This window comes from Geotrypetes seraphini, chromosome 5, assembly GCF_902459505.1.
Source record: "Geotrypetes seraphini chromosome 5, aGeoSer1.1, whole genome shotgun sequence".
In the NCBI taxonomy this organism is placed as follows: Eukaryota; Metazoa; Chordata; class Amphibia; order Gymnophiona; family Dermophiidae; genus Geotrypetes; species Geotrypetes seraphini.
In genome coordinates, this window is record NC_047088.1 from 202,694,343 (window position 1) to 202,982,700 (window position 288,358).

Below are 288,358 nucleotides of genomic sequence, written 5' to 3' on the forward strand. Positions count from 1 at the left end.
CTGAACTTGGGCATAGGCCGAGGCCGGATAACTCTGATAGACCAGAAGAGATATGATCCCGCGACTCAGTCTCCTTATTTGCACTAGGTTCGGCTCTCACTCTGAAGAAACAGCCACATCCAAGGTTTCACTTAACAAACTTGAACTCTTTTGTTTAACTTGCTGTTGAATTAACCACAGAACTATGTGTAATTCTTCAGATGTATAGGCAGTCAACAAATTCGAATCAGGTTATTACAGATCTGTCACACTTCTTCCTCTTAAGTCTCTTAATCTTAGTCAGATATCCTTTCAATCTCTGTTCTTCCCTCAGGAACCAAAAAGGGGTCTCCCTCAGATTACAGGGACTTGGCGGGAGAGTTAGGATAACCAAGCCCTTAGACTCTCAATCTGGGTAGTCAAATCAAAGTCAATCTCTGTCCCCTCTCAGGCACCGATTAGGAGTCTCCCTCTGCTCTAGGGCTCTGGTGGGAGAAATGGAATCAATCAAAAGCCTTGAGTGTACTCTGCACTTCCCTTTCATTACCATCCCCCACTCCCACTGGGGAAAAGGGACCTCCTACTCCTTCTGGATTCACTTGCCACTTCTCTAAGCTTAGTGACCACCTGGAAAATCCCACACTGCTGCCCTGCCAGCAGAAGCATTTTCCAGGAGGGTCACATTAAGAATATCATCAAGAAGGTGTTTCCAAATATATTCTATTCTTCAAATGAAAAATGTCTTGTTCTTCAAGCATATGCCTCTTCCTCCCATCTAAGTCCCCCTTTCTATCCTGAGCTTGGGTAGAGAAGCAGAGATCAGTGGAGAAAAAACCTGCATGGCAATGACCACCAAGCTTTGCCTTGAAGAACAATGTTCAAAGTTATTTTCCCTACTGAAGATTTTGGTATCCACAAAAAGGCTTTTTACAATAGCACTTTCACTTACCAATGGAAAGAATTGGATTAAGAACATATGTTCTATATGCAGTGATTTTATTATCTCCTCTATATGGGATCCTTTTATTAAGGTGCGGTAACCGATTTAGCACGTGCTAAATGCTAAGATGCCTATAGGAATATCATGGATGTCTTAGCATTTAGCGTGCACTAATCTTTAGCGTGCGCTAAATTGGTTAGCGCATCTTAATAAAAGGACCCCTACGGTTTTTTTTTCTAAGAAGGAAGTATTCATCTTTTTCTTTTGGCCTGGTGCCCTATATAGAATTTATAAATCCTCAAAATTTTATATGGGCAAGACCACTAGGAGTCTTTGAATTTGAATTGGGGAGCATAGGAGTTGTTTAAAACAGACATGGATCAAAGAATTTCTAATACTTCATTGTCTTTTGTTTTTTTGTCAAAATCATTTGTTTAAAGCTTTGAATTGTTTTGCCATTGATCAAGTTTCTGTATCTGTTAGGGGTGAAGACTAAAAACTTAGATTAAACAGACTTGAATAAAGGTGGATTTCTCAGCTGATTTGGAGGAGCATTTTCGATAGGATAGGATATAAATAAAACCCATAAACCATAAAAATAGGGCTAGCCCAAAACATCAAAACTGTGTCCTCGGACATTTTGTAAAATGTTTGATTATAGCTGTAAAATGTCCAAGTGCTAAGCCAATCAGTTTTGAGTTTAATGAAACTATATGTCCATTTTTAAGCAATTCTGTCTTTTCTTTGCTGTTCGTTTATTCATATTTGATTTCACATGTTTTTAACCTTTTTATTAATGTAATAGATGTTTGATTTGCTTTTAACATACATATCCATGTATACATTTGTAGACTCCTGAGGCAGGCCGGTTGGGCCGAAACATGTACATGTCGGGTCGTTGAGTCTTTGGATATATATACAAGATATTGAACCAATAAAGATATTTGTATTCATCAGATGAGTTGAAGAACACTTTTTTTAGTGCTCACCATTCTGATTGGGACAATTCCACTTTGTCTTTTTGCAAGTGCTAAGCCCACCCTAATCCTACTGAAAACACGCCCCCTTAAAATTTAGATGCACTGGAGACAAAACATCAGAAAGACGTCTAAAAAGTTGGCTTCAAACATGTCCACTTGGACGTTTCGACTAGTAAGATGTCCAAGTGCCGGTTTGTGCGATACTTTAGATGCCTATCTTTTTATGAAAATGAGCCCCATATGGACTTAATTCTTATTTGAATGAGAATCTTTTTGATATATGGGAACAAAATTTAGAAGATTATACTTAGGGAATGGTTATTCCATTGTTTAGCATGGGTACAATTTGTCTCTCAGATTGGGGAAATCGTACATTTTTTTTTCGTGATGTCAGTTTGACTGTCACATGAAAATTCCTACAAGTTTCAAGTTTATTTAATTTCTTTGATTAATTCACATAATCCAAATCCAATGCAATTTACATAAGTTCAAAAATTAAGTAAAATAATAAAAACCGACAAACATAACATTCACTACTAATACACTAATACATGTAAGGAGGGAGGCGGTTGACAGCAATTGACATAAATACAATTCTAAAAAAAATAAAAGTAAAAATAAAACCAGGGGAAGGTCCAAAAACACAGAAGGTAGGGGAACAGGTACCCGCTTAATTCTATTAGATCGTCTTTCTAGAACTATTATAGGTTAGAACAAATCTATTGGAAAGCGTCCTTGAATAGCCAGCTCTTTAGGAGACTTTTAAACTTGCTCAGTGATTTTTCTTCTCTTATATTAATTGGAAGTGAATTCCAGATTTGAGGGGCTGTGGGAGAAAAGATCATATCTCTCCTAGAATATGTAACTTTTAAGGAAGGCATTACTAGTTGAGCTTTTTCTTCAGATCTTAAGAATTTTATGGGGGAGTATGGTATTAGATATCTTTCTAAAAATGTGGGCGCTTTATTTATAAGCTATTTTATGTGTGAGTAAAGCTATTTTATAGATGATTCTGTGGTTTACTGGTAACCAGGGTTTTTCATTTAGAAGCGGTGTAGCATGATCAAATTTTTTCTTTTTCGTAATGTGCCTGCAGTCTTTTCTCCACGGCAACAACTGATTCTATAAAGTGATGCCTAGAGGTAGGTTTTCATTATTTATTTATTTAATTTGTTTTCTATACCATTGTCCCAAATGAGCTTAGAGCAGGTTACAGGTTAAAGATACATAATATACAGTAACGGGTTACGATTTGCACTGGATTTGCCGTAATTTCAGTACAAGTTTACAATACACGTGTTTTTATCCTAATTTCACACGTACCAAGGATCTAATACTAATATACATAATATACAGTTTACAGGTTAGATTTGCCATACAGTGCAAAATTTTTCAATACAAGTGTTCCTTACATGACACATACCGTGATCGGGTACCAATATACATTTCTTTGTAATCCATCAGTCAAGGGCAGGGGAGTTAGGTGAAGAGGTATGTTATTCATTCTTTCCTACAGTTGAGGAGTCCTTCAAGGGGTCTGATCTGCGGGTAAGGGGGCAGTCAATTTCAGTGGCTCGGTATGAAGTGGGAGTAGGAACATCGTTTGGCAGTTTGCAATTGAAGGACATGACCAGGGGGCATTTTGAGCCATATTTCATTCTGGGAGTGGAAGGGCCTGTTTGGCATGTATGGAGGAAGCTTAGCTGTAACATAGCCCAATGCCATGCCGTGCAAGGATTTGAACGCTAGTATCAGACCCTTGAAGACACAACTTTTGGCTACGGGCAGCCATTGAGCTGACGCTAGAGCCTGGGAGACAGGGTTGCGGGCATGGAGGTTTTTTTAGAAGCCTGATTGCCGCATTTTGTACAAGGTAGTGAAGTCGTACGTTCTTTGCCCTGGGACCATTGAATAGCGCATTGCAGTAGTCCATGTGGGAAAGTACTAAGGCATAGAGTAGATGGGTGAAGTCAGAGTCTGAAAAGTAATTTCTTATTTTTCAGAGTTGTTACAGGTAAAAAAATGAGGAAGATATCACTTGAGTTGGATATGGTTGGAAAGCGACAGGTTGCAGTCAAGGAGTATTTCTAGGCTGTATGCTTGGTTTTTCACAGTTATGGTAGTCGAGTCCCAGCGCAGCAAGGGATGGGCGCAGATGCAGCATTCTTTAAGGATCCAAAGGAGTTCCATCTTGGAGGTATTTAGTTGTAATTTATTGATGGACATCCATATGCACACTACATGTTATTCTATAAGGTAGCACCTACTGTAAGTATGATAGGTTCTAACTGAAAGAGGGGGACATATGGGTGGAGTATGATTGGGCCTCAGGTGTGTATCCCAGGTACCTATGTAGTTTATAAAATACTACATCAATTGGCACTTCTAGACATGCCAACTTATGCCTGCCTTTGACATTGCCACACCAATGCGAACCTTAGGCTAGAGTTCTATAACGGAATGTTGGCCTAAATGCTGTTATAGAATTGGTGCTAAGCGCCCGGCATTGAAACAGGTGCCAAGGCAGGAAGAGGAGGAAAAGTGAACAAGATTCTGCTCTAAACCAGGCTGCTTTCTGGACACAGAAGTTAGATTAGCAAAAGCTATAGCATATTCCTCACACACACTATATTGTACCACACACTCTGGGCATAAGCTACATTAACAAACTCAATTTATCTCTTAAAGTGAATGGAAATAAATCATCCTGTGCTGATATTTATACCTATTATTCCTTGACTAGAGTGCCAGAGTTATCTGCTTTTTGCCACATTACTTATCCTAACCATTAGTTCTCTTTGAAAATTTTGTAGCATCACTAACTGAAGAGATTTTTATCTCTGTGATGTAATATGTTTTCTCACTCGATAACATAGCTTGAAGAATTTATAGTCCAGTATAACTTTCAAATGGTTGATCTAATGGCAGGCTACATTAGGCTGTCTGCTGCTGATTGTTGTTATATCAACACAGGCACTCATAACCAGTGGCAGCAGATGGGAGAGGTTAAAAGTATCATGTCCCACACTACCAACTTTGCTAAGCCACCTTCCCTTTATAATTTAGACCCTTCTGTTGGAGATTCGAAAGTATATTCCAGACAGATGACATGATAACAAAATCATTTCATGGTTCAGTGTATTCTCAGTGTGATTTATCTCTACCTGGAGGCACTGGAGGTCCCCATTCAGGGGATTTATGAGCTAGGTGCGAGAATTCATTTTGATGAGGGAAAATTTGTACGTTATTGAGAATTAAAGTATTAATATTTCCTTTAAGATTGCTATTTTATTAGAACACCACATGAAAATAACCTCAGCATTTGAATGCGAAAATATTTATTTTGAAAAACCAATGTTTTCACTGTAATAGTATCACATTCCTTTAACCACAAGTTAGTTAAGAAAGCACATGGGTAGAATCTGAAATAGAAGGATAGAATATTCTTTAGCGCAATTGCTTAGATTTTTGCATGATTTAGTATATACAAACTTATTATGCCATCGTTTTTATTATATATTTTTTCATTCTAATAAAATATTTTTTCAGGTTTTTATATGTACATCTGTTCTATTTCCTTTGTTGTTTTTCTTTCCTCATTTCAAACAAGGCATAACCTCCTACAGCTATGCCGATGACATTACCATTCTCATACCCTTCGATCAACCTGAACTCTCCATGACGAACACAATATACCAAACACTAAAATCAATAGCAACTGGATGAAAGATCACAAACTGAAATTGAACCCAGATAAAACGAAATTCATCCTCCTAGAAAACAACAAAATACCAACCATAACCAACATTGAAATCAATGCAATCAACTACCCCATACAAACCACCCTAAAACTGCTAGGAATAACTATCGACAGATGCTGCACCATGCAACCGCAAATCAATAAAACAATACAAAAGTAATTCTTAGTCATGAGAAACTTAAGACAAGTTCGGAAATTCTTTGAGAAAACTCAATTCCAGCTCATAGTTCAGTCCTTAATACTAGGCCTACTTGACTAATGTAATATCCTCTACCTCCCATGCCCTACAACCATAACAAAACAACTACAAACTATCCAAAACACAGCACTATGACTCATCTACTCATTAAAAAAACATGATCACATTACAGAAGCATATCTCCAATCGCACTGGCTTCCAATCCCAGCAAGAATACAATTTAAATTCTACTGCCTACTATTTAAGACTTTATACGGAGACAGTCCAAACTACCTGAATAACCGCCTCATCCACAACACCGCAACCAGACATAGGAAAACTCACACCCCATTCTCATACCTCCCAATTAAGGAGGTCAAATGGAAAAAACTATATGATGGCCTCCTGGCCACTCAAGCAGCCAAACTAGACAACCAAATCGCCAATCTACTGACGGCATCCCTCGACTACAAGACTTTTAGAAAAGAAATAAAGACCATACTCTTCAAGAAAACTCTGAAAAAATAAATAATACCGCAAGTCTCAAACTCCCTCTCTCACTAAAGCCAACTACCCCAAACAAATAACCTTACCCATTTCTTACTCTTTTTGAAAATGACCAATTTTTTTTTTTTTTGTAAGATCTTGCTGTAATACATCTTGGATAATTCTTTTGTAATCCGCCTTGAACTGCAAGGTAATGGCGGAATAGAAATCCCTAATGTAATGTAATGTAATTTCAGTTCCAGCCCATTATTTGGTATTTTTATTTTTCATTTCTTTCTTTCTTCCATCTTTTTTCCTTTGTTTGTCTCTAATTCATCTATTTCCTTCCCTTCTATATTTTCTCACCACCTTCATGTTCTATCCTAACTTTCTGTCCACTCTCCCCTTCCCCAATTCTCTAGGCATCTTCCATCTTCTTCTCCTATCTTCAAAGGATTTCATACCTCTCTTCAAAATTCTCATTACTTTCTTCATCTCCTTCTTTTTTGTGTGTGTGTGCATCCTTTCCCTTCCTCTTATCCCTTGCTCTCTCACTTCCCTGATTTTACCACACCAAATCTCAATAGCCTTTCCTCCAAATATTCATCTTCTTCCTTTCCTTCAGGTTAAAAAACAGAAGCACAAAAAAATAAATGGCAGATACCGACCATAATTTCTATCCAGTTGATTGGTCCACAAATACTAAGCTCTTCAAACCTTTCCTTTTCCTCAGAGATCCTCTGTTATGTTGCTTTTTCTTCCTTTGATTTTGTATTTATTTGTTTAGATATTGACCCTATCTCTAACACTCCACTGAAAGGTTATTCCATGCATCTTCCACCCATTAATAAATAAATATTTCCTTAGGTGACTCCCAAGTGTCCCAACTTTCATTTTCTTCCTATAACCCTTGCTTCAGAGCTACCTTCTCAATAAAATAGACCTGCCTAAGGTGCATTTATAATTTTATTTATTTAAAATTATTTATAACCCACCTATCCACAAATCTAGGCGGGGAACAAAATAACATACAAAATATACTAAATAGTTGTGAATTATTACATTTGTGTCTACTATTTTTCACCTATCCTGCCTTTCTTCCATATATTTAGATCTTCAACTCTATCCCATATGTTTTAAGACAAATGCCAACAACTATTTTAGTTGCCACCCTCTGGACCAAGGGCTCCTTTTACAAAGCCGCGCTAGGGCCTTAATGTGCAGAATAGCCACGCATGCTAGCTGCTACCGCCTCCTTTTGAGCAGGCGGTAGATTTTCGGCTAGCGCAGCTTTGTAAAAGGAGCCCCAACTCTTTCAAACAAACCACAAAGACCTCTCGTTATTCATACATTTAGGGCATAATATTCAAAAGGGTTTATCAGGGCAGGAGAGGCTCCTGCTCAGTTTAACCTCACTGAGCTAGCCCTCTGCCACTATATGGAAACATGACCTTGTAATGATGGTGCCAGATGAGATAGCGGCAATTGGACATTGTTCCTGACCAGACTCCCTGGACTACCAATAATCTATATAGTTAGTTAGTTAACTTCCTGAAACACTAATCTGTTTTTTCTGTTTACATGTTCTGATTCAATTTTCTGACAAATATTCTTTAGATATCATTCTTTGTCTTGCCAAACTTGACATTGAAATACTCGGTTCATTTGCGATACTTTTTCTCTAGCACCAGAAATTATTGCTTGTCTTCTTTGTTCTGCTACTTTTCTGGTTTCTTCTGAGATCCAAGGCGATTTCTTGGCTTTCTTTCTCTTCTGGAGTGCTTTTTTAGCTTCATCACTAATTACGGTTTTGATGTCATTCCATAACTCTTCGGGCTCTCTGTCTCCTGTATCAAGACAAGCAAATCTGTTGTCTAGCTTTATCCAATAGTTTGATGGAATATTTTCAATGTCACATTTTGGGAGGTCTCTAATGATTAGTGTTCTTTGGCTCATTACTCAATTAAATTTTGCATGAAGATTGAGCACATGCACAATTTTGAGTGCCATATATAGAATCTGGGGGGAATGATCTATAAGATCCAATTGCCTTGTATGATAACTTTTAGGGGCAGATGGAGTGATTGATAAGATAGAGATTGTTGATAAGTAGAAAATGATCAGACCAAGAAAGTGGTAAACTGAAAAAATTGTTCAATGAAAAAGAAGAAGAATTAGATAAAATGAAATTAAGATTAGAAGTCATGTATCACAACAGGATGGAGTTGTGATACATGACTTCTAGTCTTAATTTCATTTTATCTAATCAAATCCAATCCATTCTCCACAGTTAGCTGACTATTAAAAAATGCACAAGGCCTGCCTATTAAAAACTTAGTTTTAAACATAGTCCTGAAAGCAGAAAAAGTGATGTTAATCTTCATGTTTATAGGAGAAAGTTCAAAAGATATGTAGATTGTTAACTAAAGGCATGTGCCGAGTATATTCCATTTGTATTTTAAAAGGTGATGGAACAAAAAGATGACATTGGTTCTGTGATCTTAATGTTTAAGTTGGTACATAAGAGATCAAAAAGTCAGCATGATAAAAATGTCCCTCTGTCAATCTAAACACTAAACACCATTGATAAAGTGAACCTTCTGCTCCATTAAAAGCCAATGATATTTGGCCAGGAAAGGAGTTACATGGATATAATTGTAAATGTTTAAGCAGTTGAAAACTTAGACCTACAAAAAAGGTGTCTCTATAGTCCAACCTGCTATGTACTCAAGAGTACAATAGCAGAAAAAATCTTTCTGGTCTAAATACGAGTACAGCATACCAAAGACTTTACACATAGACATCACTATGAGGTGGCAAGAGGTAGCAAGTGTCACCCCAAAAAATTGTCTTGACACCCCTTTGCCACCCCAACCCAAACAGCACTACTTCCTTACCAAGTTTAGCAATGCCTCCCTACCTTCCTCCTCCCTCCATCTCTCGGATCCAGTTTCTCTCCTCTGAGCTGTGAGTTTACTAACTTGTACCTGTTGCTGGTAGAGATTATATCAGACCTTCCTCTGGCCTGCCCTGGATCCTTCCTTCAGACACAGCCTCCTTTTACCACATGGGTGGTGTGCGGCAGAGGGAAAGAATCACAGTGGCAAGAGGAAAGCTTGAAGTAATCACTGCCAGCAACAGCTTCAAATTAATAAACTCAGGGCTAATGGGAAAGAAACCAGACTGGAGGGGTAAGAAGGAAACCGGTAGGGAGGTTGGACCCACAGGAGGGAATGGAGGGGATGGAATAGTAGGAAAGTAGAAAGAGAGAGATGCTGCACATGAAGAGAGAGGGAGAGACAAGCTAGACACAAAGGGAAGGGAAAGGGAGAGACATACTGCATGCCAGGGGAAGAAGAAACATGCTTCACATAAAAGGAAGGGAAAGGGGAAAGGAGAGACATGCTGCACAGGAAAGGGAATGGGAAAGGAGAGAAAGAGACTTATGTTGGAAGGGAAAGGTAGAAATAGAGAGACATGCTGCACAAGAAGGGAGAAGGAGAGACATACTGCACAGGAACAAAAGGGAGAGAGAGAGAGGGAGAAACATGCTGCACATGAAAGGAAGAGGAAGGTAGGTGGGAATAACTAGTGAGATAATTAAATTTGCTGATGACACAAAGGCGTTCAAAGTTGTAAAATTGCAAGAGGACCTCAAGACTGGGAGATTGGGTATCAAAATGGCAGATGACGTTTAATGTGTGCAAGTGCAAAGTGATGCATGTGGGAAAGAGGAACCCAAACTATAGCTATGTGATGCTGGGTTCTATCTTGGGAGTCACTGCCCAGGAAAAGGATCTAGGTGACACTGTTGAGGATACGTTAAAACCTTCATTTCAATGTGTGGTGGTGGCTAAGAAAGCAAATAGAATGTTAGGAATTGTCAGGAAAGGAAGGGAAAACAAAGATGAAAATGTTATAAAGCCTTTGTATTGCTCTATGGTATGGCCATACCTCAAATACTTTGTGCAATTATGGTCGCCGTATCTCATAAAAGATATAGTGGAATTAGAAAAGGTACAGAGAAGGGTGACAAAAATGATAAAAGGGATGGGATGACTTCCCTATGAGGAAAGGCTAAAATGGCTAGGGCTCTTCAGCTTGGAAAAGAGATGACTCAGGAGTGATATGATAGAGGTCTATAAAATACTGAGTGGAGTGGAAAGGGTAGATGTAAATCACTTCTTTACTCTTTCCAAAAATACTAGGACTAGGAGGCATGCAATGAAACCACTGAATAGAAAATTTAAAACAAACCAAAGAAAATATTTCTTCACATAATGTGTAATTAAACTCTGGAATTTGTTGCAGGAAAATGTGGTGAAATCAGTCAGCTTAGCGGGGTGTGATTTGGCTGAGCAGTCATCATCTGTCACTTCATCACTCCCAGGCACTTCTGGTCTTCTTTTCTCACCCATACAACTCACACACTTCTAAAACCCGCTCAGGCTCTTCCAAACACTTCCTGGTTGCCACCAGGTCCTCCCTGAACCTCCCTGAACTTCTAGGTTTTTGGGCAGCTTCTGGTACCATTACCTGTCTCTCTGCTAGTCACCACTGGGCCTGCTGGTCACTCGCCAGTCACTGTTAGTCTCAGGGTTTCTTGTGCTTCACCAGGTTCTCTCCAACCTTTAATACTTCCGGGTCTTTGGGCAGCTTCCAGTGCCATTACCAGTCTCTCTGCTGGTTGCCACTGGTTCTGCCAGTCCTTCTGTTAGTCACTCACCATTCCCCATCAGCCTAGGACCCTGAACTCTTCTAGCTGCTTGTGGGGCCACCACCAGTCCTCTGATCCCCAGTCCTGGAAATTCTTCACCGGTCCCTCCACTGGTTATTAAACTTGAGTACTCTCCGGTCATTCCAAGCACTACAGGGCCCTCTGGCTACTCATTCTTCCAGACCCATTCCGCCACTATATGACCTGAGGACTCTCCTCAGTCCCTCAGCCATCTTCTCCAGGACACATGCCTTGAGAACACTCTGCTCCCAGTTGCTCAGTTGTCTTCTCCCAGACACACTTCCTGAGGACTCTCCCAGTTGCTGTCATCTTCTCCCAGATACATGTCCTGAGGACTCTGTCTAGTCACTACATGCTCCCCGAAGACTCTCTCAGTCGCTCAGCTTCTTCTAGAAGCTTACCAAGGATTAGGTCAAAATCAGCATTCTTCCCCTTGAAGTGTTGCCTGATCTCTTGAAGGAGCTCCTGTTTTCTCCAACTCTGCTCAGGATCTGTTCTTTTCAACACCCTTTTCCATTCAGGGTGAGTGGATAGCTCTCAAGTGTCTTTGTAGCTGCTGTATGCAAATGACTTCTCTTTTCACTGCTCAGATTCCCTCTGCTGGGGTTTAAAAAAGGTTTGGATAAATTCCTAAAAGGGAAGTTCATAGATAGGATTACCATATTACTCCAGAAAAAGTAGGACGGATTGAGAGAACTGGCAAAGAGGAAAAGCACAAAAAGAAAATATTGCTACCAGACAATTTCCTGATGCAGCAGGCGTGAAAGGAACTCTGTGAAACGCAGGCCGCATCGGATGATGACAAGGCAACAGCAGGTTAATTATAAAGCAGCAGTGGCATATTTGGAGCAAGCTGAAAGCTGGAAAAAGAAAGGGCACTGCATGAAAACACAGAGGAAGATTTAAGATAAGTGCAATTGACTCTATGTTTTAAGAATATAAATGTTAGAAAGTCTAAAGAGTTACAAAGTTGCTAGTTTTGAAAATCAACGTTAATTTGTGAGGCCAAGTATATCGATACTGAAGGTACAAGTTGTTGCTACTTTGTTGTACTGTTGATAAATTGCTGCAAAAGACAAAAAAGACTGACAGCCTCTTTTACAAAGCCACGCTATCGGCTGTGCTGTGCTAACGGCCCCGAAGCCCATAGAGATTTAAAGGGCTTCGGGGCTGTTGCCGCGCGGCTTTGTAAAAGAGGCCGTGAGTTACAAAATGATAGAGTTGTAAAAGATAAAAAGAGATAGAAAAGAATTAAAATAATACAACAGACTAATGAGGTTTTTTGCCTCTGACGTGAACAGGAGCAAGTGAGTCATTCACAATCAAAACCCGAATTGGGTATAAAGCGCCATATTCTGAGGCTTCTTTATTCCCCACAAGCAATATATAATTATAAATTCAATGCTAGGTACTTTTCCGATATTAAAAAAAAGTGTGGAAGTGTCTTAAAATAAGGTAAATTTTTAAAAATTAAAAAAATAAAGACAGAAGATAGAATTTAAAGGCCATTGAACTTCGTGATTTAATAGCAGTGGGGGATATTGATTTATATTGTGTTGTGGATACTTTTGGACCACATGACCAGACTTCATTTGGTTTGTGAAAACCTTAGGGCTCCTTTTACAAAGGTGTGCTAGCGTTTTTAGCGCACGTGCTAGCCGAAAACTTACCACCTGCTTAAAAGAAAGCAGCTAGCGCGCGCGAAAACCACTAGCGCACCTTTGTAAAAGGAGCCCATTGTACATGGCCATAAATGAAATAAACAGAAAATTGGGGGGTTTCCAGCCATGGTTAAAACTGTTTATTGTTTATCAGAACTTTTTATACTACCAATGTATATCTGGGTGGTATACAAATCAATATTTAAAACAAATAGATTAAAAAACTCCATAAAATAAATAGGCAAATGAGCACCATTCATACTAGGTCAATCGTAACATGGGGCTCCTTCACTAAGGTGCCCTAGCGGTTATAGCGCGCGCAGGGTATTACTGTGTGCTACACTGCGCACTACATGGCTAGAACTAACACCAGCTCAATGCTGGCGTTAGCGTCTAGTGTGCAGGGCAATGTAACGCGTGCTATTCCCCGCGTTAATGCCCTAATGCAGCTTAGTATAAGGTCTTAGTAAAATGGTCTTTAAATAAGTCTTTAAATAAGTTATTTAAATGGTCTTTAAATAAGTCTTCTACTAGAAAGTCTAGCCATTCAGTCAACCAAAATGTCCTAAATTGAGATTACCAAGGTGAAATAATTGGTCTTCAAGGATAAATCCTTCTTTCGGTACATTAGTGACAGAAAAATAAACACAGATGGGATAGTACATCTCAGAAAACTGGACGGGAATTATGTAGAATCAGACTCTGATAAAGCTGAACTTACAGAATGAATACTTCTGCTTAGTCTTCACTTGCGAGGCACCGGGATCCGGTCCACAGCTACAGACAAGGAATAGCTCGGAAGACCCATTTCAAAATTTCGAGTTCACGCCCAGCGCGTCTACTGTGAATTATCAAGACTCAAAGTAAACAAAGCCATGGGACCAGACATCCTACATCCCAGAGTGCTTAGAGAGTTATGTAATGTCCTGGCGGAACCATTATCCGTGCTCTTCAATCTCTCCCTGAGTACAGGAAAAGTCCCCTTGGACTGGAAAACAGCTAACGTTATTCTGCTCCACAAAAAGGACTGCAGGACAGAGGCTGCGAATTACAGACCAGTGAGTCTCACATCAATAGTGAGTAAACTCATGGAAACACTAATCAAACAGAAATTAGATACGATCCTGGACAAAGAGAACCTACGGGATCCCCACCAACACAGATTTACCAAGGGAAGGTCCTGCCAATCAAATCTAATTGGCTTTTTTGACTGGGTGACAAGAAAGCTGGATGCAGGGGAGTCCCTGGACATCATATACTTGGACTTCAGTAAAGCTTTTGATAGCGTCTCACACCGCAGGTTATTGAACAAGCTGAAGTCGATGGGATTAGGGGAAACATTAACTGCATGGGTTAATGATTGGCTAAGCGGTAGACTTCAGAGGGTAGTGGTAAACGATACACCTTCCAAAACGTCGGAGGTGACCAGTGGAGTGCCGCAGGGCTCGGTCTTGGGCCCGATCCTCTTCAACATATTTGTGAGTGACCTGACTCAAGGGCTTAAAGGTAAAATATCATTATTTGCCGATGACGCCAAACTATGCAACTTAGTAAGTAAAAACACTTTGCCTGACAGTATGATGCAGTACCTACTTCTTTTGGAACACTGGTCCTCGACTTGGCAGCTAAGCTTCAATGCTAAAAAATGTAAAGTCATGCACCTTGGCAGCAGAAATCCATGCAGAACTTACACACTAAATGGTGAGACCTTAGCCAGGACCAAAGCAGAACGTGATTTGGGAGGAGTGATCATTAGCGATGACATGAAAACTGCCAATCAGGTGAAGAAGGCTTCATCCAAGGCAAGACAAATGATGGGTTGTATCCGTAGGGGTTTTGTCAGCAGGAAGCCCGAAGTCATAATGCTGTTGTACAGATTCATGGTGAGACCTCATCTGGAATATTGTGTACAATTATGGAGACCACATTACCAAAAAAATGTGCTGAGAATTGAGTCGGTTCAACGGATGGCCACCAGAATGGTCACGGGCTCAAGGATCTTTCGTATGAAGAAAGGCTGAATAAATTGCAGCTGTACTCACTCGAGGAATGAAGAGAGAGAGGAGACATGATCAAGATGTATAAATATATCACGGGCCGTATCGAGGTGGAAGATGATATCTTCTTCCTTAAAGGACCCTCGGCCACAAGAGGGCATCCGCTGAAAATCAAGGGAGAGAAATTTCATGGAGACTCCAGAAAGTATTTTTTCACCGAAAGGATGGTCGATCGTTGGAATGAACTTTCACTACAAGTGATTGAGGCTAGCAGCGTGCTAGATTTCAAAGTAAATGGGATGTACATGTGGGATCTCTAGGAGGGTAAAGTCAGGGGGGTAGGACACTAGAGTGGGCAGGGTGGGTAGGTCATTAGAGTGGACAGGGGGGGTGGGTCATTAGAGTGGGCAGACTTGATGGGCTATGGCCCTTTTCTGCCGTCTTTTTCTATGTTAATTTTTATTTCAGCTTTGTAAAAGGACCCCTTATAGCTTAAAACAATTTTTTTCCAATGATTCGTACTTCAAATTATTATAATCGAAATGCTTACAAGCGGTTAATATATTCCAATAATTAATTAATACATAAATAAATAACAGAGCACATTAACTGTTATTTCAAAAGGCCATTTCTGAGACAACAGGGACGGCACAGAAGTGGTTTTCTCTCACACAAAAGAATAAAGATGGTTGTTGTTGTGAAAAAAAAAAGTCACTAGTCCTTTGAAAAAAGAATTGCACATTTGCAAGGATTGTTCGGGAAAAACTGGATACCTATCTGGGGCATTTTCAGCCTCAGTAATGAGAAAGGATTTTCTTTTTTTTAAAAATGGCCTTTACCACATCTTGGAACCCTTGAACAGAATGGCTCAAAAACAATAAATCTTTATGATGGAAGAACATTTTGGAATCAAGTCACAGTTAAGTTCCCAGAAACAAAATTCAGAATGGAATGGACGGTTGCCTCAGTCTCATTTCTTCAGCAATGGAGGTGCTTTCAAATTGTCCAATGATAATTGACCAACCTGAACACTGTGCACCTAGCTAGAGAGGCATATAATAGATCTTATAATTGGGGGGAAAAGGACTGAATGAAATGTTCAGTGTCTCCATTAGAACTTATTTGCAGCTGATACAGTGGAAAATTTGGAAAGCAGATCATAGGTGAAAGTTGGCAAAGTTGGAAGCCTATAGCTCAGAGCACAGTAACTATAACAAAGAGAAGTTAGGGTACACTGATGGTATGAATGTGGAAAATGTGATTCCAAATGATAAAAATTTACTAATTTACAGCAGTGTAAAAAAAAAAAAAAAAAAAAGTAGGGCTGCATTTTGCTTAAAAATTTTAAGTGCATGATTAATAGCATGATCAAAGGCAGGGGCAGAGCCAGCAGTCCATTGGAGAGCACAGGGGTAGACAGAGTGCCCAGAGGTGGACTGGGGGAGGTCCACGCATTTCCTCTCCCTCCCCTCTTTAGGTGTCATATCTTTGCTGGCGGGCATGCTGAAGCCCCACCAGTTGAAGTTTCAAGTTTATTAAAATATTTTTTAAACCACTTAATCAGGTTTCTAAGCGGTGTACAATATAAAATTTACATAAAAACATATTAAAACTGGGGATACTAGATAAAATCTAACGTGTCTTAGTAAGACACTGATAAGACATATAGACCAACTTCAGACAATAGTAGGAAAAGGGGGAAGAACTACAATTGTAAAAGAAAAGTGAAACAAAGAAGGGAAAACACAATAGGTTAGGGTAAAAAGTAATCATTTTAATTTTAATTTAATTTTGTCCTTAAGAGGACAGTTGTTGTCCAAAGGCATCCTGGAACAAGAATGTTTTTAATTTTGCTTTAAATTGTTTTATTTCGGATTCACTGCGCAAATGGTTAGGCAGCAAATTCCAGAGAATAGGGGCAGTGACAGCAAAATTATTGGAGCGCGATCCAAGATGGCGTCCGGTACCTGTGACTGGTGACACGCTGTGGGAATCACCGATTGCTTTCTTTCTCGATTTCAGTCTTTTTTTTCCACTGCGATGCCGAAGAGACGGGGTAAGAGCTCTGCTGCAGCCTCGTGGTGCTCTGAACACCCCCCTCTTGCTTCCATTGAGCAATTTTTGCAGCGTCTTCAGAGGGAGCCTGCAGTTTCAGGGAGTCGCCCGTTGGACCCTGCGGCATGGAGTGACGCCGGCCCGGAAGTCCTAGGGCTAGATACAACTCTGAGCCCCGATCAGAGGATTCCACCTCCCCCACCGCTGAGCGCTAGCTCGCCACGTGAAGGGAGCGAGCCAGAAGAAGCAGCATTCCCCGACCGAGCCAGCAAGGAGAAGTCTCGTTGGACTTTTTAAGCCCGGAGACAGTTCCAGCGGACAGGAGATCAGTGGGAGGAGAAAACCCAGATCGGCAGACAGAAGGCAGTCAAGGTGAGCCGTTTTCAACTTTACATGAGCTTTCCTTTAAACATGAAAAACCGGCTGAAGTGACTCTTGATTCAATATGGGACTTGGTTTCCAAACTAGGAGACTCACTAACTAAACAGATTAAAGAAAGTGAAAAGAATATAAGAATTTAAAAACAAACAATAGAGGAAAATAAACAGGAAATTTCCAATATGAAAGAAAAAGCAGGAGAAATTGAAAAAGAAGTAACAATGATTAAGCAAGTTCAATCTACAATAATAAAAGATAATCAAATTATTAGAAGAAAATTTGAAACAATGGAAAATAATTATCAGGCCAATAATCTGCGCTTGCTGAATTTCCTAAAGGTTCCATCTATAAACCCAAGGGAGATGATAAAAAGGTACTTTAAAGAGATATTAAATATCCCCGAGGAATCAATACCTCCTCTCACTCGGGTGTACTATTTGCCTACTAAAGTAATGGATCATCAGCAAGTGGAGGATCAGAAACAGGTTGAACAAGAACCTCAATTAGATTTAACAGCAATTCTGGAAGTATCTGATAAAGATTTGGCTAAACCAGCAACTCTTCTATTATCTGTGGCGTTATTACCAGATAAAGATTGGATATTAAAAATGTTTTTCAAAAATAAAAATAAGGAGTTCCTGGGTTTGAAAATTCAAGTATTCCCAGATGTTAGTAAAGAAACTCAGAATCGTAGACGTCAATTTCTTTGGTTGAAATCAGGAATTGCGCAGTTGGGTGGTATTTTCTTTTTGCGCTTTCCATGTAAATGTATAGTAAGGTATCGTGACAATAAATATGTGTTTTTTTGAACCGGCCCAACTTACAGCTTTCTTGACGCTGAAACATTTGGAAAAGGAAGGAACAACAACAACAATGGACTTGACTAATAGAATATAAAACTCCTTAACCCAGACATCAGATACCTTTTTCTTTGTATAGGATTTATTATTTGAATTTCCTTAAAGTTCACTCATAAGCTCTTGGATCCAATATGAGGACTTGAGATTGTTTGAATAGAGATTTATTGTGGAAAATTATTTCCCTTTTTTCTTTTAAATATATGTATAATCAGACAATCTTTCTGTACAAAATGTTTGATTTTGTTAAAATTTAAAACTGATAAATAAAGAAATTTTTAAAAAAAATTATTGGAGCGCAACGTATTGATTAATTTTAAAGAAGATATGACGAGAAGATTTTGAGACATTGAATGGAGAGATTTTAAAGTATTATAAGGAGTCTGTTAATGAACTCTGGTTGATTGTTTAATTTTGTTGTAAATGTTAAAAGTAAGATTTTATAACTAATTCTATGTTCGACCGGTAACCAATGTGCATTGATTAGAAGAGGAGAAACATGATCGTATTTCTTTGAACCACAAATGATCCTAATGGCTGTATTTTGTACAATCTGAAGCCGTCTAATTTCCTTTTTTGTAATGCCTTTATACAGGGCATTACAGTAGTCTATGCAAGAAATTACTAGAGAGTGAATCAGTGTGTTCAAAGAGGCTGGTTCTAGTAACTTTGCAAGGGAACGTATCATCCTGAGTCGATAGAAGCATTTCTGAACGACCGTGCTAATGTGAAAATGATAAGAAAATTTACTGTCAAAAGTAACTCCTAACAATTTTAGAGTAGGGACAATTTTGATGGGGAGTGATTCAAGCTTCAGGAGGGCCTAAAGCGTTGTTCCTTCTTTAAAAGGAAAAATCATACATTTCGATTTGTTGATGTTAAGAGACATTTTATTTAAGTCTAACCATGATTTAATTTTTCCTAGTTTATGATTAATGGATGCCACCTCCTCTATATTGTTGAGATCGATGGGATGGATTAATTGCACATCGTCGGCGTAAGCAAACGTGGTAAAGCCAAGGCTGCCCCTTCCTCCTCGTCCTACCTCAGGACCATGGAAGGCACTGAGGTACCTCCAGCCACTGATGCCAGCATGCCCCAAGCATACTTACTTCATTCACAAACAGAGCATGTTCAGAGAGTGCTAGCAGGGGCTCTCTGAGGACAGCAGGCATATATTCTCAGAACCTGCCCCGCCTCCTCTAATTTTCCTCTTAGCATTTTTTACTGAACTGTTAGTCCTGCATGCTGACATTAGGCAGGAAAGCACCTTCATGTGCACGGTGTGGGCACTGCCTAAAGATGTAAAGTGACAGTGCACTTGGCAATATTCATACTGGGTTCCATGAAATACATCGCCCACATGTGAGACTATATGTCTACTGTTGTAAGAACATAAAAATAGCCTTGCTGGGTCAGACCATTCTCACGGTGGCCAATCCAGGTCACTAGTACCTGGAAAAACCCCAAAGAGTAGCAATATTCCATGGTAACGATCCAGGGCAAGCAGCGGCTTCCCCCGTGTCTTTCTAAATAACAAACTATGGACTTTTCTTCCAAGAAATTGTCCAAACTTTTCTTAAAACCAGCTACGCTATCTTACCACAACCTCTTGCAATGTGTTCCAGAGCTTAACTATTCTCTGAGTGAAAAAATATTTCCTCCTATTGGTTTTAAAAGTATTTTCATCTACCACTTGGATGCCCAGTCTTCCAGTTTCCTAAGATCTGCCTGCGATTTTTCACAATCTGCATGCATTTTGACAACTTTGAATAGTTTAGTGTCATTTGCAAATTTAATCACCTCACTCATAGTTCCAGTTTCCAGATCATTTATAAATAAGTTAAATAGCACCAGTCCCGGTACAGATCTTTGTGGCACTCCACTGTTTACTCTCCTCCACTGAGAAAAGTGACCATTTAACCCTACCTTCTGTTTTCTATCCAATAACCAATTTGTAATTCACAACTGAACTTTGCCATCTATCTCATGACTCTAATTTTCTCAGAAGCAACTCATGAGAAACTTTGTCAGAAGCTTTCTGAAAATCTAGATATACTACATCAACCGGCTCATCTTTAGCCACATGTTTATTCACACCTTCAAAGGCAGTATCAGGAGGAAGGGGGTGAATGTGGCAGTGGATTTCTTTGGCTTGAGGGCTTTGGGTACTCCACCAGCCATTGAACAGTATTGCAGCTGTAGAGTGGGCCTGAGCCCAAAGAAAGGCCCAAGCACTCCCATGGCTACACCACTGATTAAAGGCAAAGTATCTCCCTCTCTCTTGCCCCCAGGTTCAAATCTCCCTCCCTCCCATTCATTGTCCAGTATCTATTCTTCCCTTCTCTAAACCCCCAGGTCCATTTTCTCTCTTTCTCTCTCTCCCCCAGTCCCCCCCCCCATCCCAGTCCAACATCTCTCTTTTTTCCTTCCCTCTAACCTCAAGGCCATTATCTCTCTCTGTCTTCCCTCCTTCCCTCTAACATCTCTCCCTCTCATTTCTTCTCCCTTCTTCCTTCTCTCCCTCAGTTTGGTGTCTCTCCCTCTTTTCCCCACTCCCCTCCAGAACAGTCTAGCATCTCTCCTTCTCCTCCTGGCCCTGCTCGCTGTTCTCTCTCAATTCTCTCTTCCACACCCCCTATTATGCACCTGTTCAAAAGCAAATAAGTCTTCTGGCCTGCAGTATTAGAGGCATCCATACTTATAGACTGTCTTCAGCCTACATTGGGCCTTTTCTTATGACCCGTCACACCCTTCCAAAAACAGGAAGTTATGTCTGAAGAAGTGGGACAGGTCAGTAGGAAAGGCTTGCTACAGGTCACAGGTAGCTTGTGAGTATGTCTTCTACTGGCAGGCAGAACCAAAGATTTGTCTGCTTTTAAACAGGCACACCAGAGAATGGGGGAAGAAATCAAAGAAAGTCATGGGCAGGATTGGAGGGGAGAGAGAGATGTTTGACCGTGTACAGTGAGGTAGAAGAGAGGGAGAAGGTATGCAGCACTTAGTTAATTATTAATCACAATTAATATTTATAATCTAATTCTGATATTAATTGAGATTAACATGCAGTCCCAGTATAAAGTACACATGCAATTGTTTGTATGGAGGGTTCAATGCTTGGACCCGTGCTCTTCAACATATTTGTAAACGGCCTGGAAATTGGTACGACGAGCGACGTGATTAAATTTGCAGATGATACAAAGTTATTCAGAGTAGTGAAGACACAAAAGGATTGCGAAGACCTGCAATGGGACATAAACATGCTCGAGAAATGGGCCGCGACATGGTAGATGAGGTTTAATGTGGATAAGTGTAAGGTGATGCATGTCGGTAACAAAAATCTTATACACAAAAGGAAAGAGACTTGGGAGTACTGGTGGACAAGTCAATGAAACCGTCCGTGCAATGTGCGGTGGCAGCAAAAAGGGCAAGAAGAATGCTAGGAATGATTAAGAAGGGGATCACAAATAGATCAGAGAAGGTTATCATGCTGCTGTACCGGGCCATGGTACGCCCCCACCTGGAATACTGTGTCCAGCACTGGTCGCCGTACATGAAGGAGGACATAGTACTACTCAAAAGGGTCCAGAGAAGAGCAACTAAAATGGTGAAGGGGTCGGAGGAGTTGCCGTACAGTGAGAGACTTAAAAAGAGGAGACTGAGAGGGGACATGATCGAAACATTCAAGATAATGAAGGGAATAGACTTAGTAGATAAAGACAGGTTGTTTACCCTCTCCAAGGTAGAGAGAACGAGAGGGCATTCTCTAAAGTTAAAAGGGGATAGATTCCATACAAATGTAAGGAAGTTCTTCTTCACCCAGAAAGTGGTAGAAATCTGGAACGCTCTTCTGGAGGCTGTTATAGAGAAAAACACCCTCCAGGGATTCAAGACAAAGTTAGGCAAGTTCCTGCTGAACCAGAACGTAGGCAGGTAAGGCTAGACTCAGTTAGGGCACTGGTCTTTGACCTAAGGGCCGCCGTGGGAGCGGACTGCTGGACAGGATGGACCACTGGTCTGACCCAGCAGTGGCAATTCTTATGTTCTTATGTTCTTAAGTGCCAAAACTAAAAAAAAAAAAAAAAAGATGAGAGAGAATATAGTATATGGCATTAACATATTAACATATTAACATAACAGGTATCTCAGAGGTCTGATAGAAAAAGGATAATCAGTGAGACATTATGAGGTCAAAATTCTAAAAGTATATGCTCCTAACTAAAATGCTTTATAAAACGGGCTTAGTGTTTTTTAATGTGAGACTGTCCCATATACTAAGCCCATATTTAGGAGCTCATTTTCAAAACAGAAAAACTTCCAAAAAGCGGCACCAAGTGGCAGATGGATGATTTTCACCCAAACATCCAAATTGCTATTTTTGAAATCCATTTTTAAGATTCTTTTCTATATAGGTTATCTGCAATATACCTACATCTCAAGGGGATGTGTTGGAGGTTTGCTTTGGGTGGGATTATGGAAAGCTTATGATTTGGATTTTTTTCTACAATAGGAAGAAATATTTTTTTCACTCAGAGAATAGTTAAGCTCTGGAATGCACTGCCAGAGGATGTGGTAAGAGTGGTTAACGTAGTTGGTTTTAAAAAAGATATGAAGGAAAGTCCATAGTCTGCTATTGAGACAGACATGGGGATAGTCACTGCTTACCCTGTATCGGTAGCATGGAATGTTGCTACTGTTTAGGTTTTTTATTTATTTAAAAAATGTATATCCTGCCACATCCACGGTTTTTTTTCCAGGTACTTGTGACCTGGATTGGCCACTGGGCTAGATGGACAATTGGTCTGATCCAATAAGGTTATTCTTATGTAATGGAACACTGTAAAAACATCCAGGGCAAAACCAAATAGGATGTTTGAGGCTAGATCTGCTTCAATAATCAATAAGTGGACTTTTGTGCATCTTCCGCAAAAAAATCCAATCTCAGATTTTGACATCATATCAAAAATGCCCTTCCATATCTTTTTTGAAAGGCAGTGACCAGAATTGCACAGCATTTGAGGTGTAGTCATCCATGGAGCGATACAAAGACAGAATGCTGATGTCCATTCTTCTCCTAATTCCTAACATTCTTTTTGCACTATACTGTAGTGCCAAGTGCTCCCTTGGTAGGTCTGTGTTATTCAGGTAAGGTGTTCTAATCATTCCCCACCCATGGTACACCTTCTCCCCAAAATATTTTTGAAAAATAAACACATATTTAGCACATGGGAAATGACAAATTATTGCAAACTGTTTTAATGTCTTTTAAAGTAAGCATTGTCCCACACACTATGCTCACAATAGGGCTTAATACCCTTTAGCTAGGTTCCTAAATTGACTTTGAAAATTTACTAGGCTGAATGGCTACGTTTATGATCAAAATTTTGCTAACACCTATATTTAGAAGCCTAAAAAGTGAGTGGCAATAGGAGCATATTTAGGGCTGGGAAACAAGTTAGATGCTTAGAAATGATTTCTGTACTAGGCCTATAAATTAGACTCATAAATCTTGGTAAAGGGATGGCATGCCTAAATTTAGGAGCATATAGAGCAATTCTATAAGCTAGCACCTAGAGGTATGCTCCAGTTACATATTTCAGGTGCCATTAATTGGCAGGCACCTCTGTGCATTAGGCACTATTCTATAAAGTAGTGCCCTAGTGGCTAACTGTGAGGGTCGTTGGAGTATAGGTGGAACATGGGCATGTTTCCCAGTGTATCTGGCAAGTAGCCACCTGGTCGATTCCCACCTGACAATTCCCACCCACCAATTACCGCCCCCCCCCCCCTCTCCTTTGCCGGCATTACCTATGTTTCATCGGTCATCGCTGTTCAGGATGTCTCCCCTAAGCATACTTCCCACCTGACAGTTCCCCTCACTGTAAAAACTGCTGTTCCATCGCTGTTCTGGATGTGTCAGTGTTCTGACGCATCCTGCTGGTGCTATAAATTATTCTTACTTCTTACTCAGCTGTACGAGCAGAATTCCAGTGGGTTTTCAAAGCAGGTAACTTACAGGAAATATTGAGAGACTTGTATATCCTACCTCTGTTTCTTCTTTCTTTCCTTGACTGGTTGATTAATCCAAGTGCCTTTATATATATTTAGAGCAGTGGTCTCAAACTCAAACCCTTTGCAACACCACAGTTTGGATTTGTAGGTACTTGGAGGGCCTCAGAAAAAAAATAGTTAATGTCTTATTAAAGAAACTAGTGTTTAAGCCCGTTACATTAACAGGTGCTGGAATATATGTCTGTCTGTCTTTCTTTCTGTGTCTCTCCCTGCCCCTGTCTCTTTCTTCCTTTCTTTCTGTCTCTCTCCCTCCTGCTGTCTATCTTTCTTTCTATCTCTCTCCCTTCCACTGTCTGTCTTTCTTTCTGTCTGTCTCTCTCCCTGGCCCCCTTTGTCTGTCTGTCTTTCTTTCTGTCTGTCTTTCTCTCTCTCTGGCCCCCTGTCTGTTTATCTTTCTTTCTTTCTGCCCGCTGTCTTTCTGTGTGTCTGTCTTTCGTTCTCGTGCGCTGCCTGCCTGTCTTTCTGTCTCTCTCCATGGCCCCCTTCTGTATCCCCCCCAAGCAAACCAAGATTGCTCCCTGGCCCCCTTTCCCTCTCTCCCACTCACTTCCCTGTGCAGCAGAAGCATTCCCCCCTTCCCTGTGCAGCAGCAGTATTCCCCCCAACTTCCCTGTGCAGCAGCAGCATTCCCCCTTCCCTGTGCAGCAGCAGCAGCAGCATTCCCCCTTCCCGGTGCAGCAGTAGCAGCATTCCCTCCCACTTCCCTTTGCAGCAGGGCAGCAGCATTTCTCTTCCTTAAAGCTGCCACTGCGGCTTCTCTCACAATCTGCACCTGCGTCGGAAGCCTTCTCTCTGACATGACATCAGAGAGGTTTCTGACGCAGGTGCAGCTCATGAGAGGAGCCGCCGATGTGACAACGGACTGAAGAATAACTTCAGTAAGGGAGTCGGCCAGACCGCAGGCTGCGGCCAGACCTGGGGGACCTGTGTTAGATAGAGTGAAGGTGGGAGGGGGGTGTTGCCACCTTGTTCGCCACCTCCATGGTTAAGGTGCCTCCGCATGTGCAATAGATGGAGCCAGCATACCACCGCTGGCTCCTTCTACTGCGCATGTCTGACACAGAAGCACACATCATGGAGTCAGGGATCACGGCGTTGTAAGTGCACATGCGCGCTTAGAGTTTTATTATAGAGGATGACAATTTTGCATGAGGTAAAACTCTTTATGGTTTATAAATCTTTCCTTTTGGCTAAGTCTTAATAATAATATTGTAATTTATAGCTAAAGAGACATATGATAAAGAAATGGTTTTATTTTACTTGTGTGATTATGATAAACATACTGAGGGCCTCAAAATAGAACCATGGGCCATGAGTTTGAGACCACTGATTTAGAGGAACAGTAAATGATTGTAGTGTAACACAAAGGGATATTCTATAACTACCAAGAGAGAACTTAACTTACGAAAATTGCTTGGAAATATTTTAAACCCCTTTTTCAGTGTACATGCCAAGGTTGCTTTATGGAGACTTTTGGGGGGGGAGGCACTTATCTTTGATTTATAACTTGTAGTGTGTATAGTATGCTAGAATTTGGCAAGTGTTAGGGTTAGGAGGAGACCCTGTGTATGGTCAGTCTCTGAGTGTCTGGATTATGGGGAGACTGACTATGTGCAGCCCCAGAATGTTAAGGTTAGGGGGGTACAGACCCCAAGTTTTAGGATCAAAGGGAGAACTCGAGTGTTAGGGTAAGGGTTTTTTTTAAGAATGGGTGTTTTTTTTTTTTATTAATGGGTATATGGCTGGTCATGGAGGGGAATTGTCCATTATAAGTAGGTGGAAACTGTCTGGTGGGAATTGACCTAGGTGATAATTTTCCCGGTGGCAACTGGTGGGTGGTAACTATGTAGTGAGACTTGTCCGGGTGGTTACTGACCTAGAACTATTTCCCAGTTATACATGTCGTTTATAGAATGTTTTTATTAAGCACCTCACTTGGCAGACCCAGGCCCGCCAACTTATGCCTGCCATTGACATGGCATAAGAGGGTACACCAATGCCAACCTTATGCTAATATTCTATAATGGAATCTGGCACCAAGATGTCATTATTAAATAGGCACCAAGTACATGGCATTGCAGCCCTCAGACTGAGGCACCAATTTATAAAATTTCCCCAATAGCTTTTGAGCTCCTAAATTTAGGTGAATTTTCAGAAGAAAACTTACAGCCTCTTTTACAAAGCTGCACGGCAACAGCCCCAAAGCCCTTTAAATCTCTACGGGCTTTGGGGCCACTAGCGCGGCTTTGTAAAAGAGGCCGTTAGCTTCTCATATATGACTGAAAATAGGGAACAAATGTAGGCACCGAGGGGTCCTTTTATTAAAGTGTATCATATTTTGAAGTTATGCACCTTTACTCAAGAAATGAATGTGTATTAGGAACAAATTTAACATGGCATCTATTAGGGGGCATATCTGACATCTTTTGCAGTTTGAGTGTTAATATGTCCATAAGCACATAGCACTCTGGTGCACTTAGTATCTCATATTTAGAAGGTTCTGAATGAAGGTTTGGCAGCCTCGGTCCTCAAGAGCCAGAACCCAGTCAGGCTTTCAGGATTTCCGCAATGAATGTGCATGAGATCTATTTGCATACAGTGGAGGCAGTACATGCAAATAGATCTCTTACATATTCATTGGGGAAATCCCTGAAAACCCAACTGGGTTGTGGCCCTTGAGGACAGAGGCTGTCCACCCCTGCTCTAAGTGGGCCCACACTAACTACAAAAGTAAAGGGGTAATTTTATAATATAGGTGCTAACATTTATGCACTGATTATGTGTATGACTATTTAGAATAATGGCATATAGAAGCATATGTGTACACATACATGTATATATGCTAAAATTTCACCTAAGTAGTGTTCTTTAAATACCCTCTTCATTTACATAGCAAGGGGGGCATAAATATGGCAATTAGGCACTAGGAAGTTGTGTTAGAAGGTGGGACAGCTGTGAAGGAGGGGCTCAGGTCGGTCTGGGCAGTTTGTTCTATCCACCGCTACCAGCAAGGGGGTGGGCTTTCACCACCGGACGAAGGGGAGAAATGCTGGATGGAAGGGGAACAAACTTGAAGGATGAGGAACACAGGAGGACAGACACACTAGATGGAAGGGGAGGGAGACAAGCACACTGGAGAGAAGGGGATATAGGGGAACAGACATACTGGATGGAAGTGGTCAGACATGCTGGACAGAAGGGGAAACAGGGGGAGAAACATGCTGAATGGAAGGGGAGGAGCATAACTATATTAACTGTATATTACGTATAATCTGTAACCCATTCTGAGCTAATTGAGGAGGACGGAATAGAAAACAAATTAAATAAATAACATACAAGTTCTATAGCTGATATAAGTACTCACACTTAACTTTTAAGCATGTATATAACCAGATAGGGTAGTACTCTAAAATGGAAAATAGATGCCCACCTTCCTTTATAAAATAGGATCCTTGCAGGCATTCTGTTATAGAATCACCCTCTTAAAGGTAAAGGGGATAGAATTTTTGCCCCCATTTTATATGGGCATTTTCTCAGTTCCTCTATAAAACAAGTATGAGTGTTTATTTTAAGATGTGTAATCAGTGTTTGTTTTGTGGACTCAAATCCCCTGAAAGCTTTGCTTCTTCCAGAGAGCCAAGCTGCAACCAGAGAGCTTTAGCCCATCCTTCTTTAGCTTCTGGGAGAGAACAGTATGCATTTTGTGAGACCACATGGCTGCATGAAAACTTGGGTCTAACTTTGTCCTCTCACCAGGTTTTCACCCTTTATTTCCACTAGCCTAATACAGCTTAGGTTCGGTATCTAAGTCTGGAGCACAGTGTTATTTCCCACAAGGTATGTGAACACACTCCCAGCTTTCCCTTGGATAGGATGTATTGGTAGAGTGGCAAGATTCTGTAACAAAGATAGACTGCCTTGAAATCATCAAATTGTGAGTGTTTATTCTTTAATTCAAGTTATTTAAGAAAGTTTTTTTTAAAAAAAGAATTAGAGTCTGGCTGATAGCACTAAAGTTACAGAAGTAAGGGTTAACTGAATGGGAGCCAGCCTAACTCAGTGAGTTCAGCAGTGTTTGGACATTTTGAGAAGTCCCTGTATTATAATGGGACTTGATATACTGGGTTTTGTGTGTGTGTGGTTGCACAATCAAAGTGGTTTACATATTTTAAGACAGGTACCTGTTTTGTACCTGGGGCAATGAAGTGTTAAGTGACTTGCCCAGGGTCACAAGGAGTTATAATGGGAGTTGAACTCACAACCTCAGGGTGCTGAGGCAGCTGCTCCAACCACTAGGCCATTCCTCTACTCCTGGTGAGTAATAAACTAAAAAACAAAAAATAACCAAATGGGAAAATGTATTAAAACCCTTTGTACTCTTGTCTTCTGTCTGATAATCTTCTCTGATTCTCTGGACTTGCTCATCTCTGGCTGATACCCACTCCTGTTAAGATAGCTGGGTCTCTCCTCACTCTTTCTCTGTAGCCTCACTTTTGGATGCACCAGCTACTAGAAACCCATAAGAGACTTCCTCACAAGCACAATCTCAACGTCTTCATTTTTTCTACTTCCTCTGGGTTCTGTGAACCTGCTGGGATCTTAGAGTGGATAATTCCCCAAAATCTCTTTATCTCTCTGGCTCATGATGCCACCAAGAATAATAACAATACTATAAATAGCTATTCAATAACTGGAATCCAATTTAATACATTCAGCACCCTTAAACTTCCAGTGTTGTCTGTCACAAATTTTCTACCATACCTTAATTCAATTAGGGATGGTAACGATCCTCAGAGGGTCAAACTACCCCAACGGTTCTCGTGAAACAAATCACTGAACTCGATCTTCATAGGATCAAATTTTCATTAATTATTTTTTAATACTTTTTTGTTTTTAATTTTTTAATTGTACTAATTATTCATAAATATATTTTTATAAAACAGTTCATTTTTATGAAGTACTTAACTTGACATATCCATAAATATATATATTCATAAATATTCAAGTTAAGTACTTCATAAAAATGAACTGTTTTATAAAAATATATTTATAAATAATTAGTACAATAAATAAACAAAAATAATACCAAGAATAATAAGGCACAAAACACAAGAAACAAAACTCCAGAAATATCTGAGCTTCTATTCTTCAGTCCATCAACCATCTTGAATCTCAAGACTCTCTCCTGATTGTCTGGCTTTTCAACAAGTACTGACCCTACGCAGGAAGGTTTTCGTGACAAAATCACACTTTTCCAAGTTCATCGGATTCGATTAAACCAGTGGCCTTCTGGTCCTAAGAGTTCACTCTCATGAGTCTGGCTAATCCCACTTTAAGAACATAAGAATTGCCATACTAGGTATACTGCTTCTAACAGTGTCCAATCCAGGACGCAAGTACCTGGCAGAATCCCAAATAGTAGCAAGATTCTATTCTATTGATCCTAGGACAAGCAGTGGCTTCCCTCATGTCTACCTCAATAGCAGACTATGGACTTTTCCTTCAGAAATGTGTTTGTTAAGTGAAAAAATATTTCCTACTATTCATTTTAAAAGTATTACCATATAACTTCATTACTATGAACTCTGGGTCTCAGCAGGACAGGAAAAATGAGAAACTATTTCAATCTTGGAGTGGTTTGGTACCTCAGGACCCCTATTCTCTATCAGGCCAGAAACTCTTCATGAGTTCTGTATCCTAAAACCACTAGTGCAGCTTTGTAAAAGGAGCCCTCTGTCTAATGTACCTGGGGCAATGAAGGATTAAGGGGTCCTTTTATTAAGCACGCTAGCTGTTTTAGCGCACATTAAATGCTAACATGTCCACAGAATATAATGGATGCATTAGCATCTAGCACGTGCTAAAACAGCTGGCACTCCTTAGTAAAAGGACCCCTAAGTGATTTACCCAAGGTCACAAGCAGCAGCATGGGATTTGAACCCACAACCTCAGGGTCCTGAGGCTCTAGCTCTAACCATTATGCCACACACTCTCCCAGTCAAATTAACCTATTGAGATAATAATTAAGTTTTCAATATTTTTCTAAAATCTAGGCAACATTCTTCATTATACAAAGATCCCAGAAGTCCATTCCAAATTTTAGTACCCATATAAGATAAAGCAGTCCAACAGGCAGTCTCGAGCTTTACAAATAGACAGAAACTTTAGCAGTGTTTCTCGGGAAAAGCAAAGTATTCCTAACAGAATAGAAGAGCAACATGTTCCTTTAGTGACATCCACAAAAAAATCTAAATGCTGGAAATGCATATCTGTCTCTCTCAGTTCAGCTACATGCATTCATTACGGGAAATACTATAGATCTGTGATATTGTGACTAAACTGATTCATCAAATTCAAAAAAAACACAAAACTGTGGGCAGGGAAACAAAGATTTTATTTGAAAGCAACAGGAAGTCACCCAGCTTTAAATGGTCAGCAAAATTCTCAATTATGGTGCAGTGGTTAAGCGACAGCCTCAGCACGCTGGGGTTGTGGGTTCAAACCCATGCTACTCCTTGTGACCTTGGGCAAGTCACTTAATCCCCCCATTGCCCCAGGTACATTAACTAAATTGTGAGCCCACCGGGACAGACAGGGAGAAATGCTTGAGTACCTGAATAAATTCATGTAAACTGTCCGGAGCTCTCCTGGGAGAACGGTAAAGAAAATTGAATAAATAAATAAAAAGTAAAGAGGGCTGGATACAGTACAATTCAAACAGACCCACTATAGGCAACAAGGAGATAGAGAAATCATGGAAAACTCAAAAGCAGTATGCCTCCTAATGCTGCCTGATATTTATAGAGTTCTGGCGTGACTGCTCTCCTTTTGAATGGTTTGAAGCATTCACCTGATACAATTTATGGAACACTTCAGCCTCTCACGCTGCCTTAAGCTCTATGACCTGTTTTAGGCGTGCACCCGACTTATTTGTGTGACGCCAGTGGTTTGTTCTTTTCAGGGCTGGGCAAGAGATGGCATTATGACGCAGAGCCTAAGAAAGCCTCATCTGCATATAAATAGACCTAATCAGAAATGCAAATTGCAATCAGGAGGAATTTTAAAAGCCTGCGATAATTGCACGATTGTGCAGATAACAAAAGGTCAAACACTTGTATTGTTACAGCTTTAAAGTGCTACCAGACTGTGTAATTATTTCTACTTCCCCACTGTGAATGAACAACATGGCAAAGATAGGCTTGTAGCAATTCATAATTATTATTAATCAACTCCCAAAGCAGCTTCTAAAATATTTTTCTGTTACTGTCACAAAGAGTAGCAGTATCCCAGTTGCTCAATTAATTAATACTCCACAAGAACAAAAGCTACATTAATAAAATTGCACAAATAATTTTATGAAAGAATATATTTTATATTTAAAAAATTATTTTATTAACATTTCCAAAATACAACAAAATCATGAGATCAAAGATCAGAGGCATGATACAAAACTCCTTACCATATAAAAAGTAAACCGAGAGAGAATCTAAAACTCCCCTGAAATTCAGATGTGCCAACAATGCCTGCGCTGATGGAGAACCAGACAATACTAACGGCTCCTTTTACTAAGCTGCAGTAGCATTTTTAGCGCGCGCTGCAGATTAGCGCTCGCTAACCCCCGTGCTACGCGGGAAAACTAACACCAGCTCAATGGAGGCATTAGCGTCTAGCACGCGCGCTAAAACTGCAAGCGCAGCTTAGTAAAAGGAGCCCTAGGGATAGACATGGGAAATGTCAAGCGACCTATCTCATGCCTTTGCATACTGCTAACAAATGACGAAAACAAGCTGAAAATAGTGCACACTCTTTACAAATAAATTCATAATACTGTGCACATGTGAACATAAAACATAACCTAAAAATGCATTTGTATATCACAAAACCTAACAGTTCTATGCAGTTAACAAAGAAAACTGAACAAACTTGGAGAAATACAAAATATCAAAGTTTCATAAATTTTTCTAATAAATAAGTCTTTAATAATTTCCTACAATGTATGTACAAACTATTGTGTGCACTATCAGGAAAGAGTACTCACTCTTTCCAATGGAATGTGCCCCCTGTACAAACAGTGGCAAATTGAAGGAAGTTGGCATCAAGGATGGGGGCACCTGGCATCGCCACGCAAAGTGCCCCAAATGCACTCTTCCCTGTTGCCCCAGCATCACCATGACCCCACCCCATCCCATACCTCTTCAAATCTTTACCAGCATTAAGCAAGCTGTCTTATACCTGCTAGCACTAGCTGTGCCTTCCTTCTGACATCGCTTCCTGGGCTCATGAACAGGAAGTGACATAAGAGGAAGAGATGAGGCCAGTGTGAGCAGTCTGTAGGACAGCCTGTTTGCTGTCAGTGAAGATTTGAAGAGGTAAGGAGTGGGGGTGCTTTTCAGATACCCTCCCATCACAGTGGGGGAAGAGGAGAGGTGCCAGCACCCCTGCCAGGTTAGCACCCCACTCCACTTTACTATGCCACTGTATACAAATACAATGCAAGTGCAAAAATCCAGATGCCAGAAATCTGGACCCTTTAAAATTGCAATCTGGATAATCTGAGAATCCGGACTCTTTAGGAAAGAGAGAGAGCTGGTGACGCTGGAGCCTTTACAGTCCAAGTTACAATGCGGAAAAAAATTAATATTGAAAACATTTTACTGTAAAATGCCTATTTTCTCTGACTCTCCTAATATGGTCTAATTTAACGAGACATGTGAGGGGCATTTTTGATAAGACATCTAAGTTTGAGTTTGGATATTTAGTGAAAGACATCCAAAAATCCAGAAGAGAAAATGTCCATTTTCAAAACCACAAAGCGTCTATCTTTTTCATTTTTTGACTATGACTTCTCTAGACATTTTGGCCCTTGGTGCATCTATCATTTTTGACAATTTTTGAAAATAAAACATCCAAATGAAAAATGCTCACAAACAAGCCATTGAGATGTAGAAGCAGCCAGCATTCTTTGCAAACTGGCCACTGACATCTGAGCAGAGCTGAGGGGAACTCTAAGTGGTACAACAGTGAATGACACATTAAAAAGTCCCAGGTACATAGTTCAACATAACTTGCTTAAATTGTATGGTGAACCCTCCAAAACCCATCCAAAACTTACTGTATCTACTTGTACACCACAACAATAGAAACATAGAAACATAGAAATAAACGGCAGATAAGGGCCCACGGCCCATCTAGTCTGCCCACCTTAATGTCCCTCCCCTACCTTTGCCCTGTGAAGAGATCCCATGTGCCGATCCCATTTGGCCTTAAAATCAGGCATAGAAACATAGAAATAGACGGCAGATAAGGGCCCACGGCCCATCTCTTATGCCGCCTAAAACATGCCCCCTTGGAATTTAAATGAAGAGGCATGACCATCCTAGAAAGATGTCTAAAATATGGGTTTTGAAAATAGTGATTTGGACATTTTAGCAAGAAATGCATCCAAATGCCACTTTATACCATTTTTGGACATTTTTTTCTTTTTTGAATATGAACCCCATAATATTTAAGTTTCTTATATTTTTTTTCCCCGTAGATATACCCAGTTTGATAAATGAAGCATTCTGTATTTGTTAGTGAATAAATCAATAACATTGGCTTGTTCATCTCTTCTTTATTCCTTAAATTTGAAATTTAAACATACTGCCTGAGAATTTGGAAAATTTGAAAATCCAGACTGACCCAATCCCCTAGCGGTCAGGATTTTATAACTTGAACTGCACAGTATTTGCAGAGAGCACATTCTTAGTGACATTGCTCCTGTATTGACAAAAATGGCCAAGAAAATATGAATAAAATGAAATTTTCTATAAAAGACATGGGAAACAAATAAAAATTTTCTGGCTGCCATTTCAAAAGAAAGAGATGATCATAAATAGATTAACCTGGCTATTTTCAGTCATCTTCTTGTCCACAACTGCCAATTAAAATATAATCTGAAGCTGTAAAAATCATGCTTATGACTTTATTAAAACAAATACTCATACTTGCAAAGACACACTAATTTAATCTAAAATGATTCATATATTGGGGTCCTTTTACTAAGGCACGCTAATTGATTTAGTGCACACTAAATATTAGTGCGTGCTAAATGCTAAGGTGCCATTATATTCTATGGGCAATTTAGCATGTGCTAAATAGGTTAGCTCGCCTTAGTAAAAGGATCCCCTAAGTGTTATTTTCTAATCTGCTCACACAGCATTTGCTCAGGTGAACCATGCATTCACCAGAGGGAAAGCGCTCATATTATTTGTCACTACTGCTCACTATTTCCCTCCAGTACTTGTTCAGACTAGAGTACAGAGGAATCAAGGGTCCAGCAGAGCCATCATGATTTTCAGGACCAACAAGGCAGGGATAATTCAGCATTACTTCTGCCCTTGACGGTCTCACTATGTCCTCAGATAAAGGATATGGGGTTCAAAGGTGACTAGTTAATGAGAGAAGGGGATATAGGAAACCTCAAGTTTAGAAAGTCGGGAGAGGTAGGGTTCAACATTGTGCTCCTGGGAATTATAGGGTGATATTGGCGAAGAGGGAGGATGACCAATAGATGCATCATTATTGAACCCTGTCATTTTTGACAGGCTTATCTACATGTAAATTATTTTTCTAAAAAGGCTTCTCTATCCTTCTATTTTTACATTTTGAGTCGTCTTCATTGCTCCTGATTCAGTTAACAGCAGTTTACCACCTCAGTTAGTTTTACTCTGTGAAAACCTTATTTTGCATTTATCATTCCAGTGAGTCAAGTGCACCATCTAGCGTTGTACCTGGGAATCTTAAAGAGAGCTTTCACAGGATGCATGTCAGCCAAAGGAGGGTCGCCGTCAGCCAGTTCGATTGCAGTGATCCCAAGGGACCACACGTCACACCGCACGTCATATGAGCAGTCATACTGCTGTTCACAAGCAATGACCTGTCAGACAAAGCAGAGGAAAAGAGTGAGACAATGTTAACCCCCTCTAGTACTGAAGTGATTTTGGAAGTCAGGATTTTGATAGCATTCTGCTCATTTCTCTGCTGGTTTTTACATGATTCTGGGCTTCGAATATTTATTTATTTTCAACGGGATTTATTTGTTATCTTTGTGACTTTATTTTAATATGGCACTATATTTTTCAGTAATACATACGCAGTTGATGATGCACTTGTGGAGAGGGAGAGATGATTGCAAATAGGGTTACCATATGGCTCCAGAAAAAGGAGGATGGATCGAGACATCTGGGATTTAGTTCTATTGCTTTCAATGGAAGTAAAACCCAGATGTCTCAATCCGCCCTTCTTTTTCTGGAGCCATATGGTAATCCTAATTACAAAGCAATATGGGCCTGATATTGAGCAGGTGGCAGGCAGCGCTTTTGCTGTCCACCACCATTGCTAAGCCAGGATATTAAGGGGTCCTTTTACTACGGCATGCTAGCCGAATTAGCGCACGCTAAATCATTTAGCACACCTTAGTAAAAGAGGGGGCAAATGTCAGGCCATTCCCAACGACTGGCATTGAATATCTGGTTTCATTTTTGGCCACAGCAACTTAACTGGTTATGCCAATATCCAGCACTAACCAGTTAAGCCTATGTTTAGTGCTAATTGGTCCAGCGCTTAGCAACTAAACCTAGGCCTATTATTTATGCGGCCTGTTTTATCCACTAAACATAGCTGGTTTGGCGCTGAATAACTGCACCTAGCCAGCTATGTCATGTGATTTAGCCAGTTGGGGGTATGCAACCTATTTGCTTACCCGAAGATTTTAGGCTGTAAACTCAGGTCTTATTTAGATAGGATGCTTGTTTTCCAAGCAAGCAAACAACAGTCCTGGTTGGGTAACTATATCAGCGGAGCCATGCTGTCCTATGGCGCTTTAAGAAAAGAAATCAAGACAATATTATTTGATAAATTCATCTCTTAATCTGTTCTTTTATCTTTATTTTTAAACATAACTAATCTTATCCTATCAATTTTAAACTTTTAATGTCTTTTTTATACAACAGGCTGTATTCATTTTTTACTATTTTGTATTACACTGATTGTCCAGTTTTTCTCTTTTGTGGAAACCGCCTAGAATTCTTTTGATTAAGGCGGTATTGAAAAATAAAGTTATGTTATGTTAAAGTTATGATTCTATAAAGTGCGCCTAAAAGAAGGCGAGTGCCGCCTAGTGCCACGCACAGCATGATTCCATACAAGTTAGGTGCATTTTATAGAATTGTGTTTAGCGCCGCTTGGCGTCCTAACTTTAGGTACACCTTATTTATGCCTGCGCCTATGTTAGATGCCTAATGGCGCTTATTTCACAAAGAGGTGCCTAACCGTCCCCCTAACCATGCCCCTTCTGCCTTATTTTTGGTCCGGGTTGTCATCGTAGTTCGGGGGGGGGGGGGGAGGCGGGTGCCATCACAGCATAGCATTTTTTTTTTTTTTTTATGGAGCAGATTTTGTGCGTGTTTTACATACACAAAACATCTGTGCCCATAGGGGGAAAAAGCAATTTAAAAGTCTCCTGATGAACAGAGCAATAAATATCATTAAATTCAAAAACCACTATTGTATCAGACAAACTTGGGAGCTATATATGGTTCCTGTATCTACTACCAATAATTCAGAGACAATAGAATAATACAAAAATATGATGGTTTTGGTTACTTTTAAAATCATACCATGGAACTCAGTATTTCAAGAAGTAAAGTAAGACAAGTAACATTGGAAGGGTGTTTTATGTCTTAAGATTTCTGTCCAATGTCATTTGTCTTTTTTTATTTCCTGAAATACCGAGGTCCATACTGTGAATCAGAATTCACAGTTAAAACTTCACATTTGTATACTATTAAAGTGCATAATCAAAATGCTCAATGGATTAGGAGTTAATGTTAGAAAAGTTGTGAGTCAGAAGCTATTAACCTGGAGCTGACTCAGCATCCCAAAATGCTGGTAACAGACTAGTGAATAAGATGAGTGACCAGAGAATGCTTGTAATGATTTGATGTGCTGTACTTTCTCCATTGCAAATATTTAATCATGCTTAGGAATGTGCATTTGTCTGAAATAACATTGGAAATATAAATAACATTTACCTTGTCATTTCTAAATAACCCCCCCCCCCCCCATGTTAATAGCTGTGTCTCATATTTCTGGTTACCTTAGAAACATAGAAACATAGAAATTGACGGCAGAAAAGGGCTATAGCCCATCAAGTCTGCCCATACCAATGACCCACTCCCTGATTCTTACTCTCCTAGAGATCCCACATGAATATCCCATTTTCTCTTGAACTCTAACACGCTGCTGGCCTCAATCACCCTCTGAGGCAGCTCGTTCCAATGATCGACCACCCTTTCAGTGAAGAAGTACTTCCTCGCATCACCCTGAAATTTCCCTCCCCTGATTTTCAGCGAGTGTCCTCTGGTTACCGAGGGCCCTGTAAGACTGAAGATATCATCTTTCACCTCTATACGCCCAGTAATATACTTAAAGGTCTCAATCATGTCCCCTCTCTCTCTTCGCTCCTCCAGTGAGTACATCCGCAGTTTTTTTAACCTTTCTTCATACGTGAGTTCCCTGAGCCCCAAAACCATCCTGGTAGCCATTCGCTGAACCGACTCAATTCTCAACACATCTTTTTGGTAGTGTGGTCTCCAGAATTGAACACAATACTCGAGATGAGGTCTCACCATGGATCTGTACAGCGGCATTATGACTTCAGGTTTTCTGCTGACAAAACCCCTACGGATACAGCCCATCATTTGTCTTACTGGTCCAGCAGGAAACAGCTCAGGGCAGTCTCTGGGCTTGTTTCCTGCTGCTACAACTGACTCGAATACTACAATAGAACAAGAAAAGAACTAGGGCCTAGATTCTCAATTAAAAAAAAAAAAAAAAAACATCGCAACATGTAACGATTTTTAAAAAGAGAGTCATTCTCTAAAAAATTAGGTTGACTCGCTAAATTTGCATGTGCCCATCGTTGTGATAGGGATGGGCACATGAGCAGAATAAATGCAAAAAAAACAAAACCCCAGCAGGAGAGATGCCCAAAAAAGGTTTGAATAAATTCTTAAAAGGGAAGTCCATAGGTCATTATTGAGATGGCTTGGGGAAATCCATTGCTTATTCTTAGGATAAGCAGCATAAAATCTGTTTTATTACTTGGGATCTAGCTAGGTACTTGGGACATGGATGCTAGGGTGCATAGGGAGAGGTATGGCCAGTAGGAAAAAGGAGGTATTGATGCCCCTGTATAAGACTTTGGTGAGACCTCATTTGGAATATTGTGTACAATTCTGGAGGCTGCACCTTCAAAAAGATATAAAAAAGATGGAGACGGTTCAGAGGAAGGCTACTAAAATGGTATGTGGTCTTTGTCATAAGGCGTATGGGGACAGATTTAAAGATCTCAATAAGTATTACTTTGGAGGAAAGGCGGGAGAGGAGAGATATAATAGAAATCTTTAAATATCTACGTGGTGTAAATGCACATGAGTCGAGTCTCTTTCATTTGAAAGGAAGTTCTGAAATGAGAGGAAATAGGATGAAGTTAAGAGATGATAAGCTCAGGAGTAATCTAAGGAAATACTTTTTTACAGAAAGGGTGGTAGATGCGTGGAACAATCTCCCGGAAGAAGTGGTGGAGACAAAGACTGTGTCTGAATTCAAGAAAGCTTGAGATAGGCACGTGGGATCTCTTAGAGAGGAAGATAATTATGGTTACTGCGGATGGGCAGACTGGATGGGCCATTTGGCCTTTTTCTGCCATCATGTCTCTCTGATTCTATGATACTGGGCTTGATGGACCTTCAGTCTGTCCCAGTATAACAATTCTTATGAAGATTTCTGCCCCAAACCTCTGGGCTTGTTTCCTGTTGTGCCCTTAAAAAATTATAAAAGCAAAATAAGCCTACAAGCAAAACAGGAAACTTAAAAAAAAAAAATGAATTGTTTTGACATCCCTGATATGGCTAATGAATACTTCCTACCAAGTTTTGAATCAATCAATCAATAAATAAATAATGTATCAAGAGGGAAGCAGCAGTTCTTAAAGCTAAATGTGTCATTTATTTTTATGTGGAGACATTTTGCATGCTGAAACCTCAGCACCCAAAAAAGATACAAAGTTAAATAGTAAAATCCTAACAATTACAGCATGAAATCATGTTTACAAAATGAGAATAAAAGGTATTCTCTGAGGGTCAATAATCAGACATGTCTACATGGATAAAGGCATGTCTACCTGTGTATAAGCATAGTCTGATTTTCTCCTGTATTGGTGAAGGAAGGGAAAAATAATCAGACAGAATTTTGTTAAGAACACTCTACATACTTCTTCCCAATCAAAAAAGGAAGGAATTAGGTCAGGGGCAAGAAGGATTCAATTTGAAATCTCTGCACGTATATTCCAGCCTGTGTCGTGTGCTTTCTTCAGTGCAGGCACGGAGTACAAGTATGTGTTGGCAGAATTTTCAAAGGCAAATTCCACAAGACTGCAAAACATCTGCAGGACTGCAAACTCTGCAGAAACTTTTAATTATTGTCCTCTAAGTTATCACATGATGCATTTTCAAATGCACTTTTCAATTTTATACGATATTATTTGTACATATACAAAACATTCTATGAGGGCAAATAAAAAATTAAAGGCAATAGTTAAATTACTCAATAACCGGAATAGAGCTAATGAAATGCAACATATGTACTCGTACATTGCCTTTTGGATAGTCCATCCACGCACAGTGCAGTGATCAGCCTTTATTTGTGTGGCATGAAAAAGATCCGAGTATTCTGGAGAGAATTGTCACTGGCAATGAGACATGGGTGCATCACTGCAATCCGGAAAGCAAAGGCAAAGCATGATGAAGTAAAGGAAGTGGTGCTCACCTGGCTTCGGGAACAGTCGAAAAACTTCTCTGCAGTAATGCAGAAGATAGTTGAATAATCCAAATCATAGTTACTAGATGCTAGGGGCCACCTTAGGGGTCAGCTCCCAAGAAAAATATCTGGGTTTCTTTGTAGACAATATGCTGAAACCTTCCACCCAATGTGCGGCAGCGGCCAAAAAAGCAAACAAAATGCTAAGAATTAAAAAAGGGATTTTAAATAAGACCAGGAATGTTATAATGCCTCTGTATTGCTCAATGGTGTGACCTCACCTTGATTACTGTGGTCTCCTTGTCTCAAAAAAGATATAGTGGCACTAGAAAAGGTTCAAAGAAGAGCAACCAAGATGAACAAGGGGATGGAACTTCGCTTGTATGAGGAAAAACTAAAGAGGTTAGGTCAGAGCTCTTCAGCTTGGAAAAGAGACAGCTGAGGGGAGGATATGATTGAAGTCTACAAAGTCCTGAGTGGTGTAGAATGGGTACAAGCGGATCGATTTTTTACTACATCAAGATTTACAAAGACATGGGGACACTCGATTAAGTTACAGAGTAATACTTTTAAACCAATAGGAGGAAATATTTTTTCACTCAGAGAATAGTTAAACTCTGGAATGCGTTGCCAGAGAATGTGGTAAGAACGGTTAATGTAGCTACTTAAAAAAATGGTTTGGATTAGTTCCTAGAGTAAAAGTCCATAGTCTGCTGTTGAGAAGCCACTGCTTGCCCTGGATCAGTAGAAATGGAATGCTGCTACTATTTGGTTCCATAGTGTTGGTGGAACAAAGTTGAGTTTAATTGTTTCTGGAAGGAAAGGTATGGGATTTCATCAATGAATCCTTGAAGTATGGAGTTCCATAGATTAGGACCCGTTTATGAAAAGGCTCTCATTCTAGTTGATTGTAGTTTTATATCTCTCAGGTTTGAGATTTCAAATCGGTCATGTTGAGATGATCTTAGAGCTCTATTAGATTGATATCTGGCCAGTTTTTTGTACAGATACTCTGGAAGATAAAGATGCTAGGCTTTGAAGACTAGACAAAGCAGCTTAAATTCAATTTGTTTGTTTATTGGCAGCTAGCGTAATTCGAATAGTACTGGCGTAATGCGTGCACCTTTTAGAAGCCTGGCCACAGTGTTTTGGATTAGCTGTAGGCAGGAGTGGTTGTCTATGGTTGACCCTAAAAATAATGTGTTACAGTAATCTAGCTGACTAGTAATGAAAGCATGAATTAGTTTTGTTAGATAACCTGCAGTCAGCACAGGTTTTAATTGTCAGTAGTTTTAGATGGTAGAAGCACATTTTTACTGCATGGCTTATCTGAAGTCTGAACATAAGAACTGCCATCTCTGGATCAGACCCTCGGTCCATCAAGTCCGGCGATCCGCACACACGGAAGCCCAGCCAGGTGTACACCTGGTGTAATTCTAGTCACCCATATCCCTCTATGCCTCTCATAAGGAGATGTGCATCTAGTTTGCTTTTGAATCCTAGAACAGTGGATTCTGCAACAACCTCCTCCGGGAGAGCATTCCAGGTTTCCACCACCCGCTACATGAAGCAGAACTTCCTGATATTTGTCAAGTTCAAGTTCAAGTTTATTTGTTCTTGATGAATCGCCTATTCAAATTGCTAGGCGATGTACAGCAATAAAAACATATACTAATAAAATATACAAATAAAATGTTAGTATTAACATATAAAATAACTTTTGTTATGAGTTAGAACTAAACAAACTGAGCACATACATTTAAAATAAGTTTATGGGTTGAGACTTACAAGAATTGTGAGGATAAAAGGGGAAAAAAGTTACAATTTTTGGATAGAAGAGAGGAAAAAACATAAAAGGGAAGAACAAAAAGGAGGATAAAGTTAGCTGCTTAAAAAGAGAGAAAAGAAAAAAAACAAAACAAAAAAAATTTGATATTTAATATACTAGGAGTCATAGGCGTCCTTAAAAAGAAATGTTTTTAACGTTTTTTTAAACAAAGTTAAATCTTTTAGTTCTCTAATATATTGTGGTAAGAGATTCCATGAATGGGGGGCCATGACTGAGAACATATCATGCCGTCTGATACCTATGACTTTCAATGAAGGAACGGAGAGAAGATTGTGAGAGGTTGAGCGAAGAGATCGTGTTGTGCTGTAGGGGATTAGCCATCTATTGATAAATTGGGGTTATAGATTTGTCCCCCCTCAGCTTCAGTCCATGTCCTCTTGTCCGTGTCACATTGGACATTGTAAATAATTTTTTTTCCTGCTCTATTTTGTCAATTCCTTTCAGTATTTTGAAAGTCTCGATCATATCCCCTCACAGTCTCCTTTTCTCAAGGGAGAACAATCCCAGTCTCTTAAGTCGTTCCTCGTATTCCAGGTTCTCCATATATTTTATTAGCTTTGTTGCTCATCTCTGCACCCTCTCCAGCAGTTTTGTGTCCTTTTTTAGGTTGGGAGACCAATGTTGGACACAGTATTCTAAGTGTGGTCTGACCATTGCTCTGTAAAGCGCCATTATAACTTTCTCCGATCTACTCATGATTCCCTTCTTTATCATGCCTAACATTTTATTCACTTTCTTTGCCGCTGCTGCGCATTGTGCCAATGGTTTCAGGGTCCTATCTATCAGTACACCCAAGTCCTTTTCTTGTTTGCTCTTACCCAGAGTTGCACCTGACATTCTATACTCGTGTTCCTTGTTCTTTCTGCCCAAATGCATCACTTTCCACTTTTCCACATTAAACTTCATCTGCCATTTCTCTGCCCATTTCTCTAATTGACACAAGTCACTCTGGAGTTCCTCGCTATCCTTCTGCGATCTGATTGCCCGGCATAGCTTTGTGTTGTCTGCAAACTTGATGATCTCACTGGATGTTCCTTCTTCTAGGTCATTAATGAAAATATTAAATAAGATGGGCCCAAGTACCGAGCCCTGGGGTACACCGCTAGTCACTTTCTCCCAGTCTGACAACTTCCCATTTATGCCTACTCTCTGCTTTCTTTTCTCTAGCCATTTGCCTATCCATCTTAGTATATCTCCCTCTATTCCATGGCTTTGTAGTTTCCTGAGAAGTCTCTCATGTGGAACCTTGTCGAACGCTTTCTGGAAGTCCAAGAATATTATGTCCACCAGTTCTCCACTATCAATTTGTTTGTTCATGGTCTCAAAAAATTGAAGTAAATTCATCAAACACGATTTCCCTTTCCTTAAGCCATGTTGGCTGGCTCTCATCAGGTCGTGTGTATCCAAGTGCCTGACTATGCTATCTTTAATCAGTGCTTCAACCATCTTTCCAGGGACAGACATAAGACTCACAGGTCTGTAGTTGCCCGGTTCTCCTCTTGATCCTTTTTTGAAAATTGGCGTGACATTCGCTATCTTCCAGTCATCTGGTATCTATCCAGTTCTAACTGACAGGGTAGCAAGTTTTTGCAATAGTTCTCCGATTTCAACTTTCAGTTCTTTTAAGACTCTCGGGTGAATTCCATCCGGTCCAGGGGATTTGTCACTTTTAAGTTTGTCGATCTGGTAGTATATCTGGTCCAAGTCCACTTCTACTGTGGTGAGGCTGTCCTCTATTACTCCTTTGAACACTTTGCTTCTGGTATTGTTGCGGTGTCCTCCTTCGTAAGCTTAACTCAAAATTGTAGCATATTCCCAGTGTCAGGATTTCAGACTTAAGTTGGATGGGTTTGCCAGCGAGTTCTGAAAGTATATGTAGAGCAGATTGGCTGCATGATAGCTACATAGCTGTGAATTTGTCTGCGTTTACAATTAGATTGTTGTCTGCTATCCAGATGTTAAGATCCATCAACTTTCTATTGAGGTCAGAAATTACTTCTTCTTGGTTGTTACCCACAAATATGAACAGCTGTATATCATCTGCAAAGATGTAGAATTTGATTTTCCAGGACTCTAATAACTTTGCTAAAGGGAACAGATACAAATTGAAAAGAGTTGGTGATAATAAGGACCCCTGTGGAACTCCCGATTTCTCATGTCTGTTTTCCAACCTTTCATTGTTCCAGTGAACTGAACAGAAACGATTAGTGAAGTATAGTTGGATGTCATCGACGAAGGAGTGGATCTAAATTTGGTGTTTCTGCTCTATATCTAGGACGGGTTTAAGGTAGATATTGAATAAGAGAGGGCACCCCATATTTGATTGGTTTCGGTTTGGATAGGGTTGAGCCCATTAGTACACTTTGGCTTCTGTTACATTATGCAACATCTTGGATGCCAATCTCAGTGAGTTGCATAATGAGGAGGTGATGGTCAATGGTGTCAAAGGCTGCATCCAATTATGTGACAGTTCTAAAACTGCTCTCATCCTTTTCATGCAGCACTAAAGACTGCTGTCTTTTACAGCTGGTCTTCAGAGTGCAGCATGAAGAATGTAGCAACAGAAGAAAGTGTATTCATCACTCTAAGGAGAGTTGATGACTGCCAGATGTCAATATGACCCATTTTATTTTGTCAAATTTCAACCAATTCCCAGATTACTGCAAGTATTTATGATTTGGAGAACTCAGATGTACGTTCTCTGCTGAATACTTGTTGTACAGTATGTTGACATTCATTTTAAAGTCTAGTTTTACTTTCAATCCACATTTTCATATGGCAGGAATTAAGGACTGTCTGTTTTAATGGAAAGCCAGAAATCAAAGCAGCATAAACATAATGAACAAACTCTGCGTACCTCAGGTGCCATCCAAAACGGTGTGCCAACAGATGTGTTCCGCCGGAGCCGGGCACTGGTCAGTTGTGCTGAAACACCTACAACAGAGACAAATATGGTAACAAAATTTAAGAAAATATGAGATAGTTGCAGAGAATTAGCTCAGAAGAAATGAGGGGAAAATCAGTGATCAACTGAGAGTTGGTGGCATTGCACTAGGTATAAAGGTCAGTAGACTAAATTTACATAATAAGAACATAAGAATAGCTATACTGGGTCAGATTAATGGTCCATCTAGCCCAGTATCCTGTTTCCAACAGTGGCCAATCCAGGCCACAAGTACCTAGGAGAACCCCAAATAAGAACAACATTCCATGCTACCAATCCCAGGGCAAGCAGTGGCTTCCCCCATATCTGTCTCAATAGTAAACTATGGATTTTTCCTCCAGGAACTTGTCCATACCTTTTTTAAACCCAGACATGCTAACCACTGTTACCACATCTTCTGGCAATGAGTTCCAGAGCTTAACTATTCTTTAAGTGAAAAAATATTTGTTCCTATTTGTTTTTAAAGTATTTTCATGTAATTTAATTGCTTGTTTCTGGTCTTTGTATTTTCTGAAAGAGTGAAAAATTGATTCACATTTATCCTTTCTATACCACTCAGGGTTTTGTAGACCTCAAATCATATCCCTTACTCAGTGGACTCTTTTCCAAGGTGAAGAACCCTAATCTCTTTAGCCTTTCCTCATATGAGAGGCATTCCATCCCCTTTTGGTCACTCTTCTTTAAACCTTTTCTATTCAAAATTCCACTATATCTTTTTTGAGATACGGTGACCAGAACTGAACACAATACTCAAGGTGAGGTCACACATTGGAGCAATCCAGAGGCATATTAATATTCTTGGTCTTATTTACCATCCCTTTCCTAATAATTCCTAGCATCCTGTTTGCTTTTTTGGCCACCCAGCACACTGGACAAAAGATTTCACAATGACACTTAGATCTTTTTCTTGGTTGCTGACTCCTAAGATAGAACCTTGCATCAGGTTAACTATGACCCTTATCTGGCATTCCTTTTCCTATGATCTCTTTTTTAAAATTTTTGTAGTCAAATAGCAACTTACAGATATACTTACTGAAACTGTGTGTACAAATATTTAAGGATACAAGTAATCACATTAGAAAGAAGAGGCCACCTTTTCTGAGAAAAGGACCACAATAATTCTGAAGGTTTGCTTCTTTAAACATTCATTACCCTTATAATGGTGTAATCACTACTTTATGGTCTTTCTTTTAACTAATTCTATTTCTGATGTCTTCTAGTTTAAAGGATAATGTAATCTTTTGCATAAATGCTGGAGAATTAACATCAAAGTACTACCTACAAGTGATCTGCAATATTTTCTAATTATTTTAATTTCTTCATAATTGCAAAAAGAAATCATCTAACCTTCCAGCAGTGTCTGGGGAAATATTCAAGTAAATGTTTCATTTGATAAAGTATTTCAGCAATAGAAGTTTTGTCAAAGTAAGGCAAACTTGAAGAAAATTATTTTGTAGGTTTAAAGAAATTTGTACATTAAATCATTATTTTACTTTAATAAAATATATTACTATTAGACTATGGGGCTGAATCTGTATAGGACACTGGTCTCGGCGACTACCTAAGAAACGGCTGAGAATCGCACACTAGCATCCTATACTGAATCACGTCTGTCTTAAAGAACAGAAGCCTTACCCCCCTCCCCCCCCTTTGATTCTTTAGCTGGAAGTCCATGTCACTGGCACCATTTAGAGAATCATGCCTGCCTGATTGTAAAATTAGGTGGCTCAGACGCCTATCTTTGCCGAGAGATCCCTTGCCATCAGCTGATCATTGCAAGGGAATTCCTGATCAACTGAGCTGGCAGGACTCTCCAAAACTGAAGCTTCAGGGATCAGCTGATCAGGGAAAAATACTCCTGCTGCGATCAGCTGAACTGGCTATAGCAAAGGCTACTAAACATCCACAATCGGTAGGATGGATACCCACTTCCTCCTGCCTAACTCCCCCAACACCTCCCCCCATCCAATCAGCCAGAGGGATGCCTACTCCCTCCTGCCTAACACCCCTAACACCACACTACCCCCCCCCCCACATCCATAATAGTGGCCTTTGGTATTTGGACCAGAAACTCATTAGATTGATTTGATTGGACTGCTTCTATAGTATTCAAATAGATCTCATGCATATTTATTGTGGAACACTTGAAAACCTGACTGGGTTGGGCCTCAAAGGACCATGGCTGCCCACCACTGGTGTAGGATAACCAGTTTCTAATAAAGCCTTGGGATATGATATTGTACTGTGTAAGACAGAGTAAGACAGTCAAACAATTCTGCAGTCTGTTTTTCTCTCTTGGCGGGAGGTGTGGATATTGCAATTTCTCCAACACTCATTGTAGTACTTGAATCATGACAAAGAGAGATTCCCCTCTGTTTTTCATAAGATGCATCATATATAGGCAACCTATGTAGTTGTGCCTTGGGAATTCTTTCTAATCAAGCCTGTGGCACCCAAATGATAGGAAATATTTCTGTATTTTTCTGCCACGTTATCTGGTCTTCAACTCCATTTCTTGGTTCTTGAGGATCTTTTCTCACTCCACATCGTTTATAGACTAATCGCTTGGGACTGACATCTCTATGATTAATGCCATTCTGGTGTTTTGGGTGTTTTTTTTTCCTTTTACCACTATATTCAACTTCCTTGCATCCAGCTTTTCATTGGCTGAGACGGGGATGTCCCATGTGATGATAACCTCTTCATTCTCCACAATTCTCTCAGGGTTATAATATAATGTTTACAAAGTTTCCAATGACTGAGGATGTGCCACCTTTCTGTGCCTTTCCATATAGAAATTTTCTGCCTTTAGCACTTCATATCCAGCTACAAGATGAGTAACCATTTCCAGCTTTTTTTTATACAGAGTCTACAGATGTCTGTTGTACTAGTATTTTTCCATGCTGTGCTGCAACTATCAATTGATCATCTTTAATCATTTATTTGTCCGAGACTCTGGGTTTGATCCATGTATGGTTCCTAGATTAACACTTCATATTTCCCTCTGTATTTATCCATTTACCATTTGTTTCTCCTTGTTTGATGATCTAATTCTCCTGCTTTTTTCTCCTGCTTTGCATATTCAGTTAGTTCCATTACTGTATTATGGGTAATTTTTTTCTCATTTCTTCCACTCACTGAAATTCCTGTCCAGGTTTAATGATGAAACTGGACTCTGGATGCTTGCTTTTCATACTTACTTTTTGTAGGTTTGGATCTATTGATGCTGTTACATAAGTTTTCAAGTTTCAAGTTTTATTAATTTTGATATACCAACCATCAAGTTAATATCTGGCCGGTTAACAATGTATTTAAAAGAAAGAGAAACTAAAAAAAAACTAAAAAAAAAAGAGGTATTGTGTATATACAAATAACATTACAAGACGAACTAGACAGTGAGGATAGAAGGGAAGGGAGGGTGAAGTTACATATTTGAGAAGAAAATGGAGATAGTGGGGTTAGGATAAAACATAATGGAGAGGGACGCTTTAAAGAAAGCGGTTATTGTTGATAAATAGAATAATAAAATAAAAAAATAAAAATAAAAAAAATAAAAAAAAATAATAAAAAAATAATAAAAAAAAGGGATGATGGCTCTAAGTGTTAGCGAAGGCATCGCGAAATAAAAAAGTTTTTAAATCTGTCTTAAATTTATCAAGTCTTGATTCGTCGCGGAGTTGCTGTGGCAGGGAATTCCAGAGGGTAGGGGCAGTTACTGCGAAATTTACTTTACGTGTAAATAAGCCTGCAATGGATCTAAATCCACAAAAAGCATTAGAGGCCCCACATGTTTAAATACAGTAATTTCAGTTCTGCTACCCATTAGCTGACATAAACTGTGATCACACCTCCAGCTCTCACTGATCCTCATTACAGGGTAATTTATTGCAGTAACATAACCTTAATTATATGTGATTAGAGATCCAAGTGGAAGCACAGACAAACACCTGCAAATGTACAATGAACTGGGGGTACAATAAAGCCCATTTGCACACTGCCACAGATAGCAGGCAGCAATATTTGCTAGTAGTTGCTCTCTGGAGCTGCTACTTATCTTGACATCTCTCACTCCCTCTGTTCTACAGCTGAAGGAACTTAGGGAAGTTCTGGTAGCTCCGCTGACTGACCTTTTCAATGAGTTTCTGGAGTCAGAAGTGGTACTGGAGGACTGGAGAAGGGCAGATGTGGTCCCTCTCAAAAGTGGAAGTAAGGAAGTAGGGAATAACAAGCTGGTAAGTCTGACTTCTGCGGTAAGCAAATTAATGGAAACGCTTTTAAAACAGAGAATAGTCAAGTTTCTGGAATCCTCTGGATTACAGTACCAGAGGCAACATGGATTCATTAGAGGTAGGTTTTGTCAGTCAAATCTGATCAATTTCTTTGACTGGATGACCAGAGAATTGGATAGAGGGAGTGCACTAGATGTGGTGTATTTAGATTTTAGCAAAGCCTTTGACAGTGTTCCACACAGATGTCTAATAAATAAACTGAGTGATGGGCCGGGTCAAGAACTGGTTGAGTGGTTGAGTGGTTGAGTGGAAGGCGACAGAGAAGAATGTTTCCTTGCTTGGCTGTTTAAGAGAAATTATAATCTGGGTGTACTTTGCAAGACCAGAACACCGCATCCATGACTTTATGGTTAGAATACTAAAATTAAATTTTCAAACAAACCAGGAATGTAGACCTTTGCAGTAAAATATTTGTATACCTGCCAGCTAGGATTTAACCAAGACTTGGATTTCTCTCACACTATAAACCATAATAAATATACTGCTTTATCACCCTCTGATCACCCATCCATCTCTCCCTGTTTTTCTCCCCATCCTTACCCCTACCTTTCCCTGTGAGACTGTCATTAGAATCCGCAATAATAAAACCCTTAGCGCGCGTGTGCACCTCAATCTTCATGATCCCTGCATCCATGATCCGTGCTTCCATGTCATACGTGCGCAGTAGAAGGAGCCAGTGGCTTTTTCTCTATCGCCCTCCCTCGGCAACGCTGGCTCCTACTAATGTGCATGCGGAGGCACCTTAAGCACGGATGCACTGAAGCGGCGACCACGGTGGCAACTCCCCCCCCCCCCTCAGTCCATCTAACAGGACCAAGGAGAGCACAAAAATAACGGAAGCAGGCATACCGATGCTCAGCATCCGGACTGTGGTTGGCGGTTGTTCAGGCTGGGGAGGAAGCAGAAGGAGTGATTTAAGGGTAGGTGGAAGAGGGGGGCTGGAGCTGAAGCATCTCAGCGCACGAGAACGAAAGACAGACACACAGAAAGGCAGTGGGCAGGGGGAGAGACAGACAGAATTAAAGGCAGACAGACAGAGAGGGGGCCAGGGAGAGAGACAGACAGAAAGAAACACAGACAGAGAGGAGGCCCAGGGAGTGAGACAGACAGAAACAAAGACAGACAGACAGGGGGCCAGGGAGAGAGACAGACAGAAACAAAGATAGACAGACAAAGGGGGCCAGGGAGAGAGACAGAAACAAACATAGACAGACAGGTGGACAGGGAGAGAGACAGACAGACAGAAAGAAAGATAGATGGTCAGGGAGAAAGACAGTCAGACAGGTGGCCAGAGAGAGAGACAGACAGAAAAAAAGACAGACAGTGGGCCTGGGAGAGAGACAGACAGATAGAGAGAAAGACAGACAGATAGTGGGCAGGGATAGAGACAGACAGAAAGACAGACAGACATGGGGCCAGTGAGAGAGACAGACAGAAATAAAGACAGACAGACAGCGAGCAGGGAGAGAGACAGACAGACAGGGAGGGAAAGAGAAAGAAAGGAAGAAAGAGATAGAGGCAGGGAGAGAGACAGAAAGAAAGACAGATAAGACATATATTCTAGCACCTGTTAATGTGGCAGGCTTAAACATTAGTCCTTATATATTTCACTTATAAAATTCTGATATTTTTCATCATTTATTCATTTTGCTCTCAAAAAAAAGAATGATAGTTTGGGGTTGGATGGGTGCCTGTCAGGGGTCACGTGATAATGGGGAGGAGCTTAGGATGGGTGCCTGTCGAGGTTCAGGTAATGAGGAGAGGGCTGTTGGATGATGTTAAGAAAGGGTGGGGAGGCTGCGATAGGAGGGAGCATGCCAGTGCTGGGACTGATTATAGAAAGTTGCTTCCAAATCAATGTGGGGAGAAGAATGTTTTTAACCCCCATGTCCAGCTTTCTAAAATTGCTTATCCTTCTGGGCGTGAAGGGGCTGAGACTTGCAGCCCTGTTCCTGTTTTGCAAAAGGTTTTATGTTTGCAGAGCCTCCTGTAAAAATATTCTGAGAATGCCATAAATCCTGACTTGGATGTTGAAATTCCCTTCTGCATGTCCTTTCTAAAATGCCCTTAATTGCAAATGAAGCTGAAGTTTCTCATTCAGGGGAGAATCTGAGTGATGGACAAAGATACAATATGTTGCAATTCGTTTCCATGGTTGTAAAAGGACTAAGAAAATCAGAATGGGCATCTTAATTTCCCAAGCTGCAAAGATGCTAAGGGGCAAATTCTATAAGAAGCGTCCAAAAGGTAGGTGCTGAAATAGGCACCATTCAGTGTGATTCAAGTAAAATTTGTGCTGTTTAGTGAATCACGCTGAGCGGCACCTATTTTGGAGGCGCCCAATAAATAGGCCAGCTCTAGGCACAACTAAAAGTTAGGCGCCCATGCGAGCGTTTAAGCACGCTTAAGAGCAGTGATTCTTTAACAAGGCACCTAACATGAAGTCACACCCACGCCTAACATGCATAGCACCTATTTTTTTGAAGGCCGCCTATATTTTTAGAGACGCCTTGTTTCAGAATCGCTCTTTCTTGACAGGAGCCTAACTTTCAATTATTGCTGATTACAAAGCTTAATTAAGCTTGTTATTCAATTTAGATAGGCAGTAAACACCAGCAATAAAAAAAGAAGAAGAAAAGCAATGGCCTGGATATGTACCTTGGCAAACCTCTTACTAACAGCTTCTGCATGGTGATGCAAATGGTAGTCTAAGACTATCAATATTAATAGCTGGATGGAATTACAATTCATTGACTGAATGAGGCTTGTAAAAGATGAGGAAAATAGTTATTACATCAGCATACCCTAATGGCTGTGAAACTGATTGATATGCCAGATACAAATACCTGAACTTGCCACCATAAGAATTTTACAACAATCCTTTTCCCTAATTTCAACAGTCTCATAATTCTACTCTTGATTTTCTACATTAAAAAGCCAAAGTCTTGACAATCCAAAAAATCGTACACAATCCTTAGCATCAGTAACCAACTATAGACCAGTAGCATCCATTCCACTCTTCGTAAAAATCATGGAAGGACTGGTACATACCCAATTGATGGATTACCTTGATCAGTTCTCTCTTTTACATGAAACCCAATCTGGTTTCAGACCTCTGTTCAGCACTAAGACAGTAATTGTGGCGATACTGGATAACTCACGCTCCTTATTTAGCAAGGGCCATAACGCCCTGATCATGCAATTTGACATGAGTTTGGCCTTTGACTTGGTAGATCATGAGAAATTGCTACAATGCTTAGAAGTAATTGGCATCAGAGGATAGGTATTCGACTGGTTCCCAGGTTTCCTTATGTCCCGCACCTATCAAGTACGTTTCAATTACAATCTCTCTAATACTTGGAAAAACTCATCTGGCGTTCCACAGGGGTCACCATTATCCCCACTGCTCTTCAATGTTTACATGTCATTACTAGGCATGCAGTTAGCCCAGCAGGGTATAAAATTATTTAGTTTTGCAGACGACTTTACAATCATTATCCCATTCGCTACGTCTCTCTCTGAAGCTACCCCTATGGCAACAGAAGTACTAAACTTGATGGAACAATGGATGACAGAATTTAGACTGAAGCTTAATTCAGAAAAAACTAAATTCTTTGTAGCCTCGCCTTACCCACTTGTCACTACAACACCACTATGCATCAATAAACTCAGCTACCCTATTCAACCTACAATGCAGGTTCTAGGAGTAATACTGGACCAAGGCCTAACCATGAAAGACCAAGTGAACTCTCTAGTCAGAAAGGGTTTTTTTACTCTCTGGAAGCTTAGATCCATTAGAGCATACTTTGATGCATCATCATTCAGAATTCTGGTACAATCCCTAATACTAAGCCATCTCGATTACTGTAATATCACCCATCTGGCAATCTCCCAGAAGAACATGCAGAGAATACAACTGGTGCAGAATGCGGCGGTCAGGTTGATCTTTGGGTTGAAAAAGTCCGATCAAATAACCCCTTCCTACCGACTCCTGCACTGGTTGTCGATGGAGGCACGTGCGAAGTTCAAGCTGAGATGTTTTTGCTTTAAGGTACTATCCGGTTTAGCCCCTAAATATATAACTGACCTCTTCACCTTCTCAACCAATAGACATAAGAGAAGCGCACACCTGAAGTTCGTCTCCCCACCGGTTAGAGGATGTAAATTTAAAAGACACCATCAACATCTTCTCTCTTATCAAGCAGCATTATGGGGCAAAGATCTGCAAAAACTAATTACTCACGCAAATAACTATGGTGAATTTAGGAAACACCTAAAAACATACTTGTTCTTGAAGTGCCTAGGTAGCTGATCTGCACAATCTCTCTCATCACAATCTCCCATCTCAATCTCTCCCATAACTGATATCTTAACCTGTCAGCCACTAATCTCCAACTATGTAAGTTCCACTCAATCTGTAGCATCTTTCTAATCATTGTAAACCGCATAGAACTTCATGGTCCTGCAGTATATAAACTGTTATTATTTTTATAATAATAATAATAACTTTATTCTATTATATCGCTATAACCAAAAGTTCTAGGTGGTTTACACTAAAAAGAGTTGGACAATCAGCGAAATACAATAATGCAGTAAAAAACACAAATATTTGTAAAATAGAATTTCAATAATAAAACTCACTAAGTAATAAATTTATACTTATACGTACATACACACAAACACGCATACATAGAGTGGAAATGTCCAAATAGCCCATTTACCCAGCTAAATATCTTAAGAAAATTGCCCTCAGTAAGTAAGTTTTATTGTAATTGTGTTGTACGTATACTGTATATCAATTTTATTATGTTATTTTGTACCTCACCTAGAACTATGGATGGGTAGGATTATAAATATTTTAAATAAAGTTGAATATTTAAATGTTTGACCTCTAATTATTAATATATTTACAGGACTGCTCTGGGAAGGGTGACAATGAGATGATCATGATTGTTTTAGGCTTAATGGCCTATCAGTGGTGTCATGTAGATGGTTTACAATAATTTTTTAAAAATATATAGCAGTAAGAGAGAAGAAATGTATAGATAAGTAAGAAAAAGAAATTTACAATTTATGAGAGAGAGTTCAGACATAGAAAAGGAGGAAATAAAAGAGTAATCCACCGTGTATCCCAGATCCAGGCTTCTCTCCATCACCCCATAGTGGAGAAGAAGAGGAACAATTATACTCCAAAATTTTTCTCATAGAAATATGTTTATGACCCACTTTAAATTTCTGAAAGGAGCTTTCAAGTCTTAGACAAGAGGGCAGAGTTTTGTATAGAATGAGCCAAAGACCCTGAACCACAGAAGAAGACTGGTCAGATTTGCTGAAATAAGGGGAGTACCACTGGGTTTTGTCGGGTAGATTTAAGAGACCTTGAAGACAAACATGGAATTAGAAGATATGATAGGAATAGTGGAAAGTTTGTCTTGTGTATCTTGTGGACTAGGGACAGAATTTTAAAGGGAATCCGAGATGATGAAACTGGATGCCAGTGTTCCTCTTTATGTAGTAGGGTTACAAATTCTCATATCTTCATGCCAGTAATGAGCTTGACAACTACGTTCTGAATTATTTGAAGTTGCTTCATATCTGTTACCTGAAAGCCTTGGAAAAGTGCATTGCAATAATCCAGACTCCACAAGTATGTGGAGTAGAATATGAAGTGATTTCTGGTCAAAGAGGGATTGGACTGATTGAACTATTTTCAGTTTAAAGAGACATTTCCTCACAACAATTGAAAAATGAGATCGAAAGGTCAATTTATTGTCCAGGAAGACTCCCAGAATTTTCAAAGAATCAGCAAGAGAGATTCTTGTACTGGCTATTTAGAGAGGATTATTGAGTTTAACAACATCTCAGGGTGGTGCATAGAGGTCTTGAAGTACTTTTGAGGGGGGGGGGTGCAAGATGAAAGATTCATCTAGTGCACCTAACACCGTCGGACTGGCCCTGTAAATTCTAGTCCACATTGTTCAGGGTTATAAGAAGGAAGTTTCATTGTAGTAATATTTTTTACTCTTCAAATATAAATATTAATTATGTTTTCTTCTATGTCATTTGAAACATTTCTTTGGTGGAAATTGAAAAGCCACACATGCAGCTTGAGCCTTCTGTGGAACACCCCCATAGGAGATGTATCAGGCTAGAATCGCTAGATGGACCTAAATTGTGGAATTTTCTGCCTTCCCCATTAAGATCTATGAGGAATTTTGAAATGCTCAAAAAATATTTAAATACAGTTTGGTGAGACTTCAGATATTGCCTGATGTTAGAAAGATGTTTTAATTTTTAGTTTGTGTTTTGTTGACCCAGCAGGAAGGAAGTTCTTCTTCACCCAGAGAGTGGTAGAAATCTGGAACGCTCTTCCAGAGGCTGTTATAGGGAAAAACACCCTCCAAGGATTCAAGACGAAGTTAGACAAGTTCCTGCTGTACCAGAACGTACACAGGTAAGGGCACTAGTCTTTGACCTAAGGGCCACTGCAGGAACGGACTGCTGGGCACGATGGACCACTGGTCTGACCTAGCAGCGGCAATTCTTATGTTCTTAAGTGTTTGTATTTATATCTTTTATGCATGTTATAGGAGACGGAAGATGGGATTTGACATACAGTACGGTAAATCTCTGCAAATTCACAGTTCACAAATCGCGGACTCAGTAATTTGCGGTATTTTCCGACCACCTCTTCCTGGTACTAAAGTCATGGTTACACCAATCAGGAGCTGCTTTGACATGCTATCTGGTGTATAAAAGCAGCTCCTGATTGGTGTAACCATGACTTTAGTACCAGGAAGAGGTGGTCAGAAAATGTGCCCGGCTTCGTAAGTACAATTTAAGCACCCACCGGCGCCCCAGCTGCCCTCTCCTGCCTTCGATCAGCTGAAAAACCGTATTCGTGGTGTTTTTAAATTTGCAGGTGTTTCTGGAACGGAACCCCCGCAAATTTCAGGGGAGTACTGTCCTGCCTTTCTGCGATTACAATCAAAGAGGTTGTGGGATCAAATCCCAGCACTGCTCCTTGTGATACTAGGCAAGTCACCCAACCCTCCAAAATAAGTACCTGTATATACATAAACCGCTTTGAAAAGATGGTATACAAGACCCAGTCCCTTTCCCTTAAAAAAAAAAAAAAAAAAGGAGAGTGTGGCATAGTGGTTAGAACTACAATCTCAGCATCCTGAAGTTGCTGCTTGTGACCCTGGGCAAGTCACTTAATTCTCCACTGCCCCAGGTACATTAGATAGACTGTGAGCCCACTAGGACAGATAGGGAAAATGCTGAGTATCTGATTTGTAACCCATTCTGAGCTCCTTTGGGAGGACAGGCTAAAAAATTGAATAAATAAATACATTTCATAACAAAATAAATACATTTCATAACAGTTTCTCTATCCTTTATGCCCTGACTTATTTTACACATATGTATACTTTCCAGGAATTGAATATACCCCTTTAGTTATGGCAGCATCCCCTTGTTGATCACAATTCCCCCTCTCCTGATCTCATAAATATCTCTTTAAAACCCCAAGCTCCCCAGGCTACATTTTAAATAGTTCTAAATGTCTAACACCAAACAATTGCAAAATCAATATGACGGCTCAGCAGAAGTACAACAGACCAGATCTTGGAAATCAGACACAAAAGAGCATGTTTTGCAGTAAAACACACGAGAGGGGGATATAGATTTGAACTGAAGCTTAGAAAGCTGTAAAAGGTTTAAAGCAAAAGGATGTGAAAGAAAGAAAAGATCTTTAGGACTCTCAAAACAAATGCTAGTCTTAGGCATTCAGAAATCATGTTTAGCTCATTGTGCGGGGAAGGAAGCACAGCTCTTGAAAGCTAGCTATGAATGTACTAAGGGGTCCTTTTCATCACACGCTAACCCCCATGGCCAGCTAAAAAACTAACACCTGCTCAACGCAGGCATTAGCGGCTAGCGCAGCAGGTGGTTTAACGCACTGTATTACGTGCGTTAAACTTCCTACCGCTGCTTGATAAAAGGACCCCTAAGTCCAGTGAAAAGCAATTACCTATAATATTTTTCTATTTTACTTTTATTATTCACTGTCTAAGTAAACTTATTCTATTATTACTTACTTACAATCCCTTGTAAATACATATAGAGAGGCATTTTTGATATGATGTCTAAATCCGAGTTTAGACGTATTGCGGAACACAAACAAAAATCTAGTGCCAAACATGCCCATTTTCAAAACTGCAAGACATCTATCTTGATTTTCAAAAAAAAGCTTTTTGTGCTCAGTGGCCCAGATTCTCAAAACGCTGCCAGAATCATCCAGCACCTGAAAAAACCGTGCTAGTCACCCGTCACTCAATCTATGGCGCCATTTTGAGAATCACGGTCTGCATCGAAGATATGCACCAGAATTGTAGACCAGGGTTTTACAGTTCTGGGCCCCACCTGGAATACTGTGTGCAATTCTGGAGGCCGCATTATCGCAAGGATGTGCTGAGACTGGAGTTGGTGCAAAGAATGGCCACCCGGATGGTCTCGGGACTCAAGGATCTACCATACGAAAAACGGCTTGACAAATTACAGCTATACTCGCTCGAGGAGCGCAGAGAGAGGGGGGACATGATCGAGACGTTCAAGTATCTTACGGGCCGCATCGAGGCGGAGGAAGATATCTTCTTTTTCAAGGGTCCCACGACAACAAGAGGGCATCCGTTGAAAATCAGGGGCGGGAAACTACAAGGTGACACCAGGAAATTCTTTTTCACTGAAAGAGTGGTTGATCGCTGGAATAGTCTTCCACTACAGGTGATTGAGGCCAGCAACGTGCCTGATTTTAAGGCCAAATGGGATCGGCACATGGGATCTATTCACAGGGCAAAGGTAGGCGAGGGACATTAAGGTGGGCAGACTAGATGGGCCGTGGGCCCTTGTCTGCCGTCTATTTCTATGTTTCTATGGTGCTTATCTTCGATGAAGACTCATGCTTAGCTGTGTCAAACGTCAACCTCACCCATAACCATAGCTCTTTTGACATTCAGCACCAGTAAGCATCTGCATAGATGCGATTCAGGCACCTTTTTGTAATTTTTTCCCCTAATTAGTTTTTAATGGCACAATTACCACACCGTTACTTGCCAACTAAAACACAAAGCGAGTCATTGGGATGTAAGAGGAGCCAGCATTTTCAGTAGACTAGTCACACAAACATCCCAGGAGAGCAGTGGGGCACCCTAGGGGACACTGCAGTGAATTTCACATAAAAAGTCCCAGGTACACAAAACCCCCTTATATTGTTTGCTGAGGCCTCCCAAACCCACTATATCCAATTGTACACCACAACAATAGCCCTTATGCCTGCAGGTAACATCCATATGTGGGTACAGTTGGATTAGGATGGGATTTGGAAGACTCACGTGTTCCACTACAAGGGTAGTGGTTAGAGTAGAGTATGGGCCTGAGTCTCCGTCTCTATGGTTCACTACACTGTCCAGTGAAGGAGACTCTGGTACCCAATCACTTTTATTACATATCAAGACTATAGTATAGTAAAATGTTAAAAATGGTTCTTAAAGCCGATCCTGCGGTACTAACCAAAGCTTGGCTGCAAACCTTGTGCGCAGCTTTCTCATAGGGAGCATAGTCTTGATATATAATAAAAGTGATTGGGTACCAGAGTCTTCTTCACTGTTTACTATTTTCCGAGCTTTTGCGAAGTTGGTATCTCCTGTTTTCCTGTCACCACACTGTCCAGGAGCCTGCTTGCTGCTTTTCTAGGACTGGCCTTAACATCTGAAACTGTCAGAAAGGCAGTTATGTATTGTTTCATTCATATCTTTGAGGGGTGGGAGGGGGTCAGTGACCACTGGGAAAGCATGCGGGGGGGGGGTCATTTGGTTAGTTTGGGCACCTTTAAGGCACCTATTCATTGTTAAAACTGGTCTAGCTCTAGACATCTAAATTGTACCCTGGATACCTTCTTAAATGTTCAATTATATGGCAGAAAATATCCAGGTCATAAACCTGCCTTAGTTCTGCCCACATCATGCCTCTGACACCCCCCCCCCCCTCCCCCTGGAGATTTAGATGAACTGTGGATGAACAGCATAGATATCCATCTATAAAATAGGCTTAGAAAATAGCAAATTGGAAGGGTTTGACGAGAAAAATGTCCATCTGCTCCTTTATGCCACTTTTTAAATCCAAGCCCGTGAGGCAGCGTCATATTTTTTTGGTTGCCCCATGGGCTTGAGAAACACCCAGCCACCCATCCCTCACAGCTTACTTGCATTCATCAAATAACTGTCAACTTTGCCTAAATGCCTTAGGTTACGGTTAATTAGAGCTCTGCATACAATGTCATGGTTGATTAGATGTCTACATATATGTTATGTGTTCTGTAACAGGTTGTAATGACTTTGCAGTGACTATGTTAGACTAAGTTATATGTCGCAGCTGGCGAAACATCCGAGCCTTGTGGGCTTAGTGAACGACTTAAGGGTGTAATACCAAAGCACTGATGTTCACCAGGGCAAAGGAAAACAGACCAAGCCCAGCTGGTTATGTGGCAGGCTCAATATCTGGTTGGAGCTGGAAACACTTGCAACGTGGGTACAGGACCTAGCTGGAATCACAGCGGGGACCCATACGGTAATAATGGCATGGACTCCTAGCTTAGACAATGAGGTAGGAGCTTGGGAGGTGAACTGTTAGGATTAGAAAACATAGTAACATAGTAGGTGATGGCGGATAAAGACCCAAATGGTCCATCCAGTCTGCCCAAATTGATTCAATTTAAATTTTTTCTTCTTAGCTATTTCTGGGCAAGAATCCAAAGCTCTACCTGGTACGTTGCTTGGGTTCCAACTGCCAAAATCTCCATCAAAACTCATTCCAGCCCATCTACACCCTCCCAGCCATTGAAGCCATCCGCAGCCCATCCTCCACCAAATGACCATATACAAATACAGACCGTGCAAGTCTGCCCAGTACTGGCCTTAGTTCAATATTTACTATTGTTTTCTAATTCTAGATCTTCTGTGTTCATCTCACACTTCTTTGAACTCCGTCACTGTTTTCCTCTCCACCACCTTTCTCGGGAGCGCATTCCAGGCATCCACCACTCTCTCCATAAAGTAGAATTTCCTAACATTGCTCTTGAATCTACCACCCCTCAACCTCAAATTATGTCCTCTGGTTTTACCATTTTCCTTTCTCTGGAAAAGATTTTGTTCTACGTTAATACCCTTCAAGTATTTGAACGTCTGAATCATATCTCCCCTGTCCCTCCTTTACTCTAGGGTATACATATTCAGGGCTTCCAAAGGCTCAGATGTCTCTGGCTGAGATTGCCATAATGGAATTGTTAATAAAGATGAGGCCATGTGTTAACTCCAAAAGAAAAAGAGACATCTCCATGTGTCTTCTTTGCATGGTAATGTAATGAGTCTGATATGCAGGGGTATGGGTACAGGTACAGGTTGGGCATTCCCGCCTGCCTATGTTACTACAGATAGGGATTATATAATAGAACACAACCCCCTGCAATAGTACCACACGTGTACCTCTAAGAGTTACCAATGCCATTCTGGAAGAAGCCAATAGCAAGGGCAGATATGACTGGGCATCAGCCCTGTCTGCACCACTAGAGCAAGGGCTTTGCTGAAGGTAGGCTCAGTGGGACCTAGGGGGAGGAATTATTCCTTAGGGGGGGTGGGGAAAGGAGCATATATGAGGAGGTCAATTGCCAGAGGGGCTCTTGTGGTTGGGGGAGTCTGGTTGAGATGGCACAAGAGTGAATTAATTGGAAGGGAGCCTAAGAGGGGGTTTATACCTGTGCCCTTACCACAGCCATGTCCCATTTTGAGTTGCATATGAGAGGATTTGGGTGCAGATCTTTATAGAATTGCACACAGCTCCAGGCGCAAATCCAAATTAGAGTTAATTAATGTCAATTATTGATTGTTAACAGCTCAATAACTAATTTAGTTCAGATCTCAGTACTGCATGCAATTTTGGGGCTCAAATTTAGTTGCCATTTCTAGAATCTGAGGGAGAATGCGCACATTAATGCAAGCAGCTAAATATTATTTTTACAATTGCAATTGAAAAGTATATATCCTGTCTAGAGTTATCCAAGATATTTTGTTAAATTTCACCTCAGATCTGAGTCACATTATAAATATGATTGCATGCAACTGAAAAAAAAAAAACCCATACATCACTAATCTATTAGTATGTTCCACTGTATATTCCCTGTGTTTATGCTTTCAATTCAGACCAGATTACATTACAGCAATAATCACAAATTAAATGAATCTGTTAGTGTTTGGACTCGCAGGACCATTTTACCTTCTGTTGGAAGGAAATAAATGTGCTTCAGGCTATTATAGTCATTTGAGCTAAAAGACTGTTCTCTTTTCATATGCAAAGGACAAAAAGTGAGAGACAAATACCCAGAGATGGGACAGATTTAGCAAAACGCATAAGACTTCCTAAATTAGTAGCCACTTTCTACTATTATTTTTTGAAAGTTTTTAAAAGATGTATATTTTTTTTGCCATGAATCTAAAATAGATGATCTGAAACAAACTCCTAGGGTACTCCATCTGTTAAAATCAAACTATCCCTCGTATCCTGCTGGAAAAAATCACTAAGCCTGTGGTGTCCCAGATATGCCTCTGCCTTCTGAGCAGACATTAAATTGATGCCTCTGGCTAGAATACGCACATGAAGACAATAAGTGGCAAACGCTCATTACCAAAGTCAACGAGCTTGACTCCTCCTTCTGTTGTCAGAAGGATGTTGTTCCCCTTGACGTCACGATGAATGATTCTGTTATTGTGCAAATGCTGAAGGCCCTGCAAGCCAAAAGGTGAAAGAAAGAAACCATTTACACCCTTATTCAAAAATAATCACCCTATCATTAGAGAGGCTAATGAAGACAAGCTGTGTTTGTGCTACGGAAACAGCTGTCAACTGTCTCACGTGTGTAGTACGCCCCCTACTGCCACAACAACCGGCATATTATGGTCAAAGTTAACACGATATGATACCAGGAGATGGGTTAGATGGGTAAATTGCACCCTCTACTGTCATTAGAAAAAAAAAAAAACAACTTGATGAGTTCTCCTACCAAGAGAGCCCCATAGAGGATGTAGGAGATTAGAGCTTCATCAAACCGCTGGCTGCACTTCAGCATGCTCTTGACCAGATCAGTGACAGATCCTCCATTACACAGCTGTACAAGAAAAAAAAAACAATGAACAGGAAACAGTCATCTTATACTCAGCACGGTTGTTTCTCTAATGGATTTCTACTGTAGCAAAGTGCAACAGAACAAGGATTCCAAAGCCTATATTGCATTTCTGCTACTAGATTTTATATATTTTTTTAGACTGCAAACTACTATTGAAAATAGAGCGATGTTGATATTGATAATAAATGACACTACAATAAATAAATACTAGATTTTGGTCCTTATTTTAGAAGCATTCTCAATGTATAAATAGTGGCTTTGAAACATGCAGATATACATGTGCATACAGTGATTTTGGAAAGCAGCTATGTATCCCCCTTTTTTTTTTTTTACAAAATTGTGAAAGCGGTTTGTAGTGCCAGCTGGCGCGCTGAATACTCTGCGCTGCTCCCAAACATGCCAGCCTGCACTATAAACTGCTTCTGTGGTTTTGTAAAAAGGGGGGTATATGTGGTGATCCATACCACAGGGAGTTTGCAAGGAGGCATGGTTAGTGAATGGATAAGGAGTTGTTTGGGTAGACCTAAAATATCAATGTATATTCTTCATTTTGAAAGAGAAATACCCTTAACCCACTGACCCTTCCCCCCCCCCCCCCCATTCTTCCCTTGTCCCTGGTAATGTACTGAGTGCAGGAATGATCCACAGTTGCTACTGTTCATAGCAGAGTCCTGATTTCAAAATGACACCGTGACCCCTAATGGTAGTCTCACAGTAGCAGTACTAGAGATCAGGCTGGGGGAGCAGCAACTTTAAAAAGTAAAACATGGGGACAAGGGAGTCATGTTTCTCCCCCACCCCCCAAAAAATTGTGCAGGGGGGCAGCTTTTTAAAATCACTGTTCTGAGAAACCATGAATATCTAATCCACTTCTGCCAGTAGCATGTCTTCCTTCCTCCACTCTCCTTCCCCGTGATTAATCCGTGATGTCCATACCCCTACCCAATACCAACAATATAAAGTCCCTCATCTACACATTACCAACATCTGTATCATCTGTCCAGAAATCCAAATCCTCCTTGACCACCATACCCCACCAGACACCTCCTCTTATTTGGCAACCTGACTCCTAGCAGTAGTGACAGGAGATCGCAGGCACTATTTTGAACCCAGGATTGTGCCTTGAGCAAGATCCACTGAAGATCATTGCTGCTCCTAGTAAACTTGAGATCTCAGAGGGGATCATGGGGTGAGGTGGTCTGCTGTGAGGATCTTGAATACAGGGGGGTCTGTCATGGAGGATATGGATGTCAGGGGGATCTGGATTTCACAGGGTCTATAAGGCAGTATGGCTATCAAGGAGTATTTGGGTGGGGAACTGATGCTGGCAATTATCAGGAAAGGATATGGATTTTGTGTAGTGATCAGGGTGGTAAAGAATGACACGGGATCAAATTTTCCCTATCCCTATGGGATCTCTCTATCCCCATCCTGTCCTCGCAAGCTCTGTCCCTGTCCCATTCCTGCAAGCTCTGACCTCATCTGCCCAAGCCTCGAACACTTTAAAAATCATAAGTGTTCGAGGCTTGTGTGGTTAAGGCAGAACTCATGGGGATGGGATGGGGATATTGAGATCCCATAGGGACAGGGACAAATTTGTCCCCATGTCATTCTCTAAAGTGGGGGCGAGGATTTGTGCTGCTGGTGGGAGGGGATCAGGGAGGTTTGACTATTGGAATCAGTAATTTTTAGAAAAGCTGCTGTCATATCCATTTGGGGTAATGTAGGAAATTCTTTTTCCCATGTGGAGCTTTTTAAAATCTCTGATCTTGCTGAACCTGATGAGACATCAACATGTATTTCTGCACATAAACATATTTTAAAAGAGGATCCACCAAGTGCACAGATAAAATACTCTTGAGAACTTTCCTCCATTGAATCTGAACATCTTAATCCCTGTCTCCACTACTTTTCTAAAATTGACTTGTTAATGATGTAAATTTTCAATGGGGCTCCTAACTAGCAATGAACATCTATACTAATTCAGCCCATACACTTAGCTGGTGATAACGATAATGCAAGATAGCATGTTGACTGCATATCTATTTCACAAGTACATTTTTAAAGTGAAATTTCCAAATTGTAGAGTAGAGCAGGCTTCCCCTGGGTCATATCAAATGTTTAAATCCTTTTGCGAGCAAGTGACAAGAGTATTGCAGAAGTACTTAGTGTTTCATGTTGACTTTTTGCTTTTTTGACCAAGTAGTAGGCCAGCCAGGTCTCCATACCAGGAAATGCAGATTATAAAGTGCTGTACAACAAGTACACCAGAGATGGTTCCTGTTTGAAAGAGCTTATAATCTAATTAAGATGGACATAGGACAAATGCTTATAAAGTTACATAGGTGGGGAAATATAACAGACTAGAGGTAAGGGAGTAAAGAGGGAATGGCGCCAATAATGGGTGATTTAAAAGTTGAGAAGGTAGGGCATAAATGCAGTTAGAAAAAATGGATTTTTAGCCTGGATTTGAACACCATGAGAGATGAGGCCCGACACACTGAGTCAGGCAGGATGTTCAATGCATAAGGTACAGCAAGGCAAGAAGGGCATCAACAAGAAAGACTCACCTGATGAACAGAGCTTTCAGGGCAGAGTATAGGGAGAGACAAGAGAGGAGAGATACTAAAGAGCTGCAAAATGAATACACTTGTAGATCAGTAAAAGGAGTTTGAACTGTATGTGGAGAGGGACAGGGAGCCAGTGAAGCGATTCGATAAGAGGGGTAACGTGAGCATAACACTGGTGCAGGAAAATTCTTAACAGATTGAAGTAAGGGGAGAGATGGCTTAGTGCAGGGGTAGGCGAGTCCGGTCCTCAAGAGCCACAAGCAGGTCAGGTTTTCAGAATATCCACAATGACTATGTATGAGAAGGATTTGCATGGACTGCCTACTTGAGATGCAAATCTATCTCATGCAACTCAAGTAGGCTTAGTGGAAGACCTGTAACATCAGAAACACTTTCCCCTTTTATAAGTACTAAGTCCAGTATAGCCCCCGTCCTGCATGGTTTCCATTACCAACTGCTGGAACAGTTCTCCTTGTAGCTATTAGCGAAGTATGTTAAATTTCTATTAATTTCTACAATAAAGTTCAAATATTGCTGGATTTTTTTTTTTTTGCCTAAAATGTCCTTTTATCAATGTATCATTGCTGAATGTGAAAATATGAGTTATAGTTTTAATACCAAGAAATTTGCTCCATTAAGCAAAAATGTTAAGAATAACGGAGCATTATGTAATCAGTGATTCTGAGCAACTCCAGGATGGTCTTTAAAATTTTTTTTATTATTTTCTGATCAAGCACAATAAAATTCATGGGAAAAACTTCAATTTGCAGTTTTTCCAACTTTAGGTATTTCCCTAATATACAGTACATGCGTACTTCTCAACCATGCCTCCAAAACAAACCCCTCCCCTTCAAAAGTCTCTCATGCTGCCCAAAGTACCTTAGACCTTGATGTTCTAAATTTACCGTTAAAATCCCATAGGTCGTTGTAATGCCGGTAAATTTTTCGATTTCAAAAAGACGAACGTTACTACAAAGACTTCACATACAAATGAGTTCCATGGAGGCCCACAGAAATTCCATCAGATTTTATTTAAATTATGTTTACTCACTTTTAAATCTTTAATATTTCAAACTCCCGCTTTTATTTTTAGAGTATTAATTCCTTATACTACTTCTAGAACACTGAGATCAACATTTATTGGCCATTCCCTCACTGAAAGTTGTTAATACGAGGCGTCATACTATTTTTTCAGTGACTGCTCCTCAGTCTTGGAATGATCTCCCACTATATATAAGACAGGAAAAGAATTTAGACAAATTCAAGACCAAACTTAAAAGTTTCCTTTTTAATGATGCTTTTAGTGAATAAATAATTCTTTTATCTCTCTTTATCTTATATTTCCTTTTTTTCATTTTTGTCTTCCCTCCTAATGTTTTTACCTTACTATATTAAATTTAATATTGATTGTAACCTTTAAATAATTTCCCTGTTGTTTTGATATTGTATTTACAAATTATTTAATTTAAATGATTTAATCTCTGTATAAGAATGTCCATATCTTTTTTTTTTTTAACTCAATATGATAAACTGTATGTCTGTGTATTATGTTACTCATATTTTAGATATTTTTACCAATTTGTACATCGCCTAGAATGTTGAATAGGCGATTAATCAAACTTAATAAACTTGGAAACTTAGATCAGTCATTGGAAAAAATGACTGACACGTGCAGAATAGTCCACAAAAAGAGGCATAAATGTGTGCATGCACCAGGAAATGCTATATTTTAGGCACGCATGAACATCAATCAAAGGTGTACCTGATTGTGGCACATGTCATAAGCGCCCGTTGATGCCATAGGCAGAGGGTCAGGGTGGAGAACTACCAGCACACCATGCAAATGCATTTTTCTACACTGATTTTACAGGACATATATGCTGTCCCCGTATTTTGGTTTTTGAACTTCCACCTCTCATGCAATTGGCAGCGCCAAACCTGCCAGCATATGCTTTTAATGGACACATATGAGACGTGCCTTTAAGGCACGAGCATGAAACATGCTTTTAACACACATATATATGGACCACAGTAACCCAAGTATGATAAATGTATCTTCAACTTCCATCTCTCATGCAATCTGTAGCCCAGACCATAACTGATGCATGCGCATGAGACGGACCTTTAACACACGTACCTGAGACATGCTTTTAACACACTACCAGCACCTCCAGACCTGTCGGTAATTTTGGAGTATTAAAGTTCAGTGCTTCATTTGGTGCATCACCAGGCAATGTCTGGGCATCACCCAGAGTGCTCATTTTAATATTAATGACCTTGTACTACATTTACATAGTATTACCGGAGGATGCTACGAAGCACAGAAAAGACAGCATACAGACATTATGGGATTCTTTTACTAAGGTGCGATAACCGATTTAGCGCGCTATATGCTAAGGCGCCCATTGTATTATATGGGCGCCTTAGCATTTAGTGTGCGCTAAATCAATTAATGCTCACAAAATCAGCCTTGGTAAAAGGACCCATATGTGCATTGGAAGCTAAAATACTTGCACGCTAAACCAGTTAGAACTGGTTTAGCTTCAACTGTTAAAAACATTGGTGCTTTAGCTAGGAAAGTATGCATATACAGTCTGATGAAAAAAAAAAAACCACATGGAGAGAGAGACAGGTAGGAGTTATTAACTTGGGCTACCATTAAAATGTGTTATTTTTAGTAGTAAAATAACACCATTGTAACAGCAGCCTAAGCTGATAACCACCTCCCTTAATCAGATATGGCTGATTCCGACAAAAGACCGCACTAAGGAGAACAAAACTAGAGCTGTGGCCAAATTATAAAGATGTGCAGTAGAGAATGACATGATGACAAAATTAATCACCGTTCCCGTCACCCCGCAGAAACAATCCCGTCTACACTAGCATTGTTCAATGCAAGGCTTGAGGGTCAGTGACTGTGCCCATTCATACTTCGATTCTTCCCTTTCTCCTTAAAAAATGACATGGAGATGTTTTTCCACAGTTATTCGTGGGGATGGGAACGATGATGAATTTTGTCACTGTGTTATATGCAGCTGTCAGTTGAAAACCAATATTTACTTTTCTGTATGCTTATCCTCTATAATAAAACCCTAAGCGCACATATGCACTTACAACACTGTGATCCCTGCCGCTGTGGTGTCTGACTCCGTGACCTTATTCTATTTGCAGCGCATGCAGCAGTTTGCAGCAAGTGGCGCATACGGCAGTTGGAAGCCGGCCTATACAAAAAAAACCTACCCACTGCCCACAGGAAACGAAAGACCGCCGCACGCAGTCACGCAATCAACACTAACGTCCATTTCGGGGGTAGGGAGGAGAAATCGAGCATCTTGGAGTAGGAGGACAGGGAAAGAGATAGGTTGGAGATAGGTGCCGCTGCAGGCACCCCGGCAACGGGAAGAGGAGGAGAGGGCCCGATGATAGGGAGAGACCGCTGGAATTAGTACTGCTGGACAGGGAGAAGGTAAAAGGAAGGGATAGTGGCTACTATTGGACAGGGGAAGCAAGGAAGGGGTGCTGTTGAACAGGGGGGAGGTAAAAGTTAGGAAGAAGCGCTACTGCTGGACAGGGAGAGCAGTGAAGAGGTGCTGCTGGACAGGGGGAAATAAAATCAATGGAGAAGGGGGGAGGTAAAAGTAAGGGAAAAGGCCTACTGCTAGACAGTGGGAGCAGAGAAGGAGTATGTGTTGCTGGACAGGGGGGGAGAAAAAAGTAAGGAAGAAAGGCTGCTAGCATCCGTTAATGTAACGGGCTAAAAAACTAGTCAGCTATAAAGCTCATTCCACCTTGCTAGTTGCAACCATTCAGCTATTGAGGCTGCCCTTTTCACTCTCTGCCCTTTTCACTCTCTCTACTACTATACAAGCCAAAAGAGATTTCCAGAATTCCACAGGGAAAAGTACATAAAATAATATTATCACAGATGTAGTTTGTGTTAGGAAAAGGGGGTAATGCCGTCCTGCAAATGTTGTAGGTGCTAATGCTGAGATGATCCCTCTCCCCCGCTGCCAAAATGACTTCTTTATACTTTTCTGCTTCCCCCCCCCCCCCCCCAAATAAGCAGGTGGAGTTCATCTATGAATAATATTTAATTGATAACATGAAAACATAATTTACAGGTGCCTTAGAAATTAACCTAAAAGTAAACATTTTCATAGTAAGACTTTATTTTGAAATTATATGGAAAGATATATTATGACTCCTGTGTTTTCAAATCATATACAGTATAGCATCTAAGAGAGTTTTGCATTTGTGAGAAGAATTCCAGGGGAAAAAAAAACAAGACTGATGTATTTGATAACTGGAAGGCAACAAATTAGAATTATTTCAGAGCTTCACTCCATCAACGCTCCCGCTGGCAGGCAAATGTAAACCAGACAGCAGTTCTATCTCAGGCTCCGTGTGGCAAGCTCTGTCAGCAGCTGAGATGAAACATTCTGATCTGGGAAAAGGCAGCTTCTTGCAAGCACTTTCCATTAATGGACTGCCATATATCAGGCAAAGGGATAAAAAGTAAAAATTAGAATCTTTGCAAATGTGTTTTCACTCCCATGATTAGTTCATCATCTCTGCCCTATTAACAGCTGGCGGTTTGTTTTGTATTGTTTTTTTCCAGTCTTCCTTGGAAAGGCACTTGCATGAAAACACAAGCAATGAATTCTACTTGTTAAATTTTTTTTCTTCTTTTGTTTCATAAATATCTATATAAAAAAAAAAAAAAACATGCAAGCTTGTCTCCTGTGTCCAAAAGCTCTACACTATGCTGTATTTTGCTGAGAATCTATCAGTAACATAGGAACTTGCTACATGCAAGAAGTGCAGCCACACAGCCTAGAGCACAAGTGAGGCAGGGGCTCAAAAATTCTATCCATTGCCTTCCCTGCCTAACTGTGATGCAGTGAGTGGAATAGGAGCTTTAGGGGGAGGGGGGGGGGTCACATAGGCACATTTCTGGCTCAACTGGTTAAATCACTTGTTTGGGACTATCAGCTAAATTTCAGTGGCACTAAATACTTATCATCAGTAAAATTAGCTGTTAGTGCCAAATTGAAAACTGGCTATTTTAGGGGCATTCTGGGGGCAAAGTCAGCAGTTGACAGATTAAGGGCTAGATTCACTAAGCCCACCGATCAACTTCCGACCACTTAGCGACCCCTTTGCAAATCGATTTCCCTCCGACCCGATTCACCAACCTCCATCCCGATCATCCTCCAATCCACGCATGCAAATGAGGGGGAACGGTATTCAAATGTAGGCAGGCAGTGATTCATTTAAAAGAAAAGAGGGACACCGACTGTGCTGACCAATCCAAAAATAAGTGACAGGTCCATTCTGACTGCCCTGCCTTCTGCCGCCCTGCTCTCAGCCCTCTTCTCTGCTCTCAGCCCTGATCTCCTGCCTGCCCCAATCTCCTGCTCTAGCCCCGAATCTCTCCTGCCACCCCAACTCGCCGCCCTGCTCTCACCCTGAATCTCTCCTGCCGCCCCGACTCTCCTGCCCTTCCCCGCAGTGCAAGCCCGTGGTTTTAACCCGCAGGCTTAAAGCAGGTTAAAACCACAGATTTGTGAAGAAAAAAAAAGCAAAAGAAAAGAAGTTTCCTGCTCTGTCGGGCACGGAGGGCCAGCGCATGCTCAGACCATCTACAGATGGTCTGTGCGTGCGTCGGAGTTGTTATAGAGCGATCCGGGCGCTTGGTTGGGGGCGTAATTCCGATTGCCCTCATTTGCATGAGGGCGATTCGTGAATCAGCCCCCCGGACACGGATCGGATCCCTCACGGATTATATCTGATCGGTGCCCTCATCACTTATCTGGTCACAGTAACTGCATAAATGAGATCACATAAATTACAGTCCTATTTTTGGCCAGCTTTTATCAAGCTGCGCTAGAGGTTTTTAAATGTGGGCCTGTGTGGTAAATGCTCCGACACTCATAGAATTCCTATGAGCATCAGAGCACTTACCTCACCATGCTAAAAACCTCGAGTGGGGAAGGGGTAAAACACGGACCTCGCGGATCTAAAACCGCACGTCCTTAAAAATCTGAGGTCCGTGCCACTTATAGATAGTTTCTGGCTCTGACAGACCTCGATGACAATTTAGCTCTGACGGATCCGTCTCAGCATAGGGAGGTAAAAGTATTAGGATCCGTCAGCGCTAAAATGTCATCGAGGTCTGTCAGAGCCAGAGCCTAGTGCTGGAGCGGCTCTAAAACAAATCCTTTAAACCGGTTTCCTGCAGCCCCAGTAAGTTAAAAAATCTGAGGTCTGCGGCTCTGACAGACCTCTATGACATTTTAGCGCTGACGGATCCTAATACTTTTCCCTTCCTATGCTGACATGGATCTGTCAGCGCTAAATTGTCATCGAGATCTGACAGAGCCAGAAACTATCTATAAGTGGCATGGACCTCAGATTTTTAAGGACGTGCGGTTTTAGATCCGTGAGATCCATCAGGTCTGTGAGATCCGCGTTTTACCCCTTCCCCCTCTAGTGCACTTTGTTAAAAGAGGGTGTTTTAGGGTTACCGTATGACTCCAGAAAAAGGACGGATTGAGACATCAGGATCCAGATATTTCAATCTGTCCTAATTTCTTCCATTGCTTTCCTTTTCCTGGAGCTATATGGTAACCCAAGCGGGTTTATGTGGTAACCCATGGCCTCTTACATTCTGAATAATAAGTTAAATGACCTTTGCATTAACTGGTTTTGCATAAACTGGATAATCACTGCCAAAGCCCAGACATAGTCCATCATTGAATAACTGCCCAATATTCAGTTCTATTTAACTGGTCAGGAACAGTGTGCCTATATATGATGCATGACTTATATAGAGTCACGCTTAGCGCCATTCCAGTCAGCACACATAATGTGCACTCTATTCTGATAGTGCACACATTGTTCCAAATGACAGCCCATCCCTAGAGCCTAGTCACTAAGCTGCCTTATGATAATGACATGTTATTTATTAGTTAATGGGAGCAGTGGCCTAGTGGTTAGAGCAGCTGCCTCAGCACCCTGAGCTTGTGAGTTCAATTCCCACTACAGCTTCTTGTGACTTGATATACCGCTTTTTTCTGTGTGGTTACAATCAAAATGGTTTATATATTTTAGACAGGAATATTGCTGGTGGTAGGAAGCAAAATGCTAACCGCCACCAGATGAATATTGACCCATTAGAGCTTTGGGTTTTGCTATAGATTCTGCAGTACAACAATTCTGTAGCCAAATGTTTTAAAATTTTGCGACAGATATGAAGCATGCTGTTATTGTCTATTCCTTATGTTTGACTTATTCTCACTGCCCTGAGTGAATAAATCCTAATAGATAAATAAATATATAGCCCTGAATGGAGTGGGAGGTTCCTCCTGTATACTCCGAATCACTTTTTTTTTATACAGTAGACTCTCAGTTAATCAGAACTCTCAAGCAACCAGCAAAAAAAAAAAAAAAAAACCCAGCAAAGAAATACTGTAATACTTTAAATAAAAATGAAAATAAAATTAATTTCTGGCAGAAATCTAAGTGTAAACTTGGCATGCCACACTTCAGTATGCCCACACTTTGCCTACCACATGTCCGGTAGTTTGTCTGGAACTATTTATGGTATGGCATAGTATAGGGTATAGTATTAGTTAGGTCTGTTTTTAATAGCAACCAGAAACTATTTATCTAGCATCTATCAACCCCCATGGGTGCCGGTTAACTGATAGTCTACTGTATTTCTTTTCATTTGCTGACAATCTCATGAATTACTTCCTTATGTTTGAGTGCCATGACCATGCCATGACCTCTGAATACTCTGCTACACCCCAAATACTTTTTCAGAGAGACAACAGCATAGGTATCTTCTGAGCAGTTAAAATTAATACCTTGGCTGGCAGGGATACCCAAGCCCTGCCAGGTGAAGATGTCCTCTACCTGAACCCTCCATGCCATCCAAGTGGCCAGAAAATCATGGAACTAGGAAGTTACATCAGAGGGAAGGTTTGAGTTTCTGCTCACTGCCAATAAAAAACAGAATGATTTTTAAAGGTACTGAGGGAGAGTGCAGTTAAAAGACCCCACCCCATCACCGGGGTGGGATGGGGGGAATGTTAGGCACTATCCTCCTTCCACCCCAGGTGTCATCTTTCCTTACTATACCAATGATGAGGCCTCTTGTATGTGAGGCCCTAAGCTATAGCTAAGGGTTCCAAAGAAAAGCTCCCACCACAAATAGCCCCAATGCATTACTATGAGAGAAGAAAATCCAGCCTCTGCTGCAGCACAAAAACTGAGGACCAGATTCTCAAAACCTAAGGTTGCCTTTAATGCAGTCGCTAAACTAGTTCCAGATACTTTAGCCTGCATGCATTTTAGCAGTGGATTAACAAAATGGCTTATCATGATCTTTAGCGAGCTTTCTAGCACTCTCTGACACTGCCATGCAAACGGGCTCTTGAATATTGAAACAGGCACTCTGGTGGATTCTTAAACATCGCCAAGCCATTCTCCAAGAGTGGTGTCGGCTTTTGGTGACATAAATAAGTGACTGGTCTGGAGGAACCGGTACAGCGCCAGCACTGTTAAAAGTGCAGCTGTGGCATGTATTTTGACTGTGGCTATTGAAAAAAAAATAAAAATTACATGATTCTCAAAAATTTATAGCCTTTTTTTTTTTTTGTAGGAGTGGTAAAATCACTCTTCTTGAGCGTGTATATTATAGCCCCCCTTGGCAGTGGGAGAGATGCCCACACTCTCCTGCTGCAAACCCCCCACCCCCCGACAACAGGAGAAATGCCCACTCTCTCCCACTATCTTGCACCCTTCCGTGCCTCTGACAACCCCCGCCCTCTCCCCCTTACCTTACTTAGATAGTTGGCCAGAGGGATGCCTATTCCCTCCAGCCAGCAGACCTGCCTCTTCAAAATGGCTGGCCTTTCCCTCCCCGGTGCATCCTGGAATGTACCAGGGAGGGACCTGAGACTCTGATTGGCCCAGGTTGTTTAAGGCTCCTCCTATGGATGGGGCCTTAGGCATCTGGGCCAATCAGAGCCTTAGGCTCCTCACTGATGCATCTGGGGAGGGGCCTAAGGCTCTGATTGGCCCAGAGCATAAGGCCCCTCCCATAGGAGGGGCCTTAAACAACCTGCAGTAGAGGTTTCTACCATGGCCAGGAGCACTAAATGCTTTGATGCTCATAGAATTCCTATGAGTGTCGGAGCAGTGTCAGAGCATTTAGCACCCTGGGCCATGGTAGAAACTTCTACCACAGCTTAGTAAAAGAGGGCCTTAATTAGCATCACAGGATATATATTTATGCAATGACTGATGCCACAATTTATCCATTTAAATTAGGTCTGTTAACAGATAACTCATCTATGTACCAGCTGAATTTTTTCTGCTGAACAGACATGCCACACCTCCCATTGACCACCCCAATTCTTCTTCACTATACTGATATAAATGGTATATGAATACTAAAAATAAATAAATAGCCCCCTTTTTACAAAACCGCAAAAGTGGTTTATAGTGCAGGCCGGTGCCCTGAATGCTGTGCGCAACTCCCGAAGCTCACAGGAACTCTATGAGTGTCGGGAGTAGCGCAGAGCATTCAGTGCACCGGCATGCGCTAAAAAACAATTTTATGGTTTTGTAAAAGGGGGGGGGGGGTATATTTTTATGTCTGTAAACTACAGTATAATGGTACATTCTATGCATAAAATTCTACTCATAACCATCAATGCTGGACTACATAATTCTTTTTTAATATTAGGCTCCATATACAGTATTTTGTTGAATATTAAAACTATTATTTTTTCTCAAACTATTCCTGCTGTTTTGCTGATTAAGCAGTAAACTTAATTATTTTGAAACAAATGCACAAAATTAATTAAGCATGCAAAAAGACAAGACACCAGTCACAATCACCACTGCTATTCCCACCCCCGAAACCTGATTCCAGGCACTGCAAATTAGGAACCAAGGCTATAATTTATAGCAGGAGTGATGAGCTTCAACACAAAGAATCTAGCTAGTAATTTAAAATTTCATTTAAAAGCATTAGAGTCTGCACCAAGTAAATATTTTCATCACCTTAGGACAAACTAATTAAAATAAGCAAGCAGGGTTCAACCCACCTATTTAAAGGTCATAACAGAGGCCCCGCAATCAACTATTTTGCGAAGGTCAGAAAATTTGTGAAAACATGATTTTGAGTTTCAGACGGTCAGAAGCATAAAACCATCTGGCTGTAAATTTACTAATGTTTAAAGCAATAGGAAAATAGCAATTTACCCATGTCAGCTTAGTGAAAACGGCCCTTCCTCAATGTGGCTAAATATGATTTAAAAATTAGGCACAGAAAATTTGGCGCTAAACACCAATTTCTATCTTGGCAATTACATGCAAAATGTATGTTATTGAACAGAGTGTATGTCGGCATGTGAACAACTGACTTTAGGTGCGAGCACTTGCCGTGTCAAAGACTGGTAATAAATGATCACCCCTAAATTTGGCAGCTGCACACGTAAGGCACTTATGCGCACAACTGCAAGACATGCCCCTGACCCGCCCATGTGCACGCCCCTTTCTACAGTATTTGCATACCATAACATATAGGCACTAAGGGGGAAATTCTATAAATGGTGCCTACAATAATAAATATCAGTTTCAAAATTAGAGTTAATGGAATCATTAATGAGTTTTAACAAGCTCATAATCACAAAAAAAATGTAAGGTTAATTGTCTGGTAGACGGCACGTAGGTGTGGTTAGGGACGGACCAGGAGTGGATTTTTTTTTTTTTAAGTTAGGCACTGCTAGGCTGGCCTACATTAGAAATGCCTACAATGTAGATACAATTCTGTTGGTGATGCACAACGCATCATTGGCGCGTCTAGGAGTCTACATTGTAGGTGTCTACAAATGTAGACATCATTAATAGAATCCGGCCCTAACTGTCCAGTATTGTTTATTGAGAGCTTCTATACCGCTACTAATGACTGGGGAGTCAATTCACAGCGGTCTACGTGAGCCTCTGCAAAGGTGATCCAATACATGAGCTTCTGTAAAGGTGTTATGATACATTAGCTTCTGTAGAAATGTTACCATAAGGAGTTGTGAGGTGTTACAATATATGGGCTTCATACAAAGTTGCATAGAACTTCTGTGAGGTGTTAAAATACAGTTATTAATACCAGCATGATTATGCCATAATCCATCATCCTATATATATGCACATGTTTATACCAAATCAATTGTCTTATGTAGCGTGTTTCTCCCCAAATAAGACAGTGTTTTATATTAATTTTGGGTCAAAAAATGCATTAGGGCTTATTTTAGGGAGATGTCTTATTTTTTTTTTTTCATGTACAACAATCATCTCTCCCTTCCTCTCCTCCACCCCAATTCTTCCTCTTTCCTTTCTCCACCTCCACCCCCCAGTTGCAGCATCTTTCTTCCCCTCTTACTCATCCCTTTGTGCAGCACCTTTCTATCCCTCCCTCCCATCCCCCTGTGTAGCAGAACCCCACTGATCCTCCCACCATGAGACCAACATATCTCCACTCCGAGGCCTCCAAAAACAGCAGCGGCAGCAGTGCTTTGAATGGGCTGCTTCATGGCCTTCCCCACTGGGGCCTTCCTTCTGCTACGTCGGAGCAGCACAGAGCTTTCAGTACGCTGGCCTGTGCTAAAAACTGCTTCCGCAGTTTTATAAAAGTAGGGGTGGGAGTTATTAGGTATTTATATACTGCCTATCAAGGTTATCTAAGCATATCTTCAGCATTTAGGCATGAGCCAGTTATGCTAGTATTCTACAAAGGAAAGTAGAGCATACTGTCCTTAATAGAACAAGTTTCTATATATAGGTGTACTTCAAGAGGTAATTCTATAAGGAGTCGCTTAGATTTAGATAGCATGAAAATACATAAATGCAAGTTTTTTACTCATTAACGCATGTATGTAGACTAGAGTTGCCAATTTTTTGAAATAGAAAAGTCCAACCCCTGCCATTTCATTGCCCCACCCCCATCATTCTGTCCCAGGATTCAGTGCCTGCAGGGCTGCACTGAAGGCTGGGGGAGGGGAAGGAGATAGTGCAATAGTTGCACTATTCATTCCCCATTGAGTCACACCTTCCTCTGCAGTCCCCACACTTGCATGTGCACACATAAACTTGTCCCTCTTCAACAAGTGGTGAGAGCAGGACAAGGACAGTTCCCCAGAAAACTTGCCAAACAAAAAATATTTGTTTTCAATACATATTTGATTTGATTTTAATACTTGATAAACCACTAAAGATTGAAGTGTTGCAGCGGTTTACAGTTCTAATCTCAGTAACAGCAACAAACTCTCTCAGTACCAGGCATATTGTGAAATAATACAAAACTACACAAAAATTCTCTCCAGACCTAGATCAAATCTACCATTTCATGATAAATTCCAAAACATATCTAACAACTACCGTACCTAGGAAAAGGCAGCACCATAGACGTGCAGTAGGCTTTAGGACCTCAGTATAGCTATTGAGAAAACTGAATGCAAGATTACTACAAATCTTTACATAGAAACTCCATAACAACAGAATATTTGGTCTTGGTCACTCACACAGAGCACAGATAGACCCTCAGCAAATACAAACTAACCCCCCTTTTATTCAGTCACGCTAGAGATTTCTAATGCAGCCCGGAATGCTAAATGCTCCGACGCTGCTCTGATGCTCAAAGAATTCCTATGAGCTTTTCCCACCAATAACAATTCTGTTTTAGAGAGATTCAACACGTTGATGCTGCATTCAAGAATTCACAATTCCCAGGTAGAATGCCAATTTTTCAATTAACACTTCCAATCAGACATAGGGGGAAAAAACCCTAAATGTCATCGGCATATAGGTCTCCTTTTATCAAGCAGGAAAGCATTAGGGGGGGGGATGGCTGGAGAGGAACACATCGGGGATGGGAGTTGTAAAGCATGAGAGTGGCTGTCCCAAATGTTGTTTATAGCCCATTTCAGTATTAAAAGAAATACATATTTTAGTACCTTGACAATTTTCATCTTCATTTTTGAGGTGCCATATGCACCTTTTTGAGTTAATTAGATATGGAATGATACAGCTGAATTAAATATTGTTAAACTATAGATGGAATTCCTATTAAGGCAGCAGTCATTGGGAGCTGAGAAAGGAGAGGCTTTTTTATGTGACGATATGGGTGTTTGATTTTTATTACATTTTAAATAGAGGTAGAATAGGGTTGAATATCCTTGTTCTATTAGCTGCTTTAAAAGAAAGAGAGAGAGAGAACTCCTTTTAGAAAATGGCTTTAAGGAATGCAAATGTTTCAGTCTGCTTTGTATACTTTAATTATGTGAATGCCATTATATATTGTTAATACGATTATATTATATGTATATGAAAAATGAATGGAAGAAATTGCATTTTAATTAGTACTATTATGGGGCGGGGTCTGGGATGGCACTTCAGCACTGCCAAACAAAAAGGTGTTACATAAGAACAGAAGCAATGCCTCCGCTGGGTCAGACCTGCGGTCCATCGTGTCCAGCAGTCCGCTCACGCGGCAGCCCAACAGGTCCAGGACCTGTGCAGTAAATCTCTATCTATACCCCTCTATCCCCTTTTCCAGCAGGAAATTGTCCAATCCTTTCTTGAACCCCAGTACCTTATTTTCCCCTATTACGTCCTCTGGAAGCGCATTCCAAGTGTCCACCACACATTGGGTAAAGAAAAACTTCCTAGCATTCGTTTTGAATCTGTCCCCTTTCAACTTTTCCGAATGCCCTCTTGTTCCTCCTGTCTCGTTGGCTTGCAATCACGGGGTCATCTTTGACTCGCTCTCCTTCTCTTCGCATATCCAACAGACTGCCAAAACTTGCTATTTCTTTCTTTATAATATTGCTAAAATCCGTCTTTTCCTTTCTGAGCGTGGTGCCAAGACCCTCATCCATGCTCTCGTCACCTCTTGGCTGGATTACTGCAATGTACTTCTCGCAGGTCTTCTTCTAAGCCATATCTCTCCCCTTCAATCTGTTCAAAACATTGCTGCACACCTCGTATTCCGCCAGGGTGGTTATACCCAATTACTCCTCTCCACAGGCTGCTTCACTGGCTTTCTGTCCATCTCTGCATACAATTCAAACACCTCTTACAGACATTTAAGTGTACTCGCTCTGCAGCTCCTCAGTATCTCTCCTCTCTTATTACTCCCTATATTCCATCCCAGGAACTCCATTTGTCAGACAAGTCCCTCCTGTTGGTACCCTTCTCCTCTACCCAACTCCTGTCTCCGTCCCTTCTACCTTGCTGCGCTGCATATCTGGAACAACCTGCCTATCTCATTACGTCAGGCTTCATCTCTGGCAGTATTCAAATCCAGACTGAAAGCCCATTTATTTGAAGCTGCGTTTAAATCCTAACCCTACCAACATGTCTGTCTGTCATCCCCTCAATAATCCCCTACCACCTCTTCAGCCCCCTCTAATTCCCTTCATGAGGATTAAGAGCTAGATGCAGTAAAAATAGTTAAGACCGTGCAGGTCACCATAGGCCAATTTTTTGGTTGATTTCTAAATAGGGTGGGGCCTTGGTGTCTGAGCCAATCAGGGCCTTAGGCCCCTCTCAGTGCATCCCAGGATGCACCAGGAAGGGGAAGGCCCACTATTTTGGAATGGTGGGCTTGTGGGTAGGAGGGACTGGGCATCCTTCCTGCTGTCATCTTCACCCATAGAGGTCCTGGCAGGGTGGTTTTTGGTAGTGTTATAGAAATAATAAATTGTTTTTGTTTCATTGCCCCTGAAATGACAGATATAAATCTCCAAAGGCAATGCTTTGTTTCTCCCTCCTCCCCTTCCCAAGACTAGAGCCCAAACATCTTTTTTTGCAGGGTGAAAATATTCTCTACAGAGCTCAGGAACATTACAAAATTGAGGCATGACTGAATGCTAGCTGTCAGCAGTATGGAAGTCATCTGAGCATGGAGGTGAAATCAAGATAATTACAGCAAATAAATAAAACATGTTTCTATTTAATCCAAGCAAGGTAAATTGAAAAAGTATTAATGCATGTAATATGCATATATAACATTGTAATTGCAATTTGCAAACAATAAAATTATCCTAATGGTTGTTATTTTAATACTTAGGGCCTGAGATTCAGCCGTGGCAGAAGACGACTTATAAGATGCTCACAGCCACAGGCTGAATTAGCCCTAAATATTCAATGTCAGGCCATGTCCAGCTTCTAGTATTGAATATCCAGGTTATCTATAGTTACCTAGATGTTAACTGGGCTGGTGATAAGAAGCAGTTCTACCAAACTCCACAGCATATTGCTCCCCACCAGACCTCAAATTATGGGTGGGTCACTGTGCAAACGGTGGGCCCATGTGATTTTCTCATCTTCCCCCACCCTGGGACCTAATCAAAGTACAGTATTAATAATACCTGAGAAGATGGGGTCCACCAGCTGCAAGAGACCTCCAGTGGCAAGAACTCCTCCCTTTCACACTCACTCCAGCCAGTGGTTCTGTCCATGCACTGCCACTGCCCCGCCCCTCCCGCACATGCTCAGTCTTCACACTTGCCTGAAACTGAGCGTGTGTGCTAGGGAGAGGTCAGCGATTGGATGTGCCAAGAGCTGAAGAAAGTGTGTGAGGGAGAAATTCCTGCTGTCAGCTGGAGCAAGTGGGAGAGGGAGGAGTTCTTGCCATTGGAGGACCTTTGTAGCTGGTGGGGCTTGAGGATCCCCACCAGCTATAAGGGCATGAGAATTTTGGTTGGCCCAAGCCTAAAGTGGGTGGGCCCAAAATCCCATCCCCCCACCCATGGTTATGCCCCTGTCCCCATCCTAACTGTTTAGCTTATAGCTGGTTAGAGCCAATATTCAGTGGCAATACCCAGTTAAGTACTGCTGAATATCAACAGCTGGCTAGCTCAGCAGGGTTTAACCAGCCTGGTTAAACCCTTTGATTACCCTTAAAGGAGAAATTATCAATGTGGACTACTGTTAAGTGGGGTTATTTAACCATAAGTTGAATTATTTGCATAAAATGGAACCCTGTTCTAAAATAGCCTGACTTGTGGTAAAATAACCCCACTTAACAGTAGCCCATGTTGATAACTTTCCCCCTTAGAGCAAGTGCATCTCGGCTTTCTCCTAGAGGCATACCTAGCCACATGAATTTTCAATTTTGCCAACAGTGTATGTGCATAAGATAAATTTGCATATCAAGTGTCTCCAAAATATACAAATTTAACTCATACATATTCATTGTGGCAATCCTGAAAACCTAATTGGCTAGGCATGTCTCCAGGAGAGAGTTAAGAAGCAATTATTTAGAGAAAGATTTGATTTGGAAAGAGGGTTGACAGAGCTCCCAATTGATCCTGTGGCAAGGCTTTGAAAATTCTGTGGCATTACATTTGCATGCCTTTTCATATTACATAATTAACTTTTCGTATGTCTTTCAGTTACTTATTTTGTTTTTATTTGAGATACAGTACACTGTAGACCCCCCCTATAACAAACACACTAGGTTTTTAAATATTTGACAACATAAGAGAATGCATATTATATCAAGTCTAAACGGTAATATGTAATAACAAAATAAACCAGGGCCCAAACCTTGACCACATTACAAGCAGTGCAAACCACAAAGACTCAGTAATATGACGGATCGTGTTACCACCATGAATTGTAGAAATTATTCATTCTTGATATATGGTACCTGAGGTGGCCACGTTTCATTTTCTGTACCAGATACAACTGTTCAGCAAATCCTAGTGTCATAAACAAGGTTATTTCTGTAGCAGAATAAAACAGTAATTAAGAATTCAAAACACTACAGCAAATCCCTGTGGCAAATCCCAGTAAATCCCAATGTCAAAAACAAGATTATTTCTGTAGCAGAATAACACAACAATTAAGAATTCAAAACATTACAGCATAAGTGAACCTGAGAGTGAAACGTGGCCACTTCAGGTATACCAGTAAAGAATAATTTCTACAATTTATTGTGGTAATATTGGATTCATTGTGAACATTATAAGCAGTTCCATACTATATTGAGCTATATTATATAGTGTATTTTTGGTGAGGGGAAACAATCTTAATGGTGGTTTGAGGAAGAGGGGTTTTAGCCTGAATATGTGGGAGGAGTGGGAAGAAGATTGGTTCAAATATGGGTGGAGGAGGGAGAAAAAGAAAAGATTAGATATAGAAGAGGGAAGAAGGTTTGGAGTGGGAGAGGAGGATCTGAAGGGAGAGGGTTAGGGATTCCAGGAAATGGGTAGGAAGAAGGATGGTGCATTCCATTTTTCACTCTTTTTCTCCACTTGGTTCATCTATCTCTCATATATTCATCCTGGTGCTGATCTCTCATACATACCAGTACTAATCTCCTCTTTCTTAGAAGTCCTGTTTCTTTTCTCTCTCTCTCACACACACACACACACACACACACTCCTTGTCCAGCAACATTTTATTTCTTAGAGAAATGTTCTGCCTCTTCTCTCTTCCACCCATCATTCTCAGTCTCTCATTTTACTCCCTCCTTTCCCCCGGTGTCCTCTTTTTTTATAGAGGCAATCTGGCAACCCCACACTATAATGTCATGTGGTTCAAACCATAGATCAGATCCTATGTGTCAGAGGAGGAGAAGGATGACAAGGGCACTGTCCCAGATACCACTCCTTCTTTCCTGTTTCTATTGGCCAATCAGAATTTACAGCCTAGCCAGTTGGCAATATTTGCGCAAGATCAACAATTTAAAAAAAAACAACAACTAACCATTTTCTGTCTGTGGTAAAAATGATCTTAGCTCAGCTATATAAAAAGTCCCCTATCTCTCAGTGCGTAAAATGGGACCTGTGCTAAACTAGTATGCATAGTGGTAAAATAATCCATCTTAATGGTTTATCTTCCTTCCTTGGGCACTATGGGCCTGATTCTATAAACAGCGCCTAGGTTAGGAGCTGCTAGGTGCCCTTAATCAAGGACGTGTAGTGATGCCTAATCATGTGGAATTCCATGCGCCTTCTAGCAACACCTAAGTCAAGGCACCACAAAGACGCCTAACAACGCCTAAGCCTGCTTAGGCACTGTTAGGTGTGATTCTGTAAATGGTGCCTAGCGGTTGATTGGCAACTGTGCCAAGCAGCACCTAGGAATTAGGCACTGTCAGGTGCCATTTATAGAATCGGGCCCTATCTGAATAACACGTCTGCTGTCCTAATTATCTGGATAGATATCTGGCCAAAGGCACTGAAAATTGCCACTAAACTGATAACTTTGATGCCCTTACTTTGCCCCTGAACCATCCCACTGCTATGTGAATAGTTAGGGTTACCAGACATCTGGAATTTCCTGGACATGTCCTCCTTTTGAGGACATGTCCGAGGGTCTGGATGGCTTTTCAAAACCCGGCACTTTGTCCGGGTTCTGAAAAGCTTACCAACAAAATCACATCAGGAAGGGGCATCTGTGCATGTGCGGAGGCTGTCCGGGGGCGGAGCTGGTGTGAACAGGGCGTGACAGAGGTTGAACTGGGTGGTCCTGGGGGCGTGGCCATGGGTCCAGATTTTTCCAAAGGAAAACCTGGTAACCCTATGAAAAGTGCCACAGCAGTCTGTAAAGATATTCAGCAGGATAGTTTGGACAGTGCCATTGAACATCTGTCTCACTGGCATTAATCCAGGTATCAAGGGCTGCTACCTGGATAAGAGGAGACTGTATCAATGTGGCTACTGTTAAGACATTATTTTACCAAACTCCAGTTATTAGTAACTAGGTCTCATTCCATAAAATAGGACCTGTGCTAAAATAACATGACTTAGTGGCAAAATAGCAGGTCTTAACAGTAGCCCATATTGATAACTACACCCCTCAATGCTCTTGAATAGCAACTCCTAAGTCTTTAGGGGTGAATTACTTTAAGAATACAAATTTTACAGCCCCACATTCACCCTCACTTCATCACTAAACAAGAGGTTTGAATTAAGTCTGACATAGCTAACACTACTAAACAAACAAATTGGGCATGACTCATTAAGTTAGGGCTACTTTTACAAAGTCATGGTAGCGGCTGCTGCTGTGGTAATCACTCCGACGCCCATAGGGATTTAATAGACATCAGAGCATTTGCTGCACAGCAGCCGCTATTGCGACTTATCTATTTTTTTACTATTCAAGGATTAAATTCCATTAAATTAAATTTTAAGTGAAAGTGCTCAGAGTGCAACACCTTTGCTCCCAACAGAATATATGGCTGCCCATATGCATCATTGAACTAATCTAATAATTATTTTATTCAAAAGATCTTTTTACTTATCTCATGTCATGGCTGTTGCTTCTGGTTCAGTTATTCAAAAATAGCAGGCAGTCCTCAATACTTCATATGTGAAATACCCAATACCCATCACTTAACTTAATCATAAAAAAATATGGCCAGTGGGTGGGTGGGGGGGGAGGGAAATGTATTTTGAAGATTAAAATTACTTAATTATAATATTGTAATCATATCATATGTCTTATTGTATTAATAATTGGGAGGAGGGTGGGAGAAAATGATTGTTTTATATATTACTTGTGTAGTTAATAGTGCGTTTTTATACAGTATTTTATGTTCAATTAATTGTATTGCACTGTCAAAGTTTGAAAATCAATAAAGATTTATTTTTTTTTAATGCAAAGTGTGCATTTCAATTCACAATCCAAAGGGGAAGATATTGTCTTCTTGAATGATCTCACTGAAAAGTCTGCTCGCTCCTCTACTTAGATCTAAGTTTGACCCATAGCTTCTTCAAGAGGGCTTATGTCCAAAATCTTGTTGGACCAGTGATCTGAATAAGTTCTTGCTTTTATTTGTCAATATCTTCCCAAAAATATCTAGTTCTAGCTTCCAATTGGCTTGACTAGATTCCAAGATTTGAGATCAGTAAAAGATCTTTTCGATAAAATAATTATTAGATTTGTACAGTGATGCATATGGGCAGTCATATACTCTGTTGGAAGAAAAGGTGTTGCACTCTGAGCACTTTCACTTAAAATTTAATTTTATTGAATTTAATCCTTGAACAGTAAAAAGCAGATATTGTGCCCTTTAATCATAGTATGAGTAATAGTTAGCCTTATGTCCACTGGACTTTGTCCCCTTTAATCCCTCTTTAAAAAGCCATTCCCACCTTAAATGTCATATCTGGTCCATACAGCATCCCCCTCTGGTTGAGAACCTGCAGAAAATTTTCTCCCAAACTAGCTTTCAGTATCACTCCTATACCACCTCTGTAGCAACAGAAGCTTCCCCTGCCTCCACAGAACTGCAGCACATCAGTTCCATGACACATCTGAGCCATGCTAACCTTATTTGAGATGAATCGATGTCTCTGTGGCCAAGCCAAGAAGCCAGTCCATGTGTCTATATTCAATGAATACTTATATTGCTGGGAAACCTTACCTCAAGAACTAGCCACAGTTGTCCTCCCATAAATTGATCTGCTTTGTAAAACATTCCATAAAATTTAACAACATTCGGATGATTGGGAAGCGATTGTAAGATGTTGTGCTCTGCTTCAATTTCCTCATCAACATCCTAAGTGAAAAGACAAGTTCAGTTCATATATGTGCATGCAATAACTATCAAATGCAAGGATTATGGTTGCCACCTCACTCAGGTTAACCCTATAAGCCTAATCCAGTTTTGGTTTTGTCCTGATGCATGATGGGAGTTGTAGTTCTGGTTCCCCCAAGAAAAGTAGACCTGTGTTTCCATGTATACAATGGTGCAAACTGAGGCACATTCTGCCATACAATGTCATATGTCAAGATGGTAGATAGACTATCTCAGACAGCTTGGAGTATTTTTTTTATTGTAGCATGAAAAACTTGGTGTGATTTATAACCACTGTTTCTGACTTGTTCAATTTTTTGATGCGCTTTATCTCTTGCAGCAAAGACATTCTTTGAATGACTGCTATTTTGAAAGTTACACAATTTGAGATCTACCATAGAGAATGACATGACATGGAGACCGTTTACTGCAGTAAACTGTGGTAAGCGCAGTAAATCCGCATGAATGGAGACATTTGCAACTGGTTTACTGCCCCGGGGGAATGGGGACAAGATATTTTACCGCCCCTTAGAAGCGGTGGTAAAAAAATTGCACCTGTGTCAGACTCGGCATCTCCTCCCCAGCTCCTCTTGTGCCTATTTTACCTTCAGGAGCCAGCCATGCCACGATGAAGAGAGAAAGAACCCAAAACAAAAGCCTGAGACCAATGTGATTTGAAGAATAAAATTACCAGACAACAAAAGATAGAAAAAAATTAATTTATTTTATATTTTGTGATTAGAAAATTTCAGATCTGAAATATGTATCCTGCTAGAGCTGGTATTAGACATAATTGGGAACCGCAAAGCCCAGGCTGAGTTTCTTTAGCTTCCAGCTGGCTTAGGGCTCTCTCTGACCAGAGAGTAGTTGCCCTAGTTGCTCTCCCCTAACACTAATCCTGCCATGTGTGACTGAAGTATTCTGTTAGCTTGATTGTTTTATGTAGCATTCTGTAGTAATTTGGTTTGTTCAGTTTTCACAGCAGTGGAGGGGATATTTGTGAAAGGGAGGGAAGACAGGGGTTTTATTGATCCTTGCTCTGTATTATTTGTGTTTATAAAATGACAATTGTACAGAATATTGTCTCTATTTATACTTTAATAAAATAAGTTCAGTATAAAATCATAACTATTCGAGGCTTGTGCAGATGGGATCTGACAGTTTGCAGGGCGGAGATGGAGACTGATCTTGTGGGGACAGGGCAGGGATGTGGATGGGGCAGGAATGTTGATAAATTTTTTCACCATGTCATTCTCTAATCTACAGTATTTACTTTAGATGGCCACACATTAGTTTCCTGTAACCAGCATTAAAGTAATGTGGGTTAACGTATCACTTCATAGATAGGGTCCACTGAAAAGAATGAGTCTCACAGTAAATAATTAACTTAAGCGGTAAATGCATTAACTTACGCTAACATTAACACAGGTTATTATGAGGTGAAGGCAACTTGTAGACAGAATAAATAAATTGGAATTGAAACATCTAGGCTGATACATGTCAAATTCCGGTAGTAATTTAGAAATGATTAAGCTGACATAGAGCATAAGAACATAAGAATTGCCATACTGGGACAGACCGAAGGTCCATCAAGCTCGGTAGCCTGTTTCCCACAGTGGCCAACCCAGGTCCCAAGTACCTAGCTAGATCCCAAGTAGTAAAACAGATTTTATGCTGCTTATGCATGTGCTGCCTTGTGTGTAGCAGGAGCATCCATTTTGTAAACATCAATGTCTACCATTTCAGAGGAGGCAAATTACCAACATACACATCTCTCTATCAAAACATACACATGTTTGTTGGTATTTCAGGTGTGTGTGTATATATATACATATATATATGTGTGTGTGTGTGTGTGTGTGTGTGTGTGTGTGTGTGTGTATATATATATATATATACACACGAGTATATACATACACACACACACACACACACATATGAGGAGTGTTCAATAATTTATCTACCTTAGTAGAAAATAAATGAGTTTTCAAAAAAATTTTGTTTTATTTTTTTAATATAGTCCCCCCTGATAGCTTCATACACTTCATAAAATTTTCCTGAAAAGACTTTAACCTCTTTGAAAAGAATAAATAGAAACATGATGGTAGATAAAGGCCAAATGACCTATCCACAATAACCATTATCTCTTCCTCTCTCTAAGAGACCTTACGTGCCTATCCCAGGCTTTATTGAATTCAGACACAGTCTCTTTCTCCACCATCTCTTCCGGGAGACTGTTCCACGCATCTACCACCCTTTCTGTAAAAAAATATTTCCTTAGATTACTCCTGAGCCTATCACCTCAACTTCTCATTCTCATTCTAGAGCTTCCTTTCAAATAAAAGAGACTCGCCTCTTGCGCATTTACATCACGTAGGTATTTAAACATGTCTATCATATCTCTCCTCTCCCGCATTTCCACCAAAGTATACAAATTGAGATCTTTAAGTCTGTTCCCATATGTCTTATGACGAAGATCATTCAACATTTTAGTAGCTTTCCTCTGGAATGACTCCAACCTTTTTAAATTTTTTGACAGTGCGGCCTCCAGAATTGTATACAATATTCTAAATGAGGTCTCACAAAAGTCTTATACAGAGGCATCAGTACCTCCCTTTTACTACTAGCCATACCTCTCCCTGCACCCTAGCATCCTTCGCCATCACCTTTTCAACCTGTTTGGTCGCCTTAAGATCAATCACACGCAAGTCCTGCTCTTCTGTTGTGCACATAAGTTCTTCATCCCCTAAACTGTACTGTTCCCTTGGGTTTTTGCAGCCCAAATGCATGATCTCGTATTTCTTAGCATTAAATTTTAGCTGCCAAATTTCAGACCATTCTTCAAGCTTTGCTAGGTCTTTATTCATGTTATTCACCCCATCCTGGGTATCTACTGTATTGCAGATTTTGGTATCATCCGCAAAGAGGCAAATCTTACCCGACAGTCCTTCAGCAATATCGTTTATAAAAATGTTAAAAAGATCAGGCCCAAGAACAGAACCTTGAGGCACATCACTGGTAACATCCCTTTCCTCAGAGCAATCTTCATTGACCACAACCCTCTGTCGCCTTCCACTCAACCAGTTCTTGACCCAGCCTGTCACTTTGGGACCCATCCCAAGGGCACTCAATTTATTTAATAGATGTCTGTATAGAACTCTGTCAAAGGCTTTGCTAAAATCTAAATACACTACATCTAGTGCACTCCCTCTATCTAATTCTCTGGTCACCCAGTCAAATAAATTGATCAGATTTGTCTGACAAGACCTATCTCTAGAGAATCCATGTTGCCTCCAGTCCTGTAATCTACAGAATTCTAGAAACTTCATTCTCTGTTTTAAAAGTGTTTTCATTAATTTGCTTACCACAGAAGTCAGACTTACCGGCATGTAATTCTCTACTTCTTCCTTATGTTTACTTTTGATGAGAGGGACCACCTCTGCCCTTCTCCAGTCCTCCAGTACCACTCCCGACTCTAGAGACTCATTGAAAAGGTCAGTCAGCGGAGCCACCAGAACTTCTCTAATTTCCTTCAGCAACCTCAGATGTACACCATCCTGCCCCATCGCTTTGTCTACCATTATTTTAGCTAGCTCCTCATGAACACTACCCTCTGAAAATCAATCATGGTCTACTACTCCTGCATCTCTATTCATGTTTGTCTTCTGTGGTCCCACTCCCGCCACTTCACATAGCTAAATCCCAAGTCATAAAACAGATTTTATGCTGCTTATCTTAGGAAAAAGCAGGGAATTTCCCCAAGCCATCTCAATAATGGACTTCTCTTTAGGAAATTATCCAAACCTTTTTTTTTTTCTGGGTTTTTTTTTGGGGGGGGGGTTAAATTCTTCATTCATTTTTACATAGTACAACAAGTGTAATATAGAAACACATTTGACCTTATACAACATCACTTGATTAACTTACATGTATCACATAAATATAATGAATAAAACCTCCCCCCAACCCTGATAATGCATATTTTATATAGAATTCATTGTATTAATAATATTCTTAATTACAACTCTTAATACTAAAAATTAGATCCCTCCCCTCCCTCCCTAATCCTTACATATGTCCAAACCTAACACTCCAACCATATTCATATATTTTATACATCAAACTATTTTCTAAAATATTACCCACCCATCCCCATCCCATCACTCCAATTATTTTATCTTTGGGAAAATGTTCATTACTTGTTACAAAAATCTGTTAATGGTCCCCACACCTCCTGAAATTTACCAAAATATCCTCTCTGTGTTGCTATTGTTCTTTCCATTTTATATATATGACAAACTGAATTCCACCAGAAGCTATAATTTAATCTTCTATGATTTTTCTAATTGAATGTAATCTGTTGGATGGCAACTCCAGTCAAAATAAATAAAAGCTTATTGTTATTTGAAGTAATCTGACTCTTTGCTCTTATTATTGTGCCAAATAAAATAGTATCATATGTCAAGGCCACAGGATTTTCCAACATCCTATTTATTTGAGGCCAAATTGATTACCAAAATAATAATATAAATGGACAATAGAATAAAAGATGATCTAATGTCCCAGGCTCAAGATGATAGTGCCAGCATCTATTAGACTTAAAGCTATCTATTTTTTGCAAACGAACAGGGGTCCAAAAAGCTCTATGAAGAAGAAAAAATCAAGTTTGTCTCATAGATGCAGACACTGTACATCTCATCCTCCAAGACCAAATTCGTGACCATTGAGACGCATTAATTTGATGCTTAATCTCAATGCTCCAAATGTCTCGAAGACCAGTTATTGGTTTTTTATTCACAAATCCGGATATTAATTTATACCACTGTGCAGCCTGGTGTCCCATGAAATCTACCTGAAAGCATAAGAATTCCAAACTAAATTGATTATTTAGATTTTTCCATTCAGGGAACCCCGTCTGAATGGCCTGCTTCAATTGCAACCATCTAAAACTTTGTGATTTGTTGAGGCCAAATTTATGTTGCAATTGTGAAAACTCAGGCATCTTACCATTAGATATTACATCTTCCAATATACGTATTCCTGCCAGCATCCAATGCTTCCAGATGATTTTAAAACCTCCAATTTTGATCTTGGAGTTAAGCCAAATCGTTTGATTTGTTGTTTTATTTATCGGAATAGGAGTTAGACTATTTACATAATGTAAAGTTTTCCATGTATCAACAAAAATTCTATGATCTTTATATAACCTTGGCATTTTGATACTAAGTACATGACCTAGTCGCAAAGGAAACATGAGTCTCCATTCTAACCAAAACCAGTCCAGGATATTTTTACTGGGCTCTGGGAGGACCCAATACATACCTTGGCGCAAAATATAGGCTTGATGATACCTATAAAAGTTAGGAAATTTACCCCACCCTCCTTAATTGGTTTTTGTAGAGACACTAAAGCAATTCTAGCAATTTTACCTAGCCAAATAAATTTTGTTAGAATACTATTCAACTTTTTATAAAAAGACCCCTTGAAAAAAACTGATATTATTCCCATTTGGTAACAAACCACAGGCAAGATCATCATTTTAACAGTTTGTACTCTCCCCCACCAAGATAAATGTAGAGGATTCCATTGCTCACACATTTCTGTTACCTTCTGCAATAAAGATTTTTCATTTACTTTCATTGTATCATTCAGCGTATTTTTAATCCAAATTCCTAAATATTTTAGCCCATCTTCCTTCCATACAAAAGAAAAGGAATCAAATAATCCTTTTGTACAGTGTACATTTAACGGAAGAACTTCAGATTTACTCCAATTTATCTTATATCCTGAGAATTTTCCAAATTTCTCAATCAAATCCAGTAAACATGGAATGGTCGTTTCCGGATTTCTCAAATAAAGTAGAATATCATCTGCATATGCAGATACTTTATATTCACGATCTGAACGAGGAATACCTTGTATCTCCCCTGCTTGTTGAATAGCTAATAACAAGGGTTCCAAAACAATATCAAAAAGTAGAGGAGATAAAGGACAACCTTGTCTAACCCCCTTCTGCAATCTAAAACGTTCTGAAAAAGTATTATTAATATACAACCTAGCAGCAGGAGAACTATACAATGTTTGAATCATTTGAATAAATCCTGAACTAATAACCAAACCATTCCATTGCTTGATATAAAAAGGTCCATTCCACTCGATCAAAGGCTTTCTCTGCATCCAAGGACACAGAAAAGGCCGGATCTTCCATGGCTTTTGTTAAATATAATATATGAAAAGCCAATCTGGTATTATTTGACGAATGTCTTTGAGCAATAAATCCTGTTTGGTGCATACCTATAATAAAAGGGAGAGCTTTCGTCAAGCGTAATGCAAGCATCTTAGCCAAGAGTTTATCATCTACATTAATTAAAGAAATTGTCCTATAATTTGATACCAAAGTGGAATCTTTATTTGGCTTAGGTAAAACTATAGTTAAAGATTCCGCCATAGTGCCTGTAATACAACCTTTCATTAGTTGAGTCTGATATAAATTTAATAGATAAGGCAGTAGGGTATTTTGAAAAGCTCTATAAAACTCTACTGTATAACCATCACCACCTGGAGCGGATCCAACTCTAAGGGACTTCAATGCTGTTCCTAATTCTTTTAATGATATTGGCTCTTCCAAACTTCTCCTTATATGTTCGGGAATTGTAGGTCCTTCTATTAATTTTAAAAACTCTAAACCATCTTTTTCTTTATCTATATAAGGCTCAGAAGAATACAGTGATTTATAAAATTTTAAGAATTGTTTTAAAATAGGCTCAATTTGAGAACATATAACCCCATTCTCATCTTTAATGCCAATTATTTTTATTTTCCTTTTTTTCACTTTAAGATAATTTGCCAATATTCTTCCCGCCTTATTTGAGTTTCCATAATACAAAGCTTTTTGAGCAAATAAATCTTTCCTTACCAATTTAGATGAAATCTCATTATATTTACCTTTAGCTTTTAAGAGGTCCTGTAATGTTGAATGTTCCCATTTGTCAATTCATTTGGATTCTAAAATTTTAATTTCTTTTTCCAAATTAGAAAATTGTCTTTTGATCTGTTTTTTAAGATAAGCCGAATAAGAAATAATTTGACCTCTCATGGTTGCTTTAAAAGCATCCCATAAGGTTTCCATAGAGATTTCTTCTGTATTATTAATTTTGAAATAATCATTCATTTTTAATTGAAAATCTTCACAAAATGTTGAATCTGCAAGCAATGTATTATCAAATCTCCATATTGGTCTATTAGTATCTTGCTCCATAAGTTTAAGATCAATCCATACTCCCCCATGATCCGATAAAATAATTGGATCAATGGCAGCTTGTGTTACCTGATGTATCAATTGATTGGAAACAAAAATATAATCTATTCTTGAGAAGGACTTATGAACATGTGAACAAAAATTAAATTCCCGACCATCAAAATGAAGTAGGCGCCATACATCCTTTAAATCACAAGATTGTACTAAGTTATCTAATCCCAATGACTTCATGATTTTACTAGGATTTTTGTCCATCAAAGGATCCATGACAGCATTGAAATCCCCAGCCACTACTAAATTAGAGGCAGCCAGTGGAAGAATCAATTGTTGTAGAGTCTTAAAAAATTCATTTTGGTTCGAATTAGGGGCGTATACATTAATTAGTGCCATGGTAGTATTTCCCATGCCCATTTCTACATGTACCCATCTCCCCAATGGATCTGAAGATTTTAGACTAAACAAAGCAGTACATTTTCTATTAACCAAAATAGCAACACCAGCCTTCTTACCAACAGCCGGGGAGAAAAAACAATGTTTGACCCAACCTTCTTCCAATTTTTTAGATTCTACATTTGACAAGCGAGTCTCTTGGATAAAACAAATATCCGCGTTCTGTTTTTTAAAAATAATAATGTTTTTTTCATTTTTATCGGATGGTTAAGACCATTAACATTCAAAGAAAATATCTTATAATTCATTATTTGAAATGAAAACGTTGTATTCCTGCAATTCCTCTTATAAGTAATATTTAATAAATCATTTTCCCAATAAGCAAAATCAAATATATAATACCACCTACCCCTATACCCACCCTTACCTTCCCACTTCCCCAACCCTCCCCACCCACCCCAATTTATTACGAAAAACTTGGAAATGTAAATTGTGATCAGGTACTGAAAAACTCCTTACAAGCTATTATAATATTCTTAATTAGCTACTAATTAAAATATACAAAGTGTAATTGAATCATACAAAATCATACAAAAATCCCATAAATTAATAAAAATTCCATCATAAGATATTCTTCATGTTCAAAATATAAATAATATAAATAAATAAAATTAATTATTTGAACTTAAATACATAATCAAATTCACCTAGAAAGCCTATTCCATCTCTAAAAGAGTACAATGTGGAAATTATATAAACCACTATAAATCTATATTAATTGTAACTTTAAACATTACAAAATTATTATAATTAACATATAATTTTCCCAAATATAACAATCCCAAATAAGAGTTTAAATTTCAAGGTTACCTTACACCTTAAATATAATATAATTTTAAAATACTTTTCAATTATTAATCACACTCTCCTCCAATCAAATACCTGAGACACTATGTATTTAATAATTCATACTTAATAAAACCCTCTATAATTTAATTATTATCATTCCATATTAAATTGTCTTCCCAGATACAAATATTTAATGAACATCACAATACCATATTAATATTCCCTCATTCATTACTTTCCCAGATAGATAATTAAACCCAATGAAGAAACCCAAATCAGCACACATAGCTATAGCCACAAGGAACCACCACATCACACACAGAAAAGCCTTTCATTCATTAAATCAATGAATCTTTATAATCTTTCAATATTATATTCATAAATATCAATATAATAAAGTCAAACTGCAATCCAGGAGCTTTCATTGAAGAAACAATTTCTGGACCAATCAGTTCCATAAGACACGCCTCCATCCACTCTAATTGTATGGCATTCCATCCATTCATATTGCCTTTCCGTATTTAGACATTGATTAGGCCAACGTATTACCATTTAACCAGTAACAGGCTCAAGAAAGTATCTATGACAATGCCAATCAGCACCTTCAGTTGAAAACAGAACACCCGGGCTGATCAGATCCATAAGACACGCCTCTACCCAATCTGACTAAGCGTTAGTCCATCCAATCAAATTGTCTTCCCGTAATTGTTCATTGGCTAAGCCAAACCTTTTTGATATCCCGCTAAACTAACTGATTTCATCACATTCTCTGGCAACAAATTCCAGAGTTTAATTACACATTGTGTGAAGAAATATTTTCTCTGGTTTGTTTTAAATCTACTACTTAGTAGCTTCATTGCATGTCCCCTAGTCCTAGTATTTTTGGGAAGAGTGAACAAGCGATTCACATCTATCCTTTCCACTCCACTCATTATTTTATAGACCTCTATCATATCACCCCTGAGTCGTCTCTTTCTTGAGATATGGTGACCAGAACTACACACAGTATTTAAGCCGTAACTGTGCATGAGTAACCTTGAAACAAAACAAAACTGCAGGGAAATGTAAAGGGTGCAGGAATTTTAATTTACAAAAATTTAACCAAATGCATAAAAGTGTATAAAATGATATCAATCACATGAAAAATACATAAAAATACATGAACTAACATCCAAAATTCTGGTCCTGACATTCATGTGGACCAGACCCGACATGGGTCGTGTTTTCAAGAAACACTCCTTCCTCAGGGGTCCCAAATGTTGGTACATCAAATATGAGCAAAATCAGATAGGATAGAACAAACAAAATCTAAAATGGACAGGTGTAAAAATATCCCGTGTAAGAAACTGCACTGCAAAGCACGAAGTGCAGGGTAAAATGTAACCTTGAGACATGTCACAACATGCACAGGCTTGTTTCAAGGCACTTGCTTCTTTCTTTCATACTCAGGTAGATAAATTATTGAACGACCCTTATATGTCTACTATTTTAAAAACCTATGGGGGACATAATCAAAAATTTTTAATATTCATAAACCTGCCTAAAGTCGGCACTTGGACATCCTAATAGCAGGGATGTCCAAGTGCCAATCAAACCAAACTTTCTGGACATTCAGTAGCACTTCTAAGCTGCTGTGCATCCAGAGCTCAAAGGGGCATGTTAGGAGGTATGTTATGGGCAGGAACCGGGTAGGCTGCCACCTAAACGTCCTGAAGCAGTAATCAAAGCTTTTCCAGGACATCCTAGCCAGAACTTACACTTAGACCAAAGTAAAACAGGTCTAAGTGCCACCAAAGGTGAACAAACTGACAAGATGACCACTGGAGGGTTTTAAGGCATGATCTCCCCCCTTACTCCCCCAGTGGTCACAACCCCCTTCCACAACCCAGAGCCCACCACCACCAGCACATTGAGGACTTGCCAGCAGATGATAGCGGCAGAGAAATCCCCATCAACTGAGCTGGTTTTGGGGATTCATGCCGGCTCAGCTGAAGGGGATTCCTCCTGCCAGGATCAGCTGGAGCTCTACACCCCTCCCCACAACCGCCCTAACATCCCCCCCCCACAACCCACAACATTCCTGCCCCCTCATCACCTGACACCCTAGAAATGAGGCAACAACCCCACATCACCGGACACCAGGCAACAGCACCCGCCGGTACATCACCCTTTCACCCCCATACCTTCCAATGCAAAATCTGTAAGAGGGAAGCCCACTCTCTCTTACCTACAGGGCTGTGTGCTACGAATGATGGGCCTTCCCCTCCCCAATGCAACTTGGATTCAGTGGGAGAGGCCTAAAGCCATGATTGGCTTAAAATGGCTCAGGCACTGATAGGAAAGTAAGGGTATGACAGCCCATCCTGCTTGTAAAGACCTCGACAACCATTAAAATAAAATCCCTCCCTCCCACCGATCCCCCCATCCCCCCTCCCACTGAGTGTCTCTTAGGCTACCCCCTCCCACTCCCATTGAGCTTCCCTGATGCCTACCCCCCCCCAAAGTTCCAATACTTTTTTTTCTAGATAGGCTGGAGGGATGTCCACTCCTGCCTGTCTCGGCTGCCACTGCCCAGCCCCCCCATGCTCTACCCCCTCCCCCCATGCTCCCCTCATATCTTCTAAGGAGGCTAGCAGCAAAGATGCCCACTCCCTCCTGCCTGCAGGTCTGCCTCTTAAAAATTACAGGCCTTTCTCCTCTCGGTGCATCCTGGGATTCACTGGGAGGGGCCTAAGGCTCTGATTGGCTTAGACACATAAGGCCTTTCCCATGAGGAGCCTGTGTCCATTTAAAAATAAAAAACTGCTCTTCCTGCCCTGAACAGCTGAGTGGCAGGGAAAACCTCGAATCCATTGGTGACTTCGGGGAGTGCTGCAGCTTAGTTGATTGGGGCAGAGAGAGAGCTGTTTGACAGGAGGGAGGAGCTGTGCCTAGCGATTACTCTTCTGAGCATCACCAAACACAGTTCCTCCACCCTTTTACTGGTGATTCTCCGCACAAATAGCTTGCATATAATTGTGCCCCTGTATAAGACTCTGGTGAGACCTCATTTAGAATATTGTGTACAATTCTGGAAATCACATCTTCAAAAAGATATAAACAGGATGGAGTCAGTCCAGAGGAAGAATACTAAAATGGCTGGTGGTCCTCATATGGCGACAGTGGTATAGTAGGGGGGGGGCGCAGAGGGGGACAGACTGCTCCAGGTGCTGTCTTGGTGGAGATGCCTACATCTCTTCTCCTCTCTGCACCTCCTCTCCCCCCCCTCCGCTCCTTCCCATTCTTCCCCCATTACACGCGTGTGCACGCCTTCAGTTCTCTCCACCGTACCTCTAGCTCCCCTCTGACATTACTTCTAGGTCCCATGATTAGAAAGTGACATCGGAGGGAGAGCCGATGCTGGTATGGGCAGCAAGTTAAAGATGCAGTTTGCACTGGGGAAACTAAACAGAAGGGAAGGGGAGTGCACATGGCAGAGGGGTGGAGAAGAGGGCAAGGGGGCACCTTCCACCCTCGTTATGCCACTGTATGGGGATAGACTAAAAGATCTCAATATATATACCTTTGAGGAAAGGTGGGAGAGGGGAGATATAATAGAGATATTTAAGAACATAAGAATAGCCTCACTGAGTCCAACCCAGTAGCCCGTTCTCATGGTGGCCAATCCAGGTCTCTAATACCTGGCCAAAACCCAAAGAGTAGCAACATTCCATGCTACCGATCCAGGGCAAGCAAAGGCTTCCCCCCATGTCTTTTTCAATAACATACTTTGGACTTTTCCTCCAGGAAATTGTCCAAACCAATTCCTGATGTGGCAAAGTCAACAAAACTCAGACAAAAGACCTTTTTTGGCATTGAAATCTAGAGTTGTGCTAGGTGCCACTTGCTTCTTGAAGTTTCCATATAAGTGTTTGTTAAATTTTCAGAATAAGGATTGTGGGTTTTTTGATCCAATTCATTTAGAGCAATTTCTTAAATCATATGAGAAGTGACTTCCTTTCTTTTCCGATTTCTATTATGAGGAGTTAATTACATATGTGACGTCTAGAAATTGAGGATTGATTATCTTTCTTTTTTTTCCTTTGAATTTTCTTGTTTACTATAGATGCAGTCTTCTCCCAATAATTAGGGCTTGATGGAATTGATGTAATAATGTAAAAATGTTTTGTTTTTTATTTTTCCTTTGATTTCCATATCCTGTATATTTACAGATACATTTATGAAAATTCTAATAAAAAAAAGAAATTGTCCAAATCTTTCTTAAAACCAACTACGCTATCTGCTCTTATCACAACCTCTGGCAATGCGTTCCAGAGCTTAACTATTCTCTGAGTGAAACAAAATTTCCTCCTATTGGTTTTAAAAGTATTTCTCTGTAACTTCATCGAGTGTCCCCTAGTCTTTGTAATTTTTCATGGAGTGAAAAATCGATCCACTTGTACCCATTCTACTCCAGTCAGGATTTTGTAGTCTTTAATCATATCTCCTCTTAGCTGTCTCTTTTCCAAGCCAAAGAGCCCTTACCATTTTAGTCTTTCCTCATATGAGAGGAGTTCCATCCCCTTTATCATCTTGGTCGCTCTTCTTTGAACCTTTTCCAGTGCCACTATATCTTTCTTGAGATAAGAAAACCAGAATTGAACACAATACCTATGTGGCATAAATGTGCATGAAGTGAGTCTTTCTGGGTTTTTTTTAATTCTTTATTCAATTTTTAAACTACAGAAGTGCACAATAATTAATACATTTACATATAATATTAAAATTAAAACACCTTAACTTACAAAAATGTATAAAAAGGAAAATTAATTCCCCCCTCCCTTCCACCTATTAATCAATAAATAAATACCTTCAAGAACAATCAATACATACCCCTGAAACCAATTCCAAAATGTACCCCCCTCCCACCCTGGATGTGTATGTTAAAGGGACAATTAAAGAAATCAATCCTTACAGTATTTAGTTAAAGGTTTCCAAACATCCATACATTTCTTGTAATTTCCCTGCTGAATGGCCATACACTGCTCCATTTTAAAAATATAGCAAAGAGATTCCTACCAAAAGCAAGTCTTTCATTTGAAAGGAAGCTCTAGAACAGGGGTGTCAAAGTCGATCCTCGAGGGCCGCAATCCAGTCGGGTTTTCAAGATTTCCCCAATGAATATGCATGAGATCTATGTGCATGCACTGCTTTCAATGCATATTCATTGGGGAAATTCTGAAAACCCGACTGGATTGCGGCCCTCGAGGACCGACTTCGACACCTGTGCTCTAGAATAAAAGGGCTCAGGATGGAATTAAGAGGTGATAAGCTCAGGAATAATCTAAGAAAATACTTTTTTACCGAAAGCGTGGTAGATGCTTGCACTTCTCTGGTAGTCTAATGGGTCAGGGTAGAACCAGTCCCCCTTTTCTCCTACCTCAGAACTGAACTGGGTTCAAAATGGCACCTATGACCCATAGTGATAGTCTCACTAGGGGTTACTCTGCTGTGTTATACGAGATTTTAGAATGGTCTGCGTTTTTTGCAGCCTGCATGAGTATCAGAGTCACTACGTGCTCTGGTAATGGACTGTGGGCACTCCCCAATTCTTCACATTCCAAAAATGGAAAATCAATTTCTATGCCTGAATGATAGACTGGCTGCTGCAGAAGGTCACTGAACGTTACCTGCTGCCTTGTGGCAATGCATTTCTGAAGATGAATTGAAAAGTAAAATTAAAACATGGAATTGGAATAAAAACAACATATAATATAAAAGTAATTAAGAGAAGGGAACAAGACTTTGTTCAGTCTTTTATTATATCAGTAATATAGTAGCAGATTAGTTTTAGGGAAATACAAGAGAGAATTTATTTTAATAAACACTCTCTCTCTACTCCGTCTGAAGGGCCTTGTGGTCCAGATCCAGAAAAATTATGACAGAGGAAGGAGATGTACCTGCCTGAACAGACTTTCTTTTCCGAGTGAACTGGCAAAATAGTTCAAGAAACAATCATCCTCGTATAATGATTATTTCTGCCATTTTACCATGCACACTGTGTTCCATGTACACGGGCTATTGAACACATAAGCACTAGATTTGCAATGTAATTCTGCCTGAGGACATCCAAGAATTGAAAAAGGAACATTCTCTAGATTTTGCGGTTCAGTTTGATGTCATTTGTGAAATTTCTCATTCTTTTTAATGCTCTTTTTTTTACCCCCATTTTGCCCTGTTATCTCCTAGTCCTGCCTTAGAAGGGCATTATCAAGGTATACTGCATAGAGATTTATATCAAAGTTACGCATCTGGAGTGTTAAAAAGTAAAGCTTTCAAGCTCCCGTGCACAGTGAACTGATTAAATTCAGTTCTAGAAGACATTTGACTTTTTTTTTTTTTTGAGACAGTAAATTGAAAATAATTTTAACTGTGGCTGCAAAGGAAGGACTCGCGTGCACTGAGAGGAATACAGAGCATGCATTCGTACAGAGAATGGCTGTCAGGGAAGTGCTTGCTGGTGACAGAGTAGCTGCATGGAATTAATGCTAGGGAGAAAGAAAACAGCTGAGAATAAATGAGGGGAAAGAAACCCTACAGTATATTGTAGTATTTTGCCTGCCAGCAGGCCTCAACCCTGTTTGAGATTAAAGAGCCACTTCCGTGATGAGAAGATGATTCAATTTTCATGGTCATTAAATCCTTGATCTCTCTGCTGAGACTGCCATATAAGATGCCAATTACTAGCAATTGTGATTGAGGCCTTTAGTGACATAGAAACCCCTCATGACAGGTTGTTTAATTCAGAACAAGAGTCTATTAAACTATGAGGCGATGGACCTACTCACTTTCATAGACTGAACAAAAAAGGTGCAAACGCCGAGATCTGAAGACTACTAATGAAACATAGCTTATCTTCCTTCATTTATCACACACAGCTGCCACTAACACCGCCTATTGAAACGACTGGCCTAGGAGCACTTTTAGAAGGTCAACTTGTAATTAAACAACACAATCAATGGGTAAGAAGATAAATTTAAATGGATATGCAGGACTCTGATATAATTACAAACCTACATGAATGGTGGTCAGTGTGTGTGAGAAAGAGAGACAGGCAGATAGAGACAGATGAAAGTGAGCTGTTCTAGTGATTAAGTTTCAATGGTGTGTGCTACCATCTATGAGATTCAGAGGTACTTCCCAATCCAGACTTCCATTCCTTGGGCTTAATTCAGGAATGGGGAGACCACAGAGCTCCCAGGAATGGAAAATCTCTGCTTCACAAATGTCAATGCATAGAATCACCCCGCAGGTCTGCTTAGATTCAGAGGAAGCAATGATATTTCACTTTTGACTGAGAGGTGACTTGGTTAGGCAAGGTAAGGATTATAAAAATGGAGATAATAGAATATTCTGAAAGAAGGCTCATTAAATGATAGGCCAAGCTGAGGTTAGTTCAGATATAGCAGAAAGCCATAAGTAAACGACCTAAGAAAAAAATAAAATAAAAATAAAAAAGGAAAGAGAGGTTATAATGTACCACTCTTTGTGGGCAAGTCACTTAATCTCCAGTGCTTCAGATGCAAACTTAGGGCCAGATGCACAAAGCTCCAATACCAAAGGTAGAAAATACTGTGATGTGAGCGATTATTCTTTAAATAGCAATACTCAACACTGTAGCATGCAAATGATATGCATGCTATTCGTGTGGAGAATCACCGGTAAAAGTGGGGGGAGGAACTGTGCCTAGCACTTGCTCAAAAGAGCAATCGCTAGGTACAGCTCCTCCCTCCTACCAGGCTAGCTGTTTTCCCTGTCCCAAACAGCTGAGCAACTCTGGGACTTCCCTTGCTATTCAACTGTTCGGCGCAGGGGGCAGTTTTTTTTTATAATGGGCACAGCTGTTGAGCACATTTGTGCCTATTTTTTAAAAAAACAGTCAGGCCAGAAATGACCGCCCCGCCCCAATATTTTTTTTTCTAAATCAGCAAGAGGGATACCCACTCACTCCTGCTGCTGGCCCTCCCCAAAACCCCTCCCCCATCCTGACAAAGAGCCACCTGGTGGTCCAGTGGGTCTATTCTCACCTGGCTGAGGCAGCCAGGACCCCCCAAACCCCCTACCCTTCCTGGTGTATCCTGGGATGCACTGGGAGGGGCCTAATGCCCTGATTAGTTCAAATGCATAAGGTCTCCCCCCAGGGGAGGAGCCTTAGGTTCCTGAGCCAATCAAGGTCTTAGGTCCCTCCCAGTGCATCCTAGAATGCACAAGGAAGGAGAAGGCCCATCATTTTGAAGAGGCAGGCCTGCCAGCAGGAGGGAGTGGGAGTCCCTCCTGCCAGTTTTCATTAGAAGATAGGGGGGCTTGGGGGTCCAGGCAGCAGTGGCAGAGGCAGGAGGGAATGGGCATTTTTTCTGCCGATCTTGCTAAAAAAGTACGGAGGCTTGGGGGCAGCATCAGGGGGCTCAGCGGGTGGAGGTAGGGGCAGTATCAAGGGGCTCAGCAAGGAGGGGGGGACAGGGCCATGGACAGAGAGGAACAGTGGGATGGAGAGATTTTTTTTAATGGTTGTTGGGGCCTTTATCAGCAAGTTGGGCTGTCATATTCTAACTTTCCTGTCAGTGCCTGAAAGTAAGACTATAATATCTCAGTCCGTCGGTAAAGTTTGCATAGGAAAAAATGCATATTCCTGCTGTGTATTACTCAGAGTTCTCATTAGAATACTAATTTAGGATTAAAACCTTGGATTGAAAATTTGTGCACTATTACTATGGCAAATTTAACCTGTAAACTGTATATTATCTATATTGGTATTAGACCTCTAGTATGTGACAGGATAAAATCTTGTACTGTAATTATGGCAAATCGTAATCTGTTAACTGAATATTATGTATGTTTAACCTGTAACCCATTCTGAGCTCCTTGGGGAGCTCAGGACAGAAAACAAATTAAACAAATAAATACACTTCTCCCTCCGTATTCGCGGTTTCCGTAAGCTCTCCCTTATGTCTTACCTGGTGGTCTAGCGGGTTTTCGGGGCAGAAGCGATCTTCCCACGCTCCTGCCACGTGCAGATTGCTCACAGGAAATGGCTCGAGAGACTACGGGAGCTCATGGCAGCCATTTCCTGTGAACGATCTGCACGGGGCAGGAGCGTAGGAAGATCGCTCCTACCTGAAAACCGGCTAGACCACCAGGTAAGGCTTAAGGGGGGCTTTCAGGGCTTAAAATAGCCAGGGGAAGCGGGGGTTAGGGGCAGAACTGGCCCGAATATTATTTGTGGTTTTTTAATATTCGCGGGCCAGCTCTGCCCCTAACCACCGTGAATACGAAGGGGGAAGTGTAATGAGCTCCTTGTAATGCATTAGCATAGGATTCTCTGAGGCTGCTACTGACGATCAGTAGCAGCCACAGTGAACCCTTTTATGCATCTGAAGGTAATTGTGTGTTGCATGTGACCTGTTTAAAATTCTTATAATCCCTTCTTTTTTGCTGTTAGGGCGGGAAGTGTTTCGGATTTCTATTACCTATAATCACTTTTTTGGAACTTCTGGTGTGATGGTATCTTATTCCATGTGGTGTTCACGGCTAGAACTAAAGCCTTCTTGAGCCCTGAGTCTCCGTGCTCTACTGAAACGAAGTTATTCAGAGTAGTAAAGACGCAGGAGGATTGCGAAGATCTGCAACGTGACATAATCAAGCTCGAGGAATGGGCATCGACATGGCAGATGAGGTTCAACGTGGATAAGTGTAAAGTGATGCATGTCGGTAACAAAAATCTCATGCACGAATACAGAATGTCCGGGGCGGTACTTGGAGAGACCCCTCAGGAAAGGGACTTGGGAGTCCTGATCAACAAGTCGATGAAGCCATCCACAAAATGTGCGGCGGCAGCAAAAAGGGCAAACAGATTGCTAGAAATGATAAAGAAGGGGATCACGATTCACGAACAGATCAGAGAAGGTTATCATGCCGCTGTACCAGGCCATGATACGCCCTCACCTGGAGTACTGCATCCAGCACTGGTCGCCATACATGAAGAAGGACACGGTACTACTCGAAAGGGTCCAGAGAAGAGCGATTAAGATGGTTAAGGGGCTGGTGGAGCTGCCGTACAACAAAAGATTAGAGAAACTGGGCCTCTTCTCCTTCGAACAGAGGAGATTGAGAGGGGACGTGATCGAAACATTCAAGGTACTGAAGGGGATAGACTTAGTAGATAAGGACAGGTTGTTCACCCTCTCCAAGGTAGGGAGAACGAGAGGGCACTCTCTAAAGTTGAAAGGGGATAGATTCCGTACAAACGTAAGAAAGTTCTTCTTCACCCAGAGAGTGGTAGAAAGCTGGAACGCTCTTCCAGAGGCTGTTATAGGGGAAAACACCCTCCAAGGATTCAAGACAAAGTTAGACAAGTTTCTGCTGAACAAGAACGTGCGCTGGTAGGGCTAGTCTCAATTAGGGTGCTGGTCTTAGACCAGAGGGCCGCTGCGTGAGTGGACTGCTGGGCATGATGGACCACTGGTCTGACTCAGCAGTGGCAATTCTTATGTTCTTATGAAAAGCATCAGGTTATTGGCAGAGACCAAATTTCTTTGAATAAAGGTATTGTTATATGCCTCATCAATTAAATCTGCTTTAAATAAGGTGTAGCCTTATTAAGGTTATGCCAGTTCATTCTTCCAGCTTATCAAGTGGTCTACTTCTGATGAACAGGGTAGTTAGCTCTTTTAGCTGAGGCTGGAAGGTCTTTCATCGAGGCCCTTCTACAAGAGCTGAAGAGGATCTGGTGTGGGCAAAGTTTCCAACATAAGAACATCAGAATTGCCACTGCTGGGTCAGACCAGTGGTCCATTGTGCCCAGCAGTCCACTCATGAGGCGGCCCTGTGGTCAAAGACCAGCGTCCTGAGACTAGCCCTACCTGCATACGTTCCAGTTCAGCAGGAACTTGTCTAACTTTGTCTTGAATCCCTGGAGGGTGTTTTCCCCTATGACTGTCTCCGGAAGAGCGTTCCAGTTTTCTACCACTCTCTGGGTGAAGAAGAAATTCCTTACGTTTGTACGGAATCTATCCCCTTTCAATTTTAGAGAGTGCCCTCTCATTCTCCCTACCTTGGAGAGGGTGAACAACCTGTCCTTATCTACTAAGTCTATTCCCTTCAGTACCTTGAATGTTTCAATCATGTCACCTCTCAATCTCCTCTGCTCAAGGGAGAAGAGGCCCAGTTTCTCTAATCTTTCGCTATATGGCAACTCCTCCAGCCCCTTAACCATCTTAGTCGCTCTTCTCTGGACCCTCTCGAGTAGTACCATGTCCTTCTTCATGTACGGCGACCAGTGCAGGACGCAGCCTCCAGGTAGGGGCGCACCATGGCCCGGTACAGCGGCATGATAACCTTCTCCAATCTGTTTGTGATCACCTTCTTTATTATTCCTAGCATTCTGTTCGCCCTTTTTGCCACCGCCACACATTACGTGGACGGCTTCATTGACTTATCAATCTGAACTCCCAAGTCTCCTTCCTGGGAGGTATCTCCAAGTACCGCCCCAGACATCCTGTATTCGTGCATGAGATTTTTGTTACTTACATGCATCACTTTACACTTATCCACGTTGAACCTCATTTGCCATGTCGATGCCCATTCCTCGAGCCTGATTATGTTACTTTGCAGATCTTCACAATCCCACTGCATCTTCACTACTTTGAATAACTTTGTATCATCCACAGCAAGGAGCCGGTGTGGTAAGGAGAGACAAAGTGGTGGACTATTTCAAGTTTTAAGTTTCAGGTTTCAATTTTTATTAAAAATTTGATAAAATCGCTTATCAGGATTTCTAAGCAAGGTATAATAAAAGTAAGGATTTCTAAGCAAGGTACAATAAAAAAATAATTGGGGAAACTAAAATTAGCATTAACTTTAAAATATAGACTGCAAAACTATACAGAGACTAACAGAAACGGAAGGTAGGACGGAAGGAAATACAATTGTTATAGTAAAGAAGAACACGTAGGGTAAAAATATGAGGCTCGGGGTAAGAAAGATACTTCATTGAAAGATTATGGGCGATGTCTGTTATTGCATGCTGTCACAGGCTGAAGGCTTCTTTAAACAAATGACTTTTAAGTTGGCCTTTAAAGCTATCACAATTTTTTTCTTCTCTCAGATAGGTTGGTAACGTGTTCCTGAGTTGAATGGCGCAACAGAGAAGATGTCCTGGAATTTTGTATTAATTATTTTTAAAAACCGAATGGTTAATAGTCAGAGATCCCTTGATCTGAGAGTATGGGAGGTTGCGTAGGAGGTTGCATAGGGAATGAGAAGTTTATTAATGAACTGGGGAGTTTTAGATAATAGTGTTTTAAAAGTTAATAAAGAAATGTTATAGGAAATCCTGTGTTTTATCTGGAGCCAGTGCACCTTTTCCAACAGGGGTGTGGCATGATCAAATTTATTAGAATTCTAAATAAGTTTGATGGCCGTGTTTTGAATTATTTGGAGGCGCCTAATTTTCTTTTGTGTAATTCATATTAGTAAGTTGTTGCAATAATCTATTTCTCCTTACCTTGCCGGTAGCTAAAAGCTGAAAGGTCTTTCATTGAGGCTGAAGAGGGTCCAGTGCAATGTGTGACTGGGGCTTCCCTCATCAATGCGGCACGGAACTAATGGGGTAAGGAGGACAATATGGTGGACTTCTTCCTTACCCTGTCAGTAGTTGAAGACCCTTGTATATGGGGGACTGCAGTGGGTGGTGGAGGGGATGAATAGATGTGGACATTTGATAGATGGTAGCCCTCTGAAAGGAGTGAAAATCTTGATCTTGCCTGGTCAACTGGGAACTGCTCAAGAACTGGGCTAAAAAGCATACCTTTTCTTCATGCATTTGTCCTTTCAAGAACTGACTATTGCAATTCAGTGTATTGTGAAATTTAATCTGCTATCTGCGTTTCTTCCCTCCATCTACCAGGGCAAGATTTTTTTTTTCATACATTTGAAAGTATGCTTATGGTTGACTTATTCCTGTTGTACACTGCCTTGAGTGAATTCCTTCAGAAAGGCAATAAATAAAGAATATTAGTCCACTGGGTACAACAAATACCTTGGGATCTTCTCTGACTTGACAAAGCCCATGTTTCAGTTACAGTGCATGCCTCAGGAGTCTACAGCATAAATATAGTACATCAAAGTGAATGAAGAGAACCCATAAAAAAATACAGCAAAATCCCATGAGGTAAAAATAAAAACAGAACAGGTAGAGTCTTCTCCAACACTTCAGAATTCTGCAGCACGATTTTTGTGTAAAGCTAAACTTCATGATCATGTAACTCTATTATATATACATTTATACTGGTTCAGTTTAGATGCCAATTTAAAATCCTATGTTTAACATCTAAAGCACTCCATGATAGTCAACCCCTGTATCTAGCATCTGTAACTATTCCATACACGCCATCTCATTCATTACAATCTCTCATTGTCAATAGACTAATTCTTTCACCTCCAAAGTTCGCCCACTATGAATCTACTTGATCAGCAGCATATTTTGTAATTTCACTTTTATGGAATAATCTTCCTCCTCCTATCAGAGCTGAACAATCATTTGCAAGGTTTAAAATACTTTTGAAGACCTATTTTTTAATGAATGATTTCAGTGATTCCTGGGAAAGTACCTTCTTTATAATCGGATCTGGGTTTCTTTGGTAGTTTTTTTATTGTTTATAACTTTTATCAATTTTATAGTATATTTTCATTTATGACTTGAATTAATGAGGTTTTCTGAGTTGGTCTGTATGTCTGTCAGTTCTAACTATTGTTTTAAAAACAATTTTTTTATTTTTTAAAAAACATTATGTTTAAATAAATGTTATCTTTTTATGCTGTAACTCGCTTAGTAAAAATTAAGTTAAGCGATTCATCAAATTAAAATAAAACTTGAAACTTGAAATGTGATTATGAGTATCAAGAAGGTGGACATGCAGAAGAATGTAGACTAGCACTTGGCTGGTACACTGGAGGAGTGAGGATGGCATTACAATATAAGGCTTAAGCAAGGTAATATCTTTAAATTGTTTGGGATGAGATGAAATTGCAGGAAAAAGAAAAATATGAAGCAATGCAGTGAATGAATAAATTTTAATCCATCTTCCTTACATGGCTCATGTTGCATGGTACATATATATGAGGTGTGATCAAAAAATATGGTGAATACTGCTGCCGAGCGCCATCCAATGTAAAGGTAGGGATCTTCAATATGGGAAGCGGTGCATTGGTGTCACACACTTACCCCCTCTTTTACAAAGCTATGCAGCAACAGCCCTGAAGCCCTTTAAATCTCTATGGACTTTGGGGCCGTTACCGCACGGCTTTGTAAAAGAGGGGGTTAGTAACAGTGTGTGATAAGTTTCAACTTCTTCAGTGTAGTCAGTCGGTTGTGAGCAACAGTTGAGAGAAGGTGTTTAACGTGTGTCATAAAATCATGGATCACAAACAACGCTTTAACATGAAATTTTGTTTCAAACTGCAAAAAAGAAAAAAAACAAGTGCTAATGAAACACACGGAAAGTTAAAATTAGTTTATGGTGATTCTACAGTGACCATGAAGATGGTTTACAAGTGGTTTGAGCAATTTCATAATGGTTGGGAATCGGCTGAAGATGAGGAGAGATCAGGACATCCTTCAACATCAAAAATCCAAGAGAATGTTGAAAGAGTGAGCAAAATGATTTGATCAAACAGGCGATTGATTATTAGGGAAATTCCTGAGGATCTGAACATCCTTATAAGGGATATTAGAGCATTTAAGAAATGATGTACAGAGAAAACAACCTGAAAAATGGGAAAGCGTTGCATCCTTCACCATGACAATGCTCTGTGTCACACATTGTTTCTGATAAGGCAATTTCTGTCAAGTAAAAACATGGTGTGTCCTCATTCACCATTTTCACTTCTGGCTCTTCCCCAAAGTCAAAAAGACATCAAGGCAGCCACAACAGTGCAATTAAAGACAGTTACGAAAGAGGATTTCCAGAACTGCTTCAGAAAGTGACAAGAACGATGGGATAAGTGTGTTGGAAGCAATGGGGGAGTATTGTGAAGGGGATTAATGGCAATATGTCTTTTACTCTTTATTTATTTATTTAAAAATTCACCATATTTTTTGATCACACCTTATACATATATAAAATCAAATTAAACCTTATGGGTACCTTTGAAAAAAATAATATAAATGCAGAAATAGGAGCGGCTGTTATGAAGAATGGACTAAAAATTACAACAGTGTGACAATCCCATGATAGGGCTTTTGCTTTATAAACAGGTTTTGCAGAACCAGTGAGTTGTTGACAGAAAAATGCTATGAGAATATGCTGAGGATCATTAGCTTAAGGAGAAGTGAGGTCCAGATGTCTTTGTGATAAACAAGAGGTCATGGAAGGGATAAAATAGATAAAAATGTTGTGAAGTTTGCTACTGCCACTTAGTGTTAACAAGTTGAAGCATACTATACAGTGGAGTGTGAAAACAGAATTAAGAAGAACTGAGAATAAGAGTTAAGTATGATAGAGAAATACTGATTAAAAGACGTATTTCTTGTTAATGAGCTAGGTATAGAAATCATATAAGAATTGCAAGAGTCTATCTAATCATATTCTTTATAGAGCTAGGTTAATAATTAGAACTAGAATATGGCTGAGAAAAATGAATGCTGAACGAAGAAATAGTACTGACACGATAGAATGCTTTATAGAATTGTGAAAAAAATGTTAGGAGAACATAATTGAGGTACGATGGAGTTAATGATAAAATACTGTAATTAAAAGTTTATGTCTATAGCAGAAAGAGGAAGTAATGCAGATGTGTCTTAATAGTTAACTTGCTAGAAATCATGTGATTTACATTGTTACTATGGTTACTTGATTATGCTAATTAACGAGTGTGATGTAAAGAAGGATATAAAATATAATGTAACTGTTGGATTCGGTGGGGTATAGAGACAGGTTGCGAAGGGCATCTAGACCCTCAAGATATAAAAACAGTTAAATTACCATCTTTTGTATCAGATTTATTAATCTGTTTTTATATCTTGGGGGTCTAGATGCCCTTCGCATCCTTTACATCTTTCATGGTGGGGGAAAGTCCAAACTATTAAGATGATGATTTTGCCTGTGGTTTGTTATCAGATGGGTATGTTGCCGGTTTATTTTCAAGGGTCCTTTTATAAAAAATTAAATAGCATTCTTTTAAAATGTATTTGGCTGGGTAAAACTCCTAGAGTGGCCTTGGTATCTTTACAAAGACCAATTTCAGAGGGAGGGGTAAATTTTCCCAATTTTTATAGGTATCATCAAGCCTATATTTTGCGCCAGGGTATGTATTGGGTCCTCCCAGAGCTCATGGAAAAACTCCCAGATGGGCTGTGGTTAGAATGGCAACTCATGTCTCCATTGCGCCTTTGCCATGTGCTCAGTATCAAAATGCCTAGTTACAGTAAAGATAGCAGAATATTAGCTGATACATGGAAAACATTGCGTTATGTAAGCAATTTAACAACTATTCCAATTTACAAATCTACAAATCAATCTATATGGGTGAACTCCAAGATTCAAATTGGTGGAGAAAGGCTCGTCTGGAAGCATTGGATGATAGCAGGAATACGTATATTAGATGATGTTATTTCTAATGGTAATATGCTTGAATTTTCACAGTTGCAACATAAATATGGACTTAATAAATCAGAAAGTTTTAGATGGTTGCAACTGAAGCATGCCATTCAGGCGGGGTTCCCTGATTGGAAAAACCTTAATAATCAATATAGTATGGAGTTCCTATGTTTTCAGGCAGACTTCTTGGGTCACCAGGCTGCCCAGTAGTATAAATTATTAAATGGACTTATTAAAAAGAAATTAAACACTGGTCTAAGAAACATTTGGAGCATTGAGATTAAGCATCAATTTACTGCATCTCAATGGCCACGAATTTGGTCTTGGAGGATGAGATGTACAGTGTCGGCATCTATGAGACAAACTTGGTTTTTTCTGTTACATAGAGCATTATGGACCCCTGTTCGGTTACAAAAATTGGATAGCTCTATGTCTAATAAATGTTTGCACTGTCATCTAGAAGCAGGGACTTTACATTTATTATTCTATTGCCCATTTATTATGAATTTCTGGAAATCAATTTGGGACCAAATTAATTGTTTATTAGATAACCCAGTGGCATTATCATATGATACTGTGCTATTTGGTATGGCAATGAGAGCAAAAAGTCAGATTTCTACAAACAATAATAAATTATTACTCATAATGACTGGTGTTGCCATTCAACAAATTACGTATAATTGGAAAGATTGGAGTAGATTAAATTATAATTTCTTGTGGAATTCTTTATGTCATGTTTATAAAATGGAGAGATTTATTGCAATACAGCGGGGATGTTTCAGGAACTTTCAAGATGTGTGGGAGCCATTAACAAAATATTGTACTGTTTAGATGAAATTGTTTCCCTTAAATTTACAAGTTCAATATTGAGGGGGGAGGGGGAGTTATTTTACTATTACATATTCTATAAGATATTTGATTATATGGTAGGAAAGGGTGGGAAGGGGGGGGGTGATAAGAGTTTTATGTTTTGTATCAATGATGATTATTAAGTGATGTATTTATTGTTAATTTGTTTGAACATATGTCACACTTATTGTAAGTTTGAAAATGAATAAATAAATAAATAAATCTGATACTGAATTGCTATTTATCACAGTCTTTGTGTCTTTACCCTATAGGCTGGAAGTCTTCTCCCTTTGAAGGGGACGCTCAGCCCGGATTAATCCCCTTCCGTCACACATTACTTTTACTATTGGAAACCAATTTGACCTATTGTATTATGGGATATCAAGAGTACAATAAATATAAACATGTACTTAGGGGCCCAGTTAGAAACCTTCTGTAGTCCATTAATTCTGTTTCATATCCTGAGTGGAGTAGAACGGGTACAAGTGGATCGAATGATAAAAAATGATAAAGACTAGGGCAGTGGCGTACCTAGGGGGGGGCGGGGGGGCGGGCCGCCCCGGGTGCCAGCCCTAAGGGGGTGTTCCCACCCTTGCCGTTCAGTCCCCCGCCACCCCCGAAGGACCGCTCGCCCCACTGACCTTCCTGCACCACCTGTGAAGCAGCCCGCAGCAGGATCGTGAAGTCAGCGTCAGCATCCCTGCGCTGCTTCCTGCGCCGCGATCCCGCCCCTCCTCTGACGTCAATTCTAACGTCGGAGAGGACGTTCTAGGTCAGCCAGGCAGCGATTGGCTGGCCCAGAACGTCCTCTCTGATGTCAGAATTGACGCGAGTGGCGAGAGTTGGCCGGCCCCACAGGGAAAAGCAGGGAGAACTTGGCGCCAGCCTGTTCCCAATGGCGGCGGTGGCACTCAAATGACTAAAGAGCCGCAGTTTGCCAGCCTAGGGAGAACACTGGAGGGTGGCCAGCTGTGCACCCCCTTGGGACGTAAACCTGGGGCGGAGCGGACCGCCCCCCCCCCCCACCCTGGTATGCCACTTTCTGTACCTCACTCCCTCCCTATGACCAAAAATTATCCTTTCTTCTATTCCCCGTGTACACAACCATCTCTTTCCCTCCCTTCCTCTCTCCCAAGTCCATGCCTTCTGTGTCCAAAACCACATTCCCTCCCCCACCTCAGCATCTCTTTCCCTCCCTTCCTCTCTCCCAAGTCCATGCCTTCTGTGTCCAAAAACCCATTCCCTCCCCCACCTCAGCATCTCTTTCCCTCCCTTTCTCTCTCCCAAGTCCATGCCTTCTGTGTCCAAAAACCCATTCTCTCCCCCACCTCAGCATCTCTTTCCCTCCCTTCCTCTCTCCCAAGTTCATGCCTTGTGTCCAAAACGCACTCCCCCCCCAAGTTTCAAGTTTCAAGTTTATTAGTTTTTCATATCCCGATCATAAAGTAAATATCTGACCGGTTAACAATAAAAATTTAAAATAGAAGAGTAGGAACGAGTTAATAGTGTATTAAAGAGTATAGGGGAAACATATTAAACATATACAGACAAACACGATCGTGAGGATAGATGGGGAGGAGGGGAAAAGTTACATGATATTAGAAGAAATGATATAGTGTTCCGCGTTTGCCTCCCAGCCCATCTTTGCAACTTTCTCAGCAAAACGAAGCTCAAGCCGCGAGGCTTGTCTTCTGTTTCCTGCCCGGAGCTGACAGGGGGCCCGGGCTCCCCCAGGGTCCTAGGCCACAGTCTAGGGGGAGGGGCGGTCTGCCCCACGTGGACAGGAGAGAGCTGGACGGGGGACCCGCGGAGTTCAATACATCTCGAGCCGCGAGGCTCGTCTTCTGTTCCTGCCTGCCCTGCCGCGCACAAATAGCCGACCGGAAGTATTCTCTGATGTCAGCGCTGATGTCGGAGGGCAGGCTTTGCTTAAGCCCTCCCTCCGACGTCAGCGCTGACATCAGGGAACACTTGCGATCGGCTATATGTGAGCGGCAGGGCAGGCAGGAACAGAAGACGAGCCTCGCGGCTCGAGATGTATTGAACTCCGCGGGTCCCCCATCCAGTTCTCTCTTGTCCACGTGGGGCGGACCGCCCCTCCCCCTAGACTGTGGCCTAGGACCCTGGGGGAGCCCGGGCCCCCTGTCAGCTCCGGGCCCCTGAATGCAGGACTGGTGGTACTGCCCTGATGGCAGCCCTGCTGCTAGGTACTTGTGACCTGAATTGGCCAGTGTTAGGCTTGATGGACCTTTGTAATTAAACTCTGGAATTCCTTGTACATAGTAAAAGGAGGGCCTAAAAGTAATTGGGAGAGGTACCAGGTTGAAGTTGTAGTCTAGGGTACCTAATATCCTCTCACTAGCCCTGGGTAGTATAAGTACACACATGAGCATAAGTGCCAGCCTGGTCTCTAAGCTACAAATACCAACTTAACCTATACAGTGTGTATTCGCGGGGGAGGGGGGCATTCACAGGGACTGAGCATGGGTGGGATATAGGCAGAGCTCCCACTTATGTATATAATTTACAAAACACAACAAAATCACAACTTCACCAAACTGTCCAAATCACTTTGATTTTGAACACAGTTTACTGAAGTGCTTATGGTTCTGATGTATTTTTAAACTTCACTCCTCCACATTGTTTGATGGTTATATTGTGAGAATATTGTGAGAATGTACCTGCCACAGTTAGGCTGGCATAAGTGTGAGTGCCTGAATTTTAGGTGCGTTAATTCCTGATAGTAGTTTATAATTGAAAGTTGCTATTGGCCTAATGACTAAGGATAAACTGACCAAGGTAACTGCAGATAAAATCACATATCTAGATCCACCAATCAATGACAAATGTGCATGGAAGTTACATATGAGAATCATCATACACACACATCCACATGGCTATACTTACACTGATGGCATCTAAAATTTTTACTGCTGCTTCGCTCCCATCTTTCTTGTTTTTAACCTTGTAAACTTTTCCATATGTGCCTTTCCCAATGGTTTCAACAATGTTCCAAGTAACCAAGGGATCGGTTAATGATTCAAGTCCAATCATGCTGGGATTATATGGGAAGAATCTATATACTGATTTCCTAAAAGAAAAAAAAGCAGCTTGAATACAAGTTGCCCTGTGGTACCATGGGTGGCAGCCAGGTATGGAGCCTTCATAAATACAGCCATTCAGAGAAGTTATAAGTACACAAATACTACCTGCTTTTACAACAGGTAAAGCTCATTTCCCCACAGGTTGGATAAACTAGGAACTCAGTCTCTTTATCTAATATAAAAAAAGCCTAAGCCACGCATGCGCACTCTTACCTGCATGCTCCCGTTTTCCGTGCCCTGTAGGTCCCTGCAAGTAGGAGTGCGCATGCGCACTTCCACGCATCTCTCTCTCCCAAGGCGGATGTCAGCTTCGGGCGATGCGGAGGCTGTCTGCCACCGTAGCTGTCGGCGGCTGCAGGCCGCGGCAGCTTGAGGCGGCTGTCGGCAGAGGGCAGACGCGAGGTAAGGGGTGCTGCTGGACAGGGGAAGAGACGGTGGGGAAAAGGAAGGGAGGCCTACTGCTGGACGGGGAGCAGGAAAGAGGTGCTAGGGGGGAAGAAAAAGGAAGGAAGGCCTACTGCTGGACGGGGAAGCAGGAAAGAGATGCTAGGGGGAAAGAAAAAGGAAAGGAGGCCTACTGCTGGATGGGGGAGCAGGAAAGAGGTGCTGATGGACAGGGGAAGAGACGGGGGGAGAAAAAGGAAGGGAGGCCTATTGCTGGACAGGGATACAGGAAAGAGGTGCTGCTGGACAGGGGAGATATTTAAAAAAGGGAGAAGGGCTGCTGCTGGATAAGGGGAGCAGTGAAGGGGTAGTGATGGACACAGGGAAGATAAAAGGAAGGGAGAATGGGTGGACAGACGAGGAAAAAGAAAGACAGAAAGAAAGACAGAAATACAGAAGGAGAGGAGAAGAAGGAGAGAGAGAGAGAAAGAAATAAAGACAGACACACACACATATATTCTAGCACCCGTTAATGTAACGGGCTATAAGACTAGTATTGAATAATAATCTTGCAGCCCTATCACAGATTTGATGTACTACTTTTATGTGGTACAATTGTTTGGTCTAAATAATTACATGAACAGGCTACATACCCCCTCAGTTTTTATCTCTATTTCCAGAGGAGGCCAAGGAAAAAATACTACCAGACACAAATGTGTAGTAATAGCATTCAAGGCCTTGGGAGTTTTGGGCATCCTACTAACTGGTAGGACAACATCCAAAAAGTATCACCCAATTACAAGTGACTGGCCATTTTATTTGGATTATGACATCATCAATTCATTATTAAACATATATAGTTGGTACATCTTCCAATTAGATTACAATTGTTTCACTAGGATCCAATTACAAAATGCATACTTCAGCAATATTCTATTGGTTCTATTCAAGTCCACATGGTTTCTGGTTCATCATACTCATTAGCAATTTTCCTTAGCAACAATTTTTCCTTGTTGCTTGAGAGTTCTTATTAATTGAGATCCGGTTAACAGAAAGTCTACTGTATCTGGATATTCAAGCCAGAGCCTGGACAGGGCTCAGCATTGAATATTCAGTCTGCGGCTGTAAAAGGCTTAGAAAACACTGACTGCTGTGGGTGGAATGTCTACCCCATTATCTCCAGGCAAGACTTACTGATGAAGGAAGAGTAGCTCTCCCAGAGGAGGTTGTGGCAGAGACTACTGTTCTGGGTTTCAAGCGCAAGTTGGATTCATACCTTCTTGCAAATCACATCGGGGGATACGGGAAATCCGGGTCTCCAATAAGAAACACCTAACTGGGCCTCCGCGTGTGCGGGTCGCCGGACTAGATGGACCTAGGTCTGATCCGGCGAAGGCGTTTCTTATGTTCTTATGTTCTTATACTAAAAGGAATCTGAGGTTCAGAGGAACCAGACAGCATGAAGAAATGTTTGGATGTAAAAAAATGAAATAACATAAAAGGATCTGAAGTAAAAAAAATATCCTGTTCTGACCACAGGGTATGAGTGGTAAAATAAGGCCTGAGATTCAGTAACAGCTCTACTGAAGAAGAGAAAAAGGAAGCCTGATTAAAAAAAAACAAAAAACCACAGACTAGTTTGGACCTTGGATTTCTGGAAGCTTTTATCTGTGGCATTTCTTCAGCTCTCAGCACTGCAATTATACCTTGTAAAAGCAATGTGAATGCCTGATTTTACCTTTCACTGTAACATAACACATTATAGGAGTAGTTCTGCAATTTAAGAAGCAGGATGGCTAGTAAATCAGATACTTTCTGTCTTTGTACTCCTGAGTCACTTAATTACCAGCTGTGAATGCCACAGAGATCCAATCTTAGTGAAGCCACCAAGAGCAAGATATACTGTCAATCCAGATTAAGACTTTACGTGGTAAACAGAACTACCCATTGAAGAATGAGAAATGAATTACATTTGAATACAGATATGCTACTAGGAATAAATCTGAAGAATTTGCACAAAGGATCTCTGGAATGTTTACCTGTCTTAGAAGGTTCTAACCAATGAATCCTGTAAATTTCAAAGGCATATAGTAGGGTTTCACCTTCTCCTTAAAGTATTGTTTAGTGGAAGCTTCTATTCCGCTACTAATGACTGTGAAGTCAATTGTGAGAGGCGTGCGTGAGTTTCAGTAAAGGTGTTACAATGCCTGAGCTTCAGTTAGGATATAGAACTACTATTCAGTCACTATACATATAGTCAACATTTGTTACTTTAGGCCTGTTTTCTTCAAGCAAGCCTACAGTAACTGTTTGTGTTATATGTGTAAAGGTTGAATACCACTGCTAAATTTATAGCCAGCAGTGGCCAGCATATTATATATACGTATATTCAGTGTTGCTGACTGTACTGTATGTGCAGAAGTACTGACTATCGGTGGTGTGGCCATAGGTGGGCCCCCCTACCACTTTGGACTCAGGCCCCTTCCAAAACTGCAGCAGTCATTCAATGACTGGCAGGGATGCTGAAGCCCTGCCACTGCCTAAGCTGCCCCTCCCCCTCATGCTGCTCCAGGAATGAGGAAATCTGTAGCATGCTTTCAGCCACCAACACTGGCACTATCTGAGCAAGCTCAGTTTGTGCATGTACTAAGCACATGTGGGAATGTCAGCATTACACAAACATCTACCACTCAAACAATGACTAGCGGCAAAGCAGGGGATCTCTGAGCTTTCTTTTACTATAGCAACTCAAACGAACAGTGCATGAAACAAGTATATTATTTACAGTTTAGGTGCATGAAGAAGCAAAGACACAACCAGTAATTGTCAGTATTATGGCCTTCCCAAACCAGTGCTCCTTGGTACCGCCAGTCAGACTTTTTCAAGAGTGTAGCTCCACCACTCCCACTCTGCTCCCCCCTGGGGTGTCTTTTCCCACAGGCCCTCCTCATTTCCAGTTCTCTGAGCTGGAAAACTCAACTCAGGTCTCCTCTTCTCTCCTACAGAGGCTTCTTTGGCCAAGAGCACTGGATTCAGTTCCTCACTCTGGGACCTCCCACTCAGTTTATACTCAGGGGCTGGGCAACCCAGGACACCTTTTCAACATGGCTCAATCCTCAATCCTTCACTCCACCCATTTTGTGCTTGACTCTCCCCACCTCCACCAGCTCCCAATTACCATAATGACTCCCAGGAGATCCTTCTACCTTTTGCTTTGCAGCAGAGACATTCTCCTGACCTGGGGAGTCACATACATATTATTTTAAATGCTATAGTCAGCATTTTAAAAATATGATGTGTTCTGCCTTTTAATACTAACATGTATATTTATTTTAAGAATAGTGTTTCTGCCATTTTCTTCAAAGCAATTAGGTCTCTTTCTAGTCTCAATCATAACGCATGACTTCGTGTGGCTGCTTTATCCAGCCAGGTCGAAGGGATGATATAGGCTCCCTGTTCTGTGTTTACTGTACAGGCATTAAGCTTCTGTAATATTAGCTGTGCACAGTTCATTTTCTACCATAAATTATTCATGTTTTCCTGCTGTCAGTCATTTGATCTACTTTAAAACATTGATGGACCCACCTAATTTACTAATGATAAACACCTAAACCTTAAAAAAAGCAGAATTGTGAACTGAGTAGAAATGGCCCTTTTATGAGTTTAAAATCAATATATCAGCATAAGCTATCCCCACAGCAAAAATAACTTTTATCAAAAATATCAAAAACTTTTTCTCATTTCTTAGAGACAGTTACAAGAAACGAGAATAAGTTTTTGATATTTTTGATAAAAGTTATTTTTGCTGTGGGGATAGCTTATGCTGATATATTGATTTTGATTATACTTCACATTAAGATAATTTGAGATTGTGCCAAATTTTGCTGTGACTACCAATACCTTTTATAAGTTTAACACATGTTTTAAGATGCATGTCTGTGAAGACCACCACGGTTCCTTCATCTTCACTCCTTGCTTGAAGATGTGTTTCTGACTGTCCCGAAAGCATAAGTGGTAAAACATTAGCTTAGTAAAGGTAAAGGGGGATGGGACTTGATATACAGTGCTCCCCCGGTCATTCGCGGTCCTAGTCATTCGCGAATGACTAGGCAGGAGAGGGCAGCCGGAGTGGCAGGAAAGAGCAGCCGGAGCGCCGGCGAGTGAAGGAAATAACTCGCGGTATGCTCTGACTGCCTCTTCCTGCACTAAAGTCAGGCCTCACCAATCAGGAGCTGCGTATCAAAGCCCAGAAATAGATTAGAAGAAGAAGAAAAACCACCGAATTTTTAGACTGAATCAGATTGGGCAGAGTAGATGGACAATTCAGGTCTTTATCTGCCGTCATCTACTATGTTACTACATATGTAGAATTGGAGAGAAATGCACATAATATATGACACATATGAGGGTTGCTGTAGAATTTACTGTAAGCAAGTAAAAGTGATATAAAAAAAAGCCTTATTATTGTATTTTCATTGAACAGAAATGTTTCCAGCACACATCCACTTTGCTCCGTAACTGAGCAGATACACATGCAGTACCTTAAGCTAAGCTTATTCTTAAATATTCAAAGTTATATCCAGTGAAAAACTGCAATTTGAGAATGATAAAAAAAAGAGACAAGAAAAAAGCAGCAGCACGTAGACTCCATATCTAAAAATAAGAAAATAAACAACCTGTTCAGGTAATAGCTATTGACTTTTCTGTTCACATTTTGTTTCCAAGCCTGATGAACTCTAAGTCATATCCATCTCAGTTAAAGCAAAGCCTACCTTTTAGTTAACCTGTTTTCATCCTCGGTTATCAGTTGTCAGAAAGAGATTCCATGCAATAGCTCCCAAGTCATTTCACTTGTCAAGCATTTTATTTTCAGCTCCGTCTGGTCCATAAAAGCATTCCTTGATGAAGATCTTTAATTCATTGGCATGAGTGAAAGTCCCATGAATTCTCTGCTTTGAATGTAACAGAGTATTGGCTAGTAAAATATTCATGTCTCTGTGTCAGCAAGCACTACCATTGTTTCTGGAAGACCTTGGTGAGTAAGTAGGAACACAGAAGCCCAGAAATCTTGCTGTATATACATTTTTAAATGTACATTTCTTAAAAAGTAATATTTAAGACTCCTTTTACATTACATTACATTAGTGATTTCTATTCCGCCAATACCTTGCGGTTCAAGGCGGGTTACATAAGAGTTGTCAGGAGGTTACAAGAATTGTAACATAACATAAGAGTTGTCGTAAGAGTTACATAAGAATTACATAAGAGTTGTCGAGACCTTAAGGTGATACATGTTGGGTAATAAGAAGCATATTAGATTTGTTATGGGTATAGAGTGGGTAGTTGGGGTTTGGGTAGGAACTGGTCATGTTAAACAGGTTTTATGTATTTTTTAAAGAGTAGGGTTTTAGTTTCTTTCTTGAAGGTTTTGTAGTCGGTGGTCGAGGACAGCAGGTTGGTGATTTGTCTGTCCAGTTTTACTATGGCGTGCTAGCCGCTTTAGTGCGTGCTAAATGCTAACACTTGCTAATGCATCCATTATATCCTATGGACGTGTTAGCTTGTGTTAGCATTTAGCGTGCGCTAAATCGGCTACCGCACCTTAGTAAAAGGACTACTTAATTTGCTAAATATATTTTTGAAATGCAAGCAAATGATTACTGTGTACTGGCGTGCCAGATTTTTTTTTAATTTTTATTTTTTACTCAATTTTTCTATACTGTTCTCCCAGGGAAGCTCAGAACGGTTTACATGAATTTATTCAGGTACTCAAGCAGTTTTCCCTCTCTGTCCCGGCGGGCTCACAATCTGTCTAATGTACCTGGGGCAATGGGGGGATTAAGTAACTTGCCCAGGGTCACAAGGAGCAGCGTGGGTTTGAACCCACAACCCCAGGGTGCTGAGGCTGTAGCTTTAACCACTGTGCCACACACTCCCCATTTTTTTCACATGGAAGATACTTTTACTATACAATAAAAGCTGGAGTCAATAAACTGCACTCAAAATTTGGCGTTGGCGTTGAATAAAATCAGCACTGAACAGTATTCTATAACAGGCATTCCAGGATCAGTGTCCTTTATAAGATAGTGTATGAGGGGCTGCTGAAAAATTCTCAGTTCATCCACGAAGAAAATTATGTGGAGCCATGAAACTTACAAGTTATTTCACATTTTTCTTGATACTTTTCATCTCATTTCATATCTGTAGGTGTCTACTCAGTGGCGTAGTGAGGGTGAGAGGTGCCCGGGGCAGTGGCGCTCTTCCCCATCCTCTTCTTCGCCCCCCCCCACCCCCATCCACTCCATCTCCTCTACCTTCCGTCATGCACACGCCCCTTCCCTTTGCCCTGTACTTCTGTAATGTTCCCGTGAGAGCAGCAACCTCAACCTGCTGCTTGCGCCAGTGTCGGCTCTTCCTCTGATGTCACCTCCTAGGTGGGGTCCAGGAAGTGACATCAGAGGAAGAACCGATGCTGTTGCAAGCAGCAGGTTGGGTTGTTGCTCACAACAAGAGTATTAAAGAGGTAAGAGGGAAGGAGTGCACAGTAATGGGTGGGATGGGGAAAGAGTGGAATGTGGAGAGGAGGACAAGTGCAGGAGCCCCCACCAAGACGGCTCTTGGGGCAAACAATTCCCATCCCCACCCCTCCCCCCTTACTACACAATTCTATCTACGGTACAGTTTAGGGGGATGAAGAATTTAAGTGCACGACAGAAGAGTGGGACTTGGGTGTGATTGTATGTGATGATCTTAAGGTGGCCAAACAGGTTAAAAAGGTGATGGCGAAAGCTATAAGGATGCTAGGGAGCTTAAGGGAGAGGTATGGACAATAGGAAAAAGGAGTTATTGATGTCCCTAAATAAGTCTCTGGTGAGACCTCATTTAGAATATTTGGTATAATTCTGAAGACTATACTTTCAAAAAGATATAAACAGGATGGAGTCGGTCCAGAGGTTGATGAGCTACATCAGGGATGCCCACACTTTTTTGGCTTGTGAGCTACTTTAAAAATGACCAAGTCAAAATGATCTACCAACAGTAAAATTTTTAAAAATACAAAGCACACTCTACGCAGAGAAAATGTTAATTATCATTTATATTCAGGGTTGTTTTTTTTCAGAGGTCAAGGCAGATGACTTTAAAATATGCAATGTCACCTCAGTAACAAATACAAAAATAGACAAATATATCCCCTCCCCTTTTACTAAACCACGATAGCGGTTTTTAGCGCAAGGACCTGTGCTGAATGCCCCTCATAGCTTCCGACACTAAAAACCACTATCGCGGTTTAGTAAAAGGGGGCCATAGTGCAAAATACAGACAACAGATATAAATTCTCAAAATGGACATGTTTTGATCACTAAATTGAAAATAAAATCATTTATCCTACCTTTTTGTCTGGTGATTTCATGAGTCTCTAGTTTCACTTCCTCCTTCTGTAAATCCAATATTTCTTTCTTTCTGCCTTTCTATCTGCCCCCTCCCCTTTTCTTTTTGTCTCTCTTTCTTTCTTTCTCCTCTGCCCCCTCTTTATTTCTATCTTTCTATCTCTCTCCCCTGCCCCCCCTAAGCCATCGCACCGATTTCTCTACTTCCCTGATTCTTTTTCTCTCCCTGCTCCCCCCTCCCCCCCCCCACCAAGCCACCATGCCAATTGCTTCCTGCCTCCCCAACCCAGGCCAGGCACATACAAGTGCTGGCCCCAGAAGCCTTCACCTCCAACGTCAATTCTGACGTTGGAGAGGAAGTTCCAGGCCAGCCAGGCAGTGATTGGCTGGCACAGAACTTCCTCTCCAATGACAAAATTGACATCGGAGGTGAAGGCTTCTGGGGCTGGCGCTTTTACGCGCCTGGCCTGGCTCAGGGAGGCAGGAAGAACAAGATCGCAAAGGCAACGCGATCGACTCGCGTTGCCTTTGCGATCTACTGGTCGATCACGATCGACTATTTGGGCACCCCTGTTCTACATTATAAGGCGTATGGGGACACACTTAAAGATCTCAATCTATATATTTTGGAGGAAAGGCAGAAGGAGATATGAGAGAGATGTTTAAATACATGAATCGAGTCTCTTTCATTTGAAAGGAAACTCTGCAATGAGGGCATAAGATGAAGTTAAGAGGTGATAGGCTCCAGAGTAATCTAAGGAAATACTTTTTTTTTTTTTTACATAAAGGGTGGTAGATGCATGGAACAGTCTGAATTCTAAAGGGCCTGGGTTAGATCTCTCAGAAAGAGAACGAAAAACTACCGCCTGCTCAAGAGGAGGCGGTAGCGGCTAGTGCGGCCAGCAGTTTAGCGTGTGCTATTACGCGCGTTAAACCACTACCGCGGCTTTGTAAAAGGAGCCCCTAGTTTTGTTCATAGGAAATATTGAAACCTGTGTCAAACAGTGCCACAGCTCTCTTTTACCTACCCTGCAGAGAACATAAGATCGTCAATGCATTAATAACCATGAGCTAGGATGGTGCTGAAAAGCTGTGCAAAGGGCATATTTGGTTCCTAACATGAGACATAATGATAATTGTAAGACTGAATGCTGGTAAAGTGTCAGAAAAATGGTCTGGAAACCTACAAGGATTTATTACCTAGTGAAGCGAAAGACCGACTGTCCCATTCAGTTTTCTCTGCTTGATTACTCTTTCCCATGAAGTAGAAAATCTATAGTGTCAAGCTTCAGGTGCCTCCTTCTCCTCTGCCACAAACTTCACATACACATATTATCATTTATTCCTCTTTGTTTCCACCTCACAAAGATTTCTCTGTAGATTTGATGAGGATGTTATATTTCCTGGGATGGGAAAACTCCCATAAAAGCTATTTTCATATCCAAAGATTCTATTACTGTATATAACTAAAATTGAAAAGGCAAAACCTAAGTTGCTATTATTTAGATATAAACTGAATGGAGTTGGTCCAGAGGAAGGCTAGTAAAATATTCATTGGTCTTCATCATAAAGCGTACAGGGACAGACTTAAAGAAATCAATATGTATACTTTGGAGGAAAGGCAGGATAGAGACATTTAAATACCTATATGGCATAAACGCACATTGAAAGGAAGCTCTAGAAAAGAGGATGAAGGTGAAAGAAGTCACCTCAGAAAATACCTTTTCATGGAAAGGGTTGTGAATGTGTGGAATGGTTTCCCAGTAGAGATGGTAGAAACGTAGGGCTACCAGATGTCCGGATTTACCCGGCACTTTGTCCGGGTTTTGAAAAGCAGATCATGTCACATCCGCGCACATGTGGATGCTCTCCCAACTGAGACGAGCAGACTGAGGGGGCAGAGATAGGGGCATGGTATGGGCATAATGGGGTGGGCCTGGGGGCAGGTCTATGGGTCCGGATTTTACATACGTAAAATCTGGTAACCCTATAGAAATGAAAAATGTATCTGAATTCAAGGAACCTTGGGATAAGTACATTTGATCTCCAAGGGAGAGAAAGGGATAGTAGATGGCATGGATAGGCAGACTAGATGAGACCACATGGTTTTTATCCGCCTTCATTTTTCTATTAGTATGACACAGATCAAGCTGAACAATAGAGTAATTGCAAAATATGATTTTCAATAGGTAGTATAGACCTCATTCTATAAAGGGCATGTGCCACTCCGCACGGTTGTCAATCAACTGCAGGCATTCTTTCTAGAATCACACCAAGTGGCACCTAAGCAGACTTAGGCATCTCTAGGCATCCTAAAGGTAGGCACTGGTATATTAGGCTGGGTTTTACCTGGTCTAATTCACTGGTGCCTACCTATTCTCCAGCCTTAACCATGCCTACTTTTCAGGTAGGCATCATTAGGCATCGCAGGACACCAGCTTAGGAGTTGCTAGATGCCATGCAGTATTCTGTGCGCGACCCTAATTATCAATTAAAATAATTTTTTTAATGGCTTGGTCAGTTACCATCACATAATACAAGGGCTGGTCACTATACAGGTCCATGGTGAGGCCTCATTTGGAATACTGTGTTCAATTCTGGAGACCACACTACCGGAAAGATGTGCTGAGAATCGAGTCGGTTCAGCGTATGGCCACTAGGATGGTCTTGGGGCTCAAGGATCTCACGTATGAAGAAAGACTGAATAAACTATGGCTGTACTCACTTGAGGAACGAAGAGAGAGGGGAGACATGATTGAAACGTTTAAGTATATCACGGTCCGTATCGAGTCGGAAGAAGATATCTTCTACCTCAAGGGACCCTCGACCACCAGGGGGCATCTGCTGAAAATCAGGGGAGGGAAGTTCCATAGCGACTACAGAAAATACTTCTTCACTGAAAGAGTAGTTGGTCATTGGAACAAACTCCCACTGCAGGTGATTGAGGCCAACAGCGTGTCAGATTTTAAGAGAAAATGGGATATTCACATGGGATCCCTAAGGAAGTAAAATCAGGGGGGCGGGTATTTGGAATGGGCAGACTTGGTGGGCTATAGCCCTTTTCTGCCATCTTTTTCTATGTTTCTATGTTTCTAATATTGAATGCAATTGACCCTCAGAAATGCCACCAGCCACTCAAATATGTTTCATAGTGGTTGGATTTATACATTATATCCTCACCGTGGTCACGTCGTGGGAAACACATTCTAATTGAGGGATCACAGCCCTGATGAAACCCATGTTGGGTGAAACATGTTGGTGACAGTATTCCTTAGAATGGACCAGTATAGCTAAGCTAAGTATTAGCTCTTATCTACAATAAGTTTTACTTTGGCACTATTGCATCTTATGAAAAATTAAGACATTCACAAATTTAAAAACAAAACAAAAATGGCCCGGTGAGGATATAATGTATAAATCCAACCACTATGAAACATATTTGAGTGGCTGGTGGCATTTCTGAGGGTCAATTGCATTCAATATTACGCTGGGAAAATTACCAGGGGGTCTTAGCAGTGACCAGCCCTTGTATTATATGTTGATTTCTACTTTCCCATCTTTAGAGAATTTTTCAACTATATAGATTGGTCAGTTACCATGGCATATAACCCATTAAAAACCAATTAATTTAGGCATGGATTTAAATTAGGCATTGCATAGGTGTCCTAAATGTAGGCACCCTTTATAAAATCAGGCCTTATATAAATAATAATAAATTATTGTCTGTATACTATGGTACAGATTCAAGTCAGTCAGGTCAATAGTGAATATTCCATACCAGAGATGCTGTCACTTCTAGGTAACATAACATAACATAAGGGGTTTTTTTGTATACCGCACAAATGCCTTTCAGTTCAAGGCGGTGAACAACAAAATTACATCAAGGAAAACTGTTAACATTAAGACAGATTAAATCATACACGGCACATAGATATTCCCTGTCTGTCCCAGACGGGATTACATACTCACTGCATACGCATAAGAGTTTTTCTTTAATTTGTCATCACAGAGAGAAAAAAAACTTTTGCCCATATAGAATCCAGTAGACAAAATATGCTGAGCTCCTGAATTTAAGCTCCTAACCCAACCTCCTAAATTTGTATCCTATTTTCAGCCAAACTTACCCCCCTTGTACAAAACCTTTTACCTCCCTTTTACAAAACCTATGAGCGTCGGAGCTGTTACCGTCGCAGCCGGCGCTAAAAGCTGAAAAATCTTCTTAATTTGGGAGCTGTAAAGCTATGCTCATTAAGTTAGAGCCTGCCATTCATCTGCCTAGATTTATGAGTACTGAAAATCAGTGCTAAACTCTTAACTTCTTTTTACCATTTTAAATCCACCCCTGTTACCACACACTTTTTGTGTACTTTAATTTAGGGGTTTAGTGAAAGTATGAATAAAAATTTGTGTTCTCAGCCCTAGTAAATTTTCAATGAGACTAATTTATTGTCACTAATTAGTTTATTATTCAACTAAATTGCTTGCAGAATTTGGGCGTGAATGCAATTTTGTTCTTTAATATGAAGTACAGCATTTGGTAAGATGTCTGGGTCTTAAAGGAAAGCAGTCTCTGTTAATTGTTGGTGTATATACTTTTGTTTTATTGTGTATGTATGCGTTTGTAATCCACTTTGGACAAATACGGGTAGAAATAATAAACCAAACTAAATTAAACTAAACCCTTTTTCATAAACTCCACTCATCAAAACAAGTCCCTCTTATCTGTCTCTTCACCTTTACCTTCTTTTTCACCTAGAGAGTGGTGGAAAACTGGAATGCTCTTCTGGAGGCTGTCGTAGAGGAAAACACCCTCCAGGGATTCAAGACAAAGTTATACAAGTTCCTGCTAGACCAGAATGTATGCAGGTAAGGCTAGACTCAGTAAGGGGTCAGGTCCTTGACCTAGGGGCCACCACGCGAGTGGACTGCCGGGTGCGATGGACCACTGGTCTGACCCAGCAGCGGCAATTCTTATGTTCCACCTTGCTGTACTCTATGGGGGTAATTCCATAACTGGGCACCTGGTAGGAACATATTCTATAGGGAAGGTAAGTGCCTGTTTCTTTTTTTAGAATACTAGCATAACAGCAAACAGGACCGTAGCAAGCTATGCAGGGTAATGCAACCGCACAGGGCAAACTGGAGGTCGGGGCTCCAAAACTGAGTCTTATCCATTGAGTTCCCTACTTGGCTGCAACACAGTAGACCGGATAAGAGCTCTAGGGGGTAATGTTGCACAGGGGGCATTAGCAGCTCGAGACAGTCCTACAGCAAAAAATATGCTTCTATATGCACTTAGGCTAGTCTTAGAATATTAGTCTATTGACGCATTAGAGGTTTAGCACGCGCTAATTGGTTAGCACACCTTATTAAAAGAGGGGGATTGTGTTTGTGTTTACTTATTCTGTACTTGGTGAGGGTCCATCTGTATTCTGCATGAGTGGAAAAGGCATTGAATGATCTGTACTAATCCAATTTATTTAGTTTTCCCAATAGGTATATTGGTGGTTTACTGCCCACTGCAGTGTGTAATGTAGAATGTTTAACTAGGTATGCCCTTGCTATGTGCTATAATGATACAGTAGAATTACTTGTAGGTCCTGAATGGCTTTTGTAGGGTGGGTTTTTTTAAAATATTGATTTACAATTTGCTTGGTAATGGATTTTGGATTTAGCTCATGCCTTTCTCAGTAGTAGGTCAAGGTGAGTTGCATTCAAGTGCAGTAGGCAGTTTCCTGTCCCTGGAGAGCTTACAGTCTAAGTTTGTGCCTTAGCCAATAGAAAGTTAAGTGACTAGTCCAAGTTTTATAGTAGGATTTAAACCCTGGCTTACCTGGTTCACATCCTGCAGCTCTAACCATTAAGTTCCGCTAATTCAGATAATATATATTCTAAATATGTTTGGTAGTGCAATAATAAATAAATGGCCAGCAGACCTGAAGCCTGGTGATGATTTGACAACCTACCAAAAATATTGATATGTAGATGGTTGCCAGTGACCGTAGGATTTCAGTTACAGTGCTGCTTAGCCAACAGGAAGATGCTGGATGTGACTGTACATATACATTATACTGTAAATACTATTCTGTGTAATATGTTGTAGTATTTTTCTGCATTGTTTTGATTTCTTTTGTCACATAATTGTCTGGAGTGTATTCAGTATGAATATTGCTGTCAGTAACTTTTCAATTCAGTCCGTCAATATGATAAAAATTCTCAGAGTCCTCATAGATAACAAACTAAACTATCATGATCAAATTAATTCTGTTGTTAAAAGTTGTTTCCATAGGCTGCGTATGATTAGATCCTTAGCAAACTTTCTGGATGCTCCCTCACTAAACATTTTAATTCACTCATTAATCATTTCAAAACTGGATTACTGTAATTCACTTTATAAAGGAATCACACAAAAAGAAATAAGAAGATGTGCATCTTACTGCATTCTGTACTGCTCTGGTTATGTATACTGTATGTTGTTGCACGATGACTGGTATGTATCCATGTACACCTGTATTGTTGTACTGTGGATGGCAGTTGCTGTCCGAGTGTTCCTTGTCTTAATAAACATGATATTTAAAAAAAAAAAAAAAAAAGAGACAGTCCTGGGGCCGGAGCTCAGAGAGCAATCTCAAAGTCCTGTAAAGCCGAAGCACAGAGTCCTGTAAAGTTGGAGCACAGAATATCAAAGTCCTGCAAAGCCGGAGCCCAGAGAGCAGTCTAAAAGTCCTGTAAAGTGACTTTGAGATTGCTCTCTGCTCTGGCTTTAGGACTGATTCTGATCCCCGAAGTTTGGTAATCGCATTTTGCTCATTAGCTGACCCCCCCGATGCAGGCGTTGTACACTGAAACACGGCTTTTGTTGGGTCAATAAAGATAAATCCCTGTTAAAAAAAAAAAAAAAAAAGAAGGCTACAACTAATACAAAATACTGCAATAACAATCATTAAAGGAAAAAGAAAATTTGACCATGTCACACCATTGCTAAAGAACGCACATTGGCTTCCTATCAACCATAGAATAACGTATAAACAGGTGCTCATTACATTCAAAGTTTTACAATTCAACGCACTGCTATTCCTAGACTGAGTTATTATTCCATATTCTCCTTTCCGCTCATTACGATCTGTGGATGAAAACTTACTTACAGTTCTATCCCTATGAATCATAAATACTAGACATGTCACACTCTTTGTCACCGCACCCCAAACATGGAACCTACTATCTGCTCAGGTAAGAGAAGAAAAGAATCTTGAAAAATTTAAATCAAAATTAAAAAGTTTTTTGTATAGAGACGCTTTTAATTAATTAGTCTTGTAAACTGAGTTACTATTCCTAATTGAAGTAGGCAAGCACTGATCTAATATAACATAACTCCTATTGTTTTATCCTTATTTGTTCTCTTTTCTATATCAAATTGTAGTTCTTCCCTGCCTTCCCTACGAAGTCTATGTCTGTCCATCCCTATATTTTATGTCTCTCCCATTTGAAAATGTTATTGTTCATCACTTTGTAATCTTTGAAAAAAGCAATTTTATCAAATATGAAATAAACTTGAAACTTGAATCAGCCACTATGGTTTATATCTTGCATCCTTTTCAAATGAACCGCTATTAATTCTTCCTATATTTGGACTTAGTCCTATCTGGCCAGTGCTGAATGTTGCAAAGATAAGTCTTCTTCAGAGAAGGGAGATTGGTAAAAACAGAGGACATAATTTAAGGTATGCAGCAAATTGATAAGGATCTAATTGTGGATATCCAAAAGTTTGGAAGGAAAGGGGAGGTGCTGCTGTTGGGAGATTTCAACCTGCCGGATGCGGACTAGAATGTTCCGTCTGCAGAATCGGAAAGAAGTAGGGAGATTGTGGATGCCTTTCAAGAAGCTCTGCTCAGACAAATGGTGACGGAACCCATGAGGGAAAAGTGATATTGGATCTGGTCCTCACAAATGGAGAGAGTATCTCTAATGTTCGAGTGGGTGCTCACCTGGGAAGTAGCAATCATCAAACGGTTTGGTTTGATATAACGGCTAAAGTGGAGATCTGCTGCACGATACTTAAAGTCCTAGATTTCAAACGTACGGACTTTAATGCAATGGGAGAGTACCTGAAGAAAGAGCTGTTAGGATGGGAGGACATAAGAGAAGTGGAAAGACAGTGGTCTAAGCTGAAAGGAGCGATAAAAAAGGCTATGGACCTTTATGTGAAGAAAATAAATAAAAACAAGAGAAAAAGGAAGCCGATATGGTTCTTCAAACTAGTGGCGGAGAAAATAAAGGCAAAAGAGTTGGTGTTCGTGAAATATAAAAAAAACCAAGAAGAGGAGTGCAGAAAGGACTACAGGGTGAAACTGAAAGAAGCCAAGAGAGAGATACGTCTGGCGAAAGTACAGGTGGAAGAACAAATGGCTAAAAATGTAATAAAGGGAGACAAAATTTTTTCAGATATATTAGTGAAAGGAGGAAGATGAAAAATGGAATTGCTAAACTAAAAGATGCTGGGAACCGATATGTGGAGAGTGATGAGGAAAAAGCAAATGTGCTAAACAAATACTTCTGTTCTGTGTTCACAGAAGAAAAGCCTGGAGAAGGACCGAGATTGTCTGGCAAAGTTACACGAGAAATTGATGCAATAAACCAACTTGTCTTCCTGGGCTAAGTAAGGAACGAACTTCATTTCACGATGTCTGAACCATGAAGATGATACTCCTGGCAACAATAAATTCCTGCTTTTCAGCCTTGATCCGAGTAACTCAGCGGCATCTTTGGGAAGATTCAAGTCTCTTACCAAATCATTCGTCTCCTCCCAAGAAAACAATTTTGGTCTTGTATCATCTTCAAAATAAGAACTTGATTCATCTGGTTCAGGTATGACTTCACCTTCATCGGAACTAGGTATCTCTTCCAAGGTAGCAGAGGAATTGGGTACTGGTATATCTTTGCCATGGGGGATGGGACGAATTGCTGAGTGAAGATTGGGGTATGAAATGGAATGTTTCCATTTGGAATTAAACCCTTTTACATCGCATGAACAAAAGTAACAGTTGTCACTATTGTTCTTTTGCTCTCGCCATACCATAGGAATCCCATAACAGAAATATTTTTTTCTTACCCTTGAACCAGTTTTGGAGGTCCTCAACACACTGTTTACACATTTTATGAGGCACCCAAACTTTATCTTGATCTCCAATTTTTAGTCCAAAGTAAGCGAAGTACACTTTTTTCACAAAATCTGTAACATTCTGCTGTTGCTTCAACACTGTATATTCACCACAGATGAAACAGAAACTGTCTGTCGAATTAATACACTTTCACGGAGCCATAACATAACAGTTGAAGAATGACGAGCTAACACAAACTGCGATAAAAAAAAGTGTGAACAGCCTAGAACCAAGAACCTGATGATGATTCGTGCACAAGTGTGGATTGCAGGAGAGAGCATCTCTTTGTCTTTATACGAGTCGTCACAGTGCTGGCCACGCCCCCCTGCACTGACTAGAGCTGCTGCTATCTGACCTGAGACTCCCTCCCACTGGATTCTTCTGGAAAGATTAACCCCTTCCAGTGGCGTACCTAGCATATGTGACACCCGGGGCCCATCATTTTTGGACACCCCCCCCCCCATCTGTACGAAAAACATGATTTTTAGTAACAAGCCACACGTCACACATGAGAACCTAGGAAAAGGCAACACATGCAGTGAGCAGTACAACATCAATACACCCATTGTAAAACTAAACAAGCCAGACCAGCACAGATCAATCCTACACCGTCAATCCTAACAGAAAATCATGTCTTTCGAACACAGAAAACACCTTCGCCTAGTATGGAATATGTCATCACAAACTAACCCCTCCCCCTTTTACAAAACTGTAGTGTGGAGTTTAGCCATGGTGGTAACAGCTCTGACGCTCATAGAATTCCGAGCATCAGAGCTGCTACCACCACGGCTGGCGCTAAAACACGATCCACAGTTTTGTAAAAGGGGGGGGATAAAATAGAAATACATAGACAAAGGTTAAACTGAACCAGTAAGAAGCTGGACTCTGCATACAGTGCACCACAGAAACAGTGACACATGTCTCCTAAAGCAATAATAGAAATTTTTTTTCTACCTTTGTCTTCTGTGGTTTCTGATTTCCTCATCTTGTAACTCTCTTCCTTCCATCCACTGTCTGCCGTCTCTCTTCCCCTATATGGCATCTTCTCTCCTTCTATGCCCCTTCCAGAAACTGTATGCCTCCCCCTTCCATCTCTCCTTTCATAGTAGATGACGGCAGATAAAGACCCGAATGGTCCATCCAGTCTACCCAACCTGATTCAATTTTTAAAAAATTTTTATTTTATTTTATTTTTTTTAATTTTTCTTCTTAGCTATTTCTGGGCAAGAATCCAAAGCTTTACCCGGTACTGTGCTTGGGTTCCAACTGCCAAAATCTCTGTTAAGACTTACACCAGCCCATCTACACCCTCCCGGCCATTGAAGCCCTCCCCTGCCCATCCTTCACCAAACGGCCATACACCGACACAGACCGTGCAAGTCTGCCCAGTAACTGGCCTAGTTCAATATTTAATATTATTTTCTGATTCTAAATCTTCTGTGTTCATCCCACGCTTCTTTGAACTCAGTCACAGTTTTACTCTCCACCACCTCTCTCAGGAGCGCATTCCAGGCATCCACCACCCTCTCCGTAAAGTAGAATTTCCTAACATTGCCCCTGAATCTACCACCCCTCAACCTCAAATTATGTCCTCTGGTTTTACCATTTTCCTTTCTCTGGAAAAGATTTTGTTCTACGTTAATACCCTTCAAGTATTTGAACGTCTGAAACATATCTCCCCTGTCTCTTCTTTCCTCTAGGGTATACATATTCAGGGCTTCCAGTCTCTCCTCATACGTCTCCTATCATTTTCGTCGCCCTCCTCTGGACCGCCTCAAGTCTTCTTACGTCTTTCGCCAGATACGGTGTCCAAAACTGAACACAATACTCCAAGTGGGGCCTCACCAATGACCTGTACAGGGGCATCAACACCTTCTTCCTTCTACTGACTACGCCTCTCTTTATACAGCCCAGCATCCTTCTGGCAGCAGCCATTGCCTTGTCACACTGTTTTTTCGCCTTTAGATCTTCGGACACTATCACCCCAAGGGCCCTCTCCCCGTCCGTGCATATCAGCTTCTCTCCTCCCAGCATATATGGTTCCTTCCTATTATTAATCCCCAAATGCATTACTCTGCATTTCTTTGCATTGAATTTTAGTTGCCAGGCATTAGACCATTCCTCTAACTTTTGCAGATCCTTTTTCATATTTTCCACTCCCTCTTCGGTGTCTACTCTGTTACAAATCTTGGTATCATCTGCAAAAAGGCACACTTTTCCTTTTAACCCTTCAGCAATGTCACTCACATACATATTGAACAGGATTGGCCCCAGCACCGAACCCTGAGGGACTCCACTAGTCACCTTTCCTTCCTTCGAGCGACTTCCATTAACCACCACCCTCTGGCGTCTGTCCGACAGCCAGTTTCTGACCCAGTTCACCACTTTGGGTCCTAACTTCAGCCCTTCAAGTTTGTTCAACAGCCTCCTATGAGGAACTGTATCAAAGGCTTTGCTGAAATCCAAGTAAATTACATCTAGCATATGTCCTCGATCCAGCTCTCTGGTCACCCAATCAAAAAATACAATCAGGTTCGTTTGGCACGATTTACCTTTTGTAAAGCCATGTTGCCTCGGATCCTGTAACCCTTTAGATTCAAGGAAGTACACTATCCTTTCTTTCAGCAACACTTCCATTATTTTTCCAACAACTGAAGTGAGGCTCACAGGCCTGTAGTTTCCTGCTTCATCCCTGTGACCACTTTTATGAATAGGGACCACATCCGCTCTCCTCCAATCCCCAGGAATCACTCCCGTCTCCAGAGATTTGTTGAACAAATCTTTAATAGGACTCGCCAGAACCTCTCTGAGCTCCCTTAGTATCCTGGGATGGATCCCGTCTGGTCCCATCGCTTTGTCCACCTTCAGTTTTTCAAGTTGCTCATAAACACCCTCCTCCGTGAACGGCGCAGAATCTACTCCATTTTCTCGTGTAACTTTGCCAGACAATCTCGGTCCTTCTCCAGGATTTTCTTCTGTGAACACAGAACAGAAGTATTTGTTTAGCACATTTGCTTTCTCCTCATCACTCTCCACATATTTGTTCCCAGCATCTTTTAGCCTAGCAATTCCATTTTTTATCTTCCTCCTTTCACTAATATATCAGAAAAAATTTTTATCTCCCATTTCCCATTGCATTTCCCATTGCATTAAAGTCTGTACGTTTGAAATCTAGGACTTTAAGTATCGTGCGGCCGCTCTCCACTTTAGCCGTTATATCAAACCAAACCGTTTGATGATCGCTACTACCCAGGTGAGCACCCACTCGAACATTAGAGATATTCTCTCCATTTGTGAGGACTAGATCCAATATCGCTTTTTCCCTTGTGGGTTCCGTCACCATTTGTCTGAGCAGAGCCTCTTGAAAGGCATCCACAATCTCCCTACTTCTTTCCGATTCCGCAGACGGAACATTCCAGTCCACATCCGGCAGGTTGAAATCTCCCAACAGCAGAACCTCCTCTTTCCTTCCAAACTTTTGGATATCCACAATCAGATCCTTATCAATTTGCTGCGATTGAGTCGGAGGTCTGTAGACTACACCCACATAGATAGAAGTTCCATCTTCTCTTTTCAGAGCAATCCATATCGCTTCTTCCTCTCCCCAGGTCCCTTGCATTTCGGTCGCTTGGATATTGATCTTTACATAGAGAGCTACTCCTCCACCTTTATGACCATCTCTGTCCTTCCTAAAAAGATTATATCCCGGTATGTTTGCATCCCATCCATGTGATTCACTGAACCATGTCTCTGTGATAGCAACAATATCTAGATCTGCCTCTAATATCAGGGCTTGCAGATCATGAACTTTGTTGCTTAGACTGCGAGCATTTGTGGTCATCACTTTCCAGCTATTTTTCAGCGATAATCTCCTTTTTCGTATGGATTTTTGTGTTGTTTCACTTTCTGTTGCAATACTAAGAAATGAGTTGCTGATATTGCTTATGTTGCAGCCTTTACTACTATCACATCTTTTCTTTTGCCGGGGGTGGTCTCTATAATTGTCCTTCGTACATACACCACCCCCACCTTCTAGTTTAAATGCCTAGAAAAATATTGTCTAAATTTCTCTGCAAGGTTTCTTATTCCTGCTGTAGTAATATGTAGCCCATCAGTGCAATATAGCTTCTTGTCCTTCCATGTATTTCCCCATCCTCCTATGTACCTGAAGCCTTCTTGATGACACCAGGCTCTGAGCCACCTTCATTGGTCTGGCATCTCTCTCCTCTCCTTCCCTCTCCCATACCTCTCCTCTGCAATCCATTTCCCTTTTTTCCCTCATTTTCCTTTTCAATTTATTTTCTGCATCTGTCTAGATTACGTTCTTACTACTCTCTCATCAATGTCCTTTTTTACTGCCTACCTAAAGCTTGCCACCTCTTTCCCTCACCCCTCCAGTGTTTCCCTAACTCAATCCTTTTCTCCCCATCATTTGCCCTCCTTTTATTTATCCCCTCCTTCCATCATGTACCCTCTTTCTCCAACCCTTTCATCTAGTACCTTCTCCTCTCTCTGTCCACTTCCATCCAGCGTCTGCTCCCCTCTTTCTCTCCTCCCATTTCCTTCCTGTATTTGCTCCCTTATCTCTCCCATCTGCACTTCTATCCAGCATAGGCTCCCCACTACCATCCAATGTCTGCCCTTTCTCTCACCATTCACCCCTCTTCAATCAGCATCTGCCCCTTTCTCTCCCTCCAATATCCTTCCCCCTTATGTCTCTCCCTTTCTCTGTACCTCAATTCTATCAGTACCACCCTTCCATATCACCCTGCCCCCTTTCTTTCCCTCCACCATTCTTCCATTCCAGCAATCCTGCTCCTTTCTCTCCCTTCATGCAGCAAGGTCCCACGATGATTGTAGCTGCCGGCTGCCAGTCCACCCCACTCGGACGTACTTGCTCTGGAGCGGACTCAGCAGCCGCATGCTGGAAGGTCCCGTGATGACTTGTCTGCTGACTCTGCTCCAGAAGAAGTAAGTTACGTCGGAGGGGGTGGACCCGGCAGACGCAGGAAGTTGTGGCAAAGTCCAGCAATGACTGCGTCTGCCAGGTCCACCCCCTTTGACGTAACTTACTTCTTTCAAAGCAGAGCCGACAGACAAGTCAGCGCGGGACCTTTCTGAACCTCAGCACGGCTGCTGACTCTACTGCAGAGAAAGTAAATCAGAGGTAACGTGACCATTTATGTTTTTCATCATAAGGGGACATCTATTAATTGACTGTGTATCCTTTCTTTCATTTCTTTCTTTCTGCACTCAGGCCCAACAATTGTCCCTTTCTATTCCCTCCCTCCTTCCTTCCCATGTCCTTAGTGCCCCCAGTGCCTGATTTGCTACATACAGCTCAAATCGTAATAGTGATTTTGAAGTCAGATTCCTACCATCATTAATCAGTGTTGAGGCCAAGATCTTAGTGCCCCCAGTGCCTCCGTCCTGTGTCCATAGTGCCCCCAGTGCCTCCGTCCTGTGTCCATAGTGCCCCCAGTGCCTCCTTCCCATGTCCATAGTGCCCCCAGTGCCTCCGTCCCGTGTCCATAGTGCCCCCAGTACCTCCTTCCTGTCCACAAGAAAGGCTCCAAGATGGAGACAGCAAACTACAGACCGGTGAGTCTCACATCAATAGTGTGCAAACTAATGGAAACTCTAATCAAACGCCAATTGGATACGATCCTGAACGAGGAGAATCTACGGGATCCCCGTCAACATGGATTTACTAAGAGGAGATCCTGCCAATCCAACCTGATCAGCTTCTTTGACTGGGTGACGAGGAAGCTGGATGTTGGGGAGCCCCTGGACATCGTATCCCTGGACTTCAGTAAAGCATTCGATAGCGTACCACACCGCAGGTTGCTGAGCAAGATGAGTTCTATAGGATTGGGCGACACATTGACGAAATGGGTTGGGAACTGGCTTGGAGGTAGGCTTCAAAGGGTGGTGGTGAACGGCACCCCCTCCCAAATGACGGAGGTAATCAGTGGAGTGCCGCAGGGCTCGGTCCTGGGCCCGATCCTATTCAACATCTTTATAAGAGACTTGGCAGAAGGGCTACGAGGTAAAATAACATTATTCGCCGATGACGCCAAACTAAGCAATGTAGTGGGCAAAAGCACAACAGACATAAATTCAATGTCAGACAACATGATGCACGACCTACTCCTACTGGAGCGCTGGTCTAGGTCCTGGCAACTTAGCTTTAATGCCAAAAAATTCAAAGTCATGCACCTGGGCAGCCAAAATCCATGCAAGACTTACACCCTTAATGGCGAGATCCTAACAGGAACTGAAGCAGAACGAGACTTAGGGGTGATCGTCAGTGAGAACATGAAGACTGCCAATCAAGTGGAGCAAGCTTCATCCAAGGCAAGGCAAATCATAGGTTGCATATGCAGGAGTTTCGTCAGCCGTAAGCCTGAAGTCATTATGCCATTGTATAGATCCATGGTGAGGCCTCACCTGGAAAACTGTGTGCAATTCTGGAGGCCACATTACCATAAGGATGTGCTGAGACTGGAGTCGGTCCAGAGAATGGCCACCCGGATGGTCTCGGGACTCAAGGATCTCCCGTACGAGGAACGGCTGGATAAGTTGCAGCTGTACTCACTCGAGGAACGCAGAGAGAGGGGTGACATGATCGAGACATTCAAGTATTTCACGGGCCGCATCGAGGTGGAAGAAGATATCTTCTTTTTCAAGGGTCCCGCGGCAACAAGGGGGCATCCGTGGAAAATCAGGGGCGGGAAACTGCTGGGGACACCAGGAAATTCTTTTTCACTGAAAGGGTGGTTGATCGCTGGAATAGTCTTCCACTTCAGGTTATTGAGGCCAGCAGCGTGCCTGATTTTAAGGCCAAATGGGATAGACACGTGGGATCTATTCACAGAGAAAGGTAGGGGAGGGTCATTGGGTGGGCAGACTAGATGGGCCGTGGCCCTTATCTGCCGTCTATTTCTATGTTTCTATAGTGCCCCTAGTGCCTCCTTCCTGTGTCCTTAGTGCCTCCAGTGCCCCTTCCCGTGTCCTTAGTTTCCCCAGTGCCTCCTTCTCATGTCCTTAGTGCCTCCGTCCTGTGTCCATAGTGCCCCCAGTGTCTCCGTCCTGTGTCCATAGTGCCCCCAGTGCCTCCTTCCCGTGTCCATAGTGCCCCCAGTGCCTCCGTCCCATGTCCATGGTGCCCCCAGTGCCTCCTTCCCATGTCCTTAGTGCCCCCAGTGCCTCCTTCTTATGCCCCCCCCCACTACTTTCTAGATTTTGGCCACCCCCAAAGCCAGCCTGCCTGTCTACCTAACTCCCTCCCTCCCTGCCGCTCTAAAGCCAGTCAGCTTGCCTGCCTACATCCTGCCCCCCTGCCGCGGAAAAAAAAAAAAAAGCGCCTCTCCCCTTCCTTTCCCCCGATCCGCACCTGCAATCTTACCTCCCCCAGCCGACAAGAAGTCTTTCCGATGTCAATTCTGACGTCGGAGAGGACGTTCAAGGCCAGCCAATCACTGCCTGGCTGGCCCAGAACATCCTCTCTGACGTCAGAATTGACGTCGGAAAGACTTCTTGTTGGCGGGGGGAGGTAGGATTGTAGTGGCACGACAGGAGGACCCAGACCTGGCCAGCTGTGCACCTCCCCAAGCTGTGCACCCGGGGCATACCTCCCCCCCCTTGGTACGCCACTGACCCCTTCTACCATTAAAAGCACAGACTCGGGGCTGAGGCTTACACATACAGCATGCTGCTGAGTATCCCAGTAGTCAGACATGTCACTCAGAGCAGCACTTGTATTGACCCCTTTACAGGGGGGGAGGGGCAGAGATTGTTTACCTGCAAATAACAACAAAGGGCCAGAAGAGAACTAGGAAAATGAGGAAATATAATTTTGTCCCTAAAACTTGCTTAACTTATGTATATATTGCTGACCATCAGATTTACAGTGCTATATTTTTTTTAAATGCACTTATGTGAATTAATTAATAGTAATTTGGACTTTAAATTTGGTTAAAACCCATAATATAAAAAAATTGATAAATTTGAAGCCAATTTTGCATTTTGTGGCAAATCATGAAGTCTAGGAGTTTTTTCAATATTTTATTTGTTTTCAGCACACCAAAATACATAGAAATTAGATGAAAATAATCAAACAGCTTTTTAGTCGCAGACTTGTGTAATCCATGCCAGGAAAGGAAAGAGCAAAAATGTTAATGGAGATAGCAGAACAGCACATTCTCTGCAGGATGCACAAGGATCAATCAGTACAAGGGGGTGCTGAAAAGTTCTCAGCCCAACAAAGAAGAGAATGATGTGGATACGGTTCAATCAATGATCTGAAACAATGTCAAAACATAGAATTTCATTTCTGCAAATTAGCACTTAATGAAATAAGAGCTCTCTCTTCAGCTAAAGTGGCAAAATAACTCAGAATTTAGGAAGTTGGTTGGTTGGACTGAGAACTTTTCATCACCCCCTCGTACTTTTTTTTTGTGTGTGTGTTCAATAAATTTTTATTAGAATTTTCAAATAATAACAAATGATGAATAACAACAAATGATAAACAAAATAGATTACAACAGCAGTTCTTAAAATAATATCTTTTACAATAACCTCCCCCCCTAACTAATCCTTTTACTAAGCTGCGGTAGCGTTTATAGCGTGCGCTGCAGATTAGCGCGCGTTAACCCCTGCGCTACGTGGAAAAACTAATGCCAGCTCAATGGAGGCATTAGTGTCTAGCGCGCATGTGCTAAAACTGCTAGCACAGCTTTGTAAAAGGAGCCCATAGTGTTGGCTGTAAAGCCAACCTATATTAACACAAGAAAACTAATAGCATGGATGTACATTACCATTTGATCATCATATCCTAGTTCACAAAACAAGATTAGCGTGATCACAAGATTATCAACCTGTAGAAACTGAAGTACTTAATAAATCATTAAATATGAACAGTTTTGTCATACTAGCATGGTTTGAATGACTGCCTGTCTTCCCTTCTCCCCCAATTCTGTTTTTAGGTATGAAAGAGAAGATATAATCCAAGCCAGAACAACCAAATTCCTTCACAGTCTTGATTCAAAGTGACTATCAAGAACAGAACCTTGAGGTACAACACTGGGAACATCTTTCCTCGGGACTCAAGGCAACATGGATTCACCAGAGATAGGTCTTGTCAGACAAATCTGATCAATTTCTTTGACTGAGTGACAAAGAATTGAGCAAAAACACTGAGCTAGATGTGGTGTATTTAGATTTTAACAAAGCCTATGACAGTGTTCCACACAGACGTCTAATAAATAAACTGAGTGCCTGTGGGATGGGCCCCAAAGTGACGGGCTGGGTCAAAAACTGCTTGAGTGGAAGATGACAGAGGGTAGTGGTCAATGGAGATCACTCTGAGGAAAGGGATGTTACCAATGGTGTGCCTCAATTTTTAACATTTTTATGAGTGATATTGCAGAAGGGCTATCAGGTAAGATTTGCCTCTTTGCAGATGATACCAAAATCTGCAATAGAGTAGACATCCCAGATGGTGTAAATAACATGAAGAAAGATCTAGGAAAGCTTGAAGAATGGTCTGAAATTTGGCAGCTAAAATTCAGTGCTAAGAAATGCAAGGTCATGCATTTGGGCTGCAAAAACCCAAAGGAACGCTACAGTTTAGGAGGTGAAGAACTTATGTGCACGACAGAAGAGCGGGATTTGGATGTGATTGTATGTGATGATCTTAAGTTGGCCAAACAGGTTGAAAAGGTGACGGCAAAAGCTAGATGGATGCTAGGGTGCATAGAATGAGGTATATGGTCAGTAGGAAAAAGGAGGTATTTATGCCCCTGTACAAGACTCATTTAGAATATTTGTACAATTCTGGAGAGCGCTCCTTCAAAAAGATTAAAAAATGATGGAGTCAGTCCAGAGGAAAGCTACTAAAATAGTGTGTGGTCTTCATCATAAGGCATATGGGGACAGACTTAAAGATCTCAATATGTATGTTTTGGGAAAAGGCGGGAAAGGGAAGATATGATAGAGACGTTTAAATATCTACATGGCGTAAATGTGCATGAGTCGAGTCTCTCTCATTTGAAAGGAAGCTCTAGAATGAGAGGGCATTGAATGAAGTTAAGAGGTGATAGGCTCAGGAGTAATCTAAGCAAATACTTTTTTATAGAAAGGGTGTTAGATGCGTGAAACAGTCTCCCAAAAGAGGTGGTGGAGACAGACTGTATCTGAATTCAAGAAGGTGTGGGATAGGCACATGGGATCTCTTAGAGAGACGAAGAGATAATGGTAACTGTGGATGGGCAGACTGGATGGGCCATTTGGCATTTATCTGCCATCATATTTCTAAGATTTTCAAAGGACATTAGATCAGTTGACAAAAATCAGAAGTGACCTTCAGGCCCTGCAACATGATCATAGAAAAGCTTTCATGGTGTCTTTTGAGTACTGCACATCCTAGTGAGTCATTTTGGGATAGGCTGTGAATTTTTGTAAATAAAAATGTCTCCATTCCACAGGCAGATGAATGGGTTAATTTGGTCTTCATCCTCCATGGACTACTCTGTTGCTTGTTTTTGTTTGCTCATGAACTTCCACTTTAGGCATCCTTTGCTTTCCTTTCAATTTGCAGCTCAGCACCATTTATTAAAAAGGCTTCCTGCTTGATAGCACACCTGCTACCTTTAAAAAATGGTACAGCCAGAAGATGATTGTTTAAAAAGATTCCTTTCTGTGAAAATAAAATAATTGGTCTGTGTGCCATGCAACAATCACAATATATTTCTTAGTTGTAGACATTTGACTTTCCCAGCAGGCATCCCTCATGATTAATTTGCAAGACATCAAGCATTTCTCTCTCACTTCCATCAAGGAAACCAATAATATTGCCAGTGTTCTCTCTGTGTGTATCTGACATCTTGCCATTTCCAGCAATATGAGAGTGCCATCAGAGGAGCTCGGCTGGCTGTCCCTTTGCTGGTTAAAGAATTAAAAATGATCAGATATCTGATACCTACCACAGATAACAAAGATTTTTCTCCTTATGCTGTGCAATTTGTACATTTCATCAGCTCTGATGGTCTTTATGATCAATATGTGGTCTTCTAAATCAGAAAATATCAAAAGCTAATCAGAGCATGGGAAAATCATTAGATCTCTATTCTGAGGACCCTTCTCCAACATTGTGCTATATGCCTGGAGCAAGTTTCCTGAGCTGGTGTGTTATGGTCCCCCCCCCCCTTTCTGAGGGGGAATATTCAATTTCTGCTACAAAAACTGGTTCCTATTTACTATATTGTATTAGCTGTTAGGGGTAGAGAATGGGAGTCAATTAAATCTTGCAGTTAACGTATGGGTCATTACATTGCATTGTCTATAAAAGCAGCAAATAATACAGAGCCGCTAACTCCACATCAAGAGGTATAACTAACTGCGCTGCACATTATCTGCCATGCAGTTAACACGCAGGAACAACTTTTTCTCTGCACAACAGCTCTCTTGAAAATGCTGGGTACCTGATTACTATTCAGAGTATTGTAAACTGCTTTGGGTGAATCGCTTCATGAAAAGGCGGTTAATACAATCCAAAGAATAAATATCCACAACTGTTAACACCATATGTTAATTTTGGCAACTGCCACATGGGAACTGCAAACCCATAGTGCATTTTAGTAGTGTGAATAAGGGAAAAGCAGTATCAAAAAAACAAAAGCATAGATGCAGCTACAGAGTGGCAAAGGGTGGCAAGTGTCCTCCCTGAAACAATTTTGGCCTCCCTTATGCCAACCCTGCCAATCAGCCTGTGTTAGTTTTAATTCCACAGTGATAATGCTCATCATAGCCAACATCACTGCCTCGGCCGCTTCCTGACCAGAAAAGAAGCAATGCACACACGGTGTCCAGTGATAGCTAACAAACAGCAGCACCTTTTGCCAGCACACGGGCCTAGTCCTTTTATAAAGCGCTAGCGTTTTTAGCGCACGCACTGGATTAGCACGCGCTATAGCGTGCGCTCCCTGAAAAACTACCGGCTGCTCAAGAAGAGGCAGTAGCGGCTAGGGCGTGCAGCATTTTAGCGCATTAAGGCCCTAACGCACCTTTGTAAAAGGAGCCCTTAAGATCTGGAAGAAAAGGAAAGCCAGAGCATTTTTTTTTTAGTTCAAAGATTTTTATTGATTTTAACATGTAAAAAGTACAATAAATGTTAACAAGACAAGATACATACAAACTGTACAAAAGCAAAGAGTCATAAGGAACACGAGTATAGAATGTCAGGTGCAACTCTGGGTAAGAGCGAACAAGAAAAAGACCTGGGTGTACTGATAGATAGGACCCTGAAACCATCGGCACAATGTGCGGCAGCGGCAAAGAAAGCAAATAGAATGTTAGGCATGATAAAGAAAGGAATCATGAGTAGATCGGAGAAAGTTATAATGCCGCTTTATAGGGCAATGGTCAGACCACACTTGGATTACTGTGTCCAACATTGGTCTCCCAACCCAAAGAAGGATATAAAACTGATGGAGAGGGTGCAGAGACGAGCAATGAATCTAATAAAAGATATGGAGAACTTGGAATACGAGGAACGACTTAAGAGACTGGGATTGTTCTCCCTTGAGAAAAGGAGACTGTGAGGGGATATGATCGAGACTTTCAAAATACTGAAAGGAATCGACAAAATAGAGCAGGAAAAAAAATTATTTACAATGTCCAATGTGACACGGACAAGAGGACATGGACTGAAGCTGAGGGGGGACAAATATCAGGAAGTTCTGCTTCATGTAGCAGGTGGTGGACACCTGGAATGCTCTACAAGAAGAGGTTATTGCAGAATCCACCGTTCTAGGATTTAAAAGCAAACTAGATGCACACCTCTTTACGAGAGGCTTATAGGGATATGGCTGACTAAAATTACGCCAGGTGTACACCTGGCTGGGCCTCCGCGTGTGCGGATCACTGGACTTAAAGGACCGAAGGTCTGATCCGGAAATGGCAGTTCTTATGTTCTTATGAAGATATTATCAATCAATATAATATAATATAATACAGCAAGCAGTCCTATGCCTATCTAGAAGGAGAAGAGTATCAGCACAACACGCAGCCAGAAGCTTATGTAATATCCAAAGCACTGAGAGACACTGGAGGCATACACCTATAGGAATGTGTGAAATGATCCATGAAGTAATGGATATGATCAAGTGGAGATATCTATGTCCTAATACATTAACTGAATGTCATCAGCCTGTATTGCAATAGGAGTGGGCTCCAATGCCAAGTTGAATAGTAGTGGCAAAAGTGGGCATCCCTGTTGCGTTCCTCGCAACGGACTAAAGGAAGCAGAAACACATCCATTGATGCAAATTTTGTAGTAGGGGCATAGTATAAAACTTTAATCATTTGAACAAATTCCATGGGGAAGCCAAATTTTGTGAGAGTGGCAAACAAAAAGGGCCATTCCACTTTGTTGAAAGTATTTTCAGCATCTAGTGCTAAAAAAAGCAAGTTTTTGGGACTGTGACTGGCACACAGATATAATATTAGATAGAGTGTGCGTGTTGTTGGAGGAGTGGCGTCCATACATAAAACCTGTTTGATCCTCAGAAATCAATGAAGGTAGAACTTTCTGCAAAAGAGATGCCAGTAATTTAGCGTAGATCTTAGCATCGATGTTTATTAGCGAGAGTGGTCTATAATTACTAACCTGTTTAGGATCTTTGCCCTGTTTTGGAATCACAATTATTGTCGCCTCTGTGAAAGTCTCATCTGCCTTCCCCTACGACCCCATAGGTGCAAAAAACATTTGCAAAAGCGGGGCCAATGTCGACTTAAAGGCTTGATAAAATTTGACAGTAATGCCATCTGGTCCTGGCGCTTTATATGTTGTCATGCTGGTGATAGTTTCAATAATTTCTGAAACTGACATAGGAGACGTCAATTTATGGTGATCCGAATCAGGCAATAAAGGCAGAGAGATTTGTTCAAAAAACATGTGAATGCAGAAAAAACATCCAAATTGTATGCTCACCCTAGTCCCACCCAAACACATTTCCTACACACCTCCTTGAGAACTACATACAGAAACATCTTAAAAATACATTTTGAAATAGCAATTTGGAAGTTTTTGCTATAAAAAAATATATCCATCTGTTGTTTTTTCTTAGACATGTGTTAACTTTTCCCTCACTCAGAGAACACTTATGAAACTACTCACATGTTAATTAAAGTGTCCACCGGGAGAGGTTATGAAGATGTGCACTATTAATAGGTACTGTTTAGCTACCTAGCAGACTTTAAAATAATCTAATTTAAACAGACATATATATTCCACCTGTACCCCATTCCTGAGGCTTACGAGGGGGTGCTGAAAAGTTCTCAGCCTAACCAACTTTCTAAATTCTGAGCCTTATTTTGCTACTGTAGCTGAAAAGAATGTTTTAGAATCGTAATGCTATGTTTTGACGCTTTTCATGTGTGGAACTCTGAGCCATCATGAAGTTCTTACTCCTACAGAAGAAAACTCCAAAGGAAATCCATGAATGTAAGATGCAAACATTGAGTGACAAATGTCCATCATACTCCACAGTGAAGAAGTGGTGTGCAAACTTTCAGAGTGGAGATTTCGAGACCAAAGATGCAAGCAGCAAGGTCTAGGAGGCCTCAAATGGTGTCAACTCCTGAAATTGTTGATCATGTCCATGACCTGATTTGGGCAGATTGGTGAATATCAGCTAAAACAATTGCTGAGATGTTACAGATATCTAGGGCACTGGTCCCCAACCCTGTCCTGGAGGACCACTAGCCAGTTGGGTTTTTGGGATAGCCCTAATGAATATGCATGAAGCAGATCTGCATTCCTATCATCTTCATTACATGCATATCTCTTTCATGCATATTCGCTAGGGCTATCCTGAAAACTTGACTGGCTGGTGGTCCTCTAGGACAGGGTTGGGAACCACTGATCTAGGGAATGTATTGGGTGTATAATCCACAAGCAGCTGGGTATGCAGAAGCTGTCAGCCAAGTGGGTGCCCGAATGTTTGAATGCGGATAAACTGTCGAGTACATACTTCCAAGTTGATTTTGAAGAATTTTCAGTGAGCTGGTGCCAGCTTTTTGAATGACTAATTACTGCTGACGAAACATGGTTTCACCACTAAGATTCTGAGACCAAAGCCAGTCCATGCAATGGCAGCACACAGGTTCTCCAAGGCCAAGGAAATTCAAGACCCAAAAGTCAGTAGGAAAGATCATGGCCATACTGTTTTGGGATCAGGAAGTTGTTGTAATGACTGACTATCTTCCAAAGGGCCAAACAGTTAATACAGAATACTACTGTAACTTGCTGTGCTGATTAAAGGAGGCATTGAAAACAAAAGGAGGGGGGAGTTACGGAAAGGAGTTCTCTTTTTGCAACACAATGCACCTACTCACAAGGCTGGCAAAACAATGGATGTTTTGATGTAGTTGCATAGACCATCCACCCTACTCACCTGATCTTACTCCATCTGACAAGTTTGCTGTCCTTCTACAATTCGACCTCTCCGCAGCTTTTGACGTTGTCCACCACGACATTCTAATTTTCCAACTCTCCAAGATAGGCATTAGCTCCATAGTTCTTGATTGGTTCTCCAAATTCTTGCGCTCCCGCTCTTACATGGTTAACATGAGCGGCACCTCATCCTCCCCCTGGACCCCGACTTGTGGTGTCCCACAAGGCTCACCCCTCTCCCCAATCCTCTTTAACATTTACATGTCCTCCCTGAAACTACTCCAACTATCCCCCCTTGAAACTCTTTACACTTACGCTGATGACATCCTCGTCCTCCTTGAGACCGACTCGAACCTCACTAACCTCTCCACGAACATATCCTCATGCATAAAGAACCTCCAATCCTGGGCATTCACAATGCATATGAAACTAAACGAGTCCAAAACAAAACTCCTTTGGCTCGGCCCAATATTAGACCATCTACCTTCCTCCATCCCATTGTCCTCCGGCCCCCCATTACAGCTCGAGTTCTCAAGCAAAGTTCTGGGTGTCACCTTAGACTCTTCTCTATCCTTCAACGAACATCTCCAATCCCTGGTGAAGAAATGCTTCTTCAGCCTTCACATGCTAAGGAAAGTCAGACCCTATTTTCACCAAAAACACTTCGCAGTCCTAGTACAATCCATCATCCTCTCCAGATTGGATTATTGCAATTCTATCTACCTCAGCCTAACCAAGAAAAGCCTCCACAGATTTCAGCGGATTCAGAATGCCGCAGCTAAGCTTGTTTTCGCGAAAAGCAAATTTGATCGTGTCTCACCACTCCTGTCTAAGCTCCATTGGCTCCCAGTAATCCCCAGGATCCACTTCAAATGTGCGTGTCTGGCCTACAAGATCCTACATGGCATCCTTCCTGCCGTTATCCCTCTATCCTGGAACTCCCCAACCCCTACTTCCTCCAGATCCTCCCAAATTTTTAAACTATCCTTCCCTTCCATAAAAGGTATTTCCCATGCAGGCAAATTTGGATCATCCCTCCCCTTTAGAATCACTGAGATCTGGAATAACCTCACCTCCCCACTCCGAACCTCAAGCTCCCTCCAACTCTTCCGCAAACACCTAAAAACCTGGCTATTCTCAAAACTGTAACACTTCCCCCCTCTTAGGCCTCTCACCTTCCCCTTTACACCTAACTCTTTAATCTCTCCACTGTAGTTCCTCTCTCATCCTTCTTCCTGTAAACCGTGCCGAGCTCCGCATTCGTGGAGATGGTGCGGTATATAAACCCAAGGTTTAGTTTAGTTTAGTTTAGTTTCTGTTTCCAAACTTTAAAAAGAGTTTGAAAGGGCAATTTATTTCCAAGTGATTCAGAGGTGATTGCAGCAGTGGAACAGTATTTCAGTGACCAGACATCAGAGTATTTTTGGAAGGGTTACAGAAACCTTGGATACGATGTGCCAAGTGTGTTAGACTTAGGGGTGAATATGTGGAATAACATAAATTTTATGGCGCCACATCATTCCATTCTTGGAACTTTTCAGCACACCCTCGTAAATTAGATTACAAGAACCATAAATCATCACAAGAGAGCATGTGAACAATACCATAGTTAAGACCAAAATCAATTAAAAATGAACATTTAAATCAAATCAATAAAAATGAACATCCTATATAATAAAACGCTAGCTGCGCATGCGCACTCCTGCCTGCGTGTTCCGTGATCCGTATGTCCGTGGCAGGCAGGAGAGCGAATACGCGGTTAGGGTCCACACTAGAGTGCTGTGGCCGACTCAGGATCGTGGGAGGATGCGCCGCGCAAAGTGCTGCACAGGTACTGGAGGGGGAGGGACATAACGCTTCTGCACATACCGGCACAAACCTTCCTCCAGCGTTGGCAGCCGCAGCACGCTAAACAGGCTGCTTCGTGGCTTTCTCCTGCAGTTGAGTCCCTATGCCGCGTCACTGATGATGTCATCAATGACGTGACAGAGGGACTCAACGGCAGAAGAAAGCCACAAAGCAGCCTGTTGAGCGTGCTGCGGCTGCCAACGCTGGAGGGAGGTTTGTTATTAAAGTCATCATGCTGGGAGGGTCACAGAGTCAGCGGGGGTTGGGCTGGGAAGGGAGAAAAGCGTCTGCCTTGGGTGCTTCAGGCAGCAGCAGCATTTACAATTCGCTGCTGTTGCCGGCTTCAGGCCTTAATCTCTGGCCGGTCCTGCTTACTTCCTGTTTTCATGAAGACAGGACCCGCCAAAGAGGAAGACCTGAAGCCAGCAACAGCAATGAATTGTGAATGCTGCTGCTGCCCGATGAAGTAGTTCAAGGAGGAAAGTAAGTAGAGGGGGAGAGAATGGCTTGGAGGGAAGAAGAGATGGCAGGGCATGGAGGGAAGGAGGAAGGTATGCCAGACCAAGGGAAAAGGAAGGAGGAGATGGAGAGAGGCCATATGGAACAAAGAAAGAGAGGGCGGACACTGGATGGAAAGAGAAGAGAGGGCAGTGAATGGAATGGGCAAGACAGAGGGTGAACAGTAGATGGAAGGGGTAGAGAGAGGGAGACAGACACTGAATGGAAGTGTGGAGGACAGGGGGAGCAGACGTTGGAAGGAAGTGGGGAGGAGAAAGAAAAAAGGGCACATGCAGGATTGAGGGAAGAGGATAGAGTTAGAAATAAAGATAGGCAGACAGGGGGCCAGGGAAAGACACAGACAGAAAGAAAGAATGACAGCATCCAAGGAGAGAGAGAGAGAAATAAAAAACAAAAAAACAGACAGACAGACATCTACTCTAGCACCCGTTAATGTAACGGGCTAAAACACTAGTTTTATAATAAAGAATGGTTTAAATTCTACAATAAACTCATATTCCCAAGAAGGTCACTGGAATCAACTATAGATTTGAGGAAACAGCCAAGTCTTCAGCTTCTTCCAGAACTGAAATGGCAAATGTTTGTCTTTAGCAATAATTTTTTTAATGATTGCATATTCATTATTTTCTAATGTGGTTAGAGGTGAAAAATCAAATCTTTCTTTCTTTCTGTGCAATTATTTTAATTAGCTGTGATGTGGGGCTAACTGAACCCTTACCAGTACTGTGCTCACTGGGATGGGAATCTCCTCATTACTAACTTTTTTTTTTTTTTTTGCTTAGTGTTCAAAGTGTTTCTGAACATTTGTGCCTCTGGGCATCTATGGTACAACACAACTCAAAATCATTACAATGGACGATTTTCTACTTTAGGAAAGTGTTTGGAAATGAGCCAAAAGACTTGAAATTGCCATTTACTGTAATTAGAAGGTGAATACTCAACAGTAATGTCTTCACTTGAAATGTCTACTTAAAAGCAGGTCTGCATCTTGGACATAAAATCGAGCTATCTCTGACTGAAATGAGTCAGTTCAAAACCAATCGGGGAGAAAAAAAATGCTAAATAATTATGAGATTGTATATTTATTCACATAAACAACTGGGATATTGCAGGTGAGTACCTGTGAACTTAAAAGTTGACATTAAGAAGTGGCACTTCCCATGTAGTACAGATCTATGCTCTGAGAGTGGATGTTAGTGGGCAACACTCTTAGAATAATGCAAATTGTTACTTATTCACGGGACCATTTTTCATCTCAAAATAATGTGTTTCAAGTCCATATCTGTATGCATATTCTCAAGGCTAGTTACTTTAGTTTTTCCTAGGCTTGTATTAGTGGCCTTCTATTTGTAGCCTTACAGTGCTCTATTCTAATGTGAATGAACACTTTGAGCCAGATTCTCTAAATGGCACCGTTGTTGGCGGCCTCCTTAAAAGCGGCGGTCATATGATGACGCCGTTTAGAGAATTGCGCTTCCAGCAAAGGTAGACATCAGAAATGTGGGCCATGATTTTCAAGACCTACATTTCCGGTGCCTACCTTTGATGTGAATTGCGCCTCTGGAGATGCATTAGGTGCCATAAAGCACCTCTGGAGGCACAATTCAGGTCAAAGGCAGGTGCCTCGAATTTCCTTTTAAGTCCACTTTTAAATGGCATTTTGGACTTAGGCACTGGTAGTGCACCTAACAGCATCTAGGTTAAGGTGCTGTTTAGAGAATATGGGCCTATGAGCAGAATTCTCTACAAGGTGCCATTGTCGGCGGTCACCTTAAAAGTGGCCAATGATCACATGTCAATCACTTGATGGTACCATGTAGAGAACTGCACCTCCGGCAAAGGTAAGAGATAGAAATGTAGGCCAGGGTTTCCAAGACCTACATTTCTGGCACCTACCTTTGATGTGAATTGTGCCTCCAGAGGTGCTATATGGCACCTAATGCCACTTCCAGCATTTCCCATGCCTACAGTGGTGTTAATGTTTTTTTAAGCGCCTCAAATTTCCTCAAGTCCGCTTTTAAATGATGTTTTGGACTTAACTCAGGTGCTGGTAGGACACCTATCGGCACCTAAGTTAAGGCACCATTTAGAGAATAAGGATCTTTAAAGGATTAGAAAATAATTAGACCATAAAGAGAAATGATGTTGTCAAAAGGCAAGTTTAAAAACCAATGAACTCTCAGGGGTTCTTTTTCATTCTTGTGAAACAGGTTATTATAAAATAATGGACAGAATTCCTATACTGTGATTGGCTGCTAATGGCTTTGATGGGCTCCATTAAAGATGAATACAATCAGAATATGAGAAAGAACACTTTTTTTTTTAATATCCCTGTGGTTAAGATATCCTCCAGCTAGTGATAAGACATTGATTCCCTAAAGATTACCTTTTCAATAGTAACATTAGGGGGTTCTTATACTAAATCAAATTAAGGTTTTGCACTTACACGTGTTAACAGCAACTATTAATGGTGCTATGGGGCTTGAACGAATCGGGTCCAGGGAATATGGTGTTGGGGGGTGATTGGGTTGGGGAAGATCAGGTAGCTAGGGGAGATCATATTGAGAGAGGGGATGGCAGCAAGGGGACTGGACTACTGGACTACTGGTAGAATGGTTTCACTTACCACTTCCTCTTGAGGCAGGCCATCAGAGATAGTACACAGATCACTGTAGACCACTTTTCTGGTCTGCTCTAGTCACAACATTTCCTGGGTTGGCTTGTTTAATAGGGCAGTAGTACAGCCTAGTGCAAGAGCCCCTAGTTGAAGTACAGTTTGTATTTGAGGTAATGGCAGGTAAAGCGATTTGCTCAAATCAAGTTTCAAATTTCAAGTTTAATAGGTTTTTTGATTAATCGCTTAAAATTACATTTGTTGAGTGACAATACAGTAAATAAAAAAATACTTTAAAAAGTACAGAATTACAATCAATTTAACATACTCATAACATTAGGTAAGGAGGAATGAAATACAAATCTTTAAAGTAAAGAGAAAACATTAAGGGAAAATACAGAAGGTTAACAAAATAACAAAATATAACAAGATATAATTTAATGGGGTTGTAGGATATTAAAATCAGTTTTCAAAGGCATCCTTGAAAATAAATGTTTTTAAGTTACTTTTAAATTTTCCGAATTCCTGTGCTTCCCTTAAAAATATAGGAAGGGCATTCCAAGTCTGTGGTGCGGTAACTGAAAAAATAAATTGTCGTCTTGTATTTATAATTTTCAACAAAGGAATAGTCAATAGGTTTTGTTCATTAGATCTTAAAATTCTCTTTACAGCATAAGGAATTAATAATTTAAATAAGAAAGCAGGAGTCTTATTATAGAGGGTTTTGAAGGTAATTATACAAAGTTTATACGTAATTCTATGAATAACTGGAAGCCAGTGTGCATTTTTAAGAAGACGTGTTACATGGTCAAACTTTCTAGATTTTGTTATAAGCTTAATTGAGGCATTTTGTATAATTTGAAGATGTTTTATTTCATGCAACGCAATTCCTTTGAAAAGAGAATTGCAATAGTCGATTTTAGAAATCACCAAAGAGTGAATGAGAATATTAAGTAATTTAGGACATAGAAATTTAGAAATAGATCGAATTTTATGTAATCTGTAAAAGGTAGTTTTCATAATATTACTAATGTGATCATGAAAATTTAGTTTATTATCAAAAATCACCCCTAAAATTTTAATATTATTAACTGATTGCAGGGGGACGTTTTGAATAGAAATTGGAGTAACAAGAGGAAAACTATCTTTCCATGGAAAAAGCATAACATTAGTTTTTTTAATGTTAAGAGCCAATCTGTTTGTATCCAGCCAGTGATAAATTTGGTCAAGTTTTTCATTAATCGCTAATATTTCAGTAGTATCATTATTGTTTAATGGATGCAGTAGCTGGATATCATCAGCATAGGCAAAAACTTGAAAGCCTACAGATTGGCATAAAGTCATTAGTGGTGCAAGAAAGATATTGAAAAGTAAAGGCGAAAGAATAGATCCTTGAGGGACCCCATGTGCAATTTGTGTAGGTTTAGAAGAAGATTCATTGAAAAGAACAGTAGAAGTGCGATTAATGAAATATGATGTAAACCAAGAGAGAACTTGATCTGTAACACCAATAGATTGGAGTCTGCCAAGAAGTTGATGATCAATCGTGTCAAATGCTGCTGAAAGGTCAATGGAAATTAATAGCACCGATTGATGATGATCTAAAAAAATATTGGATAGAAGTGGTCATGCCAATTAGTGAATATTCAGTGCTATGGTGTTGTCTAAAACCAGTTTGGTTAGGATGTAACACGTTAGTTTTTTCTACGAACTCTGAAATTTGATTGAAAACAACTCTATCCTCATCCTCCTAGATCTACGGCTTTTGACACTGTAGATCACCACCTACTCGTTGATGTGCTGTCCTTGCTTGGGTTTCAGGGCTCTATTATGTCATGATTTTCTTCTTATATTTCCCATCACACTTTTAGCGTAAACTCTGGAGGATCCTCCACCACCGCCAATCTGCTATAGGTCAGTGTACCTCCAGGGCTCTGTCCTAGGACCTCTTCTTTCCTCCATCTATACTACTTTCCTCAGTTCTCTAATTTCCCATAGCTTCAGTATCATCTCTATCCTGACGACTCATAGATCTACCTCTCTACACCTGAAATATCTACAGGAATCCAGGCCCGAGTCTCAGCCTGCCTGTCTGACATTACTAACTGGATGTCTCGCTGCCATCTAAAATTAAACATGGCCAAGACTGAGCTTCTTATCTTTCCTTCTAAATCCACCTCTCCTCTTCCTCCATTCTCTATTTCTGTGGATAATACTCTCATCCTCTCCATATTATCTCTTGCCTTCAAGGTTCAAATGAACCACTCACCTGCATTTATCGACAGACTTTTAATATCATATACCACAACCAGAACTCCTAGATCTACTCATCAAAATCTTTTTGTAGTTCCATCTATGCGACAAATAATGTATGGAATGGAATGAAAAAGGTCAAGAACGGACGAAAACTGGAATAAGCACAAACAACATCAACGTAGGTGCCATAAGGCGGTAAAGGGGGCCAAAAGAGACTACGAGGAAATATAGCCATAGAGGTGAAAAACTTCAAGCCGTTCTTTTGATATATTAAGGGGAAACTACCTGCGAAGGAAGCGGTGGGACCACTGGATGCCCATTGAATATGGGGAGTGCTAAAGGAGGACAAAGTAATCACCGACCAAGCTGAACACATTTTTTGCATCTGTATTTACCGAAGAGGATATACACAGCATACCGGAACCCATTAGGCTATATGCTGGAAACGATGACGGGAAACTGGCAGGGTTAACGGTCAGTCTAGAAGAGGTATGCAGGCAGATTGATAGGCTTAAGAGCGATAAATCCCCGGGATCGGATGGCATCTATCTAAGGGTCATCAAGGAACTGAAAGGGACTATAGCTGAACTGCTTCAACTAATAGCCAATCTGTCGATCAAATCAGGAAAGATTCCGGAAGACTGGAAGGTGGCTAATGTTTCGCCGATCTTCAAAAAAGGTTCGAGGGGAGATCCGGGGAACTACAGGCTGGTGAATCTGACCTCGGTACCAGGAAAGATGGTAGAGGCGCTGATAAAGGACCGCATGATTGATCACCTTGAAGGACACAATATGATGAGGACCAGCCAGATGGTTTCAGCAAAGGAAGATCTTGCTTGATGAACTTGCTGCACTTCTTCGAGGAAGTAAACAGGCGGATAGACAAGGTTGACCCAGTTGATATTGTATATCTGTATTTTCAGAAGGCATTCGACAAGGTTCCACATGAACGACTACTTTGGAAAAATGCGAGCCATGGAATCGAGGATGAAATACTTACGTGGATTAAAAACTGGCTGGAGCATAGGAAACAGAGAGTGGGGGTAAATGGACAATACTTGGACTGGAAGAGCGTCACCAGTGGGGTGCCGCAAGGCTCAGTGCTTGGACCCGTGCTCTTCAACATCTTTATAAACGATCTGGACATTGGTACGACGAGTTGTGGAGTTGTGGACGAGTTGTTTGTCATAGACTATAAAATCTTCCAAGCAGGGACTGTCTCTTGCCTGTTATCTGGTAGTGCTATAGAAATAATAAGCAGTAGTAGTAGTATGCATAAGAATTTGGTTCTCTGATTCAACATGGCTTATTGCACTGCTCTACTTCTCTACGTCTCTTCTTTTTAGCAGATATTCTCAAAGTTCATAATGTACAGTCCAGTATTAGACAAAATAATCTCATATAAGTGCCAGTGGGAGTGGGATATCAGACTACCCTCTGAGCAACATATCTCATTAGGGTTTAATTCCTCATTCTTCCCGAGGGCACAACTTTTAAAAAACCTCATGTTATCTTATTTCGTATCAAAAGTTCATTAGATAATTCACTAAGCTTAATTTCATAGGTTAATTTCATAAGTTAGTTTCATAAATTAATTTCAATATATAGATTAATCATTTAATCTGATAATTTAGCTTTTCAGCCGTCGATGTAAGTCCCTTTCACTTTCTTTATCAAGGCAATGGGAAAGCTGAAAAGAGAACACAATATACTATCATTAAAAACCCAATAACTCCACCACAAAACCAATTGCAGTAGAGTCCTCTCTTACCTTCATAACTTTCTACATCACTCATAAAGCCGTCGGCTCTCATAAGACAGCCGTGGTGTTCTAACACTGAACTGTTATACTTCCTCCCCATGATGTCACTTCCGGTTTACCCAGGTTGCCTACAGACTAGCTAAGAACCTTAAACAATTATTTAATTTTTACTTTTTATTATTTTTTGGTACTTCTACATTTACTTTCAATAGCAACCCACCCAGAGCTGAAAATTCATTCTTCCCTCAAGTTAAACTTATGAAATTAACCTATGAAATTAAGCTTAGTGAATTATCTAATGAACTTTTGATAAGAAATAACATAACATAACATAAAGTTGTGCCTCGAGAAGAATGAGGAATTAAATCCTAATGAGCAGTGTTGCTCAGAGGGCACTCTGATATCCTACTCCCACTGGCACTTATATGAGATTATTTTATCTAATACTGGACTGTACGTTATGAACTTATTGCACTGCTATCATCAGACAATAATTATTATAGGTAACAACATAGCTCTACCAAATGCACACAGCGTTGTACATTAAACACTCAAGAGATCAACCCTGCCTCATAGAGCTTACAATCTAATTAGACACACAGGACAAAAGGGTGAATCTATACAGTGGCGTAGCGAGGGTGAGATGCGCCCAGGGTGGTGGGGCCCTTCCCTTGCCCTCATCTCCGCCCCTCTTCCCTTCCCCTGTACCTCTAGTTGTTCACTGCCATGAACAACATGAATTTCAATATGCTCCTTGTGACCCCGTCGGCTCTCCTTCTGATGTCACATCCTATGCGCAGCACCCAGAAATGACATCAGCGGGAAAGATGACGCGGTCACGAGCACATTGAAGTTGCTGCTTGGGGCGATGAACAACGAGGCATGGGGGAAGGGAACAGGGGCATGCCCTACCAACAAGGTGCCCGAGACGGACTGCACCCTCCTCCCCCCCTTATTACACCACTGAATCTATATATGCTGTTCGGGTGGGGAATTAGAAGGGGAATTATGAGGCAGCTAGGGAGGGAGGAATATAGAGGGAATGACTGTTGTGCTTTACAAGTTGGTTGGGTTAGGGCATACATGCAGCTTCAAAAAAGTGGGCTTTAAGCCTGTATTTGAATGACATTAGAGATGGCGCCTGACATACCAAGTCAGGCAGGTAAGCAGTTGCCTTCTAAATAGTGTGTGTCTATTTTTTGTCATTGGGATGAGGCATAACCAAAGCAGTTTTTCATTTATTTTAGTATAACCTACTGGGTTTTGGTTGGGTTTTTTTTTTAAATTATAGCAATGACTTGTCTGAAGTTAAGCATTGCTTGTCACAAAGAAAATCAAGAGTTAATTGAAGCTATTAATTCAGTAGCATAGAAATCTCCATTTGAAGTGCAATCCTTAATCATTTACATATATCATATGTCATTAAATATTAACCGTATTGGTCCAGTAGTATCATTATGCTAATCTTGATCATTTCTCAAAGTCAAGTAGACAATGTGTTCTCCACAGAAAGCTGAAACTCCAGGCCATAGCAACATAGGTAACAGGTGAACACTGCAGTGGTACAAGGTATGCCTTTGAGAGGGGCATAGACATAGCCGTAACAGATGGTATGTGGTAGCAGAACTGTTATTCTCATGTAGTGCTGTTCTCAACGGTGGAGGAGGGGAGGAGGTTGTACATTTCTTCCTGTAGAACTTTAGCCTCCCAAACCCCATCTTTTTTATTTATATACTGCTTCTATTCGAAGCAGTACCTGAATGTAAACTGCTTCGAATAGAAGCAGTTTACATTCAGGTACTCTAAATATTTCTCCTTTTCTGTCCTGGTGGACTCACAATCTAACTATGGTATCTGGGACAACGGAGGATTAAAGGACTTGCCCAGGGTCACAAGGAGCAGCAAAGGGATTGAACTCACAACCTCAGGGCGCAGAGGCAAGGGTTCTAACCACTAGTCTACTACCTCAATAGTAAATGTTTAATAAGGACTTCACTTTTTAATTAGGTTACTGGGTCATGACTGCTTGAATATGTGCATATAGATAAATTAATTTTTTTGTGGCTATCTTTAGTTTTTAATATTACTGCTTCTTAGTTATCATGGTTGCATAACTTATTCTACTTTTATTTATACACTGATGTTTGTATTTTTAATTTTTGCTGTTCATTCTCTCTTAAAGGGCAATCAAAATACACTAAAATATAAAATTTCCTTAGAAGGCCTTGCCTGACTCGAACCAGTGTGACCTCCGTCTCTCACAGAGGGTTTGGACATAGCCATCCTGGACAACTAAGACACTGACTCATCATGTAAGTGATCACATTCCATCCCACATCACTGTCTTGCAATTTTCAAATTCCAACGGAGCAGAAAATGACAGGGTGATGTACGGTAACCAGAAGACTTTGGGTTGACCATGTCTAATGAGCTCCAGAAAATAAAACAGTGTGATAAGACAGCAGGCAGAACAAAAGGAACACCTATTCAGAAACATAATTAGGTGATAGTGTCTGTAGGTGGTGGGTAAAACTTCAGGGGTTGCTGATAAAGGAAGCTGCATATGCTGGGGATGAGCACAGGACTTAACAATTATTAGCTTATTAGGGAAAGTGTATGTTTGAAACTTACAAAAGAGTTTGTCATTTGAATTGTGTGCGCACAGAGTTTGCAAAATAAAATTGTTTTCACACTAGGAAAGTTGAGCCATGGTGATTGATCTGTCAGCTAGCCGTAGTCACATCTTTTTGATATACAGAAGAGTAGGAGGGAAATTTGGCATAATAACAGTTGATTAGAGATTTGTATCAATAAGGTCCAGATTCTATATACGGCGCTGATAGCTGTGGCCACCTAAAAAGCAGTCACCGATTGCTTGTCAATCATGGGACAGCATCCTACACGGTATCGCATCTCCACGAAAGATAGGTGTTGGAAATGTAGGCCAGGGTTTTCCGGTCCTACATTTCCAGCGCCAATCTTTGCTGTGAATTGCACCTATGTAGTCACTTTAGCCCGCCTAACACCACTTCTGGCATTAGCCACATCCAAAGTGGCATTTGGTGGCCTAAATGCCTATGTAGGCACAATTCCGATGCATATGATTTAGGCGTTGGTAGGCGCTTTAACAATACCATTTTTTTGCCATTTTAAACAGTGTTTGTTACTTAGGCGCCAGCGGAGAGCCTATTGGCACCTAAATTTAGGTGCCATTTCTAGAGTTTCCCCCCCCCAAGTGTATAATTACGCCTAACTCTGATCTTAATAATGAATTGTAATCCTATTGCAGGCCATTAACAAACATATTAGCATAAAATGCCTTCAATAAATTTAAAGGACTTTAAATTAGATTACATATCCCCACACTTTAAACCATTTTAACTGAACAATAATAAGATGTAGACTGCAGTCAAGTAACATGGTTGGGAGTTGTACATTTTGTACTGATTATCTGCTTTTTCAAGAGATGGCAGCTCTGCGTAGGGGTACCAGATGTCTGAGAAAACACGGACAGTTCCAGCTGCTCGGAGGGATTTCCAAAACCTGGCAATTTTCTGGGTTTTGGAAGGCCCCGAGCTTAGGGCCATTTCCAGAGGTCCTCTGTGCATGAATGGATATCAACGTGATATCATATGCATGCTCGCATGCACATGATGGCATCACATCAACGTCCACTCATGCACAGTTCCTCCTGACGCAGCCCTGAGCTTGGAGAAGGAAAAATGAGGTTTGGGGGGGTGGGGGGGAGGGTGCAAGGCTGGGGCAGAACTCCTTTTTGTAAAGAGGAAATCTGGTATTCCTAAGTATGTGTAGCCAGTACAAGAGTACTAGCCTTGGAAATGCTAAGGCAGATAGATGTATATAAAGGACCCTTTTACAAGCAGAAGCTTAGAGGTCAACTGAAATTGCTATCAAATCCATCTGAACTTCTTTGGCCGAAACCAAAACTGCAGCTGAAAATCAGCGCCTGGTTTCAGCTGAAGATGAAACCAATACCAAAACCTCAAGGTTTGGTTGTACGAACGAATGAACCAGTGAGGGCCTCTGGGGATTGCCAGAGTTTGCAGTCTGCATTCATTTTCTAAATCAAAGATCGGCAACCTTTTTCAATTTATCCAAAATGTTTGACCCAAGATTTACAAAGATCCACAAGGTGTAGCTTCTCTCCACTCCAACCCATTGCCGGTCTCTGCACCTCTCACCCCTCCTTCCCCTGCCCTTCCCCCAACCCATAGCCAATGTTCTCTCCCTTCTCCAGGCTCTGACGCTTTAATCTCCCTCCCAACTCCAAAATTCTTCCCCGTCCCCCTGGCCTACCAAGGTACCTGGTGATCCAGCTAGTCTTTGTGGCAGAAGCGTGGCCCTCTCACTCCTGCCTCATCATGCCTGCCTTCTAAAATGACTACCATGACCTCTCGCAGCAACTTGCAGTACAGGAAATGCTGTGAGAGGTTGCGGCAGCTATTTTAGAAAGCAACTGTGAGGAGGCAGGAGTGAGAGGGCCGTGCTCCTGCCACAAAAACCCCCACTAGACCACCAGGTACTGTGGTAGGCCCCGGGGGAAGGGGGATCGTGGGGTTGGGAGGGAGATTAAAGGGTCAGAACCTGGAGAGCCACAGTGACATGCAAGAAGAGCCGCATGTGGCTCGCAAGCCGCAGGTTGCTGACCCTTGTTCAAAACCACAGTATCTAAGCCAGGATATAATTATTTAAAAATGAAATACCATATTTTATCTCCAAGCAAAATAGCTTCCACACACATGAACTGCGGCAAATGAAAACAGGGGACAAATGGGACAAAGTACATATGATCATTTTTGTCCCAAACCAAAAACATGGCCAAAAATAAAAATAACCTTTTAGATGAAACTAAAAACAGACAGAAAAAATTTTGGGTCAGTTTAGGTGCTGTAAATGAAGCCAAAATTCAGTCAGTCTCTACCTAGGGTCCTCTATATACATGTGCCTGCCTAAGCTTTTCCAAAGCTGGTACTCTTGCACTGGATGTGTACACACATCTGCTGAAAGCTTGAAATCAGCCTTATAAAGGGTTGTTGGCAATATCATAAAAAAAATCATCTTGTCAATATCTAAAAAATCTTATATAAAATTGAAACAATCACAGGCTATTTCAATTGCTGGCCTGCTACTTTGGAATAGTTTACCTGGGGTGCTGCAGTTGGAATGGAGTACAAATATTTAATGACTTAGGTGTGATAGTATGTGATAACTTTAAAGTGGCCAAACAGGTTGAAAAGGTGACGGCGAAAGTTAGAAGGATGCTTGGGTGCATCAGTAGAGAAATGGCCAATAGGGAAAAGGAGGTATTGATGTTAATTTGCACCCCTTAAAATTTACATGCACATCTGGCTGCACCCTATTCTAAAAGGCCTGGCACCTAGCTCTAATAATGCCTCTCAAAAGGAGCTGTAGGTGGGTCAGGGGTATTCCAAAATGTTATATGCTTTATTGCAGTTCTCCTAAGTTGGCTGCCAGCAGGCACCAAAGTCAAGCGTTGGAACTGGATTTTTTTTAGGACGTTATTTTTAAAAAAACACCAAAACGTGATATACTGTTTACCATAGTCTGATCCAAGAAGGAAAAAAACACCCTCAAATTATAGAAAAGACCTAACAATTAGAGAATGATGCAGGGACAAATTTTCCCCCATCCTGGCAGGAATTCATTTTCCCATCCCATTCTTTTCCTGTCCCTGCCCCATTCCTACAAGCTCCAACCTCATCTGCACAAGCCTCAAACACTTTAAAATCATAAGTGTTCGCTTGTGTGTTCGCTTACAGTAATGGGGCAAGGACAGCGACAAAACTTGCATGGACATTTTTATGTATTCAATTTTCTATACCGTTCTCCTAAGGGAGCTCAGAACGGTTTACTTGAATTTATTCAGGTACTCAGTCATTTTCCCCTATCTTTCCTGGTGGGCTCACAAGCTATCTAATGTACCTGGGGTAATGGGGGAGATTAAGTGACTTGCCCAGGGTCACAAGGAGCAGCGTGGGCTTGATCCCACAACCTCAGGGTGCCAAGGCTGTAGCTTAACCAATGTGCCACGTTTTTGTGGGGACCATTTGTCCTCGTGTCATTCTCTACCAACAATCACTCAGGATCCATGCAAACATGTTGTTTGTCTCTGCAGCAATAAAGTTACTTGGATACTTCACTTTGGTTGTTCTGCTGGTTTGACTGTAGTCTTAGAGACGAAGATCCTGTGCATAGTAGCTTATGCGATGAAATCAATAACAGAATGCAAAATAGCACAGCTCTTGTTTCAGAGCTATGGTTTACTAATAGATTGATGCCAGTGATAACAATGAAATAATTAGGGTTTTTTTTCACCAGTACAAGGTATAATATTCCTAACATTTTGCATATCACAACATTTTCAAGTATTTAGGCGGGCTATATAGAATTTACCTGTTGTGCTTGAACACATCACCACTATATATTGCTGTGCATATCAAATAGCAATATAAAAATGATAATTTAAAAAAAAATATTGACAAGACTTCAGCTAACATAGTTTGGAAAACAAACTCTTCATATTTCAATTAACACCTTAAAATAGGAAAGCAGCTGTGAAATGATTTCCAAATGTATTTTTCATTCAAAATTTGGGCCATTTGCTCCTTCAAAATAATACAGATCATTCCTGCATTTTTCTGTGCAAAGGTTTGTAAAGTATAAAATGCAAACTTTGATACTGATGCCATGGCTTACACATCTGAACAGACCTGTTGGTTATGCTTCAGGGTTATTTTGTCTTCATGTCCTTTCAGAGAATGTGCATGAAGTAAACTTTGTAGTTTGCAAATGTTCCTGTAAACCATGCCGAGCTCTATTTTCATAGAGAGGATGCGGTATAAAAGCTAAGGTTTAGTTTAGTTATCATGAGACTTTGATGTTTTGCTGGTTACCGAACTACAGTATATAGAACCTTTCATGCATCCAGTCTAATTCTGACAAGTAGTTTTGTATAAAGGCATCATCCTATAAGCTCTAAAAGAAATGGTAAAATAATCATGATGAAATCTCTTCCCCCCCCCCCCCAAAAAAAAAAAAAAAAGCCATGAAACAGCTGTAACACTCTACCGGGTCTAGCCCATTGGATTTCAAGTGGCAGACTAGAGGAAGCTTCTAAAGCTAGATTTTCACTACACTATAATTGCAAATGGATATTATAGTGCTCCAACATTGGCTTTGTGCTGCTCCAACTGTTTAATAAGGTAAATCTGAGTAGTGAAGGGAGAGCACTTGGCCATTTATTGTTGCTAGGGGAACTGGTTCGTTGGTATTCACAAGCAGACTGTGCTTCTTTCACTTACATCTGGCTCTCAGATATAACAATCAAGTGTGGCAGTCAGATAGCAGTTAAAATAACACATATTCATTTATAACATACCAAGAACAAAAACAAGAATTTTTTTTCATTCAAATACAGTTCAAATCACCTCTCTTCAGGTCCATTTTTGTGAAATTAAAGCAGGAACTTATAAATATTTCTAACAAAGAAGCAAATGCTCTTTGTGTGCCATGTTTAAATTCACATTCACAAAAAGGGGAGCACCGTGTTCAAGTACTCGCTCAAAATCAACAAGAGGGATCTGTTTAATGTGCCACAAAATAAATGCTATTTTTTAAAATGTATTTTCTAAAGCATGCTTTATAAAAATAAAAATTTTTTTTTAAAAATTGGCCCTGATTCTATAAAATACACCTACAGTTAAATGCCTAGATCAGTGCACCCAGCCGATCTAGGCACTTAACTTACCTCCCCCAACTTTTACAAAGCCACAATAGCAGCTGCTGCGCAGCAAACACTCTGATGCCCATTAAATCCCTGTGGCTTTGTAAAAGCAGCCCTTAATCTTTTTCATTGACTTAATCAGTGTTCATAATTGGAAGCAACATTAAAAACTGATTTAAAAAATGAATTTGCTAGTAGGCGCTTACACCAAGGCGCCTACCAGTAAATAGACATGGTTAGGGGCAGATTCAGGTAGAGCCTGGGTGTGGATTGACTTAGGCACCTACCTTAAAGGCACTTATTTAGGATGAGAACCCTAAATGGCTAGGTGCCTCTAGGCGCAATTCTATAAACAGCGCCTAGCTGTTGATTGACAACTATGCCAAACAGCACCTAGGAATAAGACGCTATTTATAGAATCAGTGCCTATATGATTATTCCAAAGTATAACTGCAAAAGTATTTGTATATAAGATTATGTTGAATGTCATTTGAAGTTCTTCACAGGACAGGAAGGAATAAAATAGAATTTTCACTTATTTCAGGTTTGATTACTTTAAACTCATTGTTTAATCACCTTGGACTCCTTTTAATAAATGATTCTAGAGGTTTTTAGCGTGGGCCGGCAAAATAAATGCTCCAATGCTCATAGAATTCCTATGAGCGTTGGAGCATTTACCTCATTATTCTGTGCTAAAAAAAAACCAACAACCCTAGCGCCATTTGGTAAAACCCAGTGCTATGTATGAGGTTCAAATCCAGCCCTTGGGAACACCCAGCCAGTCTGGTCTTCAGGATATCCACAATGAATATGCATGAGATACACTTGCATGCATTACTTTCATTGTATGCAAATCTCTCTCATGGATATTCATTATGAATATCCTAAAAGCCTGATTGGCTTGGTGTGCCCTGTAAAATAAGTTGAGAACCACTGCCTTATTTAACCAGATTTTAAAAATAGTTCAATGTCTCCACTGGGATAAGGTAGCACAGCTTCAAGAGATAATCCTATAAAAAGGACATCAACATTTAGCCACTATGAATGCATGAAAATGACCAGAATACCTGTACAAACATGTACACTCCAATATTCCAGTTTCACACTTGCCTAAATTTGATGGTGCACGGTTTAAAGGTAACTGTACAAATTTATTTATTTAAAATATTTATATCCTGCAAATCCACCAATGCTAAGCAGGTTCCAAAATTACATACCTAATCAAAAAAACAAAACAAGATTAAAAAAAACAAAAAAACAAAATATACATAGCAAAGAGCTAGAAACCCCATACAAACAACAAATTTAAAACATCATAAAAACTGTATAAAAAGAAGAGAGAGAAAAAAAAGCAGATCATACAGCTAAAAAAGGCATTCAATAAAAAGCCATCTCAAGCAAATTTATAACCTCATAAATCGACATACAAATAAGACTGTTTTCACACCTTTCCTGAACTGAGCCAAAGTAGAAGCCTGCCTCAACTCCAAAGGAAGAGCATTCCAGCAAACTGGACCCTGTATAGAAAACATAGTTTTACGAGTTACAGATAGTTTTGCAAAGGTCAAAGATGGCACTTTCAAACTCGTCCTGTCCATGGAACGTAATGTACTCCTGGCAACATGGCTGCCCTTCCCTGTCCAGGGGCCACACTCACAGCTGCCCTGCAGCAATAGAACTATCAGGTTCCTCTTGTGGATGGGGGGGGGGGGGGGGAGTCATACAGAATTTGCCCATAGTGGCTGACCAAGTTATCTTTATTTCTCATAACTGTTTATGTTATTTAGTTTAATTCTGTGGTTACCATTCTGTATTGTTAATAAAGTTATATAGTATTGTTTGCATATTAAAAATAAATGGAAGTTTATAAGAAACCAAGACCTTGGCTGAGATTGGTTGTTTATAAAAAAAATAAATAGAAGAAATGGCATTACAATTAGTACTATTATTATGGGGGTGGAGTCAGTGGTGGGGTTTGGGCAGAGCTTGGCAGGGGTACTCGGTTGGTATTTGTTAGGCTTAGGGGGTACTTGGCTTGAAAAAGTGAGACCTGATTAACTAGGTCTGTCCTATAGGCAGATTTATGGGTATAACTAGTTAGTACAACATATACAAGTCACATGCAAATCTCATTTCTAGGATATCCCATAACTGCACCCAAGGATTCGGATTTTTGCTAATTTATATGAATACAGAGACCAAAGCTATATGAGATATTTTATTATAGATATAAAAATATAATTCACAAGCCAGCAGTAAATAATAACTAATTATTGTTCACAATATATCTGAATACATACATATATTTCAGTACACAATTATTACAGTAATCACTAAGTAAATTAGTAAATATGACTAATTCTTACATAAAAGGTATAATTCCTTACAATACTAAGTCCTGATAATAGCAGCAATCTATTATAGCTTATCACCAAGGGGACCTAACATTCCTATCCATAACCAATACAATTCTATTTAGCCCAGCTGGAAGAAGAGATAATTTCTTTTCTTTTAGATTATGCCTCAGCAGATCCGGGAGATGGAATTCTTCTGTTTTTCTCAGCGTAACAGATGAAAGAACTTCTTCTGGTCAGACAAGTCCGTTTGTCACTGGAAGAGCTGTAATATATGTTTGCCAGAGTTCCTTATGCGATAAAAACCAGATCTGTTTAAAAGGCAGTTCTGTGTCTTCACTCTCGTCCGAGATCAGGTCACAAGAGGTAACTTTTATCAGTTCTTATTGTTACGGTGTAGTGTACAAAGAAACCTAAGTTTAGATCCAAGCTCCCTCACATCCAAACATAGTCTCTATCCTCACAAACACCTTTTTCCTTAGGTCGTGTCAGATGACGCTCCAGGACCAATCCAAACAGAACAGCAAGAATGGTCTTTTCTTGTGCAGGTGCCTTGGATGGCACCATAGATGATAAGCACAGAACACAGATCATAACATAGTTCATAACTCATCCATGTTCACAGGAGCTGGGCATGTATGAATAGGCAGATGTCCTTGACTGGAAACACACAGTTCTTGTAAACACATCAAGAAAGCATCAGGCAGCAAAGATGGTTCAGGCTTGCTTGACATGAGTGAGACCTAACCTTAGGTGTGAGGCAGGAATCACCCCTACAGTCCTGAGTTCTGGGTTGAGAACCTCTGCTCTAGGCACTATTGAGATGTAAATATAAGGACAGATGTCCACAGTCCTGCAAATCTCTTCAATGGATGCTGACCTCAAGAGGACCAATGGAGCAGCCATAAGCTCTGACATTAGGGGTTCTCAACCCAGTCCTTGAGACACACCCAGCTAGTCAGGTTTTTAGGATCCCCACAACGAATATGCATGAGATAAATCTAAATGTAATACCTACATTTTTTAAATTTTAAGTTGGACCTAGAAAATTCACACAGTATGCCAGTGCTTCACATAAAAGCTATCAGGCAGGCAGGCATGCATGAGGTATACAAGCAATATCATGAAATAGCTGCTGCTAATGTTAGTATCTGTATTTATCATCATATTGGGGGGCGGAGGTCATCATCTACTAATGGTAACTAATAGTTAGCATGTCCTAACACCATTAGATGGCTCCTACTGTGATTGTACTGTCTTCTCTAGGGCACCTTAATACACTACCGCTGCATTCTCAATATTACTTTGGCTCAGTTTAAGCTGTCAGGCTGTCTTCACAGAAGACAGTGAAAGGTATAGCTTGGGAAACTAGGTAGCCAGTGTTCCTCGTGTCCATAAATTAAGAAGTTAGAAATGCAGGTATAGAAAAGTTTAATGTGGGGATAGCAAAGTTTTACATTGCAAAACTGCACTTTATGAACCATGTTATGTGGCTAAAGGAGCTATTTTGATTTAGACAGGTATTTTTTGTGTGGCTGGTTGCTGGATTTTCTCCCATGATATTCGATACAGAATGTTTAAGGCTATATATGACAAACATGAGTAGTTGAGGGCTATTATTCAGCAAGCACTCTCCATGTGTTATTTCTGCTCTTTTTGAGGGGGAGGGGGCAGGGGGAAAATGCAATTTGTGCAACTTTGCATGGCCAAAGAGGAATAATGCAACTTATAAAGAGATTGGTCATACATTCACAAGAGCTTGGAGCCAGCTCTGCCCAGCTGCCTCATTATAAACTCATGGACTGCCTATTTGACATAATGATCTTCTGAAGACTGATTTTATTTTTTCCAGGCTAGGAAGAGGTGGTCAATATACCTTTACTGTATTGCACTGTAATCCTACAGCCAAATCAAAATTCAACTCTGCATGTCACACATTAGTGTGAAGTATTGGAATTGACAACTATTGCTCACCGACTGTTTTACATAATGTTTTACAATGGTCCAAATTACAATGGTGCATTCAATTTTTTCACTTTCTAAATCGGACCATACTTCCTGCTATTACCAGTTTTTGCATTGGCTTCCAGTTGGGACAAGAATTAGATTTAAGATTTTGCACGGGGTGACTCCAACTTATATGTATGGCCTTTCCACCTGTTTATCCTTTTTTTTATTTTTCCATTCATCTTAATCTGTCCTTTAACGACTCCCCATCCCCAGATCAGAGTGCAAGGCTTTGGAAGTGCCAGCCCCCAGCAGGTCCATGAAGCTGCCAAAGTCATAATTCTCAAAATGTTTCATGTTTTTGTATGTCTGATTTACATATGAAAGCATATTGTCTGCAAACATATTGATGCAATAGTCATTATTTCCCACTTTTAATAATAATAATATTTTCATGTATACCGCCCCACCAGCAGTTAGGCCTTTTATAGTGGTATCTTTCTTTATTTTAATAGCTAGGGCTTTAGGGCTAACAAAAAAAAAAAAAGACATGTCTTATTCCCCTTTCCAAATCAAACGGTGGGGAGAGACAGCCATTAACAGGGAGTTGAGCTGATGGTTTCATGTATAGGATCTACATTTAGTTAGAAAAAGCCACATATAAACCAAATCTCTCCATTATCCAAACTAAATGCTTCCATAATACCATACTGAAAATGTTTTAAATATCCAGGCTAGCAATTAGAGATTTATCAGACCCAGTTTTATGCATTTGTGCTGCTAGTACTATATTTTTAATAAAGTCATATATGTGTACCAACCCATAATGAAGCCAACTTGGTCTTTATGGATAATGGAAAGTAAGAAGTTAGTTAATCCAACTGTCAGTATGCTAGCTAAGATTTTATTGTCCTAGTTAAGCCATAAGATTAGACCACAGATCCCTAACTGTGCATGATCTCTGTATGATTTTGGTAAGGATATAAGCAATATACTATAAACTACATAGTTTCGATTATGTTCTTTGACTGAACTCTGAGGACTTGTTTAAGAGATCAGATTCCACAGGTGACCCTTGAGGGGAGGAATGCTGACCTAGTGCCTAACCCTCAGTAAGCCTGGTTCTAAGAGAGATGTTATAGAGGATCTCCAGTTTTCACAGCAACCTGTGAACTTTCTGCCTCTAAGTATGGGAAACAAGATTCTGGATCTAGAAACTGTGATGGAAGAAGAGGAGTTGGATATAGTGGCATTCACGGAGAACCATTACTAAGATGTAGTTATACTGGGCTACAATCTGTTCAGGAAAGACAGGGTAGGAAGAGAAGGAGGGGGGAGTAGCGTTATATGTTAAAGATCATATTAAAGCCACACAATTGCAGGATCTTCAGGGCAACGAAGAGGCACTGTGGATCAATTTGGAAAGAGGGAATGGTGAATATATTTACATTGGTGTGATATACAGGTCTCCTTCATAAACAGAAGTAGATAGAGATTTAATAGTAGACATTTAGAATATATCTAAAAAAAGGGGAAGTCTTGCTAATAGGTGATTTTAACATGCCGGATGTTAATTGGGGTATCACTATTGCGGGGTCTTCTAGAAGTAGGGAGATCCTGGATTTTCTACAAGGAGAACTGTTCCAGCAGTTGGTAATGGAACTCATGCTGGATGGGGTCATATGGACTTAATGCTTATAAACGGGGAAAGTGTTTCTGATGTTACAGTGGGTGATCATCTGGCATCCAGTGATCACTACATGGTACGATTTAATATTAAGATGAGTATACAGTAGAGAGGGCTCATTCAAAAGCAAAGGTTCTAGACTTTTAAAAAACGAATTTTGTTCAGATGGGAGTTTATGTCAAAGAATCATTGTCTCCATCCATACTCTGTCAACTGAAAGCAGACACTTCGTCTCATCCATCATCAACCAAGTAGAATAATGGGCAACAAACTCCAAACTAAAACTAAACCCAGAAAAAACCAAAATATTTATAGCCTCCCCACAAACCAACCAACCGAATCTACTATCAACCTAAATGGAAGAAACTTCCCAATTAACCCCATCATCAAAACCTTAGGAGTCACCCTAGATCAGCAACTGACACTCGAAGCCCATACCAACATCCTAATTAAAAAATGCTTCCACTTACTATGGAAACTATGCATGCTAAAACCATACTTTGATTTCACATCATTCATACTGCTGGTCCAGTCTCTGGTCCTAAGCTCACTGGACTACTGCAACATTATCTATCTAGGATCTCACAAAAAAACATCAAGAAACTGAGATTTATCCAGAACACAGCCTTTTGACTAATTTTTGGCTTGAAAAAATCTGACCACATCACCCCATATTACAAGAAACTTCACTGGCTACCTATTGAGGTCAGAATAATCTTCAAATTCGGTTGCCTCTGCTTCAAGACTCTCTTTGGCACCGCTCCCACCTATCTCCTGAAACACCTCACCCTACAGGACAAACTCCACTCTTCACGCAGAACATTACTGTTCACATTTCCTTCTCCCAAAGGATGTAAATATAAAAGAGTCCTCAACAGGACACTCTCCTTTCAAGCTGGGCTCTGGAACAACACCTTAAGTGACCTAATTCTGAACTCACTAACATATCACTCATTCAGAAAATCACTAAAAAAACACCTATTTGACAAATTTATCTGACCCTTCAACTCTGCTCAACACTTATTTCGCCCTCCTTGTTCCCTCCTCCTACCCTATGTCACCCCGCCAAATAACTGTCTATCTACCCCCTCCCAAATCTAATAGATGTTACCTCGCTGTTCTCCTTACAGCACCTCTTGTTGTATACTGTCTTGAACTGAAAAGGTATGACGGGATCTAAAGCTATTTTTATTATTATTATCTGGGTGGGAACATCTGGAAGGAGTGGAAATGCAGTGGGCAAAACTGAAAGGAGTGACTGTAAGGGCGAAAAACATTTTGTGAGGCAAGTAAATAAAAGTAAGAGGAAATAAAAGCAGCTTTGGTTCTCAAAAGTAGTAGCTGAGAAGGTAAGGAATAGGAGGTTAGCTTCCATAAACTACAAAAGATCGCAGAAAGAAGAAGACAGGCAAAAATATCTGGAAAAGTTAAGAGAGGCTGGTCATTTAGTCAGGAAAGCAAGGATGCAAATGGAAGAAAAAATAGTTGACACGGTAAAACGGGGAGACAAGACATTTTTTAGATATATTAGTGAGAGTGATAGAAAACTGGAATGCTCTTCCAGAGTCTGTCATAGGGGAAAACACCCTCCAGGGATTCAAGACAAAGTTAGACAAGTTCCTGCTGAACCGGAACGTATGCAGGTAGGGCTGGTCTCAGTTAGGGCACTGGTCTTTAACCAGAGGACCGCCGCGTGAGCGGACTGCTGGGCATGATGGACCACTGGTCTGACCCAGCAGCGGCAATTCTTATGTTCTTATAGGAAAAAGTGCAAAAGTGGCATTGTGAGACTCAAAGGTGAAGGGGAGGAATATGTAGAAGCTGATAAAGAAAAGGCCAAATTGCTTAACAAATTTTTCTGTTCTGTGTTCACAGCTGAAGCGCCGGAAGCGGGACCGCAGATGACAAACGCGAATAGGGATGGAGGAGTAATAGACCTTGATCAATTTTCAGAGGGTTGTGTTTGTGAGGAGCTAGCTAAAATAAAGATAGACAAAGCGATGGGCCAGATGGTGTACACCCGAGGGTGCTGAAGGAACTTTTCAATGATTCTCTAGAGTTGGGAGTAGTACTGGAGGACTGGAGAAGGGAGGATATGGTTGCTCTCCACAAAAGTGGAAGTAAGGAAGAAGTAGGGAATTATAGGCCAGTAAGTCTGACTTCTGTGGTAAGCAAATTAATGGAAACACTTTTAAAACAGAGGATGGTCAAGTTTCTGGAATCCTGTGGATTACAGGACTGGAGGCAACATGGATTCACTAGAGGTAGGTCTTGTCAAATATGATCAATTCTTTGACTGGGTTACCAGAAAATTGGTTAGAGGATGTGCACTAGATGTGTTGTATTTAGATTTTAGCAAAGCCTTTGACAGTGTTCCACACAGACGTCTAATAAATAAATTGAGTGCCCTCGGGATGGGTCCCAGAGTGACGGGATGGGTCAGGAACTGGTTGAGTGGAAGGCAACAGAGGGTAGTGATCAATGGAGATCGCTCTGAGGAAAGGGATGTTACCAGTGGTGTGCCTCAAGGTTCTGTTCTTGGGCCAGTTCTTTTTAACATTTTTATAAATGATATTGCTGAAGGGTTGTCGGGTAAGATTTGCTTCTTTGAGGATGATACCAAAATCTGCAATAGAGTAGGCACGCTGGATGGTGTGAATAATATGTAGAAAGACCTGGCAAAGCTTGAAGAATAGTCTGAAATTTGCCAGCTAAAATTTAATGCCAAGAAATGCAAGGTCATGCATTTGGGTTGCAAAAATCAGAGGGAACTGTACAGTTTAGGGGGTGAAGAACTTATGTGCACGACAGAAGAGCGGGACTTGGGTATGAATGTATGTGATAATCTTAAAGGTGGCCAAATAGGTTGATAAGATGATGGCGAAAGCTAAAAGGATGCTAGGTTGCATAGGGAGAGATATGGCCAATAGGAAAAAGGAGATATTGATGCCTCTGTATAAGACTCTGGTGAGACCTCATTTAGAATATTGTGTACAATTCTGGAGGCCGCATCTTCAAAAAGATATAGAAAGGATGGAGTCAGTCCAGAGGAAGACTACTAAAATGGTGTGTGGTCTTCATGATAAGACGTATGGGACAGACTTAAAGATCTCAATCTGTATACTTTGGAGGAAAGGCGGGAGGGGAGATATGATAGAGTCATTTAAATACTTACACAATATAAATGTGCATGAGTGGAGTCTCTTTCATTTGAAAGGAAACTCAGCATTTTTACAGAAAGGGTGGTAGATGCATGGAACAGTCTCCTGGTAAAGGTGGTGAAAACACAGACTGCGTATGAATTCAAGAGGGCCTTGGATAGGCATGTGGGATCTCTCGGAGAAAGAGATAATGGTTACGATGGATAGGCAGACTAGATGGGCCATTTGGCCTTTTTCTGCTGTCATATTTCTCTGTTTAAATGTATTTATTTATTTATTCATTCAATTTTCTATACTGTTCTCCCAGGGGAGCTCAGAACAGTTTATATGGATTTATTCAGGTACTTGAGCATTTTTCCCCATCTGTCCTGGTGAGCTCACAATCTATCTAATGTACCTGGGGCAATGGGGGGATTAAGTGACTTGCCCAGGGTCAAAAGAAGCAGCGTAGGTTTGAACCCACAATCTCAGAGTGCTGAGGCTGTAGCTTTAACTCCTGCACCACACTCTCATGCCCAATATCCTGTTTCTCATGGAAACAATGACCATTTTAGATAGAATGTTGTAAAATTCTGGTCCTAGGCCATCCAGACCTGATGTTTTGGTTAGCTTTGGTTTCTTAAATTTTATGATGTTCTTCTCCAGATTTCAGTTTGTCTAACAGATGTTAAAAAGTTTTGAAAAATCTGTCTCTAGCCCCCTTGTCACCCAGGGTTTTTTTAGCATATAAGTTGATACAATTAACAAATTGTGTATTGAAATCATCTTGTTGAAGTCATACTTTGCCAGTTGTATCATTGTGTAATAACATATTGTCTTATGGGGCAAATTAACCAGGTAAGTTTCCTGTCTGTCTTGTTTCTCCATTTATGGAGCTTATATTTTTATATATAAACATTTGTGTTCAGCTCTTTAATTTAATAATGTATAGATCTTAGCTTTCACCTTCTCCATAATGTGCATGGGCTCTGTACCACTGTATCTTTTTTTGAGAACTTAATAGCTCTCCATCATGGCTTTTTTTTCCCATTCTGGCCATGTATGCCAAAATATGACATCGGCAATCCATCAGAGCGTGAATCTGCATCTGCAATTTGCATACTCTGGTCGCTGGAAGGAAAACTCTGCCCAAACTGATGTCGAAAAGAGCACCGAAATACTCCAAGCACTGACAATGAGTCAACTGGCTTTTGGACAGATTGACCACCCAGCCCAGGGACTGCAGAAACTCCACAACCCGAGCTGTAACTCATGAACTCTCCTGCAACAACTTCACTCAGATCAACCAATTATCCAGATAGGGGTGAATCAAAATGCCCTCCTTGTACAAGACCACTGCCACAACAACCATAATATTGGTGAAGGTGCATGGCACCATAGCTAACTGAAAGGGAAGTGCACAAAACTGATTACAGTCTCCTAAAATTGTAAAGCGAAGGAATCATTGATGGGAGGCCCGGATAGGAACATGCAGATATGCCTCCATCAGATCGAGAGAAGTCAGAAATTCCAAAGGTTGGACAGCCAGAATTACGGACCTCAGGGTTCTCATACTAAAGGAGACATCTTTGAGATCCAGAAACTTTGAGATCCAGAATGGGCTGAAAAGACCCCTCTATCTTGGGCTACACAAAGTAAATGGAGTTTCCAAATTTATTTATTCTTTGATAGACCGTTTATCAAATATATACCTAAATGGTGCAAATCTCCTGAGGAGGCACTGGGACCACTGCTTTGAGGTCCAGCCTGCCGAAAAGCCCTCCTCTTCCAAGTTTCCTGACAAGGAGAGGAGAGGAAAAGGTCGGGAAAACTCCAGTGTATAACATCCCAAATCACTTCTAGGACCCACTGATTCTTTGTGATCTCAGCCCACCCCCAGTAAAACTCCCACAATTGGGCTCTGAAAGGAACCAGGGGAAGGACCCGCATTGAATCATTGCGCCAGATGGGTAGCGGAGCCTCTGGAGTCGTGCCCCCTCTAAAAGGCCCCACCAAAAGACTGCATGTGTTGGAAGAAATGTCCTCTGAAAGGAAGAGAGGTCGCACCCTGGCTAGGGTGGTACCTACAAACTTCACTCAAACACCACCAGACAGAACCACCTCGCGAAGCCTGGTGAGGTTGGTCCTCCAGTAAACGAAGCACCGTAAAGTCACTCAAGGCCTGAACCTGTTTATCCAACTTCTCCCTGAAGAGAAAGAAGCCCTGAAAGGGAAGTTTACTGAGCTTAGCCTTAGATGCTGCATCTGCCGACCAACCCCAAAGCCACAGGGTACAGTGGGTTGCAACACCCAGAGCCATGGACTTAGCTGAGGCACGCAACAGATCATACATGGCATCAGAGAGATAAGAAGTTCCCAGCTCAATCTTAGCAACTTTCTGATTCACTAAGGACCAGTCAGCCATTTCACAGTCAAGAACTCTCTCTCTGACTGCCACAAATTGCCGCTTGGACAGCCAGGGCAGCCACATCAAAACTGTGTTTAAGTAGAGCTTCCATCTTACGGTCCTGAGAATTTCTCAGGGCCGAGCTGCCTTCCACCAGCATCGTATGTCTGTGCATAATAGCCAAGAACACCGCATCCACCACAGGAGACTTAAAGGCTTCTCTACACCATCAGGAATGGGGTAGAGTCTAGCTATGGACCGCGTCAACCAAAACGGCATGCCCGGAACTTTCCACTGAGTATGCACTACACCCCTGATGAATAGGGAAAGAGCGGGATGCTGACTGGTTCCCTCTAAGAGGGTCCACCACATGAGGTGGATCCTTAGATTCCTCTTCAAAGTGTAAAACTGAAGACACCTGAAGAATGAGCTCCTGCAACTCTTCTGGATGAAATATATGCACAACAAATGCGTCTTCGACAATCGGCACCTCTGAAAAATCTCCATCCAAAACATCAGACCCCCCCTAATGGATCTGGAAAATCCTCCCCAAGATCCAAGTCCTCATCCGGAGGAAACGGATCAGCCAGAAAGAATCCTTGTCCCAAGACACCCGCGGCCGCTTGAACGATTGCTGAGGGGGCTGGATATAGGCAGCCATAGCAGAAGACTGAATGGGGGTGACCGTGGAAGGGAACCCCCCTGAAACAACCCCAAGATCCCCAGAACTTAAGCATGACCCCCAGCCATCTGTAAATAAGCCTTGCACATGGCTAACATAAAATCAGGGCTAAACAACCCCAGCGACAATCCAGAAATCATAGCAGGAGCAGAAGACACATTTAAGACCTGTTCCTGTTGTTGTAAGACAGGAGGAAGGTTGCCTGAGGCTGTGAGCAAAATGGACACACTTCCCGCCAAAGCCGAGGGAAGAGCTATTGCTAAACTGTCACCTGAAATAATACACAGCACCAAAGCCAAATTCGACCCCACCACTACAGAAACACCGCTAGAAGCCACAGCCACAGCGAGAAGGGAATCCTCAGCCTCCTCGGTGGTCCATAAAACCGAATCTGCCAGACCACTGGCAGATGAGGAAACCCCACTATGGGTGGTAGGTGAGGCCCAGGCGTCACCCCATGCCTCCCAACAAGCAGTGTGCACGCAAAGGGGAGCATGACATGCCGACACCTGAAGCCAGGTCCTCCTTGAGGCGGCCAGAACACTTTGTGCACCCGCCAGCTGCATCCACCGCTCGGCGCCCACATAAAACACACTTGTGCTTTTTTGAAGTGCTCGTACTGAATGCACCAAAACCCCATCTACAACACTGCTGTACAAAAATGGCGGCCTCAGGACCACTTTATGCTTCTTTTATTTCTTGTCTTCTTTTTTTTTTTAACTTCTCACAGTTAACTAGCTGTCTCAAGAGAGCAGACCCCACAGGCACTCTAAACCAGTGGTCTCAAACTCAAACTCTTAGTGGGGCCACATTTTGGATTTGTAGGTACTTGGAGGGCCGCAGAAAAAAAAGTTAATGGCTTATTAAAGAAATGACAACTTTGCATGAGGTAAAACTCTTTATAGTTTATAAATCTTTCCTTTAACAGTTAAAGGAAAGATTTATAAACTATAAAGAGTTTTACCTTATGCAAAATTGTAATTAACTATTTTTTCTGCGGCCCTCCAAGTACCCTATTTTTTCTGCAGCCCTCACATTTAAAGTTTAATATCTTTCTTTTCTCAAAACTGACACATTTCAATCACTATATTGAAAATAAAATCATTTTCCCTACCTTTGTTCTCTGGTGACTTTATTTTTCTGTGCATTTAACTATGTTTCCAAGGTCTTCTTGACCTTTGACTGGTTTTCTCTCCGTCTTCACTTTCTGCCTTGCATCCATCTTAGCATTAATATTCAATTTTTCTGCATTCTTTTCAAAATCTACGTTTCCATGTCTTACCTTCCCTTCTATCTCTCTTCTTCTGTCCCTATTTCCATGGTCTGACATCTCTTTCTTTCCTTTCTCTCCCTCCCTCATTCCTTCCTTCCCCCTGGTCTGGCATCTGTCTCCTTCCCTCCCCCAACTTTTTATTTCTTTCACCCTGCCCCCTTCTTTCTTTCTCTCTCTATCCTTGCCCCCATTCTTTCTATATGTCTGTCTTTCTCTCTCTCTCCGTGCCCTCTTTCTTTCTTTTTTTCTTTCTCCATGCCCTTTCTTTGTCTTTCTCTTTCCATGCCCCTTTCTATCTGTGTCCCATTTCCTTCTTTCTTTCTGTCTCCCTGTCCCCCCTTTCTTTCTTTACTTCTCCCTGCCCTCCCCCAAGCCACCACCATTCAGGAACAGGCCGCCACCGCCGCAATCAGAGAACAGACTGCCGCTGCCACAATTGGGGAACAGGCCAGCGCCGAGGTCTTAACTCTCTCTGCTTATCTTCCCCAGCACGGGGCCGATCAATTCACACCACCCGACGTCAATTCTAACATCGGGGAGGAATTTCCGGGCCAGCCAGGCAGCGATTGGCTGGCCCGGAACTTCCTCCCCGATGTTAGAATTGACGTCGGGTGGCGAGAATTGGTCGGCTCCAAGCTGGGGAAGATAAGCAGGGAGAGTTAAGACCTTGGCGCTGGCCTGTTCCCCGATTGTGGCGGTGGCAGCCTGTTCCCCGATTGTGGCGGCTTGGGGAAGAGCAGTGGGAAGGGAAGCAGATTGGCGAGGACAGATTGCGGGCCGCAAAATAGTCCCTGGGGGGCCGCATGCGGCCCGCGTGTTTGAGACTGCTGCTCTAAACTGTAGTCTGTGCTGAACAGGGGGCCAGGCAAACAGTTGAGGTTCCTCTAAATTCAGAAAACCTGGGGAGGTGGGGAAAATAGGGGGAGGGACTCGACCCTTCCGAGTATGGTACCCCATGAGGTCGGTAGGATCCCCATGAGGGTCCCCCAAGCTTTGTCCAGACAGCAAAAGGGACAAGAAAGATTCCCCAAATCAGATCTAACAGGTCCAAAACAAACCTCAGCACAGACTGCACAATCTTACCACTCCACCTGCTGGAGACTGAGAAAATCTGATTGTAATAGGGACTGCACAGCCCATTTGTACTGCAGCCAAAAGTCAGAGTCTCAGTCTCCACCTGCTGGCAGAGAAACGTAAACCCATCCGTTTCTGTGTCGGTCTGGAGGGACGCTTAAGAACTACTGTTTTATTGTGGTGTTCATAGTGATGCCATTTTTCCTTTAGATATTCATGAAATATCTGATCTTGCTGTAACTCCAAATATAATCACTAGTGAGTTTTACAAATTTCAGATTAGTTGTCACCATGGCTTTATCAAATAAGACTAAAGCCAGGCAACAGTTGTGATCTCCCCAAATTTTGAAGAAATGGGCTCTGATTTAAAAACCAGGATACTTACATCTCTGCTATTTGCTCTCAGTTAAACAAAATACTTTACTAGAATGTAGAAAGGAAAATAAGTCTGACCAAAGAAAAACAGCATAGTGTGCACAGAAAAAATCTCCCACCCACAATGACATTTACATTCTAGATCTGTTCACATGACTTCAGTAAGTCTAAGGAAATTCAGAACTCTTCTATAGTATTTTACTGACCCATGCTTTCTTGAATTCAGATGAAAACCAAGGATTTATGAGGGAGAGGAAGGGACAGTAGGTGGTATAGATGGACAAACTAGATTTGTCATATGAACTTGACCTGCTTATTCTTCTATTTCCATATCCTACCACCCAAATGCTTGCACTCCACATACTTTTTTTGTTGTTGTTGAAGTACTTCCTAAGAAACTCCTGACCATCTAAGAAATAATTTTTTACTTTTCAATTATTTGTTAAATATTTTTCTTTTATCTTTTATGATCCAAGTACATAGTTACATTCCTTCAAATGAGTATTAGGGATATGCTTTTGTTAGAAAAGAGAATTTTTAACAAAACTTTCCATCTGCTTTCTTTCACTTCTAAACTAAAATGAAATGAAAAATGAACAAATTTATTTTTGTTTCATTCCAAAAACTATGTCATCAGGGAAGAAAATCCCCTGGCTCTCCTAAGCTAGTAATCCCAAATCTTTCCTGGGAGAACCTTAGATAGTCAGGTTTTCAGGATATCCAAATCTATCTCATGCATATTTACTGTTGATATCTTGAAAACCTGACCAGCTGAGATTCTCTAAGCAAACTTAGGCTGCTTCTCTTCTGTTACTGCAAAATGGCACTGACAAACCAAGGCTAATACCATTTTCTTGAAAGAAAATTAACAATGCACCAGGCATGGTCTGCAAGCACCAATTGTAATTACAGTACCAGCCGAGTAGAATCAGGGCCTACTCTTGCCCCTAAATATTAATTTAGGGAAAGAGAAATCGAGGGAGAGCTCCGGAGGACTTAAGAACATAAGAATAGCCTTACTAGGTCAGACCAATGGTCCATCAAGCCTAGTAGCCCGTTCTCACGGTGGCCAATCCAGGTCACTAGTATCTGTCCAAAACTCAAGGAGTAGCAAATTCCATGCTACCGATCCAGGGCAAGTAGTGTCTTCCCCATGTCTTTCTCAATAACAGACTATGGACTTTTCCTCCAGGAACTTGTCTAAACCTTTCTTAAAACTTGTTTTGTTTTGCTTTCTTGCACATTGAGGTGGGGACCCAACTTCTTAAAATTTTGTTTTTAAAGTTTGTTGTTTAAATAAAATGAATGAAAATTTAAAAATTAAAACAAGATGGATACAAAAATTAAGTACAGCTCTTATAATTTCAATGCCAATAGCTTATCATTTTCATGTCATAGACTTTACATGTTAATGGTGATGCCCCATTTTGCATATGATATCTAGGTTGGAAATGGAAAGTGAAAAATGGGGATGAAACTGTATATGAACCAGAGATAAAATAACAAATATTTATTAAAGAAGCCATTAAGACCATCTTTATAGGCTTCTTTAATAAATATTTGTTTACTTATCTTATCTCTGGTTCATGTGTACAGTTCTGTCCCCACTTTAGGTTGGAAATGGAATATCAAAGGGTATTCGCAATGCAGTGTTCTCCCTAGGGCCTTTTAGCCGGGCGGTCCGCCCAGCTAATTTAGATGAGCGCCCGGCTATCATCCGCTCGTGAATTCTGCTGCTGCCCAACATTAAAAAACAAAACAAAAGAAATAAAAATCGTAGCGAACTTATGGTCCAGGGCTCTAACTTGTGCATGCCGGCTTCCCTTCTCTTCCCTCCGAAGCCGGAAGTTATGTCGGGGGGGAAGAGAAGGGAAGCCGGCACGCACACGTTAGAGCCCCAGAGCATGCGTTCACTACGGGCTAAGGCGGCACTAGCCTGCAATTTGTATTTGGTGTGTGTATGCGATGGGCGGCTCCCGTTCCCGAGCAGGAAGATGGGCCTGGGGAGATAAAAAATTGCTTTGGGGAAACGCAGCACCGGCATGCTTCCTGCCGCCGCTGTCATTTTCTATTCTCTATACCTTGGACTAGCAGCAGCACCCCCCTCCCCGAAAAAAAACCAGGCGATTTTCAAACCCTCCCCGTAACACTAGCCTGCAATTTATATTTTGTGGGTGTATGCGCTGAGCTGCTCCCATTCCCGATCAGGAAGACGAACCTGGGGAGATAGAAAATTGCTTTGGGGAAACTTGTTTCAAGGTAAAAGAATGTGAAAACGTCACTTATCAACTCGAGGCTACTTCCGTAAAGGAAATTAAATGTTTCCAGTGTGGTGCCAAGGTGATTTGGATCGCCTCTCCTTGGCACTTTTACTTTGTCATGCGCCTCCCCCCTCCCCCCCATGATATAGTTCTTCTTCACGTCTTGAGAGGCCAAACGTTTTTCACCCGCCCTGGCTGGCTTTCTTGCGTTTACCTTCTTGTGAAGTAAATCTTAAAAGTAGTGCCCCTTGCTTTCCCAGGCAGGGGAAAAAGTTAAAAACCAATGATGAGGAACTGTTTGTATGTTCATTTTCAGTCCCTTAGTACAGAGGTTCCCAACACGTGATATGTAGCGCCGGCAAGCTTCCCGCCTTCTTGCTGCCACTGTTATTTTCTATTCTCTATACCCTGGACTAGTAGCAGCACCGCTCTCTTCTTATTGTAATTTGCCTGACAGCTGCAGTAGTGTTATCTAATCGATTCCCTTCTGCAGCCTCGGGGATTTTGCTAGGCCGCTCCACCTCCAATGATGTAACTTCCTTCTTCCTCGGAGGCCCCGAGGCTGCTGGAGGGAATTTACTCGCTAAAGCTATGGCAGCAGTCAGGCAAGTTACTATAGAGCCTGTTAATCGGGAGGGGGAGTGGTGCCAATGGACCTGAGAGATAAGAGGGAGGGGTGCTGATAGAAGGAGACGAAAAGAGGAGAGGAGGGAGTGGTGCTGCTAGACCTGGGAGGTGAATGGGTAAGGAAAGGGAGAGGAGCCCTGCTAGTCAGAGAGGAGAGGTGTTGCTGGCCCTGGAGGTGGAAAGGAGAGGTGCTGCAGCTAGTCAGTGGGGGAAACGGAAGTAGAGGGGAGGGAGAGGTGCTGTTGGAGCTGAGTGGTGGAGGGAGGTGAGAAGGAGAGGTGCTGTTGGATTGGGAACAGAAGAGAGTGCTGCTGGACTTAAAATGGAAGAGGGAAAGCTGCAGCAGGGGAGAGCAGTGGAGGAGGAGAGTGGATAGGGGAAGGGGGAAGAGCTGTGGAGGAGGAGAGTGAGAGGGAAGGAGGAAGAGAAATGCTGCTGCTGCACCCAACTGAGGAGAGAGGGAAGGAAGGAGAAGAAAGACCAGGAAGGGAGAGGAGAGGAAAGAGAAATGCCAAAACCATGGGAAGGAGGGAAAGGAAAGGCGATACTATACCATGGAGAGAGAGATGTCAGGGCAAAGGGGGAGGAGGGAGATACCAGATTAGGGGAAAGGAAGGAGGTTGAGAAGAGATGCCAGATAATGAAGGGGAAGAGGAGAGATATGCTGGGGCAAGGAGGAGGGAAGGGAAACTAAGGAGAGATCAGAGGGAAAGGAAGGAGAGGAGGTGCCAGAGCAGAGAGGGAGAGATAGGAGAAGAGAGAGATGCCAGAGCATGGGGGGAGGGAAGGGAAGGGAAGGAGATAGAGATGCCAAACCATGGTGTGGATTGGGCAGGAAGGAAGGAAAGTAGAAGAGAGAGATGCCAGAGCATAGGGGAGGGAGTGGAGACAGAAAAATGGAGAGGGGATGAAGCTGAAATGAATCATGTATAAAGGAGAGAAAGGTCACAGGATATTCAGTTTATTGAATGGACATAAAAAGAGGGAAGATGCTGTATGGAAGAGAGAGAGGGCGGACACTAGATGGAAAAGGCAGAGAGAGGGTGGACAGTAGATGGAGGGGTAGAGAGAGCAGAGGCTGGTTGGAAGGGGCAAAGATAGAGGGCAGATGTTGCATCAAAGGGAGAGAGGACAAACGCTGTATAGAAAGAAAAGAGCGAAGAGAAGATGATTGAAGCAGAAACTACAAAAGGTAGAAAGAGATATTTTTTTGTTGCTTTACATAGAATCAAGTAGTATTGTAACTGTATTGATAAAACTTTATAAATAGGAAATGGAAATAAGACTATTTCTTTTGGACTAAACCCCTTTCCTCAGGACAGGACAGGATATCATAACAGCTGCATACTGTACTGTCTTGAAGAAAGATTTGGCCTCTGAAAGCTAACTGAAAAATGGATTAGTCCAATAAAATTGTGTTTTCTTATTTCTAATCTAATCCTTAGGTTTGTATACCGCATCATCTCCACGTTCATAGAGTTCGACTCGGTTTACAGTTTATTTGTTTTATTTCTATTTGGTTTTTAAAGTGGTGATTGTCATGTATCAGTTTTTTTCAAATTTACATCTACTGTCTTTATGTTTTGTACAGTATTAGGGGACATGTGTCACTGTTTCTGTGGTGTTGCATTAATTTAACTTTTGTCTACATATTTCTATTTTTAATTTGTGATTATTCCATATTGGGTGAGGGTGTTTCTCTGTTCTTTGTGTATGAAAAGGACATGGTTTTCTGTTAGCACTGACTACAAAATCAATTGACTGTGCAGGATCTGACTTGTTTAGTTTACAATTCGTGTGTTGGTGCTCTAGTGCAGTGTTCTTCAACCGCCAGTCTGTGGAACAGTGCCAGTCCGCAGAAATTTTCTGCCAGTCCACAGGGCCAGCACCTCCATCAGGCCCAAGACAGTGTTTTGCAGCGATCAACGCGGCGTCTTCGGGCCGGCTCGCTGGGTGCTGCAGTGCACAAAGCCGTGGGAAAAGGTTCCTACCCACATCCTACACCTCAACCGGAAGCCTTCTCTCTTGTCATATACTAGGTACACCACTGGATTTAATTACCCTATTCTAACCACCAAATTTCCCTGTCCCACCCCACCCGGCTACTTTTTCATACCACCCAGCTGGAAAAAAATTCTGGTGAGAACACTGCAATGTCCAGCCTATTTTACAAAAAGCCCATTGAATGTAGTTTATTCCTATGAGTTTTGGCACAAGAATAAGCTACAGTAAATTAATATTGTTTTGATGAATGAAATTAATTGCATAGCTCAAAACAGACAAATAAAATGAACTGAGTTTTGGAAAAGTGTTCTTCAATTGTCCCTTCAATCTCCTCTGATTCATTGGGAGAAACAAGCAGTAAGCCGACACTTATGTGTAACTTAGACTTGTATTCCACACACACACACACACACATATATATATATATATATATACACACACACATACACACTGGTTTGCAATTCATTGACAGTAGAAAGGGGAGCAATACCAGGACCATGGCTTAACTAACTTTTTCCCTCACAGAGCATCAGCAACTAAGGAATTTGGGAAAGAGGAGGGGAAGAAGCTGGTTTAGCCTTCCCAACAAAAAAGGTGCTCCACAGTCTAAGTATCTGTGCGCCCTGCAACTTTTATATATGTAAACACTTGCACTGTAAAATCAGCATTTACAGATATCATTTTCACATGTAAAGGTCACACACTATTGCCTTCTACATTTCTTTAATACATTCCAGTAGTACTGTATAACTGTGTGTCAGTATTTACACATCTCTTGCGCGTGTGAATCTACACATTCATAGGTAAGTGTACAGTGGCCGCAAAGCAATTAGGTGCTATTCTGTAAGGGTGCACATATATGCAAGGGAAACTAACAGGGGAGGGGCTTCCACTTATTGTAAATTACATGAGTACCTACCATCATTGGATGGTTATGACAGGCCTATGGCTGATGAACTGCGGGTATGTGAACATAAGATGCACCAATGCCAGATTATGCTAGTATTCTGTACTAGAATCTGGGCACTCAGACACCGTTACAGAATAGGCTAACAGTGTGTCACATCAGTTCATCTAAGAGGTGGTGCCCACTTACAGAATTGCCCATGAATGTCCATCAAGTTTACACCACTAATGCTTTTGCCCTCACATTCTTCTAGAGTGCCAAAGATTTAAAAAAAATTCCATAATCAAAATTACTCCTTTTTTGGTTTCTATATTTGTAGTTCCTAATGTTCTGGCTGTAGCCATTTGGTGAAAATAGTATTTAGAATTTGTATAATGTGAAATTAGGTTAAATATCAATTTATAGTTGAATCTGTTTGATATGATTTAATCTGTCAAATGCCTTTTTGTAGTAAATAAAGCAAAAAAAGAGAGCTCTACTATTTTACATAATTCTCTTCATTGTTCTTTTGATTTTATCATGGGGGGAACATGGATTTTTTTTTTAACATACCATATATACTCGAATATAAGTCAATCCGAATACAAGTCAAGACCCCCATTTTCCCCCCCAAAAGGAGGAAAAATGGTTGACTTGAATATAAGTTGGGCGGCTTAATATTCAAGTGCCCTGCCCTATCAGGCTCTGCACCCAGCCCCCTCCCTGCAAGGCACTGCACCCTGTCCCCCCTCCTTTCCGATCTCTGGAGTCCAGAGGTGCAGCGGGCAGGAGTGAGCTTTCCTTGCTCCTGCACCACTGTAAACCCAGTCGGTGGTGGCTGCTGTGAGATCGGGTTTTTTCAGCCACTGAGCAGCACCGAGGAGCGTGCTTTGGTGCTGCTGCTCGAAGCTGAGCAGCTTCTTGACTGGCTCCCATGAATTCTTGCGAGAATTTGCAGGAGCCAGTCAGGAAGCTGCTCAGTGTCAAGCAGCAGCGCCAAAGCTCGCTCATGCCCACTGCACCTCTGGACCACCAGGGATCGGTAGAGGAGGTAAGAGGACAGGGAAGGGAGGGGAGAAAGGGTACGGAGCCTGGCTGCGGCCTGCAATAATTCTGGGAAGAGGCGCTGGCTCGAATATAAACCAGGACCCCCATTTTTGGCCCCCAAATCCCGGTTTATATTTGAGTATGTATGGTTATACTGTATAGATAGTGACTTGGGTTTTCTTAAACTGTTTGTGATTTGAATTACTTAAAATAGGTACACAAATGCACACACACGAAGTTGACATCTTTTTTATTAACATATTTTACAATGCTGATTATATTTCATTTGTACTTTAATGATGTATTGTAAATTTGATTTAGCTTCTACAGTAATGTACTGTATTTAGAGCCCGATATTCAGCATGATGGCAAATGGGCAAATTATCCAGATAGCTTTATACAGATATTCAACTGGATTTATCTGGATTATTCTGCCATTGCATATATCCGGACCAAGTTATCTGGACAACTCTGGAATAGGCTTTTATGAGTCCAGACAGCACTGAATATCAGTACTGACCATATGAAGTTTTGCCATGCCACTTCTTATGCAGATAAAGTTTACACAGATTTCCCCATCAAAATTTATCCACTCAGAGTTAGCTGGACCAACCTCTTGAAGATCATCACACAAGATAGCACACAGTACATTTGAGAAATTTAGTATACATGCACTGCTCTACTCTTTTGCATGGAGGGCCTCTTCTGGAAAGTGAGGTTTAGAAAAGTTATTGAGGGAACTGACAGGTAGGAGGGAATGGGAGAAAGGATTGAAACAGTACTTTAGCAGCATGCATGTATTCAAGTACAAATTTCGACCAAGTGCTTTCATTTTAATTGGTAATTCACATCTAACCAAAACAATGAACTATCCAGATTCTGATAGTAAGGCTAATAATTTCACTCTATATTCATATGCACAACTATAAAACATTCATTTCTATATAATACACTGTAATCAAAATCCAAATACATTATCATGTGTAAATGTAGTGTCAGATTTTTCAATTTAGTCTTTATGAATCCAAGACTCCTATTACGAGGTGCTGCTGAAAAGTTCTCGGCTCAGCCAAGAAGCGAATGATATAGAGTCATGAAACTTACAAGTTATTCCAAACTTTATTGACAATTTTCACTTCATTAAATGCCATTGAAACAAAAAGTGTCAAGAAAAGTGTGAAATAACTTGAAAGTTTCATGGTTCCACATCTTTCTCTTCTTGGTTAAGCTGAGAACTTTTCAGCAGCCCCTCGTATATCACAGCTATGAAGAATGATTTTCTCCTATATCTTATGTTCAGATTGACTTGCCATTCATGAGCAATGCAATCATCATAGAATAAACTTTGTGGTAACATATTAACATGAAAAAGTAGTAACATTTTGGAAGCATGATTATTATCTAATTAAATATTTTCATTTCAACTAAGCAAGTACAATATATTTTGTTGCCTACTTTGAAAAAGCTTTCTAGAAACCTTGTACAACTAAACAGCTGTGGGCCATTTTAAAATATTCAAAAATGAACTCTTTTTTTTTCTTCTTGCAACTATTTATAATTTACCTTTATCCCCTTTCCCTTTGTATTGTCAAATAACTAATAAAAATCAGCTGGAACACATGTTTTACTCATTAGCTCTATATTTTTCATTAACATTTTCTGACTTCATTTTATACCTATAATTTTACTGTATTGGACATCTGTAGCATGATAAAAATTGTAACATGAAGCATATTGCTAGAGGATGATGTCATCCACTACTGCTAATCAGACCATGGTCTCTGAGATTTCAGAAAGACGAGAGAGGGTCCTTCCAAACATGTGTAGGGATTCTCACACATCAGCTGCCTCCCTTGTCCCTTAGTTTAAGACTAAGCTTAGAAGTCAAATTCTCAAGATGATGGGACAGTATGTGTGCTTGATTTATCGTGCTGCCTATGGAGAATGGTATTAACAGGTTAGCAACTTTGTTTTCTGAGCGACCACCAAGATGAAATCAGCCACATGTGGAGAATCTCAAGCAGAGAGTTGTCCTTTATACTCCATTTGTGATCTCATAGGACAACATGAAAAAGGGAGGGAGAATGGCTATTAAATGAAAAGTCCCTGTAGAATACCCTGACCAAAACCATTGTCTCTTCAAGATATTTTATCTAGATAGATCATACTTTCACCCTGCATCAATAAGGAGCATGTATCATCCCTACAGATTTTCACTAGTGGGACTAGATATGGAGGATGCCAAAGCCCTTACATGGCACTCTTTCAGTGTCTGACTGGTCATGCACTCAGCCCTCACCTCGTCTTCAAGACAGCCACAGGTGTCTTCAACATCAATTGTTGTTGTGACTAATGAAAAGGAAGCTTTTAAGTGAGTGCTGTGATGTTTTTCCATTTCACCATGGAGACAGTTAGATTAGGGTTAATTGAACCTGAGTACCCGCTGGATATGGCGCATGTGGAGGTAAGTAAATGATATGACATGAGCCATCAGTCATGCATTCAAGCAAAACCAAGAGGGAAAGTGTTGAGGATTTCTTCCTGCCGCCAGCTTCTGGATTATTTTAATAGCATTCTGATTGGGTTGCCAGCTTTTTAAATCTCCAGTTTTACAGAATTTGGCAGTATAAATGATTTGGGGAGTTTTTTTTATGGAATAGATCAACTCTATTTACTTGCTTTACACTGGTTACCAATTCAGCCCAGATTTGAGTTTAAACTTTTATTATTTGTTTTCAAGGTTCTTCATGGGTTAGCACCCTTTTATATGGCATCTTGAATATATTGGTATATTCCTAACCAAAGTTTATGCTCCCTTCAGATTAGACATTTTCTCTGATTTCAAGGGGAAAAAAGTAGGATTGATGATATAGGACCACAATACTGGAATTCTTACCATTTGTACTCAACAGAAATATGAAAATTTCATCAAAATTTGAAAATGTGGCTGTTTAATATTATGGTTTACAGTAATGTCATGTGGTTGACATTTTGGAATGTTTAAGCTTAGAAATGTCATGAATTAAAATAAGATTGTAAAAAAAGTGGTTTTTTATTTAATACTTTTGGCATCCTAATAAGGATTCTCCTTTATCAATGATGCTTCAATTGTAACCTATTTGTGATATTCTCATTGTACTCTGCCTTGAATTATGATGGTGAAGCAGGTTATAAATGGGAAATTAAATTAAATCAATCAACTCACTCTACTGGAAGATAGAAAGCTTTCCCCCATTTATGTCCATATGGACAGGATACTGAGAGTTCACTTGACATCTTGAAAATGACAACCAATCCAAGGAACTTCAGGAGATCAATCACCTTCTCAAGAGCTTACTTCATCCCATAGGTAATTAATGCTTTACCAGCCAGTCTTCCAGAAAAGGAAACATGAAAACTGCCTGCCCTTGAAGGTGGGTTGCAGTCCTCAAAATCTAGATGCAGGTTTGGGTTGCTCCATTGTTGCAGTTGCTGCTGGTACCTGTTTCTCTGCTGAGACTAAAGTTGACAGAATCTTTCAGCAGAATGGCCTGTAGGCCTTCCTTTGGTAAATAGAAGAGTACTGCTTCCTCCTAGGGTGGTGAGAAAATGAACCGGCTAAATCTGGAACCTTTTTCTGCTGAGAACTGGTACACCAAAAACACTATGTAAGGGCAATGTAACATATAAGCTCCAGGACTTGCTTCATTAGCCCTTCCAACCTCGCTGGAGATGTGTTTTGGAAGATACTTGGCCAAAATTACAGAAACTGTTCATATTAACCTGATAATGTGGCTGGCTTAGAGAGGAGGATGGACCAAGGGCAGTGGAACATATTTTTGTTTGGTAGAGCAAAACAAACCAAGCTCTGTCTTTCTCTTTGTCCCTGGTTGTTAATGTTGTATGGGACAAAAAAAAAAAATCTGGTAAGGCCATGGCCACTGTGGACCATCCTATTCTGCTGCCTGTGTCAAGAGTTGTTATCCACTCCCAATACCAAGGTAATTTGCTTGTTCATTCTCTGCATAGAGGGCCTTCTAAATCTGGAGTAAGTCCTACTTTCACAGCAATGGTTTTCTGCATACCAGTGTGATTCAAGGCAACACTTGAAAAAGTGACAGTGGAAGAGAGAGCAAGAACTAGAGCATGACATGGCCAGTGTTTTGGTAACATGTGCCTTTCTCAAAAGTCAGCTGTTTGTCTGTTAGAACCCACCATTGATCTGTGTTAACTCATATATTAATATTAGATATGAAATGATGCTAGGGTCCACCTTAGGAGTCAGCACCTTTAACACTTGTCCAGTTCCCCTGCTGCTTTCCAATAAAACCCTCACACCAGCACAACCTGTTTGGACAAAGACAGAGGCAGCTGCTGTATGGGAACTCGGACATGATTGGAAAGACCTTCTGGTCTTTCTGAGCTCTAAAAACAGGGTCTATGTTGGTGCCATTAGATGGTGTCACCCTCTACTATGGCAGATTTTATCTTGTTTTTTTTGACATTGATATAATATGTTCTAAACCTTTCAAGCAGCATAGAGATGAACATAAAGCACAGTTACTTACCGTAACAGGTGTTATCCAGGGACAGCAGGCAGATATTCTTGACTGATGGGTGACGGCACCGACGGAGCCCCGGTACGGACAATTTTAGAGTGATTGCACTCTAAGAACTTTGAAAGTTCTAGTAGGCCGCACCGCGCACGTGCGAGTGCCTTCCCGCCCGACAGAGGCACGCGGTCCCCAGTTAGGATAAGCCAGCTAAGAAGCCAACCCGGGAAGGTGGGAGGGACGCAAGAATATCTGCCTGCTGTCCCTGGATAACACCTGTTACGGTAAGTAACTGTGCTTTATCCCAGGACAAGCAGGCAGCATATTCTTGACTGATGGGTGACCTCCAAGCTAACAAAAAGAGGGATGGAGGGAAGGTTGGCCATTAGGAAAATAAATTTTGTAAAACAGATTGGCCGAAGTGTCCATCCAGTCTGGAGAATGCATCCAGACAATAATGTGATGTAAAAGTGTGAACTGAGGACCAAGTAGCAGCCTTGCAGATTTCCTCAATGGAAGTAGATCGGAGGAAAGCTACAGATGCTGCCATAGCTCTAACTTTGTGGCCCGTGACAGAACCTTCCAGTGTCAGGCCCGACTGAGCATAACAGAAAGAAACGCAAGCAGCAAGCCAATTGGAGAGAGTGCGTTTAGATACAGGATGACCCAACTTATTAGGATCAAAGGACATAAATAGTTGAGGAGATGATCTATGGGGCTTAGTACGTTCAAGATAGTAAGCCAGAGCACGTTTACAGTCCAAGGTATGCAAAGCCTGTTCACCTGGATGAGAATGAGGCTTTGGAAAAAATACAGGTAGGACTATGGACTGGTTAAGATGAAAGTCAGACACAACCTTAGGAAGAAATTTGGGGTGTGTACGGAGAACCACCTTATCATGGTGAAAAACAGTGAAAGGTGGATCGGCCACTAGTGCATGCAGTTCACTGACCCTCCTGGCAGAAGTGAGAGCTATAAGGAAGACCACTTTCCAGGTAAGAAATTTGAAATGCGCTGTGGCCAAAGGTTCAAAAGGAGGCTTCATTAAAGCGGAAAGAACCACATTGAGATCCCAGACCACAGGAGGAGGCTTGAGAGGTGGTTTCACATTGAAAAGGCCCCTCATGAACCGAGAAACCAAAGGATGAGCCGAGAGGGGTTTTCCATGAATTGGCTCATGAAAGGCAGCAATTGCACTAAGGTGAACTCTGATAGAAGTAGATTTAAGACCAGAGTCAGACAAGGAAAGAAGATAGTCCAACACCAGTCCCACTGCTAGAGACATTGGATCATGGTGATGTAAGAGGCACCAGGAAGAAAACCGAGACCACTTCTGTTGATAGCGCTGGAGCGTGGCCAGTTTCCTGGAAGCATCAATGATAGAGCGGACAGGCTGAGAAAGGAGTGAGTGAGCCGAAGTCAGCCTGAGAGATACCAAGCTGTCAGGTGCAGACTGTAGGTTGGGATGCAGTAGGGTCTGCTGATGCTGAGAAAGCAGAGAAGGAAACAGTGAAAGAGGTATGGGTTCCCTGGAACTGAGTTGAAGTAGAAGGGAGAACCAATGTTGCCTGGGCCACCGTGGAGCGATGAGAATCATGGTGGCTTGTTCCCTCTTGAGCTTGAACTGTGTTCGCAGCATAAGCGGTAGAGGGGGAAAAGCATATAGGAAGAGACTGGTCCAATCCAGGAGAAATGCATCGGGCGCCATACGGTGAGGAGAGTAGAGTCTGGAGCAAAACAGGGGCAGCTGATGGTTGTGGGGAGCTGCAAAAAGGTCCACTTGAGGAGTGCCCCATTGAGCGAAAATGGTCTGAAGAGTCGAGGGATCGAGAGTCCATTCGTGAGGTTGGAGAATTCTGCTGAGATTGTCCGCTAAGGAATTCTGTTCCCCTTGAATGTAGATAGCCTTCAGGAATAAGTGACGAGCTGTCGCCCAAGACCAAATCCATTGGGCTTCTTGACACAATAGGCGAGAGCCCGTTCCTCCCTGTTTGTTGATGTAGTACATTGCAACTTGATTGTCTGTGCAAATGAGTAGTACTTGAGGAAAGAGAAGATGTTGAAACGCCTTGAGGGCATAGAACATCGCTCAGAGTTCCAGGAAATTGATGTGGTGTTTCTTTTCCTGTGCAGTCCAAAATCCCTGAGTTTGGAATTCGTTCAAGTGAGCTCCCCAGGCGTAGGGGGAGGAATCTGTGGTGATGACTAGTTGATGATGAGGTAGATGGAACAGCAGACCTCTGGATAGATTTGAAGATGTCAACCACCAAAGAAGCGACTGTCGAAGAGACGAGGTCACAGATATGTGTTGTGAACTAGGATCCGTCGCTTGGGACCATTGGTTCGCTAAGGTCCATTGAGGAGTACGCAGGTGGAGACGTGCGAAGGGTGTGACATGTACTGTCGAAGCCATGTGCCCCAATAGCACCATCATGTGATTCGCAAAAAAGGTTATCTGTTGAAACACCTGCTGACAGAGATGGAGGATGGCGTGAAGGCGGTTGGATGGAAGAAACGCCCTCATCAGAACAGTGTCCAGAACGGCTCCAATAAATTGAAGTCGCTGGGTTGGAATGAAGTGAGACTTGGGTAGATTGATTTCGAACCCTAATAGTCGAAGGAAGTGAATGGTCTGATTGGTGGCAAGCAGAACCGCCTGAGGGGAATGAGCTTTGATCAACCAGTCGTCCAGATAAGGGAAGACTTGAAAGTTGTGAGAGCGGAGATAGGCCGCTACCACAATCAGACATTTGGTGAATACCCTGGGAGAGGAGGCCAGGCCGAAGGGTAGCACTTTGTACTGATAATGATGTTGATTGATGAGAAAGCGCAGATATTGCCTGGACGTCAGATGGATAGGAATATGTGTGTAAGCCTCTTTGAGATCGAGGGAGCATAGCCAGTCGCCCTGAGCGAGAAGAGGGTAGAGGGTGGCAAGAGAGAGCATTTTGAACTTCTCCTTGACCAAACATTTGTTGAGATCTCTGAGATCTAAGATGGGTCTGAGGTCTCCGGTCTTTTTGGGAACTAGAAAGTATGGGAGTAAAATCCCTGACCTCGCTGATCTTGAGGAACTTCTTCGATGCCATTGAGAAGAAGGAGGGATTGAACCTCTTGAGCGAGAAGGAGGGACTGAGACTTGTTGGAAGCAGACTCTTTTGGCAGGCCTAACGGCAGAGGAGTCTGAAAATTGAGGGAGTAGCCATGGGCTATGATCGAGAGCACCCACTGGTCGGTGGTGATTACCTCCCATCGAGAGTGAAAAATGTTTAATCGACCTCCTATGGGCTGTGGAAGAGGACAGGAGGGAGGGAGACTGGCAATGCCCAGGAGAAGGGAGTCAAAAGGGCAGAGTCGGCTTAGTCTGAGTGACAGGCTTTATGGTAGGCGGCTGTTGCTGACGTGCTTGTTGGTGCTGTTGCCGCTGCCTCCGAGGTTGTGGAGGTTGAGGCTGAACTGGCCGAGCAGAAAACCGCCTCTGATATGATGGCTGCTGTCTAAATGGACGAGGAGGAGGAGGCTTCTTTTTATTTTTCAGCAAAGTATCCCACCTCGTCTCATGGGCAGAGAGCTTTTGAGTGGTGGTATCCATAGATTCTCCAAAGAGCTCATCACCCAAGCAGGGAGCATTGGCAAGGCGGTCCTGGTGGTTCACATCAAGGTTGGAGACTCGGAGCCATGCCAATCGTCTCATCGCTACAGACATAGCCGTGGCACGGGATGTGAGTTCAAAAGTATCATAGATGGACCGGACCATGAACTTCCTGAGTTGTAGGAGACTGGAAGTGCATTGTTGGAATGCAGGAAGCTTACGGTCAGGAAGATACTTTTGAAAAGAAGAGACTTGCTGAATCAAATGTTTCAGGTAAAAAGAGAAGTGAAACGCATAGTTACCTGAACGGTTGGCCAGCATTGCATTTTGGTAAAGTCTTTTACCAAATTTATCCATGGCCTTGCCCTCTCTGCCAGGAGGGACAGAGGCATATACACTAGAGCCTGCCGATTTTTTGAGGGTGGACTCCACCAGCAGATATTCATGGGGCAGCTGGTGTTTGTCAAACCCTGGAATAGGAATCACCTTGTAAAGCGATTCCAGCTTCCTAGGGGCTCCTGGAACGATGAGAGGAGTTTCTAAATTTTTGTAAAAAGTTTCCCTCAAGATGTCATGGAGGGGTAACTTTAAAAATTCTTTCGGAGGCTGGTCAAAATCCAAAGCATCAAGAAATGCTTTGGATTTTTTAGAGTCAGACTCTAGAGGGATGGAAAGGGTGTCCGACATCTCCTTAAGAAACTTGGTGAAGGACGAGTGCTCTGGCTTACCAGCAGGATCCTGCACCGATGTAACATCCTCCTCCGAGGAATAATCTGCCTCGGTACCGAGGGGGTCATCAGAATCATCCCACAAATCAGGGTCCCGTACCGATGACAGACGGCCCTGAGAAAGTGGGGTAGAAGGTTCGGTATGCTTGGTTTTGCGTACCGATTTACCAGACCTCATGGACACCGTACCGGGTGACTGTACAGCAGTACGGGTGTCAGAGAACGGCACCGGCTCCGAAGTCGAGTAAGCAGTGCGTCGAAGAGACTTCGGTTCCGCCGAGAGAACAGGCATAGAAACAGATTTTTGCGGTGCCGACAACGTCGATGCCAACAAAACAGGCTGTTCGACGATCGGCACCGAATGCTCAGTAGGTACCGACACTGGAAGGCTCGGAGTCAGCAGAGCCGGGAGCAAGTGTTGTAACTGCTCCTTAAGCTGGACCTGAAGGATGGATGCTATTCTCTCATCCAGAGACGGTCCTGATGGCACCGGTACCGCTTTTTTCTTGCTCGGTACCTGCGGTGCAGCTCGACGCTCAGGCGAAGTCGATGCCGATGAAGAGGCAGTGACTTCAATAGGAGCGGAGCGTTTGCGAGGCCGGCGCGCAGTCTGCAGGACTTGGCTCACTGCTTGTTCGACTGGCGGGCTAAGGACAGTAGGGGATGGCTTCTTAGCCGGCTTACCTACAGGGTGCGACACCAAGGATCGATCTTGCGGTGTCGAAGTCACCGGTGCCGATTTGGAGGAAGATGACGGTGTCGATGCCGGGGGAACTTCCATGACGGCACCGAAAAGAATTCGCTGTTGAATTTGGCGATTCTTTAGAGTTCTCTTTTGGAGAGAACTACAGCGGGTGCACGTTTCTGCCCTATGGTCCGGACCCAGACACTGAAGGCACCACTTGTGCGGGTCAGAAAGAGAAATAGGACGTGCACACTGCTGACACTTCTTAAAACCCGGTGAAGAGGGCATGAAGGGAAAAACGGCCCTAGCAAAATCGAAGCCCGAGGCTTAGATGGTGCCAACAGGCCCCGCCGGGGCTGACCGGAAAAAAGTCGAAAAAAAATGGACTTTTTTTTTTTTTTTTTAAATAAAAGAAAGAAACGATAAGGTGAATAAATCATGACAAGAAAATAACGCGCGAGCGGGAAGGCGAGAAAAATTTGAAAAAATTTTCCAACAGCAGTTGGAACACGCGTTTTCTTAGCTCCATCCTCTGTCGGGCGGGAAGGCACTCGCGCGTGCGCGGTGCGGCCTACTAGAACTTTCAAAGTTCTTAGAGTGCAATCACTCTAAAATTGTCCGTACCGGGGCTCCGTCGGTGCCGTCACCCATCAGTCAAGAATATGCTGCCTGCTTGTCCTGGGATAACCTTGCATATACTTAATATGAGTGAAATTCTATAAAGGGATACTTAAATGTAGGTGCCCTAATGCAGCATGAAGAGTACCTATTCTATAACAGTAAATGGGTGCCCAGATTCCATTATAAAATACTAGTCTAAAGCCTGCATTGGCACGCCAAAATATAGGCGTGCTCATTTATGCCGGGTCTATGGCCATGCCTAAGTGAAGCAATTTACAGCATTCTGTAAGTTCTTTGCATATGTGGGAGACATGCACATGTCAAACTGCAGGCACACAGGAAAGATTTGTCTTTTATATTTTAAAGCCCTTCAAAATTAAACTTTTTATTTGGTGTTCTTCCATTAAGGAGGATGCAAATGCATTGCTCATTTGACAAGACCACCTCTGCTGAGCTTTCTTTTAGAAAATTGAGCAGAAAGAGCAGTGATTACACTGCATAAATATAATAGAGATGAGCCTTTTGAGTTGACAAAAAAGGTTCAAAATTGTTTCATTTACAGGACATCCTATACATTTCCAGCCCAATCACTCTGAAACACTCATCTGTTTGGTGATGCAGGCATGCATGGTTGTAATTAGGATCTGCCTTCCTGTCTCTTAAATAATTATTATTTATAGTACATTATGCAATTTTCATTTTTTTTTTTTACTAGGGCTCTAATGTTGTGGGGAAGTTATTCTGAACATATCTTCCTCCCAAATATATCAACTGTATTACATCAGCAGTAGTAATACTAATTTTACAGCTATTTCACTCATTTACTTACTGAGATCATATGAAATTCCTGAGAATAACTGGGTGTTCAGCAAAGCCTGATAGATTTCAATAGACCCCCTCAAGAAGAGAAATATAGTTATTTTAAAATTCTACATTTATATGATCCTTTACTATACATTATCTCACAGAAACAACAATGTGTTTTACTCTTTATAATTACATATACACAGATAGCAAAATATCTCAAATCAACACAAAAGCAAAAAAGAAGTTTGCTCAATATGATTAATAGATGCCACTAGCATTAAACACACAGTTCACTCACACTCCTAAAGGAGCAAAATGGATTTGTGTCTCTGGCATATAATATTTCTGAACATTTAAAAATACAATTTGTGCTTTGTATCCACAGTAGACCTATTTTTCATTTAAACAAGGCCTTCTAAACAATTTTATTGTCTCATCATGAAAAGATATTTTAAAATCATTGTACCAATGATGTGGCATCAGTAGCACCTAATCACTGAAAGGATTCATATGGGTATGAATTCCATCCCTCCGTGCCACACTTTCCTTCTATACCTCAAGGCCCAGCTTTTCTCAGCTCCTCTCTGTGCTTCCTTCCCTCTCCCCACAACATACACACACCCTCACATTATTTAAAGCTTATTGTTGGTTAAGTTGCATTCATAGTACAGGTGGTAACATGATGTGATGATGAAGTGGATAAGTCACAATCCATCGTAATGCGGCCCCCATCTTTTATTGATGTGATCGAAGGTATGCGACACCCATTGTTGCTCTAGCATTTTATACCTTTCTTTACACATGTAGAGAGGCTTCCCACGCCTATAGGAAAAAGCACAGAAAAACCAAAGCAAGTGTCTTTTAAAGATATTATGTCTGATTTTGGATTATTATTCAGATCACAATTCATATACTGCCATGTATTTCTTCTACCTTGATGAGATTAAGACAGTATGACACTCCAGAATTTCTCACAGCTCTTACTATCATAACAATCTTGTAGCAAAATGTATTTTCTAATAAATGATATTTCTATTGATTTAACCAGGAGCCATTAGAAGCGGCACTCTATTGTGTGACAAGCACAGGTTTATAACAGAGTTTTGGAGCCGCTAAGCTTCCTCATAGGTTCTGGTTAATTTTTCTACTCAATGTTTTATCCATTTTTATGAAACGTATTTCTTTTATAATAAATATAATTATAAACTTATCTTGTAACTCTGGTGAGGCATGTTGCTAAGAGTTGAACCAGCTATTACTCTCTATTCAATAAAACGCTGCCGACGTGCATGTTTCGTTTGCATAAACATACACAAACTGCTTCAGGACATATTGATTTAAAATAGATAAACATTTCATTCTCTTATGTCTTAGTATTTTGGAACCAATATATTTCAATGTCTACATTCAAGCTCTTGCTTACTCTTTAGTCATGAGTTTTACAGGGTAGACCAGCACATTCACCTAAGCGATTTCTCTAACTAAAGAACAGCCCTCCCTATTCATCATAAATGGCGAGGAACAATCTGATTGGACAATCCCCTCAAAGGATTTTTTTACTTTAGCGAGGGGGGAACAACTGATCTTCAATTTCAGAAACATTACATAAAGCTAACTGATTGGACAGTCTCCCCACAAGCAGCTTCTCATAAGTAGTTAATATTGGCCTTTCGTGAGGGATTGCCAGTCAAGTTTGCCATTTAAACCTGTGGAGAGGCATAATAAGATACGTCTAAGTCTGTTTTGGGCCTAAACCGCTAGTTGGCTAACGTCAGCAGTGTCTAAAGTCCATTCTCAAAAAATACATCCAAAATATTTCTTTTTTCGAAAATCGTCTAGTTATACGTTCCGCCGTTTGATCAGGCAGACCGTTAAGTTGTTTATCTTTATATCCCATTGTCGTCCAAAAATCCATCCAAGTCAAAAACGCCTAGAACAAGACCTTTTGGACATAGAAGGGGCCAGCAAAGCGATGGCCTGGACACCCAGACATGGCAACACAGTAGTGGGGCACCTTACAGGGCACTGCTGCGAACTTCACAAAAAGGGTGCCATATAACCATCTCACCAGAACTCCCTTATAGGTCATGGTGAGCCCCTAAAAACAACCCCAAAACCTACTAGACCCACCTGTCCACAACCCCAATAGCCCCAGACTACTTAAGCCACCTCTATGCTGCTCTACTAGGCTTTCCTATGCCAGGTGCTGATGTTCTGGAGGCAGGCACGTACGTTTTATTCCGATTTTTATGGTGTTGTGGTGGGCTTCAGTGATCACTGGGGGAGTGTGTTTGGGTCTGTACTTTGTGTCTGCAGTGGTTATCTGGTCACTTTGGATACCTCCTGGGCACTTAGACTTGCTTTTACATCGCCTAAGTCACAACGTACAAGTCCCATCCAGGCAGCCTCATTATACTTTCAGTTATACTTGCAGTACGAGGTAAGTCTAGGTCAGCCCACGTCCCGCCCAGATCCCACCCTGACCTCCTAACACGCCCCTTTCAGCTCTGGGCGTACAGCAACACTGAAGAGGCCTAAGCTGTTTTTAAACACATCTAAAACCCGTTTTGGTTATTGGCACTTGGACAACTTGTCTTATTAATCATCCAAGTTCAGATTTAGATGGGATTTTAGACTTATTTCCGTTTCGATCATGAGCCCCTTAGGCTCTAAAGTTTGGAGTTCAAAGATCCATCTCTGCTCTTTGTAATTGAGCAGAGATTCAATATCCCCACCCTCCCACCATCTCTTCTAAGACCCTCCATTTAAATTCCATAATTTGATGTTTACATTGCTCCCAGTGGTTCACTAACAGAGCTAACGGAACATTGTTTTTAAGCTTAGATTTATGTTCAGTAAGTCTAGTTTTTACTATATGCATAGATCTTCCTACTTATAGCTTGTCACATGGACAGATTATAACATAGATTACACCCTTAGATGAACATATAGTATTAGTTCTAGAATTGATTATACGAGTAGTATGGTAAAAATTAGACTTACTGAACATAAATCTAAGCTTAAAAACAATGTTCCATTAGCGCCATTAGTGAACCACTGAGAGCAATGTAAACATCAAATTGTGGAATGTAAATGGAGGGTCTTAGAAGAGATTGTAGTAGGGTGAGGATATTGAATCTCTGCTCAATTACAAAGAGCAGAGATGGATCTTAGAACTCCAAAATTTACAGCCTATAGGTTTAAATGGTGAACTTGAATGGCAAGCCCTCACGTAAGGTCAATATTAACTACTTGTGAGAAGCTGCCTCTGGGGAGGCTGTCCAAACAGTTAGCTTTACATCATGTTTCTGAAACTGAAGATCAGTTGTTCCCCCCTCGCTAAAGTAAAAAAAATCCTTTGAGGGAATTGTCCAATCAGATTGTTCTTCACCATTTATGATGAGTAAGGTGGGATGATCCTTTAGTTAGAGAAATAGCTTAAGTGAATACACTGGTCTACCTTGTAAAACTCATGACTAAAAAGTAAGTAAGAGCTTGAATATAGACATTGAAATCTATTGGTTTCAAAATACTAAGACATAAGAGTAATGAAATATTTATCTATTTTAGATCAATACGCCCTGAAGTAGTTTGTGGATATTTATGCAGATGAAACATTCACGTTGGCGGTGAGGCAACATGCCTCACCAGAGTTACAAGATAAGTTTATAATTATATTTATTATAAAAGAAATATGTTTCATAAAACCAGATAAAACATTGAATAGAAAAATTAACCGGAACCTATGAGGAAGCATAGTGGCTCCAAAACTCTATTATAAACCTGTGCTTGCCACACAATAGAGTGCCGCTTCTAACGGCTCCTGGTTAAATCAATGCTGGGAACAAATATGTGGAGAGTGATGAGGAGAAAGCAAATGTGCTAAACAAATACTTTTGTTCTGTGTTCACAGAAGAAAATCCTGGAGAAGGACCGAGATTGTCTGGCAAAGTTACACGAGAAAATGGAGTAGATTCTGCGCCGTTCACGGAGGAGGGTGTTTATGAGCAACTTGAAAAACTGAAGGTGGACAAAGCGATGGGACCAGACGGGATCCATCCCAGGATACTAAGGGAGCTCAGAGAGGTTCTGGCGAGTCCTATTAAAGACTTGTTCAACAAATCTCTGGAGACGGGATTCCTGGGGATTGGAGGAGAGCGGATGTGGTCCCTATTCATAAAAGTGGTCACAGGGATGAAGCAGGAAACTACAGGCCGGTGAGCCTCACTTCAGTTGTTGGAAAAATAATGGAAGTGTTGCTGAAAGAAAGGATAGTGTATTTCCTTGAATCTAATGGGTTACAGGATCCGAGGCAACATGGCTTTACAAAAGGTAAATCGTGCCAAACGAACCTGATTGAATTTTTTGATTGGGTGACCAGAGAGCTGGATCGAGGACATATGCTAGATGTAATTTACTTGGATTTCAGCAAAGCCTTTGATACAGTTCCTCATAGGAGGCTGTTGAACAAACTTGAAGGGCTAAAGTTAGGACCCAAAGTGGTGAACTGGGTCAGAAACTGGCTGTCGGACAGACGCCAGAGGGTGGTGGTTAATGGAAGTCGCTCGAAGGAAGGAAAGGTGACCAGTGGAGTCCCTCAGGGTTCGGTGCTGGGGCCAATCCTGTTCAATATGTATGTAAGTGACATTGCTGAAGGGTTAGAAGGAAAAGTGTGCCTTTTTGCAGATGATACCAAGATTTGTAACAGAGTAGACACCGAAGAGGGAGTGGAGAATATGAAAAAGGATCTGCAAAAGTTAGAGGAATGGTCTAATGCCTGGCAACTAAAATTCAATGCAAAGAAATGCAGAGTAATGCATTTGGGGATTAATAATAGGAAGGAACCGTATATGCTGGGAGGAGAGAAGCTGATATGCACAGACAGGGAGAGGGACCTTGGGGTGATAGTGTCCGAAGATCTAAAGGCGAAAAAACAGTGTGACAAGGCAGTGGCTGCTGCCAGAAGGATTCTGGGCTGTATAAAGAGAGGCGTAGTCAGTAGAAGGAAGAAGGTGTTGATGCCCCTGTACAGGTCATTGGTGAGGCCCCACTTGGAGTATTGTGTTCAGTTTTGGAGACCGTATCTGGCGAAAGACGTAAGAAGACTTGAGGCAGTCCAGAGGAGGGCGATGAAAATGATAGGAGGCTTGCGCCAGAAGACGTATGAGGAGAGACTGGAAGCCCTGAATATGTATACCCTAGAGGAAAGGAGAGACAGGGGAGATATGATTCAGACGTTCAAATACTTAAAGGGTATTAACGTAGAACAAAATCTTTTCCAGAGAAAGGAAAATGGTAAAACCAGGGGACATAATTTGAGGTTGAGGGGTGGTAGATTCAGGGGCAATGTTAGGAAATTCTACTTTACGGAGAGGGTTGTGGATGCCTGGAATGCGCTCCCGAGAGAGGTGGTGGAGAGTAAAACTGTGACTGAGTTCAAAGAAGCGTGGGATGAACACAGAAGATTTAGAATCAGAAAATAATATTAAATATTGAACTAGGCCAGTTACTGAGCAGACTTGCACTGTCTGTGTATGGCCGTTTGGTGGAGGATGGGCAGGGGAGGGCTTCAATGGCTGGGAGAGTGTTGATGGGCTGGAGTAAGTCTTAACAGAGATTTCGGCAGTTGGAACCCAAGCATAGTACCGGGTAAAGCTTTGGATTCTTGCCCAGAAATAGCTAAGAAGAAAAAAAAAAAAAAAAAAAATTTAAATTGAATCAGGTTGGGCAGACTGGATGGACCATTCGGGTCTTTATCTGCCGTCATCTACTATGTTACTATGTTAATAGAAATATCATTTATTAGAAAATACATTTTGCTACAAGATTTTTATGATAGTAAGAGCTGTGAGAAATTCTGGACTGTCTTAATCTCATGTTGGTAAAGGCATAACTCTATAGATACGTCTAAAACTCTTTCAACTAATGTATTTGTTCTAGGCATTGCAATTTTCTACAGGATCATATTTTTAGGATATATATATATATATATATATATATATATATATAAATAAAATGCCATTAAAACAATGTCTGATCCATAAACAAAGTAAGTCCCATAAAGAGCTTGAATCCCCCTGAATCAGCTAACTCAACTGGCTAATTTGATGTTCAAGCTCTGGAACACCATAGCCTTAAGATTCCAACCTGGAAGCTAGAAAGAAAGGTGAAACCATGATATCTGCACGTTAATTGCATCTAATTCAAAGTAAAATTAATTTTTTTTAAAGGACATTTGTTTCACTGACTCCATGGCTCAGTAGCCATGACTGCATGCTGGCCTGTGAAAAGACATCTAGATGTGATTTTAAGATTATGCTTTTGCTGCCTGGACCAGTGGGATCAGAGGATACTACAGAGTCAGTGGCCACAATTCCCAAGAGAACATGCCAAATATCAAACAAAACATCTACTGGTGGGATCAAGAGCACATGCCAGAGGACTATATGTATGTGATCTATATCTCTTTGCATAGAGCTGCAATCACTAGATGGGATACAATCAGGATGAGGGAATAACATTAGGGAAAAAAATTCCATATTCTTTCAATACCTTTGTGGTTAAATGCTCATCGTCACTGATAATATATAAATAAATAGTTATTTTTAAAAAAAAAATTCACAGCTATAAATCATTTAGAATACAAAATACTTGTGGGTGCAAAAATTATAACGATAATAAAATTATATAAATAATTAGTGAAGTGCTCAGACCTGATAACCCATTTAGTAGTGATGTCACCACTATGAGGTTAACTAGGGGACCATCATTGCATTCACTTGTCCCCTGCCATCCCTGAATATTGAATACTGTGTCCTAACTAGTGGTGGTACTTATCTTCATTCAGGGGTTGTTCATGTTGAAGGTGTTAACTCTCATTGGTGACTGGTGTCTATTAAAGTGCTCGTGCTTCTTTAAAAATGTTGTTAGTTTCTTAGGTGATCTCCCGTCCCCCCGACCCAGATTTCGTCTCTTCGTCAGGGAGGGACACTAAGAAATTTCAAACAGCGAACTGATTCGCTCAGTCCATTCTGAACTTCTCTGACTATAGCGAGCCGATATCAGTTCGCTGTTTGAAATTTCTTAGTGTCCCTCCCTGACGAAGAGACGAAATCCGGGTCGGGGGGACGGGAGATCACCTAAGAAACTAACAACATTTTTAAAGAAGCACGAGCACTTTAATAGACACCAGTCACCAATGAGAGTTAACACCTTCAACATGAACAACCCCTGAATGAAGATAAGTACCACCACTAGTTAGGACACAGTATTCAATATTCAGGGATGGCAGGGGACAAGTGAATGCAATGATGGTCCCCTAGTTAACCTCATAGTGGTGACATCACTACTAAATGGGTTATCAGGTCTGAGCACTTCACTAATTATTTATATAATTTTATTATCGTTATAATTTTTGCACCCACAAGTATTTTGTATTCTAAATGATTTATAGCTGTGAAAAATTGAAAAATAGTCCCTGTTAGCCACAGATTACTAAGGAACTTATCTCTCTATTGAGTAATTAAAAAAAAATTCAACATAACTGTAAATGAAGATGGAGGCAGATTGCAAATTCTGGAAGCTAAAAAGGACTGAAAGAAGTTGTTGAGCTAAATGGAAAAAAATGAAGTGTGTAATCGCATGAAACTTTTACCTGAGGTCTCTATCTTCTTCACCATGTGCATCCAGATAGACAGAGCCCCACAAGCAAAACCGATGGCCGCGAATGATGATGATGACTGATGCATTAATCAAAAGGAATATTCCTGTTCCGGCTCCACAGTTCTGGGAGTGCTAAGAAAGATTAAGAAAACAGCATATATACACAAATACTTTAAAAATTAATTGGTTCTTGAGAGGTTTACTAGCAGAAGACATTTTGAAAGTACTATAGGAAATACTGTAGTATCAGACTTATATTTACTGTAAAAGCAAATGCACAATTTTATATTTTGCATTCTCAGTTATTTACCTGTCTAGCACCTTACAACCAATATACCCTTTAGTCATCATTTTACAAACCTTGCATTAAAGTATGCTGGAGTAGTGCTTGGTTTCTTATTTGGGTCCATTTGTCTCCGCACAGACACCATGCGGTAGACTCTTTCATCGTGTGTTTTGGTTTCTGGTTGTATTTGTTCCCAGATTATTGTATCTTTTATCTTGTATTTCTATTTCACAATAAAACTTTATTATAAAATAATAAAAAAAAGAATGCTGGTGTAGAAGGACTGAGGATGAGATAGACACGGACTAAAGAATGACATCAGATGATTTCTCACGGTTATCCGTGGGGACGGGAATGGTGATGAATTCTATCACTGTCATTCTCTAAGGGTTTATAAAGTCTGTAGTCAAATGAGTGACTTTTTTAGAAAGCTGTAAATACCAATAATTTAATAAGACTGCTAAATGCCACTAAATGGTTAACTTGAGAAATATGCTGCCTAGTTACTGGATAGTATCTGGTTCAGGGATAAGGTTGCACAACCAAACAGCTTGTGAAGGATGGGTAGAAGAGGAATGAAAATGAGGGTGGGGCCATAGGTGTAACTACAGGGTGGCAAGTGCCACCCACAAAAAATAACTTGTCAACCCAGTTTTGGTATATATAGCCTGAGTTAAATCATGCCAGAGCCATAGCATCCTGGCTGCAGGGTGCTCAGTGATAAAACATCCAGGAAGTGCCTTAACATGCCCCACAGTAGCAAACTCACTCTGTTGCCGTCAGCCTTAGCCCCAATCCTAGTCCCAGGTTACCTGCCACTGCTACCACTAACTCAAAACAGGAAGTGACTTCAGAGGAGGACAGGACACTGACAGGTAGAGCCTTTAGCCTTGCATGCAAGAGAGAACATCTCAAGGCTTCTCATTTTTTTTACTGCCCTCCGGTAGCGGTGGCAAATGATCTAGGGCTATGTGAGATGTGATGCTAGACTGGAGACATCCAAAATAAAAACAAAACACTGTGGATGCAGATGTTCTGGAGATAATTTATTATACATTGACATATACAAACATGAAAATTCAATTTAAAAAGTACAATGATAAAAAATACAGTGATAAAAATCCAACTGGACCCTACAGGGTCCGTGTTTCGGCGAACACGCCTTCCTCAGGGGTCCAATGGTTTGCAAACTCACATATAAAGAATTGGACTGAAAACAGTCTATTGTCTTTAAACATGTGGAGGGGATATGATAGAGACTTACAGGATCATTAAGGGTATAGAGAGAGTAGAGAGGGACAGATTCTTCAAACTTTCAGAAAATAAAAAAACAAGAGAGCATTCGGAAAAGTTGAAAGGGGACAGATTCAAAACGAATGCTAGGAAGTTCTTCTTTACCCAACGTGTGGTGGACACCTGGAATGCGCTTCCAGAGGACGTTATAGGGCAGAGTACGGTACTGGGTTTTAAGAGAGGATTGGACAATTTCCTGCTGGAAAAGGGGATAGAGGGGTATAGATAGAGATTTACTGCACAGGTCCTGGACCTGTTGGGCCGCCACATTGAGCGGACTGCTGGACGTGATGGACCTCAGGTCTGACCCAACGAAGGCATTGCTTATGTTCTTGTGCTTATGTGAGCAAAGAACACCGCAGTCAAACTGAAGTAGCAAAAAAATGCTTATCTGCAGTGTTCTTTGCTCACATGTTTAAAGACAATAGACTGTTTTCAGTCCAATTCTTTATATGTGAGTTTGCAAACCATTGGACCCCTGAGGAAGGCGTGTTTGCCGAAACACGGACCATGTAGAGTCTGGTTGAATTTTTATCACTATATTTTTTATCATTGTTACTTTTTAAATTGAATTTTCATGTTTGTATATGTCAATGTATAATAAATTATCTCCAGAACATCTGCATCCACAGTTTTTTGTTTTCATCGGTGGATTGTTTTCACTGTGGATCATTGGGTCTCCCCATTTTTCTTTGTTGTGCTGGACATTCAGAATAAGAAAGTAAAGATGCTGGATTGGAGGAGGAGGGGGGAAGAGGATATGCTTGTTGGTGGGGGGAGGGGAATAATGTGACAGAAGGGAATTATAGATCAGAATGGTAAAGAGAACTATAGGACGAAGGAGAGGAAGATGGACAGGGTAGGAGGAGTGAGGGGAGTATAAGGATACAGACATTTAGGGACACAAATGACGCAGGATCTACTGCTGCTGGAACGGTGGTCAGCAACATGGCAGCTAGGTTTCAATGCTAAAAAGTGTAAGGTAATGCACCTGGGAAAGAGAAACCCGCACAGAACTTACATACTAAATGGTGAGACCTTGGCCAGGACCACGACGGAACGTGATCTAGGGGTAATCATTAGTGATGACATGAAGGTTGCAAATCAAGTGGAGAAGGCTTCCTCCAAGGCAAGGCAAGTGATGGGTTGCATCCGCAGAGGTTTTGTCAGCAGGAGACCCGAAGTCGTAATGCCGCTGTACAGGTCCATGGTGAGGCCTCATTTGGAGTACTGTGTCCAATTCTGGAGACCACACTACCGGAAAGATGTGTTGAGAATCGAGTAGGTTCAACATATGGCCACTAGGATGGTCTTGGGGCTCAAGGATCTCGCGTATGAAGAAAGACTGAATAAACTACGGCTGTACTCACTTGAGGAACGAAGAGAGAGGGGAGACATGATTGAAACGTTTAAGTATATCACGGGCCGTATCGAGTCGGAAGAAGATATCTTCTACCTCAAGGGGCCCTCGACCACCAGGGGGCATCTGCTGAAAATCAGGGGAGGGAAGTTCCATAGCGACTACAGAAAATACTTCTTCACTGAAAGAGTAGTGGATCATTGGAACAAACTCCCACTGCGGGTGATTGAGGCCAACAGCGTATCAGATTTTAAGAGAAAATGGGATGTTCACATGGGATCCCTAAGGGAGTAAAATCAGGGGGGGCGGGTATTTGGAATGGGCAGACTTGGTGGGCTATAGCCTTTTCTGCCGTTTTTTTCTATGTTTCTATGTTTCTAAATGGGGATACTGGATACTGCAGGGAATAAAGTGACCAAGCAATGCTAGACCATGGGTGGGTGAAGAAAGACAAAGGGAGATCATAAGCATAGAGAAAGGGAGTAAGGACACAGAGTGGATACTGGACATGTGGGAGGGGAAATCAGGGAGGAAAGGGGAAGATGCTCAATGGAGAGGGGCAAGAGGAAATTCTGAACAAAGGAAGGGAGGGACAGAAAGAGAGGCTAAAAAGAAAGGGAATATGTTTGCTTGGAGGGAGAAGAGAAGATACTGTGCAAGGGAGAGTAGGGTGACAGAGGAGAGATGCTAGCTTAGAGGAGGGGATGAGAGAAGAGATCAGGTAGGTAGGAAGGAAAAAGGGATATGGGAGGATGCCGGACATTGGATGGTTTAGCGTGAAGGAAAATACTGGACATGGGGTGAGTAGGGAGACTGAAGGGAGATTCTGGACATAGGGGAGAGTAAGAAGATGAAAGGGGTGTTAAATGTTGGAGAGGGGTGGGGACAGAGGTGGGGATGTGGAACATGGGTGAGGAACACAGAGGGATGGTGTACATGAGGAAAGTTGTTGTATGCAAAAGGGAAGAATATACACTGGATGGAGGGAGTGAGAGAAGGAGAGAGCAGAGATGCTGGTCAGAGTGATTATAGAGAGATGTTCCTGTACAGAGGGTAGGAAAGAAAGAAAGAAGATGCTAGAAGACAGAAAGAGGGGAGAGTTAGCAAAATAACTGGGGAATAATACATAGAATAATAGGATAAGAAATAGGAGAGATGTGATAAAGGAGATGGAAAGCTGCAGGTAGATGTAGTAAAAAAAAACCAAAACCCCCAAAACAACAATACCAAACAAACCCCTAAACAGGGGCAGACTTGCATGGTCCCATATATGGCAATTTAGGATAGTGAGGGCTAGGGAGGACATTCATGGGAACTCCAGAAACTTGGAAAACGAGGACGTGGTTTGGCAGATTTTACGGTATGTATCCACAAGCAACAAGATGGTTGGTTAGGCTGGAGTTAGCTTTGATGGGAGCTCCAGAAGTTAGGACCTAAGGACAGTACCAGGTGGATTTTACAGTCTATGGCCCAGAAATATCAAAGAAAAAAAGGAGAATTTAATTTAATTATTAATGTATAATGCATGTAACTAATGGGCAAGACTGGATGGACCATTCAGGTCTTTCTTTATCTGCTGTCATTTACTATGTTACTATGAATATTGAAGACTGAATAATCTTTTCCTTTCAAGTTTTCTCCATTTATTTTTCTGGCTATCTATTCAGACTTCATTCAAAGTCAGAGATTGATGTAGGAAAAAGACAGAAAGGGACAGAAGAAGTGGAAGATGGACTGAAGACCCTGGAAAGAAAATTAAGAAAGCAGAAACTGCATTTGCTTTTTCTTTGCATTTCAAGAGAAAATTAAGACAATTGTTGGAGCAGGTAAGCTTTTGAAGTTAATGCAAGGGGCAACACTGACAGTTCCAGATTTTAATGGGCCTTCTTGATTTGACTTGTAAGGTCATCCAAATGGGCCAACTGATTACTCATTGCTTGACCCCAGTGAATGTGGTATACATAGGTCACCATTTTACCAGGGTCACTAAGGCCTAAAAGAACGATCCTGCAGTGCAGAACAGATTCCTGTGGACATTTAAGTTTCACCTTTTGGCCTGTCAGTATTGTTTTCACCAGATGCATCCAAGAGGAAGGACTGTGGCATTTCAGTGAAGGGCTCAAGTCATGCTAAGGAGTGTCCAGATTTGCATCATGAGGGACTAACCAAAACCATAACTTTCTTGGAGATCTTTCCATTAAAGCAGCCCTTCATATCTGGGGATCTAACCTCAATGTTGCTCCATAGATTCCACTCAGAAAATATCTCTGTGGCTCAATGTATTAAAAATCTCTCATCCAAAAACCTCAGAGTATTAACACTGCTAAGGTAATTAGGGTTTTTGTTGTGCTTGATGAATGTATTAGAGTGAGTGTGTCTTACATTGCTGGTGGATACCACTACTGCTGACTCCTTGTCTCATTTTAAACATTCAGTTTTCAAATTGGTGGCTCTGCAGGAGGATGTCCAAGCTACGCTGGGCCCAGTAGTATTCTGGCAAGTAGTTCCTCAGAGGCTTGGAATGCAATCTTTGTCTGCTCAATCTTTGTCTGCTCAAACTAGAGTGTCTTAGGTTAGTGCACTCTATAAACAGTGCTGGGTAAGTTACTTTGTTAAAATATATTAAAGGTACTAGTTTCTGCAAGTATATATTACAGTAACTAGTCAATTGTTTAAGTAAAAAAAAACACAAAACAGTAAATGATAGCTGATAAAGATTCACACAGTCTATCCAACAAAGGTAAAGCTGCGCAGATTATAGTCATTCATGGTTAAACACTAGTTGGTAATTTGCCATCATGCCAACCACATATGGGTAGCTAAATATGATGCTGTCTTGGGACAATATCTTATAACTAAAAGTTTTGCTAACTTGCTAAATTGCTAACTTGCTAAATTGCTAACTTGCTAAATTGAACTTGCTAATCTCAACATTAATATATTTTCTTCCACTTCATCGAGATGCATAGCAATCTCACGCGTAGCATATCATAATAAAGTGATACAATATACACCCTTGATCTTCATGTCTTTTGTCATTTGTGGGACAAAGACCACACAAGTCTGTCTGGCACTGGCCTTAATTCCCTAACCCACATTTATCTGTTAAACTCCTTTGGCAAGTACATATTTCAATCTACTATGCTTCATAACAGGATCATGGACTACCAATTTTATATATCCATTTAATTCAAATCTTTGTTTAAATAGTACTCGTGTTTTGAACAGTTATCTCCCTCCAAAAAGCACAGTTACTTACCGTAACAGGTGTTATCCAGGGACAGCAGGCAGATATTCTTAACGCATGGGTGACGTCACCGACGGAGCCCCGGTACGGACATTTTTCACTAGAAAGTTCTAGTTGGCCGCACCGCGCATGCGCGAGTGCCTTTCCGCCCGACGGAGGAGTGCGTGGTCCCCAGTTAAGATAAGCCAGCTAAGAAGCCAACCCGGGGAGGTGGGTGGGTCATAAGAATATCTGCCTGCTGTCCCTGGATAACACCTGTTACGGTAAGTAACTGTGCTTTATCCCAGGACAAGCAGGCAGCATATTCTTAACGCATGGGTGACCTCCAAGCTAACAGAGAGGGAGGAGGGATGGTTGGCCATTAGGAAAATAAATTGTGTAACACAGATTGGCCGAAGTGCCCATCCTGTCTGGAGAAGGTATCCAGACAGTAGTGAGTAGTGAATGTGTGAACTGAGGACCAAGTGGCAGCCTTGCAGATTTCCTCGATGGGCGTGGAACGGAGGAAAGCCACAGAAGCAGCCATAGCTCTGACCCTGTGGGCCGTGACAGCACCTTCCAGTGAGAGACCGGCCCGAGCATAACAGAACGCAATGCAGGCAGCAAGCCAGTTGGAAAGCGTCCGTTTGGAGACAGGACGACCTAGACGGTTAGGGTCGAAGGACAAAAGGAGCTGAGGGGATGAGCGGTGAGCCCTGGTACGGTCAAGGTAGTAAGCAAGGGCACGCTTACAGTCCAGCGTGTGCAATGCCTGTTCCCCAGGATGAGAATGGGGCTTAGGGAAAAAGACAGGCAACACAATGGACTGGTTGAGGTGAAATTCCGAGACTACCTTGGGAAGGAATTTAGGATGGGTCCGCAGAACCACCTTGTCATGGTGAAAAACAGTGAAGGAGGGGTCGGCAACCAGTGCATGCAGCTCACTAACCCTCCTGGCAGAGGTGATGGCAATGAGGAAAAGCACCTTCCATGTAAGAAATTTGAGTGAAGTTGTGGCAAGAGGCTCAAACGGAGGTTTCATGAGTGCTGATAAAACCACATTCAGGTCCCAGACGACTGGAGGAGGCTTCAGAGGTGGTTTGACATTGAAGAGGCCTCTCATGAAACGGGAAACCAGGGGATGAGCCGTAAGAGGTTTTCAGAGGATAGGCTCATGAAACGCAGTGATGGCACTCTAATTGAGGTCGACTTGAGGCCAGCGTCGGAGAGAGAGAGAGCAAATAGTCCAGTACGGTTTCCACCGCCAATGAGGTGGGATCGTGATGATGAAGCAGACACCAAGAGGAGAACCGGGTCCACTTCTGCTGGTAACATTGGAGGGTGGCCGGTTTCCTGGAGGCATCCAGAATACGACGGACAGGCTGAGATATATTCTCTGGGGCGGTCAGCCCGAGAGAAACCAAGCTGTCAGGTGGAGCGAGGACAGATTGGGATGTAGTAGAGACTGATGCTGCTGTGTAAGTAGAGTAGGAAACACAGGAAGAGGAATGGGCTCCCTGGAGCTGAGCTGGAGCAGGAGGGAGAACCAGTGTTGGCGAGGCCATCGAGGGGCGATGAGAATCATGGTGGCCTTGTCCCTGCGGAGTTTGAATAACGTCCGCAACATCAGAGGTAGGGGAGGAAAGGCATAGAGGAACCGATCCGTCCAGTTGAGCAGGAATGCATCCGGGGCCAGACGATGAGGAGAGAAGAGTCTGGAACAGAAAAGGGGTAGCTGATGGTTGTGAGGAGCTGCAAAGAGGTCCACCTGAGGAGTGCCCCACCGAGCAAAGATGGAGCGGAGTGTGGGAGGATCCAGAGTCCACTCGTGAGGTTGAAGGATGCGGCTGAGATTGTCGGCCAGGGAGTTCTGTTCGCCCTGGATATAGACAGCCTTGAGGAAGAGACTGCGGGCCGTGGCCCAGGTCCAGATGCGGATGGCCTCCTGACAGAGGAGGGGAGATCCGGTGCCGCCTTGCTTGTTTATGTAGTACATGGCGACTTGGTTGTCCGTGCACAGGAGAAGAACCTGAGGGTAGAGAAGGTGCTGGAAGGCCTTGAGGGCATAGAACATGGCCCTGAGTTCCAGGAAATTGATGTGATGTTGACGCTCCTGAGGGGTCCAGAGTCCCTGAGTGCGAAGTTCTCCCAGGTGAGCTCCCCATGCATAGGGGGAGGCATCTGTGGTTATGATCATGGAGTGAGGGGGAAGATGAAAGAGTAGACCCCTGGAAAGATTGGATGAGTTCAACCACCATTGAAGAGAGTGCTGAAGAGACGATGTCACAGAGATGGGATGAGAAAGAGGATCCGTGGTCTGTGACCATTGGTTGGCCAGAGTCTATTGAGGTGTTCTGAGGTGGAGTCGCGCCAGAGGAAGCACATGGACCGTCGAGGCCATGTGGCCCAGGAGGACCATCATCTGCCGAGCTGGAATGGAGTGATGAAGGAGCACCTGACGGCAGAGGTGGAGTAGGGTCCGTTGGCGGTCGGAGGGGAGAAACGCCCTCATGAGAGTGGTGTCGAGAACGGCTCCAATGAACTGAAGTCGCTGTGTGGGAAGTAGATGCGACTTGGGGTAGTTGATCTCGAACCCCAGGAGATGGAGGAAGGAGATGGTGTACTGAGTGGCTTGTAGCACAAGTGGAGACGTGGGTGCTTTTACCAACCAATCGTCCAAGTAGGGGAACACCTGGAGGTTGTGAGACCTGAGAAAGGCCGCCACTACAATAAGGCACTTGGTGAACACCCTGGGCGATGATGCGAGGCCAAAGGGTAGCACTTTGTACTGATAGTGGCGGTGCTGAATCTGAAATCGGAGGTAGCGACGGGAATTCAGATGGATTGGAATGTGAGTGTAGGCCTCTTTGAGGTCCAGGGAACATAGCCAGTCGTGTTGAGAGAGAAGAGGATAAAGCGTGGCCAGGGAGAGCATTCTGAACTTTTCCTTGAGCAGACACTTGTTGAGGTCCCGGAGATCGAGGATGGGACGAAGGTCTCCTGTCTTCTTGGGAACCAGGAAGTAGCGGGAGTAGAATCCCTGACCCCTTTGGTCTGTGGGAACCTCTTCGATGGCATTGAGAAGAAGGAGGGATTGGACCTCCCTTAGGAGGAGAAGGGACTGGGAGGAGTGAGATGCAGACTCTATTGGAGGGTTGTCTGGTGGAAGAGTCTGGAAGTTGAGAGAGTAGCCGTGGCGGATGATGTTGAGGACCCACAGGTCTGATGTGATGACCTCCCAACGGTTGAGGAAGAGTTGGAGACGTCCTCCGATTGGCTGAGGAAGAGGTAATGATGGTGGAAGACTGGCTATGCCCTGGAGAAAGGAGTCAAAAGGGCTGAGATGGTTTTGACGGAGGAAGAGGCTTGGCAGGTTGGTGAGATTGAGAGCGAGCCTGAGTGTGTTGTTGTTGACGAGGTCTGCGAGGCTGCTGTTGGGGCGGGTTGAGAGGCCTGGCCGAGAACCTGCGCTGGTAAGAGGACTGTGGTCTATAAGGACGAGCAGGTGGAGCTTTCTTTTTAGGTTTTACCAGAGTGTCCCATCTGGTCTCATGTGCTGAAAGCTTCTGGGTGGTTGAATCCAGGGACTCCCCAAAAAGTTCGTCCCCAAGACAGGGTGCGTTAGCTAGGCGGTCTTGGTGGTTGATGTCAAGATCAGATACCCTCAACCAGGCCAGACGCCGCATGGCAACAGCTATGGCAGACGCACGGGAGGTCAGCTCAAATGAATCATAAATAGAGCGCACCATGAATTTCCGCAGTTGAAGGAGGCTGGAAATTTGTTGTTGAAAGAGTGGAACTTTGCGTTCAGGGATGTATTTTTGTAGGGCGGATAGTTGTTGTACGAGATGCTTCATATAAAATGAGAAGTGAAATGTGTAATTATTCGCCCTGTTGGCTAGCATTGCGTTTTGATAAAGGCGTTTGCCAAACTTATCTATTGTTTTGCCTTCTCTGCCAGGAGGGGTGGAGGCATAAACACTGGAGCCCTGAGTTTTCTTTAATGTAGACTCAACTAGGAGAGACTCATGGGGCAATTGAGGTTTGTCAAAACCCGGAATTGGGATGACCCTGTATAGGCTGTCAAGCTTACGAAGAGCTCCGGGGACAGTGAGTGGATTTTCCCAATTTTTATAAAAAGTTTCCCGCAGTATGTCATGGACGGGTAATTTGAGGAACTCTTTGGGAGGTTGTTCAAAGTCTAAGGCATCCAGAAAGGCCTGGGACTTTTTGGAGTCGGACTCTAAAGGAATAGAAAGAGCCGCCGACATCTCCCTGAGGAATTTGGTGAAAGAGGATTGCTCAGGCTTGGAAGCGGTATCGGTCACTGAGGGTTCCTCGTCTGTGGACGATGCATCCTCCTCGGTACCGGGAGGGGATTCTTCCCATAAGTCCGGGTCCCTGATGTCAGTGTGCGCACGCCGAGATGTCGGGGTGGAAGGCTCGGTGTGGCGGGTCTTAGAAAGAGACTTGCCAGAGCGCATTGAGACGGTACCGGGAGAGGAAGACCGGTGCTGATCCCGGTCCCGGGAAGAGCGGTATCGTTCTCGGTCCCGGGGAGACCGGTGCCCTTCCTGGTCCCGAGGAGGATCGGCCTCAGAGCGGGTCTGTACCACAGGACGAGAACGGAGTGGTTCAGCCGAGAGGACTGGCATGGAAGTGTTGAGTGGCACCGAGGGGGTGGACACCGTTGGGATGGTGCGAGGCTCGGGCCGGTCTGGTACTGAAAGAAGTGGTGCCAATAGGGTCGGTAACAGGTGCTGGAGTTGTTGCTGCAGCAGTTCCTGCAATTTGTCTTGGAGTATGGCCATGATGCGGTCATCCAGGGGTGGCACCGGTACCGCTTTTTTCTTTTTCGGTTCCATAGGTGCTGCTCCACGCCCCGGCGATGAGGAGGCCGATGACGAGGCACTCACCGAGATCGGGGCGGAGCGTTTGCAGGGTCGGCATGAGGCCGGGAGGACCGGTGTCGCCACTGTGGCAGGTGGGCGCTCAAGGGAGGTGGAAGGCTTCTTAGCCGGCTTACCTGGTGCCAGCGACCCCGAGGAAGGATCGGGCGTCGAAGTGGTCGGTGCCGTCTTTTGCGGTACCGTCGATGTCGCAGCAGGTTCCATAGCAGATCCGGTACCAAAAAGGATGTTCTGCTGGATCTGCCGATTTTTTAAGGTGCGTTTCTTAAGAGTGGCACAGCGGGTGCAGGTGTCAGCCCGATGCTCTGGACCAAAACACTGTAGGCACCAATTGTGTGGGTCAGTGAGGGAGATCGGGCGTGCACACCACTGGCACTTCTTAAAGCCCGGTTGAGGGGGCATGAAGGGAAACACGGCCTCCGCAAAATCAAAACCGGAGGCCTGTATGGTGAAACAGGCCCCGCTGGGGCCGGTTTCAAAAATAGAGGAAATCGAGAGATTTTTTTTTTTTTGAATCGAATAAAAAAGAGAACCCGAAGTGGGAAAAAGAGAAAAAATGAGAAAAAAGCGCGAGCGGGAAGGCAAAAAGGATGTTTTCAACGGCCGTTGAAATCACATGCGTCTTCTTCGCTCCGCGGAAACGAAGAAACTGGGGACCACGCACTCCTCCGTCGGGCGGAAAGGCACTCGCGCATGCGCGGTGCGGCCGACTAGAACTTTCTAGTGAAAAATGTCCGTACCGGGGCTCCGTCGGTGACGTCACCCATGCGTTAAGAATATGCTGCCTGCTTGTCCTGGGATAACAGTTTCATGCAAAAGTGTGGAATCTTCAGGGCCTCCTTGTGTGAGATATAGGCTAGGTTTCCAATGGTTTAATCTATAGGATAGTAACTGAAATTTCAACTGAATTATGATCTTAAAATCTATCCCCTATTTGAATATTTTAATTTTGATGGGATGCACAGTTTTTTCCCCCAATATCAGTATACTGAAAACCAACATGCAAAAACAGATTAGTATATTTCTCAAAATTTTTTAACAAATCCTTATAAGAAAAATATTACCAATGTGACAGTTTTACAGTCAAGATTATGCTTAAATATATAAGATTTAGACATGACCGATAGGTTTTAGAAAAGGGGATACCCCAGAGAATGAATCAAGAAATATTATACTAGAGTTAGAAATTCTACTAGGGATTTCTTGCACAGAAAAAGGCAAGAGATAAAAATTTTACCAATTTAAAATTATATTTGAGCAGAATGTGGACTTTTTCAGGAAAAGAATTCCCTTTTGCACACCTAAGAAGAAAGAATCTTAGGGATTTGTTGACACATGTGCTGTACCGATAGTACGTATACTCATTTAAACTGGCATTTTATCTATCCAAAAACAAAAAAAGAATATGTTCTGTAAAAATTCTCAAACTATGAAAGCTGTATATCTGGCTATTTGTTCTTGTAAATTTATACATTTGAAAGATGAAAAGAAAATTTAATAAAAAAGAATTCTAAAGTCCAAATGTTGTTTTATCTCCTTCCCCATTTGCCTCCTTCCTTGCTTATCCTTACCTTTTCTCTCTTCTTTTCTCCATGTTCCACCCCCTTTCCTTCCTTCCCCTACCTACCACTTATTCTTCCACTCCCCTTTTCCCCCTTCTCCCTTTTTTTACCTAGCCTCTTCTGTCCCCTCTTATCTACCCTTCCTCATGCCCCCTTTCCCTTCCTTCCCCTCAACAAAGTGTTTACTCAGTTTCACAAGTGTTTTACATGTTTACTGTTTCTCTTTGCCTAGTATTATATTTTGTTTAAAGGTCAGAAACCATTTACTGTGACACATACACAATAATAAAGAAAATCAATAAGGGGGAAAAACTTTTCACATCACTGTATATTGCATCTGTAGAAGACAAAATATGTTTACAATTTTGAAATGATACTTTGCTTTTTAAAAGCAGAACATTAAAATAATTATGTCATTGGCAAATCTTCCCTACCCCCTTCAATTACTGCACGATATAGATAATTTTCTCCTGCAAATCAGAAAGAATCTGTAATCAGATAATTCATGGGTGACTGAGAAATGGTGGTGGGCAACAGTCCTCACTGGGGTTACAAATCAAATAGCAATGCAAATATCTCCAAAATAATTGGTTGGGGGGACAACAATCTTCTTCTATTGCAAATAAATATTTATAATGATGACTCCTTACCAATACACATTCACAGCAGCTCTGTTGTTTGCAGCAAAGCCCCTTTAGGCAAACAAAAGTACCACAGACGAGACATAGACCAGGATCCTTAGGGACCTTCATACAAACAGTGCATGTTTTTCTGTGGTAGTACTGGAAGATGGTATTATAATTCTCAGGCAACTGAAGAAGATGTGGTAAGTCCCACGTAGGATCTTGGATAAGCAAAACCTACAAAGATGTTACATTTGTACATGTTTACACAGTGTATTATATACAAGCCTGGAAATACATTTTGGTGCTGATTCTATAAATGGTGTCTAGTGAGTAGGCACTGCTCAGCACAGTTGTCAATCAAAAATGCTAGGTGCCCTTTGTAGAATTGTGCCTAGCAGCACCTAACTTGTTTTAGGTACCAGTAGGCATCAAAATGTTAGGCACCAGTATATTAGGCCAGGGTTTCTTGACCTAATTTGCCAGTCCCTAACACTGACATCTATCAAAGCCTAAGGCAATCTATGCCTAAACTCCATCCCTAACCATGCCTACTTTTCGGGTAGGACACCTACATGGCACCTATTGAGTTAAGCACTTGCCCCAAAATTAATGTTCTAAAATTGGTTTTTAATGGAACTGTTCAATTAACTGCCAAATGAACCAATTAAAAATTAAGTTAGGTGACTAACGACAGGTACTTTTTATAGAATCAGGGCCTTTTATATGTCGGGAAGGGCACAATTTAACATTTTATTAAATATCTATTTGATAAGATGGAATAATTACCCAACTCACTCAATGATTCTGGGTCCTTTTACTGAGCTGCAGTAAAAATTGTCCTTAAGGACATCTTTACCACAGCTGTAAAAATGGTCCTTTTCTATTTCTGGCCATGAGCTAATGTTGCTATTAACACATGACCAAAAATCATTACTGCATGTGTACTTACTGCTACCCATTTTGTAGATGATAACGGCTCACATGCTATTCCTGTGCTAATGTTTGCATAAGTAACGTAGCTGTGCCACTGATTAGTGCAGAACACCCACTCTCTGCTTCCAAACATGCCCCTCAAAAAAAAAAAAAAAATGTGAATTTTTTTTTTTTTTACCATGTGGTTAGCGCTTGTACATTTGGCACTTACCATAGGATGCCTGAGTGCATCCTACAGTACCTCAGTTTGTGTTAGGTACTCATTTGCACCTAATTCAGCTTAATAAAAGGGCCCTTCTGTTCATAAAGGAAAAGCTTTCCTGCAAGCCAGAAAAACCACACATTTGCCAATGAAGCATATGTGAAATGCATTTGATTAGAAACTTAAAACAAATACATATGCATTACACGAAATGGATTGGCTGCCCTATACAAACAGTCTAGATATGAAGCAACAGTTTTCACAACTAGAGTAAGGAGGATAATAGCCCAAGGCACCGATTTTAAAATGTATATTCATTTCTACATATAACATGTTCAGAAAACAAAAATAAATTCATGCCCACTGACAACTTTGCCTTTTTATATTTTGTATATGCTGCTACAGAACAGATGTACTTCTGAGCCATTAAAGACCCACTGGAAACTGCAAAATTAGCAACCCTGCTAAACTGCGCCTAGAGATCAATGTACTGATCTCCTGATGCTAGTTTAGCAGTTATATAACAGCACAGCTGACAAATATGCTAATGAGCCAGACTTTTCTTTTGGGAGGAGGGGGAACTGAAAGTAGGCTGAAAGCTGCAAACTGCAGCAAAAGATTCTAAAAGCAAGAATCCAACTGCATGAGAGAGATAAATTGTTGAAATTTACATTACTACAATAATACCTGGAGGGCTCCCCCACTATCATTAGCCAAATGATTATTTAAAAATAAAATTTTGCTACCACTATTGATTCTCAAGCTTTGTGATTGTCAGTCAGAATAATGTGAATGGATTTACCTAAAATAGTTAACTTAAGTACTTCTATCCAAACATTTTATATACTACTGCAATATTTAAGACTCTGTAAACACTGCAAAAATTACAGCCATTAGTAAATAGGAAGATACTTTGAGTCATTTCTGCAGATAAGTGGGGAAAGGGAATATGATTGTACACCAGGTATAGTTTTGCGTTAAACTACAAGGTTATTTTACTCAAGGAAAACATTTCCACAGAGAAAGAAGCACAGTTGCTGTGGATAAGTTATGAAGCAAATTTTAGATAGAATACGGAGAAGGGAATTTACACATCTAAGTCAGGACATGGGGAATTCTCATATTCATTTTACAAGAGACTAATGTAACATTGGTACAGGACTACATGTAAAAGTCCCTCCAGGTACAGAGGAAGAAGCTATGTTAGAAGGCTGTAAAACTCTCCATCCATACAGACAGACATGGGAGCAGTTTTCTACAATTGTCATTCCCCTCTGTAAAAGTTCCCAATCTCCTCAACTTCAGCAACTCCCTCTCCCCATGTACTCCCCCTGTCTAAACTCTCCAGTAGCACCCAGCCTTCCTCCCTGCGGTCCACACCCCACAGCTAGCAGTCATCCTTCTGAGCACCATATAGACTCCTCCCAAGAAGCCCCCTGTTGCAGCATGAAACCCTCCCCAAACAGCACTTCTCATGGCATAAAAAAACTCCCTTCCCCCATCAGAGGAACCCCCCACATGTATGTGGGAACCCAATATGGAGCAGCATCCTCACAAGTAAATACCCCCCAATCCCTAGTGATATGGTATTACTGCTGTCAGGCTTCCTTATGACTAAAATGGCACTAATTTCATAATATTGCTAGAGGTCTTGATAGCCATTTTTCTTAGACCCCGTAGGGCAAAAAGCGGGCAAGCGGTTTTCCTGATTGACTTGGAAGGATAAGACTACCTTCGGTAAGAAAGGCAGGGCTGTTTGTAAGGAGAGCCCTGCTTCTGTGAACCTAAGGAACGGCTTCTTGCAGGAAAGAGCTTGTAACTCGGAAACCCGTCTTGCCGATGTAATAGCCACCAGGAACACTGTAAGATCCAAGAGGAAAGCCTCCCGTTAGGGCTATACAGAATAGTACTAAGGCCTTGCAAAATAATTAAGGTTCCAGGAAGGGAAAGGGAAATGCACCGGAAGGCACAACCACAGAGCCCCTTTAATGAACTGGGCAACATTTGGATGAGAGGCCAAGGAGCTTCGTTCTCCTCGAGCTTGGAAACAGGAAAGCCCTGATACCCGAACTTTAAGAGAAGCTACTGAGAGCAACTTCTGAAGTCCCTCCTGCAAAAATCCACGACTACCAAAATTGGAAATCGCCAGGGCTCTACATCCTTCACCACACACCACCGCTGTAAGGACTTCAAGGCCTTAGCATAGGTTGCTACCATGGATGGATTCTTTGCTTTGAGCAATGTGGTAATGACCACATCCAAATAACCCTTGCATGTCAGAGCTGCCAATTGAAGAGCCATGCTGTAAACCGAAAGTGTTCTGGATTCTCGATAGGAACCTGTACCTGAATGAGAAGATCCACTAGGACCAAAAGTTTGAGGCCTTCATCCCTCTGGAGAGTGTGGCACAGTGGTTAAAGCTACAGCTTCAGTAACCTGAGGTTGTGGGTTCAAACCCACGCTGTTCCTTGTGACTCTGGGCAAGTCACTTAATTCCCCCCCCCCCACCCATTGCCCTAGGTACATTGATAAATTGTGAGCCCACCGGGAGCAGACAGGGAAAATTCTTGAGTACCTGAATAAATTCATGTAAACCATTCTGAGCTCCCTGAGAATGGTATAGAAAATTACAATAAATAAAAAAATACATACAATGGTCTGTGAGGCCAATCGGATGCCACTAGGACTACCAAATGTGTTGCAATCCTGCAAACTCAACCGAGCATGAGCCACAAAGGAAACAGTTACAAGAGCTCGTTCATCAGCCATAGTTGGACTAATGTATCCGATCCTCACTTTCAAGCTCAGCTCTTCGGCTGTAAAAACAAACCATCTTGGTGTTCACCGCTGAGGCCATCAGATCCATCTGTGGAGGCCCCCACCACTGAGCTATGGAGTCGAACACTTGTGGAAACAGAGACCATTCCCCCGGGTTGAGAATCTTCTGACTGAGAAAGTCAGCCTGCATATTTTCTACTTCTGCCACATGCATGGCTGACAGAGCCTGCAAGTGAGCCTCTGTTCACCAGATAAGAAGTTGAGCTTCTAGACACAATGAGACACTTTTGGTGCCTCCTTGCCTGTTGACAGATGGTACTGCTGTCAGATTGACTGAGAAGACTGACTGCCTTGCCTCCAGAGACTTCTCCAGTGCCTGAAGCACTAGATGAACGGCTCTAAGTTCCAGGTGATTTATGGACCATTTCTGCTGAACTAAACTCCAACATCCAATGCAATGACCCCCTCCCCCCTCAGAACCATAAAGGCTGGCATCAGTCATATCTCCCAGGAGCAGATGCAAAGAGGCATGCCCTTGGACAGAGCAGCTGGCCTCAGCCACTATCTCAGACTGCTCATTGCTGTAGGTGGCCAGGGGAGTGGCTGTTGTAGTGAATCTGACTTAGGGGACCACTGAAACAGAAGAGTCTCAGAGAGATCTCATGTGCGCTATTTCCTAAGGAACCACCTCTATGGTTGCCTCCACCGACCCCAGGACCAGCAGATAATGCCACGCCATAGGAGCCAGCTCTGGAGTAACTAAAATCTGCTTCTGGAGCTTCAGTCTGTGTGGCTCTGGAAGAAACACGTGGCGCAAGCCCGTGTTGAACAACACTCCCAGGTACACCAGGTGCAGAGTCAGTTCTATCTGACTCTTCTTGAAGCTATCCAGCCCAAGCTCTGGAGGAGTTGCACCTCTCTCGAAACCACCAGTTTGCCTTTCTCCTTGGATGGAGTTCTGATAAATCAATTGGCCAAATATGAGTGCACGTGAATTCCAGCTTTGTGGAGGTGCGCTGCAACCACCACCATCACCTAGGTAAAGGTGCGAGGTGCCATGGTTAGTCCAAAGGGGAGCACAAAGAACTGAAAATGCTGCTCCAGCACATGAAAATGCAAGTATCTCCTGTAGGCCAGGAAAATGGGAATGTGAAGATAGGCCCCCTGCTGGACCATCTGGACTCCATGGCCCCCACGTGACTGCTCTTGGCCAATATAGATTCAGAGGGTCCTGGAAAAGTCACATCCCCTGGGGACATCTCCTTTGGATCCTCTACCCTGAAGGACTGAGGAGGCTGAGCCCAAGGCTTCCACCCCTGTCCCACGTGCTCCACCGCACGCGGGACATGGGACGCTCCTCAGCCGACCATCCAGTGCAAACCTGGCACGATAAAGGGGTATAAAGGCCAGAGGAGTTCAGCCCTGTTGATTTTAAGCAAAATCGAGGGGTTTTGATGCAGATGGAGGTGAAAGAAAAAAAAGATAATTTAAAATCCAAGATGGCTGCCACCAGAACAAACAGCCTGTGGAGATTGCCCTGAAGAGAAAAATCATAGGGAAAGGGGTTTTGGAGGAGGGGGACCTTGGCTCTGGGGTCATAAACCCTCAAAATGAACTTTTAGACACCCCCCCCCATTTCCCTCATAAGCTTCAATAGCCTTACTCACTGTGCCATGTTGTGCCTGCCTGCTTCGACATAGGATTTCAGTTGGAATCAAAGGAAAAAGAAATCTGCCTCACAAATTCACTGGACATAGAAACATAGAAACATAGAAATAGACGGCAGATAAGGGCCCACGGCCCATCTAGTCTGCCCACCTTAATGTCCCTCCCCTACCTTTGCCCTGTGAATAGATCCCATGTGCCGATCCCATTTGGCCTTAAAATCAGGCACGCTGCTGGCCTCAATCACCTGTAATAGAAACATAGAAACATAGAAATTGACGGCAGAAAAGGGCTATAGCCCATCTAGTCTGCCCATACCAATGACCCACTCCCTGATTCTTACTCTCCTAGAGATCCCACATGAATATCCCATTTTCTTTTGAAATCTAACACGCTGCTGGCCTCAATTACCCTCTGAGGCAGCTCGTTCCAATGATCTACCACCCTTTCAGTGAAGAAGTACTTCCTCGCATCACCCTGAAATTTCCCTCCCCTGATTTTCAGCAAGTGTCCTCTGGTTACTGAGGGCCCTGTAAGACTGAAGATATCATCTTTCACCTCTGTACGCCCAGTAATATACTTAAAGGTCTCAATCATGTCCCCTCTCTCTCTTCGCTCCTCCAGTGAGTACATCCTCAGTTTTTTTAACCTTTCTTCATACGTGAGTTCCCTGAGCCCCAAAACCATCCTGGTAGCCATTCGCTGAACCGACTCAATTCTCAACACATCTTTTCGGTAGTGTGGTCTCCAGTATTGAACACAATACTCGAGATGAGGTCTCACCATGGATCTGTACAGTGGAAGACTATTCCAGGGATCAACCACTCTTTCAGTGAAAAAGAATTTCCTGGTGTCACCTCGTAGTTTCCCGCCCCTGATTTTCAACGGATGCCCTCTTGTTGTCGTGGGACCCTTGAAAAAGAAGATATCTTCCTCCGCCTCGATGCGGCCCGTAAGATACTTGAACGTCTCGATCATGTCCCCCCTCTCTCTGCGCTCCTCGAGCGAGTATAGCTGTAATTTGTCAAGCCGTTTTTCGTATGGTAGATCCTTGAGTCCCGAGACCATCCGGGTGGCCATTCTTTGCACCGACTCGAGTCTCAGCACATCCTTGCGATAATGCGGCCTCCAGAATTGCACACAGTATTCCAGGTGGGGCCTCACCATGGATCTATACAATGGCATAATGACTTCCGCCTTACGACTGACGAAACCCCTTCGTATGCAGCCCATGATTTGTCTTGCCTTGGACGAAGCCTGCTCCACTTGATTGGCTGACTTCATGTCCTCACTGACGATTACCCCCAAGTCTCGTTCTGCTACCGTTTTTGCTAGGATCTCGCCATTAAGAGTATAAGACTTGCATGGATTCTGGCTGCCCAGGTGCATAACTTTGCATTTTTTGGCATTGAAGTTGAGTTGGACAAACCTGGTCTTCTGGCTACAGTTAAACCGAGGTTGGACTGAACCTCAACTCATGAGAAACTGTGCCATGAAAGGGGAAAGGACCATGTAGCCAGCCTACTATTAACCAGAAAGGAGCCCATAGCCTGCGCTCAAGCTCCTAACTGAATCATGGATGCAAGTAGCTACTCATGGGACAGCTCCTGAGCTCTAAAAAAAATACCAGCAGGCAGACTAGTTAGGTGTTCCCAAGGGGCTGATCCTGCTAGCAGTATACTTCCGCTATACGAATTTGCATCTTTTCCAGGCAGTGGGAACCTATGGGCACCGAGTCTCCAAAAAACACTGAACAACAATATCTGAAAATAATAAAACTACATAGCAGATCAAAAACAATTCTGAGCAACTTGTTCGCAGAAAATAAACTGAGGGGGCAGGAGCAGCTCCCTGGGAAGGAAATGGAGTTTGGAGAACTAGATTGGTTTCCTTTTCCTCGTTTTTATTTATTTTCTTCACATAAAGGTCCGTAGCCATTTTTATTGCTCTTTTGAACTTAGACCACTGTTTTTCCACTTCTCTTATGTCCTCCCATACTAACAGCTCTTTCTTCAGAAACTCTCTTCAAAATACGGCCATCCGTCTAATATTCGGACTAAAGAAGAGCGATCATGTTAGTCCATTCTACAAACTCCTTCATTGGTTACCAATTGAAGCACAAATTCTATTCAAATTCTCCTGCCTCTGCTATAAACTAATCTGGGGACTGGCCCCCAGCTACCTACTACCTCACTTCGAATTCCACTCCTCTATTAGGCCTACCAGAAACCGTAACCTCTTTACCTACCCAAATATCATAGGCTGTAGATATCGCACCTTCTTTGATAGAACATTCAAATTCCAAGCAGGTAGACTGCAAACTTGGACAGGCTACTTCACTGATGCCGCCAGAGAATCATATAGTATCTTTAGGAAAGAACTAAAAACCACATTGTTTAATAAATTTATAACCTAACCAGACTTCTTCCCTAAAATCGGAGCCTCCTCCCATCCCAAGGAGCCCGTCTACCCTCTTCTGCCAAAATTTCTATCTTTAATTGTTACCAGTTTTTCCCACTGGTGCCCGTCCTTCGTTCAAATGTACCAAGTTAACAACTTACTTCTCATCAACATCTTATGTTATCTTTTTCACCTTCTCAGTCTTGCACCTTTGTAACTCAAAGCGCAATCTCCTTTCTCTTCTCCTACTTATGCTCTGAATATCGTCGATTGTATAATGCTACTCATTGTGAAACCGTGTAATACACAGACCCTGTAACTCTCCTGTTACTATCACTAGATGTTCAATGCTATACTCTGTAATTAGCTATCTGTACAGTTTCTCTTCATTGTAAACCACCTAGAAGTCGCAAGATTGTTGGCGGTATATAAGAATAAAGTTATTATTATTATTATTATTATTTTATTAAAGTCCGTACGTTTGAAATCTAGGACTTTAAGTATCATGCAGCTGTTCTCCACTTTAGCCATTATATCAAACCAAACCGTTTGATGATCGCTACTTCCCAAGTGAGCACCCACTCGAACATTAGAGACACTCTCTCCATTTGTGAGGACCAGATCCAATATTGCTTTTTCCCTCGTGGGTTCCGTCACCATTTGTCTGAGCAGAGCCTCTTGAAAGGCATCCACAATCTCCCTACTTCTTTCTGATTCTGCAGACGGAACATTCCAGTCTGCATCCGGCAGGTTGAAATCTCCCAACAACAGTACCTCCTCTTTCCTTCCAAACTTTTGGATATCCACAATCAGATCCTTATCAATTTGCTGCGATTCATACCTTCAAAGAAATGAAGCAAATTGGTGAGGCAAGATCTCCTTTGTCTGAACCTATGCTGACTGTCCCATTAAATCATGTTTATCTGTGTGTTCCACAATTTTATTTTTATATAATTGTTTCCACTATTTTGCCCAGCACGGAAGTCAGGCTTACTGGTCTATAATTACCCGGATCTCTCCTGGAACCTTTTTTACAAATCAGCATAACGTTGCCCACCCTCCAATCTTCAGGTACTACAGGTAAAATTACTATGCAAAATAGATTGCAGATCACTAACAGTGAACACTGGGGGAGTGGGGTTAAAGTGTATAATATATGTTATGAAGCGTTACAGTATGCTGTCTACATAAATGAAGTGAATGAAATTGCTCATTTAGTGCCATGAGTGGTGAAAGACAGAAGGGAAGAAATTGTGGTTCAAAGATTGGATAGAAAATTGACCAAGAACAGAACTAATTAGGTGAGTTAAAATGTAAATAAAAAAGCAACTGAAGAACATATAAATGGTTACAGACCTTATTTAGTTATGATCTGTAATTAATGGTGGATTACACACATAATAACAAAAGTGTAAGAGTATAAAAACATTGTCCACAATTACATTATAAATCAAATGAAAACTGTGCCAAAGCCCATAAGGATTTAAAGGACTTCAGGGCTTTTGTAAAAAAAAAAAAAAAAAAAAAAAAAGGGGGGGGGGGGGTATTTTCTTCTAAATTAAGAGAAAAGGTTAATATAGGAATGGTCAAACTATTTAAGATGAAAAGATTTCCAGCAATGAGATTTCCATTACATACCTTTGTTTGATCTGAATGGTTTTCTGCAAATAAAGTCAATTCTGAACACCATTGTGATAAAATATCAAATGCTGGTACTGGCCAGTTGAGGCATGAAGCACTGTTGAATTGGTTAGATGTCTGATATGGTGATATTGATAGCCCCAGACAACTGGTAAGAACCATAAACTCTTCTTCTTCCTATAAGCCATGCAAATAAAACCATATAGCCATTATTCATGATTTAACCCAACTGGATTATTAGCCCATTAAGATGCCTTAAATAGCTAGAAACCCTAAATCATTCAACTCAACCTGCTGATTCAGGATTTCCATCAGGGAATTAGAATGCATATTTTCTTTAACATAACAGTTTGTTGGTACTCAAATTTATTATAGCTATTATTAATCATAAATGGCAGTGTTGTAAATTTTGTTAGGAAGATAAACTGGCCTGACAAATATAGAATAAGGATTACCAACCAAATCTCATTATCATCTGATAATGGCTTAGTATTCAAAAACAGTAACTATTTAACAAGTTGTAACTGTACAGATTCAAAAAACATTAAATGGGGTCACCTTACTAACAATCCCCCCCCCCCCTTTTTACAAAACCGCGATAGTAGTTTTTAGCTCAGGCCAGCGCTGCTCCTGACATTCAGAATTCCTATGAGTGTTGGGAGCAGCACAGAGCATTAAGCGCGCAAGCCTGTGCTAAAAACCGCTATCACGGTTTTGTAAAAAGGGGGATGGGAGGGGGGAATGTGTGTTAATGCCGTTAATATGCATTGTTTGCTGGAATGGACTCTGCAGCAATCAATACATGTTAAAAGACATTAGCACATATTATTTGTAAATAACTTCTAAAGTGATTAAAGCCTCTACTTTACATATATCTCCAAATGTAAAAAGAGATTATGTACTTACTTTCGAAAGCTCTTTTCCAGTAGATAGGTGAGACATTCTAGACAGCTGGGTTATTTCCCCATACCCGCATGCTGCAGAAGGAATCCATTCTGCATTTTTCACTCTGCCTCTAGTATACTTCACTATGTAGTTTAGTGCCCTCTACAGTTAGTACCCAAGCACCGAGAAGCACCTAATATACGTGAGAGTAGAGGCACCTATAGCAACATGCTTAAACAAATTGTTCTTCTCAAAAGTAGCTAAACAGTACTGTTAACTGCAAACACAGGATTCAAAGGAGCACAGAAACTTCTCCCCAATAAATGGAACATATAAACAAATTCTTCCTAGCCCACAAGGTCTGACAGGCATCCAAGAATCAGCTTGGATAAGCATAAACAGACTGAAAACTGAACGCAGGCAAAGGGGGGACAGGGAGGGGAGTCTAGAGTGTCTCACCTATCTACTGGAAAAGAGCTTACCAGGGCAAGTACATAATCTTTTTTACAGTGAATAGGTGAGACATTCTAGACAGCTGGGCCGTACAAAAGCAGTCCCCTCAAAATCTAGGGTGGGCTTGCTGCGCCAGCCCTTAGAACCGAGGACCCGAAAGCAGAGTTCTGTCTTGCAGCAACTTGGCAAATGTGTGAAGACCACATTGTCGCCCTGCATATCTCCCCATGAAAGACAGATCTAGCTTCGGCCCATGAAGAAGCCACACTCCTGGTAGAATGTGCCTTGATGGAAACAGAGGACTGTTTCCCAGAAAGAACGTAGGCTGACGAAATGGCCCTACAGATCCATCTGGAAATTGTGGCCTTGGAAGCAGGAGCGCCACACTTAACAGAATGCGTCAGCACAAACATGGTCAGAAAGGTGAAACTCGTTAGTGACCTCCAGATAATGCAAAAGAACTCTGCGTATATCCAGTTTCCTCAACAGGCAGTCCTATGCCCTGGAACCCGTTGGCTGAAAGGCAGGTAAACACATTTCCTGATTAACATAGAAAACCAAAACAACCTTCAGCAAAAAGGAAGGAACTGAATTACGGAGAAAAGAGTCTCTGCAAGACAAAGCCTTAAGTTCTGACACATGACGTGCCAAAGTAATAGCAACCAGAAAAATGGTCTTGAGTGTCACGTCCAAGAGGGAAGCATCTCAAAGGGGCTCAAAAGGAGCCTTGGTGAGGCTAGACAACAACAGGTTAAGGTCCCAGGTGGGGAAAGTATGCTTAACCGGTGGTCACACATGAAAAGCCTTCTTCAAGAATTGAGCAACATCAGGATGAGATGCCAATGAGGACTGATGGTCCCAGGTTCTAAAACAAGAAAGCCTTGGCACTTGGACTGCAGAGAAGCCTTTATCCAAACCAGCCTGAAGAAAGATCAGAGCTGAATATAGATCACCTGGTCTTGGACCAACTAATGTTGGAAGGCCTCTCACACCTTAGCGTAAGCCAACCCCATAGATGACTTCTTAGACTTGAGAAGAGTATCAACAACCAGGGCAGAATATCCTTTATGCTCTAAGGCTGTGTACTCAAGAGCCATGCAATAAGAGCAAAGTGACCCGGATCCTGCATGCCACTAGTTCCTATATGAGAAGGTCCGGATAGATGCTCAGTCGAAGGCTGCAACCCGCTCGCAGATGCCTTCAGATCTTCATACCATTGTCTGCAAGGCCAATCTGGAGCCACCAGAATGACGCGGCCTAGATGAGTCGTGATCCTCCAAATGACTCAGCCAAAGAGGAAGACATACAGGAGAATCTTCTGAGGCCACAGCTGCACCAAAGCGTCAAGCCCTTTGCTTCCAGGCTTGAATCTGCGACTGAATAAGTGAACTGCTTTCTTGTTTCTTGCCGTTGCCATGAGGTCAAAGTGAGGCTGCCCCCAGCACTTTGGCACAGGACCCATTCATCCAGATCCAGAGTCTGTCTGCTGAGGAAGTCTGCTTTAACATTGTCCACTCCCACCACATGCGCTGCTGTCAGCGCTAGGAGATAACGTCCCTCCCAAAGAAAAGAAGGTGGGCATCCTGAACCAGAGGAGAGCTCTTGGCCCCTCCCTGGCCATCACATTGTTGGAGAAGATCCTGACTGATTGACCCTCCAGAGCCTTCTGCAATTTCATCAGAGCCAGATGAATGGCCCTAAGCTCCAACAGCTGATGAACCACAAACACCCCTGAACAGAACAACGATTTCAATGAACTCCTCAGCCCCGAAGGCCGTCATCCATCATCACCACAATACAGGAGACAATGTGGAGTGGTATGCCCCTGCAGAGTGATTGCGGGTGAAGCCATCAGTCTATGCTTGCTCGGACCTCCATAGTCCATGACAGACAAGTCTGCAAAGCATCTCGCTGTGGCGCCCAAGGCATGATGAAGAGGATGCATGTGCACCCTTGCCCAAGGAACCACATCCAGTGTGGCAACCATGGATCCTAGAACCTGAAAGATAGTCCCACACTGAAGGTGCTGGCTGCTCCAGAAGATAAGAAATCTGGGTACACAGCTTCTGTCTGCGAGCTTCTGGCAGACACAGTATGCAGCCGTACTGAAGAGGACTACCAGGTATTCCAGTGATTGCGTGGGTGTCAGATGGCTGTTTCTGAAGTTGACAATCCAGCCCAGGTCTTCCAGCACCTGGAGCACCTGCTCCACTGTGTGTTGTCCCTCGGTCAATGAGGGAACTCAGATCAGCCAGTCATCTTAAGTAATCATCAACCGGGCTAGATGAGTGTTTGAGGAAATGAAGCTGGGCACTACAGCCTCCCCCAGCTGCACCATGTGGCGCAAGGATGCTCTAAAATAGCTAAATTTGTGCAATCCTGGTAAGAATCCACATGAGGAGTGCCCAAGGACTCCATTCTAGTAGTTATCTAGGCAAAATTTGAAGTTTTAAGGAAGCAGAGAGCTGAAGAAAAAAAAGATCGCTAAAAATCCAATATGCCCACTGGAACAAAATTCACACACAAATCGTGATATTTATCACATTTCCCAAACTCTAAAAATGGCAATTTTAGGATGTTTCAGGAGGAAGAACACAGGGGAACATCCTGAAACACTCAAAACCCCACTTTTCCAACATCCCCACTATGTCTCTCACATAGTGTTAGCCTGTGTACTCACTGTGACCTGACAGGATCCATGCTGAAAACCTGCTTTCAGCTCTCTTACAGTAGCAGTATGAGAATTTCACTGCCACAATACTGGGAATGCTTCCACAAAGATAATCTTTGGGCTGCCAGTCAGACTCCTCTGTCTGACTATATCTCCACCCCTGCAGGTCACCGGAAGCGCACCAGGATGGGTGGAGGAGCAGAGATGCAGCCATCACCTTGCGAGACACTGCCTAGCCTCCTAAGGGTGTCTAACAGTCTGTGCTCAACTTCTGAATAACACTAGGTGAGACCACTGCAGGGATGGCAATGAGCTCCAGAGAAAACTATGCAGGCTGGCCAACAGGTACCCAAAAAGGAATCGGCCTGCCAGCTATAGACCGAAGTCTGTGAATTCTCAAGCAGGCGGAGCTTCAAACATGAAATTACCTGAAAAGGGGAATAAATTACATTAAATTAAAACAATAAAATGGGGAGAGCAGAACACACACAATTGCAGTCATGCGTGCAGAAAGAAAAAACTGTATAGGTCTCTAAACTGCATAGTGAAGTACTCCAGAGGCAGAGTGAAAAATCCAGAGTAGACTCCTTCTGCAGCATGCGGGTATGGGGAAATAATCCAGCTGTCAAGAATGTCTCACCTATTGCACTGAAATTAACATTTACTTGCATCGATTGCATACAAGTGTATATAGCAATTTAGAAAGGAATCATTTACACATGGAGATCAATAGCATACAGAGATTTCTAGTAAGCATGGTGGGGGCATGGTCTGAGTGGACCCCCCCCAAAAAAAATCTACATTTGTACACCCTATTAAATACATGTACATGGGAAACTATTTTTCCATCAAGTTTTGCATCAGCTCAGAAGAATGCAGAAACTTTTAAAAAATGCTAATACAGACTAAATCTATACATGAGGGATTAAATGAATAAATTTCCAGTAAGCAGAGGTGATTTTTTTTCCAATGCTTCTGTACAAAACTTTTCTAAGTTCAGGTTTCTTTGCATACACTGCATGCTTCAGATCTCCATTCCAAATCCTTCATCTTACCTTGTCATCATGAATTTTAAGACTTCAGACTGTTATCTTGATGAAATAGCCAACCTCTTTTCAGCTTCACTGACTGAGGCACACTAGAATATGTTGATATTTGAATAGTGTTGCATAGTGGCTAAAGCTATTGTCTCAACACCTTGAGGTTGTAGGTTCAAACCACGTGCTGCTTCTTGTGACCATGGGCAAGTCACTTAATCCTCCACTGCCCATTGGGACATGTAGGGAAAATACTTGAAGTATCTGTATGTAAACCACTTTGAGTGTGGTTGTAAAACTAGAAAAAGGTGGTATAAAAGTCCTAATCCTTTCCTTGAATACATTTTTCCTCTCACCCACACAGAGTTCCCTCTGCTACTAACTGCCACGCAATCTACAGATTACAATATGTCTACACCAAAAATTAAAAGTCAGGAAGGAGTTCTTTTCAACTGCATCTCCCCCCACCCAAACATAATGCATTGTTGTAGCCAAAGTCAATATTCATTTCATCAGTTTAAAGCACTTTGTTCTAATTGTTTCAGGTTTCTTAAGGTTGGTTTTCTTTTAAATACTTGCTAGATGCTATTGACTTGTGTTTGAGCCTAGTGACTTCATAAATTACAGATCTAAAAAGAAATCAGTTTTGAGCTAGTCCAATAAGGGCCTCCAGCATCATCCCCATGGTTGTTTTCAACATGTCCAGCCATCTGATTGCAGGTCACCCTCTTTGTCTGGTTCCTTTAATCTTCCCAAACATGATGTCCTTCTCTAATGATCTTTCTCTTCTGACAGTGTGACCAAAATAAGAAAGTTGCAACTACATCATTTGGGCTTCAAGTGACATAGCCGGTTTGATCTCTTCCAGAATTGATTTGTTAGTTCTTCTGGCAGTCCATGGCACACATAAAATCCTTCTCCAGCACCAAAGCTCAAATGAGTCAATCTTCTTTCTGTCTGGTTTCCTTAGTGTTCAGTTTTCCTATCCATAATTGACTAATGAGAAAATGAATGCATGGACAAGTCTGATCTTCGTTTGGAGTGTTATTTCCTTGCCTTTGAACACTTTGCCGAGAGCCTTCATTGAAAAGCAACCAAGTTCCATGCTGTGGAGTATTTCTTTCCTGCTAGTTGCTTCTTTGTTTATAAAAGAGCCCAGGAGACTGAAATCTTTTACAACTTCTTTTCTATTGCCTTCAAGCTCAAAATCTTTATCATTTTCTATGTTCATGATCTTTGTCTTGTTTATGTTCAGTTCAAATCCCATGTTACGGCTTTCTGTGTTAACTTTTCTCAGCAGATACAGCATATCTTCTTTGCTGCTGGTGATGAGTGTTGTGTCATCTGCATAGTGCAAGTTGTTTATACTTATTTAGGCCACCAACTTTGAAACCAATGCTCTTTTTCAAATTTTCTTTTCTGAAGATGGCTTCACTGTAAAGGTTGAACAAGTAAGGTGACAAGAAGCATCCTTGCCAGATGCCATGTTTTATAAGAAACCAATTGGTGTTGCCAAATTCAGTTCTCACTGCAGCTTCTTGTTTTTTGTAGGTATTATGTAGAAATAAAACAAAGGAAAAAAATACCTTTTTTAATTGGACTAACTTAATATAGTTTATGATTAGTTTTCAAAGGTTACCCCATCTTCCTCAGATCAGAAAATTAATTTTGTAGAGGCTCTTATCAGCTGAGTTATGTGTTTGGGTATTCCTATTTGTGCTAGAGTTCTCCATATAGTTTATCACAATCCACACAGTCAAAATCTTTGTTGTAGTCAACAAAGCAAAAGTATAGGGGCTTTTGGTATTCTTTGTTCTTCTCCAATATCCAACATTGGCAATAATGTCTTTTGTTTCTTGACCTTTTCTGAAACCAGCCTAAACTTCTGGTAGTTCTTGCTAAATGTATGCTTGTAGTCTTTGTTGTATTATTTTCATACTTAGGATGACTTTTATAAAGAGGTCCAAAAAAAGGTTTCCCTCTGTAACTCTCCCATGTAGATTATTGTTGTATTAGTTAATACTCTACAGATGAACTTTTCAGTCCATTGTTTACAGAGACCCACTGGATTTATTTTGATGACTTGAACAGTTTGAGGGCAGTTCTATTAGAAGTTTTTCCTAGTCTTTGAGATCTTGCCTTCACTTCAACAGTTCTATGTAACTTCATTTCTTAATGTTTTTCTACAGCTGAAATTGCAAGCTGGTAGCATCTAGAAATTTTCATGATTACTTTCCCTTGCTTTGTGAATGAAATTCATTTTCAAATGTTTAGACAGTTGGCTACTGAAAGTAGGCAGAATAATCACAAGTTGAGAGGATAGAAGGCTCAGAATACTTGCTCAACCATGAAATTTTCTTCACCTGAATAATTGAATGCCTAATGAATCACTTAAATTTGGGGTTTTTATTAAAAACTTTTTTATTATTTCCAACCTGTTAAAATATGCAATAAAATACAGTAGTAATTATGCATTAAAATGTGCAGACAGATGTCATGTTTAATTTTGTATCATATAGTAATTTTGAGAGTTTCATTTAGGGATTCATTGAAACATACAGTTTACTGGGGGTACCTCACCTTTTGCATAGTGTTGTAGTCTATTTCCAAAGAGTGAAACCACTCAAATCAATAGCAACAAAAATATAACGAGTGAAGAAAATATTTATTTTGTACCTGACAACTAGGTAAATCTGTTCCAAAAAGATGGTGTTGAAGAAGACTGGTGATTCTAAGGAATGGCAGGCAAAACTGCTGCAAAACATACTCAGTGGATTCAGGGGACCAAACACTAGAGCTACTCTGCAGAAAAACACATACAAACAACAAGTTTTTCAGTATATATATCTATCAGCAGTTACAGAACGGTTAAACAGACATATCACAGAATATACGGTAGTAAAACTATAACATGGCTAATAGCTTTAATACTTAATGCGTTAGTCACCCATTTGGGGGCAATTTTAAAAGACATTTATTCACATAAATTGGAGGTTTATGCAGAGAAATAGCTTCTTTAAAACTGTTTATACTAACCCACATGATTTTGGGGGTAGCAAAACAGATTCCATGCACTGATGATATTGGAATAGAAAAATGTCAAATTATCTTTCAGAGGTAAAGAAATAATAACATAAGAACTGCCATACTGGGACAGATTGAAGGTCCATCAAGCCCAGTATCCTGTTTTCAACAGTAGCCAACCCAGGTCACATGTACCTAGCAAGATCCTCAAAGAGTCCACTTGGGATACAAGAAAACAGGCATTTAATGATCTTTGATATGACTTTTTACTATGTCTAGTTAAAATCTGTACTATTTCATTAAGCTACGTTGTTTGCTTACATTGTCTAATAAAAAGTTTGAAACAAAAATTGTCCAGATTATAGGAGGATAAAAGTGTGAACATTAAATTTACTAAAACTGAGTGGAGATGTACCTAAGGATGGGACTGAGGAGGAATTAGTATTGATACACACTTTATAACATATGCATATTCACTTGAAAATAAGCTGAAAAATTTGAATGTACATACTAAATAGCTAGGGTAAAAGGCATGCATATAATTTCTTATGGATACTTTTTAAGAAGTATGCACATACTTTGCCTTTGAAAATTGGTTTATGTGTACAACTACTGTATAAGTTAGGCATTCTATTATAAAATTGCCCTTTTAACAAACAGTAAAAATCAATCTTAACATATGTATTAGCTATTTGAAAGCATTTATTTAGATATTGTGATAAGTTGCTAAGAAAAACTAAATAACTGACTTATAAAAGGCAATTCTGAAACCTTTGTACACTGGTAAAACAGCTATTTACTGTCTCTCTCCCCCCAATATGGACAGAAATACTATATTATCTATGACTAAAAATGGATGTAATGAGGTCAGGGAAATCATAAATGAGGCTTTCATTTTGAAATCTCAAATGCACATTTCTACCGATTTAAAGAAGGATTGAATGGATGTGGATATAGTAAAAGCCCCACTGTCTCTGGCACTTTTACCAACTTGATTGCTCCGTTAACTGATAACTTGCATAAGCTGCAGTTTTAGCAGTGGAGCAATCAAAAGAAAAGAGCAGCTGGATTAATGAGAAAAGTATCTCTTCTCTGCTCCATGCACACTAGCCTTACCCTCTCTTCTTCCAATTCCCCAAATGCTACTACCTGGGAGAAGAGGGGCAGAGTTGAAAGCAGAAGACTCTCAGATAACCAGACTATTTGATTAATAAGCATCCCTTGCCCCCAGCCCATAGTTGCAGATAGCAGAGTTTTTATTATATCAATTAACTGCTGTATCTCATTGTTACAATTTTCAAATAGAAGCCATGTAAACAGAAATTGCTGAGATAGTAATACAGTAGATGATGGCAGAAAGACCAAGCAACTGATATATTCTGCATAACTGTTTCTGTCCAAACTACAAGGATACTGTATATCCCAGTTGCCAGTCATATCAAATGATGACTTGGTTGTTAAGATATTCACCATCCAGGGAGTTTTTGTCATCTTGGAAATGAAATGGGCAACTGCTGGGCCAAGATTATGGAAATTGATACTTTATATTTAGATTCTGATTATTTAAAGTTGCTAAAGCCTTTGAGTGCTACTTTCTTTTATGGGGCTGTTTTTTGTATTTGGTGGGTTTGTACATTTTAGTGGGTTTTTTAGATTTGTATTTATTATGAATTTCTCACAAATTTGTTAGGCAGATTATATAAATTAAATAAATTTCTCATTTTTACTCCACCATCTTGGACAAGCGACCATAAAAATTCCTTGGTTCACTCCCAGATTTCCTCCCTCATATCTAACCATAAGGTTTCGTAACCATTTAAGTAGCTTCCAATATGATAGTGGCCATTTCCTTTACAGTACATTCAGTTTTCTGAAGACCCAACTGCATTACAGGTTTCAATTAGAGAGGCTGCAGCAACAGATTCCCAATGCCAATCAAAAATCCAAGATACTCTAATTTTGGGATATGAAGATATACCATTGATATTGCTTCATTATCTTCTTCTTGATATATCTTCCCTTCAGATAGTTCACTGATCACAAAGCTCAGTAATACCTCCCAATTCTTTTCAGAATTCCATGTATTCTGCAAACAAAACAAAGGCAAGCATAAGAACTGATATAAAAATAACAAGATATCACTCATTTGCACATGGCAGCTGAAGTATTATTAGCTTCAGATATTTCTGCCATATCAGGTTTCTATTAATAAAGACAAAAAAAATTTGAACAATTTTTTTTAAATACAGGAAGTTTTTTGAAACTGTTAATTATTTATAGCCAACATTATCCACAGATCTATGTGTATGCTTATAATTTTTTTTATCCAAGGAAGTTGGGCAGGAAAGGGATTACTAACTTTGGGCCAACTTTTCACTGAAGGTGTATTGGTTTCCTTCTCCTATTTGGAGGAGTATGGATTGGTGGAGCGGGATCTATTTCATTATTAGCAATTGGTGGATTTTTTTTAAAAAAAGAGAGTGCTTCCAGATTTGCAACGGCCCCCATCGCTCTTGGATCGGGCTGTCCTTCAGAGGGCGGGCAGGGGTGCCTTTACTCGCCTTTACAGTGCCAGACTGCTCTCCATTTCAGTGCCAAGGAAATATCAGATTGACTAGGAAAATGCCACTGGCAAAGACCTATGAGACCAAAATGTGGGAGAGGCAACTGGGGTTTCTACTATGAGTCTCAGTAGCCAATAATGTGGTTGAGAGTGGCTATAAGATGCTGTACCAGTGGTATTAAACCTCAGTGCGCCTAAAAGCTATTTTTGAAACAGGTTCCGATCAATGTTGGAGAATGTACGTCTCCAGGGTTCCTTTCTCCACATTTGGTGGTGTTGCCCTAAAGTTATAGTGTTTTGGGAATGGGTTATGGATTTTGTCTCTGAAGTATTGGGCTTATCAGTAGACAAGTTGATTGAATGCTGTTTGTTAAATGTTGCCCCTCCAGCATTACTGATCTGCCACCGCAAATGGATTATTCAAGTAGTGACAGCTAGCCGCTTTTAGTGGCGGCTGCCTGGAAACAGAGTTTCCCCTTTTGGATGGTGTACTTGAGAGAGTTAACCATATTGCTTTGATGTCTAAACTAACTGCCCTTTGCAGAAATAGGCTCTCTCATTTCCAGAAAATATGGGCTCCCTTTCTTGCTTAGAGTGAGAAGTTTCAACCTGAGCTCTTTTAGAATTTTCAGCTCCTGCTGGTGCTCGTTACCCACACTAACTGTTTGGAGTTTGTTATACCTTATGGGGGGAAAGAGGTAGACTAGGGAAGGGGTTTGGGTGGTGGTAGGAGGATGTTTGAGGAATTGTTTAGTCTGGTTATTATAGTCTTTATGGGAGGCATTGTTAGCCATGTACTGAAAGAGTAACAGTACATCTTGAATGGAACTAATTGTGTTATGCTTTTGTTATTTTATAGTGCAGAATTGTGTGTGTGTGGGGGGGTTGTATTATGCTTTATATGGTTCAATAAAATTTATAAACTTGAAAAAAACAAAACAAAACATAAAAGGAATTAGTTCAATAAAAAAAACAAAACCCAAAGACAACAAAGGTGGCCCAAGGAAGGAAAAACAACCAAAGTTTTACTGAAGAAGAACCCAAATTGGCCAAGTTTCAGCAATATTCTTCATCAGGGGTTATCAGATTCTTCAACAAAAAGTGAAATAAGAATGTTGGGCACAGTATTCCTGAGTAATGGTGCTCCAGCATGAAGCCAGTTGTAAAAAAAATAAACAAAGACAATAGGCACAGAGGTTTATAAAACCCTACCTCAAATAATTATTACTTGCAAAGTATGTTCCACTCCATAATTAAGGCAGACTGTAAACTTCCAACACATTTAATATCTATAAATATTTTTTTTAAAAAATTTTGTTTTTATAAGTCTTCATTATATTAAATGTGTTGGAAGTTTACAGTTTGCCTTGATTATTTAGATTTCACTTTTTGGCAACGGATTTAATTAAGAGGCACCACTTATATACCACTCCATAATTAAACATAGTGATCCCAAACAATACAAAATCTGAAGACAGCAAAACATCAGACCTTTTAAAACTAAGTTCATACAACTTACCTTTTTGAGAGATCCCGAGGTCTTCCATGCTAACCTTTCTTCAGGAGTCAATTTGACAGAAAAAGCTATAATAGCCTGTGCATATAGCAATGTGTATAGCACTTTCACAATGCAGGTAAAGTGCTCTAAAAGATAGAAACAAAAGATCAGTTTTCTAAAGTTATTATGAACTATGTTCAACTTCTTTATATAGTACAGTAAAGTACTTAGAATAGACAACAAAGCATGAAGACAAAAAAGGAATCCAAGAGAGTAATTTCCAAAAATATTTCTATGACAGAAGCAGTGTTTTAGAGACAGAAATAGGCTTTATAAAATTGTCCACTTATACATATAATTTTATTTTGATTGAGTAGAGGCATTCCTGAGGATGGGACTGGAAAAGAGTTTGCAGTTACAAGTATATTTTTGAAAATGTAGATATAGATGTACATAAATTAACCTAGAGATCTGTACATGGTAAAGAACTCCTGGTGCAAACTCTGCCCTATATGTTGTTACAGAGAAGTCGGAGCCGTTTTGCCCTTGTTGGACTCGAGTTGCTGGAGAATGCTATAAAAACAAACATCCAATGGTGCTGAAGGAAAGTAGGGAAGTTCTGGTAGCTCCACTGACTGACCTTTTCAATGAGTCTCTACAGTCGGGAGTGGTACCAGAAGACTGGAGAAGGGCGGATGTGGACCCTCTCCACAAAACTGGAAGTAAGGAAGAAGTAAGGAATTACAGGTCGGTAAGTCTGACTTCTGTGGTAAGCAAATTAATGGAAACACTTTTAAAACAGAAAATGGTCAAGTTTCTGGAATCCTGTGGATTACAGGACTGGAGGCAACATGGATTCATTACAGGTAGGTCTTGCCAGACAAATCTGATCAACTTCTTTGACTGGGTGACCTGAGAATAGGATAGAGGGAGTGCGCTAGATTTGGTACATTTAGATTTTAGCAAAGCCTTTGACAGTGTTCCACACAGACGTCTAATAAATAAACTGAGTACCCTCAGGATGGGTCCCAAAGTGACGAGCTGGGTCAGGAACTGGTTGAGTGGAAGGTAACAGAGCATAGTGATCAATGGAGATCACTCTGAGGAAAGGGATGTTACCAGTGGTGTGCCTCAAGGTTCTGTTCTTCGGCCTGCTCTTTTTAACAATTTTATAAATGATATTGCTGAAGGGTTGTCAGGTAAGATTTGCCTCTATGTGGATGACACCAAAATCTGCAATAGAGTAGACAACCTGGATGGTGTGAATAACATGAAGACAGACCTGGCAAAGCTTGAAGAATAGCATTAAATTTTAGCTGCCAAATTTCAGACTAAGAAATACAAAGTCATGCATTTGGACTGCAAAAACCAGAGGGAATGGTACAGTTTAGGGGGTGAAGAACTTATGTGCACGAAGGAAGAACGGAACATAGGTGCATAGGCACTGGAACGGGGGAAAGGGGATGGTACAGGGGCCATGGCCTCTCCTAAAATTGCCACCAAAATTGCCACTTACTTTTATCCCTGATGGTGCAGCGGGCAGGAGCAAGCTTTCTTCACTCCTGCCCCGCTGCTAACCCAGTCTTCGTGGCTGGCTTCTTCTGCCGCTGAGCGGCAATGAGCGGGATTGTGCTTTGGCGTTCTATCTCAGCGGCTTCTTTGACTGGCTTCCGTGAACTCTCGCGATTCGTGAGAATTCACAGGAGCCAGTCAAAGAAGCTGATGAGCGCCGAGCAGGAACGCCAAAGTGCACTCCTGCTCGTTGCTGCTCAGTGGCAGAAGAATCCAGTGGGGCAGGAGTGAAGAAAGCTCGCTTCTGCCTGCTGCACTGCTGGACCACCAAGCCAGAGGAGGCAGGAGGATGGGGCTGGGTGCAGAGTCGGGGAGGGGGATAGGTGCAGTGCATAACGGGAGGGTGGAGAGAAGGGGGCTAGGTGGTGTGCCTGAAGGGAGGGGAAGTGGGCTGGGTGCAGTCTGGCAGGAGGGGAGTGGCTGGGTGCAGAGTCTGGCAGGAGGGGGGGAGGTGACTAGGTGCAGAGTCTGGGTGGAGGGGGGAGGTGGCTAGGTGCAGAGTCTGGCAGGAGGGGGGGTGGCTGAGTGCAGAGTCTGGCAGGAGGGGGGATGACTGAGTGCAGAGCCTGACAGAGTGGGGAGGGAAGGGAGCTGGGTGCAGAGCCTGACAGGGAGAAGCTAGGTGCAGTGGGTAGGGAGTTTGGAAAGCAGGGAGGACAGATGCTCAGAGGGTTGGGAAGGACAAATGCATGAGAGGAGTGGGTAGGAAAGGAGGAAAACAGAGAAGCTGCACAAGTGGCGTAGTGGAAAGGGAGAGAAAGAAAGAAAGGCTGTCATGGGGGAGGGAAAAGGAACAGAGAGTTGTTGGACATAGGTGTGTGCTGTGAGAGGGAAAGAGAGATGATGTAAATGGGGAAAGGAGAATTGTTGGACATGATAGTGGTGGAGAAGAGGGAGGGAGGAGAGATGACCCAAAGAAGGGAGAGATGTCAGACCACTGGAATGGGAAGGAGAGAGAGAGAGAGAGAGGGAGGGAGGAGAGAGAGAGGGAGGGAGGGAGGGAGGGAGAGAGAGAAAAAAGAAAATGGGAAGGATAGAGAGATGCCAGACCACAGAATGGAAGGCATGGAGGGGAGGGACAGATGCCAGACTGCAGAAAGGAGAGGAGAGAGATGTTAGACTTCAGAAAAAGGGAGGGAAGGAGAGATGCCAGACCATGGGAGAGGTGAGAGATTCCAGGCTATGGGAAGGAGAGGAGAAAGATGGCAGACCATATCAGGGGGAAGACAGAGATGTTTGACCACAGGAGAGGGATGCGATGGTGCATAGGGATGGAGGGGAAGGGGAGACAGAAGGAGGAGATGGTGCACAGCAATGGGTGTGACGGGGAAGAGATAAGAAGAAATGCTTCTTATGGATAGATGGGAGTAGGGAAGAAGAAAGAGGGAAGAGATGGTACACATGGATAGATGGGAACGGAAGGCATGGAAAAGTAGATTTTGAGAAGAAAGCAGAAAAAAAGCTGTTTAACAGTAGACCACTTATCTGAAAAGGTCAGATAAGTGGTCTACTGTTAAACAGCTTTTGTAGAGCCATAACATTTGCCACTCCAGTAGAAGCAAGAATCTTTGCTCCATGCAATGTGTTATGATTAAAATTCAAGCACCTTTCCAGCGACATTGTACCACTGCTGTGACGCCTTGCTGAAGAGCTTATGAGCACATTTAAATATTTAAAAGTCTTTAAATGTTTTATGATGATATTATTTGAGAAACTTGCCCAGTATTGATGAGAGGAGTGGTCTTTTGTGTTTTGTTCTATTTTGAAAGATGGATGTATGACAGAAAGTGAAGGAAAGAAAAACAGCAAATGGGTAAGGTGGCCCTGGATTCAGTTAAGAGCACAGACAGAAGGACGTGCAGCCAGAGATTGGGAAAGATGGTTTGAAAACCAAAATCACCAGGCAACAAAGGTAGGGGAATTGATTTTATTTTCAATTTAGTGAATGAATTGTGTCAGTTTTAAGAAATGACATCTGCTGTCTATATTTTGCACTGTTCAGGAAGAAATGCATTTGTTTCTTTCTCTGGGGGTTGTACTGCATGCAGAGTCTTGAATCTTAGGGTTTGGTTTGTATATATTAGTACTTTTAGTTTGTGGTCCTGTATTTGCATAGGTGTTATCTGTGTTCTGCATGTGTGACCAAGGCCAGGTGTTCTGGTAGGAATGAAAGTTGAGAAACACACAATGTGCTTTGTGTAGTTTAATTTTGTAGTTAACCATTACGTATTGTTAATAAGATTATATTGCGAGTATATATAAAAAAATGAATGAAAAAAATGGTATTAGAATTAGTACTATTATGGGGGTGTGGTCTGGGGTGGAGCTTGGGCAGGTTGAAAAGGTGATGGCGAAAGCTAGAAGGATGCTAGGTTGCATAGAGCGAGGTATGGCCAGTAGGAAAAAGGAAGTATTGATGCCTCTGTATAAGACTCTGGTGAGACCTCATCTAGAATATGGTGTACAATTCTGGAGGCTGCACCTTCAAAAAGATATAAAAAGGATGGAGTGGTCTTCATGATAAAATGATGTGTGGTCTTCATGATAAGGCGTATGGGGACAGACTTAAAGATATCAATCTGTATACTTTGGAGGAAAGGCAGGAAAGGAGAGATATGATAAGAGTCATTTAAATACCTACATAACCTAAATGTGCATGAGTCAAGTCTTTTTCATTTGAATGGAAACTCTGCAATGAGAGGGCATAGGATGAAGTTAAGAGGTGATAGGCTCCAGAGTAGGAAATACTTTTTTATGGAAAGGGTTGTAGATGCATGGAACAGTCCCCCGGTAAAGGTGGTGGAAACACAGACTGTGTCTGAATTCAAGAAGGCCTGGGATAGGCACATGAGATCTCTCAGAGAGAGAAAGAGATAATGGTTACTGTGAATGGGCAGACTAGATGGGCCATTTGGCCTTTATCTGCCGTCATGTTTCTATGATTACAGAAATAACAAGGTTGATGATGGAAACAGGATCTCACTTTCCTCAACATATGAAGCCTAAAAAAACATTTTTTTACCAGACAATTAAGATGGTCGTTGAATGAAAGTGTTGAATCTATAATGACATCCAGAACTTTACTTGAGAATTCAATCTGCACTCAGGATCCTGAAGGCAACAGAACGGCCGAAGGTAGCTGCTCTAATTTTGGGCCAAGCCAAAGTAACTTTGTTTTGGACTCATTCAGTTTCATTTGTACAGTAAGTGCCCAAGACTAAAGTTTCATTATACATTCTATTATATTCCCAATGGTTCGAGTCTATCTCAAGGAGAACAAAGATGTCATCTACATATGTAAATAGTGTTTTACAGGGGGATAAACCGAAAAGTTTCAAAGTAGTCATGTAGATGTTGAAAAGAATAGGTAATAAAGGTGATCCCTGCCTAGCTCTTGAGAGCATGTATTTCAGAAAGAGAAGTTATTACAGTAAGGTGACTGTTATTCTCCACAGTTTCAGGTAATATAAAGAAATAAAACAAAAAAACAAAGGAAACAAGGTGATACCTTTTTTATTGGAATAATTCAATGCATTTTATGATGAGCTTTCAAAGCACCCTTCTTCAGATCAGAAAAACGCAAATGTTGACAAATATCAGTATATAGCACAGGTTGGAAGTGAAGTTAGAAAGGCAGAGCACCTATGGCACAGGATGAAAGATAGCGAGGATCATGATGCCTTTAAAATTTGCCTTACAAAGAATATCTTTGTTTGTGTGATAATAAATGGAACCAATACTATAAGGAACGGCTTACTCAGGCATTGAATAGACCAAAAGAATTGTTTAATACAGTCGATTATTATGATTTAAATGTGGAAAAGTATGCACGGTTTTAATGGAAAGAATGGGTGGAACTCAACGATTGTTAGATGATTTTGATTTAAATATGGTGAAGAATGTGGAAAATGAGAAATGGTCGCAGTTTGATAGAGTAGATGAAACTGAGGTTCATAAAGTTATTCACGACTGTACACCTACTCGTGCAATACAAGATCCTTGCTCTTCAACTATTATTAGACAAATGGTTAATAAGGTGACTCCAGGAATGACTAATATTGTAAACAAATCACTAGAAAATATAATATTTCTTGGGGTTTGCAAGCAATCTACTATTAGACCAGTTTTGAAGCATAAAAATTTGAAAACAAGTGTTATGAAAAATTTTCAACCTATTTCTATTATACCTTTTCTTGGAAAGGTCTTAGAAAAAATTGTTCTCTCTCAGTTAGATAACTTTGTTCACGAGATTGATTGTTTGGATTCTAATCAATTTGGTTTCCGGAAGGATCATAGTGTAGAATTACTTTTGATCTCCTTGACTGATACTCTGCGATTTTGTCTTGTGTCTTTAGATATATCTGGAGCATTTGATTCGGTTGATCTCCACAAATTGTTTGGTAGACTGTATAATCTTGGAATGAATGATGCTCTCTTCAATTGGTTTAAAACATACTTGTTAGGACGTTCCTTTCAAATGAGGAATGGATGTAAGATTTCAGGAGTATATTTAGCTAGGACAGGAGTACCACAGGGATTGGCATTTTCTGCCCTATTATTTAACATCTATATGTCTGTTATAGGCAATTTATTTGGGTCCTTAGGAGCTGCATATCGAATATATACAGATGATATCATTTTTTACTTCCCAGTAGGTGGAGGGGATAAGAATGTTGAATTATTGACTATATACATGTGAAAAATTGAGGAGTGGATGGGAGAACAAGGTCTGAAACTAAATGTAGACAAAACCAAAATAATGTTTGTAGGAAAGCCAGATTACCAGTGGCCTACAGAGGTGAAAGTTGTTGATGATGTCCTCTTGGTACATGAGTCTTTGACCATTTTAGGTGTAAGGCTCGATTCTGGCCTAACAATGAAGCTGCAAGTAACTAAGACCATTCAAGCATGCTTTGCACAACGCACTTGTTATACCAATTAAAACCAATGTTAGTAACATATGATTTTCGAGCTGTTGTTCAGGCTACGGTTTTGTCGAGACTTGATTACTGTAATGCCCTGTACCTTGGAATAACAAAAGCAAGATGCAGGGCACTGCAGGTTATACAAAACACAGCAGCACGATTTATAATGGGATTATCTAAATTTGATCATATTTCACCATATCTCCAAAAATTGCATTGGCTTCCAGTTGCCTTCAGAGTACAGTATAAAGCAGTGATGATTTGCCATCAATTTTTGTATGGAAACATCCTAGAATTGTTTAGGAATAATATACTTAGCTATATACCAAAAAGATCTTTGCGTTCTGCGAATTTAGCTTTTATGAAGACGTCTGTGAAGCCAAGACTTGTCGAGACCAGTAAAATGACTTTCTGTTGTGCAGAAGTTAAGTTATGGAACTCCTTGGTGGGTTAGATACGAAATTGCTGTGAAAGGGACAGGTTTAGAAAACTACTTAAGACGCAGTTATTTGTAGATGTCTTTTTTTAGCTATTTCTGATAAAGTTGATTAATTATCCATGATTTTTATTATCTAAACTAGGGTATCTTTCTGAGGATTGTTTATTTTATAACATGTCTATTTTATTATGTACTTGTTTTATCATGTGTCTATTTTAAATACTATGTATGTAAATTATGTAAACCACTTAGTTTTAAACGGTATATAATTTTTTAAAATAAATAAATATACAGTATAAGAAAAACATGAAAGCATTTCAGGGATAGGGATAGGAAGAGGGAGGGGTAGGTGGGTGGGCAGGAAACAGAAAGGTGGCAGAGCAATTTTAAATGTCTTTATAGTGAGAAAGAAAGCCCAGATCTCTGTTAAGTCCTGTCTGGTAGGTGTCAAAATAACTTATTTTGATTTCAAAGGTTTTACGTTCTTAAATTGTTTTAAAGTTCCCTTTTAGTATTTTCACCATAAAATCTTTGGTACAGTGGTAGTTTTTCCAAAGTGATGTCCAACAGAGGTGACATCCTGGTTGGTATTGCAATTCTTAATATGATATCTATGTAGGTTGATTCTGGTCTTTAGCATTTGACTCTCTGCCCTTTTTCCACATTAGAAGATAAACATGTGAAGGATCCCTTTATGCTGAATGCTTTTCCCCTATGAGTGATGTGGATTCTTCGAGATGTGCTTGTATAGTTTGCAGTTTGTCACACCACAAGGATGTGTGCCATTCTCTTCTTCATGGGTTTATGTGGGGAGTTTGCTTTTTACCAATTTTTGTTTCAAATTAGGTGGCTGAATTAAAAGACTCAAAGTATTGCAGTTGCCAAAACTTTCCTGAGGAATTAAAGAGAACTTCAAAAATACTATTAGCTCCTAAGACTTCAATTTCAATATCTAGACAACACACTTCTACTGTTCATGCACTGATGGTGTGCTGCATTTTCATTATAGTTGCTGCATTACAAATAATTATCTTAATATGTGAACTCTTATTACAATTGCTGCAACTGAACCTCCAAATTCAAAATAAATTATTTTTCACCCTTTAAGCATTTCAATTCTACCTGAATTACTGAACCACCTGCCCCTCAATAATGAAGCATTGAAGATTGTGCAAAGGACATGTTTCTTCTTTTAAAAAAAATCTTAGGTTATTATTCAAACACTGTGCTTTTACTGGCCTGGGTAACCAATACAGTGAAATGACAATGGACACAGGTCAGATCATGGTTATTAAAAATAAAATTAAAAATCTTTTTAATGTCACTTCTCATATATAATGTGGAATTTTTTCAGTATACATAAGTATACTTATTAATATTATTTCTCCTGTCATGGTGCACAACCATCAAGACCTTACTATTACTACCGACATACCTTTGTGCAAGGGCTGGGGCATTGTTAAAATTTGGATAAGCAAAAGAGACGAGACATCTTTGTAAAGAACTGGAACCTCTGGCTTTTCTTCATTGCTTATCCTGTAAAAATCAGCAAAATAATCACTTTTTATCCATAAATTTATTCTCTATGTTACATAGCCTCTGCAGTAAGACAGAAAAATGACTATGTTTAAATTCTCATTTTAGTATCTGAAATCATCAACAAAAAATACAGAACTCTTGTTTATAAACACAGGGGGTAATTCTACAAAATGGATGCTAACATTTATTTGCTGCTTATGTACATAAATGATCAGAATAATATCAACATTCTTCTTAAGTACTATTTTGTAAACGCACGCATATCTTATATATCATACATTTAATAGTCTGGGCAGAGCATAGGTGGAACTCACACTTACATGCTTATCTCCAGTATTTAAGTGCCAGCACTTATATCAACTGTATAGTGGCAAATTATATATGCTCAAGCCTAGTGTATATTTCATCTGTTAAATTTTGATATATTGCCTTTCTGTGGTACAACAAAAGTTGCTTACACATACGGTATTATATGTAGGCATTTTCTCTGTCCCTAGTAGGCTCACAATCTAAGTTTTGTACCTGGGGCAATGAAGGGATAAGTGACTTACCCAAAGTCATACGAAGCTGTAGTGTAACAAACCCTGTTCCCCATATTCTCAGCCAACTGCACTAACCATTAGGCTACACCTAGTATTCTATAAAGGAAAGTAGACAACTAATTTCCTTTATGCCCCGACGTAGGAACAAAGGACTACTACTCATACACAAGAGAGGTCGACCTCACAGCCAACAAAGGAGAACAAGCAGGAAGGGACAACTCAGACACAGGAGGGGATGACCACACAGCAAACATGGGAGATAACACAGGAGCAGTAAAGGATACCGTAAATGAAACTGTAAGGACAGCCAAGAGTAGAAGGTCCAAAAAGGTAACACGAAGGGAACTTAGATGTATGTATACAAATGCTAGAAGTCTAGGAAACAAAATGGGAGAACTAGAGACGAGAGCAAGACATGAGAACATGGATATCATTGGCATAACAGAAACATGGTGGAATGAAGAAAACAAATGGGACACAGTACTACAGGGATACAAACTATATAGAAGGGATCGAGAAGGGCAGAAAGGTGGAGGTATTGCCCTATATGTTAAGGAAGGAATAGATTCTGTTGGAATGATTACAACAGACAGGAAAGAGAAGCTGGAGTCCCTCTGGATCAAAATTCCTGGTCACAATGGCGCAGATACAAAAATTGGCCTTTACTATCGTCCCCCAGGACAGGCGGAGGTCACTGACTCAGAAATGATGGAGGAAATCAAACAAGTATGCAAGACAGGCAATGTAGTTATATTGGGAGACTTCAATTTCCCAGGAATAGACTGGAAACTAGGAGCCTCCAACTGCGGCAAGGAGGCCAAGTTCCTGGAGGTGCTAGGGGATTGCTTCCTGGAGCAAATGGTAAAAGAGCCGACAAGAGGCGACGCCACCTTGGACTTGGTCCTAAATGGTCTCACCGGACCGATAACAGAAGTAGAAGTCATGGTTCCACTGGGAACGAGTGATCACAATGTAATCAACTTTAAACTTGACATCGGGAAAGGGAAACATGCCAAAACCTTAACCACCACCTTAAACTTTAAAAAGGGTAAATACGATTGCATGAGAGCCATGGTAACAAAACGACTCGAGAAGATGGTGGACAAACTTGAAACAGTAGACCAGGCATGGTGCCTATTGAAAAATACTATTGCAGAAGCACAAGATCTCTACATTCCGAGGATTTCCAAAGATCGGAGAACTAAAGGCAAAGGAGAACCAGCATGGCTTACCATACAGGTGAAGGAAGCCATAAAAGAAAAGAAGGACTCTTTCAAAAAATGGAAATGCATGAAGACAACCGAAGCCTGGAACAAACATAAAGATGAACAGAAGAAATGTCACAAGGCGGTGAGGGATGCAAAACAGGACTATGAGGAAAAAATAGCCCGGGAGGCCAAAAACTTCAAGCCCTTCTTTAGATACGTGAAAGGGAAAAAACCTGCAAAAGAGGCAGTGGGACCCCTGGACGACATGGGAAGAAAAGGGTACATCAAGGAAGATAAACAAATCGCAGACAAACTAAATTCCTTCTTTGCGTCTGTCTTTACGAAGGAGGACACCTCAACAATATCTGAAGTGGAGAAACTGTTTACAGGAGAAATAAAGGACAGCCTCACCACAGTTGAAGTGAACTTAGATCAGATATACTACCAGATCGACAAACTTAAAAGTGACAAATCCCCTGGACCGGATGAAATTCACCCGAGAGTCTTGAAGGAATTGAAGGTCGAAATCGGAGAGTTACTGCAAAAACTTGCAAACCTGTCAATCAGAACTGGTCAGATACCAGACGACTGGAGGAAAGCGAACGTCACGCCAATTTTCAAAAAAGGATCGAGAGGAGAACCGGGCAACTATAGACCTGTGAGTCTTACATCTGTCCCCGGCAAGATGATTGAATCACTGATCAAGGATAGCATAGTTCAGCACTTGGACACACACGACTTGATGAAACCCAGTCAACATGGATTCAGGAAAGGGAAATCGTGTTTGACGAATTTACTCCAATTCTTTGAGACCGTGAACGAGCAAATTGATAGTGGAAAGCCGGTGGACATAATATACTTGGACTTCCAGAAAGCATTTGACAAAGTTCCACACAAAGACTTCTTAGGAAACTACAAAGCCATGGCATAGAGGGAGATATACAAAGATGGATAGGCAAATGGCTGGAAAACAGGAAGCAGAGAGTGGGCATAAATGGGAAGTTCTCCGACTGGGAGAAAGTGACTAGTGGTGTACCCCAGGGCTCGGTACTTGGGCCGATCCTTTTTAATATTTATATCAATGACCTGGAAAACGGAACATCCAGTGAGATCATCAAGTTTGCAGACGACACAAAACTCTGCCGGGCAATCAGATCGCAGGAGGACAGTGAGGAACTCCAGAGCGATTTGTGTCGGTTAGAAAAATGGGCGGAGAAATGGCAGATGAAGTTCAACGTGGAGAAATGCAAGGTAATGCATTTAGGCAGTAAAAATAAGGAATACGAGTACAGAATGTCAGGTGCAACTCTGGGAAAAAGTGAACAAGAAAGGGATCTGGGTGTACTGATAGATAGGACCCTGAAGCCGTCGGCACAATGCGCGGCAGCGGCAAATAAGGCAAATAGAATGTTGGGCATGATAAAGAAAGGAATCTCGAGTAGATCGGAGAAAGTTATAATGCCGCTTTATAGGGCAATGGTCAGACCCCACTTGGAATACTGCGTCCAACATTGGTCTCCCTACTTAAAGAAGGATATAAAACTGCTAGAGAGGGTGCAGAGACGAGCAACTAAACTAGTGAAGGGTATGGAGAAACTGGAATATGAGGATCGACTTAAAACACTGGGATTGTTCTCCCTTGAGAAAAGGAGACTGCGTGGGGATATGATCGAAACCTTCAAAATACTGAAAGGAATCGACAAAATAGAGCAGAAAAAACTATTTACATTGTCCAATTTGACACGGACAAGAGGACATGAAATGAAGCTAAGGGGGGGCAAGTTCAGGACTAATATCAGGAAGTTCTGCTTCACACAGAGAGTGGTTGACATCTGGAATACTCTCCCAGGGGAGATTATTGCGGAATCGACAGTCCTAGGCTTCAAAAGCAAACTAGATGCATATCTCCTTGAGAGAGGCATATAAAGATATGGTTGGCTATAAAATAAGCCAGGTGTATACCTAGCAGGGCCTCCGCGTGTGCGGATCGCCGGACTTGATGGACCGAAGGTCTGATCCGGAGATGGCGCTTCTTATGTTCTTATGTTCTTATGAAATAGATGTTGCAGATGTATCTTCTGGGCACCTATATATAGGCACACTTTTATAAAATTACCCTCATTAGACCTCCTTTAGGAGTATACAGATTTCAGCAATAATAAGAGATTGTATTGGTTTCTTTTTTAAAGGACTCTAGCTGGTATTTATAGTTACAAAAGTGTTGGCACATACAAAGAGTATTAATATATAAAGCATACTGTACTCTGCATGGGTCTGATTTCTAGTGCCACCAGCTGGGTCAGGAATTACAATCAAGTACTACAGAATACTTTGTGGAAATATAGCCCCCATGGGGTGTTAGAAATTTCCTGAGCAAGAGGTTTAAAGCATTTGAGCTCACATATTCTATGTTAGCACAACAGTCAGCACAGATCCCTCCAAATATCTCAACTGAAATGCACAAGATAAGAAAAAGAAAATGCAAAAAAAAAGCACAGAAACTGAGACAACATCTAATAAGTTACATTACCAACTGAATATTGTGGCACTGGGCTTTAAAGTAGAAGTACCTTCTTACTTCTCATTTATAAACTTAATGTATATTTTCTTCAAACCGCTTAGAACCTAACGGATGTAGCGGTATATAAGAAATAAATTACATTACATTACATTATCAAGTGCACTGTCACTTTAAATTTTTTGGCAGCGTTCATACCGCCATGCACATGCTGGTGTCTTCCCACACAACTTTGGTAAAAAAAAAAGCTAAGAAGCCAACTAGGGGAGTTAGGAGGGTTGTGAGAATATATGTCTGCTGTGCTCAGAGAACAATTGCTACAGGTAAGTATCTTTACTTTCTTTGAGGACAAGAAGATATTATATTCTCACATGTGGGTGGGACTCCCAAGCTGCCAGGATCAAGGCACTGAAGTCACCAATGAAGATAATGGATATATAAACGAGAGCCTGACTAAACCCAAGAGGGTCAGAAGGAAAGGTGGTGCCCAGGTAGAGAAAAGATTTTGCAGAACTGCTTGTCTAAACCTGAGATCTCAAAGTCCCTCCTTGAGGGCCACAATCCAGTCGGGTTTTCAGGATTTCCCCAATAAATATGCATGAGATCTATGTGCATGCACTGCTTTCAATGCATATTCACTGGGAAATCCAGAAAACCCGACTGGATTGCGGCCCTCAAGGAGGGACTTTGAGATCCCTGGTCTAAACCAACTGTCTTTTCTGGAGTTTTGTTCCAAACAGTAATGAAAAGCAAAGGTATACACTGAGGACCAAGTGGCCATTTTGCAAAAGTCCTCAATGGATGCAGAGTGGAAATGAGCTGCCGAAGAATCCATAGCTAGGATAATGTGGGTTGTAACACAGCCCTGCAGCGCCAACCCAGCTCGAGTATACACAAATGAGATACAGTTCCTCAGCCAAGTGGAGATGGTTTTCTTGGAAACAGGAACTCAAGTTTGTTAGGGTCAAAACCCACAAAGAGCTAGGAGGATCCTCTATGATTTAATGTGTTCTAGGTAGTAGTATGTTCTAGGTAATAGAGAATGACACAGGGACAAATTTTCACATCCCATCCCCTTGAGTTCATTTCCTGCCCCATTCCTGCAAGCTCTGTTCTCATCTGCACAAGCCTCAAATACTTTAAAATCATGTGTTTGAGGCTTGTGCGGTTAAGGCAGAGCTTACAGGAATGGGGCAGGGACAGCGACAAAACTCGTGGGGACAGGACAGGGAAAAAATTTGTCCCCGTGTCATTCTTTACTAGGTAGTATGCCAGAGCATATTTGAAGTTCAAGGTGTACAGTGCTGCCTCTCCAGGATAGGAATGTGGCTTTGGAAAGAAAATAAGCAAAACTATGGATTGGTTGAGGAAATTCCAAGACAACCTTGAGTAGGAATTTTGGATGAGTGCAATGGTAGAATCTTTTGTAAGGAGGATTTGACACAAGAGCTTGAAATTCACTTACATGGTGTACAAATGTGAGGGCAATGAGGAAAATGACTTTCCAAGTAAGAAGTTTGAGAGAGCAAGGTGTAACAGCTCAAAAGGAGACCTCATAAGGGCAGATATCCCAAGCAACAGGTGGAAGCTTGATAGGGGGTTTCATGTGGAATAGGTCTTTCATGAAACTGGCTACCAAGAGATGAACAGATAGAAGTTTCTTGTCCAAGGGAGAATGAAACTCACTGACAAACTGAGATGCACTCAGACTGAACTGGTTTTTAGACCAGAGTTGGAGAGGTGGAGAAGGTAGTCCAGTATGGATGGAAGTGGGCATGTGACCAGTTCCAGAAAATGCAATGAACACTAGGAAGAAAACCTGGTCCATTTGAAGCAGTAACAGCACCAAGTGGAAGTTTATTTTTAGACATTTAAATGACAACACATATTGCTGCCAAGAGGCAGAAGGCATTTATAGCTCAGTAAAACAGAACATGCTGTTAGTGCTAATGAGCAGGGGTTTGGGAGGAGGAGGAATCCCTCATTCTGCGTAAGCAGTGTTGGAAATGGTTGCAACATTTATGGATTCTTGGACGAAAGCTCTAGGAGGAGTGGGAACCAAAGCTGACATGGCCAACGAGGTGCTATGAGGATCATGGTGCTTCGATCTTGGCAAAGTTTGAGTAGAATTTAGTTTTCCTGATAAGAAGTATCAGAGGAAATGCATAAAGGAATCTGTCTGAACCCCTCCCCCCAACACACTCATTCATTGGGGGATACGTTGAAGGAGGCTGATTGTAACACCTTTTGGTAGTATAATAGAAACATCTGGATAAGGCAGAATATCTTCTAGACAATGAAAAAGATTGAGAGGTATGTAGTTTAGCTAAAGTTGTGAGAGTAACAGTGAGTTTTTTAATCTATCTGCAGCTTCTTCAATTTTAGCCCAAACAGTTCTCAGGTACAAGAAACATTTGAAAGGCATTCTTGTACTGAAGTTTCTTGTAACAAAGGTGTTTGTTTTTTTTTCTGGAGCCTTATCTTTTACATCACTTGATTAACGATCCCTTTCTATCTGATAATTATGCTTCCTGTATTCTGTAAATGTATTTGACAATCTTATACCTAATTTAACCTGTAACTGCAATCCTAAATTATCTAATTCTTTAATTCCATTCCCCCCATCTTCACAGATTGACAACAATTCTTCTGAATCTGTGTTAACTCTATCCTCTGACTGTTCATTACTGGCAGGACCCTTCCTCCAGACCTTAGTTCACCATTTAAAAGGTCTCTAACAGTTTCTGACTTCATTCACTCTTTTTTCTGGAGACTATCTTACACATCACTTGATTAAAGTACCCATCCCTTTCTACCTTTCTTGTCTCCAAGAAATCAGTTTCAACACACATTGGTTGCAAGTGACCTCTCCTGGAAACCCTGATTCCTCCATCTTAAAAAAGGTTAGAGATTGATTCCATAACTACACTGTGCACACATCCCTGGTTGTTTGGTTCCTCCCACCTTGCCTCTCATCCCACCCACCCCAGGCTTTCCCCTTCCTTTGTTCCCTATTTCGGTGGATAATGCCCTCATACTCCCTGTCTTGTTGGCTTGCAGCCCCAACGTAATCTTTGACTCTTCTCATTCCTTCTCTTATTCTATATAGCAGACTTGTCATTTCTTTCTATAAAACCAGAAAACACAGTTACTTACAGTAACAGGCGTTATCCAGGGCCAGCAGGCAGATATTCTCAACATATGGGTGACGTCATCCATGGAGCCCAGATGCGGACAGCTTTACAAGCAGACTTGCTTGAAGAACTTTTAGAAAATTCGCGACTGCCGCACCACGCATGTGCAAGTGCCTTCCCGCCCAAGGTAGGGCACGCTTCTCCTCAGTTCAGATAGCTAGCTAAGAAGCCAACCAGGGTAGGTGGGTGGGTTGTGAGAATATCTGCCTGCTGTCCCTGGATAACAACTGTTACATAAGTAACTGTGTTTTATCCCAGGACAAGCAGGCAGAATATTCTCAACATATGGGTGACCTCCAGGCTAACCAGAATGGGATGATGGGAGTGTTAGCAATTCAGGAGAATAAATTTTGTAATACTGCCTGGCCAAAGTGGCCATCCCGTCTGGAAAAAGAATCCAGACAATAATGAGAGGTAAAAGTATGAACCAAGAACCAAGTGGCAGCTTTGCAGATTTCCTCAATAGGAGTAGATCTAAGGAAAACTAAGGATGCCGCCATGGCTCTAACTTTATGGGCTGTGACTCGACCCTCTAGATACAGTTCAGCCTGAGCACAGCAGAAAGAGATGCAAGCAGCCAACCAGTGGGAGATGGTGCACTTGGAAACTGGATGTCTCAACTTGTTTGGATCAAAGGAGACAAAAAGATGAGGAGAAGATCGCTGTGGCTTAGTCCTTTGCAAGTAGAAAGCCAAAGACGTTTACAGTCTAGAGTATGAAGAGCTGTTTCTCTAGGATGAGAATGAGGCTTTGGAAAAAACACTGGACGAACAATGGATTGATTGAGATGAAATTCTGAAACCACTTTAGGTAAGAATTTAGGATGAGTATGGAGGATCACCTTGTCATGATGGAATACTGTGAAAGGTGAGTCTGCTACTAAAGCTTGTAGCTCACTGACTCTGCAAGCAGACGTGAGAGCAATGAGAAAAACCACTTTCCAAGTGAGATATCTCATATGAGCTGAAGATATTGGTTCAAATGGAGGTTTCATCAAGTGAGCAAGAACAACATTGAGATCCCAAACCATTGGAGGCAGTTTGAGAGGTGGGTTGAAAACGAAAAGTCCTTTCATGAATCTGGAAACCAAGGGATGAGCAGAGAGGGGTTTCCCCTTCTATAAGCTGATGGAAAGCAGCAATTGCACTGAGATGAACTCGAATGGATGTTGATTTGAGGTCTGATTGAGATAAATGCAACAGGTAATCCAAAACTGAAGACAAGGAGGTAGATTGAGGCTCCTTGTGATGACTGGTGCACCAAGCAGAAAACCTAGTCCATTTCTGGTTGTAACATTGCTTAGTGGTTGGCTTCCTGGAATCCTCTAAAATGTCCTTAACAGATTGAGAGAACTGGAGAGTGGCAGTTACGTTGAGAGGTATCAAGCTGTCAGGTGTAGAGACTGCAGGTTGGGATGAAGCAGAGACCCCTGACTTTGTGTAAGCAGAGACAAAAAAAACTGGTAGAAGTAGAGGCTCCCTGCTGCTGAGTTGAAGTAGAAGGGAGAACCAAAGTTGTCTGGACCACTGAGGAGCTATTAGAATCATGGTGGCATGTTCGCTGCTGTTCAATGTATTTATTAATGAGCTATAAACGGGGACGAAATGTGAAGATATAAAATTTGCGGATGACACTAAACTCTGTAAAGGGTTAGAACTGTGGAAGAATGTGAGGACCTACAAAGGGACCTGAACAAACTGGAGGAGTGGGTGAATAAATGGCAGATGAGCTTCAATGTAGGGAAATGCAAGGTCATGCATATAGGGAAAAAGAACCCAATGTTCAGCTACCAAATGGGGGGATCAGTACTAGAGGGAAGCAATCTTGAAAAAGACTTGGGTGTGCTGGTGGACACAACAATGAAGTCAACGGCACAATGCGCAGTTGCCTCAAAGAAGGCAAACAGAATGTTGGGTATTATTAAGAAAGGTATTACAACCAGAACGAAGGAAGTCATCATGCCGCTGTATCGCGCGATGGTGCAACCGCATCTGGAATACTGTGTCCAATATTGGTCGCCGTACCTAAAGGAGGACATGGAGATACTTGAGAGGGTTCAGAGAAGAGCGACAAGAATGATAAAAGGTATGGAAAACCTTCCATATGCTGAAAGGCTGGAAAGGCTGGGGCTCTTCACCCTGGAAAAGCGGACTCAGAGGAGACATGATAGAGACTTACAAGATCATGAAGGCATAGAGAAGGTGGAAAGGGACAGATTCTTCAGCCTATTGGGAACTACAAGAGGGCACTCGGAGAAATTGAAAGGGGACAGGTTTAGAACCAATGCTAGGAAATTGTTCTTCACTCAGAGGGTGGTGGACACTTGGAATGCGCTTCCGGAGGCTATGATAGGACAGAGTACATTAAGGGGATTCAAAGAGGGATTGGACAAGTTCCTGAAGGATATGGGGATTGAGGGATATAGATAAAGGTTCATAAAAGGGTTTGGATAGAAGTATAATGAGGATTGAAAGGTTTTAGTCAAAGGATCACTTATAGGTCATGGACCTGATGGGCCGCCGCAGGAGCGGACTGCTGGGTGTGATGGACCCCTGGCCTGACCCAGCGGAGGCAACTTCTTATGGTCGTGTTTGAGTTTGACGAGTGTCTTGAGAATGAGAGGAAATGGAGGAAATGCATACAGAAACTGATTCGTCCATTCCAGAAGAAAAGCATCTGCCTCGAGGCAGTGAGGACAGTATGTCCTGGAACAGAACTGAGGTATTTTGTTGTTTTGGGGAGACGCAAAGAGATCTATTTAAGGAGTCCCCCACTGAAAAAAAATGTGATGGAGAGGGGATGAATTGAGTGTCCATTTGTGAGGTTGCAGAAGACAACTCAATTTGTCCGCCAGAAAGTTTTTCTCTCCTTGAATATAGACTGCTTTCAGAAAAGTGTCATGAAGAATTGTCCAATTCCAAACCTTCTGAGCTTCCTGACAGAGGAAGAGATCCTGTCCCTCCCTGTTTGTTGACATAGTACTTAGCAACTGATTGTCTGCACGAATGAGGACTACTTGATCGTGAAGAAGATGCTGAAAAGCTTTTAGAGCATTGAAGATCGCTCTGAGTTCCAACAGATTTATGCGACACCGACAGTCTGTGCCGGACAAATGGCCTTGAGTACGGAGACCATCGAGATAAGCCCCTCAAGCGTAGATCAAGGAATCTGTTATGAGGACCTTCTCATGAAGGGGGCGTGTGAAAAAGTAAACCTCTGGAGAGATTGGAAGAGAGCATCCACCAGTGGAGACTGTCTCAACGAAGAAGTCACTGTAATGTGCTGAGAGAGTAGGTTGAAAGCTTGCGCCCACTGAGATGCCAGGGGTCCACTGAGGAATTCTGAGGCGAAGTCTGGCAAAAGGAGTCATGTGAACTGTAGAGGCCATGTGACCTAGCAGAACCATCAGGTGCCTCGCTGAGAGCAAAGTGAGGGATGAAACTTTTTGACAAAATTGAATGAGAGCATCTTGACATTGTTGAGGAAGGAATGCTCTTAGTTGCTCAGTGTCCAGTACAACACCAATAAACTGTAAAGTCTGAGAGGGCTTTAGTTGGGATTTTGGAAAGTTTATTTTGAACCCCAAACTTTGGAGGAACCAAATAGTTTGTTGGGTCGCTACAATAACCCCCTGAGATGTGGAATCTTTGATGAGCCAATCGTATGGGAAAACCTGAAGACCATGGTTGCGCAGAGCTGCTGCTACTACTAGGCACCTGGTGAAAAACTCTGGGAGATGATGCCAGGCCGAAGGGTAGCACTCTGTATTGAAAATGATGATTTCCCATCTGAAATCTGAGAAACTGGCGAGAGGCTGGATGAATGGGGATGTGAGTGTAAGCCTCTTTGAGATCCAGTGAGCATAACCAATTGTTGTGATCTAGAAGGGGATACAAGGATTCTAGAGACAGCATCCAAAATTTTTCTCTGACAAGAAATTTGTTGAGAGCTCTGAGATCTGAAATAGGTCGCAGATCTCCCATCTTCTTCGGGACAAGGAAGTAATGAGAGCAAAACCCCCCTGCTCTGCTGTTCCAAGGGAACTTCCTCGATGGTACAGAGGAGAAGCAGAGCTTGAGCTTTCTGAAGAAAAAGGGTGGATCTACGACGGATTGGAAGGATACTCTCTTGGGGGCAGATCTGATGGAACCTGGATGAAGTGAAGAGAGCAACCTTCCCTGATGATTGTGAGCACCCATCTGGTTTGAGGTCGGATGTAATTAGTTCCCATCATTGGTAAAATATGATGGAGATGACCCCCATGAGGAGAGGAGAGGACAGAGGCAGAACGATTGAGGTTATGCTCTGTGTTAGATGGTCAGAAAGACTGAGAGGCCTTGGGTGCAGAAGGAGACTGAGGTTTTTGCTGCCATTGCTGTTATTGTTTATTAGGAGGCGGCCTTGAATAAGGTGCTGACTTTTGAGGAAAATGCCTCTGGTAAGATCGAGCAGGCATATAACCCTTAGCAGTGGAAGGCTTTGGCTTTGGCCTGATTATGGAAGCAAATGACTTCTCATGTTCAGATAAGTGCTTTGTAGCTGCCTCAATAGAGTCATCAAACAACTCATTGCTCTGGCATGGGATGTTAGCCAGTCGATCTTTTAGATTCGGGTCCATATCTACGTTGCGGAGCCAGGCCAGCCGGCGCATCGCCACTGAGAACGCAGTGACTTTAGAGGACCTTTCAAATGTATCATATGCAGCTTGAACCATATGCATGCTGAGTTGACCCAGAGTGTGATGCATGTGTTGAAACTCTGGAAGTCGATGTTGAAGAAGATACTTGAAAAAAAATCAGGCATGGCATTGATCAAATGTTTCAGGTAAGATGTGAAGACGAAGTTATAGTTCAAAATTCGGTTTGTCATCATCGAATTTTCATACAGCCGATGACCAAACTTGTCCATGGTCCTACCCTCTCGGCCAGGAAGGATGGTGGCATAAACTTTGGCAGAATTGGTAATTTTAAAGAAGACTCCATGAGAAGTGAATGATGGGATAATTGAGACTTATCAAATTCCTTACAATGGACCATCTTATATTGAGATTCCAACAAAGAAAATGTGTCATAATTGAGTTTACCATGTTACTATAAATTAGGGTCTCAGCACCCTGAGGTTGTGGGTTCAAATCCCACAAAGCTCCTTGTAACCCTGGGCAAGTCACTCAACCCTAAATTGCCCCAGGAACGTTAGATAGATTGTGAGCCCACCGGGACAGATAGGGAAAATGCTTGAGTACCTGATTCTAAACCACTTAGATAGCCTTGATAGGCAGTATATAAAACCTAAAATAAAAAAAGGGTTGCATCCCGCACTTTTCTTATATCACTATTGGTTTTCTTTTGGTATAATTTTTTAGACTTTCCTATTCTTAGTCTCCAAAGTGTGGGCTAGCTTAAGTACAACTAGAAAAAGTATTTTCTTCCTTTTTCTTTTGTTTTTGGTGATTATTGTACTTCTCGCTGAAAGATTCATTTCTTTTGTAATTTCTTTTAAATGCAAATTAAAAAAAATACAATAAGTCTAGAAAGGATTTCAAAGTCATTTCTATAGTTCTTGACTCCACCAAACCACTCATATCCATCATCTCCAAATGGAAAAGACAGAGCAATGGTGAATCTTCCTAGTAGTGGCTGACCTGCCAAAATTACTCCAAGAGTGCAGTGAAAACTCATCCGGGAAGTCCCATAACTTCCTAGAACAACATTAAAAGAAATGCAAGCCTCTGTTGCCTCAGCTAAGGTCAATGTTCATAAGTTCACAATAAGAAAGACTGGGCAAAAATGAGATTCATGGCAGAGTAGCAAGGTGAAAACCGCTACTATCCAAGGGTATCATCAATGCTCATCTTACATTTTCAAAAATACATTTGGATGATCCTGCAAGCCTTTAGGGAGAATGTTCTAGGAAAGACACATCAAACATGGAACGCTTTGGACAATACAAGTCCAATTATGTCTGACATAAATACAGCATTCAACATTAAGAATATCATACCAACAGTCAAACATGGTGGTGGTAGTGTGATGGTATAGGTATGATTTACTGCTTCAGGACCTAGAAAACTTGCCATTATTGAAGGAACCATGAACTATGACTGTAGCAGAAAATTCTTAAGGAGAATGTCCAGTCAGCTGTCCATGAGCTGAAGCATAATTCGGTCATGAAGCAAGATAATGATCCAAAACAGTAAAGCAAGTCTATATCTGAATGGCTAAGGATAAACAAAAGTATAGTTTTGGACTGGCTTAGTCAAAGACCTGACTTTAACCCAATGGAGATGCTAAGGCAACACCTGAAACCAGCAGGTCATAAATGAAAACCTATGAATGTGTCTGAATTAAAGCAGTTCTACAAAGAAGAGTGTCTACGATTCCTCAACAGTGATGTGAAAAGCTATCAAATTATACAGTAGAAAGTGTCTGGTTGCAATTACTGTTGCTAAAAGTTACTATACAACACTAGAAATTACAAGGGCGAATCAAAAATTAAAGGTAGTTGTTAGATTACACAATAACAGAACAGAGCTAATGAAATACAACATATGTACTCATACATTGCCTGTTGGATAGTTTGTCTATGCAAAGTGCAGCACTCAGCCTTCAGTCATATGGCAGCACCACTGCAAGACAGCAACATCAAAGAACAACGTGCAGTTGTAGTGTGCTTTCTTTGGGCAGGAGTAAAACCTGTGGAAATTCACTATCGGATATTGACTCAGTATGGACATAGCACCAGGAATCAATGAAAGATTTATGAGTGGGTAAAAAGGTTTAAAGTAGGAAGAACCGATGAAGGTTGTTCTGGTCACCCAACATCACGCTCACAAGAGCACATTGACAGGGTGGATGCCTTGATTAGAGAAGACTGATGAATAACGGTATCTCTACCAGCTGCCAATTTGGATATCAGCTATGGCTCTACATTTGCCATAATGCATGATGACTTGGGATACAGGAAAGTCTGCACATGATGGGTCCCCCAAACAGCTTACTGATCTGCACAAACAATAGCACATGGATGTTGTGACCCAGTTCCTGACAGTATGAAAAAAATTCAAGTACTCTAGAGAGAACTGCCACCGGTGATGAGACATTGGTGCATCACTGTGACCCAGAGAGAGAAAGATAAAGCTTGATGAAGTAAAGGAAGTGCTCACCTGGCTTTGGGAGCAGTTGAAAAACTTCTCTGCAGTAATGCAGAAGCTAGTTGCATGATACAATAAATGTGCCATCTTGCATGGGGATATGTTCAATTGCTCACAGTTACTTCTACTAAAGCCATTAAATGTATTTTGCCTTTACTTTTTGACACATTCAGCCAGAGACAATGATTTTTGACCAGCCAAAGACAAAGGTTTTTCTCCACGAAATGCCATGCTGCAATTTCGAAAGTTCAAACACCTGGCCAGGCCTAGACTACTGATCCAAAACACATGGCTCATCAACGTGAGAACGTGATTGCTTTTAACCAGAGTGAATGTAACGTAAACGCTTAGAGGTGGGACCTATAACATCAGTGCACATAAGCGGATTGTGTGCTTATCAGAACTGCAATTATCCGGAGTTTACATCTATTGACTTTAATGTGAAACGGGACCATGGTGGTAGGTTGCGGATAACCGAAGCATGTACTTAACCGATGTGCACTTAGGTGGAGTCAATTGCATATGGTGCAACCAGTTATTAAATTTAGGAGCAATTACTTTTCCACATGGGTAATAGGAGTGTTGACTAACTTTGTTCCTTTAAAAAATGATATAATTTAAAAACTGTATTGTGTGCTTACTCAGATTCCCTATATGACATTTTGTTTAAAGATCAGAAACCATTCAGTGTGACATATACCCCTTCTTTTATCAAGCTGCGCTAGAAGTTTTTAGCACAGGCCAGCTCACAGGAATTCTTAGAACAGAGCAGTTTACACACTGGATTGCGCTAAAACCTCTAGCGCAGCTTGATAAAGGGGACCACAGGCAATAATAGGGGAAATCAGGAAGTGTGTGTGTGGGGGGGGGAAATATTTATTCATATCACTATAAAGTAAGAGATAAATCAAATAAATTAAATGAAAAAAATGGCATACATTTATTGCATGATTTCCTACTAAAAAATCTGTTGAATTATTTTCAGTTGTGGCAAAATCTCAATTCTGTTCAAAGCTATTTTTAAATGTTTGTAAACTGCATAAATAGATAAAAGAAATAATATTTGTTTTCACTGCCAGCCATTTAAGGTGTGCCATTTTCTTAAGAACATAAGAATAGCCTTATTGGGTCAGATCAATGGTCCATCAAGCCCAGTAGCTCCATCTCACAGTGGCCAATCCAGGTCCCTAGTACCTGGCCAAAGTAGTGATAGCAAACCTCCCTCCCCCCCCAAAAAACAAAAAAAACAGTTTTACTGTCCAGCATTCAGAATCATTGCTCCATTGTTTTACACTTTGACCTAGTTGATCTGTAGAAGAGGCATGTCAAGACCGTAGTTTTTCAACTCTCTCTCAATATAAATATGCCCTCTTGACTTATCTCTAGATGTTTCAAAGTGGTTTAACCCATCACCCATGTCTTTCAAATACTTAACAAGTCACTCCACTCTGCTAATATTATGCCTCTCACACTCTTCAATAGATTGAAAACATATTAACTTCCAAAGTATAAAAGAACAGTAACAACATCAAGAGGATCTTCAGAATGCAAGGAGAGTATCATATAACTCACTGGCTGCACTTGTCATTGATCCCCGTTTTACATTAAAGGGTTCTTTTTATAAATAAATTTAAATGCATGTGGCAATCTTGCAACATATGGACAGACAGGTTAGCGTTAAGATGCGGCTTACACTATATTAACCTCATCCCTGAAGAACATTATTGAAATGGGTATCGCGTCGGAGTTGTCATTGCAAAGATAAATTAACTTTAACAGTTGTTACGATTATGTTAGAAAAAATAAATATATAAACTTTCATTATATGGACACCATGGGTGTTTATGAAGATGAACAATTTATAAAGAGAACCCTTTAATGTATAATGGGGATCAATGATGGAGTGCAACCAGTGAGTTATGCTACTCTGCTGGCATTCTGAAGATCCTCTTGGACATTGATGTTGCTACTGTTCTTTTATACTTTGGAAGTTAGTATGTTTTCAATCTATCAAATACTTAAAGCACATACAAAAAATTGTCATTAAGGACTTCAGCGCTTAGGAGATAGAATATTTGCTTCTCTTGTCAAAGGTATGCAAGGGCCTCATGGAAAATATTTAGAGTGAGAATCTCTGCTTTACATATTTCCTTCACTGGCCATTCTTTCACAGACTGACAGGTCAGTTACAACAATTCCGGAAAGTTTTAAAAACTTGGTTGTTTACACAATATCTTAAAAGCCTAACCGCTGAAGTGCTGTAATAACAGTATATTTTATTCTTTTACTTATTTTATACCTTTCAATTTTTAGCATCAGTGCTGTTTCCGAAAATGATACATCAATAGCACTCTCTCTTTTAGGCCTACTATTATGTATTTCTAATTTTAATTACTTGTGAACCGAGTCGAGCTCCTTCGGGAAATGACCCGGTATATAAACTGAAGATTAGATTAGATCCTTAACTTCATTCAGGTCCAAACTCAAAACCTTCTTAATTCTAAATGCATTCAGTGAGGACTAACACCTTTTGATGAAAAATTTGAAGAGATGCCTATCCCCCAGTGTACTTACCCTTCGCCTGTCCCCCACTGTACATCTCCTTCCTTTTTTTTCTTCTTTATTTTATTGTAACTTTTCTCCCTTTCATTCGGGGAGGAGGGGGGTTGTTTTTTTAAAAAATTTTACTGTATTTAACTATTGTATACCGTCCAGATACTTGTGATGGATGGTATAAACAAGAAATTACCGTATTAAACTTGGCAGTTTTCAACTGTATACTTAAAGATCTGAATTAATACTCACTGTGAATCCCTGTTTTCCAAAAGCTGGGTTAGTTTCCTCCAGGGATTATAATTTGAATCAATACTATAGAGACGCATGTGCATAGCCAATACATGAAATAGCTGATCTGAATTGTAGGGTAAAAAAAAAATAAATTCAAAATCATAATGTATACAACATAAGGAAAAGAATTCTCAACTTCAGATCAGGTCAAAGAAGATTTTAGAACACAGACTAATATAAGCTTTCTGAATAGATATGAATACAGCAAAAATATTGCAAATTACAGTATATAGAATATGCTAAATATGTTGCTATGAATTACATAATATTCAACAAGTGGTACTCAATCCAGTTTACAGAACACATCAAGTCAGTCAAGTGTTCAGAATATCCACAATGAAGGCAGTACATACAAATCTCTCATGCTTATTCATTGTGGATATTCAGTAAAACCTTGGTTTGCAAGCATTAATTCATTCCGGAAGCATGGTTGTAATCCACAGTACTCGTATATCAAAGCGAATTTCCCCATAGGAAATAATGGAAACTCGGACAATTTGTTCCAAAACCCAAAAACTTTAATAGAAAATACTATATGTACTTGTATTGTAAGATCTCGCTCATTTAGAACAGTCACTACACTCCTGCAGCGCCATAGAGACGAACCATCGGCTCAGTTGTGATGTGACGCGTGTATACTGTATGTACTTGCAAGACCTTGCTCATTTAGAACAGTCACTACACTCTTGCAGTGTAAGAGAGAGAAGAACCATCCGTTCAATTGTGATGTGTGTATACTGTATGTACTAGTATTGCAAGACATTGCTTGTATATTAAGTTAAAATGTAATAAAATGTTTTACTTGTCTTGCAAAACACTTGCAAACCAAGTTACTTGCAATCCAAGGTTTTACTGTCCTTAAAACCAGACTATCTGGGTATTTTCCAAGAAGTGGATTGTTTATTTATGGTAACAGATAGTAACCATATAAGGGGAGTTCTATGGATTAGGAATTTTATTTTTACAGCTTTGTAATGACTGATTTACTTGTCAACCCATTCTTCTTACATACAGGATCACCATCAATATCATACAGAACCTTGTAAAAGCTTTTATGTCGTTATACATTTTTCTTTCTATTCAAAATGCATTAAATAACTTCTTTCAGTAGAACATAAGAACATAAGAATAGCCATACTGGGGCAGACTGAAGATCCATCAAGCCCAGTATCCTGTTTCCAACAGTGGCAAACCCAGGTTCAAAGTATCTAGCTACATCCCAAGTAGTAAAACAGATTTTATGATGCTTATCCTAGAAAGAAGCAGTGGATTTCCCCAAGACATAAGAATTGCCGCTGCTGGGTCAGACCAGTGGTCCATCGTGTCCAGCAGTCCGCTCCCATGGCAGCCCCTAGGTCAAAGACCAGTGCCCTAACTGCGTACGTTCCGGTTCAGCAGGAACTTGTCTAACTTTGTCTTGAATCCCTGGAGGGTGTTTTCCCCTATAACAGCCTCCAGAAGAGCGTTCCAGTTTTCCATCACTCTATCCCCTTTTAACTTAAGTTTGTACGGAATCTATCCCCTTTTAACTTCAGACATGTCAATAATGGTCTACGGAATTCTTTTTAAGGAAATACCGTTTTTAAAACCTGCTAAGGTAACTGATTTCATTCTTTGGCAATGAAGAATTTAATTATGTGTTATGTGAAGAAATATTTTCTCCAGTTTGTTATTAGTAAATTGAATTTTTGTAATGCCCTACTTTTGAGCATTAAAAAGGTCAGAATTCATTCCCTGCAGGTAATACAAAATACAGCTGCTAGATTAATTACTGGGACGTCAAAATATGATCATATCACTCCCGTATTTAAAAAATTGCACTGGTTACCTATTGAATTTCGAACGAGTACAAGATTTTAACAATCCACCATGTGCTGTATGGTGTGCCACCAGACTATTTATTTATTTATTTATTCATTCATTTTTATATACTGTTCTCCCAGGGGAGCTCAGAATGGTTTACATTAATTTATTCAGGTACTCAAGCATTCCAAACTGAAATTTATGATCAGAGCTGACAAAGTTGAATTAAAAGAAAAACCAAGATGTACATTACAACAAAAGCAGCAATGTTGCTGTATCTGTAGCAGGGACAAGACTTTGGAACTCAATGAGAGGTACACTGAGACTATATGCAGACTTTAAAACACTAAAAAAATCACTAAAGACATACCTGTTTGTGAGAGCCTTTTTTTCACTGTTTTAAATTGAAAGATGATGGAGCATTCCCATACGTACTGATTAGTGCTGCCCGATTCAGGAAAAAAAATTTTGATTCAATTCGATTCAGCCTATTGAATCGATTTTTTGATTCAATTCGATTTTCCTGCCCAATTGGGTTTTTATTTCAAACATCCTAGTGGGTTTATTTTATAGCCTCTTCACCCCCTTTGCCCTCTCCTATTCACACTGGTGCTGTGGTGTAAACAAAATAAACAAACAAACAAACAAAAAACTTTTCCTCTCTCTTTTAAATACTAGCTCACGTTCACTGTCTAACACCAGCTCTGGCAGGATACACATTTCAAATCTGACATATTGTTATCTCAAAACAGAAAATAAAATTATTTTTTCTACCTTTTGTTTTCTAGACATTATTCAAATCATGTTGGTCCCAGGCAGTGGCGTACCTAGGGTATGTGGCACCCGGGGCCCATCATTTTTTGACACCCCCCCCCCCCCCCCCATGTAAAAAAATTTTTTTTTTTTTTTTTTGCAATAACCATGAAATGGAATAAATGGTCAGAATAGAAACAGGCAGTGAAAATTTTCTTTTATTGAACCTCATATATGTAACCATTATTCCAAACATAACAAAACATAAATTATGTCTAAATTGTCATGACATTAGAAGTACATATGGAGTAGTTGCAGGCAGTGGCGTACTTAGGGTATGTGGCACCCAGGGCCCATCATTTTTTGACACCCCCCCCCATCTATATGAAAAATATGATTTTTAGTACCAATCTACATATCGCACCACAAGAGTGTACCTAGGAAAAGGCTGCATCTTAAACACTGCAGTGAGCACTAGAACACCAACACATACATTGTAAAACTAAACAAGCCAGATCCCGCACAGTCAATTGGTCCTGTAGTCAATGCCAACTGAAAACTATGTCCTTTTCATACACACAGAACAGAGTTACACCCTCACCCAATATGGAATAATCACAAACTAAAAATAGAAATATGTAGACAAAAGTTAAACTGATCCGCCAAGAAACCAGACCCTGGATACAATGCAACACCACAAAAAACAGTAACACATGTCCTCTAATACAGTGCAAAATATAAAGACAGTAGATGTAAATTTGAAAAAACTGATACATAACAATCACCACTTTATAAATTAACAAATAAAAATAAAACAAATAATGAGATATAAAAAAATACAATTTTATTGGACTAATCCCCGTAAGCTCGGTCCCCATCCCCGCAAACCACCTGATTCCATCCACACAAGCCTTGAATTGTTTATATTAAAGTATAAAAAGAAACAATATTCAGTACAATTGTCAATTTATAAATCAGCGTCTTCTCCCCACTCTCTTCCCCATTTCCCTTCAGCATCCTCAGCCCACTCTCTCTCCACTTTCCTTCAGCGCACGCACATAAAAACAAGCAAGTAATTTTATATCATTTTCATTCTATTCATTCATAGAAATTAAAGTCTAGATAATGCCAGTCACATAACAAAACATGATTTTACAAAAATAATTCCCTGCAGTCAAGCCTGCAAGGATTATTAGATGTCTTTCAGCAGTTCCCCTCCCTCCCTCCCCCTTACCTTTGTGGCCAAGTCAAAATGATCTACCAACAATAAAATTTTAAAAACACAAAGCACGCTGTACGCAGAGAAAATGTTAATTATCATTTATATTCCGCGGGTTTTCAAAGAGGTCAAGGCAGATGACTTTATGCAATGTCACCTCAGTAACAACTATACAAAAATAGACAAATATTCCCCCTCCCTTTTTACTAAACTGCGATAGCGGTTTTTAGCGTAGGGAGCTGCGCTGAATGCCCCACGCTGCTCTCGACGCTCATAGGCTCCCTGCGCTAAAAAACTCTATTGCGGTTTAGTAAAAGGGGGCCATAGTGCAAAATATAGACAGCAGATATAAATTTTCAAAACGGACACATTTTGATCACTAAGTTGAAAATAAAATCATTTTTCCTACTTTTTTGTCTGGTGATTTCATGAGTCTCTGGTCCTTCTTCTGATCCTTCTTCTTTCTCTCTCCCCCTGGCTCCCCTCTTTATTTCTGCCTTTCTTTCTCTCTCCTCCTGGCCCCCTCTTTCTTTCTGCCTTTCTTTCTCTCCCCCTTGACCCCCTCTTTATTTCTGCCTTTCTTTCTCTCCCCTTGGTCCCCCTCTTTATTTCTGCCTTTCTTTCTCTCCCCTTTGTCCCCCTCTTTCTTTCTGCCTTTCTTTCTCTCTCCCCCTGGCCCCCCCTCTTTATTTTTTCCTTTCTTTCTCTCTCCCCCTAGCCTGCACAAAGCCATCGTGCCGATTTCTCCACTTCCACGATTCTTTCCCTACCCTCACCCCCAAGCCAGCAGCCGATTTCTCCCTGCTCCTTCCCCGATGTCCTGATGTCCTGAACTTCATCGGGCAGCAGCAGCATTCACAATTCACTGATGTTGCCCGCTTCAGGCCTTCCTCTCTGTCGGGTCCTGTCTTCATGAAAACTGGAAGTAGGCAGGACCCGGCAGAGAACAAGGCCTGAAGCCGGCAACAGCAGCGAATTGTAAACGCTGCTGCTGCCCGAAGAAGGTAATGGAGCACCGAGGCAGTCCGCTTCTCCCCCCTCCCAGCCGAACCCCCGCTGACCCTCCTATCTCCCCCCCCCCCCGTGAACCTTTCCGACCTTCCCAGCGAGAGCAGCAAACCTCCTTCGCGGCTTTCTCCTCCCTCTGCCGCGTTACTGATGACGTCATCAGTGATGCGGCAGAGGGAGGATAAAGCCGACGCTACTGGAGGGAGGTTTGCTGCTTTCGCTGGGAGGGTCAGAAAGGTTCACTTGGGGGGGGGAGAGAGATAGGATGGTCAGCGGGGTTTCGGCTGGGAGGGGGAGAAGCGGTCTTCCTTGGTGCTCCAAGGCCTGGCGCCATTACCTTTTTCGATAATGGCGCCGATGCTGCTTTCGCTGGGAGGGTAGGAGCGCGATAGGGACCGGGCCAGCTGTGCACCCCCCCCTAAGGCGGCACCCGGGATGGACCTCCCCCTCGCCCCCCTTGGTACGCTACTGCCCTGGGGAAACAGCCTGCAACAAGATCGCGCGATGCCAGAGATCTTTGCCTGCTTCGGCTGTTTCCTCCGCCGCGGTCCCGCCCCTCCTCTGACATCAGAGGAGGGGCAGGACCGTGGCGGAGGAAACAGTCGAAGCAGGCAAAGATCTCTGGCATCGCGATCTTGCTGCAGGCTGTTTCCAGACGCGACACCCGGCGCAGGGGGGGGTAACTGGACCGGACCGGGAGCACCCCCTCAGGTCTTGGTACCCGGGGCGGACCGCCCCCCCCGCCCCCCCCTTGGTACGCCACTGGTCCCAGGCTTTGGTTGATGGAGAAATGACAGACGAGATTAAACGCAACTGCAAGGGAGGCAACGCAGTTATCATGGGTGACTTCAACTATCTAGGGATAGACTGGAACCTAGGCACCTCTGGCTGTGGCAGGGAGACCAAATTGCTGTAAGCAATTGCTTCCTGGAACAACTTGTCAAGGAAAATACGAGAGGAAATGCAATTCTGGACTTAATTCTAAATGGACTACGAGCACTGGCACAAAGTGTAGAAGTAGAGGTGCCACTGGGAACCAGTGATCACAACATGATCTGCTTCAACCTGGATGCAGGGGCGAAACACCGATCCAGAATGACAGCCACAGCACTGAACTTCCAAAAAGGGAATTACAAAGGGATGAGACTGATGGTGGGGAAGAAGATTAAGAAAAGGATAAGCACTGTAAAAGCGCTAGAGCACGCATGGTCCCTTTTTAAGGACACAGTCACCGAGGCACAAAATCTATATATACCATGTATCAACAAGAGATCCAAGAGGAAAAAGAACAAAGAATCGGCATGGCTCACTGTAGCGGTAAAGGAAGCAATCAAAGACAAGAAGACTTCGTTTAAGGAATAGAAAAGGTCAAAAACGGACGAAAACTGGAAAAAGCACAAACAGCATCAATGCAGGTGCCATAAGGCGGTAAAAGGGGCCAAAAGAGACTATGAGGAAAAAATAGCCAAGGAGGCAAAAAAACCTCAAGCCATTCTTTCGATATGTAAAGGGGAAACAACCCGCGAAGGAAGCGGTGGGACCGCTGGATGACCATGGAATAAAGGGGGTGCTAAAGGAGGACAAAGCCATCGCCGACAAACTGAACACATTTTTTTGCATCTGTATTTACCAAAGAGGATATATACAACATACTGGAACCCAACAGGCTATATGCTGGAAACAAAGATGGGAAACTGACAGGGTTGACGGTCAGTCTAGAAGAGGTATGCAGGCAGATTAATAGGCTTAAGAGCGATAAATCCTCAGGACCGGATGGCATCCATCCGAGGGTCATCAAGGAACTGAAAGGGACTATAGCTGAACTGCTTCAACTAATAGCCAATCTGTCGATCAAATCAAGAAAGATTCCAGAAGACTGGAAGGTGGCGAATGTTACGCCAATCTTCAAAAAAGGTTTGAGGGGAGATCCGGGGAACTACAGGCTGGTGAGTCTGACCTCGGTACCAGGAAAGATGGTAGAGGCGCTGATAAAGGACTGCATCATTGATCACCTTGAAGGACACAATCTGATGAGGATCAGCCAGATGATTTCAGCAAAGGAAGATCTTGCTTGATGAACTTGCTGCACTTCTTCGAGGAAGTAAACAGGCGGATAGACAAGGTTGACCCAGTTGACATTGTATATCAGGATTTTCTGAAGGCGTTCGACAAGGTTCCACATGAATGACTATTTCGGAAAATTGTGAGCCATGGAATCAAGGGTGAAATACTCACGTGGATTAAAAACTGGCTGGCGGATAGGAAACAGAGAGGGGGTGGGGGGTAAATGGACAGTATTCAGACTGGAAGAACGTCACCAGTGGGGTACCGCAGGGCTCAGTGCTTGGACCCTGCTTTTCAACATATTTATAAACGATCTGGAAATTGGTACAACGAGTGAGGTGATTAAATTTGCAGACGAAACGAAGTTATTCAGAGTAGTGAAGACGCAGGGGGATTGCAAAGATCTGCAACATGACATAACCACGCTCGAGAAATGGGCAGCGACATGAAAAATGAGGTTGAACGTGGATAAGTGTAAGGTGATGCATGTCGGTAACAAAAATCTCACACACGAACACAGGATGTCTGGTATGGTATTTGGAGAGACCCCCCAGGAAAAAGACTTGGGAGTACTGGTCAACAAGTTGATGAAGCTGTCTGCCCAATGCGCAGCGGTGGTGAAAAAGGCAAAAAAATGTTAGGAATGATTAAGAAGGGTATCACGAACCGATCAGAAAAGGTTATCAGGCCATCGTACCGAGCCATGGTGCGCCCTCACCTGGAGTACTGCGTCCAGCACTGGTCACCGTAAATGAAGGAGGACATGGTACTACTCGAAAGGGTCCAAAGAAGAGCGACTAAAATGTTTAAGGGGCTGGAGGAGTTGCCGTACAGTGGGAGATAAGAGAAACTAGGCCTCTTCTCCCTTGAAAAGAGAAGGAGAGGGGACATGATCAAAACATTCAAGATACTGAAGAGAATAGACTTAGTAGATAAAGACAGGTTGTTCACCCTTTCCAGGGTAGGGAGAACGAGAGGTCACTCTCTGAGGTTGAAGGGGGATAGATTCTGTACAAACCTAAGGAAGTTCTTCTTCACCCAGAGAGTGGTGGAAACTGGAATGCTCTTCCGGAGTCTGTTGTAGGGAAAAACACCCTCCAGGGATTCAAGACAAAGTTAGACAAGTTCCTGCTTGAACCGGAACGTATGAAGGTGAGGCTGGACTCATTTAGAGCACTGGTCTTTGACCTAAGGGCTGCCACATGAGCGGACTTCTGGGCATGATGGACCACTGGTCTGACCCAGCAGCGACAATTCTTATATTCTTATGTTCTCTCACCAATCTGCTTATCTCCATCTTTCTTCTCAGTCATTCTCCTATGTCAATTCACTTTCACTCTCCTCCTGCCCATAGTACAGAAGCCCTTCTCTACCTGATCTGAACTAGCCAATTTCTTTTTCACCTTCTTCTAGCTCAGGGGTGGGCAACCAAGGTCCCTGAGTCAGATTTTAAAGGATTTCCACAATGAATACACATGCGATTGATTTGCATGTACTGCTTCCATTTTATGCAAATAGATCACATGCATATTCATTCTGGAAATCTTGAAAACCCAACTGGGTTTTGGCCCTTGAGGACTGTGGTTGCCTACTCTGTTCTATCTGATTTACTTCTTTCCACCTCACCTTCTAATTGTTACTCCCTCTTTAGCTGATTCCCCAACCTCCGTGCAGGATAGTTGCCTATCCCCACCACCCTCTAAAGTCCGTCCCCTACTATAACATGCCAGCAGAGCACCTCACAATATGCTCTCCTTTGCAACCCCGCCTGTGGTTTGAACTACGGAAGACATCACAAATCGACACATATCAAACTGAAAATCAGGACCTAGTCAGAAGATGTGACTTGAGGAACCACCATTCTTCCTTCTTCTGCAGGCCCCCAATCCACCCCTACTTGTCTATGATTCTTTATGGAATAAGCAACATCATAGAAAAGAATCAAAGTCAGGAAAACCTGTAAATCAAGCCATTCATAATTTAAAACTATTAGCACACAAGCATGCCACCTGTCAGCACAGTGGTTTAGTGGTCATTGTGAGCTAAATCACACTAAGGGCCTGTTTTACAAAGCCATGCTAGCGGCTTCCGCACGGCAACAGCCCCGAAGCCCTTTAAATCTTTATGGGCTTCAGGGCCATTACCGCACTGCAGCTACTAGCGTGGCTTTGTAAAACAGGCCCTAAATGTTTTCTGTGTGAGGAACTAGGAACGAGGTGGAGCATGGGTGGTGAATGAGCATGGCAAGCATATTGTAGCTGGGATGGAAAACATACCATGTGCTGCCAATTATTTTGTTGACATGGGATCACCTAGTGTCTCCTCGATAGGAGGCATTAAGGACCAGATTCAATAAATGGTACCAAAAATGGGCATTAGTCCTCAACAAATGATCTTTAGAACTGTTATTCACCAACTCCGAACTTTGTTTATTCCACTTGATCTGTAATACCTTTTAATCATTGTAAACCGCATAGAACTTCACGGTACTGCGGTATATAAACTGTTATTTATTATTATTATTATTATTATTAAAGGCCACGCCTAGCAGGAATTCCCTCGCCCAACTTTTGGAATGAAGACTTACATCAGCTGAAATCCAGTGTAAATCCTGTCACATAAGTTGGGTGCAGATCCTCAGAATTCTTTAACACTGCATGCATCTTTTGAAATTGCCCCTAACCCACCCCTATCCCTCCTATGGCTACACCCCCCTTTTGGTTTGGGCGCTATGGGTTTTGGGTGCCCAGGTTTACAGAGTAGCGCACAGTCATATGTGTATACAACCCCTAATTGGTGCCACTTAACAAATAATTTTTAGAATCCAATTAATAATGTTAACTGGCTTGTTAACCAATTAGGTTGCACATGCACCTCTGGATCATGCCCAAATTTGGGTGTGGATATTTGGGAACCCTTTATAGAATCCAGGGATAATAAGTTTTTCAGTGCAGTAATTGTAGAGGATATGGTGGGCAAACCCAACAATTAGCTTGCAGCCTTTGCACTCAACACGTTTCAAGATTAACACGTTAATCTTTGCTGTTATAGTGTGTTAAGTGCAAAAATTAAAGTGTACTTAAGTTTTGCTGTTAAATGTATTTTTATTTATTAATTTAAAAAATTTATATTCTGCTCTATCAACATTTCTAGGCAGATTCCAACAAACATACTTAACAGACAAATACATAAATATAACTTCAAAACACTTGATAAAAAAAGAAACATCTAGAAAATCAGCATCAATATACTTCCCTAAACAGAAACATTTTCAACAAAATCTTGAAACATTCATCACCACCAAGCCCTCACTGTTGCTCAGTGCTAGAAGATATCTACATTAAAACAATAGTTTTGAGGGTTCCTGTCAATATGCATTAAGTAAAATTAAATAAATTACAACATGATTCACCTAAAAGTCATTTTTAATACTTATATACAGTGGTGCCTCGCATAACGGACGCCTCGCACAGCGAACGCTGCGCACAACGAACTTTATGTCTTGATCCGTACAACGAACTTCGTTTCACACAACGAAGTCGCCCGAGCTGCATTCTTCCGCGCAGGCACTGCGCTTAACTGCCCTCTCTCCGCCTGGTTCCCTCTTGCCCCCCCGACTCCACGACACGATCGGGGCAAGAGGGAGCTCAAGCCCTCTTGCCCCCCCCCGACTCCCCGACACGATCGGGGCAAGAGGGAGCTCAAGCCCTCTTGCCCCCCCGACTCCCCGACACGATCGGGGCAAGAGGGAGCTCAAGCCCTCTTGCCCCCCCGACTCCCCGACACGATCGGGGCAAAAGGGAGCCCAAGCCCTCTTGCCCCGCCGATTCCCCGACACGATCGGGGCAAAAGGGAGCCCAAGCCCTCTTGCCCCGCCGATTCCCCAACTCCCCGACAATATCGGGCCAGGAGGGAGCCCAAGTCCTCCTGGCCACGGCGACCCCCTAACCCCACCCTGCACTACATTACGGGCAGGAGGGATCCCAGGCCCTCCTGCCCTCGACGCAAACCCCCCCTCCCCCCAACGACCGCCCCCCCCCAAGAACCTCCGACCGCCCCCCCAGCCGACCCGCGACCCCCCTGGCCGACCCCCACGACACCCCCAACCCCCTTCCCCGTACCTTTCTGTAGTTGGCCGGACAGACGGGAGCCAAACCCGCCTGTCCGGCAGGCAGCCATCGACGGAATGAGGCCGGATTGGCCCATCCGTCCCAAAGCTCCGCCTACTGGTGGGGCCTAAGGCGCCTGGGCCAATCAGAATAGGCCCGGGAGCATTAGGTCCCTCCTGGGGGCGGGGCCTGAGGCACATGGGCCCAACCCGACCATGTGCCTCAGGCCCTGCCCCCAGGAGGGACCTAAGGCTCCCGGGCCTATTCTGATTGGCCCAGGCGCCTTAGGCCCCACCAGTAGGCGGAGCTTTGGGACGGATGGGCCAATCCGGCCTCATTCCGTCGATGGCTGCCTGCCGGACAGGCGGGTTTGGCTCCCGTCTGTCCGGCCAACTACAGAAAGGTACGGGGAAGGGGGTTGGGGGTGTCGTGGGGGTCGGCCAGGGGGGTCGCGGGTCGGCTGGGGGTCGGTCGGAGGTTCTTGGGGGGGGGCGGTCGTTGGGGGGAGGGGGGGTTTGCGTCGAGGGCAGGAGGGCCTGGGATCCCTCCTGCCCGTAATGTAGTGCAGGGTGGGGTTAGGGGGTCGCCGTGGCCAGGAGGACTTGGGCTCCCTCCTGGCCCGATATTGTCGGGGAGTTGGGGAATCGGCGGGGCAAGAGGGCTTGGGCTCCCTTTTGCCCCGATCGTGTCGGGGAGTCGGGGGGGCAAGAGGGCTTGAGCTCCCTTTTGCCCCGATCGTGTCGGGGAGGCGGGGGGGCAAGAGGGCTTGAGCTCCCTCTTGCCCCGATCGTGTCGGGGAGTCGGGGGGGCAAGAGGGCTTGAGCTCCCTCTTGCCCCGATCGTGTCGGGGGTGCCAGGGACTACACGGAGTCACCCACCGTACCACCCGATTCGGGTAAGCGCAGGTATCGGTGGGTGGCTTATTTGCGGGGGGGTGCCTTATTTTACATTTTTTTCTAAAAAGGGGGGGCTGTCTTATTTGATGGCCCTGCCTTATCATCGGGGAAACACGGTAGAAAAAAAAAAAAAATGAACAGTTAAGTCCCAGTTTTTGCCGCTGAGACTCTGCCCTCTCACTGTAAAATTAGACTCTACTTAGTCTGTCTTTAAATTTAAAAAATGTGTGTTGTTTTAAAAAACAATTATGTTTTTAGATGTATCTAAATAAAAATAATAACCAAAAATTTATCTTTTTTTATGTCATCTTAGCATATTTTATGCTACAGAACGAATTATTTTTTTTAACATGTATTGTTATGGGAAAACGCGTTTCACACAACGAACGTTTCACATAACAAACTTGCTCCTGGAACGGATTAAGTTCGTTGTGTGAGGCACCACTGTACTAATAAAAGATCCAAAGACAATGGCTTCTAATTCCCCCAAGCCATTTTTATGATAGAGGAAATTCCTAAGATATATTTTTCAGTTAAAAAGAACACAGAATACAAAAACCAGTTCCCAGAAAATTATAAAATTAGAATATATGGACATTTCTTAATGGAGAAAAATAATCAAAGTAGGTAAAAAATACTAGACTCAACAAATCTGACTTGCCAGTTTTCTCCTGCTCCTTTTAGGTTTCCAGCTCAATCTTAAATTGATAATTCCAAAAGAACAAACATATCACTTAACTTACTTAAACAAGATCTTTTTCCAGCAGCACTGGCTTCTCCAGAACATAAAGTATCTCCACGGTGAACTAGCTCAAGTTCCAAATTTGTTCTGTAAACCAACATACAGAAAAAAAAAAAAAAAAGAGAGAGAAAAGACTTAGGTTAAAACAAGACTAGGACATTATTAAACTTGACAGCTGGAACCATAAAGGATGGGCACCCAGAAATGTTTTGAACAGTTGGAAATGAATGCACACTTTTCTTAGAGTATTATTTTCACACATGTAGGTTTTTACACAGCTAAATACTGAGCCGCCCAAAGGAACAGAATGGGCCCTAAAGTGAGTACTCTTTCCTGATATTATACTATACAGGTCTTATATCACACAATTTTTCAACAAGGATTCAATGCGGCTAACAAAAGACTTAGGGTCTGAGTCTGTATAGGATGCCCAGTCTCAGCAGCCACCTAAGCAGCTTTTGAGAATCGCACACGGACATCCTATACAGAATTGCACCCCACCTAACCACCCTGATTTGCTAACTGGCATCCATGTCACAGGATGAGACATTTAGAGAATTGCGTTTCCACTGAGCTGATCTTGGCAAGGGAATCTCCCTGCCAAGATCAGCTGAGCGGCGGCAGCAGCAGCAGGGAACCCCTCCAAATCCCCCACCCACCCAAGTTGGCTGGCAGGAGGGATGCCTACTTCTTTCTGCTAGAACCCCCGAACCCCCACCCCCGACTGTCCACTGAAGGAGTCCCCAATTCCTTCTGCTGCTACATCCCTGAAGCATCGCCTCCCCCTCTGAAGCATCTCCCGGCCACCTGGCGACTCCCCCCTTCCAGGGCACACTCACCCACATGGAGACTCCACTCAGCATCCCCCCCAACAGGAAGACCAACCCCAACTCCTCTTCCCCGTACCTTCTAAAATGAAAATCCGACAGGAGGGAGACATACACCCTCCAGCCAGCAAGCCCACCACTGCTAAATTGTGGGCCTTCTCCTTCCCGATGTTTATGTTTATTTGTATTTATAGACAATTCTTCATTACAGCACCATAGTGGTTTACATACGTAATATAAAACAAAAGGGAAAAAAATTCTATCATCAAAAACATGACCACATCACTGAAGCCTTCATCAACTCACACTGGCTCCCAATCCAAGAAAGAATCCAATTCAAATTCTACTGCATATTATTTAAAACCCTACACGGAGACAGCCCATCATACCTGAACAATCGCCTCATCCAAGCACCCAGTACCAGACACAGAAAAACGCACTCCCCATTCATACCCCCCCCAATCAAGGAAATAAAAAGAACAAAACTACACGACGGCCTCCTAGCCACTCAAGCCGCAAGACTGGACAACCAGATCTCCAACCTTCTGATGACCACCCCAGACTATAGGACGTTCAGAAAAGAAATAAAAACCACACTTTTCAAGAAATTCCTGAAACAGCAATAACAACACGACCTCTAAATGCTCTTAAGATCTACAACTTACCTCTCTAGCTAATCATTGTAATACTGTCTTTTTTAAATTAACCTTTTGTAATCCGCCTTGAACCGCAAGGTAATGGCGGAATAGAAATCCCTAATGTAATGTAATGTAATGTAATTTAAAAGTATAATAATAAAAATTAATTCAAGCAGTAAGCAGAGTTTTAGGCCACTCCCAGTGCATCCCAGGATGCACTGGTAAGGAGGCCCATGACTTGCGATGGGGTTCAGGGGTTCCCTGCTGTGGCTGCTCATCTGATCGCGGTGGGGAGATTTCCTTGCTGTGATCAGTTTGGTGGCCACGTTTATTTGAGGGGAGGGGCCTCAAGCAACCTGGGCAAATCAGAGCCTTAGGCCCCTCCCTGGCACATCCCAGGATGCACCAGGGAGGGGAAGGCCCACCATTTTGAAGAAGCGGGCCTGCTGGCCAGAAGGAGTGCGCATTAATCTGGCCAGCCATCATATACAAGAAGGAGGGGCGGTTATTGGAAGCATAGGGAGATGTCAGGGGGGTTGCTTGGTGGCGGGAGAGAGTGGGCATCTCTCCCGCTACCATGGGGAAGTGATGTTTGACTTTGGTGGCAGGAAGGAATGGGCATCCCTCATGCTGATCTTCGATTTGGTTTTCTTTTTGTTCATTTATTCTGCTTATGTGCTGAACGCTATCACCAGCAATGGGCACATGCAAATTTAGCGAACCTTCACTACTCTCTGCCAAACTCATTTTTGGAGAATGACTTGCCTTTTTGGAATTGCTACAATAATGGCTGCAACAGCAGCCCATCGTTTTTTAACACAAAATTTTGAGAATCTAGCCCGCAGTACTTAACCAGTTAGTGAATACTGGCATAATTGATTAAGTTGCTATGGCTAAAAATGAAACTGGATATTCCAATCCTGGTGACCAGCATTGAATATCTGGGTGGGGCATCAATGTCGAACGGACTGCAGGCTGCCTGGCACCAGATGAATATTGCCCCAATGTGCTTAATTGCTTCTTTTGATTTTGGGCCACATGGAGGGACTACAAAAATGACATCAGTGGCAATACGGAACAAAGATGGAGCTATAGACATTCTGCTTACTTCTTACATTGCCCCAGACTAAAGGCTTTATACCCCAGGGGTGTGGGAGGGAAGTAGAAGAGGAAAGCTGTTCACTGAACTCTCTCATTGCACCCCTTTTGCTCTCCCCACCCATCTGAAAAACTATACCCCTGTACTGCTGCCACAGACCCAGCACCAACTTACACTCTCACTGTCCACAAAAAATACATTCCATCCTGCATTTGACAATTCCATTGCATCACTGTTCTAGACTCCTCACCTACAAATGACACCCCAGCAATCAAACAGACCATATCCTTGCTGTGTTTGTCTATACCTCATGGGTAGAATCCCCTACTCGGTCCTTGTTTCCTAACTCTGGGAGATGACAAGAGAAAGAAATTCACATAAACAAAGATTCTGATAGTAATACTGCAGAACCTTCCAGGACCAGAATGGTCTCCACTTAACACACTTGGATTACAACTGATTGGCTCAACCTCCCTTGCTGCTTCTTTTTATTGAGAAGCTTCTAATAATGTTACACAAATCAGCAGTTACATATTATTAGTCCATGTGTAGCACAGGTTTCACCACATTAGATGTCAAAAGGGTGGAGATTTCCTAAAGAGGTACCTGCTTGTGCTGAGAAATGATGTTCTTGGTGAGCAATTTGGCAGCCAATTCAGAGTATAACCTAGAAGGATTATTTCAAGAACCCACTGGTCAGAGGTTATATGGGGCCATCTTTGATGGTAAAAATTCAGCCTCCCTCTCACCAGTATTTCATCAGGTTCAGTTACTTTTATAGCAGCTATATTTTGCTAAAACCGGTCAAAAGCTCATCCCCTGCTTTGGTTGAGGAACTGACTGGGAAGTCTGCTAATAGGGCTCAACATCACAATCCCTCAGTGCCAACAAGGATAACACGAAACCCATATACATCTTTGTATCGGGTCTAATGCTGACTGGTCCCAGGGCCAATTAACACCCAATGTCAACTGAAGTGGACACTCCCTATATCAGTGCGCTTCTAGTGGTTTTCAAAGCCTGTACAGCCATCAGTGTCAATTATTCTAATGATGATGTTGATGGACCAGCCTTCAAGGAGCCAAACAGTTTCTCATGTTAAACCTGCTGAGTCTGAGTTCTGGTATGTATTTGGGAACAGAAAGATCATCTATTAGGATCTTGGTCAGTCCAAGGCACCCCATGTACCAACTGTGTGGGTCTGTGATTGAGCTGACCAGATTGCATTGTGGAGCAAGCCGGGCGATACATAAAACCCGAGCTAAGTATTATATAGCACTATTGAATATAAAGAACAATAGTAACAAAACAGTGGTTTAAACAGCAATTAAATAAATATGAAAAATGTATGAATAAAAGGGAAAGACTCTGATCAATGATAGCCCGCACGCATGGCCAGTTAACCAAGATTAGTTCTGGTAATTGACCGTGGGCACTTGAGACCTGTAGTCTTTATTCTTGATATTACTGAGTAAAGATCTTCTTGATCTAAAGTTAGCCTTTGTATAGGAGATTATAGTAGATATACTAGAATAAACGATCAGATTGCATTGTGTACATCTTTTAAAGTCACTGGGGGTCTTTTTAGACATTGCAAAAAGAATCACAGCCAAATTAAATTCCTCAATGGTGAGCTGAAAAAGGGGAATGCTCAAATTGAGGCGTGGGCTCTGACCCAAAGAGGCCTAGCATAGTGAAAAATAAAGGACCCTTAAAAGGTGCTGAAAAAAACTTGAAAAAATAAGACCAGGAGGGATAGTTGGAAAACAAAAATGAAAGAAAACAAAATTTAAAGAAAATAAGGTAGCAAACTGGAAGGGGAGGCACTACTTCACAAGAGAATGAGGAGAAATACGAGGAACACATCTTGTCTGCTCTGTTGATGAAGAAAGACTAAAGAATAGCTGCTTGAGTGTAGGGCAAGAAGATAGTCGTGCATGTGTGCTATGGCGGAGCTAATAGTTTCTACATTTTAATTAGCTAGCTAGCTCCAGATGATGCCATCCAGCTATGAGAATAGAAGGCCTGCTTGTCCTCAGAGAAAAAATAAATTCTTTTATTACCAGTTTCTGAGGGGAATTAGCAAAATTAATGTCAATAACCAAAATAAGCAGAACTTACAAATATTAAAAATAAAACCTAATAATTCTTGTACATCAGAGAACAACAAAATAAATAAACATGTTTTTATGACTAAAATTTATGAAGCTAGAGTATAAATGGTAAAACTAGAGAGCATAAATTTAGGTTGTGGGGTAGTAGACATAGGGTTAATATTAGGAATTTTTTTTTCATGGAGAGGGTGGCTTGATGCCTGGAATCCCCTCCTGAGAGAGGTGGTAGTGAGGAAACAGTGACGAATTCAAAAAAGTGTGGAACACACACAAAGGATCTCTAATTAGAAAATGAATGATATAAATTGAAGAACTAAGGCTGGTACTGGGCAGACTTGCAAGGTCTGTGTCCCATATATGGCAATTCAGTTCAGGATAGACTAAGGAGGGCATCGATGGGAACTCCAGTAACTTGGAACATAAGGACATTGCTGGGCAGACTTTATCCCTATATCCCGCAAACATTGAGATGGTTGGATATGCTGAAGAGAGCTTCAAAGGCAACTCCAGTAGTTGGAACCTAAGGATAGTATCAGGTTGACTTTACAGTCCATGGCCCAGAAATATCAAAGAAAAAAGACAATTTAATTTAATCACAAATTTATAATACTGTACATGTAACTAATGGGCAGACCAGATGGACAGTTCAGGTCTTTATCTGCTGTTACTATGGCATATATTTGCATTCATTAGTGGTCTCAGGACTTGTTCTCTTCTTAGGTGCTATTGACCTGAAGAATTACAGGCCTAAAAAAAAAAAATATCGGTTTTTGTGCTAGTCCGGTAAGGTCCTCCAGCATCATCTCCATGGTTGTTTTCAACATGTCCAGCCATCTGATTGCAAGTCGCCCTCTACACCTGGTTCCATTGATCTTCCCAAATATGATGTCCTTCTCCTTTGATCTTTGTCTTATTTTGGACATACTGACAGAAGAGAGTTGTAACTTCATCATTTGGGCTTTGAATGACATAGCTGGTTTGATCTCTTCCAGAATCGATTTGTTTTTCTGGTGGTCCACAAGCATAAAATCCTTCTCCACACCAAACCTCAAATGAGTCAATCTTTTTTCTGTCTTGTTTCTGTAGTGTCCAGCTTTCGCATCCATAATTGACCACCAGTGGAGCTGGGACTAAAGAGGAATGCGAAGAATTGCAAAGGGACTTGAACAAACTGGGGGAATGGGCGACGAGATGGCAGATGAAGTTCAACGTTGAGAAATGTAAAGTATTGCATGTGGGAAACAGAAACCCGAGGTACAACTATACGATGGGAGGGATATTATTGAATGAGAGTAACCAAGAAAGGGACTTGGGGGTAATGGTGGACATGACAATGAAGCCGACGGCACAGTGCGCAGCAGCCGCTAAGAAAGCAAATAGAATGCTAGGCATAATCAAGAAGGGTATTACAACAAGGACGAAAGAAGTTATCCTGCCATTGTATCGGGCGATGGTGTGCCCGCATCTGGAATACTGCGTCCAATATTGGTCTCCATACCTTAAGAAGGATATGGGGTTACTCGAGAGGGTTCAGAGGAGAGCGACACGTTTGATAAAAGGGATGGAAAACCTCTCATATGCTGAGAGATTGGAGAAACTGGGTCTCTTTTCCCTGGAGAAGAGGAGACTTAGAGGGGATATGATAGAGACTTATAAGATCATGAAGGGCATAGAGAGAGTAGAGAGGGACAGATTCTTCAAACTTTCGAAAAATAAAAGAACAAGAGGACACTCGGAAAAGTTGAAAGGGGACAGATTCAAAACGAATGCTAGGAAGTTCTTCTTTATCCGAGTGGTGGACACCTGGAATGCGCTTCCAGAGGGCGTAATAGGGCAGAGTACAGTACAGGGGTTTAAGAAAGGATTGGACAATTTCCTGCTGGAAAAGGGGATAGAGGGGTATAAATAGAGGATTACTGCACAGGTCCTGGACCTGTTGGGCCGCTGCATGAGCGGACTGCTGGGCATGATGGACCTCAGGTCTGACCCAGCGGAGGCATTGCTTATGTTCTTATGAGTGCATGGACAAGTATGATCTTGGTTTGGAGTGTTATTTCCTTGCCTTTGAATACTTTGTCGAAAGCCTTCATTGAAAAGCAACCGAGTGCTATTCTGCGGCGTATTTCTTTCCTGCTAGTTGTACTTTGTTTTCAAAACTGCCCAGGAGATTGAAATCCTTTACAACTTCTATTGTATCACATTCAAGCTCAAAATCTTCATCGTTTTTCACGTTCATGATCTTCGTCTTAGTAATCCCATGTTATGACTTTTAGCTTTGACTTTTCTCAGTAGATATAACATGTCTTCTTTGCTGCTGGTGATGAGCATTGTATCATCTGCATAGCGCAAGTTGTTTATATTTCAGCCACCAACTTTGAAACCAACGCTCTATTCCTCCAAATTTGCTTTTCTGAAGATTCCTTCGCTGTAAAGGTTGAACAGATAAGGTGACAAGATGCATCCTTGCCTGACGTCATGTTTTACTGGAAACCAATTAGTGATCCCATATTCTGTTCTCACTGCAGTTTCTTGATTTTTGTAGAGGTTCTTTATCAGCTGAGCTATGTGTTTGGGTATTCTCATTTGTGCTAGAGTTCTCCATAGTTTATTGTGATCCACACAGTCAAACTTTGTGGTCTCAGGACTAATCAACTCTAAATCTGGCTGATCCTGCCAACTACTGTCCTATTTCTAATCTCCCCCTTTTCTTAAAAGTTCTGGAAAAAATTGTCTATTCTCAATTATCTTTGTTGTTGGATAAGTCTCTCGTTCTTCATCCTTATCAGGCAGGCTTTAAGAAAAAGCATAGCATTGATACTCTCCATGACACACTCTCTTTGTTATGGTTGTCCCTCTCATTTGTCTTCTCTTTTGATCTTCACTAGCATTTCTACTACTGTACTTCAATGGTTTTAGTTTAAATTATCCAAGTAGCCTGTTTAGAGTGCTGCCGGCCCGATGCTGCTTCGGTTGAAGGTAGGGCTCGCTCGCGGTCGGCAGGGAGGGAAGGATGGAGGATCAGCAGGGGTTCGGCTGTGAGGTGGGGGGGATGGCGGGGGATTGAAGAGTTGCCAGCGAATCTCGGGACAATGGTTTATTTTTGGGGTAGGGCTTATATTAAGACCTACCCTGAAAATGATGCTAGGTCTTATTTTCAGGGAAACACAGTACTAGCAACTGGCCAATCTGCTTCTTGCACATCATGAGGTGAGGAAGTCAGAAGATCCATTTGCATCCAAATCTAATTCATGCCCATGACAATTCTTGAAAGCTTCATTGCCCTGTTGCATTTCTTATGCTTTTTTCAGCAGTGTGTCTGCGACAATTTTTGTTCATGGTAGATGAACTCTTAACAGAGTCTTTGGCATTTTCTGTTCTGAACTGTTGTGTCCTCACAAAAATGTTGCATCTCCAATTTTGGCAGAATTGGAAGAGCATTTGAATGAGCCTGCACATACTTGCACAGGGTAAATTTTCATATAGATGTCTGTGATCTTTGATTTTTAAGTATCATCAGCACTTTGTGTAAGTTGTGAGCCATGGCATCCATCTTGTAGTTAGCATTTATCTTGTTTTCAGCAATATATTAAATGCAATACAAAACACAGCAGAATCAAATCCCAGAACTTGGGGAGAAAGGCCAGTGTCAGGCAGACTTTTATGGTTAGTCCAGAAAATGGCAAACATAGATCAGGATCAAGTATGCATATTTTATATCATATCTGCATCACATGTTTTGAAAGCTAGTACTGTGTAACTCATTGGGGGAAAGACATCTTAAGGTTGAAATTAGCAAATTAAATGTGATTAGTTAGCAATATTGTTGAATCATTGGCTTAATAATGGATGGATAATGTACGTAACTGAGCTGCAATCATAACAACAAAACCACTCTTCAGACTATTGGCTTGCTGTTGTGGTATTATATTCCAAGACTACATTATACATCACATAAAACTGTCATATGTGGTTGGCATGGTGGTAACTTGCAAACTGCTCTGTTTGCAATATCAGAATTTAATCTCTTAATGTCTCTTGCGTGTTTAATGTACAGCGCCGTGTGCATCTGGTAACACTATAGAAATGATAAGTAGTAGTAATCATGAAGAAGTAGTAGTAATCATAGAGTGGTGAGTGCAACCCTGACCACTTTGTTGGGCAGAATGAATGGACCATGGGGGTCTTTATCTGCTTTCATTTAACTACCACACTTTGGTTTTGACTAAAGTTTATGATACGAATGTATAGAATAAGATTTTCTACCTTTATAACTGCTAGTTTCCTTGGTAAAAGGTTGAATTTCAAAGATTTTCATTAACTGCAAAAGTGATGATTCAAAATATTAACATACCTAACTCTACAGCTGATGCCACCCATCTTTGGCAGAATTCTTTAATCCTCTCTACTCTCAAGGAAATAAGCAATTTAGTGCTGCTAGTGTTTCTGCTCAGAACTCCATCTGGTTGCTGCTGATAAGGGCATCTGTATGACAGGAATTTTCTACTCTTTTGGCAATTTGCAATACTGACCGAACTTCAGGGAAAAAAAAAAAAAAACTCTTACTGGCAAGGAAGCAATGAAAGGGATTTCATATTTACAGACTGAATAGCAAGGGTAGAATGCCATGTAATTAGCTCATCAAGGGAATATAAATGAGATCATGATGTTTCATCAGTACAACTCATCAGAAGACTAATTTACAGATACCTAGTACTAATCAAGTTTCAAGTTTAAGTCTTGATATACCGCTTTTATAGTCAAAGGAGTTTCCAACTAATACAAAGCATTAAAAAGTTTAAAATATAAAAATATAACATAAAGGGAACAAATACACAATTACAATATAGATGCAACATGATACACATGGGCAAATAGGGAGGATACATTGCTTAAAATAAAAGAAAGGTGACAAAAAAACAATAGGTAAAAATATGTCCTGAAACCCAGAAGAAAAACATACCTACCTAAGAGATAATCAACATAATAAGTTAATTTAAAAAATGCTACAATCATTGTTGAGATGAGCATTTACCAAATACATCTCTCCTGTGACCCACACATCCCCCTCAAATTCAGTGGTGCTGGCAGATGAAGGCAGTCACACCTGGAAGTTGCTGGCAGAAGCTGGAACTAACAGGGCCATATGCATTACCTTGCCCAGCTCACTTCAGAAAGTACTAAGCAGAACAAGCGAGAAAACTGAATCACATTCCTACATGCACATGTTTTAAAGGTGGTTAACCAAAAAACCAAAGATACTGTGGAAAAACAATGTTCTTGAGATGTCGTTAATTATCAGATTGAGTTCAAATTTCAGATAATTACATCCACTGGAAAGCAAAATAACCCAGTTGTTGGTAAAGGGACCCAATACGGTCCGTGTTTCAGTTCAAATGAACCTTCCTTAGAAATTTGTATTTTCTTGTACTTTTAATGTTACTGGTGTATATATCCCACTAACCATACTTTACATGTGAGCTGTATCTTGGACCCCTGAGGAAGATTAATTTGAACCGAAACACGGACCGTGTCAGATCCCGTTACCAACAACTGGATTATTTTGCTTTCCAGTGAATGTACCGTAATTACCTGAAATTTGAACTTGATCTGATAATAAATATCTCAAGAACATTGTTTTTCCACAGTCTCTTTGGTTTTTTGTTTCTCCGTTTCTTACTATGGAAATCTTGGGCTATTGTTGTTTTTCTTTTAAAGGTGGTCAAGCCTTGTTCCCAGCTACCCAATTCTTCACGGCCCATATTTACTTGGCAAACTGGTTCTTGTGAGGGTCATTAGGTCACAGGTATCTCTATCAGTCACTCCTTGGTGCTGCCATTGGCCTACTGATAACCACGCTTTTACTTTATTTCATATCAGGCTATCATTCACACTCCCTCCCATCTCAACTCCTGCTCTGAAGCGCGGATGCACACAAATACAAATAGGGAATATTCTCTTCCAACAGGCACTATCACTACAGTAAGACATCTAAAAACTGAAAACCAAAAAATATTTCTTTTTTTTTTTTAGTTGCCACCTTATGAAACTATTAGGTGGCAGGTTAAAATAAAAAATGAACA

At 41.5% G+C, this 288,358-nt stretch overlaps 2 protein-coding genes across 11 annotated transcripts in view; both read right to left on the reverse strand.

Annotated features, from left to right (window-relative positions):
* Positions 1-7,395: 7,395 nt before the first annotated feature.
* Positions 7,396-156,677, reverse strand: LOC117361290 (myosin-IIIb-like). 3 transcript variants are annotated; one of them, XM_033946437.1, is made up of 8 exons: positions 156,612-156,677; positions 114,321-114,504; positions 85,281-85,415; positions 62,139-62,243; positions 61,764-61,863; positions 44,649-44,725; positions 34,854-34,999; positions 7,396-8,170 (listed from the first exon to the last, which is right to left on the reverse strand). In XM_033946437.1, the coding sequence occupies exons 2-8, from the start codon at positions 114,465-114,467 to the stop codon at positions 8,140-8,142; spliced, it is 741 nt and encodes a 246-aa protein (XP_033802328.1). In that variant the 5' UTR covers positions 114,468-114,504; positions 156,612-156,677; the 3' UTR covers positions 7,396-8,139. The 3 variants fall into 3 exon arrangements, with proteins under 3 accessions (XP_033802328.1, XP_033802327.1, XP_033802330.1); XM_033946436.1 differs by lacking the exon at positions 156,612-156,677 and adding an exon at positions 155,913-156,027; XM_033946439.1 differs by lacking the exons at positions 7,396-8,170; positions 156,612-156,677 and adding exons at positions 33,847-33,997; positions 155,913-156,027.
* A 39,577-nt stretch (positions 156,678-196,254) lies between these two features.
* Positions 196,255-288,358, reverse strand: part of UBR3 (ubiquitin protein ligase E3 component n-recognin 3) — a 533,613-nt gene continuing 441,509 nt past the window's right edge. For all 8 annotated transcript variants that reach the window (XM_033944451.1, XM_033944455.1, XM_033944453.1 and 5 more), the window contains 10 exons: positions 277,602-277,687; positions 264,965-265,070; positions 247,444-247,544; positions 239,094-239,218; positions 236,990-237,097; positions 234,664-234,789; positions 226,939-227,118; positions 217,347-217,556; positions 204,052-204,191; positions 196,255-197,219 (listed from right to left, as the gene is read on the reverse strand). In XM_033944451.1, coding sequence (XP_033800342.1) covers positions 197,102-197,219; positions 204,052-204,191; positions 217,347-217,556; positions 226,939-227,118; positions 234,664-234,789; positions 236,990-237,097; positions 239,094-239,218; positions 247,444-247,544; positions 264,965-265,070; positions 277,602-277,687 — 1,300 coding nt within the window. In that variant the 3' untranslated portion in view covers positions 196,255-197,101. The remainder of the gene's footprint in view (positions 197,220-204,051; positions 204,192-217,346; positions 217,557-226,938; positions 227,119-234,663; positions 234,790-236,989; positions 237,098-239,093; positions 239,219-247,443; positions 247,545-264,964; positions 265,071-277,601; positions 277,688-288,358) is intronic.

What these genes read in the sequence shown, in the direction of transcription:
- LOC117361290 (XM_033946437.1), bottom strand. Translation starts at nt 114,467, where the DNA reads ATGATTGGACTTGAATCATTAACCGATCCCTTGGTTACTTGGAACATT. An exon ending in AACTGTGGCTAGTTCTTGAG is followed by an intron (nt 62,244 to 85,280) that starts GTAAGGTTTCCC and finishes TTTCTTGTACAG; the next exon opens with CTGTGTAATGGAGGATCTGT. An exon ending in CGTTTTGGATGGCACCTGAG is followed by an intron (nt 35,000 to 44,648) that starts GTACGCAGAGTT and finishes TTTGTCTGACAG; the next exon opens with GTCATTGCTTGTGAACAGCA.